Source organism: Pygocentrus nattereri, chromosome 17 (assembly GCF_015220715.1).
Source record: "Pygocentrus nattereri isolate fPygNat1 chromosome 17, fPygNat1.pri, whole genome shotgun sequence".
NCBI lineage: Eukaryota > Metazoa > Chordata > Actinopteri > Characiformes > Serrasalmidae > Pygocentrus > Pygocentrus nattereri.
The window spans coordinates 2,600,544-2,854,708 of record NC_051227.1 but is presented as its reverse complement, the minus strand read 5'-3'; the positions used below and the strand labels follow the sequence as shown (position 1 = coordinate 2,854,708).

General features: G+C 39.7%; 8 protein-coding genes across 20 annotated transcripts in view; 3 read left to right on the top strand and 5 right to left on the bottom strand.

Annotated features, from left to right (window-relative positions):
* Positions 1-23,578, top strand: part of prkd2 (protein kinase D2) — a 50,756-nt gene extending 27,178 nt beyond the window's left edge. The window contains exons 3-18 of one of the 2 annotated variants that reach the window (XM_017708904.2): positions 7,586-7,717; positions 8,492-8,688; positions 10,580-10,763; positions 11,355-11,426; positions 12,803-12,965; positions 13,166-13,277; positions 13,771-13,848; positions 14,117-14,420; positions 14,616-14,668; positions 14,765-14,837; positions 15,131-15,237; positions 16,609-16,770; positions 16,991-17,089; positions 21,191-21,458; positions 21,867-21,952; positions 22,437-23,578. In XM_017708904.2, coding sequence (XP_017564393.1) covers positions 7,586-7,717; positions 8,492-8,688; positions 10,580-10,763; positions 11,355-11,426; positions 12,803-12,965; positions 13,166-13,277; positions 13,771-13,848; positions 14,117-14,420; positions 14,616-14,668; positions 14,765-14,837; positions 15,131-15,237; positions 16,609-16,770; positions 16,991-17,089; positions 21,191-21,458; positions 21,867-21,952; positions 22,437-22,658 — 2,312 coding nt within the window. In that variant the 3' untranslated portion in view covers positions 22,659-23,578. The remainder of the gene's footprint in view (positions 1-7,585; positions 7,718-8,491; positions 8,689-10,579; positions 10,764-11,354; positions 11,427-12,802; positions 12,966-13,165; positions 13,278-13,770; positions 13,849-14,116; positions 14,421-14,615; positions 14,669-14,764; positions 14,838-15,130; positions 15,238-16,608; positions 16,771-16,990; positions 17,090-21,190; positions 21,459-21,866; positions 21,953-22,436) is intronic. The other variant, XM_037546801.1, reaches the window with a different exon arrangement.
* Positions 23,579-26,953: 3,375 nt separating this feature from the next.
* Positions 26,954-33,084, top strand: gpr184 (G protein-coupled receptor 184). Of its 5 annotated transcripts, none has more exons than XM_037546411.1 (3): positions 26,954-27,286; positions 30,508-30,580; positions 31,686-33,084. In XM_037546411.1, exon 3 carries the CDS (start codon positions 31,693-31,695, stop codon positions 32,656-32,658), a length of 966 nt encoding a protein of 321 aa, XP_037402308.1. In that variant the 5' UTR covers positions 26,954-27,286; positions 30,508-30,580; positions 31,686-31,692; the 3' UTR covers positions 32,659-33,084. The 5 variants fall into 5 exon arrangements, with proteins under 5 accessions (XP_037402308.1, XP_037402306.1, XP_017564389.1 ...); XM_037546409.1 differs by having other exon boundaries at positions 29,213-30,580; XM_017708900.2 differs by lacking the exon at positions 30,508-30,580 and adding an exon at positions 29,205-29,835.
* A 1,847-nt stretch (positions 33,085-34,931) lies between these two features.
* On the bottom strand, positions 34,932-38,083 carry si:dkey-202l22.3 (7 transmembrane receptor domain-containing protein). Its single transcript, XM_017708899.2, has 2 exons — positions 37,908-38,083; positions 34,932-37,120 (listed from the first exon to the last, which is right to left on the bottom strand). The coding sequence occupies exon 2, from the start codon at positions 37,112-37,114 to the stop codon at positions 35,996-35,998; it is 1,119 nt and encodes a 372-aa protein (XP_017564388.1). The 5' UTR covers positions 37,115-37,120; positions 37,908-38,083; the 3' UTR covers positions 34,932-35,995.
* An 8,835-nt stretch (positions 38,084-46,918) lies between these two features.
* Positions 46,919-58,892, bottom strand: si:dkey-202l22.6 (interferon-induced very large GTPase 1). Of its 2 annotated transcripts, XM_017708897.2 has the most exons (4): positions 58,881-58,892; positions 57,307-57,329; positions 56,574-56,713; positions 46,919-51,816 (listed from the first exon to the last, which is right to left on the bottom strand). In XM_017708897.2, exons 3-4 carry the CDS (start codon positions 56,626-56,628, stop codon positions 47,252-47,254), a joined length of 4,620 nt encoding a protein of 1,539 aa, XP_017564386.2. In that variant the 5' UTR covers positions 56,629-56,713; positions 57,307-57,329; positions 58,881-58,892; the 3' UTR covers positions 46,919-47,251. The 2 variants fall into 2 exon arrangements, with proteins under 2 accessions (XP_017564386.2, XP_017564387.2); XM_017708898.2 differs by lacking the exon at positions 58,881-58,892 and having other exon boundaries at positions 46,919-51,842; positions 57,307-57,384.
* Positions 58,893-59,304: 412 nt separating this feature from the next.
* LOC119265765 lies at positions 59,305-62,607 on the top strand. 2 transcript variants are annotated; one of them, XM_037546551.1, is made up of 5 exons: positions 59,305-59,339; positions 59,429-59,540; positions 60,255-60,368; positions 61,839-61,881; positions 61,977-62,607. In XM_037546551.1, the coding sequence occupies exons 2-5, from the start codon at positions 59,487-59,489 to the stop codon at positions 62,090-62,092; spliced, it is 327 nt and encodes a 108-aa protein (XP_037402448.1). In that variant the 5' UTR covers positions 59,305-59,339; positions 59,429-59,486; the 3' UTR covers positions 62,093-62,607. The 2 variants fall into 2 exon arrangements, with proteins under 2 accessions (XP_037402448.1, XP_037402447.1); XM_037546550.1 differs by having other exon boundaries at positions 59,322-59,540.
* A 371-nt stretch (positions 62,608-62,978) lies between these two features.
* LOC108433984 (Down syndrome cell adhesion molecule-like protein 1 homolog) lies at positions 62,979-188,788 on the bottom strand. Of its 5 annotated transcripts, none has more exons than XM_037546548.1 (33): positions 188,631-188,787; positions 176,512-176,832; positions 170,700-170,846; positions 117,072-117,218; positions 116,263-116,541; positions 108,980-109,255; positions 107,518-107,814; positions 104,785-105,057; positions 99,508-99,789; positions 99,271-99,390; positions 98,710-98,886; positions 97,426-97,631; positions 94,702-94,798; positions 94,327-94,455; positions 93,422-93,589; positions 93,237-93,307; positions 92,866-93,106; positions 90,608-90,793; positions 85,324-85,479; positions 82,858-82,997; positions 79,699-79,852; positions 78,758-78,875; positions 78,397-78,560; positions 78,163-78,261; positions 75,925-76,113; positions 75,443-75,730; positions 75,115-75,270; positions 74,899-74,929; positions 74,639-74,760; positions 74,387-74,539; positions 74,104-74,298; positions 73,645-73,956; positions 62,979-67,831 (listed from the first exon to the last, which is right to left on the bottom strand). In XM_037546548.1, the coding sequence occupies exons 1-33, from the start codon at positions 188,671-188,673 to the stop codon at positions 67,290-67,292; spliced, it is 6,279 nt and encodes a 2,092-aa protein (XP_037402445.1). In that variant the 5' UTR covers positions 188,674-188,787; the 3' UTR covers positions 62,979-67,289. The 5 variants fall into 5 exon arrangements, with proteins under 5 accessions (XP_037402445.1, XP_017564383.1, XP_017564384.1 ...); XM_017708894.2 differs by having other exon boundaries at positions 74,639-74,757; XM_017708895.2 differs by having other exon boundaries at positions 90,647-90,793.
* A 25,195-nt stretch (positions 188,789-213,983) lies between these two features.
* fxyd6 (FXYD domain containing ion transport regulator 6) lies at positions 213,984-236,284 on the bottom strand. Of its 2 annotated transcripts, none has more exons than XM_017708873.2 (9): positions 236,020-236,284; positions 225,670-225,720; positions 221,419-221,442; positions 221,108-221,140; positions 220,600-220,674; positions 220,458-220,497; positions 216,590-216,639; positions 215,406-215,445; positions 213,984-215,195 (listed from the first exon to the last, which is right to left on the bottom strand). In XM_017708873.2, the coding sequence occupies exons 2-8, from the start codon at positions 225,713-225,715 to the stop codon at positions 215,417-215,419; spliced, it is 297 nt and encodes a 98-aa protein (XP_017564362.1). In that variant the 5' UTR covers positions 225,716-225,720; positions 236,020-236,284; the 3' UTR covers positions 213,984-215,195; positions 215,406-215,416. The 2 variants fall into 2 exon arrangements, with proteins under 2 accessions (XP_017564362.1, XP_017564363.1); XM_017708874.2 differs by lacking the exon at positions 236,020-236,284 and adding an exon at positions 235,790-235,913.
* Positions 236,285-236,877: 593 nt separating this feature from the next.
* On the bottom strand, positions 236,878-247,668 carry tmprss13a (transmembrane serine protease 13a). Its single transcript, XM_017708872.2, has 13 exons — positions 247,604-247,668; positions 243,534-243,702; positions 242,252-242,365; positions 241,701-241,877; positions 241,360-241,486; positions 241,165-241,260; positions 240,959-241,002; positions 240,347-240,509; positions 240,057-240,235; positions 239,809-239,907; positions 238,714-238,856; positions 238,132-238,287; positions 236,878-237,216 (listed from the first exon to the last, which is right to left on the bottom strand). Exons 1-13 carry the CDS (start codon positions 247,619-247,621, stop codon positions 237,202-237,204), a joined length of 1,500 nt encoding a protein of 499 aa, XP_017564361.1. The 5' UTR covers positions 247,622-247,668; the 3' UTR covers positions 236,878-237,201.
* Positions 247,669-254,165: the final 6,497 nt, after the last annotated feature.

Here is a 254,165-nt window from a genome sequence, read left to right as displayed (position 1 = left end):
ATCCGATTCAGCACATCTGGGACATCATGTCTCGCTCCATCCACCAGCACCACAGACTGTCCAGGAGCTGAGCCTCATTTTGACTTGTTTTAAGGACATCACATCAAAGTTGGATCAGCCTGTAGTGTGTTTTTCCACTTTAATTTTTGTGTGTGACTCCAAATCCAGGCCTCCATTGGTTAATAAATTTGATTTCCATTGACGATTTTTGTGTGATTTTGTTGTCAGCACATTCAACTTTATACAGAACAAAGTATTCAATGAGAATATTTCATTCATTCAGATCTAGGATGTGTTAATATAAATAAATATATATATATATATATATATATATATATATATATATATATATATATATATATATATATAAAATGTGTATATATATAATGTGTATATGTGTATATATATGTGTGTGTATGTGTATATGTATGTGTGTATATATATATATATATATATATATATATATATATATATGTATGTATATGTGTGTGTGTGTGTGTGTGTGTGTGTGTATACATGAACAAAGAAAAAAAACTTTCTCTGTATGCACATGTACACAATATTCACTAGTATTAAGTACAGTAGTAAGTTATGGAATAAAACCAACTCTATCTGCATGGCCATTGCCCCAGAAGGAAGCCTGAGGCTGACACACAAGAATGGCTGCAATTTGCTGAAGACATGCAGTCCAAAAACATGGATTACTGGAACCATGTCCTGTGGTCTAACGAGACCAAGATAAACTAGTTTGGCTCAGATCGTGTCCAAGCATGGTGGTGGCATCATGGTCTGGAGCTGCATGAGTGCTGCCGGTACTGGGAAATGAATTCTTCTCCCTTCCGAAACTGTACCGCATGGCAGTTTCCCAACACAATAACAACCCCAAACACATCTCCAAGATTGTAACTGCCTTGCTGAGGAAGCTGAAGGTAAAGGTGATGGACTGGCTAATCCCTAAACCAATTGAGCACCTGTGGGGCATCCTCAAGCGGAAGGTGGAGGAGCACAAGTGTCTAACATCCACTAGTTCTGTGAAGTCATCATGGAGGAGTGGAAGAGGATTCCAGTACCAACCTGTGCAGCTCTGGTGAATTCCATGCCCAGGAGGGTTAAGCCAGTGCTAGATAATGGTGGTCATGCAAAATATGCAATATATGACACACTGAGCACAATTTGGACATGTTGATTGTGAGGTGTACTCACTTGTGTTGCCAGCTATTTAGACATTAATGGCTGTGTGTTGAGTTATTATCAGAAGACAGTAAATCTATACTGCTATACAAGCTGTACGCTGACTACTTTAGTCTGCACATGCATGGGCCGTGCATACAGCCTGTTGCAGTAGCTCCCGTTCATGTTTTTCGTTTTTCTTTTTAACTTTTTATTTATCTTTCTAAGGTTTTATTTATTTGACAAGACAACTTAGTGAAGCTGCGCCCTCTCAAAACATGCTAGTAGAGAGAATCTTGGTCTGTTTTTTTTGCCATGAAAGTACTTATTTCACTCTCCTGGTCCACTGCTGTGCAGCAATATGGCCGCTTTGTTTACACCCAGGATCAGCTGATTGTGCTGAAGCCAGCCGGCATGGGACAACTAGCATCCCCAAAGAGCTTTGGAGACAGATGCACAGGAGATGCAGAGGAGGAACAAAACTGGGGAAAGCGAGGGTGAGACGATGGAGGCTTAGGGAGAAGAGGGGATATAAACCACGTCTCCCCTGTCTCATCAAGGGCAGAGTGCAGACTAATAAAATGGATGAGCTAACAGTATTAGCCAGGAGTCAGAGGGAGCACTGGGAGTTGGTTCTCCGTTATTATTGTGGCTGTTTACCCACCCCACGCCAACCCAATGTCGGGTAGTCAACAATAAAGGGTCTCCAAACTCCCAACACCCGAGTGCCTTTATTGCCATATCAGGTGATTTTAACCACGTCACTATGTCCAAGGCACTACCAAACTTTACTCAGTATGTGGACTCCCACAACTTGGTGAATCTCAGTCCCTGGTACGGTGCCGCTGGTGAAGAGTCAGGCTGTGACCACACAGACAGTGAGTAGATGGTCTGAGGAGACTTACGAGGCACTGCAGGATTGCTTTGAGGCTACTGATTGGCAGGCACATGTGAGCCACACATCGAGTGCATCATGGACAACATTAACTTCTGTGTGGACTTCATTGTTCCAACCAGGACTGTAAAATGTTACCCAAACAGCGAGCCGTGGGTAATAAAGGACATTAAAGCTCTCCTTAACAACAAGAAGAAGGCCTTCAGAGCTGGAGATGGGGAGGAGGTGAGAACAATCCAGAGGGAACTGAAGACAACAATCAGGGAGGCGAAGAACAAATATAGGAGGAAGCTGGATTGGAAACTCCAGCAGAACAACATGAGGGAGGTTTGGAGTGGAATGAGGACCATCACCAGCTTCAAGTCCAGCAACAACAGAGGAGTAGAGGGCAGTGTGGATGGGGCCAACAAGTTAAATCTTTCTTTAACAGATTTGACATTGCAGCCCACTCCACTCACCCTCCTTTCCTCTCCCTCCCCCTCCTGATAGCTTGCCCCTCTCCTGTGACAGTCCATCTCACACCTCCACATCTCCCCCTCCCGTCACCTCTACAGTGAGTTTCACTGCTAACCAGGTGAGAAGACAACTGAAGAGACTCCACACAAACAAGGCTGCAGGCCCTGATGGGGTCCGCCCCAGGGTGCTTAAAGCCTGTGCCATCTAGCTTTGTGGAGTACTGCAACATGTGTTCAACATGAGCCTTAATCTCCAGAGGGTCCCTATGATGTGGAAGATGTCCTGCATTGTTCCTATTCCGAGGATGCCACGACCAAGAGATGCCAAGGACTGCATACCAGTGGCACTGATGTCCCACTTCATGAAGACCATGGAGAGGCTCATATTGGATCAGCTCCGGCCCATGATCCAGCCACTTCTGGACTCCCTCCAGTTCACCGGGGGCTAATCTTGGATCAGCCCCGCCTGGGAGTTGAGGACGCCATCATCTACTTGCTCAACAGAGTTTACACTCACCTGGACAAGCCAGCCAGCGCTGTGAGGGTCATGTTTTTTGACTTCTCCAGTGCATTTGATACCATTCATCCTGCTCTTCTGGGTGATAAGCCGACAGTGATGCAAGTAGTTGCCCCCCTCGTGTCCTGTTGACTACCTGACTGGCAGATCATATTATGTACGCCTGCAGCACTGTGTGTCCTCTCACCCTTCATCTTCACCCTCTACACCATGGACTTCAGTTACTGCACAGAGACTTGCCACCTTCAGAATTTTTCTGATGACTCTGCAATAGTTGGATGTATCAGCAGGGGTGATGAGGATGAGCACAGGGCGACGGTGAAGGACTTCGTTGATAGGTCCGAGCAGAACCATCTGATTTAAGGAATGACTGGGAAAGATATAAGGTACTATCTTTTATGAGGGGCACCTTTAAGATTTTTATGTTAAATACATTTTGAGAGATGTGTTAATGCTTAAAATTCAAATGCTGGTGTAACACTACAAAACAAAAAATTAAAGAATGACATTCTTTTGAAAAAACTGTATTCAATTTATTCTTATTATATTAAAATAAATAAACATGGTGAATTTTTAAAAAAATATTATTTAAGGAGCTTTTAACTTTAAGGAAGCAATTTTAAATTACTGATTTTTTTATTTTATTTAGTTTTTTAATTATTAAATTAGCATCGTACAAAATTTGGCAAGAGCTTGATAGCTAGCAGTCTGCCTTAACTATGGAAATAAAATTATACACTATATGATACCAAAAAGTATTTGCTCGTCTCCCTTCAAACGCATATGAACGCATTTGAACGACGTCCCATTCTTAATTTATAGGGTTTAGTATGATGTTGGCTCACCCTTTGCAGCTATAACAGCTTCAACTCTTCTGGGAGGGCTTTGAACAAGGTTTAGGAGTGTGTTTAAGGGAATTTTTGACCATTCTTCCAGAAGCGCATTTGTTTGTGAGGTCAGACACTGATGTTGGATGAGAAGGCCTGGCTCTGGATGAGAAGTCTCTGCTCCAATTCATCGCAAAGGTGTTCTGTCGGGTTGAGGTCAGTACTCTGTGCAGGCCAGTTAAGTTCTTCCACACCAAACTCGCTCGTCACTTTTATAGACTTTGATTTGTGCACTGGTGCGCAGTCATGTTGGAACAGGAAGGGGCCAACCCCAAATGAAATTGTCTAAAATCTCTTGGTCTGCTGAAGCATTAAGAGTTCCTTTCACCGGAACTAAGGGGCCGAGTCCAACTCCTGAAGAACAACCCCACACCATAATCCCTCTTCAAATTTTGCACTTTGCACAATGCAGTCAGAGAAGTACCGTTCTGCTGGCGACCGCCAAACCCAGACTCGTCCATCGGATTTCCAGACGGAGAAGCGTGATTGGTCACTCCAGAGAACACATGAAGCTCTCTATGCTGTTCTTGAGCTAATCTGAAGGCCACATGAAGTTTGGAGGTCTGCGATTGACTCTGCAGAAAGTTGGTGATCTCTGCACGTGGCTGAGTTGCTGTCGTTCCCATTCGCTTCCACTTTGTTATAATACCATTGACAGTTGAATGTGGAATATTTAGTAGGGAGTTCATTTCACAACTGGACTTGTTGCGCACGTGGCATCCAATCACGGTTTCATGCTGGAATTCACTGAGCTCCTAAGAGCGACCCATTCTTTCACAAATGTTTGTAGAATCAGTCTGCATGTCTCTGTGCTTGTTTTTATACACCTGTGGCCATGGAAGTGACTGGAACACCTGAATAAAATTTTTTGGGTGGGTGAGTGAATACTTTTTGTGATGTAATGTATGTTAACTACCCCACCTAACATCAAATGTTGCCCTGCACTGTGGCACAAAAAACTTTTCCACCATGTCAACAATTATGTGAACTCATAACAGGAGCTTGTACACCTGAACCACAGTGATTAGCAGTTTTGCACCACCTTTTCACCATTGTACATTCTAACATGCCCACACAGTTAAGAGAAGGCAGCAGCTCTAGAATATACAGTACTGTGTAAAAGTTTTAGGCATCTAAGCAAATTTTTTAAACAATGTACCTCAGCAGTGAGTTTATCACAATATACATTGCTCAAAAAAGTAAAGGGACCACTCAAATAACACATCCTAGATCTGAATGAATGAAATATTCTCATTGAATACTTTGTTCTGTACAAAGTTGATTGTGCTGACAACAAAATCACACAAAAATCATCAATGGAAATCAAATGTATTTAACCAATGGAGGCCTGGATTTGGAGTCACACACAAAATTAAAGTGGAAAAACACACTACAGGCTGACCCAACTTTGATGTAATGTCCTTAAAACAAGTCAAAATGAGGCTCAGTATTGTGTGGCCTCCACGTGCCTGTATGACCTCCCTACAATGCCTGGGCATGCTCCTGATGAGGTGGCGGATGGTCTCCTGAGGGATCTCCTCCCAGACCTGGTCTAAAGCATCCGCCAACTTCTGGACAGTCTGTGGTGCAACGTGGCATTGGTGGATGGAGTGAGACATGATGTCCCAGATGTGCTCAATCAGATTCAGGTCTGGGGAATGGGCGGGCCAGTCCATAGCTTCAATGCCTTCATCTTGCAGGAACTGCTTGCACACTCCAGCCACATGAGATCTAGCATTGTCCTGCATTAGGAGGAACCCAGGGCCAACCACACCAGCATATGGTCTCACAAGGGGTCTGAGGATCTCATCTTGGTACCTAATGGCAGTCAGGCTACCTTTGGCGAGCACATGGAGGGCTGTGCGGCCCTCAAAGAAATGCCACCCCACACCATTACTGACCCACTGCCAAACCGGTCGTGCTGAAGGATGTTGCAGGCAGCAGATCGATCTCCATGGCATCTCCAGACTCTGTCACGTCTGTCACATGTGCTCAGTGTGAACGTGCTTTTATCTGTGAAGAGCACAGGGCGCCAGTGGCGAATTTGCCAATCCTGGTGTTCTCTGGCAAATGCCAAGCGTCCTGCATGGTGTTGGGCTGTGAGAACAACCCCCATCTGTGGACATCGGGCCGTCATACCATCCTCATGGAGTCGGTTTCTAACCGTTTGTGCAGACACATGCACATTTGTGGCCTGCTGGAGGTCATTTTGCAGGGCTCTGGCAGTGCTCCTCCTGTTCCTCCTTGCACAAAGGCGGAGGTAGCGGTCCTGCTGCAGGGTTGTTGCCCTCCTACAACCTCCTCCATGTCTCCTGGTGTACTGGCCTGTCTCCTGGTAGCGCCTCCAGCCTCTGGACACTATGCTGACAGACATAGCAAACCTTCTTGCCGCAGCTCGCATTGATGTGCCATCCTGGATGAGCTGCACTACCTGAGCCACTTGTGTGGGTTGTAGAGTCTCATGCTATCACGAGTGTGAAAGCACCACCAACATTCAAAAGTGACCAAAACATTAGCCAGAAAGCAGAAAGGTACTGAGAAGTGGTCTGTGGTCCCCACCTGCAGAACCACTCCTTTATTGAGTGTGTCTTGCTAATTGCCAATAATTTCCACCTGTTGTCTATTCCATTTGCACAACAGCATGTGAAATTGATTGTCAATCAGTGTTGCTTCCTAAGTGGACAGTTTGATTTCACAGAAGTTCGTTTTACTTGGAGTTATATTGTGTCGTTTAAGTGTTCCTCTTTTTTTTTTGAGCAGTGTATATTAGAATAGTCATATTCATAATCCATCCATCCATCCATCCATCCATCCATCCATCCATCCACAACTGCTTATCCGGGGCCGGGTCGCGGGGGCAGCAGCCTAAGCAAAGAGGCCCAGGCCTCTGTCTCCCCCGCCACCTCCTCCAGCTCTTCTGGAGGGATACCAAGGCGTTCCCAAGACAGTCAAGAGATATACTCCCTCCAACGTATCCTGGGTCTTTCCCCGGGTCTCCTCCCCATCCCAAGATATTTAAACTCCTCCACTCTGGGCAAGAATTCACTAAAAATAATAAAAAGCAACAATAATTTCTTGGGTCCATATTTTTCCTTGACACCTTCACAGCCACCACAGAGACTTGTTAATATCATCAATTACATAATTTTACACAATTTAATGAAGCACTGGATGGTCACACCAGGGGTTGTTTTTTAACTACATATAATACTGGGGTTCCTTGAGGAGAGGTTTGAAAATGGTATTTTTATATTTTTGTGTATATATGTATGTGTGTGTGTGTGTGTGTGTGTGTGTGTGTGTGTGTATATATATAGAACAATGTATCAGACTATTGAGCAGTTGAAAACAATGTAAATCCAACACACCCTTGCAAACACAAGCATATGAAAAGCTCACATCCGTACTTCTGTGGAAACAAAACCATGGGACAGAAACAAACGTACTCTCAAATCACACACACCTTTATTTTACATTTTGCTCTGAATAGAGATATTTGCTTTGTTTTCACACAAATCTCACATCCTAGATAATTTGACAGTTGAATTTAGTATTTAGTATCAATTGTCCAAGTAATCAATAACTGAGTTGTGCTATGGATGGAGGAATGAGTGTTTTCATTTTGCTGAATTTGACTCTAGTGTATGTATCTTCTCTTTAGCGGCTGCCACTTTTGAGGATTTTCAGATTCGCCCTCACGCTTTGAATGTGCACTCATACCGTGCCCCTGCCTTCTGTGATCACTGTGGTGAGATGCTGTTTGGCCTTGTGAGACAAGGGCTCAAATGTGATGGTAAGGAGAAACATCCCTGTCCTTTAGTCTTGTATTCTGTTAAAGGATCTCTTACATGTCTGTCTGTCAGTCACTTTATCTGCTCTGAAGAAATAAGCTGGTAGCAGGGACCACTTACCCATTTAATATACATAAATCATTCTTCTGATTATTACAATCCAGTTTTTTCTGGCATTCTCAATATTTAACCCTTGTGTGGTATTCGTTTTTTTGTTACTCAGTGGGTCTGATGGAACCACCACATTTTTGTTTTTTTACTTCAATACAGCTACAATTTATTAAAAAAATTCAGATATTTAAAATATCATGTGGCCAGCATAGGGTTCTCCTTTAGCAGCTGTAGCCAGTCAGCAGCTTGTCCATGTTGTCCACACAGAGACACACACACAGACACACACACACACACACACACACACACACACACACACACATACATATATATACTAACAGCAGGCCATGTAGGATGAGAATAGAGTGAAAACACACAGCACCTCCACACTTTTATTCCCCATGGGTTCATCCCAGCACCACATGTATAATATAAATGTGTAGGGGCTGTATAGTATAATTGAAAATCAAGTTATTGAAAATGTGTTAAAAGTTCTTCACGGAAAGACCAAGGAACCAACCAAGGAGGTTGAAATAATAATAAATCACATAATTTTTTCTTTTGCTAAACAATGGAAATGACTCAAACACCACACAAGGGTTAAAGTAGTCATATTCCCCACCCCATCCCCTCTCCTTATTCTCTTTTCGCTGCATCTCTTTCAGGTTGTGGGCTGAACTACCACAAACGCTGTGCTTTCAGCATTCCTAACAACTGCAGTGGGGCAAGAAAGAGACGGCTGTCCACTACATCTCTGTCCAGTAGCCAGTCTCTCCGTCTGTCTATGACAGAGTCTTTCAGCAGTCTCAGCACCAGCACAACCTCTGAAGATACGAACCTCATCCGCTCTCACACACAGATGGTACAACCCATTCACATACACATACTCAGAAACAGAACAGTACAATGTGCATATGTATGCATGTGTATTCTCAAACTAATCCATTTGCCTGAGAGAGTTAACGCAATGTCCCTTAAGTGCATGATGTAATCATGACTCACTGCTACTTAAACGACCTATGCTAATGGATTCATCACACACACAGTGACATCTTACCTTAATTTACACCTTACATATGACCAAATGAGGTGATATTGACATTTATATTGAAGTGGAAAGTGATAAAAATGTAGGCAAAATTTTATAAATCTGAATCCGATGAAGTCTGAGTCTGTGAACTGTTGCTCTGTGTGATTTAAACTCTCTAACTCTGAGGCAGTTTGCTTTCTCCCCATCACTTGTAGACTGCTGATATGACCATAAAATGTCATAAAATAACAATGTGAAAAATGATAAATTGTGATTTAAACAATATATCTTAGATTTTGCTTGTACTATAATTAGTCAGACCCCTCTAACCTTTATGTATGTAAATAGTAAATTACAGAAATACTATTATTGTTCATTCATTAACTCCAAAATAAAAATAATGAAATACTAATAGTTCAATATATTGTAATTCCAAGCATTATTTGTGTGCCCAGTAAGGCTATTAGAACAACAGTCAGCATTCCCCAAGGAACTTTTCTTTGTACATGCCTACAAAAATACAATAATATTTTTGTATATGCATACAAAAATATAATGTTTTTTTTCTCTCTTTCTTTTCTTCTTTAAAATGTCCTTATGCTGATGCTATAGGTGTGGATTTGTTGTGACAGTAGCCATTACTACTTAACTCAATTAACATACAACTCCGCTCCACCTCCAATTTACACCACCACCTAAAACTATCTGACTGTATCCATGCTAGCAAAACTGAGTTGCTTTTAATTGGCTCAGTCACTTACATCTAGCTCGTCTGAAGTTGGCATCAATATTGATAGGATTCTAGTAACACCTCCTCACCTCCACAACCTCAATGTTATCTTTGACCCTACACTCTCATTTTTACATCTTCGCAATATTTCTCATGTCCGACCATTTCTCAGTCAAGCCTATGTAGAAACGCTTCTGCACACGTTAGTGACATCACGACTGGACTACTAGAATGTTCACTTTTCTGGCCTCCCTGTCCAAATGCTCACTAAGTTACAGTATGTTCAAAATGCCGCTGCTAGGATCGTCACCTTTTCAAAAAAGAATGATCCCATCACCCCTGTCCTTCAGAGACTTCAGTGGTTGCTGATTACATTCCATATTCAGTACAAATTTCTTCTTATAACATATAAAGTTCTGCACAGTCTGGCTCCTCAATACTTGACAGAGCTTCTTCATCATTATGTCCCATCCCGTACTTTTGAGATTGCAAAATCTAGGCCTTCTTCATGTTCCTAGATTTAAATTGACTTCTATGGGTGGCTGATCATTTAGTAGCTCCCAAGTTATGGAATACTCTCCCACAGTCTTTTCAGGATGCAACCTCTCTGTCTTCATTCATATCTCTGTTAAAAACTTGTTTTCACTGTGTTGTCATTGTTCCATTTATACTTTAATGTTTACCTGTATTATCCTTTTGTTTAATGTGTTATTAATATGTTGATGTTCTTTGATTGTAAAGTATCCTTGCGCATGGGAACGGTGCTATATAAATAAAAGTGATGATGAACTGTGTAAAGATAGTCATGACAAAAACTACTACTATAGGGTAGTTGGTAAGGGTACATTAGTTTTTGATCAGTGCATGTGTTTACTTTGTGATTGGCTCTACAGCATAGTGGTTATTTCACTTCACACTCAGGAGAGCAGAGTCTGAGCTGTAACAACTGAAATGCTGTGCAGTAAAGGGGTAAATTTTGTTTTCATTCTCCAGCCCAGAACTCCCAGCGAAGCTCGGCGATTTTACACTGGACGGCCTGTCCACTTGGACAAGATCCTGATGAGCAAGGTGAAGGTGCCACACACATTTGCAGTGCACTCCTACACGCGGCCGACTGTCTGCCAGTACTGCAAAAGACTGCTCCGGGGCCTCTTCCGACAGGGACTACAGTGTAAAGGTCTGATGGTCTGGAGTCACTTTTGAGTGTTCTGGTTATTGTACAGACTGTGGTTCAGTGCACTTTTAAATGCCAGTAATCCCCACAAGAATAGCTTCAAAGACAATACTGTGTAATTGTAATTTTTTTTTCTGTAATATGTATTGAATGAACTTTAATATGTATTGAATGAACACACACACACACATATGTGTATGTAACACCCTGTTCTTCAGTGGTCAGGACCCCTATGGGCCCTCACAGAGCAGGTACTATTTGGGTGGTGGATCACTCTCAGCACTGCAGTAAACCTAATGTGTTAGTGTGTGTTGTGCTGGTACAAGTGGATCAGAAACAGCAGTGCTGAACTTTGGAGATGGTCGGGGGGGGATGTCTCCAAAAGCAAGTGTCTCAAGTGGCACATGGTTTTGTTATATATTTCTTGGTAAGAGATTTTTTTCCTCAGAACAAATATGCTTCAATTAAAGGTTAGATTTTCCTCATTCAAAAGGTGAATTTCTTATAACTTTTACTCATTTTTACCAGGGATGCCAATATTTGTTGAGGGTAATGTGAGAGTAATCATGTGTTGTGACTTCTGTCTTTGTTTAGACTGCAAATTCAACTGTCACAAACGGTGTGCGTACAAGGTACCCAACGACTGTCTAGGGGAAACTATTGGAGGTAATGAAAGACCAGTGAAATTTATGTACATTTTATACATATACACTATATTACCATAAGTAATCGCTCATCTGCCATCTGCGCATATGAAATTGAGTAAGATTCAGTTTTTAATCCATAGGGTTTAATATGATATATGCCCGCCCTATGCAATTATAACAGCTTCAGCTCTTCTGAGAAGGCTTTCCATGAGTTTTAAGAATGTGTTTGTGTTTATGGGAATTTTTGACCATTCTTCCAGAAGCACATTTGTAAGGTCAGACACTGATGTTGGACAAGAACGCCTGTCTCACAGTCTGCATTCTAATTCATCCCAAAGGTGTTCTGTCGGGTTGAGGTCAGGACTCTGTGGAGCCGGTTCAAGTTTTTCCACACCAAACTCTCTCATCCATGTCTTTATGGGCCTTGCTTTGTGCATTGGTGCGCAGTCATGTTGGAACAGGAAGCAGCCATCCTCGAACTGTTCCCAAAACAGTTAGGAGCATGAAATTGTCCAAAATCTCTTGTTCTGCTGAAGCATTAAGAGTTCCTTTCACTGGAACTAAGGGGCCGAGCCCAACTCCTGAAAATCAATCCGACACCATAATCCCCCCCCCCCCCCCCAACCAAACTTTACACTTGGCACAATGCAGTCAGAGAAGTACCGTTCTCCTGGAAACCGCCAAACCCAGACTCATCCATCGGATTGCCAGATGGAGAAGCGTGATTCGTCACTTCAGAGAACATGTCTGCACTGCTCTAGAGTCCAGTGGCGGCGCTTTACACAGCTGCATTCAATGCTTTGCATTGCGCTTGGTGATGTAAGACTTGGATGCAGCTGTTTGGCCATGAAAACCCATTCCATGAAGCTCTCTATGCACTGTTCTTGAGCTAATCTGAAGGCCACATGAAGATTGGAGGTCTGTAGTGATTGACTCTGCAGAAAGTTGGCGACCTCTGCACACTATGCGCCTTAGCATTTGCTGACCCTGCTCTGTCGTGGCCTGTTGCTGTCGTTCCCAATCGCTTCCACTTTGTTATAATGCCACTGACAGTTGACTGTGAAATATTTAGTAGTGAGGAAATTTCACGGTATCATGCTGGAATTCACTGAGCTCCTGAGAATGACTCATTCTTTCACAAATGTTGGTAGAAGCAGTCTGCAGGCCTAGGTGCTTGGTTTTATACACACCATGGAAGTGATTGGAAGACATGAATTCAGTGAATTGGATGTGTGAGTGAATACTTTTGGAAATATAGTGTATGATGTATAACTAGAGCATCATATATAATCTGTCTGAATCCCATTTTACCCTTGTTGTATATATTTCCTTTTGTTTCACTCTTTGATTTCTTTGATCAGTGTTTGATCTTCTCTGTTGCTCTTTGTATCACAGATATGTTGAGTCCAAGTACAGACCCAGAGGTACCGATGGATTACAGTAGTGAGTATTCTGACTCTGAGAAGTCATCTCTGATGGATGATTCAGATGAGGCCTGCAGTATTCCTGGCTCATTTTCCCCTGACAATAGCCAAGACGGTGCCAGTGGAGACCAGAGGTCAGCCACTTGTACACAAGGCGCATGTGCACACACGCGCGCGCACACACACACACACACACACACACACATATATACATACATACACACACACACACACACACACACACACACACATACATATATATATATATATATATATATATATATATATATATATATATGCACATATATATACTGACTGACTGTTTTCTCCTCAGTGCTAATATTCCCCTGATGAGAGTGGTGCAGTCAGTGAGGCAGACCACACGCCGCTCCAGTACAGCTATTAAAGAAGGCTGGATGGTGCACTACAGCAACAAGGACACACTGGTACACTATTCACATATACTACATGAATAATCCTGTCTGTACTGCAACTAATTTGCTGATTATCCACTAATTTCATTTCTGTTTGCTTGTGATGTTTAACCTTAAATTGCACACTATCTTTGAAATTGAAACTGAGGCAGTCAAAAGAAGTGTTATTAATTGTCCGTCTAGTTATTTACATATTCAGGTTAACAACGGTAACCTGAGCCATATTCAGTGGAAATAAGGAATTGAATAACTGTGTATAGTAATGCACTGATCTTAAAGTTTTGATTTAATTTGTTATGCAAAATGTTTATTTTTTTGTCTGAAACTCTGAATTTCATTCCTTGCTTCTTGCTTCTCTTCTCCTTGCATCTCTTCTCCCTTCTTTTTTCAGCTTGTTCTCTTCATGCTCCTCTTCTTTTCTCTTATGGGGTGGTGCAGCTCTCCTCACTAAACCATACATTGACTCCTTGTTGACCTCTGATCCCTGACCTCTCGTCCCAAACAGAGGAAGCGACATTATTGGCGTCTGGACTGCAAGTGTATCATCCTGTTCCAGAATGACACAACCAACAAATACTACAAGGTAAAAAATTCTGAAGCATTTAAAACACAAGGGGTCTTGAAACTACTTTGGCATTTGACCTTATCTTCTGTAGTTTGATGGTCCAGCCACATGTCTAGGCACTGGTGTTGTGGTGTATAGGAAGTGTGTTTCTATAAATTCTGTGCATTATTAAATTTTACATTTGCTTTTATTCTTTATGCTGGGTGATTAATGATTGACATTTATGCCTGGTACCTGCTAGAAACTGTAATTATAGTGCCACACAACCCACATCTTTCTTCCTCAGGAAATCCCTCTCTCTGAGATTCTGGAAGTACGTCCAGCAGGTGATTTCTCACTGGTGCCCGGTGGTGCCAGCGCACACTGTTTTGAGATTGTGACAGGCACCATGCTCTACTATGTGGGTGAGGACCCTAACATTGTCCCCGCTCAGTCACCCAGCTTGTCAGGTCTTATTTCACCCAGTAGTGTAATACCTAATAGTGGAGTCGGACGGGAAGTTGCCAAAGCCTGGGAGAACGCTATACGTCAGGCCCTTATGCCGGTCATCTTCCAGGACAATCCACCAGCTGAAGGCAACACCCCTCGCAGTAAGTCAAATTTTAATAGGTTAGTAAAAACAATTGATACACGCTTTAGGGCTTGTTTTATTCATTTAAATTTATAGTAAATACAGATGTCTCTGAAATATTTTATAATTTGAACTGGGACCTAACCAAAATGAGCAAGGATTGGATGCTTTGATCCTTGTGTGAATGATAATGTTTTGAGTTTGTGTTTCACAGGGCAGGCATCAGTCAGTATCTCTGTGTCCAACAGTCAGATTAAGGAGAATGTGGTGAGTGAGTTGTACCCACTATCTTGATGTACTTTAAGGATGATGATAAAGTAGGGGGATGATTAAAAATAATAATGGTGGTGCTTTTTCTTATAGGACATAGGCACAGTATATCAGATATTTGCTGATGAAGTTCTGGGGTCTGGCCAGTTTGGAGTGGTATATGGGGGTAAGTACTTTCAGCCAATAGCCAATAACACACACAGTCCTTTTTGTTCCATAACAAATTGTCTAACTAAAAATATATATTTTTTGTTTAACATATTGTCCATTCATATTCACTTTTAGTTTACTTCTTATCTTTTAATTCACTATGAGTAAAATGAAACCAGTAAATCACGGAGAGAAAAATCCCATTTTTGGATAAAATTGACAAAAATGAAGGCAATACCTGCACAGTATTAAATCTTGTCATCGTAATGAACAGGAGCATCTCTTCTAAGAAAAGCATATGCTCATTAGGTAAACACCGGAAAACTGGACGGGATGTGGCAGTGAAAGTGATTGACAAACTTCGCTTTCCCACCAAGCAGGAGAGCCAACTGAGGAACGAGGTGGCCATACTCCAGGTACCCAGCAGGGGGGGATAGAGAGTCAAAACCACCTCACATCTTGAACAAGAGATATAAGAATGCTGAGTGATCATTGCTGAGTGATCATTGCACATGAGAATGGATTAGAAGCTTGAGGAACAGAACAGTATAGAGCTTTTGAAGCCATTTTATTGAAACATGCCACAATAAAACTGGTGTGCTATGTAGCCTAGTGCATACTGGAAGAATCCAACTGTGGATGGCACCAAAGAAAAGAACAGAACAAATCCTAACCATGCTAGCCTACTATTCTAAACTTCCCTAGCTAGTAATCAGAAGTACATGCGGCAGTGCCCGCACTTTGACCTAGGGAGCTAGACAGAGTAGACATCTACATGGTGCAAATGTTTTAGGTGCGTCCGTCTTACCTGCTTGAGACCCTACTTGAAAGAGATTTGTAAAACAAAGTTAAAAGTGCGCAGGTAAACTGCTATACCTAATGCACTTCCCATAACATAAAACATCATAGTGCAAGCTTAATTAAAAGAAGCGCTGGTGAAATACCTAAAACAAAGCACACTCCCAACACAAGAGATTAAAAACATAAACACAGCACATGTGATCAGTCCTCTCTCTCTTCAGCCATCTTGAAGGCCTCTTTTAAAACATAGGCTCCCCCCAGAAAAGCCCAATAGAGCCTGGCTGCAGACATGCACTTTTAGACAGATGCACTCTCAGCCCCAGTGATGTCACTTGAACATGCACTCTCTGCCAAAATGACAGAAGCAGCCCAACAGTCCATTAACTTTTGGCGGTTTCTGCTTAGCGATATTATGACTTAATCCAGTTTCACAACACTGTCTGCTTGGTGCTCCCTACATTGTCACAATGTGGAAATGTAATTCCTCAGAAAGTTATGACAATGTTGTCTGACAACTTTCTAGGAGAAAGCTCGACATTCATGTCTTATCGTTGTGGTAGGTTTTATTTTGAAAGTTTCCCTATTTAATTACCTTATTACCTTATCAGTATGGCAACATTAATGTATGTTCAGTGTAGCTCTTGTTGCCCAGCAGTATGTGGTTCACAGTTTTCCCTCATAAAATTGACAAAAACACTGTTGGGACAGAATGTTTATTGACATCATCAATAGGCTGGCGGTGTACATCAAGCTGAGAGTGCATCAGACTGGTCTGCCGCCAGACCCTCCTTGCCAGGCCTGCACTAGCCAGGCCTCTGATTGGTTCTCCTCACATGACTGTTTGCCGAGCAGATACCTCTGTGAAGGAAGAGACAGAGAGAGAGAGAGAGAGAGAGAGAGAAAAATTGTGCTTACACGAAACAGTGTTTGTTTGGCTCTTTCCTCTCTGCTGTCTCACTCTCTCTCGCTGTTTCTTTTTTTCTCAGAGTTTGCGTCACCTAGGCATAGTAAATCTGGAGTGTATGTTTGAAACTCCTGAGAAGGTGTTTGTGGTGATGGAGAAGCTACATGGAGACATGCTGGAGATGATCCTGTCCAGTGAGAAAGGACGGCTTCCTGAGAGACTCACAAAGTTCCTCATCACACAGGTAAGGAGTTTGTGTTGTGATGGCAGGCAGTGTACCACACCATTAAGCAAAACAATAGATGATGCATTGTTTTAATGTGTAACTTGTTATGATGATGTGATGTATTACCACATACAAGTTGTGAGTTATTGTGGCATTTTGGTTGGATTCTGTAGCCATTTTATTGACTGTAACTTTTTTTATTTTCATGGCTTTTTCTCATTTCTCTGTTTATCTGCAGATATTGGCTGCCCTGAGACATCTCCACTTTAAGAATATTGTCCATTGTGACCTGAAACCTGAGAATGTACTGCTGGCCTCAGCAGAACCATTTCCACAAGTAAACACAACATACTAGATTACCTTACATTTCATGAACCTCAGTGAAGTTGTTACAGTCAAATTCCATAGTCCATAACCCCCCACCCCCCACCCCAGAAACAGTTCCTAAGACCTTTGAAAGGCTTCATCGACTGTTAAATACTTAAGCAGAGCACTTTGTCAGGCTAATCACTTTTGTCATTAAAATAACAAAATGATCAGAAGCATGTCAGTATTTGCATTCTGATATGATACTGTTCCAAAGATTGTGATACATTGAAAAAGTGATCAGTTGAATTTATTTTAGATGATCTGTGGTAAGTAAATTGTTTTGTAATTTAATGGTGTAGGATTATTCACATAACCATGCTGTTAAGTATAATCCTTGGTCTTTTTGATTGAAAGTCATAATTTGTCAAGCCACCATATGTTCCCAGAAATGTCAGAACAATTTTTAAGTGGATGGTCTAATTTCCATAATCTTCATACAAATCATGTTGTCTTTAAGTTTAGTTAAGTTTTCAGGATCTTTACCTTACCTTTATATCTCTTTACCTTCAGCATCATGGTTGGTCTGTTCTGCTTTTAAATCCTATCACAGCAAAAAAAAAAAAAAAAAAAAAAACCACAAACATGGAAATACTGGGGACTATGGATTTCTGTGACTCGTGAGCAAATGCAGACAAGCCATGCTTCACAAACTAAAACTTCTTTGTAACTTGTACTTACTTCTTGGGTGACCGTTGCCATGGTGATGGTACTGAAAGTTCTGCACTTGGAATTGTAGGTTTGAGTGGATTTGCATAGTGGAATAACATGCAGCAAACACACAGGTGTGGCTGGGGTTACTGTTGTATTATATATGGTTTGTATTTATTATTGAGCTCATAATCTTCAAACTTAACAATTCATATCAATTACTGAATAGTAAGTACCTGCTATGAAACAAATTAGGAAGTTATATTGTTAGACATTGTAATTAAGTAGCTTAAGATTTATGTAGAATATCATGTAAATCAAATGTAATCAAATTTATTTGTATAACGCTTTTTACAATGGATGTTGTCACAAAGCAGCTTCACAGAATTCCAGAAAAAACAAAGTTTTAACAAGAATGTAAAAATTCCCCAGTGGGCAAGCCAGGGGTGACAGTGGCAAGGAAAAACTCCATCAGTACTGAGGAAGAAGCCTTGGGAGGAACCAGGCTCACCAGAGGGGGGACCCATCCTCCTCTGGTCAAACTACCTACAAGTGATTATACTACTACTATTAATAGCAGTAGTGCTGGTAGTAGTAATAGCTAGGAGTCTATGAAAACATCAGTGTAGGGTGGGCAGCTAGTCCAAGGTAGGTGGCGGTAGCTGGGGCGTGGGCAGCTGGTCTGAAGTGGGTAGCAGGAGGGCTAAACAGTCAGTCGTCCTTCAGTGTCCGGTCGGACATGTGGGCGGTTGTATACTCGGAAAAAAGCAGGGAGAGGGAATTAGTTTTATTCTGTCTATTTGTACGTAAAACAGGGAACGTAAACATTTCCAGAGTGTGGCTAACGACTCCGGCAGATCTGACTATGACAGCTTAACTAAAAGGAGAGAACCAGAAGGACACACAGACACGGCAGCACACTGAAACAGTTTGGCATCCCTCCGCTCCACCGTCCACAAACCTGAGTGACCGCGTGCGAGCAGCGGGACGACAGCACAAGCGTCTCAGTTTACTACTTACAGTTTACTGTGTCCATGGACCCCTGGATCTGCTGCCTTTATCCAAGGGGGGACATTACCTACCAAAAGCTAAACTGAACAAGTGAGTTTTCAGCCTAGTTTTAAAGATTGAGACTGTGTCTGAGTCCCGAACATTTTCTGGAAGATCATTCTAGAGTCTGGGGGCTTTATAAGAAAAAGCTCTTCCCCCAGCTGAAGCCTTCTGAATTCTAGGAACTATTAATAAGCCAGCACTCTGGGATCTGAGTAGTCGTAATGGCTTGAAATGGGAAATAAGGTGTTGCAGGTACTCAGGAGTGAGCCCCTGTAGGGCTTTGTACATCAATAAGAGAATTTTGTCATCAATACAGAATTTAACAGGCAGCCAATGAAGTGATGATAGCATTGGACCGATATCAAATTTTCTAGTTTTTGTGAGGACCCTCACGTTCTGGACTAGTTGAAGTTTGCTTAGATTCATGCTCGTACATCCTGACAGTAGTGCGTTACAATAGCCTAGCCTGTACTAGTGTTTCTGCATCACGCAGGGATAGGGCATTTCTTATCTTGGCAATGTTGCAAAGATGTAAAAAAGCTGTCCTAGTGATGCTGCCTATGTTTTGATCAAATGATAAATCTGAATCAGTTATGACGCCAAGATTTTTTGCTGCTGGTTGACACATCCTCAGTATAGTAGTGTACAGATCAAATCACCCTGGACTTGTTTCAAACACCAAATACTGATAGGTATGGGTTGATTTCCCATAGACTTCATTATTCAAGTTTCATGTAAGTCACAGCATTTTAATTTATACAACTTCTAAATGCACTAAACTTTACCAAACTTGTTACAAATTCCACCCACAGTAAAGAGCATGTCATAGATGCAGTTCATTCCTGTGGGTTGCGGATTAAAAAAAAAAAGATTTCCAGGTGTCGTGTGCTGGTTCTTCTTCTTTGCCTTCATCTTCTTTTTTTTTTTTCGTTTTCTTCTTCATCGTGGTAGCTAATCATCATCGTAGCTAAACTTTAGCTAAACATTGCAAGAACGGCTTTAAATTGGAAAGGGTTTGAAGGAAAACAAAATTCATACTAAACTACAAATCTGTGTTTTAAAATATATTAGAAAATTGAAAAGCTATTTAACTGGGCAGTAAGAACTTATTTGCCAAGAATAACATTAATGTTACAATACATAAAAATGTATTTAGACACAAAAGTATTGTTTTTATGTATGTTAGTGTGTTCATTTAACATTTTCATTTTCAAGCCTCTCCTAATTGCAGCCCAATATTATTTGTAGTTAACAACTGGTTTGACTAATCCACTAGTTATATTAAGTGTGCTGGTGTTTTGAATTTAATAAATGCATGCAGTGACTGGGGGCATCGAGGAGAAATCTAGAAAGAAAACCCTTTGTTCTGCTAAATATTATTTTATTTGGTGGAACATAACACCATGATGAATGTAGGAAAATTGCCTCATATACAAATATATTAACCAGTAATACATTATTAAGCGATGACAAAAATCTATTGTTACGTCCTTACTTTATTTTACAGGGAACATCATCAAGTTACTTGTGAAGTAAGATAAATGTATAGTTACGTGGCCATCAGTAGTACCTTAAATGTATAAAATTATTATATAGTTGTGTACCTATTTACCTTCATGGGCTTATTTTTCTCTTGGCTAGGCTGTTAGAAATGCTCTTGTTAATCATTTACTAGTTTTCCTCTCTCCTTTTCCAAATTAAATGCACAAGATGTTAATTTAAACAATAATTATTATTATCCTATAATTTAGCTTAAGCTACATCATCTCCAAAAAGACCCTTACGTATGCATTATAAAAGTATCTTAAAATGCTAAAGTATTGATTTTATGTGTTAGGCTGTGCGTTTAACCATTTCCAAACTCCTCATTGCAGCCTAATATTTTTTTGCAGTTATCACCTAAGACCTGGTTTGAGTATTTAATTCTTCATTTAAATCAAGTTAACAAGATGTTAATGCTTAATGACTGTCATTATTAATGGCTATTAATATAAGAGTGTGAGAGTGAGCATATGAGAGTTTTTTTTTTCTAATGTGTATATATTCTTCATTATTTACTGATGCAGGAATTAGTTTATGTATTTACTGTTATGCAAGAATTAGTTCAGTATTAATGTTATACATATCAGGGCACCAGTATCGTAATATGTTACTGGTGAAACTAGTGTCTTTGTATAAGCCAACAGTTTCTCTTTCTAAACTGTGTTGTAATAGTGTTGCCACTTTTTGCCACAACTTTTTGTTAGTGTAAGATTTCAGTTTGATTTCTAAATCTTGAGTGCAGGAAGTTGTAATAAATGTATTTTAAAATGTTATTTACTATTATTTCTTCTCTTCCTACTTTTCTCTGAAATATTCCTCTTTCCAGGTGAAGCTGTGTGACTTTGGTTTTGCCCGTATTATAGGAGAGAAGTCTTTCCGGCGATCTGTGGTGGGCACACCTGCATACTTGGCCCCTGAAGTTTTACTGAACCAGGGCTATAACCGTTCTTTGGACATGTGGTCAGTTGGGGTTATTTTGTATGTGAGCTTGAGTGGGACCTTCCCCTTTAATGAGGACGAAGATATCAATGATCAGATCCACAATGCTGCCTTCATGTACCCACCTAATCCCTGGAAACAAATCTCACCAGAAGGTACATAAACGTAGATATTAGCATCATGCAGATAGTTATAGGTTCATAAAGTAATTGACTGCAAACAAATAGGCTTTAAAGCACTGCTGCTCTGCAGCTGTCCTTGCAGCCAAATATCATAAAATTCTTTTGAGCTCATCCCTAATAATGACAAGAAGAACTAGGTACTGACTGAATTATTAAAACAGTACTGAAAAAATATATTTTCTTGAACAAGTGAGCTGAACTGCAGAAAAGCACTTGGCTATTGCAATTATGGAACGTCATCACATGATCAGAAGATAAATTTGATCCATTAAAAGCAGTCAAATCGCTCACTAGCTCCACAGCAATTGATATTCTGTAGCTTTAAATTATATTCTTCTAATCAATACAAATTGTATATGTGATCTCTCTGTTTCATTCTAGCTATCGATCTCATCAATAATCTGCTTCAGGTGAAGATGAGAAAACGTTATAGTGTGGACAAGAGTCTCAGCCATGCATATTTACAGGTAATAACAGACACATTCTAGAAACATTCTAGCTGCAGATGTATAGTCTTATTTATTAACTATATTAAAAAGAAGGCAAATGGCAGTGGTTTTAGTATTTTTGACTTTTTTTGTAATCATCTGTTTTAATGTTTTAGAAGGGTTCTGTTATTAGAAGCTTGACAACAGTTGCAGAACTCTTTGGTGCTGTATACAGCCATCTACAGCATGTTCTCCATGATCAAGCTGAAGAACCATTTTATGATGCAAAGAATCGTAAATCATGCAAATGCCTCTGACTGTTTATGGTTCTATATAGAACCTTATTCTTTAATGAAGAACCCTTGAAGAATTATCTTTTTTAGAATTGTAGAGGTAGGTACTTAGTGTTGCCAAAGGGCAGCAGTATTGCCTACTACAACAAAATGCAAATTGGATGGACTCTTTTATTTATTACTCCCCCCCCCCCCCCCCCCCCCCCTTCTTTCTTGTTCTCTCCGTTCAGGACTATCAGACATGGTTGGACTTGCGAGAGCTGGAGTCAAAGCTGGGTGAACGGTACATAACCCATGAGAGTGACGATGCTCGCTGGCAGCTATTTGCTCAGGAGCACACTTTACCATACCCAGTCCACCTAGTACCTGCACCACCTGCTTCCGATGATGAACAAGAGTCCACTGATGACACAGATATGCAGGGCCTGACAGAGCGTGTCAGTATTCTCTGAGGAAGCAGAGTCAAGGCAGCGAAACATTGGTTGGTGGGATAGGGGATATTTAATGCTTCTATTAATCGTTTAAATTGGTTTTGTTAGGTTGTTTCCTTCTTCCCTTCTTAGCTCCTAGCAGTAAACAGCCCCCTCTACCTCTTTCATCATTCAATCCTGACTTTCCCCTCTGTAATGTAGGCTCTCAGCTGTGCCTGAGAGTAATGTAAAGAGCAGTAGAGATGAAACTCTTGTCGGCTTGGACCTAGGGGTAGAGTGAAAAAATGTTACATATCAAGGACCAGACAGGTGAGGAAGATTCCACCATGACTGCTCTTTCCTTAGTTTACAATATCCAGAAATGATTTATAATGCATGGAGACAAAGGACATCTGTAGGAAAGACAAGCAAATACTGTACAGTGCCGAGATTACTGGTTCTTGCACCGTCTCTTCCATTTAAGCTTCATTACTCTCTTTAGTTCATATGTGTCATTTTTGTCATATAATTGAAAACAGTGCTGCTGACATTGTAGATTCCATTTTATCACTTTCCGTAACCTCATAAAAATGGACAGTGAATTAACCCTGACATTGCAAACTGGAGGACTGGATTTTAGAAATTCAGCACAATAAAGATTTTAAAAAAGTGCTTCATCATTTTTACCTGGAAATATTTTCCTGATCATTTTTCTTAGCAGAGGTTTAACTGGCTTTTTCAAGGGGTTTTGACTCCCCTTCTACTGCATGTGCTTCTGTTAGGAGTATAGTGATGCTAGAAACTGAGCATTACATAGACCTGAGTTTATTGTAGCATTTTTGCTTAACGATTACTGCTATGAAGAATATTTTGTACACTTACATAAACTTAGAAAAGTGGACGTGGTTCATGTTGTTAACATCCCAGTAGGCATAATAAATAAAGTTGTTTAGAAAACTTGACTGTGATTTCCACTATTGACATATGAAACATTTTTGTTTTATCAATTTGATATTCTTAAAAGCCCAAATATCATGTTTTCAATTTTCATTTTTTTCATAATTGAATGTGCTGACCAATCTACAGGGCATAGTGATCCTCTTACATTAGGAACAGTTAAGTCCAACCATGCTTTTTTTAAAATTTGCTATTCACTGTGAAACAAGAAACCTTTCATGAGCAGTAATAATCAGCTGACCAAAAATGCATTAAAGGCAATTAGGTATGTTCACTGTATTGCCAAAAGTATTGTCACTTATCCAAATAATTGAATTCAGGTGTTCCAATCACTTTCATGGCCACAAATGTATAAACAAAGTGGAAGCGATTGGGAACCGACAGCAACTCGGCCACAAAGTGGTAGGCCACGTAAAATGACATCACCAAGTGCAATGCAAAGCGTTGAATGCAGTGGTGTAAAGCTCCGCCCCTGGACTCTAGAGCAGTGGAGATATGTTCTCTGGAGTGATGAATCACGCTTCTTTGTCTGGCGATCCGATGGACGAGTCTGGGTTTGGCGGTTTCTAGGAGAATGGTACTTGTCTGACTGCGTTGCGCCAAGCGTAAAGCAAGGTCCATAAAGACAATAAAGACAGGATGAGTGAGTTTGGTGTGGAAGAACTTGACTGGCCTGTGCAGAGTTCTGACCTCTCAACCCGATACAACATCTTTGGGATGAATTAGAGCTGAGACTTCTCATTCAACATCAGTGTCTAACCTCACAAATGCGCTTCTGGAAGAATGGTCAAAAATTCCCATAAACACACCCCTAAACCTTGTGGAAAGCCTTCCCAGAAGAGTTGAAGCTGTTATAGCTGCAAAGGGTATGCTGACATCATATTAAAACCTATGGATTAAGAATGGGATGTGCATTCATATGCATGTGAAGCCAGACGTGCAAATTCTTTTGGCAATATAGTGTATTTTGCGTTAGATGCATTCCACTCATGCTGAGCTTCATCTACATGATATACTGCAGACAAGAACAGAGGCTTGATAATGTAGTGCCTTGTGGAATTCCCCTATGTAAACATAACATGAGGAAACGTGTTCAAAGAAAATAATTAGCAGTTCAGTCCACCTGTACTGGACTGGCGCCGAAACTGCAAATAAATAAAGAGAAAATGAGAAAATAGATAAATAACAGCCCCTTAACCCCTTTTCAAGCTTTGACCATTTTCATACTTTGGTCTTTGGGAAAATGGGAACTTGCTTATCTCTTGAAGGTTATGAACAAAAATTAATCTGTACAATAATCTTATTGTGCTAAATACCAGATAATTTCTGGTGTACTTTAAATTGGGTTGATTGAGTAATGTGCTGCATGCACAGAATATGTAATCATAACCACTACTTCACCTGCTTTTTCCATTTTCTACATTTTTATTTTATGCTAAAGGTAAATCCTTATTTTCTGTTAATATTGCACATTTGTGTTTTTTTTTTTTTGCAGTTGTTTGTGTTTTTGTGTCGACCAGGAGGACTGGTTCCCTTTTTGAGTATTGGTTCTTCTCAAGATTTTTTTCCTCTTGCTCTTAGGGAGTTTTTCCATGGTACAGTCACTATTGGATTAAGAACTTGGACCTGGACTTTTCTGTAAAGCTGCCTGTTATAAAAAGTGCTATATTAAGACTTCTCATAAAGATGGGGAAAAAACAGCAAACTTAAAAACTAAAACAGTCAAGCATCCAAGTGAAAGCATATTGCCATCACAGGTGTGGATGTGTTCCCCCCCCCCCCCCCCCCATTTATATTTGACCTCTTATTAGAGTTCGCAGATCACTGCTGATGAAGATGATGCAACTTTTTTCTTCAGCTCGGGTGGCTGACATTTTATATAATGGCTTTGGAAATAGGCATCGTCTACTATGTCGAAGTATCACATCTTACTTTTACAGATCCCACAGACACATCTTTTGATTATCTGGAGCCTAAAATTCAAAGTATATTCACAGGAACACTTGCTTACTGCTTTAAAAAAAAAAAAAACCCTAAAAGCTTGACTGAGATTATGGCAGCATATGGAACAGTTGCTAAGCAGTGTTTGGAGTGGAAAATGAAGATTTCACTGGGATTATCATCGGCTACAATACAATGACAAATTAGTTCATTTTTTTCCTGCTGTATTGTTTGTGCCCAGTGCTTGTGGCATCAGTAGTCAAAACAGCTGTTTAGATTTTCTTATAATTGCTTGCCGCCATGGCCCCCAGGGCCCCCAGGGCACGAAGCCCATAAAATCTGTTGGATGGTCCAGGCCTGGTTAGTGTCTTTCAGTTTTCAAGTGTTAACATTGCTTGGAACAACAGAGCCACAGCTACCAAATAACCCTTCCTTTACATTAGGACATTATTTTTTTTAATACAAGTCAATTATTTTCTTTCTAAAACACTCAAATGGGGGATTGTTTTAACTTTTTCCCTCATGCAGTCATAAAGGTGTACACAGAAAGTTGAAAAGTTGTCTCTTCTCAATTGAACAGAGAAGTTGTTAGGAATACAGATATTGTGTAATGGCTGGAATATATCAAGACAAGGGCTCCGCACGTGGAATCAGAATGTTAGAATTCTCATTCTTCGCATGATCTCAGGGTAGGCACGGTTCAAGCAAACTATAAACTTGAGTTGCTGATGCGGTGCTGTAACATAGCACTGCAGGTTTGGTGTCAGGTGAATAAAAAATAAACAGCCTAACACTAGTTATAATAAAGACAACTACTTTACCTTAATTCTGCCAGAAGCTTAAAATATCAAGTGTCTAACTTGATGGCAGTTACCCCTCACTCGAATACAAAAATGCATTCACAAACATTGATGTTTGTCTTGATGTTTTTTCCGTAACTGTCTTTGTCACATAAATGTCCTTTAAAGCTGAATTATACTCTGTCTGTAGTATGTATGTAGTACAGATTTTTCTAGTATGAAAATAAGCGTACTTGATACGATTACTAATGTGTTAGACTTTATCAGTTTTGCATTTATTTCAAAGTATTCATCTGTTTGAAAGTAGTATCATTGTAGACAATCAGTATTTGTACTTTATGTGCTGGCATTACATAATTTTATCCACCTTTCCTAAAACCATGGCAGTTGTACCATGGCATTTCTCACTTTTTCAGGGATTCATGAGGAATATCCATAAATGTAACCACTCCAGTATTAATGTAAAGCATGTGAAAAGGTTTATATTTCTATGTTAAATAAAGGAAGCAACATCAGGCGTGGTAAACTGCTTTTCACAAGAATGGTTTCTGTTTCGCTAGGCAGAGAGGAAGTTGTGGTGAGCAAGCTCAAACTCAAGTGTTTCACAGCTCCTTTTTAGCTGCATGGAAAGTTTTTACTCATATTCTTTCTTACTTATTTATTGCACCCATTACATGGAAAGAAAAAGACAGAGTGCGTCATGATTTACTAGACCCCCGCATTCTCTCTCTTCATACACTTCCATCCACTCAGAGAGAGAGATAATGAAAAGAACTTGTTTTGATCACATCTGGTGAAGGACTGTGACTGGAGTGTTAATATGCACACAGGTGTATCCCCTGTGTAGGGTCATATAGAAGCAAGCTGGATTGGAACATAATACCAGAAAAAGAGCTTGTGCCACTGGATGTGGACAGGTCAAATCTGCTTCAAATGCTTGAAAGAAGTTGATTATTTGATCCTGATGAGCAGGTGAGATTATAATTATTTTTCATTTCATTACAAGGTTTTCACTAGTAATTTGTGTGTATGTCTGAGTTTGTGGTTGTGTCCATTTTTTGAGAGATAGATGGTTGTTGTAATAAAAAAAATATATAAAATGTTATATAAAAGTTATATAAAAATAATATAAACAAGTTACATGCTTAAAATTCAAAGATCATCTATATACAAAATGAATAAACCTCCAATAGGTAGATTTCCACTGGGCTCCAGTGTAGTCAAACAGAAAGACAAGTTTCTATATGAGTCATGCTGCTGTCAATCAGTGCAGACTGAACATAATCAAATCCTCTATTTTAAGCACTAAAATCTTTAACTAATTACAGCAAAAGAACATTTTGTATGTTCCAAAAGGAATTCTTGTACGTCATAATGAATTACAGAATTATTACTGCCATACATTTCCATCCTTTTAATGACCAACAGCTTTTTTACTTTCTTATTTTAAATATGATGAATACTGACACATTCATCATACTGAAAGTTCAATAAAAAAAGACTGGAAGACTAGTCTTCCTCGTGAACATTAGACTAATAGTAGAATGTTGATGGATGACTTCACTTCAAAATCTCCCTGTCTGTTGTTTAACAGTACATTAACTAAAGTATGTTCTAGAACAGAATTTCTTAGTCTCAGTTCGGGACATTTCCACAGTTCGTTTCATACTGACCAGATTAGTATTTTCTGTGGAGTAACAGGCCTGAATCAACTCATCAGCTAGTAATTAGGTGTTCCATAAGCTGAATAGCTTTAATAACCAGGCTTTGTCCATTTTCATACAAAGAATATGAGAAAAATGCATACCTTTTTTCTAAGTTTTGTCTTCATTTAAAACTACTGGCACCATGTAAAACACCATGTAAAATGTTTTGTGGTCCGCATAACTTTTAAGATAGAAGTTATGATATTTTAAAGTAAAAAAAATAAGACAATCATATTTAGAGAAATAATTGCATTTATTCAAGGTTCTGTTTTATCAGGAGGCAACAGAGAACAATTTAAGAGATTTCAAACAATTTATTACTGTATTTTTTACTCCTGCAACACTTTTAGATGTTGTCGTATAAATATTCCATTGTCACACATACATATTGCATCATTTTTAAAAGTTATAAATAGTAAGGTGCTAATACCTCTAACTATACACAAATATTGGCACTATTCGTAAACATGAGCAAATTGTGTCGGGGGGAAAAAATATTCTTTAATGTGTTGTTACATCCCAATCATAGGCTCAGGTCTAGCTGGTGGGAGGGACAGTAACTGAAGGATGGAGGAACACAATAAAGGGGTACAGAGACCAGTATAAAGCAGCTAAAGTTTTAACAGTTTAATTATACAGACAAATAAACAACACAAGTTATGTTAAAAATAACAGGGTACACATATTGTAAGGGTAAGTTATAATGGTACTGGCAAGCAGGAGGGGATGACAGAGCAAAGGAAAGAAATAAACAAAACAGATCTAGTCTAAACTAAGAGATAAACGTCTCTACTACAACATACAGGGAGTGGTACCTGCATCTAATCTAGTGTGTTTAGACAATCATACTGATGTGAATGTACCTGCCCCTCATCCCTGGAGAAAAGCCCCAGTACAGTCAGACTAAAGATAGCTAGAAAAGGACTAAGAGAGACCAGACAAGACAGTCAAGAGTTGAGACACAGGTCACATGACAAACTCTGGCAGACTGATTTTAAAGTTCAAGCTCCACCTCTTTGGGCTCAAATCTGCAGGCTGATTGGCCAAATGCTGTCCGGGAAGTGATAGTGATAGATGCCCCTATGAGGAAGAAAGACATGGAGGGGAGAAAAAGCAAATGCACACATGCACAGAAGCTGACACTTAACAGTGTATTCTTTCAATTTTTCATTCTACATGTGAAGAAAAACAGAAAGAAGACAACATCTGCTGTCAAGAACTGACAAACGCAGCTGCCTACGGTTTTCCAGACGTTGGAACTTTCAGTGGGTGTCTGTGGTCAGAGCAGATCAAAGCAGATATTTTTTCACGATGAACACCAGAGGTGTGATTGGTGTAGACACAAACAGCCATGCGTAAAAAGGACCTCATCCCCACTGTGAAAGATGGTGATTAGTCTTTGATATTGTATGGACATTTTTCTTCCAAATGCCCTGGAGAACTTGTTTGGAAACACATTATCATGGACTCCATCAGGTACCAGCAGATGCTAAATGAAAACCTGACTGCCTCAAAAAGGAAGCTTAAAATTGGTCATGTTTGGATCTTTGAGCAAGACGGTGATCCAAAGGACACCCTTAAAATCAACACCTTGATCACAGCAGTCCCTTGACCTAAACCCCTTAGAAAACCTGTGAGAGAAGCTGAAGAGGAGCACGAAACTGAAGGATCTGGAGAGATTCTTAATGGAGGAATGGTTTTAGTTGCCTTGCCATGTGTTCTCCAGCCTTATTAAGCATTACAGGAGAAGACTGAGTGCTGTTGTCTTTGCAAAAAGAGGCTCCACAAAGATGAATATTTATTTCATAAGAATATGTAGGTTTTTTCTTTCAGTCGTCGCACTTTGAATAAAGGTTACATTTTTGTAAGAAAGATCAAAAGGATCTTTACTCATGTTCACTACAGGTGCCAATATTTGTGGAGGGCACTGTACACCAGTTGGTTAGCCTGCTACAGACAATGCATACTCACAGTGTTTACACTGGAATTGATAGATATGTGTACACGAGGAAAGTCATTTAAAAATCTGATCTTATAGTTGCCACAGTGTTATGAGGCAGGTGAGTTTATGACCTTAGGACATACACACAAATACACAGAGATCGTTCTTCCTTGCACATGTTTTTCTTGAACACTTAAACTTGTATTTATTTGAATGAGATCCTGTCTTTTTTTCACTGAAATGAAACTGTAGGAAAACAGCAATGTGACAGCAATGGCAATACTAACAGGCTAGCCTGATAACCGGTGCTTTGGTTCACTTGTGTAAAAAGAAACATCAAAAATATCAACAAAATTGTGTTTATACTTTGGTTTAGTCCTCTTCAATAGCATCTTTACTGAAGCTCCAGTTGTTTGAAACTCAATTATATCACTAATAGTGGGTATTTGTGATACAGTTGTCAAGCTATTTTATAGCTTTTGCATAATTTTCAGTTAATGAGTGTCAGCAATGTTTTATCTCATTTCATTTTTGTGTTCTGTGAGCTTTCCTGTGGTGATGGATGACTGAAGGTGCATGGCTTGTGTGTCACCTGTGTACTTTAGTAAATCAGGGAGGGTAAGTTTACCATTGAAGAGTTTCTAAAGAGTCCAGGTGTTAAATATTATAAAGTTAAATATCAAGGGAAATGTATATTATACATTTTTATAATTGACACATTAACATTTTTTGTTTGTTTGTTTTTTGAATAACCTCACTGAATGGTAAGATTTGTAATATATTTTCAGTGTAAGATCAAGCATTAAAAATCAGTGACATTTTTTTTTTAAATGTTTTTTTTAAAGAAATGTGTTCATTCTCTTTTAAAAATTCAAACTTTTCAAAATATTGGTCAAAAGAGAGTTAATAACTATGAAAAATGTAATTAAAATTAACATTAACAAAATGAACAAGTCCCATTAGACTAAAGACTGAAATTTATTTATTTTCTAGATTTCTTTCTCTTTTTTCATTTCTGCTGGCTTTTCATTTCATTCTACTTATTATAGTATTTCCCTCTTAAATATAAACATAATTCTATAGTTGCAGTTAATAGCTTATCTCAAATGCCTTCAATTTGTGGTGTTATAAAAACAACTCACAGTAACTAACCATAAAAATTAAGTTATATGAGTGTCAGGTTTACCTGTGATCATTTATGTCATTTGTTTTTGGGAATAATTAAGACATAAACTATAAGACATTTCATTAGTTTAGACTTGAATCATCCCTATGGCCTGATTGTCATCAGAACAATGCAAAGATTTTGTTTCACACTGGTAACATGTAAGCAGCAAGTCATGAAGAAATTGTGAACAAATTCTTCACAGGTCAGAGTAAAATATAAACTACACAAACGATAAATATCAATATCAACATATATAAAGGAAACTTACAAATCAACCATCTCTATTATAAAAGACATGCATACAAATTTCAGTGGAACAGTTTTAACAGCTAATATGAACTTTGAATACACTTGCTTACTCATCCATGAAATAGAATTGTGCCTTCTATATAAATCAGTCTAGAATTTTATGTTCCCAGTAAGAAAGTCATGAAAGAGCAGTCCCTTGTGCATATCAATGACTGTAACAACTTTTGATTGACAAATTCTTATGTCACAAAAGTTATCTTTTAAGGTTTGCTGCACTATTAATATTATTTCTTGCTGTTTTTGAAGGTAGAGGATGGCTGCAACCGTGAACGAGACATACAACAACACTTGTGTGAGCATTGAAATCAGTCCAATTAGTGATCTGCTAATGAGCATCTACATTATTGCTTTGGTCCTGGGCCTCATTTTCAATCTGCTCACTGCTTGGCCCATTGTCCAGCAGATCCGTAGCAAGAATGTGCTAGGGGTTTACCTCCTCAGCCTTTCTGTGTCTGATCTGCTCTATATCCTTACCATGCCTCTGTGGATCTATTACTACCACCATGACCATAAATGGACTCTTGGTCAGGGCATGTGCAGGCTCGCTGGTTTCTTCTATTACTCCAACATGTACATTAGTATCTACCTCCTGTGCTGCATCTCCATTGATCGTTGCTTGGTGGTCACCTTCCCCCTAAAGGTCAAATCCTTTCGTCATTGCAAATATGCTTGGCTTATCTGTGGTCTCATTTACATCTTTGTTATGAGCCTACACACTGTGGTTTTGTACACAGATAAGAATGACCTGATGGACTCCCAGAAGCACTGTTATGAGACCTATCCCATGACTGAGCATGTAGCTTTTTTCAACTTCTTGCGAGTAGGTATTGGTTTTCTCCTACCACTGCTAGTCCTAGCAGTCTGCTACTGGCAGATCCTGAGCAAGGTACAGAAAAGCACAGGGGTGGATAAGCAAGGCAAACGCAAAGTCAAGCTGCTGTCAGTGGGAGTCATTGCCATCTTCTCCATCTGCTTTGCCCCCTACCACATTCTCTTACTGGCACGGTCAATTGCTTTTAATAGAATGGACAAGAAGGCTTACTGCACCTTTGAGCAAGCACAGCACTTTACCTTCTCCTGCACTTTGGCCTTGTCCAGTCTCAACAGCATAATGGACCCATTGCTTTACGTACTGGTCAGTAATGTGATAAGGGAAGACATGTGGCTGTGTTGGAGAAACAGGCAGACCTGTGGGGAGATGAAGTGTTTGCCATTTTAAAATGGAAAGCTTTGGAAACTGAGACCTTTAAACAACTGTGATCTGATTCTGTGTCCAGTCATGTACATTCTAAGCCACTGTAATATTTAAAAGGACAGACATGTCAGTGTGTCCATGTGAGAATCAAAGATATATTTCTAAGTTGCATTTATGGTACTGTGTTTATTTTCTGTTGAATGTCTAACTTGGGCATGGCCCAAGTGTTGTGAAATAGTTTTTCAATTTATCATACTTCATTTTTATGTCACTAGAGCAATGATGGTTTGCATACAAGTGTTTGTGTGTTCATATTCTGAACCTTCACTGAAATTATTTTTTGAAATTATTTTTCTGTGCAACCTACTTCTTATGAACTTCTCCCTTCTTCATATATGAGCACATTGAGCATATTTAACATTCAGTAAAGTGTCTTGGCTTCTACAGTTATTCATCTACTGTTGTCATTATGTTTGGAGGTAAGATTGTGTCACTGCCATGAGCTCTATTAGAACCTTGTGCTAGAGAGGTACTCAATCCCCACCACAAATGAACATCAAAGGCATATTCTTACAGGTGTAAATTCCTGTGTCTGTCATCCCTACTAATATTATGTTTATATTGGTATTATGCAAATTTAGACTGAAGGATGGAGAGAAAAACATTGGATCTCACAGAATGATTTGCCCTTGAGATGTGAGTTGACTGAGATGTAAAGATTATACCCGAAGAACTATCTTACGGTAACAAAGTGCTATGGTCAGAAATGTATTTAATTTGAAGGAAGCAGTATAATTTCAGAGTGAGGCTAGTGAATTTACAAATGAGTGGACACCAGTATTCCATTGTGGCTAAAATAGCAGGGGTATCTAGAAAAAAACATAAGCCCATATGACCCAAAGGTGCAGTGATGACGTGGAGCAATTGGCACTGGAGTCTTACTAATTGCTGTCAGTCACGTTACACAGTGCCTCTTATGTGGATGTTCTCTGATCCTGTCTGTATTTCTGCTAGCCAGAGTGGTAATTCAGTTTCCAGGACATAGTTATAATCTGGCTGAATTGGCAGATATCCAAATGTGCAGCAATGGGTTGCAGCTTTGAAAGCACGGTTAGTACTGTAAATTGGGTTAATGATTGTATTCGTTTGTGTTGGCTTATGGGCCTATATAGGTACTTTAATGTTTGTACTTTTGTTAGTAGGGGCGTTCACTGGGCATCTAAAGGTCTGGGGCTCAGCCCAGTTTATTGTAGAATTTTGTTGATGTCCTCCCCTAGAATTTTTTTATTAACATGTAAAATGTGCAGTTGATACTTTCTTAATTAATATGATGATTTACAAATCAACAAAATATGGAGCAATTCAGCAATGTTTATTGGGTATTATAAACAAATAGTTGACAACAAATAGTTGACAGATAAATGCTGTATCATGAGCATCTCATTCCTCACAATATCATTATGAATTCTCTTTCATTCTGTGCTTGTGGTGTATCATTCCAAAAATGTGTGTGTGTGTGTCACACATATCAGTATCAGGGGATAGCTTGTTGCTGTGTGTGTACTGTTTGCGTACCTTATTGGTGAAATGCTCAAATTCCTCTGGCATGTGAGACCCTTTATCTTTAGTCATGTGCTTTGTGTATTATTTGATTGTATTATTTTCTCTGTATAATAAACACACCTGAGTAAAAAAGGGCAAGCCCAAAATATAAGGTTTTTACTGATGGTCAAAAAAAGTACATTTTTTGCCATTTTGGGCTTGGCCTATTTTTCTGCCTGGGAGTGTAGCACTTATAATAAATTGAAAGATCTTTTCATGCACTGTTGGAAACAAGTCATTTTTCAAAGGAGAACATAAATCCCAACAAAGATGCACATACAACAACTATGACAACAAGTAATATTTTACTCTGTAGGAAGAAATGGGGGACACAATAACTGGGTTTAGAACAAACCATACACAATTATGCACAATGACAGTATCAACAAAAAGAGAAAATAACAGGATCTTATCTTCCTTCAGATGTGTGTTCATCTCCGAAAGTCATTTTGAGACTACACAGTGAGATTCTACTGCTAATTTCTCATTCCTGCTCTATGTGTGGGTAGCCTTGTCTCATGGTTTTTTAAGATTAAGATTAAGTGACCCTTATTAGTCCCACAATGGGGAAATTTCACCTCCACATTTAACCCATCTGTGAAGTAAAACATCACATGCACACTACTGAGCACACTTGTCCAGAGCGGTGGGCAGCCCTATCCGCAGCACCCAGGGAGCAGTTGGTGGTTAGGTGCCTTGCTCAAGGCCGCCTCAGTCACATACTGTCGGCACTGGGGATCGAACTGACAACCTTCCGATCACAGGGCCGGTTCCCTAACCTCCAGTAGGGAACTGCCCCAGTAGCGTGAATGCATTAACCTTATATTATGCCAATTTTACACTTCTAGTGGCCTGTCAGAATGAGGGATTGATTCTCACAGCTCACAAAAGGAAATGACAAAGACACATAATAGCACTACAAACACCCTCTTGTTCCCAATAGATAACAGATAAAGCATCACGTACTGTTCACCATGTGCCAAACAGAATGGCTACTGAACATGTTCACAGCTTAGGCAATTGTGTTGGTAACCTTTAACAGAAACTGAAGCTATCAGTACTGGACACAGGGAAATATATACAGTCTTTTCATTCTAGATTACACAGCTTTGTTGAGAGTTGTTGAACATCTGTGTGAGTAAAACTGTAAGAGATAATGAAATAATAAGTAATAATAAGTAATGACTTTTACAGGAGCAGGGATTTTCAGGAGAATAGAAACAAAAGACTAAGAGGACCAGAGATATTCTGTACCTCTCACTCACAGGTGATGTATAAGGGGACATGGTTCAATATTAAGTTACTGAGTTTCATGCTAATTTAATTGGCTAAGAAGACAGAATAAACATCCACTTGACACCAACATGGGCAGAGACCAGCTAGCAAGAAGGAGAGAAATGTTTGAGGGGAAAAAAATGAGGCAAAAGAGGCATCAGGAAGGAGTATCAACATTTAGTTATGGTTTGGTACAATCCTGATGAAGTGCAGGCAGAAACTGATGGTTAGAGTCCTCCCACTGACAAGCAACATTACAAACAAGAGAAGAGTTTATTTTAAAAACAGCAAAAAACAAACAGGTTTTTAACATGTAAGGAAGAATGCTTGACTAACTGTTAATAATCTTATGCCAACAAAGTTTTTTTTTTTTTTATCAGATGAGAACACTAAATGCTGGTGTGGGAACATATGTGAACCATATTATGCTTATTTTCTTATATCTGAATAACCAATGTGAGTGTATGGTACATCTTGTGTGGCTTTATAGAGGGCTGTCAGGATTAGGACTCCGGGCTGCATGGTTCTCTGAAATGAGAGTAAAGCAAGTGGCTGGGTTGCGAGAGACACAGTGTGACAACAGCTGACCCCTACTTGGCTTGCAAGGGCACAAGTAACCCTGCAGGTGAATGCGCACTTTGCTGTGCAGTGAGGCATAGATAAAAGGGTTGTAACAGGTTGAGCTCATGGCCACCAGGTGGCAGCTGACTTGCAGTACATTGACATAGTGCTTGTCCACGATGCGGAAGTCAGTGTCCAGGTCTAGCAGCAGGTTGAGTATCTGGAGTGGAAGCCAGCACAGGGCAAAGGCAAGCACAGAGGCCACCAGAAGGGAGAAGGTCTTGCGCCGCTGCCTGTTCCACTGGTGTTGTCTGTGAATAGGCTCTCCAGGAAGTGTATGTCTGTGGAGGTGCACACTGATGGCACAGTAGGAAATGCTGACAGACAAAAGTGGGATCATGTAGGAGGCCAGCAGGAAGAAGCAAGAATACAGCAGACGCTGCCTCTCTGCACCTAGCCAGAACTCCTCACACACCACTAGCTCCATGCCACTGAGCCGCAGGTCCACATAGCGCATGTGCAATGAAGGTGGAGCAGCTAAAACCAGTGAGATTGCCCAGACCCCCAGAGCCACAGCCCCACATCCCCATACTGAAATGCGTCTTCTGACAGGATATGCCACCACCACATAGCGGTCAATGGCAATGGCAGTAAGGGACAGCACAGAGACAAAGACAGTGGCACCTTGCAGGAGCGGTATAAGGTAACAGAGAGGCTGGCCAAAAGCCCAGCCACGTGAGTCAAAGGCATAAGAGGCAGTGAGAGGAACACAGCTCAAACACATCAGCAAGTCTCCAGCAGCCAAGTTGCCAATGAAGAAATTGGTGGCATTGTGAAGCTTCTTGTCAGCTAGAATGCAGGCAAGCAGGAAACTATTTCCTACACCAGCTACCACAACAACTACTGAGTACAGCGGCAGAAAAAGAGGCTTGAAGCGCAGAAGAAGCTGAGTGCCAGAGAACTTCTCTAGAGGGTCTGTCCGATTGGAAGCCTGAGTAGTCCCATTGAAGCCCTCCAGAACTTGTCCGAGTAGAGTATCCATTTTAACCTGCAAAAAATGACATGACATATGTTAACTGACAAATGGCCTGAAACACCACTCACACACACAAACTTAACAAATGATCAGAATTCAACTAAGGATGTAAAGGAGATGCTGTTGCCATGGACTTATTGAAAGCTTTTAGCATCTGCCTCTCTTTCTTCCCTCTTTTTAAATTAAAAGCAGAAAGGTTGCTTCTCTACCCTGGAAAATAAAACTGTTAAATTTGTTACTAGTGTTATTAATGAGAATTAGTGAGAATTTTCATTTAAAAAGAATGTAAACAGTAAGATAATGTCAGCAGTAAAATAAATGCTATATATTTCTGAAGTTACTTTTTTTTCCAAGAATTTCCCCATGACTATCTTCAGCATCATTCCATCCTAAGCTCTGGGATGTGGATTGAAAAGCAGAATGTTCAAATTACGCTGTTGATTTCTTGTATGTCACAGACACACACAACATAATAAATCAAATTACACCAGGTGCTACACTGCCACTTAGAACACAATGTCTTGGCTTTCTGTGATTTTAGACTGAGAGTGTGATGAAACACAAATACATGTCCTTTAAATACATGCCTCACAGGAAAAACAAGCTCTCCGGAGAGCAGCACAATTTAAACAGATGGTGGGGAATGAGAGGTTGTGGACACTAATGTGAGGATATATGAGCATTTACAGATGTAATGTTGTTATATAATATAATAATAAATAATAATAAATATAATGTTGATGCTTGTGTGAGAGAGGCTGAATGAGGTATGTATGTGTGTGTGTGTGTGTATGTGTACCTGTGAGCTGGATCCTCAGAAAGCCATAGATCTTCTGTGTTCAGTCAGTTTTGCTTGCTTCCACATTTCCACGATTTTAGTCCATAAATTTGCTTCCAATTGTCTCAGTCCAGCAGTCAGAGATGTGTGCCTGAGCAGTGTCTCCTCGTTCAAATGTTGTGAAAGACGTGCTGACCACCAGCCTCTCAGTACGTATTGGGGGTGGGGGGGGGGGGGGGTGGGGGGGATTGTCACACCCACAGCAAGACCTAAGCTTCAGAGAGAGGGAGCCTGCGGAAGCTTCTTTGTTCCTAGACCACCACTCATTTTACACCCCGTCTTCCTCCCTATTAACTGTTTTGTCATGTAATTTCTAGCAAACTGCTTATAATCAAATTATTTTTTGTGTTTTTGCAAAATGTTTTATAGCATTTAAGAATAATGATATTTATTCTGAAATTTGCAGAATAAATTGGAGGTCAGCAACAGAAAAAAGTGTGAAAACAATATAAAATACAGCTTGTGCAAATGACAGGCTAGATCAAAGACTTTAGAATTCTAATTGTTGAAGTTGACAAGAGAGGAAATAGAATTAAAAGTTGCAAAAACAAAATCAAAAAGTCGGACCTTGGAATGTACAATGTAAGTATCATGGCAAGCTGTAAGTAGTGAGGATGGAAATCGATTGCCTACATTCTAGAGATCAGCAAGCTAGACTGGACTGGATTAGAACACTTCCAATCAGAAGAAAACACATGAATACATCTACTAATGGGGTCATGAACAACAAAGAAGAAATAGAATGGCTTTTGTCATCAACAAGAATGTGAACAAAACAATGATTGGATACAGTGGTGTGAATGATCAACTGATGTCAATCCGATTTCATGTACAACCAGTCAACATTAGTCATCCAGCTGTATGCTCCAACAATGGACTCAAGTAATGAAGAAATTGAAAATTTTGTGTTCAGACTCAGACTGGAGACTGAATTGCTAAGATCTGAAACAAGAAGGAGGGGAATACAGTTGGACAAGATGGACAAGCCTTGTAAACAGGAATGAAACAGGTGAATGACTAATGATCTTTGGTGAGTACAATGACTTTTTAATCACTCATGTTTTTCAAGCGACCAAAACGATGTCTGTACACATGGACAATCAAACTATCAGCCTTCCAAAATATGACTTGAAGAACATAACATTTGTCTTGAAAGAAAACATCATGAATTCATTTCAAATTGTAATGTCAGGGAGCGAGGAGGTGGTCGCATATGCAGAAATAAGTGACTTTTATTGTGGGCAAATCCAAAATCAGGGTCATAATGGTCCAAAGTCAGATGGCCAACATGGATAGATTTAAGTCAGACATGATAAACATGGAAACATTGAACCAACATATAAACACAACCAGAACAGTTCGAACAACAATTGAAACAACAGTACAAAGACCAGCCACTAGACAGGGGAAAACACAGGCTTTAAATACATGAGGAACAGGCGGGAACACAGGTGGAAGCAATCAGGGGTGGAATCACGAAATGAGGGGGCTGGACTGAAAAAACAAAACACAACACGAATACATGGACAGGACTGGGAGGGGCCAGTCGTGACACAAATGCTGGATATAACCAGAACCAGAGGAGATATGGTCATCAAAGAAGAATCTGAGAAAAATCTGGGATGCATGAAAAGTAGAAAGAAATTAAAGTTGATGAGAAATCCAATGAAGATGTAAAAAAGAGAAGCCAACATCAAGAAGGACAAGGAGAAATAAATAGAGAATTCCAGAGCCAAAAGAATCAATAATACTGCAATGTTTAGAAATAGAAAATAGAAATATTTCAAGATTCTGAAAAAGATTCAGTTAAAGTTATGATTCAATTAAAGTCCAAATTAGGCAAGCAAATATGGTAAAGAGCTCAGGGACTGGCAGATTAGAAAAGGTCAGTTGATATTTTAATACCAAAGAAAGGAGACAAGAAAGAGTGTGCAAACTATCACAAAATATCAGTGAGCAGTAAAATTATACTTAAGTTCATTCAACATAGACTAAGGCCTTACACTGAAAGAGAACTGTCAGATGTGCAGAGAACAAGAGATATCATTATTAATGTATGCTGGATTATTGAAAAAGGAGTTCAGCGTGTCTTTCACCTTAGCTGAATAAATCACTGACCAAATTAACTACTAATTTTACTAATTAACAACTAATTTAATAGTCAATTTGTTGGTGAAGGCTTGGGTTCTTGGGTTCACTAGGAATGTTTTGACATTATGCCTTACTGGAGAGTTGACAAAAGTGCAATGGCAGTCTCAAGAACAAAAAAGTGCAGGAGCATTTCATGCTAAACTTAGTTTCATGCTAAATTCAATTAACTAACTGAATTAATTTCAGTAAGTTAGCTGTGCTAGCTAGTAAGCTAGCTAATATAATGTTAAATGACATCTTTCTTTGGGTTATGAGCTGTAACATCTATTTTGAAATGCATGTTCTTTGCAATCATTAATGGAGTTGGAACAGAGAAGCAAGCATTATTCACAACCACCTTGTTCACGTTCCCCATAACATTGCATCACTGTCTTAACGTCGAGGTCACTGGTGTGTTCAAATCTGGAGAACACAGGAGAACGTTTGCCTCCACTCACACACAGTTTCAGGAGGTAGTTCTGCCAAAGCATTTAGGGCATGTAGACGAAGGGTTAGCATTCAAATTAAATGTTTACACAAAATCTTTCAAATTTAGAGAACAAGTTTGCCACAAACGTTCACCACTTTTCCCACTGCTTCATCAGAGCATCAGAGCTTCTCTGCGGCAGGGAATATCTGCTCTCAGAAAACAGACAGCACAAAGAAAACAGATATTGGACTTTTATTTATCTTTTATATTTTAGTAAAGTATTAAAATAGTGAATTTTTGAGTAACTTAATCATCTTTATTGTCTTCATTGTTAATTGTTAAATGCACAAAAAAACACAAGCTAAATGTAAAAGCTGATAGCTACATATGAGTTATTAGGGAATTTAATGATTCATATTGTAAATAATAATAACTGATAGATTATTTGGCATTCAATTTAGTTATTTGCTGCAGCCCAATTCAGTATGACCAAGACTAAGGTTATGACAACATAAAAGATGGGAGAAGATCGGTATGGTGGACAGTTCTTGCCTACTCGGGTCAATTATTAACAACAAAGTATCCAGCAATCAAGAAATAGGACACATAGTGGCACCAATTAGATTCATGCAGGCTAGTCTTCTCTATGTGGTTTTTTACAGATGGGAAGGCATGGACAATAAATCAGTGAAAGAGGAAGAACATACTGTAGATGCCTGCAACCTCTGCTAGGGAGACTCCAATGCTATGTCACTCATTACTCTGACCAATCACAAGCTTCCATCTGTCTTTAAAATGACTCAACTTACTCACCTGCTTTGCTGGGTTCAGATGCTGACGTTTCATCATTCCCCTCCTTCCTCCCCACTGCCACAGTTTCTGCCCCCTGCCATGCCTGTACAGCAAGATCTGCAGGGCTCTACACGTTTGAAGACCTTGGCTGATGATGTGGCCTGCGCCAAAGACTTTAACTTACAAAAAAATTTTATCTACGGAATTGCTAAATACTATTAGATTGAACTATTTTCCTTTCTTCATGATGGTCTCTGGAGTCTTTCTGGTAGAACTCTGCTGTTGGCAAGACTTTTGAGAGTGCCTTGGACAAAAAAATGGCTTCTCGGAAAAATCAAGCCTCACCTCTCACTGTGAGAAGAACCATTCGCTGAAAAAGACAATTATGCTTGGAAGAACAGGATGATACAACATGGTCAGATAGAGTCATGAGCCCAGCACCTTCAGAAGCCTGAAGACCCAAACAGGAATCGGAAACTAGATATATTTAGATTTTGTTATGTGTTATGAGTAGGATTATGAGTAGGTACTTCTTTATGGTAAAGGTTTGTCCATGAAGAATTTCCAGTTTCTGACTCAAAAGTAAAGCTGTCTTGAGAGGTCTATGAACGGTGAATAAAAAAGAGGTGAGGCTGACAATGTCACACATTTCATGATATATTCACAAAATCATCACTTTCAATGTCAGTCAAAACATAATTCTCCTGTCATGTACTAACAGTGTACAATAGTCCTGTGGTCATATTATATATATTCCAAAGCACCTACAGACTTATGTAACAAATTATTTTCTGCTATTGTATTTGTATTTAAAACTCTGGCATTTGAGGCAAATCTCTAAACAAACTGTGTTTTTTATCTTGTTGCTAACCAGGTTAAGAGACTGAAAAAAGCTTGGGATTTGGAACAAATAAAAGGTTAACTTCAAGCATGCCTGTTTTATCAATGTCTTAGAACGGCTCATGTTTTAAATCTGGTTTTTAGACTGTGTTTTTAGTGTGTGGCGATCAGGACTAATGATAAGGTAATAATTAGGTAACTAAGGTGTCAATAGGTCTGACCTCAGCACATTTCGAAACCACTCCTGAGTCTAATATACAGTCTTCACATGTAAGAGCCTCCATAATGTAATGTACTAGAAATGCCGGGACTTGTACATGAATCAGATTCAGATTCAGATTCCTTTATTGATCAACAATTGCAGTTGTTACAGTTGCAGCCATTTATATAAAAGAATAAACACTTAATAATTTAAAACAATATAGAGAAATTTGCAGTATGTACATGAGATTTAAGTACTTATGAATACAGTAAAGTGGCGGTGATTGTGATAATAAATATGAAACATCTGGTATAAAGCAGTTCAACTATTTAAATTATTTAAATTAAGTTAGTGTCCCTCTGAGTTATTGCACACACAATTGTTGTTATTGCACATATGAACAGTTTGGTATTGACTTTTGTGAATCACACACCAAGGGAGGAGTTATAGAGTTTGATGGCCACAGGTAAGAATGACTTCCTGTGGTGCTCTGTGGTGCATTTTGGTATGATGAGTCTTGCAATCCACAAGATTTGTGGAGCCACACACTTCATATTTTGATGCTGCATTTTTATCATGCATTCTACCTCCTCTCATGCTATTTGAAGGTTTTCTTCATCTCTCTCTATCTAGTCTTCGCAGTAGAATTTTCCTAGTTGTCACCATGATGCTTTGTGGAGACATTTGTGTGACTGACGAGTGGCCACCCACTGAGAATCCAGTGGCTACTAACATGTCTAGATGTGTGCACTCCCAGTATTTGCCTGGCATATGTTGTTTGTCCTGGACACATTCTTAATAAGAGTAAAGCAGATTGCATATGCAGTTAAACTTGTGCCAAAAGTTTCAAATAAAATAATAAAATCCATAAATAAAATGTTAAGGATCATAATTAGGGGTGCATCGATCCAATACCTAGTCTCTGTATCAGCCCAATACTGGCCAATATCACTGGATCGTCTGTTGAAAATAGATCCATCCATCCATCCATCCATCCATCCATCCATCCATCCATCCATCCATCCATCCATCATCTTCCGCTTCTCTGGGGTTCAGGTCGCGGGGGCAGCATCCTAACAAATGAGGCCCAGACCTCCCTTTCCCCAGCCACTTCCACTAGCTCCCTGGGGGGGATTCCGAGGCATCCTAGGCCAGCTGGGTGATATAGTCATGCCAGGGTGTCCTGGGTCTTCCCCGGGGTCTCCTCCCAGGTGGACTTGCCTGTGACACCTCACGAGGGAGGCATCCTAACCAGATGCCCAAACCACCTCAGCTGGCTCCTCTCGACGTGGAGAAGCAGCGGTCCCTCCCGGATGACCGAAATTCTCACCCTATCACTAAGGGACAGTCCAGACACCCTGCGGAGGAAACTCATTACGGCCGCTTGTATTCGCGGTCTCATTCTTTCGGTCATTACCCAAAGCTCATGACCATAGGTGAGGGTAGGAATGTAGATCGACCAGTAAATCGAGAGCCTTGCCTTATGGCTCAGCTCTTTCTTTTCCACGGCAGACCGGTACAGAGCCCGCATCACTGCTGACCCAGCACCAATCCGCCTGTCAATCTCCCGCTCCCTTTTACCATCACTCGTGAACAAGACCCTGAGATACTTAAACTCCTCCACTTGAGGCAAGAGCTTATCCCTGACCCAGAGAGGGCTCTCCACCCTTTTCCACCTGAGAACCATGGCCTCGGATTTGGAGGTACTGATTCTCATCCCGGCCGCTTCACACTCGGCTGCAAACCGATCCAGCGAAAGCTGAAGTTCACGGTCTGATGTCCCCAATAGGACCACATCATCTGCAAACAGCAGCGATGAGACCTTGAGGTCACCAAACCAGACACCCTCCATCCCCTGACTGCACCTAGAAATTCTATCCATAAAAATTCTGAATAGAATTGGGCAGCCCTGAACAAAGGGCAGCCCTGACAGAGTCCAACTCTAACAGGGAACGAGTCTGACTTACTGCCAGCCATGCAAACCAAACTCCTGCTTTGTTCAAACTCCTGCTTTGTACAGAGCCTGAATGGCTCATAGCAAAGAGCCATGTACCCTGTACTCCCGAAGCACCTCCCACAGAATACCCTGGGGAACACAGTCGAACACGCCTTCTCCAAATCCACAAAGCACATGTGGACTGGTTGGGCAAACTCCCATGAACCCTCCAGAATCCTGGAGAGGGTGAAGAGTTGGTCCAGTGTTCCATGACCAGGGCGAAACCCGCACTGCTCCTCCTGAATCTGAGGTTCGACTATAAGCCGGACTCTCTTCTCCAGTACCCCTGCATAGACCTTACCAGGGAGGCTGAGGAGTGTGATTCCCCTGTAGTTGGAACACACCCTCCGGTCCCCCTTTTTAAAAAGAGGCACCACCACCCCAGTCTGCCAATCCAGTGGCACCGCCCCTGATGTCCACGCAATGTTGAAAAGGCATGTCAGCCAAGACAGCCCAACAACAGAGCCTTGAGGAACTCGGGACGGATCTCATCCACCCCTGGAGCCTTGCCACCAAGAAGCTTTTTAACTACCTTAGCAACTTCAGCCTCAGTAATGGACAAGCCTATTCCCATGTCCCCAGACTCTGCTTCCTCACTGGAGAACATGTTGGTGGGATTGAGAAGGTCCTCAAAGTATTCCTTCCACCGCCCAATGACGTCTTCAGTCGAAGTCAGCAGCACACCATCTCCACTATATACAGTGCTAGTGGCACACTGCTTTCCCCTTCTGAGTTGCCTGACGGTTTGCCAGAATCTTTTCGGAGCCGACATAAAGTCACTTTCCAAGGCCTCACCAAACTCCTCCCACACCCGGGTTTTTGCCTTGGCGACGACTGAAGCCACAGATCGCTTGGCCTGTCAATACCTGCCAGCTTCCTCTGGTGTCCCGCAGGCCAACCATGCCCAGTAGGACTCCTTCTTCAGCTTGACAGCATCTCTCACCTGGGGTGTCCACCACCATGTTTGAGGATTACTGCCACAAAAGGCACCAACTACCTCGTGGCCACAGCATGGTGTTCATGATGGACAAACTGTGGTTTGCACAGAAGTCCAAAAACTGAACACCACTCATGTTCATATCAGAGAGTCCATTTCTCCCAATCACACCCCTCCAGGTCTCACTGTCATTGCCCACGTGAGCATTGAAGTCCCCCAGTAGGACAATAGAGTCTCCAGGAGGAGCACTTTCAAGCACCCTTCCCAGGAAGGCTGGGTACTCTGAACTGCTGTTCGGTGCATAAGCACAGACAACAGTCAGGACCCATTCCCCAACCTGAAGGCGTAGGGAAGCTACCCTCTCGTCATGTTCATGTTATGTGAACATTAAACACATTACGATGGATTTCTGATCCTGGAATACACCCTGCCCTGCACATATGAGTCTTTTTTATTGTTTTGTCAAACGTGTTCCAACTGATTAGAGAAAACTAAAATGTGCAGGGCTGCAAGTATCACAGGACCTGGGTTGAGAACCATTGGTTTACGCCCATGAAGTTCTGATGCCAAACAGATGTATGTGATCTCACTAGCCTTCAAAAGATAATAATAGTGTGAGAAAATATATTTGTCACATGAACATGAAATTCTGTTACCTAGCTTATTAAACATTTGTAAATGCAAATGTGTTGTGTAAAACTCCCAATAGGTAAACCTAGTAAATTTCATATATGTTGTCCGACAGATTGAGGAGTCCCAGGATTACTGGTGTTTTGTTCGTTTCTGTTCATTAACTCTTATTTTTTCAAAGTTTTCATTGGTTTTCTTTGCATAATGTTATTTATGTGCCATAGCATACTCCTATGCTAAATATTATGTTTGGATGCATTTTACAGTTTACATGTTTTTTTTATTCTGACCATGATGTTTTTTGTGTTCATGTTTATCAGTTCAGCCTATAACCATTTACATGGTCAGGTACACTCTCAGAAAAAAAGGTACGACACTGTCACTGGAGCAATAATATTTTTGTCTTTTTGTTTACCCTCAGGAGTAAATCTCACTACCTTTAGTCAGGGAACATAACTGTACCATAATCCATTGAAATTATATTTTCTAAGTTGTACCGAAACACTCTGTCTCATCTCCAGGCTTTTTATTTTATTGTTCTGTTTTAAAACATTAGTTTATAAAAAGATACAACTTTTCCACTAGGAAAAACAACTTTTTTCTACCTTTCCACCAAGAAAAACTTACTTAAGGTACACAGTTGGACCTTAAAACCACTGTTGCACCTTTGAGGGTACACTTACATTGCTTGTACCTTGATGAACGAATCGTGTACCTTTATTTCTAACAGTGTAGGGGGTACCAGCCCACATGCAATTTCTGAATAGATTGGCAAAGATGTATGAAGCCGGTTGAGTCATGTGAAGTGGGTGGCTTGTGTCTTATCTGAGCCATTTGAAATAATCCTTGCAAAAACATTGGAATTATCAATATCAATACATTACATGGGAATTCATGTATGCTGTAGCATCTAGATAGCACTTATTCACTTTGAATAAACTTACATAAAATTTGTGTATGTTTTTATTGCTGTAATAAAAATTATACCTCAGCATCAACACAGAAGAGGCGTGACTTTTTTTAAAAACTAGGAACACTCTTTATTAAAGCTTTTTCACACTTTGAAAGGTAGTTCAAGGGAGGCAGAAACACATAGAGGGTAGTTAAAAGCGACACAAAAATGGTAATTATCTGCTGCCATTAATCATTGGAAAGGCCTTAATGCCACAATATAATAGAAAGATAACAGATAACTCATTCCACTCAAGTAAATATGACTATGCATAATAAAACATATAGGACTTTGGTGATTCAGACTTAAATGACTCAGTTTATAAAGGACATAATGTTCACATACAATATATACATGTCATTTGGCTCACTACCACTCAGCAAAGATGAGGACTTCTCACTCTGTAATGTAAAAGGCTTCCTTTAGATTTCTTAATGCATCCTCTTGTGTTATTTTCTTCCAGTCTTCAGGAAGTAAAGCTGGCTCACATTGGTACACTTGAGCAAACCTTGTGTTGTATCTTTTGAGCACATATTTCCAATATGTTTCAGTGTCATCTTTCTCAGGCCTCTCAGGGGGAATGTTCCAGTCAGGGTAGATGAACTGATAGTTTTTGTAGGGTAGGGTCTGTCCACCAGTGTGTCTATTTTGGAACTGGTTCTCTCCTGCCATATCAGCAGAGCAAGTTACATGGGATAAAGTAATGGAATCTGCAACAGTGTAACACACAAGACCTTTAGGTCGATGCATCAAGGCTTCATGGACGGTATGTTCTGTTCCTCCCAAATCACACGGAGCTTTGCAGAAAGGACACTGCTTGTCACATCCTTTTATATGGCCAAAAAGAAGGTTCTGGAGCTTAGAAGATAGGTCTTGTGAGACTTCAATAACATCCTCATTTTCATTGAAATCCTGAGCAAGGGATGTTGACAGCGCAGCCACAGATTCTTTTAGGTGGTTGAAGAAGTACTCATGTTGAGGGATAATTTCAAACAGCGGTTCCTCTAAGACATCAGTAGGTACAGTTACATTTCTAAGATTTTCAAGGATGAGGCAGACTCTCTCCAGCAGCAGTCTGGCAGTGCTCTGATCCCCGCCACTTTCTTCAGATGCCAGAACAATAGCTCTTTCCATTCTCTGACAAATTTCCTGCATACGCTGCTCTCTCCGATCTTCTATCATCACTGAGCCTGACAGACGTTCCAGAATAATGTCCTCAATTCTCTTGTGACAGAATCTCTCACTGGACTGCAAGTACTCAAGAAACTTTTCAAAGCTATCCTCCAGCAAGAGATCTTTGAGAAGATGGTAGTGGAAATTCTTGGGTGAGGTATATACTTGTTTGTGGTCACATGCCAACATGTGATCCAAAATTTGTCTCTCTAAGGTGCTGTGGATAAAATCTAAGGCTGTAGGTCTGAGGCATAGAGTAATAAAGGTGTGTACAGCCTTCTGGCATTGATCCCTCTTGTGGAAATTACACAGGAAATCCAACATTTGTCTTTCTCTCATCTCGTTTAAGAATTCCTCTTTCATCTCGCTTTCTCTTTTGAGTAGATCCCGCATTTGTTGGAATGACTCTATTGCTTTGCTGGAGATGTAACCTTTAAGATCCACCTCAAATTTCGGTTTCATTGTGAATGACTCCAGTTTCAGGACCTCTAAGCCTTTGTCTACAATTGCAAGTATCTCTCTCATGTAGCTGTCAGAGTAGCCCTCTTTATGTCTTAGTTTCTCAGAGACTCTTCTATCACAGTCATCTATCAGATTGTTAGTGAACCTCTGTGCAACCTCCTTGTTATGCTTCAAGGTTCGCTTCATCTTGCTACGCAAAGCAAAATGCCCATTCTTCACTGTAAAACCCCTCAGATGTTTGCCATTTTTGAGTTTAATCCTTTGCTTTTTTAGGCCACGACTATTTAAGTTTTCTTTCAGCTGTTCAACTACACATGTATGGATGTCATGTGTCTCAAGAGGCATTATCTCAACGTTGGATAGCATGTCATTCCAAACTTTAGTAAATTCCTCTGTAAGTTGTTTGTCATCAATAGGAATGTAATTACACTTGGTGCCCTCCAAAAGAGAGCATAACTTGACCTCTAAGGCTGCTTCCAGAGCTTCCAACAAGGCTTGCATCTTAGCAGACAATTCATATCTGACTATCGCAGACTCAATCTTTGGATTCATGCCAAGGGTTACTTGTTGTTGGATGAAGTGCATTCTTTTTAGCACATTTGTTTTATATGTTTCTATAAGGGACAAATCAATATCCTCCTGTCTGAGGTGATCCCAGAGACTTGACTTAATTTTTTCACTCTCTGAGTTTATTTGCATTTCTGCATCTTCCCTTAAGATTCTGAGAATGTCTTCTGAAGTATCACGATAGTCTCCATTCTCTTTCAATTCACTTATCTTGGTATGCAGCCCTTGAACCCAGTAATCCATGATGTCCACAAGTTGCTCCTCACCTTCTATGAGTTTAGTGCAGAGACCAATGAGTGCATTGGCTACATATGTGTCCCCAAACTCAACTGCAAATTGCTGATTTTTCACAGACTCCCATACATTGCACATATGCTCCATGAATGCACCCATGCATGTTGGTTGGCATGTGGTTGCCTTCTCATGAAATACAGACAACAGGCTCTGCTTCAGCCCCAGAGCAGCATCACTAGATATCTGAGCAGTTTCTGAATAGTAGTTAGTCCACAAACCAGCCAAGTTGTGGTTGATGCATCCTTCAGTTTGAAATGCTGTTTCTGCATTATCCAAGGACTTCTCCTGAGCCACTATGTCAATTATGCAGCTCATGATCTTTGCATCTTTTGCAGGTCCTTCAGAAATAACCTGAAAGCTGGGTCTTCTTTCTGAGTCCTTAGTGCGAAGAATAACATTTACTGCAAGCTGAAGATTATTCACTGTTCCAGCCTGTCCTCCTTTTGGTAAATTCACCAATGTAATGTCACTCAACCCACTGACAAAGGTGGCGACTTCATTATCATGCATAAGGCTTCCATCTTCCTGTCTTGAATGTGGGGAGTTCAAAACCTCTGTGCTAATTAACATCAGAAATTCACAGTCCAGATTGATTCTAATATTATCAGGTAGGCTAAGAAGAAGCATGAAGGCTCCTTTGATGTGCCTTTGGCCCCATTTTGGGAAATTTACCCCAAACAAGGCAGAAAGAATCTCTGCATTTTTTGAGTTATTGAAGCCTAAGGTTGTCAAAACTCTTATTCGAGTGTACTGTGGCAGCTGTCTGTACACCTCATATAGCACACTATATACCCAGTTCAAGGGAAATACAGAGGTATCTCCATCAAAGAGCTCCAGGGGAACTCCATAGAGGAGTAGTTCAGCAGCCAAATATGGCAAGCGGAACATCTCATACAAATCATAGTTAGGGCCACGAAAATATCTCTCATAGACCAACCCCATCTCACGTAGGAAGTGCTCAAGGCCAATGCAAGGCTCCTGCTGGCATTCTCCCTCTGTATCTGACAGTTTGTCCAGCTGCATGACTTGCAGTTTTACTCTCATCCAAGATAGGAAAAAGGCTCGCTTGGTCATATCATAGGTACTGAGAGCCTCAATGAATTTTTTCATAGCTGCAGTTAAATTGTAACTCATTAATTCCTCTATAAGGCCCCCCATTTCTCTACTGGGCTCCTGGCTCTTGAGCCTGCATTCCTCCTTTTCTGCTTGACACAATCTTTTCCACAAAGTACCCTGTAGAGGCAGTTGCTCTTCTATGAACTTGCTTACTCCAGTTTCAATTCCGTTTAGAACCCCTTCAACCTCACTAAATGCTATTTGACAGATTTGATCTTCATCAACCTTTATATTGAGGTCACTGGCCATACCAGCAGTGGCGACAAGGTTTGTAGTATGCAGATGTGGAATCAGTATATTTAGTGCAGCTCTCAACTTCTCAGCGAGTGTCTCTTCATTGTCATTTGGTCCATTAATTATGGATTCTTGAGGCAGCTCTAGATCTTTCATCAAAAGATGTTTCATCTTTACATTTCCATTCTCTTGACTATCTTCCTCCGTTTCGATTGAGCAGTCAATTAGAATCATGTGGCTTGCATTATCCCTCCATGAAGAAAGAAGTTTTTTCTCTTTCATCCCAAAATTACCACAGAATACTATAAGAACTGCAGAGGCATAGCATAGAAGACTAACTTGTTTATCATAGTCAGCTGCATCTCCTCTGAGATTGGCCATTAATACAGGCTGTGGGAAGTTGGTGTTACAGTGATCTACTGGAGACAAATTCCAGCTCACCTCCACCAGGCCATCCGAGAGAACTCGTGGAAGCTGCCCTCCATCCGTGTCACGATTTATAAAGCATTTGTTTGACTCATGTGGGCCCCCAAGTACACTGTTCAGTACTCCTGACTTTGAGATGCTGCAATGACCTAACCTCACAGCTGAGAGAAGTGGCATCCTGGAGCTGGCCATGTTTTTCATGATACTGCTTCTAGACCCGTCCAGAGAATGTAACTTCCACCTGCCTAAAACACTTCTAAAAGGACAAAGTATAAAAGTTCCTTTTTTCTCTGGATAAACTGGTGGTAAGTACAGAGGCACAGCAAAGTTGCACTGCACCATTCTGTAAGTGATCTCCTGCTGTAGGAAGCTGTTTGTAGTCATGTAAACAGCAGCAACCAAGTCCAGAGGGTTGATGGCACATTGTGAATTCTCATTCATCTCAGGTGGTCTTGCCACGGCATAGGCTCCTGCTACTACCTCACAAGAGGAGCTACGAGCTTGTGGGTGATATAGCCAGAGTCGCCTGAGGAATGCATTTGAAAGTTCTGTTGGGTTTTGAGGAAACTTGTCTTCTAGGCAGGAGGAACTTATGTATAGCATAGATGTGAGGTCAATTGGTGTCACTTTTTGCCTGTGTAGGTCCAGCAATTGCAGGAAAATTTGTTTGTCTCTGTCAGTCTCAGACACTGAAATAAAGGTATACTGAATTAGCCTAAAAACAAAACAAAAAAAAACTGCTATTGGTTTACTTAGGTCATTTTTTCAAATTTAGTACATTAGTACAGTAGCTATATTTAAAGTTGATTTTGTTCTGGATTACAAATAGATGCTAAAATATGCAATTTGACTCCAGATATATAAAAAATGGAAACAATGCTGGTTATTCAAACAATATCTTCTTTACTCATGCAACAAATTGTTCATCTTTTGGATTGTATTTGTGGACTACAGTTGTAAATAGTCCCAAAATTCACAAAGGGAGACTGAGTGACTGGGCCCTTATAGGATGGGTGAACTTTCTCATATTCTCCTTCTTAGCAACTGTTACGACATCAACTCATTCTGCACTTAACCAACTGCTTTGTGCCTGGTGATGGAAAGCGTGATACTGACACCACTATACTTCATATATACAGGAATAATGAAGAAATTTTGATTTGTACCATACTTTGCACTTTGAATTGTGGCCAAAATAATTTTATCATGATCTCATCTGAGATAAAAGAATTCTCCACGTCTTAACTGGGTCTGTACCTCTTTTCTCGGACTCTGAGATTTGAAGGGTGGAGGCTTTTTTCTAGTCTTTGACTGGTGTGATGCAGCTTCCACTTCATAGTAATATGAAGCAAGCAGTGTTAAGAAGGAAATCCAAACACTTGGGAAGTCTTTAACCTTTCATTAAATTTGTTCTTTCCACAGATGCTCTTAGCCACTTACAAAACCTAATGGAACAGGTGTGGCAAAACACTTAGAAAAGTGAAATCGTTTAATCTAAACTGCTTTAGATTTACCGCTTTAGAACCCAATCCTTCTGGGTTGCGGAGGGGCTGGAGTCTATCCCAGTGATCACTGGGCGGAAGGCAGGAAATACCCTGGACAGGCAGCTCCTCTGTCAGCATCATGGTAGGTGCGCTGTCTCTCTCTCGCCTTTGATGGCAGTTCCAACCTTTGTGCAACCTTTTTATATGCTGGATATGCAAGTTAAGCCATCGTGCTGCCAGCATGCTTATTCACGTTCTTCAGCCTCCATCTACCTGGGATAGCCTCCTGACTAACAGCACCTGCCCAAACCACTGTTGGGGGCTGTGGTGAACACTGCTAGGTCACCATTGTAGCATGGTAGGATGTGAACCATTCCATTCTCACCAAGCCTCAGCTGGGCTCTGCTGTCATGCCATCTCTTCTGCTAGCTATTTTGCTGTATTCTTTTTCATTATTTTCTCTTTCACTGTTTCTCTTCTTCTCTGTTCACTGCTATGTTCATTAAAGCACTGCATTTCCTGCCACTTGGCGTTGGTCTCCCTCTTCTGACGCCACTGTGGCCACTTCTATAGCCAAATGTTTACCCTTACGTAACCCTCACTATCTTACCCAAGTGTGGCACACAATAACACAATCAACACACCACATTCAAACCAACTAAACAACAATAATAACAGCAACAATTGTCTCTTTCATGGAGGAAGGGGGCGGAGCACACAGTGCAGCTGTGAATACTCAGAAAACGATATTGCGAATGAGGAAGAGTGGTGTTTAGCTAGGTATTGTCTAAAAATTAAGGACTTCTGACTACAGCCGAAGGAAAAGAAAGACTAGGCATTGCAAAAAGCTCACAACTGGACGGGGATGTTAAAGCAGCAAGTCTTCAATTTATCACCATTCTTAGATCTCAAGCATGTGGGTGTGAATAAAGGTGCAGAATAGTGTGAAGTGTAGGGTTTAAAGCCTTAAATGCAAGAGTCAAGTATCTTTGTATCTGATTTTTGTGACTACAGCTAGCCAGTAAAGTGAGCTCTGAGTCAGAGAGATGGGAGGTTATGGAATGAATGAAAGAGTACCATTCAGAAATGACATATAAGGGAAGAGAAGTGCAATAATCATGTCTGTAATGGTTTTGTATTCTTCTGATTTGGTGAAATAGCAACCTGTAGTAGCTAGTGATGGCTATTTGTGACTGTGAAAATGAAACTCGTTGGTCTTGTCAAGATTATGGATCTCAGTCCATAATCAGTTATGGATCAAAGTCTCCATCAGAGACTTTGAAAAGTCAGCCATATCACTTTAGTGAGGTGTAGGAGACGTCTAGCTGGATGCCATCAGCATAGCAACAGTAAGGTGAGCTCATCACTGATCCTAATGATTGTATAGCTATATAGGTATTAGGTATAGCTACCTAACAAAGGTAGTCAAAGAGCTGATCACTGGAGGACTCTGATAGTGAGGCTGTGGGGAGTTAAGAGGACCACAGAATCGATCCTGAAGATCAGAGAAAGCTGCACTGCTGATGCCTAAGTTTGAAAGCACTGAAATAAGCATTTGATGGCTCACAGTGTCAAAGACAGTGAACAAGTAAAGGAAGATGAGGACCGAGGATCAAGCCTCTATGGAAAGCTTGTGTGATTGTCAGAAGGGGAATTCTCAGTTCAGCTTGTTCTATTGTGTTCTCTTGGTCTTTGTGGGTTTCCTCTGGGTGCTCTGTGTTCCTCCCACAGTCCAAAGACATACAGGCCAACTGGACAAGCTAAATTGCCCTAAGGTGTGAATGTACAGTGCCCTCCATAATTATTGGCACCCCTGGTTAAGATGTGTCAAAAGCCTTAAAATAAATTCAGTTTTTATTGTGGAAACATACTGTCACACTGAAAATTGTAGAAAAATGTAACCTTTAACTCAAGTAGAGTTTTAGGGGGAAATCCCTGACTAAGAAATAATTTTTCTTCATAAAGTCACCTGTTCCACAATTATTGGCACCCCTAACAATTCTTAGGAAATAAATGTAATTAAAGAATTTCTGTCACTTCTACAGTAGTTTACGAAGTTAATCAAAGTATGTAGGAACATTTAATTAGCAATTCACAACTTCCTGTTTCCCTGGGGTATAATTATGACGTGACACAGAGGCCATTTCTCTTCAACATGGGAAAGACAAAGGAACATAGCATTCAAGTAAGGCAGATGTGTGTTGACCTTCACAGGTCAGGCAATGGCTACAAGAAAATAGCCACTCACCTACACCTGTCCGTATCTACTGTCAGAGGAATTATTAAGAAGTTTAAAACAACTGGAACAGTGGTAAACAAGTCTGGACGAGGACGCAAGTTTGTTTTGCCACCACGCACAGTGAGGAGGATGATAAGAGAAATAAAAAGTTCTCCAAAGCTCACTGTTACGGAACTGCAACAAATGGTAGCATCTTGGGGTCACGAAGTCTCCAAAACAACCATCAGATGCTATCTACACGCCAACAAGCTGTTTGGGAGGCATGCACGGAAAAAACCTTTTCTCACTCACAATCATAAACGTAAACGTTTGGAGTTTGCTAAGCAGTACTGGGACTTCAACTGGGACCGTGTGCTTTGGTCAGATGAAACAAAGATAGAGCTTTTTGGCAACAAATGCTGTAAGTGGGTCTGGCGTAACACAAGAGCTGAGTATGCAGAAAAGCACCTCATGCCCACTGTGAAATACGGGGGAGGATCAGTGATGCTGTGGGCCTGCTTTTCTTCCAAAGGCCCAGGGAACCTTGTTAGGGTGCATGGCATCATGAATGCTTTGAAATACCAGGACATTTTAAAACAAAATCTGGTGGCTTCTGCCCGAAAGCTGAAGATGGGTCGTCACTGGGTCTTTCAGCAAGATAATGACCCTAAACATATGGCAAGATCTACACAGAAATGGTTGACCACACACAGAATCAAGCTCCTCCCATGGCCATCTCAGTCCCCAGACCTTAACCCCATTGAAAACCTGTGGGGTGAGCTGAAGAGGAGAGTGCAGAGGAGAGGACCCAGGTCGCTGGATGATTTAGAGAGATTGTGCAAAGAGGAATGGTCGAAGATACCTCTTTCTGTGTTCTCCCATCTTGTGAAACATTATAGGAGAAGATTAGGTGCTGTTTTGTTGGCAAAGAGGGGTTGTACAAAGTATTAACATCAGGGGTGCTAATAATTGTGGCACACATTATTTGATGTTAAACAATTATTTCTTAATGTGGGATTTTTTTCCTACTGAATAAATGCACTTGAGATAAAGGTTGGATTTTGCTCTTTTTTCCATCGTGGTCCTATATTATTTAAAAAAACCCTCAATTTATTAGAAGCTAAAGAACACATCTTAACCAGGGGTGCCAATAATTATGGAGGGCACTGTATGTCTGTGTGCCCCGCAATGGATTGGCGACTTGTCCGGGTGTCTGCCCTCACCCAATGACCACTGGGATAGGCTCCAGCCCCCACCCTACCCCCAGCCCAATAGGATAAAATGTTCCATGGTTCAGACTCTTCCCCTTCTTGCTCAATTTCACAATCTGACCAAACCTTTTTTTTGGCAATTAATTTTATGTTAATAGATATTTATGTAGAAGATATGCCCAAATAATATACAACTGTGTCCAATGTATAATTTTGATTTTTAAAAATTTAATCTTGTAGTGCAGAGGGGTTTGAATACTTAAATGCCTGTAAAACCAGCATATTTCAGTTTTTCATTTTATTTTTAAAACAAACAAATTAGACAAACAATTTTTTGTTGAAATGTTTGTCAGAGTATATGCGTATGGGGAAAATATGTGTATCATTTGTAATCCAGAAAGTGTTGATAAAAGGGGTTGAATGCTTTTTCAAGTTATTGTATGAGTACAAATATACATATATGAAGCTTTATGAGGACATGGGTCTTCCTATGGTAATAGTAACAAATAACAACAGATCTGTATGTTGCTTACCTATCTCTGTAGTCTTGGTCCCCTTTTCAGGGGGTCTCTGGCGATGCAGGGACATGGTGATGGTATGTTTGTTTCCCCCTATGTGTTGTATTTCAGAGATTGTACAGCATGACCTCCATGTAAACTCTTTGCCCCTGTCCCTAGTTTTTCAGACAAATTTTGATTTAATTCAACAGTAGTCATGGAAAAAAGAATGATCTAATTTCTTAGAAATATTTTGATCAACATACATCCAACTGTCCTGACTAACACAACACAAAATAAAATATTAAAAGTTGCAAGTTACATAACCCACAGATGTATGATCTCAACCTATAAATTAAATGAATTTATTCTTCTTGTTCTACTGCTACAATTATTAGTACCACTAATAATAACAGAAATAAAAGTTTCCTTAAAATGAACATTAGTACAATTCGTCGAAATTTATCTTACACTTGCACTCTGCCATTGCTATGGTAGAACAACAGCTATTATGCCAAAGCAGAAAAATCATAGAGTAAAAACATGTGTCCTGAACGTGCAGCATCTCTATGTTTTATGTTTTTTATGTATTAGTTAGGCTCATGACATTCCAAACAAATGGGAAAGTTAATTAGCTCATAAAGTTAACTTCTCAGCAAATTCAAACCCTCACACACAATATCAATAGCTTCAGATAGACCATGCAAAACATGCCTAACATGTCTACAGCAAATACAGAAAGAAGTTGTTTTCTTGATTAAATTCTTACCTCTATGGGCTGCTGAATGTCGGCTGTACCAGAGTTAAGTGAAATGAAGTTAGAAGTGCACATGGACTTACATGGCTGTACCTTATATGTCTGCCTTACTCATTATGCATACATGTTTGTTCAGCCCTATCACATGCACAAAAGCCTGAGGACACACCCCATGCAGCATTGAAAAGTAGGAAACAAATGAGAACATGAAAAAAGTGACATGAAAATCTCTGGAATTATGGAACTAATAAAAATAACTGTAGTAAGCTAATAATTATGGGACAGTTGATATTATGCAGTATTTTGTTCATTATGAATCTTGTCACTCAGTATAGAAGGTTTTGAAACTAAGAACAATATTCAGAAATGCTTGACGTCAAATACAGAGTTTGTTAAAAAATAAAAATTGGACATGTATTTTCACTGTAAGCTTTCCATCAACCCTGTGAACTGGCGAAACTTAAAAGTTAATGATCAACAATACCAATTAATTTTGAGGGAGATACACCTTACATCTTTTTCAGTTTGACCCTGAGTCATGGACAGTGTGTTATCTTTTTGAACAAAAGCGCTATAAAAACAAATCAGCAAACAGTTTCACAAAACTGGCTCTAGTAAATACGTCATGCCTCATTTATCTCTAACCCTCAATGAATGATCTTAGTCAGATAGGTAGAGAGAAGATTCTGAACATGCTCTGCCTGATAACTGATAACACCTCCTATGTCTTACAAAGAAAGAGAGAGACTGCATGTGCTCGATGAGCATTTTAGCTTTTAGATCTGGTATTTGTACTACAAAACCATAGTGGTTGTAAAATTGTATTTTGTACAATTTTCCAGCAATTGTGGCAAAATAGCAATACTATTATTAGGCAACATAGATCCTAAAAATTAAATCCTAATGTCAGTACATACTGATCAATGCACAACTGATCAGGACTATATCATGTCCTAAGATATTCAGGCCTGTGTAACAGAGGCCTCAGCACATTTGTGTGCGTTCATATGGTTAGCTGTAACTCATAGTGACAATGTTATCCGATCATCACCTTATCTGTTGTTTAGGCTCCATGTACCCATATATCATAAATGTCCTTGGGGGCACTTGTCCACCTCTCTATTTTATTCAATCCTCTCTCTATTGTCTTGTCTGCCATTTGTGTGTATATTAACTCTGCTATTCTGATCAATAAACGGGAAAAGCCTTCTGAGCACAGACCTATTCTCTGTGGTCATTTGCGTTTCTCCCAGCCGGCTGAAGGCTCAGGAGGACGGAGGGCTTCTGGCAAAGTTTAAAGCTTTGGTATTGAGGTCAAACCATAGAACCTAAAACCATCATCAAACGGTTCCAACAATAAAGTCTTGTCAGAAATGTGGCTTCAAATGACAGACAATTTGCTACAATGTCCCATAATGACAGCCATAATGACATGTCTGAATAACAATGGTCATGATACTCCAAATGAGTCTAATCCATTTTGGCTCAGTGACTGTCTGAAGAAGAGTCAGTGTAAGACACAGTTAAAGAGTGGCTGAACTATCTGGTCTTCTATCTAATAAAAGTTGCCTATAATAAAAGAGTACACAGTATTCTTTTGCCATTAATCAAAGCCACAGGACATCACTCTACCTTTACATCACTTCTTCCTCCAGCATTTCCCTTATCTGGTTAGTAAGAGTAGGGCCAATCCATTCTTGTTTGTACCATGCTAATTCCAGCCGCACACACCAGGACAAACACTGGTCTGAGATGAGCTAAAACCTTTCCCTACTTTAACTGACAGCTAATATCCCCCAAATACTTCTCAGTACACAATGGGATTCAAAACTGAATGATTTTAAAAGCCATGGAATTTAGACTGTGGTCAAACTGAATGAACACTGTATGCTCAGAATGCTAAAACATTACTTGGAGGGATAAATGTGTAGAGGAAAAGATTACATGCTTCCTATTTTTGTACTGCAAAGCTCTTTAATTGACTTAGTGCCGCCTTGTAACTATGTGTGGATAAGGTAGAGAGCAGGCATTTGTGCGCATGGACAGTGAGTGTGGAGGGTGACAGAAATGCACTGCTAAATTCATTATTTGTGAGAGTCATTGCAGTAATTCAGGTGTGTCTTGCTCTGTTTAGTGACTGGATTTACAGGAGGACGATTCGAAGCAGAAAACCAGCAAAAAGAATTTTGAAGATGTTGGTTTCAATGTTAACAGCTCTCTACATGATGATGAGACTAGCTGAACAGGTAAGATCCCTCACATAGTCATGATAATGATAGGTTATAGCTGTAAAATAGTGGTCAGGTGGAAAAACTGGCAATAACTGATTTGTTTAAGCATGATCTGACAACATTGATGGATAAATGTGATCTACTTAGAGAATGTACATTAAAGATATGAGTAAAAATCACTTGGACAAGAAGCAAAGAGGTCATTAAGTTTTCTATGTCTGGAGGATTAGCACATTTTTTACATTTTGAAACAAGGAGTCATGGGTTTTATTAATTCTTAGGTTATATGTTGATTAAGCAGTCAAAATTGACCCTCAGCTAATATAGATATTAGGGTGCATTACACTTCTAACTGAAGATTTAATGATCTTAACAATCAATCAGCAAATTAAGCTGTAGGAGCCAGATCAATTACTATAGGATGGGTTTGGACACGACTGTTTATTCTGTAGAGAGTAATTTGATTCAGGAAGGACAAGATGGAGGCTGGCTAATTACAGTTTAGCATGTTTGAGCATGAAATGGCCTAACCCAAGGTGGGGGTGGAACAGGCCAAAAGAGACTAAATTTGAGCTCACAGACATGCTTATATGCTTAAAACACACACACACACACACACACACACACACACACACACACACACACACACACACACACACACACACACACACACACACACACACACATATGCACAGTGAAACTGTTCTTCTGTGTGCCTTTGTGTTTCAGCTAGGTGTCAGGTGTGTTCGACAGCAGGATGCTTTGCCCTACATGGTGTCTCAGCCACTACCCTGGCAGGTTCATTATGTCTCCCACAGCCGAAGAGGAAGCAAAGCAGAAGAGGTCAGTGGCTGTTTAACCAAACTTACAGCCTCTACAGCTTGACCCCACTCTCCCGCATTTATACATGTATATACTTATTTCTACTGTATTCCTCCCAAGGAGCAGCCTATTTACATATTCAAAAAACATTGTAGCATATCAAAGCTACATTTATTTTATATTACATTGTTTATTTGTTTAACAATGTACTTTACTGATCTTCAGATCTTTGTGCATATCTTAGGTAGCTGTTTTTTAGGTAGCTGTTTTTCCACATTCCTTTTCCCCGTCATGACATGACTGGCATGTGATCAAAATCTCACACGTCATTAGCTGTCCTGCGGTTACTCCTGACTTGCGCAAGTACCATGGATTGTCGGATGCAGCAAGGCGACATTTAAGCACCTTATCTCCGTTTATCTCACACACATACAGAGAGTCAGACACACACACCCTCCCCCTTTTGTCTCTAATTCAGATTAAACTCAGGACAATGTTCAGGTTTCAGTAATCTGGTGAAGAGGGATTTGATGTGCGTCTTAATGGGGTTTCAAGTTACCAAAGCATATCAGTATTATTTTTATGAAATCATGAGATCTGAAAGATCTGGATCTGACCAGAAACCACACTGCATAGTTGTGATGTCATTGTCAGTGGCATTTTAAGTATTTGAGAGAAACATCATTCACCTGCATAACCCCACTCTAGCACATTCTAACTGACATTCCAGTTATGATTCAGACTCAAATGTGATAAGAGGGCATATGTGATAGACATCAGTCTTTAACTGTTGTGTAGTACACGCACTGCAGACTTTTTCAAAGGCATGGTTACATTTCAAGTGCACACAAAGAGTTAAGAACAACTACTCCTTTTTAAAGAAAATGTTTTTATGTTCACTGTATGTATATTTACAAAATATGTCTCTACAAATTACAAAGTAGTTCGGTGTCTGTGTAGTTCTGTGTAGTATTTGTTTTAAAATCTGGTAACACTCTTTTGAGGTGTCCAATGTTTTATACATTAATCAGGTAAATGTAAGGTACTAGGAAAATTCTCTGTGTAATGGGACTGCAAGTTCCAACAGTCTAAATAAATGACAGCCCCAAAAAGCATGTGTAAGAACATGCATGATTTGGAGTAACAGGATACAGAACAAACTCATTGTAGTAGATAGCTTCACTACTGAAAATGAATTTGATTTGGCAAAAAAAAAACAAAAACAAAAACAAACACAAAAAAAATTACTATTGCTACCATTGCCTTAGAACTGTGTCATTTTACCCAAAATGATACATGCAAAGACCTTGGGAAATACACAAAACACACACACACACACACACACACACACATATATACATATATATATATATATATATATATATATATATATATGTATATGTATATGTATATGCACATTTTTTGTATGCCTTTATTTATTTTATTACTGAGAAACTGAGTCTAATATCGCTTATGTCTGTTATGTTGCAGCATGAAGGCCAGAGAAGAAACAGCTTGGGTGTGTATAGAAAAAGTAAGTATTAAAGAAATGAACTATTGATGCTGAGCTTTGTTTAATTTTTGCTTAATTTTTTTTTTCTGTTGTGTGCCTAACCTTTCCATCTGCAGATTCAACTTCCAGCAATGGACAACCAGTCCAAGCTAGATGTGCAGACAAGGCAGCCACCACTATTCAGCACCAGTACAGGAAGTACCAGCAGAAGAAGCATAAGCAGACAAAATAAAGGAGCAGCAGCCAGACCAAAATGACCAGATACACACTTGCTCTCTGATATAAGGCCATTTTGCCCCTCTAAGAGGGTGTACAAAACTGGCTCTAGAGCAGAAACAATGGGCAACTTCCACTGGCATCTACAGTTCCACATTCTCTGATCTATATCCTTCTAATGTAGGCCTACGGGCAGGTACGTGAGGACTGAGTGTTACAACTAGCTAAAAGCATTCATCATTTATCATAACAGTGAAACAAATTCCACAGAGACAGTAAAATATGTTCATTGGTCTATCATGAGAAACAATCAATCAACAAAAAGCAAAGAAACAAAAGCAGGATTTTTTTTTCTTTATTTATGCCATGTTCGTGTTATGTGTTTTGGCATTTTGCAGATATGTGCCTGGTATATGAGTGAGCGTGCTGAAAGAATATTTACTATTACTATTGAATAAAGTTAATGTAATGTGATTTTACAGACAAATTGCCGTGGCTGTAACATTCATTAAATGTTTCACCAAAATCTAAGCCTAAACACTGTCTGAGTTATAGCAAAGCTACATTCTTCCCTGTATCGCCTATTAGGGAAATGGCCTCAGTAACCAGCAATGGTTGGCTGTTTTCACAAAACAAATAGTCTGCAAGACCATCCACCCATTTAGCTGGTAATCCTATTTCTAATTGTTTTTGTGGCCAGAATGATAAAAACACTCTAAAGAGCTTCCTTAAGTTTACAGTATTATCTAATACACTGTCATGTATGAATACCACTTGCCAGGTTCTACTATATAAAAGTTGTTAAAGATTGAGCTATAAGCATGATAAATTTATGATGTATTATATCAGTCCATAATCACAACCCCAGAAAAATAAAATAATACAAAAGGCCAGACCACAAGTCATAGAAAGATAGCTTTATTGCACAAGGTGTCGGAGTACTCTTTTTCTGTTTTTGTTTTGTTTCTTAGAAAAAAAAAAACGTATAGTTAAACACAAGCAATTGCAAATTGAAGCAACTCTTCCATAAAAGTTTATGAATCCCCTCTGCATTTTTTAAAACTTTTTTCCCTTTTAATTATTTGTATTTCCTTTCCCTTATCTTTTAATAATCAGCAAAATATTCAGAGCATGCAATGCCATTTTTCTTCAAGATAACTAAAAAAAAACCAAACAAAAAAAACCAAACAAAAAAAACAATTAAAAAAATCCAACAACATAAATTACCATGATCAACAAAGTAAACCAAAACAAACAAAAAAGTAAAAATGAAAATAATAAATACAATAATAATAAAAAATAATAATAATAAATTAAATGCCAGACATGTTATCTTCTGGGATCTTGTGTCCCTTGTTCAAAAGTTACATGTGTAAGGTGTTTTTGTTAGATTTTATATATTTTTATTATTTTTAATCCCCTCACATTTAAAGTTATACCTTTAATCAGACATTTTAATTGTGCCCTGGTTTCTTCTGGAGATGTCGAAAATAGTAATTATTTATACAAAACACTTTGTTATATACAAGTCATTATTTGCAGATTAGAAATTATGCTGACAGGAGGGGCCCAGGTAAAGCAGGAAATCTGATTGGTTAAGGAAGTGGGGCAAACTGGATAAATGTGGGTGGGCAAACAGGGTGGATGGTGATGGAGTTTGATTCCTGACTCCGCCCAATATTGACACAGCTTCTCCTGTGACTGGTTGGAGCTAAGGGGTCCCTGATTTTGACTGACTAAACAGACCTGCCCCGTTGCGTAACAACTGCATTTCATATAAACAATCATTATAAAGAAAAACATTACAAACCACAAGGGGATACATCTACAACCATAAATATTAAAATGAAAAGCAAAAATTTATATCAATCCATTGTCTATTGAACATAACACACGGGGGGCTTTCCAGTGAGGTGAATATTTCAGTGTTCATGACATATCAGAACGAGTATGAATACTGTATGGCCGCAGAGACAATGGCACAGTCTTAATGAAACCTGCTCATGAGTCTATGCACTGGGCTTACTTCTGACTTTTGAAAGACATAATAAACCCAGTTGGTGGTTTTCTGTTCTTTAGCAACAATGAGAGGAACACTTTAAGCAGAATGATAACTTGGTGAGGTTTTAGAGGTACCAAAACCGTGTACACCCTTGGGCAATCTTGGGGTTCAGCTTTGCTCGCACAGCACTGGCTACACCATAAGTAAGTCTTCAATCTTCTTTTCAGTTAATCAAGTAAGTCAATGTCTTCTGTTACATTAGTTTGCAGTGGTTGTGTGTTGTGTTTGGATTCTGTTAATTTAGTTCAGCTACATATTGAAATAATCTTAAAATGCAAAATGTCTTGGTATTCTTAGCTTTAAACAGATTTCCCCTGTGTGAACCGCAAATATCTATTATTATTATTAATAGTTAGTATAGCTAATAGATATTTACGGTGTGTCATGAAGGCATGTGGTGTGTAGGGTGAGAATAGATGTTAACAAAACCAGCAATAAAAAGAGCGTGAGTCCCACTATTTTAGATTGTTTCTAATCTAGTATACACTGGGCACATATAATGACTGGGTAGCAGTAATGAGTCACACTGTGAATGAATCCAGAGGAAACACAAGATGTAACCTTGTCTCTGTAACATCTTTGAGTTGCAGTATTTATAGCTCTGCTAATATATCCAAAAAATGAAATTATGCTTCTCACAACTTTATCACTGGCCTTTGTGGCAACACTGTGACAATTAACTACATGTTGCTGTGTTTGTGCACCTACACAGGCATACTGGTGTATACCATCTAGGTGATTCTATGTATTCACTGAGCCTTCATTCTGATTCCTGAATATCAGACTTACTGAGCAGCACTAAAGCTTCTGATCACTCTGACCCCAAAATGAACCCCCAGTATCTTGAAACATTTCTCCTGTTTATCTTTCTATTCATCATGTTCTTTACCATTTGGGTTTGACATTTGTTACCCGTTTATCTCTCCATTCCATCTCTTAATCTACCCTCTTGTTTTTCTCTCATTCTGCTGCTCCTCCCACTGAGCGATTGTCTTCAAATCTTTTTTTAAAATATAATTTTTCTTTACTCAATTAGATATGGCATTATATCTCTGTTTTCACCACTTATATATTTGCTATATCTTTAGATAGAAATATATATATATGTATATATATTTGTATATATTTTGGCAAGAAACACTGTAATATATTTTATTTTTTTCTCTTTTATATTGCAGGAGCCCTGATGTAGTGTTTTGTCCATTGAAGTCAGTGAGAAGTTGGTTCATTTTTAGAAGTTTATATGTGGGGCTTGGCTTTGGGAATCAAGTAGATGAAGGAGAAGGATACCAGATGAGAAAGATATACATTAAATACGTCCCTTACTTGTATAAGGAGGAATTTTTGGAGGACGAGAGAGACCAGTGTTATTTCTCCTTCTCTTGCCTCCACTTTTCCTTATCCCCTGCGCTTTTTATTTTCACCCCACCATGCTACCTAAAGCTAGTGTTTGTATCACTGCAGAATAACATGGGCCAACACAGCCCTCTGGTGGGAAAAGAAAGCAAAGTTTAAAGAAAAAAATTATTAACAAATGCAGAAAAGCTACTTAGCAACAGCAGATATCTTGCCAGCTCCCTCTCCACATCTTTCTATCTGTCTCTGTTCTTCCCTATGTCTCTACTTAATATGAGCATATCCTCTCTCTTTCTTCACTTGTTGACAGGTCTGCACTCTGTCCATCTGGGAGAGGCTGTTAGGTATTCACAGTGAGGATGAGGGGGGTAGTGAGGGGAAAGAAGGAGAGGAATGAAGGTTTTATGGTATCAAGCACAGACAGATAAGCTAACAAACATTAAAAGGAATGCCTTTTTCATATTTTTAAGGAAAGCATAAGATGGAGGGGGCTAGGAGGAGGAGATAGAAGGTCTGTCCACTTCTTCAATGCACACTGGTTTTCATACGCTCTCAAATGGGTCTGCCTTTTTCTCTACAGCTTAATTGGAAATTGTGCAACTCACAACTGAAGCAGGGCAGAATACAGGTGAAGGCCGTTCACATGCCACAGCTCTGACCGTCTTCTCTCTTCTCTCTCAATCAAAGATCAGGCCTGAATGTGAGGTTCCTCTGATGTTGTGTGCTGAACACATGTGTACATATATATTTACATATATAAACACACATGCACACACAGACACACACACACACAGATACACAGACACACACATGCGTAGGCTTGAGAAAGCTCAGTGCATTCACTCCCTCCTCCTTAGTGCACAATTTAAAAAATTAAAAAAATAAAACATCCAAAAGAAAACATGGAAAAAAAAAATACAGTTTCCATCCATCCTCTGTGAAATAGCTCCAGACATTTTTTTCTTTTTTTCCTGTTTGTTTACAAAATAGTCAATAACACTTTATACTGTGTCATCAATTGCATGAAAAAATCTCAAGTACTCAATGTTCTGTTGGCTTATGCCACAGTCATTGAATTGTTTATCTGAGTCCAAACCAGTTTGGCCAGGGAGGGGCAAAAAGGTAGACACCAGGGTTAATTCGTTTATGCATAAGCACTTTCCGAGGCAATGCGTATGGTTTTGCTTTTGCAACAGGCGTAAAAAGAAACACTCAACAGCCTAAAAAACATCTAGACAGGTTAATGTGAAACAATATATTTTTGATTATACAACCTTTGAGCTTTCTTATGTCAAAAAGTGAAATTAACAAGTGCACATGGAAAGTAGTTCGTGCATAAGGTCCGAGGTGTCTTTAAAAGAGAAAGAAAAAGGAGTGAGAGAGAGAGAGGGAGAGAGAGTGAGTGAGAGAGAGAGAGAGAGAGAGAGAGAGAGAGAGAGAGAGAGAGAAATAGAAAGAGACCCCTCTGGTGGATGCATAACAAAAGGTTTGGCATGTTAAAACTCAAAATTAAAAGGCCTAAAAAAGAAATGGTTAATGAAAAAGAGAGGATTGTAAAAAAGAACATAAAACATGGATAAAAAAATGAAAAAGGAAGGGTATGGAGAAATAGATAGAGACAGGCAAAAGAGAGAGAGACAGAGAGAGACAGAAAAAAGAGAAAGAGACCCCTGTGGTGGACAAGCCCAGACAGTACAGAGTTTAGCCCCTACCCTATGCCAGGCAGGCTCCAGATGCCAATCAACATGTGTGGTTATATGTGTAATTTATGTGTGGAGGGGAGAAAGCAAAGGGGCTACACCAGTGTGTAGGACTTTGAATATGCCCCAGCACTCTGCTTCTGCAGTCTGCCCAAGCCAGATGAGCTGCTCTCCAGCAGAGAGTCTCTGGAGCCCCCAACCTTGGAGCTTCCAGCCATGCCACTTCCCCCTGTGGAGCCAGTGCTGGCAACAGCACTTGCTGCAGCAGCTGCTGCACCAGTGCTTTGGCCAGCTGAGGAGGTGGACGAGGAACTGGGCATGGTAAGAGTCCTTTGGGGCAACGTGGCAGTGCCCGAGCTGATGCTGGAGCCACCTGTGGTGGTGCTTGAGGCTGGGCCTGAAGCCCCTGAAGCACCCGAGCTGGTCAGGCTACTCAAACCACCATGGCCCAGCGTCAGGGATGGCTGTTTGGACGGGTCTAATGTCATGTGCCGGCCCTGTGTGTGGTAGGCCCGTGCCGCTAAGCCTCGAATGGAGGCCTCTCGTGGTGGCACCACAGGACATGGGTCGTGGAGCTCAGCCTGCTTACGGAAGAAAGGGTCCGTCTTCATATACAGGGGGAGGTTACAGTACTCACCTGCAGAAAGAAATAAGTGTTAAAGGAAAGAACAATACAGCCACTTAAGAACTAACCAGTGATTATCCAAAGCATTACAAGCTTTACAGAGCCATCAACTTTTCAAAATTGCACCATCATATTCTTTATCTGGGTGGAGTCCAGACAGATCCAGACTGATTCGGTGAAAAAACCAAAGGTCCACATTACTTACTCTTCTCTTAAAACTGACCTCTTAAAACTGATTTGCATATATATAGTTGACTGTTTTTTGTTCTGTTTAAATAGGCTTTCAGCATGACCACAGCATGTCTCAATTTTTTTTCTACCTGCAAGTTTAGTTCCTCATGAACAGGCTGTGTAGTCTCTCAATTCATACTCCAGGCATGCTTCTCCAATAAATAATTTCAGAACATCAGACAATGTTTGTGTGACAAAGTTTTGTTATACAAAAAATCTGTTTTGATTAAATGATTTAGCAATAAAAATATATAATATTAATAAATTAATAATAAAAAATAGTCTACAGATTAATCATTTAACTAAATAATTGCTAGCAGCCCTAATAATAAATGGAAGACAGTGAGGTCAGTTAGCACTATGCAAATGAGCTGATGTATCCCCACAAGCATTCTAGACAAACTTCTACCTTAAGCAAAGGCAGCTAATTATGGAGAAAACCTAGTTCTGTCAACTCTTAAGAAGCAAACAACACACCCAAATGTAAGCACTGGACAAAACATTCACCCAAAAACAATAAAATGGCCAGAATATTAACAACAGCAAAAGCAAAAGAGGCAAAACAGGTCAATTAAGACAAATACACTTTTTGCAGCATAGCTCTCTGAGTGACAGGACCATATCAAATGCAACAGTCATGAGTAATTACCACAAAAGTATTTGTCATTTGGCATATGGTTTCATTAGTCTGACGTTGTTATAGGTATGGACATAATTTGGTCTGATTCCACATGGTTAATGGAAAGGCTAATTAGAATACTTACTTTATTCTACATGAAGATGTATAAAGAAGTATTCAAACACAAAGAACTCTTGTATTTCTTGTGGTTGATGTGTCAATGAAAAATATTTTATGCCATTATAAAATTAAGTTACAAACTATTTGATTATTTAACAATGTGGTTTTAAGCACTGTTCTGAAGGTCAAACACACTTCAAAGCCATTGTGGTGTTGTACTATATTTTTACTATTATATGTTATTATCTCACTGTTAAGAGTGAAAATGTCATCAGCACTTATAGCATGTAACAGTTAATTTATGTAAGCCAGGATATTTCATATCAGGACTGATACCTCTGAGTGCAAGGAAGAGGAGCATATGTAGATCATTCTTACAGGCTTAATATACATATATACAGGTTTCATGTTACTGTGCTATTGGGTATAATTGCATTGCATTTAGACCTACTTCAAGAAATAACATTTTATCCTCTTTAGCAGAATAACACATAAACCAGAACAATCTAATGGCAGAGAGAGCAAAGACAGCCTAAAGGGAGGAAAGTGTTGAAAATTGGAGATGGATGAATGGAGAGAAGACAGAATGAAAGGTCTATGGAAGAATAAAGGGATATAGTTATAGATCAAGGCTCAGCTTGTCAGAACATGAAACATGCTGACATCACCTCTTCAAAAGCACTTACTTTTATAAATATTTTACTCATCATAGGATTTTGCTGTAATGACAGTAGGCTGGAATGTTCCACTTCAGCAAACAAACTGTTGTACTGTTTGAAACTGTACTACCAAGTGAAGTGGAACAATGTGAATAATTGTATTCCAGGCTCTATGACATCCAAATAAAATAAAATATATTCAATATAGCTTTAGCACTGTAAAAATTCAGGATGTTTATGGTGGTTAAAAACAACACAGAATTGTCTGAAAAATCTAAGGAAGGAAATGCCCAAGTACAAATAGCATGACACCTGTGCCACAACAGAAGGGAGCATTTTAGATCATTGATACACCACTATTAAAAATGCTTATCATACTGTCACATGCACAACTACAGGCAGTCCGATCCCCTCATCCCAGCATACAGCATAGGCAAAAACTAAAAACCAACATGGCAATGTGAAGGTGGACCAGGAGAGACTTCAGTGGAAAAGCTACATGACTGCTTTGAATCGACAAACGACTGTTTTTGAAGTGGCAACAGACAGACTAGATGAACACATGGACACTGTCAAGTCAAGTTTATTTATATAGCGCTTTTTACAACAGGCGCTGTGACAAAGCAGCTTTACAGAAAAATCCGGCTCCAAGCAGCCATGACCAAGCCAATGGCGACAGTGGCAAGGAGAAACTCCCTAAGAGCAAGAGGAAGAAACCTTAACAGGAAGTAAGATTTGAAAGGGGGAACCCATCCTCCTCTGGTTGACACTGGATAGCAAAACAGTAACACATGAGCAAGATGATGATGAGAACATCAGGAGGGTCAGTGGCATGCTGGTGAGGTTTGCACATTATTGTACAGCAGGAAGCTTTATAGTGAAACTGGTCAGTGAACACCTGATCAAGGCAGATGAAGCAACAGCATCAAACTGCACAGGACGGGCAGTTGTTCAGCTCGACAAAGAACACAGAGACAGTTCGTTTTGTTAAGAGAGATTGATCCCAGTGTAAAGTGTTAGAGTGCAGCAGAGACACCAGCATGGCTAGCTACTATAGTCTAACTTAAAAGGAGATCCAAAGGGTGACAAAGACATGAGGGGTCCCCCAAATGTCAGCACCCCTCTGCTCCGCCGTCAACAAACTTGAGTGAATACGTAGGAGCAGTGGGAAGACAGCCCCAACAACCCCCAGTTTACCATAATACTCTAGTGATATCAGTAAAATAATTTTGTACTCAATGTGGAATTTAACGATCATAACACCATCGTGACACCAAGGTTTTTATTTACAAATGTAAGTTTAAGTGTTAGATAGTTTGTTTCTAGTATCTTTTGGACCAAGAAGAAGAACCACTCTTTTGTCTGAGTTGAGTAGAAGGTCCAGTCTTTTATGTCTTTTACACAGTCCTCAATCTTAGGGCAATTGATGCCCTGTTAATTAATATTGGTACCCAGCGGTAGCATATTGTTACTGTCCAAAGAAAAACAGATATCGCCAAAATAGTAGCTTTACAGGAGAAGACAAAAACCCTCCTCCATTTTAAAGCAAGTTAAGGTAACCAATAGACTCTAAGATATATACACATGCCTTACTTTGCAGATCCTGTGGTTTGTCAAAGTGGATTTTAAAATCTCAAACAGTTATTACGTTATTCGAGAGCATTAGTAAACTTGAGAGATAGTCAGCCAATTCCTCTAAGAACTCAGAATACAGTCCTGGTGGCCTGTACATTATACTTTACGCAAATTGGTTTAACTAGTCTGATGTTGATTAAATTAGTAGAACAAACTTTTCAAGGTTTTCTGAAATTTTGTTTTATTCAAGGAACTGAGAGAGTCTCAGCTGGGTGGAACCTATGTGGCGTCTCAAGGCAACTAGCAGATGGTTGATTTAGCCTCTTTGTCTGCTGCCTGGCTTTGGCCTTGATTTGTCAGCAACTGACTGTCCTACACTGATAGTTATCTAAGAGACTACGAGCTATGCTACAGGAAATGAGAGCAACACCCTCCCACGAGGGGTAGATACCACCCTGACTCTAAAGACCAGACTTGCCCTCAAAGGTAGACCAGTTATCTACAAAGCCCACATTTTTTTCAGGGCACCAGCAGTTCAGCGACCATAAATGAATGCACACCTCTATTTTTATAATGTTCTCTGTCAAGCAAGAAACTAACTTAGCATTCTCACAAATGAATCTAGTAACGCTGCTGTCACTAGTGACAGAGAAAGAGCCACAGGTAAACATGCTGCACTCAGAGTAAAGAAACAGCTCAAGGCCTGCCACACTACTACTTACTTTGCTTCGTCAGCTGACTTGAGTCCTTTTCGGGTGTCTCATGAATCCGATGAGAGAAAAAAGTACCCTGCCATTTGTGGTTGTAATTTATTACGAGTAATATACAACAACTACTTCAAAATGTAAAAAACACAAAGATAGAACAGAGAAAATGGCAAACACTCCTGCCAGCAACATTGAAATACAGGAACTACAACATCGCATCTGTCACAATGACTGTGATATCATAAATCAGTTTCTATAAGGACAGCTGCATTTTAACTACAGCACAGGTGAAAAATAGCAACAATAAACCATGGTTTTCAGCTGACCACAGACAGCTGTGGAAGGAAAAGGAGGCAGTATTTAGGAGTGGGGACAGAATTCTCTACAAAAAGGCCAAGGCTGGAGAGAAGGAATAGAGCATCAAAAGAAAAAATACTCAGAAAAGCTTAAAAAGCCACACTGCTGCTAACAATCCAACTTCACTCTGAATAGACCATCAAAAGATCACCAACTACAAGGTGAGAAAAACTCCTGAATGACCACCGACTAACCAATGACCTACTGCAGTTTTGAATGCCCAATGGACAAACTTCAGGCTTTTTCTCCCAATCCTCTGCCCTCTTCCCTGACCCTGGCTCTCTCACTATCAATGAGGTAGATAGTTATAATGCACATCAACAGACAAAAGATGAAAAAAGCTCAAAGGCCAGACTTATCTCTCCATTCACCCTAAAACACTGTTCTGATCAACTAGCACTGATTTTCACAAACACCTTTGACAAATCACTGGAACGTAACCCTGTTCCCACATGTTTCAAAGGTTCAACCACCATTCCAGTCCCCTTCATTCCAGTCCCCTAAAAAGTAGCCCTGACCTCAGCAGGAAGGTATTTGAATGCCTTGTCCTGGCCCTCCTGCAGGCCATTACAAACCCTCTGCATTTTGTGTACAGAGCTAACAGGTCTGGAATCTATGCTAGTGTTCTGTTTGTGGCAGATCTCATCTGCTGGTGCATCATGGATTTCCTGACAAACAGGAGACAGCAGGTACAGCTTGGAAAACATACATAATGACCATATCCAGGAACCTGAAGTGGAACACAGTCTTCACAGCCAAGAGAGCAAAGCAGAGAACATTCTTCCTAAGATAGCTAAACAAATTCAATTTGTCTGATGATGCACTTTTACACCCATCCTCACATCATCCATAACTATCTGGTTTGATTTCTCCTCAGAAGAAGAACAAGCCAGACGCCTAGTGCATAATCAGGATGACAGAGAGAATCATTGAATGTTGTCTACCAACACTTAAGGAGATTTACAAGAGCAAGGTGTTGAAGTGCACTGGCAAAATTACAGCTGACCCCTCTCATCCTGGACTTCACCTCTTCCAGCCACTCCCCTGAGGTAGAAGATTCAGGACCATCAAAACCAGCACAACCAGACATGCTAACAGCTTTTCCCCAGAGCTGTAATGCTCATCAACCAAAGTTGACATTTAAATTTTAAACAAACCAACAAGCCTCCTTTATTGTATTATAGCATAATGTTTCTTTAATATAATGCTTATTTACACAACTGTACAAATGTTATTTTTTTCACTCTGTAATGTTCTGTATATAATAGTTACTATATTACATGTTTACCAGACCTGCATATATTGAACAGATTGAACAGATATTCACAGATATCACTTTAGCTCATTTCACACCAGTTCATTCTCTTATTCCTTATTCTATTTATTGTATTTTTATTCAATTTGTCACTTAACAGTTAAACATTTTTTTCTGTTTCAGAAATCATACATGTGTGCTCTCACCAAGACAAATTCCTTGAATTGTATAAATAAAGTTATTTCTTATTCTGATTGTATAAAATAAAAGTAAGGTCTGAGGATGCTCTGGTTGGAACTTACTCTTGTTGGCACGGTGTGGGATGGGCACCGCTACGTTCTTCCCACGATCGTAATCCTGTGGTTTCGGTGGTGATGCAGTGAAGCGGCATATGCCTGGCTCAGATGGCGTACTCATAGATGTCATGCTGTCAGCATTGTCATTGGTGCCTGTGGTCATCTGATCGGAAGAACTGTCTGAAATGAAGCACTCAGTAATCTCAAACTTCGCGTGCTGCAGATGCTCCTCCAGCTTCGCGTGCTCATAGGCACGGGCCAGTTCCTCGTATGTGGAGGAAGCACTCTCTGTGGATACCATGCTGTTGCGGCCCTTATCTGAGACACAAATAAGGGTTATGAGAGTGAAGACACAAAAGAATTAGGATTATGCTCTATTAGTTCACCAAATCAGTGAATTACAAAAAAATGTATTCAGCTTGTCAAGTAACTGGCTAAAATTACACTGCATAAATGTGTATGTACCTGTGTCTTGGGACAGGCTGGCACTGTAACTGTCACTTTCTGTGACTGTGATGCCATGCTGGGAGCCTACGGTGCGCCAGTCAGAGGTCAGAGTGCGGGCAGGCGTTGATGCCTGGCACTTTGTCAGCGTCCACTGGCTTGAGTAGCGGTTTCTTGTGCTATGAGCTGACTTCACACTTTTCCTTGACACTGGGTCTGAGGAAATGTTTGACAAAAATAGATTTTATTTTTATTATTTTTTAAAATTTATTTTGAGTGATCTGATGAATGTGTCTGAACTTACTGGTTCCTGGTCTAATGTCGGACATATCAATCAAGGGACCAGTGTTCTGAATGAGGGCAGGGTGATGCACGGACACGCCTGTGCAGAAGCTCTGAGGGTTAACTGACTGGCTGAACTCAGTGTCCGTCACAGGAATTGTGGCTTTGTCTTCACCTAAAGGTATCAAAGAGGAAAGTCACTCGTTCTGCTAAGTAATGCAAAGAGAGTATATTGTGTAAATCCACACTAACACACACAATCGACAAGACTGACCAATTTGTTTGATCCCCTCCTTGTCCTCAATGAGAAGCTGTACGCGTGGAATATCTATGTGCAGCCGTGGCCCTTGAGGTGGGCCCTTTACTGGGGTGTCGAAACTGCGATTGTTCTTACTGCTCCAGGTGTGAAACAATCATAGGAACGCACAAGAGAAAGGCAGAAAAAAAGTATTGCTACTGCTCCCAGACTACATTCTCTGTATAGCTTTGATTGAAAAAACAATTGTGCCAATGCACAATATAGTTCATTCTTACCTGATTAGCATCTCAGCCAGACTCTTTGCATCTACAAAAGCACCGTAGAATATAAAAGTTAGTTATTTATTAACATATTCCAGATATTTATACTCAATGTAAAATGTCCTTCCCATTTACCTCATTTATCTTTCCCTTTAACTCCTGTTCCCTTTTCCTTCCATATCTTTATTTTTCATCCATCCCCCATTTTTCATCAGTCTCACTCCCTCTCACCTCTAAGTCTCTTTAGTCTCTTCTCTTTGCGTTTCTTTCGAATAATGAAGAGGAGGGCCATGCCCAGTGTAACCAGAATGACAGGACAGCCTATGGAGAACAGCTTCTTCACATCATCACCCTCTCCCCGTGCAGACTTGATTGGGGGAATTGTGCCTATGAACGATAGACAGAAAAATAATTATTAAAGATTTGAACAAGGTTCAAATGTTAAAACATATCTTTTGACACGCTACTGACCATCCTGCCAAAATGAATAGACAGACAGTGAGAAATTAATCATTGTAAGTATGTAAGTATGTAAGTTCTTTCTAACTGGCCAACTCACTGCCATCATAGTCCAACGTGGCAAACTGGGATGTCTGGTTGCCACAACCTGCACTGTTGCATGCCTTCATCTTCAGCTCATACCAGGTGGCCTCACGTAGCTCAGCCAAGAATACGTCAGCTGTAGCATTGGTGCGTACACTTTGCCATGCCCAGGTGCCTTTGGGTCGGAAGTCCAATAGCACGGCATTGATAGGACAGCCCCCACTCGTCCAGCCCTGCAGGTTAAGCCGGGCATGTGTGGAATTGATGTGGGTGAACAGAGGCTGGTCCTTGTTGAATTGAGGCTCTGTAAAGGGGGGAGGGGGAAAGGCAATGGTTTGTACTCATGAAAGTGTATTAATTTAATTTGAATGATGACTGGGCCTTAAGACTCTGTGATGCTTGACACAGCATGGTCAGTGAGATCAAGATTCTTGATTGAAGAAGAGAAGAAGCTATATAAACTATACAATGTTAATGAATGGTGAACTGGTTTCTTACCTCTGCCATGAGTCTTAGCCTCAATGATCTCACTTATTCTGCCAGCTCCCACACTGTTCTTGGCTGCTAGCTTGACTTTGTACCAGGTGCCACAGCGGAGGTTATCTAGCTTAAAGGAGCGCTCACTGGAGCTAATGAAAACATCTCTCCATTCCTCAGTGTTATCCACGGAATACTGCAATACAAAGCCTGCAAACACACAAACATAAAAGGTCTAAATATAAGCTAATACGGGGGCAGTCGTGGGCTGGAGGTTAGGGAGCTGGCCCTGTGGAAGGTTGCCGGTTTGATCCCCAGGGCCGACAGTCCTTGAGCAAGACACCTAACCCCCAACTGCTCCCTGGCCGCCGTGGATAGGGCTGCCCACCGCTACAGGCAAGTGTGCTCACTGCCCCCTAGTGTGTGTGTTCACTGGTGTGTATGTGGTGTTTCACTTCACGGATGGGTTAAATGCGGAGGTGGAATTTCCCTGGTTGTGGGATCAAAAAAGTATCACTTACTTACTTACACAGAGTTCTGACCCTGAATCTAATTCTAATCTAACTTAACCTAAAAATCCTGGTATTAATACAATACAGTTTTTATTATTTTTATATTTTTATATTTTCATAATATATAAATAATATGTTCTGTGTCACAAATGCAATGTACTCAACTTGACTGGACAGATTATATATATTAGATGCGAATGGCATTTGCTTACTGGATTAGATATATTAGATTATTTTTTAAAAAGCTATTTTTATTTACCATACATATTTAGTATTAACTATTACATAATTAGTAATAAGAACCTTGCATAATAACTTAAGTAAATGTTAAATATTTCTTTGTGCAAAATAGTTAAAGACAAAACTGAGCAACATATAAGCCTGTGCTGTGCACACATAAGAACACAGTAGCTCTGACTTAGCAAAGCCAGTGCTGAATGTTGTTTTATATACAAATTTCTCAAGTCATTTGTCTCCTATGTGCATCTTGCTCGCTTCTGATTACATCACTAGTGCCAGACTCACTATTGTTCATTCAATAACAATCTGGAGAAACATTAGATATATAGTAAGGGACTACTGTTAGCATGCATTTCCCATGAAATTATAGATTTTGGCATCCCACACTGCTGATGTTTTGTTAAGCTCTTTTTACTATCATGCAGGTTTTGGTTTCCTCATCACCAATACTACATTTAAGTAGCAGTATTGGTGGTGGAACACTATTACTCACATAATTAACCTTCTTGTATTTATTTATCTTGAATAATTTCATATATTCATTTTCTGATATTAATTTCACTAACTGAATGTATATTATAATTATTTGATATTTAATATCAACAGTAACACCACTTTGATAGCCCCAATCATTTTTGGACCCCATCTTTCTCAGTTAGTCCTCTGGATTTATGACAGTGTAGTACAGCCTTGTCACCACTAGAGGGTGCAGAGACACTGTAGATCACTAAAATGAATCCTCACTAAAACCACTAGTTATACAGAGAGAGACAAATGCTGACCAAGCATTATGCAAATGGAGGCGTAATATGGCATCCACAGGAATCATTATCAGTGGGCTGGATCTGGTGTATCTCTCAGTGACAGACTGTGGCAGGTGGCAGATAAGCATGCAACATCAAAAGGACTGACCAGCAGACACAGTCTGGATTCCCTGCCCCTCCTATACACCTTTACAGACATATTAGTTTTTAGTGGATGAAGTTTTTTTATATATATATCATAAGAGATATTAGTACCACTGCCAAGGCCCAAATTCTGAGTATATGTCAATGATGAGCTGAAAAAGTCAAAGTACTGTAGAGAAAAAGTAACAAAACAAATGTTGAAGTTAGGCACAGTATAGCAGTGGTGCACAGAGAATACATGGATCAAAAAAGACACATTTTTACCAAATAATAATAAACAATTAACCATCCTAACCAACTAATCAACAAGCAGATAACCATAAATGCACAAATTAACTGAAATACAGGAGGCTTAAACAACCTGATCAGAAACACTGCACACAAGTGGATACACAGATACACACAAAAGACAATGAGAGCTACACACAGACACAGTGGACAAATTAATCAAAAAAGACAGATTCCAAGAAAGATATTGAAAGACAGAAGAGAGGACTCATGTTAGATGAGAGGGGATCAGGGGAGAGGGGAAAAGAAAAGGAGTGAAGGTGAAAGAAAGAGAAACGGAGAAAAAGAGCAAAAAATAAGTGGGGGTGTACCTCTGATGGAGCTTCCTCCATTGTCTCCTGGAATCCAGGCCAGAGTAATAGAGGAGGTTGAGGTGGTGGAGACTGTCAAACGTGGTTGGTCTGGGGGAACTGACACACACACACATACACGTGTACCTTTACTACCTCTATTCTACTTCTATATTGTTAGTGTTATATACAGTGACTTGAAAGTCAGAAGACTCTAGAAGAACTGCCACACTATGGAGAGGTAAAAAGCCTTACCTTGCACTACCAGGTTAACGATAATAGTATCGAACCCCAGAGTGTTGGTGGCTGTACAGGTGTAGTATCCAGAATCCTCAGCTTTCACTGAGCGCAGCACCAATGTCCCATTTGCCAGAATGTTCCGGTGGCCATCCTGAGTGACTGGTATAGCTGAATCCTCACTGCAGATGTCAATATTTAACACATATCACTTTTAATGCACTGCTTAGCATCTGCTAATGTGAAGCCACTGAAGACAGTAGTACACTCTTAGCACATAGTTCCAATACTATTTCATACTATTTGTGAAAAGACAAAAAAAAACAAACAAAAAAAAGGGAGTTGGCTGAATCTGAGTTCATGAAGACGTAACACTGACCTGTCTTTGGTCCATTTGATGGTGGGAGTTGGCTCGCCAACTGAACTGCATGGAAGCCGCACCTCCTTCATCCATGGAGTCGTAACGGTACCTCCGAAAGACAGTATCTTTGCAGGAGCTGAGAGAGAGAGAGAGAGAGAGAGAAATCGCTTAGAAAAAAAAGGATCCAGATTTACCTGCCTCTGAAAATTTTCTAAATTACAACCACAAAAATAACAACATCATATGAACGAATACAGATGCCCATGCTATACACCCTGCAATCCATTGCTTTCCCCTCTCATCACATGCTTTCTCCCTGCCTTTCACACACTTGACATCTTAATGCATGTTCCCTTGTAGTGAATATAGTATTAAGAGCAGAAGCCTGGAGGACACTGCCCTTTACTGCCAGTGATGAGACAAAAGAGAGGGGGGTAACTCAATGCACAGCATACACACACATATGCATACACACATTCACACACAGAGGCACACAGATGCTCTCTTTTACTCTCTAATCCAGGAAGTATTGATTAAACTGCTCCCTTAATTTTCTTCCCCTAATCTGTCTCCCTATGTTCTCCACTATATTGACAAGGTCTTCAGCTGCCATTTTTCCATCCACCTTGTCCTCCTTCGTTTAGTGCCCTTTGCTCCTCATCATATAATTAGCAATATAGTATTCCTATATCAATCAAGGGAGTATGGACAGAGGAGAAACGAGAGATACAAAGAAAGGGAAAAAGAATGGCAGAGCAACATATGATGCTCTGTCATTCTTATTAAAGTCTATTTGTTATCATGCTCTCTCTTTCACTCTGTCATGTACCCTAAAAAAATGAAAGTGAAAGTAATAATGCCTTGTAAATTAGTCCTATAAAACAAGTCCATATACAGAAGGGTGAAGTGAGCTTGAGGTTCAAAATCTGTTTTTCTAGCACTTGACACAGGGGACTCACCTTTTCCAGCTGGCTCCACAGTGACTTTCTCGCTGATGTTGCCCCGGCCAGCAGTGGTGACAGCCGCTGCCCAGATCAGGTATTGCTGACCTCTGGTCAGGTGGGTGATGCGGTAGAACAACACTTCTGGGTTTGCCTCATATTCACTGGGAGCCTGACAGCAACAGAAACAAATGATTAACAATATAAAGTAAAGCTGCACCAATAAAGAAGTCCTGGCACTTGTTGTGTCTGATACTACAAATAATAACCAATATACATATTTTATCAATTTAAAATGAGTTTGTTCTGTAACCCACTTAAAAGCCAGCTGTTAATTCTAGCTAGTTAAAATTCTTTAGGATATAAAGATAACTGGATTTATGAGTTTTTAAACATCCAATTAAAGCTGTGACATTTCAAGACTTTAGTTTATTTTCCTATTTGTTCCAAACTGCAATCCTCTGTTTAAACTGAAAACACACAATAATAACAATTACATTTCTGAATTCTCAGCACATAACATATTCACTGCAGCATCCTGTGATCTCTTGTGAAATTCTAAAAAGTCAATAAATATGACCATTGAAAACAGATTGTGCTTATTCTTGTTGAAAAACTTTTGCTGTATGAATTTTATTAATTTTTAAATTAATTAATTTCAACACAATTCAGTTATTGACACATGATGTAAACAAAGTAAATCAGAGCAATCTGATGTGAAATGGTGCATAGTAGAGACAGTTACAGATGCTACAATGGTGGTGAAAGGAACTAAGGTTCACAATGTCTACAATAAAAATACAGCCATTTTATTTACTATTCAAATAAATAGTGAACATACACGTCTTCTGTTAAAGTTATTTATTTATATATAATGTATGTACTGGTAAAATAGTGGTAAACTCACTAAGTTTTCTTTGGGTACTATTGTGCCTTTCAGTGTCTGCATGCACCTCTCAAAAATACATATTTTAAAATAGGTTTAAGAAAAACAATTTAACAACTTCCTGTGATGCAGCTTTTAGAGACATTAAATGCTCTTATTCCCACCACTGTGAACAATTCAGACATTTAAACTTTAAATGTGCATTTTACCACATTTTTAAAACGATAGCTCCTTCACCTTGTGCTATTCATCCAATAACCCACCCAGTAATACAATTCATTTCTTTCATCTCTGAATAGGAGAAAGGTGTGTGTGTGTGTGTGTGTGTGTGTGTGTGTGTGTGTGCATGCAAGGGTGTGTGTGATGCACCCCAGGGGATCAGTAGGGGAGACCCAGGGGGGCTCACACTCTAAGATGAGAGGGGAAAGACAATGCCCCCAGACATGGCAATTGCTCAGACTCCCACATCTGACAATAGAGCTAGCCTAATGAGAGCTACATATCTGCTGTTCACATCAGCACCGGCAAGGAGGGGCTGAAACACATGAACGCACGCACACACGCTTGCATGCACACATACGCCCAGTCATGTACATATGCTTTGTATATGCATAAGCACATAAACACTATAAGGGCGAATGACACACACACACACACACACACACACACACACACACACACACACACACACACACACACACACACACACACACACAAAAAGGGATGTGAGGCTTTGCTGCAAGCTTCTTTAGTAATTGCTACATGTTTAAGAGAGCCATGCGTCTGCTGTCCAGATTCATGTTCATCGCTGTGACTGTCTACAGCCTGCAGATACAAACACACACACACGCACGCACGCACACACACACACACGCACGCACGCACACACACGCACACACACACGCGCACACACATGTCTACTATAGTTTCCTCTCCTCAATGAGCTCCCCCTAAGCTGGCCCTGTCATCCTCCCTCACACAGCCAAAAGCCTTGACACTTACACTTACCTTTAACACCACTTCTGATCACATAAACACACAACAATGCTGCCTTATCCTACATCCTATGATGAATTCCATTGTTCTGCATGCATTTTGCATTTCTGTATGAGCTAATCTATTTTGGGGAAACACATTTTTTTTAAAATAGCTCTCTAGAATGGACCATGCATTTCTCTGCCCCTGACTCGTTCTTGCATCTTTCCCTCTTTCTTTTACTCCTCTCCTTTTTTTTACTCTTTCTCTCTCTCAACAGGAATGCAAGCAGGGAGGTATGGAGGGAGGGAGGCGGAGTGGTGTAACGGATATTGAAATATTCCTCCAGCATGGAGATAGCGGTGATCCAGGGAGCGATATAGGCAGATAATGAAAAGAGGAACAAAAGTACTCCCTGCACGGTGTGTCTGACCCCCCCCTTTCCACACCCTCCCTCCCACTCTTTCTCCTCTCGCACTCATTTACATAGTAATCACCCCATGCTCTGCAAGAGGCCAGGGAGGAAGGAAAAGAGAGAGAGAGAGAGAGAGAGAGAGAGAGAGAGAGAGAGGGAGAGAGAGAGAGAGAGAGAGAGAGAGTAGAAGAGAGAGAGAGATTTGTGAATGAGGAAAAAAACGAGTCGGAATAGTTTGTGTGTATGTCTGGACAGGTACATTAATTCAGTGTGAGAGTACACAAATTGTGCATGTGCATGTGTATGTTGGTAAGAGTGTGTTTGCGGAGGAGGAGGTTATAAATGTGATAGAGCCTCTGAGGGGTGTGTATGTGTGTGTTTGTGGGTGTGTGTGTGTGTGTGTGTGTGTGTGTGTGTGTGTGTGTTGTCAGCTTGTTTCCTGCCCTAGCTGATGAACAGATGAGGTTGTCTAGGCAACGTGATGAGACACAGATATGCAAATGAGAGGGGGAGAGTGAGCTTGCACACACACACACACTGCAGTATGAGGCTCTCATTTTCACTCTTTCTTACACACACATCCTGCTGATACTGCAGCACTGCCTCGCACAATCAGATGCACTCATCACAGGCACATTAAAAACGCAGATACATGCAGATAATGCTAAGAGAAAAAGGCTCTAGTATCAACACTCACAGTATACACACACTATGCAACAATATACACACGCACACACACACACACACACACACACACACACACACACACACACACACACACATATATATATATATAAACAAAGCATGTCATAAATACTACTACTACTACTACTACTAATAATAATAATAATAATAATAATAAATCCCACAAACATCACATACACCCCCTTTAGTGTCTTACCGGTTGGCCTGAACCAGGGCTGGAGCAATAAATGGTGTATTTACGTATGATGCCATTAGGTTTGTTAGGAGGGAGCCAGGATACCACAACACTCGTAGCAGAAGAGGGGACAGCTTTGATGCCTGCTGGAGGCCCAGGGTCTGAGAGAGCAAGAGAAAACAAATAAAACACTTTTTTCAAAAACAATTTTTAATCTGCAAAAATAGGACATGCATTTCCCAGAGAAAGCTCTACATAGAATAAAAGTACAGTGTATGAGGTGAGTGTGTTTACACAGGAGTAAAGTATACATATGTAGTTTAAGGATTTTAAAAGGCATTAAAGTGAGCAGGCCTGTTTGCAGCTTTGCTGGACTTAGCCTTTAATTTTAAGAGGCTCTGAAGAGTAAGTACTCATGGAAAAAAAAGAATCTGGAGAGAGACAGAGACAGAGGGATAGAGGGACAGATGTTGGCACAGTAACATATGTTTATCTTAACACATACTGCGCAGAGGAAGTGGTCTATGTGTGCTTGTAAGAGTGGATTTTTTGCGGTGTCTATAGATTTAAGAAGGCTTTAAGAAAAAGCACATCAGCATTTAGAGGTTGAGTGTTGCAAGGGTTAATTATCTCGCTTAGACTTCCATGGGGCATAGCTAGTAAAATTGCCTTTTGAGGAACCCTAAAATGCTGCTAATGCAACTGTGGAACAGAATGCAATGGATCTTATAACTTGCTTGGGACTATTTTACTGGTGAACACTTGTTTTAATGTTGTGGATAGTGATGCTTTTACACATAATTGCTTTCTACTTTTCTGTCTCTCAGGTGCAGGAACAAAGGTAAGCTAAGAAGAGCCTATGAGAAGTAATTGTTTTCAAATATATGACTGTTAAACCCTGAGGAGATTTATGGTTCAGATAGGACAGCTGATTAGAGCCAATATGCACATCAATACACTAAAGCTGGAGGGAAGGCTTGCGGAATTGTTTGTTTCATTTAGTTTTTTCCTTCTTCCTTTCATTTAGTTATTTCTTTCTTTAATTGCATCGTTGTTTGTCTTTATTCACTTGCATAGAAAAGACTGACCACAGGCTACAACACAACAGCAACATGGACATTCAAGGGGCTTTCAACTCCAGTTGTAAGGTCCTAAAACGCGTCATGTTGCACTGGCACCTGATTCAACTTCAGTCAGGTGTAAAATGTATGCATCCAATGAATAAGTGAATGGCTAATTACCTATTCATACAGAGCCCTCAGTGTTACAGAAACGTCTTCATTAGAAACTAACTTTTGTTTTTTTTATATTCTGATAACAACCATATATTAAAACATCACATTATCTAAAGCACAGAAATATTAATGAGGCTGATGAATTGCCTTTTCAAGTGGTTTCTTGCAAGTTGAGAAAAATTTCATTGTACACAATATTGTGGAAGTGTTCTGCAACTAGGGATCAGCCCATATGCACACACATACAAAAACATGACCTATAGACTTTCAAAAACACTAAAGCTGGGGGCAATCCTCAGAATGAGGGAGAAATAAAAAACTCTACAAAAATCACTTCTCCATTTGCTGGACAGGAAGCCAGAGGCACTAGGAAAGACAGCCAGTTAGAAAGGAGAACATAGAAAAGGAGAAAAAACATCCACTGGGAAAAATGAGAGTGAACTGATGCATAAAGCATGCACAGAAACACGCAAATCACAATATTTTTCTCTCCCAAGGAAGAGACTTGGGTGCTTACACTTGTACACGTCTGCTCAGTCTCTCACTTGCTGCCTAGACACTGCTCTTTCAGGACCCCCCTGAATGCCCCCACCCCAGGGAAAGATAGGGCTCTAATCCTAAACCCACCAGTGTAAGCACAAACCTAATGCCTGCTAATCCACAAAGAATTAATCCTTCTCCTTGTGTTGGATAGTAAGCTTGACTGTGCTTTGACAGAAACACAAGTACTCACACTTAAAGTCTCCACCCTTTGGCATTTTAATTCTCATTAGCAGTGGTAATGCCACCTCAGTGCTTAAATATGCTGTAATTGTCAAGGTGATAGCAACCAGCACCCAGCATCCACTAGTCTTTCACCACTCCATTCTTGCCTCCAGCTTATATGATTTTTGTGGCCAGGCTTATATATATATATATATATATATATATATATATACATACACACACACACACACACACACACACACACACACACACACACACACACACACACACACACACATATATATATATATATATATATATATATATATATATATATATATACACATATACATACATACATACATACATATATATATATATATATATATATATATATATATATATATATATATATATATATATATATATACATATACATTTACATATATATTTGAGCAGAAATGCAGGAATGGAACTTCAACATTTAACATTTAACATTTTAACATTTCTTTAACATTTCTTTGTGTGGTTATATCTGTTTACTCACGGTCCTCTCGGGTCTGTATATAGAGAACGTTGCTGCGAACTCCATCCCCTGCTTGTGTGTAAGCCAGCACCTGGACACTGTAGTTTGTGAATTTCTCCAAGCCCTTCAGCTCCACCTGTTCACGAGTAGTAGTGATGTTCTGCATCTCACCCCATTCTGAGAGGGAGGGTTGGAGGGTTAATAACTACATGAACTTACTAGCAGTTCATCAGTACAACCTCAGTAATACACTGTGCTGACGGACAAAAGATAAGAATTAAGTAAGGTCAAATAAGGAGTTACTGCATCATAGACCACTCACACTAAACTACACCCACACTCTCACACATCTACTGAATTACACACTACAGACATACACACACACACATACACACACACACACATACATACATATGGGTAACAGTTTATAATACTATTTCATAGTTACTAAGTAACTAATCAAGAACAAATGAGTAATGCTGCATTAACACTTAAGTAACTACTCATAACTACCAAGAACAACTAGTTAACTACTTAGTAGGTAATAGTGACAGAACTCTTATTTTGATAGCTGTGGTGTTTCTGTTGAGTGCCCATGAGGTTTTTGCAAGTGCTGGTAAAGAGAGCAGTTAATCCTGCGTTCTCAGTGGATTAGCTTGATAATTCTGTTCATATTTTAATTCTGACTCGCTGCATCTCTCGATGTATGACGAGTGAATCAGATTCATGGCAGACCCTCGTCCGAGACTTTTGATTCAGATTCAAGATTTTATTCGGCCCTTCCTGGATTGGGGCCTTGATAGTGGTTGGTCCCTCTCCTATTCAGGGGTTGCACAGGGTGAGAGGCGCTGGGTGGGGGTGGGGATACTCACAAGTCCCAGGCTGGTGGCTGTGCAGTTGGAGTTTGTCCTGGTGGATGAGAGGGTCGCCTCATTGCGAATTAAAATCGCAGAGAGGAAAACAACAGGTCAGAGTATTCGGCCTTCTTGGAGCAAGTGGGCGGGGTTCTGGAAAGGGTCCCACCTACAGACTCCATAGTCTTACTGGGGGACTTCAATGCTCATGTTGGCAATGAATGGGAGACCTGGAGAGGCGTGACTGGGAAGAATGGTGAATTGTTATTGGACTTCTGTGCCAGGTATGGATTGTCCATAACAAACACCAAGTTCGAACACAAGGATGTTCATAAGTCGGTCAGAGGTCAGTGATCGACTTTGTTGTCATTTCATCTGACTTGGGACCATATTTTCTGGACACTCGAGTAAAGAGAGATGCTGAGCTGTCAACTGATCACCATCTGATGGTGAGTTGGATCAGATGGAAAGGAAAACTGATGGTCAGACCTGGTAGGCCCGACCTGGTATGCCCAAGGCCGAATAGTGAAGGTGTGCTGGGAATGACTGTCGGAGGCCCCTGTTCCGAATGATTTCAACTCAGGAGAGCTTTTCTCATGTCCCGGAGGAGGTAGGGGACATGGAGTCTGAATGGACCATGTTCAAAACCTCCATTGTGGAAGCTGCCGGGCATAGCTGTGGCCAAAAGCTTGTGGGTGCCTGTTGGGGCGGTAACCCAAGAACCCCCTGGGGGACACCAGTGGTGAGGGAGGCCATGAAGCTGAAGAAAGAGGCCTTTAGGGACTGGAGGGCCCGAAGGACTCCCGACTCAGCAGAGAGGTACTGACAGGTGAAAAAGGTGGCAGCTGCAACGGTGGCAGAAGCAAAATCCAGGAGTCTGGCGAAGCCATGGAAAAAGACTTTCGATCGGCTTCAAGGAGGTTCTGGACAACTGTCTGGCGACTCAGGAGTGGTCGTGGTGGCTGTGCCCAAGCTGTATTCGGCAAGGGTGGAGAAACTCTGACTTCAAATGAGGATATTGTCGGTTGGTGGAAGGAGCACTTTGGGATCAATCCAGGAGACATACCTCCCTCACAGGAGCCAGGGCCGGAGGCCTCTGGCGGATCAAGCTCCATTTCCCTGAGGTAGTTGGCAAGCTCTTCAGTGGCAAGGCACTGGGGGTGGATGAAATTCATCCAGAAATGCTTAAGGCTCTGGATATTGTACACTGCATGGACCTCAGGAACAGTACCCTTGGACTGGCAGACCAGGGTGGTGGTCCCCATTTTTAAAAAAGGGGACCAGAGGGTGTGTGCCAACTATCGGGGTATCACACTGCTCAGCCTCCCTGGGAATGTCTATACCAAGGTGCTGGAAAGGAGACTCCGACCAATAGTTGAACCTCAGATTGAGAAGGAACAATGCGGATTCTGTCCCAGCCGTGAAACAACGGACTGGCTTTTCACCCTCTCGCAGATTGTTGTGGTGGCATGGGAGTTTGCCAACCTAGTCTACATGTGTTTTGTGGATTTGGAGAAGGCTTACGACCGGGTTCCCCGAGATATCTTGTGGGAGGTCCTCCAGGAGTATGGAGTACCGGGACTACTACTCCAGGCCATTCGACCTCTGTACTCCCAGAGTGAGAGCTGTGCTTGTATACTCAGCATTAAGTTGGACCCTTTCAGTATTAGCCTCGAGCTACGGCAGGGCTGTGCCGTCTCCACTTTTGGGCATCTGGTAAGGATGGCCTCTGGACGCCTCCCTAGGGAAGTGTACCAGACATGTCTGATAGGGAGGAGACCCCGGGGAAGACTCAGGACACGTTGGAGGGATTATATCTCTCGACTCTTTGCTTAGGCTGCTGCCCCCGCGACCGGATAAGTGGTGGTGGATGGATGGATGGATGGATGGATGGATGTTATTGACCTGATGTCAATCAACCGCCAGGTGGTTTTTTTTTAGCATTACACAACTTTATCAGCCTTTTTTTCCCCTGTGCCAACTTTTTTGGAACATGTTGTTGGCATCAAATTCAAAATGGGCATATATTTCAAAATTTCTCAGTTTTAACAAAGATGGTAATATCATTATTATAAATAATAATTTATAATTTTGCAACCCATTTTCCCACACATCGAACAAGACACTCACATCCTTGAGCATGTACAGGAGCCTGAAGTTACTACTACCTTTAACACATGAGGTGGCTAATTATAGTTATATATATATATATATATATATATATATATATATATATATATATATAAAGCTTATATAACTATAATTAGCCACCTCATGTGTTAAAGGTAGTAGTAACTTCAGGCTCCTGTACATGCTCAAGGATGTGAGTGTCTTGTTCGATGTGTGGGAAAATGGGTTGCAAAGCAGATGTTAATGATTGGCAAAAAGGAGTGGGTTGCATTTGGGCATGCTAAGGCCATAGTGTGAAGGACGTAGCTGAGTTTGCAGGTGTATTGAAGTGTATGGTCATATGGGTCTACCAGCAGTGGCAAAAATCACAGTCGACAGGTAATTCTTGTCAGAATTGTGGCTGAAAGATGGAATTGACGGAAAGCGACTGTTGGCATGTTTCAGGACTTGATAAAAACTGCTTTGCCTTCAGGCAAGTTTTTCACAACCAATTTAGGAACAAACACTCTGCAGGGAACTGAATACCTTTAATATATGGAGCAGAGTGGCACGCAAGAGGCCTTTGCTCACTTCTGGTCACAAAATTGCCTGGTTACAGTAGGCGAAGAGACATAAGAATTGGACTGTTCATGACTGGAAACTATCTGGTCAGATGAATCTCATTTACGCCTGTATATGAATGATGATAGGCATCATGGTCATCATAGACCTCGGGTAGCCTCTAATAAGGACTGCGTGCAAGGTGTGGTTCAAGCTGGAGGAGGCTTTGTGATGTTCTGGGAGTGTTTTAATTATACTGAAATGGGTCCTTTGGTTGAAGTAACAATAAGTTTGAAACACTGTGCCTACTTTGAGCAGCTGGAAAACAAGGTTTTGTCTTTTGCTCATCATCTTTTAGTGGAACATAACATTCCTGCATTCCAAGATGACAATTCTCGTGTTCACAGGGCTGCAAATGTGACTGATTGGCATGATGAACATTCAGGAGCATTCACACATCTGGACTGGCCTGCAAAACCCCCAGATTTAAATCTTTTTGTCCAATGAGCTTTAATTGCATTTTTCTCCATGCAAAGAAGAACTGTCAGCTGGACTCAGAAATTCAATTTTTCCTTTTTGTTTATTTTAATTTTCAAATATTGTGATATTTTTAGATTTTAAGCACATTATTTATCAAAAAGCAATGGACATAAATAGACTACATAACTGTAGGAATTACCATATTTCTCAATATTATGTCTCCTACATCCACAAGAGGGCACTCAGCATAAATATCAAGAATCCTTCAAAAGCTCATGGTGTAAACCAGTGGTCTCAAACTTAGGGATGCAGGACAGTTATGAAGAGATAAGAATGACTTTGCTATTAAATCTCTTACATCAGTAACAGGACTGTCACACAAGATTAAAGAAAAAGTGTCTGTGAGAGTGCTAGTGTGCACAGATGTATCTGTAGCAAAACAAAAGCCTCTAACTAGTGTGGCTGGCAGCAGTGCGTCAGTCAATGAATACCTTGCATGCATGTTTTTCTGTGAGTTTGGTAGCTGCTAAGTCACCAAAACATTTTAGATGCAGCGGCACAGGTAGCAATGTAATATTTCTGTATGCAATTTATAGGAATAGACTGCAGAGCCATTCTTCCAGTGCTAAAGTTGCATGGTGTTTCAAAAAGATGTGAACCACTGTTTTTAAACTACACTACAGAACTCGAAAACGCTCCACACAGCTTGTGTTTAGGTGTCACTGGGACCTAATTGCACAAGTGGAATTACTTTCTGCCATATTTCTCACCATTTCCAGCATGCATTAGAATATACAAATGGATGAAGCATTAAGACTTGATAACAGCATCACTGCCATCATGATGTAGTAGCACAGATCTCAGTCACAATCAGTTTATACACTTAAATGGACATTCTGTACACTGAAATGTGCATCTTTTTGTGATTTGGTTGGTTGCATCCTGGAGTCATGAACTCTAAAAAACTGCAACTGATTCAATAAAAAATGTAGTTCAATTGGATTTGACATTGTAAAGCAGCTTTTTAAAAAAGAGATCCAAGCCCATAATGAGTAAGCCAAGGTATCACTGTGGTGCCTCCACTCTAAAAAACCAATTCTGGATGCCAATTCTACAATCAATAATAAACTACTGATAAACCATATCATAGATTCTGGAGCCCAACAAGAGAAACAAACAAAAAAAAATCCACAGTTCTACAATGCAAAAGCCTAACCACGTGACAATTAAAACTGAACTGAGGCATAGGGAAAAGAAGTTGGGAAAGAAGAGTGGAAGTAACAGTAGTAGTATATAATTACTCTGGTTCAGCCCCAGCGCCTGGCTCCCACAGCACCCACCTCCATCGGGGAAGACGGACCAGAAGACCACGCGGTAACCCTTCAGGACCCCATTCAGGGTCATTCGTGGAGGTTCAGCCCACGTGATGACTGCCTCATCTGATGTCACTGTAATGGCCCGCACATTCTGAGGAGGTTGGCTGGGCACTTGGAGAGCGAGAAAGAGAAAGAACTTAATCAGGCTCATAAAGATTAGGGTTTCTCACCACCATATTGGTTAAAAAAAGACAACAGTGCCAGGTGAGGGGATTGCTGGCACAAGTACTTTTCTTATAAGACATAGAATATATGTGAAAAATATTTAAACCCATACTTTTATGGCTCATAATAATAGAAGTAACAAAAAATATTCACTATCAGTCTGCATCTCAAAATACACTACACAAATCTTCTACCCTGTATCTTCTTACCTGCCTAAACTGAGTGACAGCTGAGATTTTCTTATGTACCTAAATTACTCATAGCAAACTGTGCATTTCAGGGCAATCTAAAAGTAGTGATGCAAACTGGAAACTACAAACTGGTTCAGAATCGGCATGTATCGGCTGCTTGAATCCTGTGGGAGAAGTAGCTGTTTTATCCTTGCTCTGGTAAGTGACTCTACTGAGTAATGTCATCACAAATGATTTAGGATATTTGAGGTACAGGGGTTTCATTTTAGTGTTTAGCATTGTCAACACACTGTTCAATCTGCCACTCTTTGCCCATCGATATTGTACTTGTCTGGGAAACTAAAGTGCTAATTTTAAAGAATGATATTTAACCGTTTCACAGAATAGCATCTAACAATTTTGTAGTGTATCTGCAGTTTCAAAAGTGTCTCATCTGGCAACACCCATATAAAAAAATGTATTTATTAACATTCATATTGTGACAACCTTAAAAAAGAACAATATTAATCTCATGCAAAACAGACATATGTCAGTCCATACAAATACTTCAAAGTAAAAGGATATTTCTTGGATTACATCTTCATAGTAAATATATTCTATAATTTTAATGATAAATAGGAGGAAATAACATTATTCAGAACCGCTTAGTAGAAAAAATGGCAGAATATACTCAAAAATTAAGTTCATGGTGGTATGGTTACCACCGCTTCTCTCAAATGCAGGAGCAATGAAATGTCCATTTGAATCCCTGTTTTTGTTGTAACATTCACACTTTCCTTTCTGCCCGGATATGTGGTGAATGTGGCCATGGTGAGGGGCCAAACGGTGCTCCTGAATAAAGAAGGCCACTATTGAGGTAAGACAGAGCACGTCTGTGTGCCTTTTGCTGGGAGAGAACGCATGTGCGTGAAGGACAGGATGAAAGGAGGGGGTGAGATAGAGGAGGGATAAAGCTGGCCAGCCTCTTTGCAGGAGCAGCTGCAGCTGGCGCAGGAAGAGAGGGAGCAAGAGAAGTCAAAGAGAGTGAAAGAAGGAGAGGAGGAGGGCAAAAAGAAAACACTGTATTTGTCTGAACAAGCCGCAGGGTCTGACTCGGTTCAGTCTCTGTGGACCACACTCTAATCGTCGTTCAGAAGACTGCAGTTTCGGTCTATGCATGAGTCTAACTCTGTCTCATTCTCAGTTTCAGTTTCCTTTTCTTGATGTCTTACACAGATAGCTATCACAACCAGGCATCTTTGAAGATAATGACTGATGATACCAGAAAATTAACTGTATGATAAGTAGAAGTGAGTTACAGAAATACATGCAGGTGTAAGTGAGACAGTGATTGCAGGAGACCAGAGTTTACCAGAGTAAGAAAAATAAATGAAAGGTGTTTTTGGGTGAGTGAGAGAGTTGAAAGCCAGACTGAGGGATGAGAAAGAGAGAAGAGGATACAATGCACTCAGCTGCAGCTAATTACACTGTGAGAAAAAGCAGTGGAAAGGGGAGAGGGGCCTCTGCAGACAAGCTAATTATAATTATTTTTAGTATGCCTGTTGTTATTACTATTATCTTTAACACCATCAATATCACTGTCACAAGGGGACAGTGACACACTAGTGTTAGAGGTCTCTGGACCAGAGGGGCTCTTATGTACCCACCCACATGCACACACATAAACCTCAATGGGAGCAATACACCCAAGGGTTATTGCAAAGAGTGTAAGTCATCGTATGTGCTTGTTTCAAAGTAGAAACAAAGCATGGAAAAAAAAAAAGTAACATTTGTTAAAGTGACTGACAACTGATTCTGGATAACCAACATATATTTTTGTGCATTTACCATCTTCCAGAGTGGTAGCATTAATCTCTGAGCTGGAAGGTCCTGTTCCGGCTCGGTTGAAAGCTTGCACCACCACTCCATACTGGGCAAATTTCTTCAGGTTATCCAGTGTGTATACCTCACTGTCTCCTGTTGCTTTCATTTCCACTATGCTGTACTGGCCATTACTGCCAGGCCCATTCTCCCTGTAGCCAATTTGATAGCCACGGATCACTCCATTCTGAAGTTCCTTCTTAGGGGCCTAGGGGAAGGAAACAGGGCATAATTGTTGAATGAGAGCATGGTCATAAGAACTCTTCCAATCTCTTAGGCTTATTGCCATTACAGTTGGAACTGGAAAGCAAATCCAAATTCTGGCCCAAGCTGTGCACCTTCCAAGTGACACGGATGCTCTGTGACGTCATAGGTTGCAGAATAACATCCATGGGTGGCCCATCAGGAGCTGTGACAAGAAATAAATTTAATATGCTTGGTTAAAAACAAGTCATGATCAGCTACTCTGTAATGTGGTTCTGTTGGTTTTCAAATATATAAGTGTGCAAGTGTGTAAACCTACGAGCTTCCTCTGTGCTGATGGTCAGTTCTTTGCTGGCCTGACTACGGCCAATTTTGTTGTATGAGTACATGCGGATGCTGTAGACAGAAGCAGGATGTAGCTCTACTATGTTGGCTTGGTTATTGGTGGGGGAGATTTTGCGGGTAGCATGCTTCAGTTCCCATGGGTCTATGAAGAGGGGAAAAGAATATCACGTTAAATATATACAATACCTGGGATGCAGGTTTTAAGTCAAGGGTGCTGAAATTTTAAGCTACATTTAAGTAATATGAACGTGTATCGTGATACTGCACTATAAAGAAGTGAAAATTGACAATACATACATACTGACATATTAACTGACACATTAGACTGCTGATGCACATCCTTTCTCTATTCTCTCATTTTGGACAAACTTTGTGCAAATGAACAGAGCGGTAACCAATCAGACTGTTAAATGTGGCATGGTAACTGGTTGTGTCATGCTCAAAGTCAACTGATATTTACTATAGGTACACACAAGTGGAATAAATAAAGAATAATAAAACATCATTATTACAATAATTATTATGTTTTCTAAAAGTGTAATAACACTATTAGGCTGCTTTGGTGTACAGAACTGGCCTCTGTTTCTAAACTTTTGCTTTTTGTGCCTCAACCTGCATGCTGCAACCAGCACCCCCATTTCCCACATTCATGTACAATTAATACACTGGACCACACTCAATTACAGTGCATTGCACTGTACTTATGTATTTAAGGTATTTATGTAAAGTGGTGAAACTATTATAAGTATGTAAAAACAACTTGTTAATGTCCAGAATGAACCAGAAATGTCCAGAAAGTGCATGCTCTGTATTAAACAAACTGTCCATCTGGCCTATATAAGGGACATCAAAGATTTACACCAGCTAAGGTTTACATACCAGATTTGTTTTTGTATTCAATGTCGTAACTGGTGATGATGCTGTTGCCATCAAATCTCTGGGTCCATCTTAAGTTCATGCTGCGATCCTTCACCTCACGAACCTCCAACTCTGGAGGATCGGGTGGCTCTGAAATCCAAAGAAGTAACAAGAAACTGTCATAAGATTAGACAAAGATGCAGAAATAGAGATAGAGAGAGATACAGATTGAGATAAAGATTAGATGAGAGAGAGAGAAAGAGAGAGTGAGAGAGAGAGAGAGATGAGGATAACGAGAAGAGAGGTGGAGCAAGGGGATAAATTATTGATTTTATGTCTCTAGATAAGGTGTATCATGACAGACTTGAGTACGGTCTTCATGGCTGATTGTCTTGCCTTGTACAGTCAGTTGAATGAGGCCGCGGCCTTCGCCGTAGGAGTTGATAGCATGACAAGAGAAGAAAACAGAGTCCCCACGCTCAGCTGGCTTCAACTACAGAGAGAGAGAGAGAGAGAGAGAGAGAGAGAGAGAGAGAGAGAGAGAGAGAGAGAAAGAAGAGAGAGAGAGAAAACATTCATGTACAGGTAAGAGTGGCTCATCACATCAATTATTTTCATTCAAGTCATCTTCTTCCATTGTCCATGAGCTTTAATTTCAGGTCATGGCTAGTATCATCAATCATCCACTCTGTCTTTATTACTTGATTTGGAAAGTGACTACAATGCTATGGAATAGGGATGCAACAATTATTCGACTTAGTTGACTAAATTGGTTAGTTGGCAACTAATTTAATAGTTATGTAGTTGGTGACGTCACTACACCTCTTTCTCACACTCACTAGGAATGCTTTGACATTAGGGCTTACTGGAGAGTTGACAAAAGTGGGATGTCAGGATCAAGAACAAAATCCTCAAAAGTGTGGGAGCATTTCATGCTAAACTCAGTTGTCAGTTGTGCTATTTATAAAGAGGACCTTAGCTGGCATGGGAGCACATCCTATATGCTGGAGCATCTGAACAGGAAACTCAGCTCACTGCATGAAGAACATCCATCTCTATAAGACACGCCTCATCCCAAAACACTTACACTTAATTTCCAAAAGTATTTGCTCGTCTGCCTTCACACGCATATGAATTGAGTGACATCCCATTCTTAATCCACAGGTTTTAATATGACGTCGGCCCACCCTTTGCAAGTATAACAGCTTCAACTCTTCTGGGAATGCTTTCCACAAGGTTTAGGAATGTATTTATGGGAATTTTTCACCATTCTTCCAGAAATGCATTTGTGAGGTCAGACGAGAAGGCCTAGCTCACAGTCTCTGCTCTAATTCATCCCAAAGGTGTTCTATTGGGTTGAGGTCAGGACTCTGTGAAGCCCAGTCAAGTTCTTCCACACCAAACTTGCTAACTTCTTTAAGGACCTTGCTTTGTGCACTAGTGTGTAGTCATGTTGGAACAAGAAGGGGCCATCCCCAAACTGTTCACACAAAGTTTGGAGCATGAAATTGTCCAAAATCTCTTGGTTTGCTGAAGCATTAAGTGTTCCTTTCACTGGAACTAGGAGGCCAAGCCCAACTCCTGAAAAATAACCCCACACCATAATCTCCCCTCCGCCAAACTTTACACTTGGCACAATGCAGTTAGATAAGTACCATTCCTGGCAATTGCCAAACCCAGACTCACCCATCGGATTGCCAGACGGAGAAGCGTGATTCATCACTCCAGAGAACACATCTCCACTAACAGTAACAGCACTTTACACCACTGTATTTAAATTTTTGCATCACGCTTGGTGATGTAAGGCTTGGATGCAGCTGCTCAGCCATGGAAACCCATTCCATGAAGCTCTCTATGCACTGTTCTTGAGCTAATCTGAATGCCACATGACTATGAAATTTTTAGTAGCAAGGACAATTCATGAGTGGACAGGTGGCATCCAGGTGGCATCCTATCATGGTACCATGCTGAACTTCACTGAGCTCCTGAGAGTGACCCATTCTTTCACAAATGTTTATAGAAGCAGTCTGCATGCCTAGGTGCTTGGTTTTATACACCTGAGGTGATGGAAGGGATTTGAACACCTGATTTCAATGATTTGGATGGGTGACAGAATACTTTCACCAATATAGTGTAGTACTAGTACTAAGTGTGTAAAAATAGCCCATACACCATTAGAAGTGCACTCCTTATTGTAGTATGTGAAGCAGAGAAAAGTGTGTGGTTTGGGACGGGGCGAGCCAGTTAGCTATTGTTGTTGTTAAAAGCCATCCTATTTCATGTTATGAGCTGAGCTGGAACATTTTGTATTTCGAAATGCATGGTCTCTTGGATCGTTAATAGGGTTGGAACAGAGAAGCACAGTGTCCCTGCTCACTTTCCAGATAATGTTTACAACGTTTACAAGAAACTTAACGTCAAGGCCACAGGTGCAGTCAAATTCGGCAAACACAGGAGAGCATTTTTTCTGTTTTCTGCTAACATTAGCCACCACAGGCAAATAGTTTCAGGAGGTAGTTCTCTGTGAACATACAGGGCAGCTGGACAAAGGGTTGCTGCTGAAATGAAGTGTTTACACAAAGTCGCTCAATTTTAACTGCTGATAGAGAACATGTTTGCATCAAACTTTTGCCACTTTCCCATCTGCTCCTTCAGAGCCCAATGTCTCTGTAGCTCTCACAAGAGCATGAAGAGATGCAGACTTTCCTCCATTTCAATAAAAACCTGACTGTAGAATTTAGTTGCAACTGAGTGTAGACAGACAGCAGAATGCATAAAGCACAGACTGCACTGTTTAAATTAAGACTGATTTACTTGATTAAAAATAAACTGATTTAGTTTTGTTATATTTAATGCTGTTACTTTAGTGAATTCTTGAATGCTATTAATTTTTGTCTTGATTGTTAGTTAGCATAAAACCATAAAACACATAAAACATAAATTGCATAAAACAACATCATGCTAAATTTAGTTTAATCAAATTTGGCTTGGTAATGTAGTGATTCATAATCTGAGTAATCAATTATTCGTTGCTTTGGTTATGATCGGTATGTTTCATTACTGACCTTCATTTTGTTTCCTTGATTTGCAGATTTTGTGTGCTTGTGAGAGCTGTCTTACCTTCAGTGTGGAGATCACCTCATCGCTCTTCTCATTGGGGCTGGTAGTGATGGAGTAGCGAGGGTTGCGGTCGGGGTCAATGACCGTGTCACCCCGTTCCCAACGGATGATAATAGGGTACTCGCCCCTGGCAGTGCAGTTTAGTTCCTTATTCTGACCCTTTATGGCCATAGTGGTGTTGGGATGAGATGTGATCATGGCTGGGACTGTGTGAGAGAGAGAGAGAGAAAGAGAGAGAAAGAGAGAGAGAGAGAGAGAGAGAGAGAGAGAGAGAGAGAGAGAGAATACAGGAACAAGAAATCATGGTAAGAAATAGACAATGTTTGTGCTAGTGTTAAAATGAAGTGCCATCAAGGTCAGTGTGATGTAAGAACAATTTTGTACACCATGTGCTACAGATACCACATCTACGTTCTTCTCCTCAACCACTCCTTCACACTCACTCATTCTGCATCCCCCACCCGCGAACTCTCACTTATTGATCTAAGAGGGTTCCGCTGTTTTGTTTTCATCACTTATTTATTGTTCCCTCCCTCCACTGAGTGAAGCAGACAGAATTGAGGGAAGCAGAAGAGAGGAATGATTCAATCAATAACACCAACATGGCTTTAGAGCATGAGAGAGAGAGAGAGAGAGAGAGAGAGAGAGAGAGAGAGAGACTAAGCAAGTGAGAGAGTGAGTCTTTACTGTATGCTCTTTTAGATAAAGAAAACAAAATGAGTAAGATAACACTGCGAAAATAAGGGGGCGGGGGCAAAAGAAAAAGGAGCAAGCAAATAGTAAGGTAAAAAAAAAACTCCTTTGATTGCATTAGGCTTGGCCATCAAAAATCTAATCTAATCTCATCAAAATCTAACCAACACCACTAAAACATATTCTCAAAAGTCATGATTACAACAGCCTTGGTCCACGGTTGAAGAAAATTTTTGTGACACATATATGACCTATTATTTTCATTTTGCATATTTAATGTATGTGAGGCAACAAAGTCTGCTACATCAGATAGGCCAAATATAATGCAAAATATTGAAAATGATTTCATTAAAACACTGCTTTCAGTATATTATCTAGAGGTTTGATAACAGTAATAATAAAAAAAACTTTATTTCCATTCTACACTTTGAAAGTCTCTTGTATTCATTTATAAAAGGACAAAACAATCTTACTGTAAAGTTACACAGAATATAAACTATCCCCCGATCATGACAAGTAGTAAACAGGATATATATCATGATATAATATGTGCAATCTAATATTAGTACACTTTCGTGTAGTTTGACTCACTTTTGACAGTGAGCAACATGCTCTTGCTGATATCAGAGCCCACTCCATTGCTGGCCTGGCACAAATAGTAGCCACGGTCCTCCTCCAAAACATGCCTGATTAGAAGAGACCCATTGGGCATAATCTGGATGCGGCCAGTCAGAGGAACTGGGTGGTACTGCTGTGGGTTTCCGATACCTGGAAAACCAAAATACAAAATGTTTAAGTATTACAACTGTATATATATATATATATATATATATATATATATATATATATATATATATATATATATATATATATATATATATATATATATTTATATGTATATGTATACACACACACACACACATACAGAGAAACCATGCAAGCTTTTATATAACAATGATACAAAACTAAGACTAATCTAATTATATTGGAGATCCTTATATATATATAAAACACCTGAGGAAAAGGTGATCTAATTTATAATAGAATAATATAAAGTGAATGCTACAATTTTTAGTGCAGCTGTTTTCAGAGTGTCAGAGTATTAGTCCATATTAACTTTAAACACGTGTATAATTTGGAAATTGGTAGTACCTTTGGCATGTTTCCACATAACTTTGGGGGGAGGATAGCCATCCACAGAGCAGTTTAGAACTCCAGACTTGCCATAGATTCCATCCTGGTTGTTAGGCTGAACCCGAAAGCGAGGGGGAACTGGGAAAATGCAGAGAGTTTGATGCTCATTACATTCAGCTCATATTCCTACCCAATTTACATGTTAATAGGCCTTAGGTTGGATTAGTTGGTAAGGTACTTGACTGATAATCTCACCAGTGACTATCAGCTGTCTCTCAGAGCTGACGGTGGCCGCATCGTTGCTGGCAATGCAGGTATAGTTGCCATTGTGCTTGAGGGACACTTTGGAGATCTGCAGTGAGCTCATGAACTCCTTAGTCTCAATGGTGACGCCAGAAGTGCCTGACACAATTTCCTGGCCATCTTTTCGCCAGGTTATCCGAATGGGCATGTCTCCGGATGACACCACACATGCAATGTACATCAATTTACCAATGGAAGTAGGGGGAAAGTCAAAGGGCTGGATGAGAGGAGGGACTGAGAGAAGAATAGGAATAGAGAAGGAATGAGGAAGACAGGGAGAAAGGGAGAAGGGGTGAGAGATGAATTTAGAATTTAATACTGAAAGTTGATATGTATACCTCTTTATGATCTGCAGTGTAATCTCTCTCTCCTGTCGTCCCACACACACGCACCACCTCTCTGTCCCTCCAGACCATAATAGCTGCTCTAATTAGAGCCCAATTGGCATGGGGAATAATGGTGCTGCCATGGAAACTGAGGTGGGGGGCTACATTGGAGACATCTGGGGGATTTAATCTGGGGCTCGTTAAAATTCAGCTAATTAAATCAGAGACATGACAAGACAAGCAGCACACTATACTGCCTTCACACTGGAGTCAGTGTTCTCTTGTACTGGCAGACACACACACACACACACACACACACACACACACACACACACACACACACACACACACACACACACACACACACACACACACTGGACTTTACTGCCCTTGTATTAGGAGCTGAATCCTGTGAGTACCATGAACCTTGTGATGTCCATACACATCAGCTAGCACCTTCTCATTCGTTTTTACCTGAACAGACTGAAAAGCATGTACATCCCCCCAGCACACATTGATGAATAGCTATAAAGCTACAGCAAGCTACAAATTCTGTTAAACAAAGGCCATTAACAATGGTCTTGATCTCTGGGTTTCCAGGTCTGTTTTAATGAGGAGACCATCAGTCTTAACCACACACAATAAGCTAAAGCCTCTCTGCACTCAAACTCCCCACTAAGTACTTAATTTATTGACTGTTACTTTCACTACTCTTCGAGTACCTAAATACTGTTTACTTAACAAGGCACCCACTATGGCAGGCAACATCACAAGAGATCCTTGAAGAGGCTCCAGAGTATTAGACCTTTGTAATCTAGTATTAAAACTACAAAAATAAAACCTAATACAAATACAAAACAAAATAAGCTTTGTTCAGAATGCATAATTTGGTAAAACAAAACCAATATTATCAAACACTACTAAAGGAATGGTTTGGTGAAAAATCGAATGTACACAATTGTCCACTTAACACAAATCTAATCGATCTTATAATAAATGACCACTCACACAACTTGAAGCTTTCTGGTATAGTTACACATTCAAACTTTGCAAAATGTTGTACAGGGATGTAAAACTTCCAAGCAGTGAATCTGTGGTAAACTTTAGCTACCATTTTGTTTTGTTTACTGGCATGCTATAAGTATACTATGTTTTCATATGTATTCAAACACTTCTCTTATGAATAAATTCAGCTATGTAATATGGTCAAAAGAATGTGGATACCTGATCATCACACCTTTTATGAGCTTGTTGGACATCCTATTCCATAACCTCAGGAGTTAGTAGAGAGTTGCTCCCCATCCCACCCCATTGTGGCTAGAAGAGCCTCCATTATTTTTCAGAAGAATTTTGAATGTCTGTGGAAATTTGTCCTCATTTAGTCAAAATTGCATTTGGGAGGTCAGGCACTGATAATTGGACGAGACAGTCTGGCTTGCAATCGATGCCCCAAGGGTGGTCAATAGTGATCACACCTACCTTGTTTGGTCCAGACCTTCTGACTTTTCAGTTCGGTCTGAACCAAAATAGCAGATGCCAAAGGTGCCTCAATTACGGCCCTAACCAAAGAACTAAAATCTGTTCTGATCAAATGGGGTGGTCTCAATCCAGATCAAACTGCCCCATGGTTTTTATTTACAGTAAGAAAACACTTTTTGGATGGTTCGGACTGAATACAGGAAGTTGAGGCAGGCTATAGTCACTCATTAAACAGCAGAAGGAGATTAAAAGAACCAAACAAGAAATAAAAATGAGTCATGATAGCACATGGGGAAAGGAAGAGACTAAATACTTAACTGTAATTTGGTCTGAAGAAAAGTCAACTTGAAAAAAGTCACACGACTCAACCCCAAACCTCTGCCTGTCCCCTACAACTTCCTCCAACTCATTCTGGGGATCCCAAGCTGATCCCAGGCCAACTTGGAGATATACCACCTCAAGCAGGTCCTGGGACAACCTCAGGGTCTCATCGCAGTTGACCATGCCTGATAAACAGGGAGGCTGCCAGGAGGCATCCTATTCAAGTGGCTGAACCACCTCAACTGGCTCTCTCAAAGTGGAGGAGCAGTGGCTCTACTTTGAGCTCCTCCATGATGAGTGAACTTCTCACCCTGTCAAGCTGGGTGTAGCCCACCACCCTCTCCCAAGCAGGGTATATGATAAATTGTGTCAGTTGTTCATAGGGGATTTTGGATTGTGTTAGTCTGGGTGTTCACTCCAGACCTGTTCTCCCTTGGAGACCCTACCAGGAGGGTACTACTCTAGAAGGCTTGAAGATCCCAAGACCACACAAGCTCTTCTGCCAGGAAGGTAAGCTATACAAATGCATATGTGAGACTTCAGTCCTTAAGTCTATACAATGTAACAAAAACATGAACCTATGTTTGGACTTTAAGGTGTGAAAATGCGCTTAGTCTTGTGTACAGCTGCTTGGCCTCAGAGACCCATTTCATAAAGGACAAACTTGTTCTGATGTTGCTTCCAGAGGCAGTTTGGAATTCTGAATGAGTGAATACAACAGAGGAGAGATGACTTTCACTATTTTCCTTATTTCAAGCAGGGCAGAAACTTTATAAACTAACTTGCGGCAAAGGTAGTGTCCTATGATAGTGACATGTTTAAAGTCATTGATCTTTTCAGTCTGACCCACACTACTACCACAGTCTGCTTATGGAGATTGCATCACTATGTCCTTGATTGTATATATCTGAATGCAATAATTAGGAGTGGCGTCCACATAGGTTTGATCATCAGGTGCACACATTGCTGACAAAGACATTCAATTGAACACAAACAACTGGTGTAATCTCCTTAAAAAGGCACTGCCAATGGTTGGTATGCTCTGGAGCAGTCAAGGTCACCATGCCCAATGCCAAGCATTGGCTAGAGTGCTGCAAAGAGGAACTATGTTATCTGGAGTGATGAAGCACCATCAAAATACTTTTGAGATGAGTTACAATTCATCACTTTTTGTGTCATCCAAAACTAATATTCCAACATCAGAATCTGACCTCAACTAATGCCTCTGCGACTGAATGCAATCAAATCCACAAAGTAACAACTGATGTAAAGACTTCCCTGTTAACTTTGTGTTAATACTCATATTTTAGATTAAATTTTAAATGATCAGGTTTCTACAAACTTTTGAATATATAGCTAACATTTTACAAAATGTAGTTTTGCCTACCTATATCTTTATTGCTCTTTTTGTTTAGTGTTATACTATAAAGTCATATGAAGCAAAAAGACATTTTTCTCTTTTTGTGACATGTGGACATATTAGTTTTTGATCTTGTGTTAAACAGTATGTATAAATAAATGTTACATAAAAGAACAAAAAAGTCAACTTAATTTGGAATCATTGATTAAAAAAGGAACCAATATGTTATTTTTGTCTACTGTAAAAGTTAGTATATACATGAATTCAGTAACTGGTACTGCCCCTTATGATACTAAGAACTTGATTTCCTATGACTGTCTACCAGTTTTTGACATCTATTGGGAGAATTTTTTGCCCATTCCTATATACAGAATTCTTTCAACTGTGCAATATTCTATGCCATTCCATGGTGGATTTACTTGTATGTTTGGGATCATTATCCTGTTGGAAGGAACACTTCTTCAGCTTAAACTTTTTCTCTCAGATGGTCTAACATTCTCCTCAAGCACTCTGGTATGAAAGAATTCACAGTCGATTCTATCTTCGATTTGTTTGTCCATAGCATATTGTTTTAGTGGTCCTGGACTTTGAGCATTAGCAAACTTTAGTCTAGCCCTGATGTTCAATTGAACACAAACAGCTGGTGTAATCTCCTTTAAAAAAGCACTGCTAATGGTTGGTATGCTCTGGAGCAGTCAAGGTCACCATACCCATTGTCAAGCATCAGCTGGTTTTAAATCTTCTCCACCTGTAGAACACTTTCAGATAGTGGAATGACTGAATTTAATGTTTTGTATATATTTTTAAGCACTTTCCAGCCTCATACGCATCTCAAACTTTCTTTCTGAAGGCATCAGAGAACTCTTTTGATCTAAGCATCATACCACACACTCCAAACCAAAAAAATCTGGTGAAAACAAGAGAACTGGTCTCCCTACTGGCACCCAAGTGATGGAATGAATTCCCACTGGCTGTCCGTACAGCAGAGTCTCTTGCTGTCTTCAAACGCAGACTGAAGACACATCTCTTTATACAGCACTTAAATGAGCACTGAATTAAGTATTGATTGTAATGTATTGCACTGCATTTATGTATTGTATTTTATTGTATTGCACAGTTCTGTGTTCAACTCTGTTTTGTTTCTAGCAGTATCTGAGCTCAGGACAAGCTTTCTCTCTAACCTATTGGTAACTAGCAAAGATACTTTCTCTAGATAAACAAAGCACTTCTTGTAAGTCGCTCTGGACAAGAGCGTATGCTAAATGATGTAAATGTAAGTTCCTCCTAGTATTCTTCAGCTCATGATTTCAATTTGACATATTTGAAGAACTGATATATGTAGGGATGTCCTTATTTTACCCATATGATTGCATTACTGTCTATTTGAATTGAATAAAAGATGACAAAAATGTTCCTTTTAAGTGTCACTCGTTACATTACATCATCTTTATCTATCAACATTGTGTAAATGAAGACTTGTATCTCAAATATCTGTATCTCCAAATGTGCTGCAAAGTCTTACTCCACTCTGGCTATACTAGCTTTGTGGCTAAACCTGTCTTGGCTGATTAACTACACCTGGGGTAACTGGAAACTCATGTAGATTTGATTTTTTAAACGTAGAATCATTTAGATATGCTTCCTCAGTATCATAGTGGCAGAATGATGTAGTGCTATATATATGGCTGTTTTTTTGAGTGAATGAAGGATCTGTTTTGGAAATACACTGGAGTGGGTCCTTACCTTTCACAGTGACATAGACGGTCTGGCTGATGGACAGTTGTGGTTGGATAAGTACACTACACAGGTATGCCCCCTCATCCATTCCCTTCTGTACGTCACTCAGCTTGAGGGTGCCATTCTCGTACACCACCTGCCGATGGTTGTCTGGCAACAGCATGCCATCCTTGTACCACTTGATGGAGTAGTAAGGGTAGCCAATCACACGGCAGTTGATGAAGGTGTTGCGGCCTGCCACAGCTGTAATGTTACGCATTGCCCGGATACTTGGGGGGCCTGAGAGGGAGAGAGAGGAAGACAGAGGGAAGGAGAGAATGAGATGTGGCAGAAAGGAAGAGGGTAAAGTAAGAGAGGCAGAGAGATTGAACGAGGGAGGGGTGTGGGATGCAAAAAAAGGCAGAAATAGGGGAATTGAGACATGCAGAGAAAAGAAAGATTGCATAGAGAAATTGTAAAGGTGAAAGATGCGGGGAGGGAAAAGGAGACAGAAGAGGGAACAAAGGAAGGAATGAAAGAAAGGAGAGGACAAGAAAGTTGAACAGAGGATGGATGAGTGGATAATGGAAGACGAGAAGGGGTTAGAATGCTCTTTGTTTTCAGAAAATAATGTTTGTGTCTGTGCCTTTGACATGTAATTGTGTAGGCTAATAAAGTGTGGCACACAAGTATATAATCTATAAACAATATAAAACATTTTGCATATTAAACTGTATTAGTTGGTTGTTGCATAACATGTTATGTCAAATTACTTACCACACATTTTTTCAAGCAAAATAAATAAATTAAAATATGCCTAGTCAAAAAGTCCTCCCTGATGCATCAAACATGTAACATGTCAATAAAAGTCCATATAGCATCACATTTCAATATGCCAACCCCAAACACACCCTTAGAGGATAGGACAGAACAGAGGCTTTGAGAGAGGTTCAGCTATGTAATAACTGGTTATGAACTCAAACACAGCTTATCCTTGTGCTTTCTGGTTTCAAGATTCAATTTTTGTAGTGGTAAAATGAAGGTCACTTGCCTAACTAGATTACCTTTGGCTAACAGCACTTAGCCTGCAGGTTAAAATTTGCTTTTCATATGAAGACCAATCATGTCTGAGTTAGCTTAAGAGGGTAAATAATGGTTGGTCTGGGTTTTTACTTTTTTTTTTTTTTTTTGAGGATTTGGGAAAAGGCTGACCCTCTAAAAGACTCTGTTCTCCAAAAACACATAAGGATGGTGGGGAAAGAGAAAGATGATGTACAGAGTATGAAGACGAACAAAAAAGGGTAACAAAAATTGAAGAGACTTCTAAAGAAGTAAACCATATGAAAAGCTAACAGAAAGGAAATTTGTCTCAAAACAGTGTATTTAATGGGTAATTGCGAGGGTGGTGGTGGGGCATATGCAGTTTGCGTACATCTCTAGCGATCTTCCTTCTTCTCTTTCTCTGTTCAGTATGTGTTGAGCTTTGAAGTCACCACTCTGACAAGTGAACCACTGATGTATTATTCAACAAGACTGTCGCACAGTATCCCCTTCTCTCTCTTGCGCTCTCTCTTTTGCATTGCTCTCCCCTTCTGCCTTTGTTTGTCTAACACAATATGAATGCATGAACTCAAGCAGGGTCCATGTGGTGGAAGTATGCTGCTTTTTGGAAAAGTGAACATGTGTGTGCATATGTGTGCTTGTCGGATCTTAAAAGAGTGCTCTACTGCCCTCACAGCATGCGTCACACTCCTGTGTATACATGAGAATGAGTGTAAGTAAAGGCTGTCAGTTTGTATACCAGGTCATAATGTAAGTGAATCAGTAATGAACAGTGCATCACTAAATGTGTGTGTGTGTGTGTGTGTGTGTGTGTATGTGATTGCAACTCTGGTACCAGATCTCATTCTCACTCCAATGATTGTTCTGGCATGTCTCCTTAAGGCAGACATATATGTCATAATTGAGCAGAAAGAAAGAGAATGAGAGAGAAGGACAGAAAGAGTGAGAGAGAGAGAGAGAGAGAGAGAGAGAGAGAGAGAGAGAGAGAGAGAGAGAGAAGAGCAGAGTAATATCAGCAAGGCTGTCAACACAACTCAGTATCACTGCTCTCAGAAGGTGAGTCCTCTCCTCTTCTCTCACATGGCTTCCCTCCTGTCTCTGCGCTTCTGGCTGGAGAAAAGGCCTCTCCCTTCTGCTAGCTCTCTACTCTCTCCAAGAACAGCAAGAACAGCTTATGTGTGCCAGCCAGCCAGAGAATTAGACAGATACACTCTGTATGTGTGAAGAAGTGTGGAACAAAGGCCGAGACAAGATGGTCAGAACAGAGGGACAACCAACTCTGAAATTAGTTCCTCTGTGTGAGTGAAAAAGTTAGAGCTAGTTAAAGAAAGGAGTGAGACAAAAGATAAAAGTATATTAGACAAAAGATATGAGAGAGGGAGTAAGTGACTAAGTTAACTAAAAAGATGACAAGTGACAGTGGACTGAAGAAAAAAAAAGAAACACTCCGTCCACACACATCTACCCCCCACCCTACATCCTCTCTCTCTCTCTCTCTCTCTCTCTCTCTCTCCCTCTCTCACACACACAAACACACACACACACACACACACACACACACACACACACACACACACACACACAGGAACACGTCCATAATGGTGTGAAGTTGTGAACAGGGAATGGTGGGGGTAGGGTTAGAAGGTTTTGGGTTTTAAGCCACCCTTTAACAGCTGAGATTGAAAAGTAGACAGGCACCTCTTACGTTTATGCGCGCTTGGTACTCGGCGCTACCGGCCGAGTTGCGTGCAGCGCAGCGGTACACGCCCCCGTCGCGGATCTGTGGGTTGCTGACATTAACGTGCGAGACGGTGGAGCCGTCCGAGAGCGTGTACTGACTGGCCCGGTGCGCCGAGTCCCGAGCGATTGGCTCGTCATCCAGTGTCCAGGAGATGGTAGGGGGAGGGGCACCTTTGGCTGTACACATTAGTGAGAAGGGCTCGCCTGGGGCCACCACACGTTCACTGAATGAGAACACAATCCGTGGAGTGCCATCTAATAGGGTGTCGAGAAGAAAGGGCAAGAGATAAAGAGAGGTGTATACTTTATATTCAGGCTTTTGTTAAAAAAAATCATTAAATTAAAAAAAAATAAAACATTGAATGCTCACGTTATTTTGGTTATTATGTTGCAGCTAACACAATGTTGCTTTCACATCAAAGCCTAATTCATAATTACAAGACAATGCACTATTTTTTTTTCAACCGCAATTACAAAAATGTTGGGATGCTGTGTAAAATGTAAATAAATGTAAATAAAAACAGAATGCAATGATTTGCAAATCTCACAGACCCATATTTTATTCATAATAAAACAAAGAACACATACCAGATGTTGAAAAGAGATATTTTGCAGTATTTCATGAAAAATATTAACTCATTTAAAAATTGATGTCAGCAATGCATCTCAAAAATGTTCGGACACGGCAATATCTACCATTGTGTAGCATCCTCATTTCTTTTACCAAAAGTCTGTAAATATCTGAAAGTAAGAAGAATAATTGCTGAAGTTTTGGGAAAGAAATATTGTCCCATCCTTGTCTGATGTAGGATACTAGCTGCACAACAGTCCTGGGTCTTCTTTGCCAGAGTTTTTGTTTCATGATGTGCCAAATGTTTTCTACTGGTGAAAGCCTAGACTGCAGTTTTGCAAACTACAAATGCTATAAGCACCAATGCAACTCCAAACCCTTTGGCCCAGAGAAGATGGTAGCGTTTCTGGATTGCGTTAACATAGGGCTTCTTCTTTGCAGGACACAACTTTAACTTGATTTTGTGGATTGCACAGCAAAATGTGTCCACAGACAATGTTTCTGAGCCCATGCAGTGATTCCAGTACAGAATCATGCCGGTTTTCAATGCAATGAAAATTGCTCCTCCAGCTGTTTTTTATTAGTACCATTTACTTTTCCAGCCTTTTGTTGCCCCTGTCTCAACTTTTTTTTTGAGATGCAATGCTGCATCTCAGTTCTAAATGAGTTAATGTTTTTCATGAAGCGGTAAAATGTCTCACTTTCAACATGTGATTTGTGCTTTTTGTGTTGTATTTTAAACTAATTAAATTTGAAAGGTCTATTGAGTTCAGATAACCATGTATTCACACCTATTCGAAAAAAAACAAAAACTTCTACCCCTTTTTCTACTACCCCTTGGGTATTTACCTTCCAGCAGTATAATGGAGAAATCTTGGGCTGTTTGGCCCTTGCGTGTAGCAAAGCACTGGTAGGCACCCGAGTGCCTCTTCTGGGCTGCAGTGATGAACAGTGTCTCGTTGTGGGCACCCTGGATGGAGAAGTGCTGGTCAGGAAGCACAGGCTCTGTGTTGCGGAACCAAGACACGGTAAAGTGAGGAGAGCCCTGCACAGCACAGGACAGGATCACCGTGCTGCTGATACCTGTCTTCAAGTTTTTAGGGGACAGGGTGACCCTCAGAGGTTCTGGACAAGTTCAGGGAGAGAGAGAGTAGGAAAGAGAGAAAGATGGTTAGATCACGTAATTGTAATCATGTAACTGTAATTTTGTTAAACAGAGTAATGGCCTTAAAGGTGGAGTCTGTGATTTTTAAGTGAGAAAAACTTTTGTAAATTTGCAAGTTTCTGTGGCTACTGATTCTCTGCATGAGAGACAAACAAATGAAAACTAATATTTAACCAGTCAGGACAAGGAGTCTGTACTGTACTATCAATGAAACTGTGTATCTACAGCCATCATCAAGCTATCAATTTATAAACCTGAGCACTGAAAACAGCAACTGCAACAGCTGGCCCGTTGAAAAAGGAATAAAATAATGTGAAAGAAAATATCACCAAATCTGCCACTATGATGTCGTCAATTGTGAAACAAAGAAAAATAAACTGATCGATCAAAGAAAATGATCAATCTAGAGCAAAAGCTAGTAGTTTTCTAACAGACTAAAGAAAGACTAATGGAGTTAAAAGGCATATTATACTATATGTACTAGATAGATGATTATTTTGCTTTGTTTTGAACCTGGTGCAGCAGAGTAGGTAACTGCTCATGAACTTCACTATATTACCAAAAGTATTCACTCACCCATCGAAATCATTGAATTCAAGTGTTCCAATCACTTCCATGGCCAGAGATGTATAAATCCAAGCACCTAGGCTTTCTACAAACCTAGCTAGACTGCTTCTACAAACATTTGTGAAAGAATGGGTCGCTCTCAGGAGCTCAGTGAAGTCTAGCATGGTACTATGATAGGATGCCACATGTGCAACAAGTCCACTCGTGAAAAATCCTCGCTACTAAATATTCCACAGTCAACTGTCAGTGGTATTATGACAAAGTAGAATCGATTTGCAATGACAGAAACTCAGCCACGAAGTGGTAGCAGATGTAAATGACAAAGCGGGGTCAGCAGATGCTGAGGCGCATAGTGCGCAGAGGCCAGTAACTTTCTGGAGAGTAAATTGCTACAGACCTCCAAAATTCACATGGCCTCAAGAACAGTGTGTAGAGAGCTTCATGGAAAGGCTTTCCATGGCAGAGCAACTGCATCCAAGCCTTACATCACCAAGCGCAATGCAAAGTGTTGAATGCAGTGGTGTAACGCAGTGCCACTGGACTCTAAAGCAGTGGAGATGTGTTCTCTGGAGCGATGTATCACGCTTCTCTGTCTGGCAATAGTGGATGAATCTGGGTTTGACGGTTGTCAGGGGAACAGTACTTGTCTGATTGCATTGTGCCAAGTATAAAGTTTGGCGGAGGGGGGATTATGGTGTGTCTTTCAGGAGTTGGGCTCAGCCCCTCAGTTCCAGTGAAAGAAGCTCTTAATGCTTCAGCAGACCAAGAGATATTGGACAATTTCATGCTCCCAACTTTGCAGGAACAGTTTGCAGATGGCCCTTTTTGTTCCAATATGACTGCACACCAGTTCACAAAGCAAGGTCCATAAAGACATGGATGAGCGAGTTTGGTGTGGAAGAACTTGACTGTGCTGCACAGAGTCCTGACCTCAACCCCATAGAACACATTTGAGATGAATTAGAGCAGAGACTGTGAGTCAGGTCTTCTAGTCCAACATCAGTGTCTGACCTCATAAATGTGCTTCTGGAGGAACACACTCCTAAACCTTATGGAAAGCCTTCCTAGAAGAGTTGAAGCTGTTATAGCTGCACAGGGTGGGCCGATATCATATTAAACCCTATGGATTAAGAATGGGATGCCACTCAAGTTCAAATGCAAGTGAAGGCAGATGAGCAAATACTTTTGTCAATATAGTGTATGTCAGCTGGCAGCATGACATAGATTTTATGTCTGTTAGGCTTCAAAACAGCTAGCTTTATCTAACTTCCAAAAACAACTACATGGCACCACCAAGATGCTTGCATATAATTATATTAATATAGGGAATGTCGATGGATCTTGGAAGGAGAAAGTAAGAGAATATGAAAGATAGATAAGATAGATATGAAAGAGATAAGGAGAAGAGAGGAGACTCATGAAGAAAGATACAAATAATACACAAAGAATGGATGGTAAGGGAAGAACCTACTACAGAGTAGAGGGAGGAGAGAAGAATAGGAATGGGGGACACAGAATGATATGGTCCTTTGGGAATGGACATGAGGAAAAAAGAGAGAATGGGAAGAGGAGAAGCTGATTCTATGAAAGTGGACAGAGAGGGTGCAAAAAGAAAAGAAAAAGGTTACAGAACAGAAAATGACAAATGAAAGGAAAATACAATAGGCTGCTTTAATGTTGCTTGCCAGGACTGTTCTGCAGGTTTCCCCCCCTAAAAGCTGGCAAACTCAGGATCTCAACCAGTGACAATCCTGCCTGGTTTAGCTAAGCAATTCTTTTCAATGTCATATCAGGTAATCATTTATGACATATTATGACTACAAATTAATTAAAAAAAGTGATATCATAGCAATAATAAATACTGCAAAAATTGGTGGTATTCAAATAAGGCTTGAAAAAAATGGCACTCGGTACAAAATCCAGTACTCTGTTGAATGTGCACCCATCAAAGATAATTACACTTGACAAAAATGTAAAAATAAACTTTACAGTGTGTGTGTGTGTGTATATATACATATATGTATATGTATATATATATATATATATATGTACATACACACACACACACACACACACACACACACACACACACACACACACACACACACACACATATATATATATATATATATATATATATATATATATATATATATATATATATATATAAATTTATAAGTATGTACAAGAAAGAACCAGAAGAAAGAAAGGTGAGAGAAAATGTCAGTGAGCAATAAGGCAGCTGGTGTTATGTGCTGGGGGCTCACTGTGTGTGTATGTGTGTATATGTCTATGTGGTGTGTGTGTCCGTATGTGTGCCATCCTCCCTGCTTGTCCTGTCAGAGTATGTGTGAGCACACTGGCATGATGTGCCCACTGGCTAAACGTCCAAATGTCCACTGCACCTCCTCCCTTCCACTGTTCTTCCTCTGTTCTTTATCATTGGGTCTCTAGCAAACTGCACCCCTCTGACACCGTATACACACACACACACACACACACACACACACACACACACCCACCCACCCACCCACCCACAAACATCCAACTCCATGTGCACACACAAGCGCACACGTGCACAAACACACCCCCCCCCCCCACACACACACAAACACACACACAAACACACAGACACAAACAAAACTAAGGGGTTAGCAAAGCAGTGGAGTGGTGAATTTGTGGGGGCTGAGAAGAGGAATACAGCACAGCCTTCCTGTCCCCTTATATCTCTTTCCCCCATGGTCAGTAGGGAGGTGACACAGGCCGTCCAGCCTGCCAGCACCACTTAGACCCTAGACTACATTTCTCTCTCTTTTCTTGTAGGTAAATCTACAAAAATCTGTTTCAGATGAACTGTTTTCACTTTGTTTCTGCTTCAGTGACCCCTTTGGACTTTGTCTACTTTAATCTCCATTCCTCTTTCTTTCTACCCATCTATGTGTCTGTTGACTTTAGCTCCTGTTTTTGTCTCATCTTGTTGAGACAACTGCTCATGAGTTTTAGGCTGGCAGAGCCAGAGGCACTTTGCCAGGCTTTGACAGATGCCACCGTGGACGATGGCTGGTAGATAAAAGCTCTAGCATGCTATAGAGGTGGAGGAGGGCACTAAGCCAAATCAATTATTCCTCCTCTTCTAAAAGTAGAAATGTGAGGAAAATTTTCACTGTACACATATAAAAATACAAATAATTTCTTTGGTCAAAACTTTTGACATTTGAACATGTGATTGACAAGTCAGGCTGCCACAGTTCAATACAAGATGGCTTGCTATCTAATTGGCTAAGTAATTAGGTTTGTTAAATGATAGCTAAAACTTACAGTGGCCCCTAATAAATGTATCAAATGACAGAAATGGAAGAGGATCATCAGTATCTGAAACATACCAGCCACCTTTTGAAAAGTCTTGGAATGATCTGTTTAAAAATACAAGGCACTTGGTTTTGATATTCTGATTCCTAACACAATTAACGCCTTTAAGTATGTCAAAAAGAAAGAACAGTCTGGTGAAAATGATACTGACATGATTTTCCCATTATGTAGCAAGTAAAGAAAACTTTTGCTGCATTTCATTGTGTTCAAAAGTCAAAAAAAAAATTCCAAGTCAGTACTTATGATTTTCAAACTAAATGTATTCCAGTGCTTTTATGAGCTATAACACGGATTTCAGCAGCAAATAGATATTGTAAGATAAGTCAGAGAATTTGAGAAGCTTCTTAAGGAGACCTACATCAACTACTACAGCAACTTGAATATGCTTTATGTTGTCAAGTTTGTTTGTTCCATTGCACGTTTATGAGGCCAGACAGCAAAATAGAATGCAATGTTACACCCCACTTGTGTCAAAAGCAGTGGGCACACTAAATTATTGTAAGTTACAAGTCTCAGGTTGAGTCCTAAGTTTATTTTTCCACCCTTTTACATTTAGTGACATTTCAACATTTAGCACCAGCAATAGCTGAAGAAATATATTAAAAGTCAGTATGTTAAAATTCTATGATAATGCCAGTAAATTTGCTAGTGATGTGGATAAGCAGTACTGACTAGCAACTTGGTTTGCTAGCTTTTTACTTAGTGCTCTGTGTCCCATCATGACAAACAAAAAAACAGAGGGGCAGTTATGTGATTTTACACTACTTTATCACTTGTAAATTAATAATTAACAATGAATGACAATGACACTGATAGCTGCTCATGTTAAATAATACATTATAGGCATGGGCATGGTTAATCAAATACATGGACATTCAAATGCATTTTATTTTGTTTACTTAGTCAAGTATTCAAATACAGTGTGTGTGATCTGGAATAGAAAAACAAACTGTTTTGAGTTATCTGGTTATTTTTTAACCAAGTGTTGGTTTGACCATGTGTGTGTCTCATGAAATAGCAGAGCTAGGCAGAGAGCTTACAAGCTAACCAGCTCATGCAATAATATGCTGTAAAAGATTTCATATGTTGCTTAGGACCCCTGAACCACCATGGTCTTAAAGGTTAAAGTTTTTCTGTTTGTGTTAATCATTATTTAAATATGACATAATTGATGAAATCAGAAAATAGATATTATTAGTTCACTGCTGTTGCCCAGCTCAAACAGAAAGACTAGAGCAGTGACATAAAAAGTCTTATTCTCTTGGCCGGTCTGCCATTATGATGACTAGAATTTATCCTGTTAATCCTGAAAGCAACAACTGTTAACAGAGTGTGCTGTATGAGTGGGCTGATTCAAAACTATGTGCTGACAAAGACAGTGATAATTCAGGCATACAGTTCTCATGATGTTAGTATCATGGGATATGAGCTTCCATTATTTGTTAAGTACAAGTGCCTTGGAGTACAGTACCAGTACAAAACTAAAGAAAGACGTTTCAGGATGATCACTGATCTACAGTACACTTTTCTTGAAATGGCCTACACTTTTGTTTGCTTTATTGCTGCTGTTCACACCATGTTTAATTTTGAATCGACCGTCTCTGGACAGTCTGCCAGCAAGAGACATATGTAGTTGCAACTCAGGCACCTAAGCTGGTGATGGCTTGATCTCCCAATGTTGCTGACAGGCTTGTATTCATAATACAGTTGGTAGGTGTTTACTGGATAATGACATTTATCTACTGAAAGTTGTAGAGGACCAATAGCTGGGCTTAGTCTGCGCTAGCCGGACCTTTAGTCAGCAGATTCTGAGGCAGAGTCAGAGTCAACTATAAAGTCAAGAAGTGTGCAAGTGGCAAAGAGTCTAACTTCTTGCCTCTCAACAAAGGGCAAGTTGGATACTAACTTTAAATTATGTAAAATTCCAATTAAAATACAATGCATTGTCATCACACATGTGACAGGCAAGCATATATATATATATATATATATATATATATATATATGTGTGTGTGTGTGTGTGTGTGTGTGTGTGTGTGTGTGTGTATATATATATATATATATATATATATATATATATATATAGAGAGAGAGAGAGAGAGAGAGAGAACTAGCCTAATTTCATAGCAAAATATAAACAACTAATGTTATAAATGTAACACATGTTAAGCACGTCTTTTCTTTCCATCACTTCATTTGCATTTTCTTCAAGCAAATTCTATGAGGTGTAGAGAATTGTGGGTGACAAAAGGTCGGCAAGGATAGAATACTTGTGTCATCAGTACCTCTCAGAACATAGGCTGATTTTTTCAGTTTTAATCAAAACCAAAATATCCTTTAAAATGGAACAGGTTTTGCCAAGAAATGTTGTCTAACTCAGCTCCAGCCTAAAATGAGTACTTCTTGCACTGTCCTACAAACACAAGTGGTGGCTTAGTTAGATTTGTTAGCAAAATCGTAAAGACAAAAGTTATTGCTGAAATGAAGTCAAGTCACTAATTCACTGAATTCGATTTTGTCATTAAGAAGACCACATTGCCATGTTGGTGGGCAAGCTGATACTGTGCTCTGATAGATCTTGTCTCATCACCTTTACTACAGCTACAACCCCAAGGGCAAAACTGGGAGTACCCAGTAAATCTTCTGATTAGGTCCTGGAATATTCTGAGTGTTGGCTTACCGCTCTTGCCACACAGAAGAAAAAGCTGGAACTATATTCAGGTATTAAAAACTAATTTGTTATTCATTACTTCTTGTACTTGATGTCTATCCACCCATACCCATGCTACTGACACAAAATCAAAATATTACATGAGCTGTGGGCGTGAAAAGGGAATGGAGCTGTGATCAGGAGTAAGTTATTCTTTTTTCCCTTATGTTGACTATTTTTGGTGCTCACGTTCTTATTCCACTTTCTTATCTTCTTATCTCTACTGACCTAGAGTAAAATACATACATACATATATACCACCCCCCCACCACCACCACCACCGATTTCCTTCAATCCCTCTTTCTTTCCCTGACTCCTTACCAATCACATTTAGGTGGCCTGTGACCTCTTTAGAGCCAAAGCTGTTGGTGACCTCACAGATGTAGTTGCCTGAGTCCTCCAGGCGCAGGTCACTGATGGTAAGGCCTGTGAGACGTCGAGTCCAGCGAGAATCGGCTGGCAGTGGCCTCCCATCCTTAAGCCAACGAATGGTGGGGTTGGGGTAGCCCGAGGCGATGCAAGGGAGCTCAATGCTGCGTCCCACTTGCACCTCACCTGACTGAAAGCTGTCCATAACTGAGGGTGGGGACTCTGTGGGGTCTGGAGAGAAGAGTATGGTTACCTTTTGAAATTTAGACTGTCCTTTTCTTATTTTGCTTATTTTTGAGGTGTTCCCTACTCTAACACTTGCAATTCAATTTTATACATTATTAAGTCTTTCATGAGAAGAGAAAAACACAAATATAGGCAGCGCTTGTAAATCCCAGAAATGGGATAATGAGTAACTTCTTCCATCTTTAAGACACTGAGCAATTTCATTTTACTGTTATGATGACTTTAAAACAGCCCTGTATGTAATCTTTGTTTTTTTTTATTCAATTCTAAAATTTTATTAGAACAACAATACTTGACCACACAAAAATGATAAGAGGGGAGCTCTGTATACTACAAACAAAACATCTATTCACATGCAATTGAGTGTACCAACATTAGTGGTGGTTTAAGTAGGAATATACAGTGATAGTGACACATTTTGTGTGAAACCTCCATTAGTAGTTCCTTCAATAACTTCCCCAATTTCTCTTTGATTTTAATAAATTGACAATTTAATGCAAATTGTCAATACATACCTAGCACAGACAGACGAGCTCCATTACTCTGTCTGGTCTCTCCACTGTATTTGTGCTTAGTGATGCAGCGGTAGGTAGAAAGTGCGTCCTCTTTCTGCACATCGGATATGTAGAGGGCCCCATACGACGTCAGGAAAAACCTGTTACCTGTGCAAGAAGCAGAGCAAGGTCAATAAAGTCACACCAATTCACCCAAAGGCATACAGGCATACAAACCACATACATATACATTTACAAAGAGACAGAGTTTGTACTTAAAACGGAGCCTTTGGAATCTTTGAGAACTATAATTAACTACCTGCTAAATGCCATATGTCAGAAGAAATGCAGAAGGTTTATATATATATATATATATATATATATATATATATATATACATACACACACACACACAACCCCAAATCCCCCAAATGGATAAACTTTATTGTTTTTTTGCAAATATTCACTCATTTTGAATGTGATGCCTGCAACACGTTCCAAAGAAGTTGGGACAGGGGCAACAAAAGACTGGGAAAATTGAGGAATGCTCAAAAAACACCTGTTTGGAACATTCCACAGGTGAACAGGTTAATTGGACACAGGTGAGTGTCATGATTGGGCATGAAGAGATCATCCCTGAAAGGCTCAGTCGTTCACAAGCAAGGACGGGGCGAGGTTCACCACTTTGTGAACAAATGTGTGAGTAAATAGTCCAACAGTTTAAGAACAACATTTATCAACATGCAATTACACAGATTTGAGGGATTTGATCATCTACAGTCCATAATATCATCAAAAGGTTCAGAGAATCTGGAGAAATCTCTGCAAGTAAGCAACAAGGCAGAAAACCAACATTGAATGCCCGTGACCTTCCATCCCTCAGGCGGCTCTGCATTAAAAACCGACATCATTCTGTAACGGATATTCCCACATGGGCTCAGGAACACTTCAGAAAACCATTGTCAGTGAACACAGTTCGTCGCTTCATCTACAAGTGCAAGTTAAAACTCTGCCATGCAAAGCGAAAGCCACATATCAACACCACCCAGAAACGCCGCCGGCTTCTCTGGGCCCGAGCTCATCTGAGATGGACTGATGCAAAGTGGAAAAGTGTCCTGTGGTCTGACGAGTCCACATTTCAAATTGTTTTTGGAAATCATGGACGTCGAGTCCTCCGGGCCAAAGAGGAAAAGGACTGTCCAGATTGTTTTCAGTGCAAAGTTCAAAAGCCAGCATCTCTGACGGTGTGGGGGTGTGTTAGTGTCCATGGCAGGGGTAACTTGCACATCTGTGAAGGCACCATTAATGCTGAAAGGTACATACAGGTTGTAGAGCAACATATGCTGCCATCCAAGCAGCGTCTTTTTCAGGGACGTCCTGCTTATTTCAGCAAGACAATGCCAAGCCACATTCTGCACGTGTTACAGCAGCGTGGCTTCGTAGTAAAACAGTGTGAGTACCCGACTGGCCTGCCTGCAGTCCAGACCTGTCTACCATTGAAAATGTGTGGCGCATTATGAAGCGCAAAATACGACAACAGAGACCCCGGACTGTTGAGCAACTGAAGTTGTACATCAAGCAAAAATAGTAAAGAATTCCACCTACAAAGCTGCAAAATATATATACACACACACACACACACACACACACACACACACACACACACACACACACACACACATATATATATATATATATATATATATATGTGTGTGCAAAAGCCACCCAGGACACATTTTCAAAATCTATTTATTTGTGTAGTATGTGTTTATTTGCTGACAAAAGTATTAATATTTGAATAAACAAAATTTATAGAGTATTAATTAATAATGCATATATATATATATATATATATATATATATATATATATATATATATATATATATATATATATATATATATAGTAATTTTCTGGATGTTGGTGTGTTTGTTTAACCATTTTCAGACCTCTCCTTGAGGAAGCCCAGTAGTGAAAAAGCAACTCCTGGTTTGACCAGTCAGTGCTTCATTAAATTTTGCTCATAATGTAATTGATGATATTAAGTCTCTGTGGTGGCTGTGAAGTTGTCAAGGAAAAATATGGACCCAAGAAATTATAGTTCCTTTTCACTGTTTTCATGTTTATTTGAATTATGAATATGACTTTATCGTAATGTATATTGTACCTGCTGAGGTATATCGTAATGTACAGTACCTGCTGAGGTATATCGTAATGTACAGTACCTGCTGAGGTAAATTGTTTAAAAATTTGCTTAGATGCCTAGAACTTTCACATAGTACTATATATATATATATATATATATATATAGTGTTACTAAACTCATTTGAGGGATGACTGAACTAAACATTTTCCTCAGCAGTGCACATGTTCACAAGTAATACATTTATCTTTGGTGTTGTATATGACTTGTGCATGCATTGCAAATCACACAGCTACTCACTTTGTAGTCAAATTTTGATATAGCAAATCATTGGCTTAGGTTGTGAAATATGCTGCTCCCATAATAGTGGGATTATGGGACCAGCAGTGGACCAAAGCAGGACATGAGAGCTAAAGTAAGTAGAAGTATTTTGTCCACCCCTGTGAGTATATATATATATATATATATGGGGTTACAGAGCCACCTACAGTGCCACCCTATATGTATATAACAAACCAGGAGACAGAAGACTGAAAACGGAAAGTTATTACTTTTGTGTGCATCTATGTACGCTAAAATCAATGGATTCATACTTTTCAATACCTATTTTCAAATGAAGCACTGTATCATAAAAAATGATCTTGAAGTACTGTTGTGTGTGCCAGTGGATGTTTGTTTAGAAAGCCATTTTAGTAAATTAAATTTGTGAGTGTGAAGAACCTTTTCAGTGTTTAAACAGCCTCCATGTATTGTAAAGGTTCTAAGCTGAACCCATAAATTAGCATTTTTAGTTGATGTGCACCACCGACAACAATAACAACAGCAAAGTATGTCAGTATGTGAAAGCAGGAAGCCAGACTGTGTGAGTGTGTGTCAGTGTGTCCCAGTTTCTTCTGGCTGGACACGTGAACTTGTCTCGCCTCACAGTTATCAGGGCAAACCCCAGATGGAGGCATCTAAGATAGAGTATAACTGCATGTGACTACCCTGACTTCCAAACCAAAATACACACACAAAAAGAAAGCTACCTGCTAAAGGCTTAAGAGATAGGAGAGTCTGCATATATCTATGTAGACATTTTTGCATTTATAAGCAACATTAAATATGTGTGTGTGTGTGTGTGTGTGTGTGTGTGTGCATTCAAAACCACTAGGCCTCTACTGTAGTTTTGCATAACTAAAACATTTAAACATTAGTGGGATACCACTCACAAGTCACTGGTTACACTATTTCTACAATTACAGAATCTGTCAATTGTTTTTTGCATATTTTACAAGTTTTAGATAAGTTTTCATTTAAATGCTTCACAAACAAATGGGTCTTCAGCCTGTGGAAGTTTGTTGCACCATCTGGGTGCCAAGATAGAGAAGAATCTGGATGTTTGTCTTCCATACATTTTGAAGGATGGCAGGTCAATCAAGCCATACATGAAGCTTGAAGGGCTTGAGGTACAGATAGGGTTTTGAGCATGGCTGTTGGTTAGGGTGGAGGGGGTCCATTTTTGGCTTTGTAGGCAAACAGGATTTTTAAATCTGATTTGGACAGCTACACAAAGCCAGTGAATGGAACACAGCAGCAAGCAGCATGGTAGGTCTGTTGCTGCGCAGTTTGTGTTAGTCATACTCTTTATTAGCGGGCAGTTGCTGGTCACAAGATGCCGTTGGCTGAATATTTTTGGTTGGCAGACTATTCTCAGTCCTGACACTGAGGTGTTTAAAAACTCCAGCAACACTGCTGTGTATAATCCACTTGTACCAGTGCAACACCCACTAACATGCCAGCAGATAAGTGCCAACAAATTATGCAGAGAAACAGATGAATTACAATCTGTAATTGCAGAACTACAAATTGCACCTATATAGGAAGTGGATCTGGTGTACATACCTTTAGGCAAACCTAAAAATGTGGCCAGTCATTGTACATTACAATCCCTGCTCCATGAAAGTAAGGAACCTGTAAACTATGAGACAAGTACGTTGGAGTGTGTGGATGTGTGTTCTCTTACTGTGCTAGTATGTGAAGGATTGCGATCGATACGCTTTATGGCTCTACTGCTCCATCCAAAGCAGATTTATTAAAGCAGAGAGGACAGGCTTTGCTCCCCAACACACACACAGACACTCCATCACTCTAACAAGCTGCTCATACAAACTCCTACACACAAAACGAACGGTTGTTTCACTTGCTCACAATACCTCAAATTAAAGATAAAGCTACATACCCCAAAACAGAAAGACAAAAATGTCTGTAAACACTTCAAAATATGTATTTGCTACTCCATATGTAAATGAATATAATGTATGGGTGGAAAGTGTATGCATGAATGAGTAGGATGTGTGCGCTTGTGTGTGTGTGTGTGTGTGGTGCGTGAACACGGGGTATTGTTGTCATGCTGAGTGTTAGGCCCGGCAAACTGTAATTTGAGAGTCGGCCCTCACGCTCCAACCTGCGTATTAAGTCTTACAGGATAATGTGCACTTGGCAACGTTAACCCTCGACAACATCAGCGCAAGGCTGTCACAACATTTCACCCAGAGTGAGAGACCGGGGGGCTACTGGGGGTGGGGATGCGAGGGAGGGAAGGAGTGAGGGAGGAAAGAGAGAGGAAAAACTGCTACAAAGATATGGAGAAACAGTTACAGGACAATATACAAACTGAGATTTAATCTTGAACATAGATGCAATTAAATACAAATAAAAGACTAAGAAGTGAAAGATATATAAAAAAAAAACCTATCAGAAAACTTACTATGTGCGTGTGAACCATGCCTTTGCAAGCCGTAGCGATGACATTTTACTAGCAGAGTGCACATAATGTGATATAACTAAATGTTTTGCCTCTAAGAACAGTTTGTGCTGGGCTAAAAATATGGACAAAATACAAAAAATCTTTACAAAATCCATTACATAAAATTGACCTTAATGTGAAATGCAAAGAAAGGAAACTGGAGATTTGGTAATCTACACAATACAGTGGAAACACAACAGTACAAAAACACAATATTCAATGTTTTTTATTTGAAAGAATGTATTGTTTTGTTCGTTTTTTTTGGTAATTATGCACTCCAAAATTGGTTCCCGCAACACATTCCAAAAAAGTTGACTTTTAACAACATTTAAATATCAATTTGGGAACTGGACAGCAATTGATCCAGTTTTAAAAAACACGATTTTTTTGTTATTCTTCCCTTACATAAGTCTTCAGCTGCATGGGCCTATATTGTCACATTTTGTGCTTCTTTTTCAGTAGGAGACTTCAGGCAGACCAGTCTAGCTTCTACACTCTCTGATTACACAGACATGCTGTTGTATCATGTTTCGAATCCTATTTGTCCCCATGCTAAGCTAAGCATGGACATCTTGCAAAAGACGTTGTCTATAAGGCAGTATGTTACTCCTAAATGTGTATATGTCTTTTAGCATTAATAGTGCTCTCACAGTTGTGACCCATGTCATGAGCTCTAATACACTTTTTTAACTTTACACCAGTTACAATCTGGACTGTTCTTTTCTTGTTTGCCCAGACTTCCATTATTTCCATAGACACATCAGACCCGACTGTTTTGTAAGTCGCTTTGGATAAAAGCGTCTGCTAAATGTAATGTAATGTAATGACTGTGCACTGTTTCATATTTGCTGACATACATTTTGGCAAAGACTCATTCTTGCTCATTAAGGACTAGCCCTTGCCTGGATGCTCATTTTATATCCAAGTTGATTGAATCACCTGTTTAAGATGTTTTTTTTTTAAACATTTCACAACATTCTTAGTTTTAAATTGCCCCGTTTTTATTTTTTATATATGTTGAAGGCAACATTCTCAGAATGCATATATATTTACAAAAAATGTTTAAGTTTATACGGTAAAACATTAAACATCCTGCCTTTGTGCTAGTTTTGTATAAATACAGATCAAAGTGGATTATAAATCACTGCTTTCTGTGTTTATCTGCATATGCTGTCACAACTTTTTCGGAACTACGGTTTGAACTATTAGTGTTATAATTGGTTTGGACCCTGCAATTTTTGTGCATTGTCAGCATTGTAGAGGACAACATCACGATAACAATTAACAACCAATATATAAATATGAGGAAGAGATGAAGAGTGAAAGAGGAAGGAGAAAGAGAGACCGAAAGAGAGAGAGGGAGACAGGGCATGCTCAAACAATTCCCACATCTCCTTGCAGAATGCTCCATTTGGGACTGCAGATCAATTCTTGTCTGGTCTGCCATTGCCTTGAGGTGTGTGTGGGTATGTGTGTATGTGTGCATGCAAGGAGGGGGGCATGCAAGGTCCGCTTCTTTAAACACAAAACATGCACACAAACTCACAACACACACAGTGCTCTGTTAGCCCAACAGTTTGTAAAGTGGGCAGCCTGGGGCACCATGTCAGACGAAAAGAAAAGATACGCTGCAACTGGGTTTTATGTGTCAAACACAGCGGCCTTCTGGTCACATCTCAATCTACACATACATCTACTGGCCAGAAAACCACATACATACATACATACCTACGCACACACAAGTACACAATGAGAGGTTTGAGAGTGATGGGATGAATAAAGGCCACTCCAGCACTTTCACTCTGAGAAAATCAGGTGTAATAAATTGTAATAGTAAATAATAAATAATACAACTGGAAGGCCAGAAGTAGTACTGCCATTTTAGTAGCATCATTCATGACTAAAAAAACAAAAGGAGTGCCAGTGTGCCGGGGGGTGGTAGGAGGGCACAGACATGGGTGGAGGGAGGTGGAGGGGCAAGAGAGACTGGAGAGACTGAGAAAGAACATAAGAGAGAAGGTGCGAAAATGACAATAATATGACAGACGAGGCAAGTATGCAAGGAGCGGAGGAATAGACAAGATGACAAAAGAGAAAAAGATAGTCAGATGAAGCAAAAAGGAAAGGAGGCAAAGAGGGGTAGAATGTGTTAAAGATGGATAGAGTGTGGGAGAGGTTGTGGGTAGAGGAAGGGGATGAGTGTGGGTGTGGGCTGGCATTTCAGGGCTGCTGGAGCTCGGATTTGTTCTTGGAGCTCCCATGCAAATGACGCCGCCGCCGCAATGTTAACGAGGGTGGCATTTCAAACTGTTCGGCCCATTACTTATTAATGTTCTGCGTCTCTCCTCCCCCCGCTTCCTCTCCAGTCTCGCTCCACTTTTCTCTCACTTGCTCGCTGTTGCTAGGGCCCCTGCGCTCACGTGATGTGGGTTAGGGGGCGCTGCAGTGGCATGCGCACAGATGGAGGAAAAGAGCGTGAGGGAGAGAGCGAAAGTAGAATGACTGAAAAGCTTGTACATTAAACAGAGCTACTTCTTAATACTCGTTTGTTTATTAAGGCACAATTAGGCACACAGTTCGAGTGCAGAGACCCTGGCACATGGAGGCAGCTGGGCGATGGCTTTGACTGGCTGCGGAGTGGACTGCGCTGGGGACTGCGCCATTTCAGAGTGAACTATACCATGGTGTTGAATGGACAGATGACAAAAAGAACAGAGCTGTGCCAATCAAAAGAGAGAAAGAGAGACACTGCAAGAGACAGTGGGATAAAGAAATAAAAACACACTGTGAACAAGAGAGAGAAGAGAGGTAGGATAGGGACATGGACTAGAGCAGAGCAAAAAGAGGCCTCTTCTACAAAATAAACATAAACAACATCATTTACCTTAGTACTAATTCTTTTTAGGCTCTATAAGCAACTGAGCTTTACTGTGGCACAGAGGCAGATGCTAATATGGGGGTTTGTGTGCTAGGTGACCTCAGTGTAATGTATGCTATTAATACTGCCTCTCCTGCCTCATTAGGACACCATTCACCCACTTGGGAAATGCTATTTTCACTCATTCACTTGAAGGAACTGCTTTTTCTCTCTCTCTCTCTCTCTCTCTCTCTCTCTCTCTCTCTCTCTCTCTCTCTCTCTCTCTCTCTCCTTTGCATAGCTAAAACCATGGGTCCATTTCTCTGTAATGCAAATTACATGCACATGCGTTCTCTCTCTGTCTCTCTCACACAAACACACAGTACACATGTACATATAAACCCATACAGATATACCTATTCACACAAACATGTTAGTATTCACCTTACAGCTCTGTGCTGAGACCAGACTAATGACAGTACACAGGGGTCATTAAGAAAACAATGCAAAGAAGGGAAAAATCAGCCACGACCAAGTGTTAACCTGGACATGGACAAGTGTGAGCATGCACCTTTGTGGCATAGCATCCGGATTGCGGTGCCCAGTCAAGGTCAAAGAACGGTTAACCCATACACAAACAGGCATCAAACTTCATCACTCCATATCCAAAGTAGACAAAGTCCCTTAATAAATTCTACCAACATACAGAGAGAGAGAGAGAGAGAGAGAGAGAGAGATGTACGAATACCAATCATGGCAGGCAGACAATTCCACCACATTTGCATGTGTGTACGGGGAAAGGGTGTCAACCTACGTAATTGCATTTTGGGGCCTCACAAATAATGACATACCTCACAAATATGTCTGCACTATGATTCATGACCAGTGAAATCCATTATGGTATTGGAATTACTGGGTTTAATGTGGGGGCTTGGAGGAAAGGAAAGAGAGAGAGAGACAGAGAACCAGAGAGAGAGAGACAGAGAACCAGAGAGAGAGAGAGAGAGAGAGAGAGAGAGAGAGAGAGAGAGAGAGAGAGAGAGAGAGAGAGAGAGAGAGAGAGAGAATGATAAAGAATGTATGTCTGCATGTGATGTGGATTTGATCTAAAATTACTATGTTCTATCCTCACCCTGATACATTCTTAAATTTCAGTTTCAAGGTCCAGGAGAAAGGTTCCAAGAAAGGTTCACCTGGATGCTCAAGTATCCTGAGCTGTGTAGGATACCAACACAAGCAATAATATAACAGCAAAACCTTGTAATGTATCTACTAGACTTAAACTTGCATCTTGATCAGGGATGGATCATTTTCAATTTGTTGTTTCAGTGATGTCACAAAAACTGTGCATTTGCATGTATGCAGTCTATAACAGTTTGGCCAGATTGAGTGTTTCAGCCTAGGGTGGTTTTTAAATAAGGCATAGCACAAGGTAGCCAATCAGAACATGGGTCATTTGCTTAACCCTTTAAGACTTACATCTTCCCATATTGTTTTGCTTTGCACTAGCATTTTGCATTTTTGGGACAGAACCATGAAGTGTTATCTATCCATAGATTCAGCAAAACATCTGCTGTTAAAATGTCATTCAATAAATATCTCTATTAAACATATTGGAAAAACAAATGGTAAATCATGGTTTCAAAAGAAATTATTAACACAAAAACCCACATAAACCCATTTGACCTCAAATACAAGTTATTTTATTATTATTTTGAAGTTATTTGAAGCTTCTTTTTGTTTTAAAGTTACTAGATTTTCTCTTTTCACTCTCCACTTCTCAAAATACACCACAGGTTGCCTAACTAAAGCCAAACTGCGCACCCAATTTCCGGTGCTGCACATGGATGTGTCCACCTTAACTTTCAAACCTCCAAATCATGTACTTTGACTGGCTGTGGCTTGCTACTCAAATCAAATCAAATCAAATGCAAAATGGCTATACTGACAGTTGCAAAGACAACATTGTCCCAGAACACCTCAGCCACATTTAATTACAAAAATTAATGAGAGATATTGAATGGCAATAAATCAAATCACGTTTCAAATATTTATTTTTTGCTCCCTGATATATCAGCAGCACTATCAGAATAATTGACAATTTAAATAATACTACAATGAAGTAGTAAAATCAGTACTAGATCATTCTTGTTACATTGCTCTGCAACTTTTTCCAAGCCCATGTTTTATTTTCATTCCCCTTTGGCCAATAAGAATTAACCTAAGAATTACAACAGTACACATTTCCGAACAACAGACCCTCTTACTTCTTCTCTCTTCCAGCATATAAATCTCTTCCATTCAGATTCCAAGCAGACTCTACAGCCTGGGCTGAAATGTTTAATAATGAAACCTATCACTTCTAAAAGACACTAGATATTTTAATAGAAGATATTGTATGAACTATTTCAATGACAGCACAACTATCACATCAGAGTCTGGGATACACTGACGGTGCACATTTGAGCATGTATGTACCATCATATCCATCTGTGCTTCCAGCCACCTCTCTCACTTTCATTTATCTTTCTCAGTTGGAAGGTGACAATGCAAGGATCTATGCCCTCATTCCTCTCTCTCTCTCTCTCTCTCTCTCTCTCTCTCTCATCTTAGTCTCCTCTCATTATCTTTTTTATCATTCCTCTACCCTTTGACCCTTTACTTCCCCTCTTTTTATCCTCATTACCCATCCAGCACTCCCCCAACCAACGTTTCCTCTTCTACGCCTTCTACACCTCTCGTTCTTCTCTCATCCACTTCCTCCCTCTCTGTCTTCCTCCTCGTTTGTGAGGTGCAGCGGTTGAAGGAGAGTGGGTTTGTGGAGGACTAATGTGCTCATTAAAAAAGCATGCTTCACCGTCAAAATGCCAGCTGCCCCTCTTTTCCCTCCATCTCTCTCTCTTTCTCTTTCTCTCTCTCTCACACACACAACATGAATGTGACACCCAAATATTCTCCATTCTTCCTTGGCCACAATTGAAGAAAGGAAAAAAACAAAACAACAGAAAAACACCAATACCCAGAGTGCATAAAAATGGAAGTACATAGGTGGAAATAACCGGGAGGCAAAAGAAAAATCTTGTCCTTCCTCTGTTTCCATCCTTCCCTTTTACACTCCATCCCAATGATGGTTAAAGGCTTCTCCCACTCTCAGCCACCCTAATTAGAATGGCCATAAATATTCAAGGGGTGCAATGTGGAATGAGAGAGGGAAGGAGAGAGGGAGGACAAGAGGGCTGAAAAGAGGAAACACAACTAAAGGAAGCAGATGCCAAAGATGGGAGAAAAGCGCAGGCTGGAGGGAATGAGGATAAGACAGAAATTGAAAGATAAAGATACAGACTAAAAAGAGAACAAAGTAAGTATTCAGGAAGTGGACTCCGCTCCCCTGCACCATCTGACAGCGTGTGACAGTATTTAAGGGTGGGAAATATGGCATGAAGATAATATCATGATGAATGAAACATTTCGCAAATATTTTGTTTTTCATTGGATTTCTTAGGTGTCTTGATAAGTAGGAAGAGATGCCACAGTGGCATAAAAATGCCCATTGCCTGACACTGACTAGCACTCTTGAGAGTCAGGGGAAGAGAAGCAGAGAAAACAATGTCTTATAAAACAGAAACAACCTTTTTGGTCAACTCTTGTCAGTGAATGGGGGCATGGCTATGTTACAGATTCTATACAATCTCAAACACTGCTTTCTACAAAAACATGTGCTAAACTCAGCATTACTGGTCTTAACAGCAGGAAGAGTTGCTTACTGGTCAGGGCAGTTAGCTAGTATGCTAGACAGGCATCAAGACCAAATACATAAACTAAGGGGCTCGATAAAAAATACTCTGGTTCCATTCTGTCATCACACACTGCAATATCCAAACACATTTGCAGTCCTTTTGTGACTCTCCTTCTGTTAAATAATTAAAGCTCATAGATAATTGATGTGGACATGACCCTTAAGCAGCAGAAGTATAAAATACATATCTATTGAGTGTTGGCAATGAGAAAAATCAACACAAGCAAACATGAGCTTATTGTCAGCTCTGATTCAGTTTAATGCACTAATCAATAATTCATCAATGATTTAAAATGATTGAAAAATGATTTTCAACCACAGAAAGACAGAGCAGCAGATTTGTGAGTGTTTGTTTGCTAGGGTGTGTAAGATTTACCAGGTAGTGATTGATATAGGCTTGGCAGGTGAGTCTGACAGGCATCTACAGGTTACGTCTTTAGAGTACATTAGTATGTGAGCGCACTCTCAAACACACACAGGTCGTTCTCACACAAATCAATGGCGAGTCTCGCCAAGGAGAGTCTGGCATGGTCTACTCCCACACTACAGCAAGAGTGCCAAAACATTACCCAACGAGAACTAGAAGTACCCTGAACACACCATCAGAGCAGAAAAGGTATTTCTGATTATTTCACTATTTAAGAGTTAAAAGCAATATATTCAGTATTTTCACTACATAAATGTCTATGCAGAACCATTCACTTTAAAATCACTGATATACTTTCAGGCTGCCACAATGTATGCCCAAGCCAAACCCTTGTCTGCTTGGATTAAATAATTTTTTTCCTTCTGCGTGGGCCTACAGGGTCCTGCAGTGTGCACAATGTTTTGGACAAAAATGTGCTTGTTCTTCGCTTTGCCCTTTTTCTATTAATGTAGTAAATGTGTTTTCTATCATATGCACAGAATTACTTTATATTCCTTACATATTTAGGCTTTCATTAAGAAATGGAACTGATTGCACTTCCTTTTACAGTCACCGTGCAGCAGAAAAAAGAAAGGCAAGAAGAAAAAAAGAATGTGAGTGGCACTTGGATCTTTCAATGGACTCGGGATCTCTACACATTCAGGGCCCAAAGGCCACAAGAAAAAAAATTATGTGTTTGTGTGTGTGGGTGTGTGTGTGCATATATATATATATATAAAACTGTATATTCAAAATTCATATATGTGTGTGTGTGTGTGTGTGTGTGTGTGTGTGAGAGACACAGAGAGAAAGAGAGAGAGAGAGACAGAGAGAGAGAGAGAGAGAGAGAGAGAGAGAGAGAGAGAATGAACACTGCAACACTGTCTCTTCTGCATCAGTGCCCTGTGCTCTGCCCCAATTTACCCAATGTCACTGTAATCAGTAAACAGCAGAGGGTAACAGGGGGAGGGGAGAAAGAGTAAAAGGAGAGAAAGGAAGAGAGAGGAAAGGGAAGAAGGAAGGAAATATGCATACTATCCATTTCGTTTATTGTAAATACAGACGTTGACAAAGGTAAATAATCAAGATTATACCACTCATATACCGCTATTACTGAAGGCATACAACTTGTGCACAAGTCTTTGTGCTTTATTAAAGGCTGTACGTGGCTTCATCCACACAGAAAGCAAGGCTTTAGGCTAACAACTAGCTTTAGTGTTAGCTCAGCTCTCTCATCCAAGCTCTCACTCGTTCTTTCTGTTGAACAGGTATAAACACAGAACAAAGCATACTAATGCTTTCACAATAAGAGTCCTTACAGAACATACACTGACAACAAAACTGCAGAAAAATTAACCCAGAATGAACATGAACACATTTACTGAACATGCTACACTACACTCCCATTCCCTGGCCCCCAAAGACCACAAAATCCTTGAACCAAACTGGGGGCCACCCTCTTCTCCTGGGGCCCTCTTCCCTTCGCTGAGGAGTCATGCATACTGTATGGTGTTTCGGCGGCAGCTGAACATTGTGGCATCCTCTACATTTGTGCGCCTGAGTGAAGAGACTAAAGCAGGGTGTGCGATGCTGTGGTGGCTTTTCTTAACTGCACACTGGTCACAGCAATGCATGAACAGCTCTGCATTCTCCTGGGTGTGGCAGAACGTCTCACAAGTCATGTGCCACTTGAAGTGCCAACAGCAGTAGCATCAGCAGCATCGGTGGAGGCATTGCTCCTCATGGCTGCCTTCCACCCCGTTTCAGTGTCTTCTGCATTGTCGATGCTGATAGGCAGAGGTGGAACTAGACTCTTAGTACAGAGGGGATGTAGCATTGCCTGCTGATAATGTCATTTTAAAATTCAAATCGTAGAATAGCTGATATATCCTATCCTGTCCTATTCAAATTTAAAACATGCACAGCAGTGTACATCACTACAAGATCTGATCTAATCTAAGTAGAAGTCTATAGTATGTCAGACAGTGACATGGACTGGTGCCGAGGTGCGGTAAACAGAGATAAACAATATATAATGCAACATTCTAATTCCTTCATAACCAAAATTTAAGTTAATGAAGACTAATTAATTATGGATGTTTTACTCATCAATTGTTGTCTCTTCTCATCCTGCTGTAGTTCAGTGTAGTCCATGTATTCCACCATCCAGAACTAATAATCTGAAGAGATTAACAAACTTTATACATCACAGTCCCTTTTTTACATCTTCCTGTGCTTCATGGTGGCAAATGTGCCAACCACTTCGTCCTTGTTAATATGTCCCGCTCAACACACAATGAGGCAATGAGGAATGGTAAGACTGCTAACCACCATGTATGAAAAGAGTGAAACTCATCTACAACTTCCTCTAGTTTGGTGATGTCTTCTGAGTAGAAAACATGTGAGCTCCAGCATTTTCTCTTCAGCATCAGGGCATTCAGAGTGCTTTGGGTCGAGTACTGTGAACAGTTTGACCATTTCTTTGAAGTCATTGCTTTTTAATGCCCCTGATTTGTGCTTTCTCTCCATTTTACCACCTAGCTGGATTTAAAAAAACACACCAGTTAATGTTACAGTGGTTTGACCACTCAGTCACACAGAATTTGGCCAAACTATCACAATCACTGAGACTGTGTCCTCTGTTATGGTCCAGTCAAAATGTTTCTCATTAGGGGGCCCATACTGATACTGTGTGTTACACTATGCACTGGGCATCCTGTGGCTTCATCACCACCACATGGCACTGTGGCATCCCTAAGATCCATTTAGCATGTGTTGCTTCTCAAAAAGTCTTGGCCTAGAATGCACATCTTGGACTTCAGGTATCCAGACTAAATGGCACATCTTCTCGTCCCTTACTCTCAGCATCAGCCATTCCCTCCCCACAATCAGTGCTACCTCATCAGGTACAATGCAGAGACTGCCATGCCTTCCAGCTTGAACTAAGCAGGTACCACTTCTGGCTGGGCCACTAATGAGCCCATGTCCACCAAAGCAGTCCACGGAACTTCTTTGATGTCATTGGAAATGTATCAAAAGTCTAAAATAGACATTCGCCCCACCACAGTCATTGCTTGTTCTCTGCCTGTGCTGATCCTTTTGGCTAGGGCAGCATTTTTTCCCACTGACTTCACCCCCAATGGACAAGCCCTTACCCGATGTCCCAGCCATCCACATATCCAGCACCGGTGGTAGTCTCATGCTGCTATGAGTATAGCTGCAGGTATGGCCAGAAGACAAGCCCCAGCCAGATGTCCCAGTTGGTCACACAACCAATGGCAGTGACAGTCTGGTGTCATTTGCTGTTTGGCTGTGGTTAGGCCAGTTTTTGGATAATTTCTGTTTCTAACAGTGCAGACTGTGATAGTGCCTGCTAAATGCTGCTTGCATGCACCGCCATCTTTGTTTACATTTGCACTCAGATTTTCTGTGGATGTTGCAGGCATGGGAAGCCACCGCTGCCAAGCTAGACACCTCTTTCTTCACCAGTGCTCTCTCACAACTCTCCCGAGTAGAATGACCCACACCCGGGTGGCTGTGGTGCTTTTGAAGATGCAAACTCACCGCCGTCTTCCTCAACTGTCACACAAACAAAGTCCTCCATCTCTCTTCTGAGCTCTGTAGCTTAGCTTAGCTGCTAGCGGCCGAATAGTCTGAATCTCTCTCGTAGAGGTGAAACCTTTTTCATTTAACACCAACTGTAGCATTTATAGCTTTTATAGAAGACAACATATGCAAGTTGTTGTGCTTTAGTAAAGGCTGTATTCAGCCCCAACCACACCATACAGAAAGAATGGCTTTAGGTTAACAACTTGCCGTATCATCAGCTTAGGTCTGCACTCTCTTGCATTTGAACTCTGACTTAGTAGTTCTTCCTGTTGTACAGGCAGAAATACAGAACAAAGTGTGCTAACCCTGCCTTCACAAAAAAAGAATGCTTACAGAATAAACCCAGAGAATAACAAACAACAATAAACAATTAACCTACAACAAACATGCACACATTTCTTGAACACGCTACAATATTAAATTATATAGTCATATTAAAGACAGAATAAAGTTCTACATAAAGTGCAGTATCATGTTGTTTCAATTATGAAAGCAGCAGAAAGAGTGAGGAAAAGAGAGGAAGAGACTACTGGAAGGACAGAGATGGAAAAAGGTGATGAAAAGAGGATTGGGTTGGGGCTGCAGCTTCATAATTTATGAGCCATGCACCATGTGCCTGGTGACATCTGCTGTGGCACAGTTAATGTGTGTTCCCCATCCCTCTCGTGAGATAGATACACACACACACACACACACACACACACACACACACACACACACACACACACCGATACGAACATACATACCCCACCACAAATGGTGGACATGTTTTTTGTGTACAACAATGATGATGCACCCATGACATTCAAGACACATGCACAATCACAAATCTGATTCTATCCTGTGTTTATGGGTGTGTGGCTGTGTGCATGTGTGTATGTCTGTATGTGTGTGGTGAGCAAGGTAGTGGAGCTGATTACTCTGAAATGAAAGATTTTAACATTGCGATAAATCAACATAATCAGAGACCTGCCCCGCCTCCAAACACACACACACACACACACACACACACACACACACACACACACACACACACACACACACACACACACACACACACACACAACTCCCCCTTCACTTTCATTCCTCTCATGAGTATTAAGCCCCTACTGACCAATTATTTTCTCCTTATTTTACTCTCTGCAATCTGTTCTTCAGCATATTTAAAAGATCTTACTGTACAGTGTATTCTCATTGCTGCAGTTTTATAATTATGTTAAGTGTAGAGAATGCATAGATAAAGTGCACTGAGAGTATAGAGAGAATAGTGATATTTACTTATCATGTAATCTTATCAGCACTATCCAGTGTCCACATATAGGACCACATAAGATGTGGCACAATTGGAATCTTATTGTCCTTTACCCCTTACCATAATAAAACTAGCACACTGCAATTTCAGCAATATGCCTCTGTCAAACAAATAAATAGTGGTCATTTGGTTTATTACATTTGGTTAATGGCTATTGCTCAATTTACAGGTTGCTTTTCATGTGGATGTAATGTGTTTGTCAAAACGTTAGTAACATGGGTGTGCAAGGGACTGCAGCTTCAGAAGAATGAAAAGAAATTCATTTTCAAAACACAATCAAAATAAATACAGAAGCTGTGCAAAGCTCATATGTTCTGATAAATGTTGGAGTCAGCAGTAATGAACAAAAAAGTTTGACTATTCTTCTTTACTTTTGGGGTTGTTCTAACAAGGCCTTTGAAGTTAAGGTGATAAAAAGGTGCCTTTGGAAAATAACTACTTTTGTTTCTCTGAAGAACCTTCAGTGCAAAAAGTTCAAAGAACCTCCACATAATGTTAGGGCCTTCACAAAATTAAAGGTTTTCTCTAGACCTGTACATCCATTCCAAGCAACCTTTATTTTTAAGAAAGAAAGAGGTTGCAGTATATCTGGATATTTATCAGTGTTTCAGGCTAGGGTAAGGGAAGGGAGGAAAAAAAAACTGAGGCAGGGTGTATTTCTCCTTCTTCATACGCCACTCCCTCATGCCACTCACAATTTCTCCTTCCCTTCTTGCCCCACCAGCTCCCTTTCCTGCTCTCTGTTTTGGCTTATGCACATCAGTCATATCACATTTTTCAAATCCTCAATGATTAACAGAGCCAGAGGAGGCAGATATATAAATTTGCTCTAATCTCATATCCTTCTTGTACATGCAGCATTTAACAGTGTGCTAGCATAAGAATAAAGTAAGGGAGAAGAAATGTAGAAAAAGAGAGAAATGAGTAGGCACAGAGTGAGAGGGAAAGAATGTGACAGCGTAGTGACAGAGTGGAGGAGAGGGAAGCACCATCTCTATATGTGTGTGTGTGCGCGCAAAAGAGACAGAGAGAGAGAGAGAGAGAGAGAGAGAGAGAGAGAGAGAGAGAGAGAGAGAGAGAGAGAGAGAGAGCACTGATGGGTTGGATTCATGTCCCCCGGCTCTAGCACACATTAGCTGCATTAAGTGAGCTGACAGGTCCCTCCCCATTACCCGGCCTGGTGGCACACACTGCACATAGCATACTGACAACCACAGTCTCACACACACACACACACACACACACACACACACACACACACACACACACACACACATCTACACACACACATATCTACACACACACACATATCTACACACACACACACACACACACACACACACACACACACACACACACACACACACACAAAACCAAGCACATAACAGGCTGTCTGAGCCTGACAACTGAGCTTGACAACCATGTAGGTTACACACACACACATACACCTGCACATTCCCTTTTCTGCAAATATATACTAAGATAAATAGTTTTCCACACAATTAAAAAGATAATTCTGATGTACCCAAAGACAGAACACAGTTCCACATGTTTATTAGTTTGCACAACTGCAATTTGTGTGTGAGGGTATACATGTGTCTGTATGATTTGTGTGTGTCTGTATCATGGCTTGCTGCTGTATTATTGATTGGTGTCTTGTCTGGGGTTCAGGGTTAAAGGCCCTCTGCTGCCCACACCCTTCAATTATTCACCCTGGCCAACATCAACCTATTCCCACAGACAAAACCACAGAAAGACACACACACAAAGAGAGAGTGAGAAAGAGAGAGACGAAGAGATTCTCAGGCAATGAGCAAGGATATACACACAAATACTTGGCCTGTCATGATCATGAAATATAAATAACTGCGCTTAAAGATTTCATTGTGTTTTTCCTGTTCATCTTAAGTATTACAGTACAAGCCCAAACTGGCTGATTTCTTCCTAGTTGTTGATACATGATACTCCCAATATGACAACAGACACAAACAAATGGCACTCACTACTGCCCTCTAAAGGTGCTACGTACATCAAATAAACAAACATAAACTGCTCTCTGCTAAAGGTATTATAGTGGCAGTCAGAACTTCAGAAAATTAGAGTTTACTGAGCAAACTGTTCAGGCAAAGAGAATGGTTTAATTTTGGTTAAAGCTAAATGTAGACTAAAGTTATGCACAGCATGCCATAAATCAGCACTCTTCACAGTAATATATGCCTTTACAAAACACTAATGAGAAAGAAACCATGACTCAGCTGCAAAACTGAGATTTATCAGCACTGAAAATGTCAGCATTTCATCAAGAAAGTTACTTATTGACAAGCCAATTGGATTTTCACACTGAACACAATGAAGCCTTGTGTGTTAAATTAATTTCTGGTATGAATAAAATGACGGGTTATCATTTATCTACAGAGATTCAGAAAATATTTAAAATATAAAAAACATCATGTCAACATGGCAAAAGTGACGAAACAGCTTGTTTTTCTGTTTTGGCTCTCGTGTTAACAGGCCAGAGATTTCACACAGACAGCATACGCAGAGCAGCACCAAAGCATGTGGTATTTGGAGAACAGACGAGGAGCCGTGGACAAAAGCACAGTGAAATAAGCCATAAGAATCAAAGTAAATTAAACAAAAACATTTTAAAAACACAAATTCTTTCTTTCATGACCATTATCAAATGAAACTCTAGCTAAACATTCTATGCTGCAAACAGATTTCCTGGGTGGTCCACCAGGCTAGAAACTATCACCCAGTCACAAGTCAGAATATTGTTGAGGGTAAACAAATGCACTGTGCTCTTTTAAGAATTATTCATTTAAGAATTTCTATTGACCAGAGTGACTCATTTATCCATTTGGATAAAGGATATCTGTAGGACTTTCTTGCTGCTCCGCTCAGCAGTGTTACAGCTGTATCTGCGAATGGCCTGTGCATGTAAGCTGTCCAAGTCAAGTGGTCCCACAGAGTGAAACAGAATGGGCAAAAGTTTACTTAAAACCCACCAGAAGCCAAATTTGATCCATGATGTCTCCAATCATAAACATCTGAAACAGGGTTTAAAAAAACATAACAGATATATTAAAATAATCTCTACATCTAACAAATATTATTAACTCATACCACTCATCTTATTCTTGTAAAACATTTTTTTTATTAATAGTTGTCAGTGACTCCATACAGGGATCTTTTTTGGGGATGTTCTGTGCATGTAGGTCCTCCTTTAGATTTAGAATGCTCAGCATTACCACTGAATGAGCTGCGCTCTTTTGATGCTTCAAAACCGCTGTGCATTTAGCGAGTAGTCCAAACAAAAATTAATCTCTGTGACTGTGTAAACATCCACCTGCACCACACTTTCAAACCAATTGGATTTGCTGGGAAAACCATGAAAAACATGCATGTGGAAAATAGCACAATGTTTCTGGTTGTCGTAGCAACTCTGCATACTTCAAATCCCTACTGTTAAATGCAGTTCCACTATAGCAGCTCTTTTCAGGCTATTCTATTCTACCGTGGCTTTTTTTGAGTTTTGTGCAAGGATTGGGGTGGCGTCGCTCCCCATTATTTAATTTTAGCCCTCTCAATGCCCTCCATAGTTGGCACTTTTGACCCTTGACCTTTGTCTTTCTTTGAATCTTTATCTCAGCATTATGAGAGGATTTAATTCTCAACCTTGTTTTCCCCTGCTCCAAACAATGAAGGTGCAGAGAGAGACAGAGAGAAGGAGAGAGAGAGAGCGTGTGAGAGAGAGAGAGAGAGAGAGAGAGAGAGAGCGAGAGAGAGAGAGAGAGAGAGAGAGAGAGAGAGAGAGAGAGAGAGAGAGCGAGAGTGAGAGCGAGAGTGAGAGCGAGAGAGAGAGAGAGAGAGAGAGAGAGAGAGAGAGAGAGAGAGAGAGAGAGAGAGAGAGAGAGAGACAGGGATTGTTGTTTGTAGGCTAGTGAAGACGTTTTTCCTCAAATGCGATTTCTCTCCACTGCTGACTGACTGTAATCTCCCTGAGCAAATCCGTCTTTAGCCAAATGAAGAAAGTACAGAGGAGAAAGGGAAAAGCCATCTTTATCCAAATCCAATTGCTACTGGAAGGATAGAACAAGTGAGAGAAAGGAGGGAAGAGAAGGAGGCGGAGAAGAGCTTGTAATTTGTCTGACGGATTACACAGAGAGCTGGCAGAACTCACAGGCTGCCTCTGTTTCTGTGTATGTGTGGTGCACACGCATGGTAAAATAAGATGATGATGAGTATTTTGGGTGGGATATGTAAGTCTGTGTGTGTGTTATTGTAGCTTTTATGCAGCTTAGTTCATATTGAGTGTAATATAAAGCCTTCCCTGCTGTGTTTGTATGGCTGAGAATGATGAACTGTGTGAAAGATCTCATTTAAACTTCAGTTTCTTGTAGTTTCTATTTGTGGGAAAGTGGATGTGTGTGAGTGGATGTGTGTGTGTGTGTGTGTGTGTGTGTTCCAAACACAGGTGCATAAACACTGCCACAGACAATGTACTAACCCAAAGGTCATATCCCTAGTTGACACACTCCATTTCCTATTTGCCCCTTAACCTGACCAAACTACAGCACGCTGTTTCCAGAGCAGGCAAGAGAGAGATACTCACACCCCCATTTTTCTCCCTCGATCGGCCCCAGATGTAACAGCCACTGACAGACCCAATTAGGCAGCGTTGCAGCAGCTACTACCAGACACACATCAACCCAGAGAGTGAGAGATGGAGGGAAAGGGAGAGAGAGAGAGAGGGTGGGGCTAGGCTAGACTGGAGGCTAAATTTTATGTGTCATCCTTTGATTTGGTGTGAGAGAGGACAGTACACACACAGGCCAGGCTCCGACACACAGCCATCCAGACACACATACACTCAGGGTAAGGGTAAGAGAAGAGGACAGAGGGCCAGATATGTGTCAAGCTGATGTTCGTCAGTGTCGGTGAGTGTGTCTCTGAGTGACAGTGATATAGAGGAGTGTGTCTCATGCTGCCTACAGCCCTCCACTCACAGTGCACTTTACTCTGACACACAGCATATGCTTCAAGAACACATGTGGATTGGAATCACACACACACACACACACACACACACACACACACACACACACACACACACACACACACACACACACACACACTTTTTCAAAAGCAACACCCACTTAGAGGTGGACAATATATGTTACAGTTATGATGATAAATTACAACACTATGCTTTGCTGAGTATATGCTCATAGTATATTCATAGGTATTGTCAGAGCTTCCAGAACTACAGAGCCTGAAAACAACAACCACCACTGTATAGTAACTACATACGGATACTGGGAACAAACATTTTATCAATATTTGTAGATGTATTTTATATTACTCCAGAAAAGCAAAACATTTAGGTGACACAGGCTTACATTTTATAACTATTTAATTGCACATTTACTATTTATTCATGAAGTTTAACAACAACAACAAAAACACCTTTTATGGTTTTTAAAATCACTACAGAAAATGAAAGAACTATTTTGTTTATGCATTTTGTCTGCTCCAACTTGTACACAAAGCTCAGAAAAATGTAATATTCTGATATGTATTGTGTATGGTGAAAATGCTTTGTTATGTTGTCCAATTTTAGATACCAACATAATATATATATATATATATATACCAAGAATCAACACAGTTCTGTGAAAATTGTTTAGATCAACAGACACTTAGAGATCATATCCACACACACACACACACACACACATAGAGTGAGGTACTGTCCCAGATTGAGGAACACAGTGTGGCACTAAGCTGATTACTGTCAGTCACCCTGCCCTGCCCTTCCACAATTAGGTCACCTCCCACCCTCCCTCATATCCCATAACTCTCCTGATCTCTCTATCTCTCTTAGGTTCTCTCCTCTCTGCCCACCTCTCCTCTCCTCTACTGCTCCTTCCATCTGGCTCCTCTGGCTATTCTTACACTAGTGACCTGGACCAGCTGGAATAACCAAATTTCAAAATTCACAAGGGATAATACACTGCATATATGATTCTGTTTGGCTTTAATCTGTTATGGGTCCTTTCCTCATTCAAAGTGTTGTTTACATATCTATATTTAAAGCAATGAAAATAGTGAAATGAACCTTTGAAGTCGTGATGTCTTTTTGTGTCAGATGACATGTTCCTATAAGACTGTGATAAAAAAGGGAACTGTACATTTCAAGCCCTCAAGGTACAAAACAACGTAAATGTGCCCATAAAGGTAGCAAATGATGCTCAAGGCCAAACTGTATACCTTACGTTTTTAAAGGTTTTATAGGTACATTACGTTAACTTTCCCAGTGGTTCACCTGTGTTTAAGCAGAATTTAAATTATGAAGTCAGAGTAACTTAAAAACATTAGAACAATTACAACAAAACATTGTACAATTACCAATTACATTCCCTAACTAAAGGTACTGAAAATGTCCCCTTGAGGGGTACCACCCTAGCGACATTAGGGAACCAACCCAGTGAAAGTCAAGCCATTAGCCTAAGCTGCTTTCCCAATAACTGTTCTGCACACTGAACTGACATCATAAGATGAGCAACATTGCCCCACATAAACAGCATGCTTTTCTAAGTGTGGTTATTAAGTTGCTTTGGCTTGGCAGTAGTACCCTTTGTATAATGGGTGTTATAACAGAATAGACATTATTACTTTATTACTTTTTATTACTCGTTGTTACTTCAGTCCAGTCATTTGCAATATCCTCAAGTCATTCAGTGCCAGTGATATTTGGAAGAAAAACATACATGGGACAAAATGTATCAGGTTTTGGAACGGGTTTTGGAACAGGGCACAACAGCTGTGATTTATCAGAAATGGCATTTATTTTTCCAATAGAGAAAACTTGCATAAACCCAGAAGTCATACACTCTGATGTGACTATGCCGCCAACTTTGTACAGGTTTGATGTACAGCTTTAGAGGTATGCTAGTCAGTGTTACACACAGAGTATGACACACAGTCAAGTATAAAATAAAGTATAGAAAAATAATAATCAATGGCAGCAAAAACCCTTATATCAAAGTAGACCTCTAAATCTTCTGTACAAGCTGCCCTGCAGCAACAGCTGATATGATTACGGTCATGATCTCCTGTTGCATTCCCTCCATGGGCAAAAGAACACACACCCACACATAACCATCCACAGGTGATCCCTTTACCGCAACAATGAGCTTTAAGTGATTTTCTCTGTTTCTCTTGCTCTCTCCATTTTGCTCCCAATCTGGGAGGGAGGGAGAGAGAAACACGCTGCACTGCACAGAGGAGGGAGAGAAGGAGCGAATGAAGAGAATAAACTGAGAGAAGAGACTGGAAGCCCCCACAGCACTTAAAGGTAAGCTGCATTATTGATGACAAGACAAAGTGAAACATTTATTTATTATCTAGGATATAGCCCAGAGAGAGATACAAAGCTGAAAGCTAAGCCAATACTTTATGCTACAGGCACTCCCCCACCTAACCACTCATCTTCTCCCATCATGTCTCTCCTTGCAGAGGTGACAAGTGGTGAAGCAAAGGTCATAAAGTCATATCCAAGACAGCCATCAAGATGTCATCTCTTCACAGGCAGAGTAGAAAGTTTAAGATTAATCAAGGTAACAGTGGCAACAGCAGGAGTGGGGGCTGTTACTGTAGCGACCTGCAGTTTGACTTCAAGTTCAGTGCAATCCAATGAGTCTTTCAACTCTTAACAGCCTCCTCAGCAAGGTTTGATTTAACCACTGTGCATGAATAAGGGCCAGAGAATGACTGACAGTGTGTCTGTGAGCAAGCATGTGACATGAGGCTGTGTGTAAATTGAATGTTTCTGGTCAGGCCAAGCATAGGCACTGCATAGTCACTGCAAGTCTCATTGAAATACACCATGTGTATGTTATTTTGCACATGTACTGAATGGTCCGTTAGGGGGATAAGTACTCAATAACAGCTGACACTGTCCTGCCCCCTGCTTTACACACACAAAGGCCTGTGATTCTATTATTGTTTGACTGCTGCTCCTCCCACTCGCACGCACGCGCACACACACACACACACACACACACACACACACACACACACACACACACACACACACACACACTACCACTGCCCCCCTCCCCCAAGAACCAACATAATTACCACTATTGTGTCTGAGATACACACACACTGACAGGCCCACAAAGGCACATTTGCTCTGAAATACACACATACAACAACACTTGAGACCTTGACAAAGACCCAGGCTAAAGGAACAGACATTAACAGACAAGCTGGCAGCCCCCAAAACCTACATACACACAAACACACTCATATCAAAACTATGCAGTGAAACAAAACATGTTTATGCATCCTCACAGAGACATCCCCTATTGATGTCATGTGTATTTTCTATTCTAATTTTGAATTCTAAACACATTCGAAGCATTCACCCTCTCCTTTACCCAAACACAGGGCAGCCAGCCTCCTAGCTGAACCACACCCCCAAACAAGCCCTTACTTAAGACCAAGGTTGAGCTGTAACAGAATACAAGTATTGGAAATATGCATTGAGAATACAGAAATTAAACAAGTGCATCTAGTCCACAATACAAAAGGCTATATAATCGGAATACAGTTACTTTTTACATTTTTGGTAGAATACTGTTAGGTCCAGTTTTCCAGACATACTGAAGATTAAGCTTGCTCTTAAACTAAATGGCAGCACCAATGGACAAGTTTGGAATCATGAGATTTTTGGTCCGAACACACAACTGGCAAAGTATCAGAAATTTGCTACTGTGTTTCTTTTATTCACGTAATCCACATAGTGTGAGCTTCTGATGCTAATAAGAATTGCCACAAAATGTGCCTTGGGTCAGTTTGACTGTAAATAAATTGTAAACAAAATCCGCCATAACATTTATGATTGGTGCATCCCTGGTAAAACGCTTCCAAACTACCATGAGATTCACATTACAGAAAATAATCTTTCAATGGTTATCAAATCAAAAATCAATGATTTTATATATAACAGAAATAAGAAAAATAAAGGCCAATAAGAGCTAATAAACAAAAACCCACAAAACCACTAAGAATTCTGAGAATCTCCATTTGCTACAATATTTCTATTGTTTATTTGAAATGTGACAATAGAAAAGAGTCATATCGGTCAATAAATCACCGTATAACTTTAATGTCTAGGTCTGGTGTGTTGAATTTTTTTTTTACTATTTTAAATATTAACTGTCTTTTGGATATCCAAAATTTAGATCTGTAATATGTGTATTCTCTTTAAAATATAATTTTTATAATTTTGTATTGATTGGGATAGCAGAACACTATTCTTAAAAAACTATCAGACTTCGCATAACCACATCTGTCTTTGGCTTTCAGCCTGTAGAGGTCAGTGAGTGTGATTTCTGTCTTCCACATTCTCATGTCATGCTAACGTTTTCTGACAGTAATAGTGCTGATTCTTCAAAATGTTTATTTTGCCTTGTGATGAACTCTCTTAAAAACAACACACACGCACACACACTCACACACATGCACACGCACACACACTCACACACATGCACACGCACACACACACACACACACACACACACGCACACACATACACTCACCACCCCTTTCAGGGACCTCTTTAAAGATGATGGGAGCAGCTGTAAGTGGCAGTCTGGGCTGGGATGTCCTCTCTCTGTTAAACTTTTATGTGTTGGTCCTGTTCAGGTATTCAAGCTAGTGCTAGACGTAGTGAAATAGCTTTGGTTGCAAAGATTAAGGGACTAGTTGTGGAGTGTAAGTCTGTATGTAATTTGGGGGAGGACTGGGGTTGTGTGTGTGAGTGGGGTGTGTCTGGGGCAGAGTTTACATGACCGCATGCAACCACAGACAAATGTGCCCATTAATGTCTTTCTCTCTCTCTCTCTCTCTCTCTCTCTCTCTCTCTCTCACTCTCTCCCCACTCTACCCCTTATGTTCTACACACACACACACACACACACACACACACACACACACACACACACACACACACACACACACACACACAGAACAGAAGGACTTCTGAAAGCCCACTCAGAATGTACCCTCATGTCGTTTATCAGTCAATTTCCCTTCTAGAGACATGGCACAGTTACGGACTAACATACAACTACGGTCATGCAATTTATTGTTTACTAATCATTACTGCTAGAAATGGCATAATATCACTTTTCCTTTTGATACTGAAACCTTGATGCCGATGCTGATCCAACATTTTTTCTTAAAAATCTACTAAGCTTTCAAATGATCAATTTTTAACTGAAGTCCCCCACTTTAAAGCCTATTCACACAAGGTTAGTTTTTACAAATGTGCATAATGATGAAGGCAGAAGGTTTATTGCAGTCCTTTTTCTGTAGAAAGGAGTATATCAGTGCCACCCTTTTATTTGTAGAAAAAGAAAAATGATAAATACATCATCACTACTAATAGAGGAATCCATTTTTTTCCTCTTCCCTCTTCTCCCCACGCTATAAAAAAAGAGAAAAACCTTGTCTCTTCAGCCTCTCTCTTTCTTCCTGTGCACCAAATGCACCAAACTTCATGTGATGGTTACACTTCATTAAAAACTCAAAACTCATTTGTTTTTGTCCAAAATTACCACACTTGGTGTGAATAGGCCTCAAGATGAATATCTAAAAATACGAAGCCATGAACAAACTACTCATACACTCTAGTATCACACAGGAAGATATACACAGCTAACAATGCACCATCACACAATGTTATTATGTACTATTTCAGGCTAGTCTGTTACAACAACTGTTTTTCTCCAAGATTCAATCAAGCATTTTATGCTAATATTGCCCCTTTATAAATACCTGGTGCCATCGGTAATTATCATTATCTTGGCCTTGCAATACTGATACTGTAAAAGACCCCTATAATATGGCCCTCCATATACATATGTGCTCATCCATACATGCACAATTGGCCGGTTCCCACAAAGAAAACACCACAATCTCCATATAACACTGTTTAGTCAATGCATTATTGGTATTGATGGGAGAAAAATGTGTGTGCATTGGTGTATGGGTGTGTGAGAAAGGAGGGGGGGGCAGAGGTGAGTACCCTGTGTGTGTGTTTAATTGTTTAATAGGCTGAGAACACACAGACGTACCCCTGGGGCTCACTCCTGAAGGCCGAGAGCAGAGCAGATCGATCAGCTACACCACCCGTAACTGACACTCACACTCACAAGTCACATAGTCACTCTCTCACATATGCACATACACACACAGTAACGGCTACTATCACTCTTTAAAGTACATTAGGATTGGTATATTGGTGACAAAACGGTATAAGACCCTGTTTGTTAGGCTGATTTATATGTGTGTGTGTGTGTGTGTGTGTGTACATGTTTTGAGAAAGACAAAGAGCAAGAAAGATCGAGCGAGAAACACAGTGAGAGAGAACCTTCAGTCGCTTCAGCCATGTGGCTTTAGCCATCTGTTGACATGGTCTAAATTAATTAGCTGAACTCATTATAATTTTGCAAGAGGCCCCCAGCTTTAATGAAACAGAGTGCAAACGCAAGCAGAGAACTCTAACACTCTCCTTCTTTCCTTCACAACATGCATCTCTTCCTTACTATAGACAACATATTCCTATTCTGTACAGTGGCATGCGTTCATGGTTGAGTTTAATGGTGTTTCACTGACTCGGCTGCAGTACAATCCATATTCTGTTGTTTCAGTACGGTAAACAGTAAACATACAGTGGCTCTAGACTCACACATGCATCTTTATATTTTTTCTCTCTCTATCCAGAGGGAGTGCTCTGTCAGTGCCACCAAAGACACAACAGATGGGGCTCAACATCATTCACGGGAGAGAGGGAGGAGAGGGGAGAGAGAGAGAGAGAGAGAGAGAGAGAGAGAGAGAGAGAGAGAGAGAGAGAGAGAGAGAGGTGCATTCATTATTTACATCAGTCCGTATTGGAATATTAATGCTAAAAGCAATTGGGCAACCCTTCATTAAATTAACTGGAGCTGCAGAGAGAGGAGGGAGGAAAGCTGGGAGAGAAAGTGGGAGAGTGGGGGGAAGAAGGCACACTGTTAAAAGGCCCTAAAATTAGTGAAGCAAAAATGCCTCCATTAAGGGTTCCATCCTCTCCTCCTTCTCTTCCCCTCTTTTGCACACCTCGCATACTACCATTAGAATCTGCTGCTCTGGCTGCACATGTTCACTTAAAGCTGCTTTTTGCCCCCACAAATATGCATTTTTCTTCCATCCCTCTTAAGTGCCTGCTCAAAATTTAAACACACTTTCACTGGCTGCAATCCCCCCTTTTCTGTCCTTCTATCACCAGTTATCCTGATCTTTTTACCCTCTTTTCTCATTCCTTCTCGTACACTATTGAACTCCTTGTCGCCACATTGTAGACATGACAATAACCGAATTCCTGTACAAACATCATAAAAGTACAAATATATGCATGTATGAGCACACATTTACACGCACACACACACACACACACACACACACACACACACACACACACACACACACACACACACACACACACACACACAGGCAGTATCTGCTTGGGCAACATTGTGCATTCATATGAAGGCACTCTTCCTATTAATGAATGAGTGCTATGCACTGTTGACTTATCAAGAGCAGAAAAAGCATATCTCTTTGGCATCACACTGAATTACAATTACAAACCTGGACAGAAAAGTCATGTTTTCTTTCACATGGACAGTCAAGTACATGCACGCCATTTACATGGGGAAGTGATGGCACCAAAATGGAAGAGAGAGAGTGATGCTCTAGGAAACTGGGTCTGGGCATCAATGTGAACATCAATTTGACACTTGCAGCCTACCTAAAACCTGTTGTGCACTAGGTATACCCCTTCTGGACAATGGTATTCCCTGATGGCAGTGGGCTGTTTCAGCAGAATAATGTACCATGCCACTGTGCACACTTTGCTTGAGAATGGTTTATGGAAGATTATGAAGAGTCCCCAGTCTCAAACCGATCAAGCATGTGTGGGATGTGCTGGAACAACCAGTCCAGTCTGCGGCAGCTTCACCTCACAACGTACAGATCTTGCCTCTAATATCCAGCCCGATATCACAGGGCACCTTCAGAGGTGTCGTAGAATCCATGCTTCAGTGGGTTGGAGCAGTTTGGCTAACAAGGAGGACTAACATCCTCTTAGGTAGGTCAAAATAATGTCTTGGCTCATGAGTGTCCTTTCAATTGGGTTTGTTTTTTGACTATTCTATACAGCTCTGACTGCTGCAAAGACAAAATACATATATTATCATGAGTAATTTAAAAAATGTTGTTCAGAAATCATTCCAACAAAAACAATCCACTTTCCAAATTTGGCAAGACAATATATACATGAATGTGACAGTCTGAATTATGTGCATCAAAAACTAATTATGAAACATTTACTTTGTGTCAACAACTCAAACCACTGAAAATGACAAATGCAGGGATTTTGCAAATACTTCCAGTGGTATGTTTCTAGTGACAGGAAATGTGTTTTTATATATATATATATATATATATATATATATATTTATATTTAGTTATCTGGCAAACAACCTAAGCAAAGTGGTAAGTCTTACTGTGGGCCAATGCCAAGATCCAATAATTTATATATATATATATATATAAATATATATATAATTTTTTTTTTGATGTCTATACATAAACATTTATAAAGATTATAAATTGTTGGGACTAGATCCAACCAGATTACACAGAAATATGTAGTGAAATGCCTTTGTGCAGATGTGCACATATTTTTGCATAGTAGCTCAGCATCACATTCTGCTCTTCCAGAATACAATAAATATTATTAAATATATATATTTGTAGTATCTGTAGTATCCACCAATGTAGAATGTAAAATACAACAAGGCAAACAATCTAGCCACATTTATATATAGCAAATAATAATGTCCTAATGTTCTATACTTACGCACTTTTGTACTTGATAAAAAAAAAATTGTTATGCCTTTGAGGCTTAAAATGCAAGGACAGCAAATTCAAACATGATCTTTACAATATGTATGATAAGGCTTTGAAATATTTATGTCAAAATCAGTTTCTGTGAGGAAACAACTTCAAAATAAGTTGCACAATGCGGAAACACACACACACACACACACACACACACACACATGCACACACACATGCACACACACATGCACACACACATGCGCACACACATGCGCACACACACACACACAGTTTTAGTTTATTATGTGTCCATCTGAGTGATCCGGATGACAATGGAGGGTTTTCATTAGACAGACACAAGGCCTAGCAAAGACACAAACACACACAGGCACACACACATACACACATGTGTTCTCGTTGTCTGGGTTGTGGGTTATGTCAGGTTCAACCTTTATGTAACACAAAAAAATAAGGGCAAGAGGAGGGTTTAAAACATCAGTTCTCTAATGCACTAAATACCTACAACGACAGAAAGAGAAGAGAGAGAGAGAGAGAGAGAGAGAGAGAGAGAGAGTGAAAGAGAGTGAGAGAGAGTGAGAGAGAGAGAGAGAGATAGAGAGAGAGAAAGAGAGAGAGAGAGAGAGAAAGAGAGGGAGAGAAAGAGAGAGAGAGAGAGAGAGAGAGAGAAAGAGGGAGGAGCAAGAGTGGATCTACCAGCGTACATTAAGCAGTAGCTCTGAAAGCTTACACCTAATCTGAGCATTTTGAGTCAATATGTTTTTGTACATATTTCTATGCATGTATGTGCTTGAAAATTTGTGTTTTCATGTGTGCTGCTTTGTGCATTACTGCTTGGGCTGCAGGCTAGGCTGCAAGCAGAGGATTATTGATTTTAATGGCAGATGTGCTGGTATCAGGACGATGACATATCATATGCAGATTATGGCTCTGAGCTCGTGACGAGGCCTGTTGCCACCCTGTTCTGTTCAGCATAGCTTTAAAACATACACATGCACATTTTTCTATCATTTTGTGGACAGATTTTAACATTAGAAGCACAAAATAAAAGTGATGAGGAAAATAACACATCCTATATGGCTTTTTGTCCAATTTGATCTATTTTACCTCAGGCACTTCCTTTACTGAGGCTTATCCTGCTCTATTTAGAAGTGGATTGTATATTAGATCCTGTTAAAGGAATTTCAGTTTCTCTTTAAATGAAAAATACTGCAAATTACCATAATTGCTTCCCTAGCAGTACAGGTTGAACAGTGATGTATGCATATATGTATCTAGATAGATAGATAGATAGATAGATAGGTAGATAGATAGATAGATAGATAGATAGATAGATAGATAGATAGATAGATAGATAGATAGATAGATAGATAGATAGATAGATAGTCTTTTAACATTTAACTTGTCACATCACCCTTCAGAATGTTTAAATGCACATTTTCAACAAACCATTCGCTCAGATGTTAAGCATGCAGCACAATGTTACAGTTACAGCATGAAAACACTTAATGGTTATTTATTGTTGCCCCCTTGTTGACTGCTGACAGTTTTCCCTGTAATGCTGTATTGTGTTCTGTGTGGAATACTGAATGACTACTCTGTTCAGACATGATTTGGGTGAGCACTCTATATAACACACACACACACACACTTCAGCTTTTACACACACTGGACTCTGAAACTAGGCATGGGTAATCCAGTAAAAATATCATATCACAATACATGAAGATGCATGATACATGACAGAGATTTAAAAAAGGCTAAACAAAAACAATGGACTAAACTGAGCAACAGCAAATTACACACAATGTTTCAAAACACATTTTAATTGCTTTTTAAAAATCAAGTAGTCAAGTTTAATCATTCATAACAAAGAATCATAAAAAATGTACACTTAACAGACCCTAGAAACTATAGCCACATGTTCTCACCCACACTCAAAATGGATATAGATCCATTTTGTGTGTGTGTGTGTGTGTGTGTGTGTGTGTGTGTGTGTGTGTGTGTGTGTGTGTGTGTGTGCGCATGCATGTCTCCTGACTGTTCCTGACCCATCTCTAGAAGGGAAGAGAAAAAGAAAAATATCGGCCGCCATCTGCCAGAACCTGGGGCTGTTCTTGCCCCACTGCCTTTCTCTCTGTCTCTCTCGCTCTCTCTCCCCCTTCTCTTTACGATGACTGTTCACCTTATTTCACTTTGCTTGGAGATATAAAAGATAACAATAGACTCTATATCCACGCTAAAAAGAATAAAACATAAAGAAAACATTTAGAAAAACAATGTGATGATATATACATAAACATATATCTATACATATAATCAGCACACATGCTTCCACAAAGATCCCAAATTAGGTTAATGGTGATGAATTGTAATTGAAGCTGCAGCTGACATGGACCACACACGCCCTCCCTCTCTCTGCTCTCATGGACCCCCAGCCAGAGGGGCTGGGAGAGAAGCGTGTGGGTGGGTGGGACGGGGGTTTGGGAGGGGGTAGAGGGGGTGGAAAATCGGAAACAGAAAGAGGTGAAGGCAAATGAGCTCCAACCAGGAAACACAACTTCTTTTACATCAATAAAGCGCTCTCTCAATCGATGGCAGGGAGCAAAGGGGTGGGAGACAGAGAGAGAGAGAGAGAGAGAGAGAGAGAGACAGAGAGAGAGAGAGAGAGAGAGAGAGAGAGAGAGAGAGAGAGAGAGAGAGAGAGAGAGAGAACAGGGATCCACATCAGTGAGCAGACACATGTCAGGTCAGAAAATAAAACAGAGAGTACAGAGCACCTATTCTGCTTTACAAATATATACAAGTTTCTCTGCTGATGCACATCACACACAGGTACTTGCAGGTTTCCAGTTATGCACACATATTAACCTGAACAATATGGAAATTTTGTGACTAATACTATTTTAATTATTTAATTATTAGTATTTGCTTATAACTCTGATACCTGATAATACTGGCTAATATAATTTAATAAAGCATAATTATTTTAATAATTTAAAAAATTAAGCAGATTCCAGTAGTTTTAAGTAAACAGCACTATACTGGCTGTCAGTCATCTGCAAACTTGTCTGTGTTGCTGTAATAATCTACAGTGGTGGCATATGTTCCATGCAAACAAAAATAATTCATACAGATAAATCTGTGGGGCATTAATATTAGATGATATGACAGGCCAACTGATACACAGGTCAGGCCCTAACACACACATAAATCTACTGCAAAGAGTAGAGACATGCATAAACAAATGCACTACAATTGTTTTAGATAGGGCTTAAAATTTAAATAACCAATAGTTATAAATATTATCGATAATGGGAATGACATTCAGACTCAGAAGTAGAATTTATGCGTTTTTTCAGCTCGCATGAACGAGCATTGATGTATGAAGAAGCATTAAAGAACAAATGTGAATATAATGTGAATGGTATAAGAACACTTGGCACAAAAATATTTGAATGTGTTCATGTGTGTTTGTGATTTGTTCTCCATATCACAGGAATTATAGGGCCCTACATGAATTCATAGGTTTTAGAACATCATAATTTTCAGTTAATCTGTTGAAAACAGTATGAGTAGTTCTGCATACTTACAGGCTATGCATCAGCTTAGAGATTCAAGCATCAAAATAAGCCAACAAATGTTTACATTGATGTGCAAAGGCCTCACAGCTTTGTTGCCTCTGCTAGCACAAACAGAAACTGTCATAGGTATATTGAGTATGTAACTGTGTCATAAAAAAACAATGAAATATCTAATGAAATAATATACTGACATTTACTGAGAATTTTGTCCCAAATTCTGAAAATTGTCTCAGCTCTAATTTTAAGAGACACTTGAATTAAAAGTGGAATGCTACACTACAGTACTACAATAATGCAGAACTACAGTATTACAGTAATTTGTAAATTCTGTACATTCATGCACTAGATCTTTCTGTTCACCAGCTCGAAGACATTTAACTGCTGACAAAAAGCCTACGGTGATAAATGCTTGAGTATGAGAGAGAGAGACAGAAAGAGAGAGAGACCCTGACTTTCTTCAATATAAATAGACAAGGCAAAGAGAACACAAGAAGTCAATGCAAGTGGTGAAGAGAGGACTGGATTGACAGAACAGATAAGAATGCAAAGATAAAAGGTAAAAGCAAAAATAAACCCAGCTGAGCAGAAGATGTGCACTGAGAGAATATTACCTGGAGAGGAAGGCTTTGACTTTGTTGGGCACATCGAGTGCTCTCAAAAGCGCTTTTATTGTTGGGAAATGGTGCTGGGAAAAGGCACATAAAAGTGTCACCATGAAGAGCAATGTGTGTCTTTGAAAGGAAGATCAGGAGCGGTAGAATTAACAGTGTCTTTACATCAGTGTAGAAATATAACAAAGTATAAATAATTACGCATTCATCACACACAAACATAGAAAAATGTAGCTTTACAAATATTCATTTATTTATTTATAAAAAATGAATATACTTAACTTTTGCATTTTTTGTTCCACCTTTATATATCCTTGTTATTCAAATATTTCCCAAAAAGTTTCCATTTACTTGCGCTCTTATTGGTTTCAGATCTGTCAATCTGCCTGTTCTGACCTACCAACTATATCGATCCCATGAGAAAAACATGATCTCACTTGCAAATCAATGAAGTCAATGAAGAGTAAATTTTGAACATGGACTGTTAGCAGCAGCATGGCATTAAACAAATTTTAGGAAAAATAGTGGAAATAATGCAATAAATATATACATTACGCACACAAACACACACACACACACACACACACACTATATATATATATATATATATATATATATATATATATATATATATATATATATATATATATATATATATATATATATATACATTTATTCCCATATCTGTTACACCTAACTACTTTTGTAACTACTATCATTTTCTGTATATTTTTTTCTTTTGTCTGAGGTCTTTATCTACATTGTATAAGTCTCAAAAATTCACATTCATCCTCTCTTCCTCCTATCTTTCTCCTTTTCTGGGATGTTTGGGCACCAACAGCCTTACAGATGCTCTCCATCCAAATGTTTTATATAGTTTTCCCATCAGGAAGACTCAGTTCTACACACATACATGTTTTAAGAACAAACTTCATTAGGTAACATTTCTGATTGCCACAACTTATGAAGAAAAGTGTCTGATTATCTAAACGTTAAAAAAAAAATACAAAATCTATTCAAACAAAAGAAAAAGTCTTCTCTTAAATAGGGTTTTAGGCTCAGTGAGGTCCAATACAAGGCCACTTCCCACTCAGTTGACAGATATTCTGTTCTCATGCAAGATTTCTTGTAAGGTGATGTGGAGTCAAAAACAGTTTTACAACATAATTTATACACAATTTAGGGAACACAAAAAAACTGTCCTTAAAAGCTTACAGAAGTGCAAAGTGTGGGCACTGGTACGAAGCATTCCAACACGAGACTGAAAATAGAGTGTAGAATCTCACATACTGTCCAGCAGGACTATGTAAGAGTAAGTACAAGAGAAAGGGAAAAGGAATAGGAACAGAGAGGTAGTTAGTGTAGCCTATAAAAGAGAAGGAAAATAATGATCCTAAAGTGCCCCCTAAAGAGTCAAACGAGCTTGGAAAGGCCTGAAGTGAAAAAAATAAGAGATAAATATTGAGTGAAGAGCCTGAGGTAGTGAAATGTAAACAGCACACACACAAAAAAAAATATAAAACAAAAAGAAAATAGCAGGCATAGGAACAACATATCAACTGAAAATGATGATGTTCTAAAACCTATAAATTAATGTAGGGCCCTATGATTCCCTCTGATGTGGTGAACAAATCACAAAACTTAGATATAATTATTAGATATAATTTCACATATGACCACACATGAACATATACCATCAGATAATATGCTCACATTTGTTCTTTAATACTTCTGCATAAATCACATCTAATGCAACAGCAGCATCAAATGCAGCATCTGCATTTGTGTACTTACCTAGGGTGTATTTTTCTTCATACATTTTCTATTAGAAACCAAAACTGAGAAGGAAATGTACATTCGTCTGATTCTGCTTGTGTAGGTTCATCTCAGTTTTCTCTCTTTCAGCAATGTAGAAAAAACCTAGAGTGCTAACAGCATCCCATTCTGGAAAACCTTTAGCCTCCAAAATATAACTGAGGAAGTGTGTGAGTTCATATGTTTATGATTTTCATTTGTGATCTGACCTTGTCTGGCTGTTTCTGAATATATGTTAAACAGTCAGAATCAAAAGAATGTGCTGTTTCTCTATTCTTTTGTGTAAATCTATAACTGTGAGAAGATAAAATGTATTTCATAGGGTCCTACTCATAGAAACCGTATAAAGCCTCTTTAATTTAGCTAGTTTTAGATAATGTTAGAGTTATACCACCTTGCCATTTAGTTTAAGAGCAAGAAGTGCATCAGAGACACCCTTCTTTTGGTTTCATTGATCGAGTGTGTGTGTGTGTGTGTGTGTGTGTGTGTGTGTGAGAGACAGTGTTTATGCTCAGATAAAAGGATTGTCAGAGTCCCTGGACACTCACTATATTACACCAAGGTCATTGATTAATCATTAAAGATGCACTGAGAAGCCAATCATACCTTCAAACCTCAAACATACACAGGAGAGAGTGAGTGAGAGTGAGATAGAGAGAGTGAGAGAGAGAGAGAGAGAGAGAGAGAGAGAGAGAGAGAGAAATGGGGTGTGGTCCTAAGGCACAGGTAGTTATGGAAAATCAGATACATGGGTTGACCTAAGTAAAGCTCTATATGTGTGTGTGTTTATTGAAAAACACTTATGCTCATGACTACTTGATTACTAGATGACTATTTTTGTATCACTCCCGCATTCTCTCATTAAGAATGGAACCAGCAGGAAAATAAAAGTTGAAAAACACTCAATAAGTAACTGAAGATTAGATCGAAGTATTGTAGACTGCAATGCAATACAAAACATAAAGGTTTTTGTATGGCAGCCACCATTCAAAATACTGCGATGATGATCCACCACTTTTTGACTTTACACAGGCTATTACACAGGCCACTGACCTATAGGCACAAACAGACAGTCAAATTCAGCATCAGAACCAATCAAAATCTCAATTTCAGCTGAGGGGGTGGGACTTTTCCCAAACAGTAAAACGTTTTGAGTTTGATTTCAGTAGGAGAACTGCAGCTAACTGATCTGGTAAAAATATTTTTATGGTGACACAGAAAATAATGCACTTGGTCACAGTTTGTTACCACACTTTTGTGAAATTTACTAAATGCTAGTTTCAGTATTTCTTACTGCTACTTTCTATGCTGAACTAAGAACTGATGCTCTTTGGAAATGCTAGCTAGCACAATTTGTTAACTGAGCTGAATGCAATGAATCGTGTGGGGTCAAAACCAAGAGTACTTTTCACTCAAGCAGACCTTAAATGCTATTTTACTAGTACACACACAATCATACAGTCGTACATATGTTGACATAACAGCATTTGAACTTCAGGTAAACAGTATGTATAGATAAACATACGTATAATGTAAAATACAGTACAGTATGTATATATAGAACAAGCAACAAATGGAACTTTCATTTTCTTTATATAAAAAAATAACTTAAATGGCGTTTTTGTCTGTTGGAAAAGTGAGGACACCCATGGCTTCAGTAACTTGTAGCACCACCTTTTGGCAGAAACTTTATGTAAGTGTTTCCTTAACTGTCTACCAGTTTCTGACATCTACTGTCAGAAAGATTGCCCAAAGATTATGGCCAACAAATACTGATTTTTGGCCTTGTCCCTTGCATACAGAGATTTCTCCAGATTTTCTTAAACTTTTAATGTTATAATGCTGAAAGGAAAAGTTCTTTGCTGTTTTATGTTGTGAAACATTATTCTTGAATTGTTGCACTATTTGCTTGTGCAGTCTTTCACAGAGTGGTGAACACCTCTCCATCTTTACTTCTGAAAAACTCTGAGCCTCTCTGGGATGCTCTTTTATATCCAATCATGTTACTGACTTGTTGCCAATCAACCATCAGGTCTTTTTTTAGTAGTACACAACTTTACCAGCCTTTTGTCGCCCCTGTCCCAACTTTTTTGGAATGTGCAGACATATATTTTTCAAAAAACAATAAAATATCTCAGTTTCAACATTTGATATGTTGTCTTTGTAATATTCAATTAAATATAGGGGTTAAATGATTTGCACATCATTGCACCAACTTTTTTGAGAATGGGGATGTATTTACTTCTTTATTAAAACTGTACGTTTTGCCCCACCACTTCTGCAGGTGTGGAGCCACCCCTGGATTTTTGTGATGTTTGAGCAAGGGTGCAAAAAAAAAAACAAAAAACAAAAAAAACGAAACATTAGCTTGGACAGTTTACTATGTTTAATGCTGTTTTCCAAAGTTCCATTTCTGTTACAGTTCTGTACTTGCTAAATTGTGCACACACACATTCATGGAGTCATTCTCTCACTCCAGGCAAGTCTGTCACACCCTGTCAGCGTCAGTTCTTCTCAACTTACCCCCCCCACACACACACACAAATGAATGCCGTCAAACAGTATTAATTTCTGTTATGGTATCAGTGAAATAACTACAATAATGTGCATGCTGTATTGCTCATTATCTCTGACAACTTCACTTCCACACTTGTATGATTTGGTTAAAAGTCTACACTCTTGTTTAGATGCATCTTTGCTGACATGTTATTACGCTAAAAATTATTATGCTAAAGCTAATTATCATCAATGTCAGGCTTCTCATTAGTGCCCAGCCAAATAACTGGTCCTTTTTCTTGGGTCAGTCTTATAATGACTTCCAATGATATGCAGTTCTGTGCAAAAGTCAGAGACCACCCTTCATGTATTTAATTTCCAGTGAAAATGGCCTTATGTACAAGTTATTCATTTTTCAGGAGATATCTCTTTGGAGATTAGATATAACACAATGCACTTGCATAATGAAAGAACTTTGGAGGTGCTGAAAAATATCTCTGCAGCTTTCTTTGGATAACTGAAAGTAAGCCTCCTAAAAACACTGGAGGCTATTATTAAGGCAAAAGAGGGAAAATGCATGTTATATTTACTGAACAAAAATATTAAATGCAAAACTTTTGCAACAGCTTTTTAAATCCAGTTTCATAAACCACCCTGTTTTTTCAAAAAGTTTTAATAAAGTAAAGATGGTCTTTTTGATAGGAAATAACAAGTGATGGGTGTTTTCTATATTTTGCACAGTACTGTATGCATTTTCAGGAATGTTATTTTGATGTGGGTTAAAACACAAAATGTTACACACTTGAACCTAAAGTAAAAAACATTTTTATTTTAGTGTCAAAATGCTCAAATTCACAGTAAGGGAGAAGCGCAGTATGTGGGGTTAATGCATAACTAACTAGAAGCATATAGTGGAAGCCATCTTCTCTGGTAGGCAGCAAATGAATGCGCTCAAGCTCTATGCAAATGTTCCCTAGGCTAACGAGCCTGGCTGGATGATTGGAGTGCCATTGAAATTCTCCTCTCGCACAGCCCTCCTCCCGTGCTTCCTATCTCACTCCCCTCGTCTTTCTATCTCTCTCTCACCATCTTTGGCTCAGCAATATTGCTATCTATCTATCTATCTATCTATCTATCTATCTATCTATCTATCTATCTATCTATCTATCTAGCTGTCTGTCTGTTTGCCTGTCTATCTATCTATCTATCTATTGTTATACAATTATCTATCTATCTATCTATCTATCTATCTATCTATCTATCTATCTATCTATCTATCTATCTATCTATCTATCTATCTATCCATCCATCCATCCATCCATCCATCCATCCATCCATCCATCCATCATTAAAATGTCATAGAACCCCCGCACAGTCTTTGCTTCCGAACAGATCCTGATCTACATGTTTTAATGTGCAGCTGACCCTCTCTCTCCCTCTCCGTCTGCGCACACAGCAGCGTCTTTTCTCAAACAGGCAGTCATGCTTTGCACCTGCTCTCTCTGTAAAACATCCAAACACGGCCGTGAATAAACAAGCTCAATCCTGTATCCCGCCACTGCCACCACTGCCACCATCACCACAGCCCATAAACACACATCAATAAGTAAGTGCCTCCGTTTCCCTTGCCTCTCCTCACACACAAACCTGTGAACCCAGTACATAATCTCAGACACAAAACAAAATACGTACATTCAAATGCAAATAAATTAAACACACACACACACACACACACTAAAACACACAGTGGTTCAGTCTTTCCCTTTCACACCTTCGCTGTTAGTGGAAAAGCAGAGGTTAAAATAAATAAATAAATAAATAAATAAGAAAATACATAAATAAATAAGGGCGGGGCAACGGGCAAAGCATGTATATTTAATGAGCAGACATGCAGCCATCATCTCTTGCTTCCCCAGAGGTCTGGTAACATCAGGATTTTAGAGTCTCTAGTGCGCTCTCCCTTTCTCTCTCACTCCGTCCATCTGTCTGTCCACAACTCCTTCTTTCATCTACCTCTTTCTTTCTCTGCATAATTCAGCAGCCTGCACACTTTCTTGCCATCTCCATTTTTTTCTCCCTTCAATGTTTTTCTTGTTGCTGTTTGTGCTATGCTGGGTATTGTGACTTTGTTGCTCTGTGACCCTCTCTGAAAAAGAGGGAGAGATGTAACAAAATGGTGACGGGAGCTGAAGCAGCAGCTGTAGTGGCAGCACGCTCCACTAAAGAGAGCGCTGATTACTAACGCTCATAGAGCACCCTCCATCTTCACCTCTCTCTCTTTCTCTCTCCCTCTCTCTGCTGTATGAATACTGTGGCTTAACATGCAGATTTAGAGAAAATGGCTGCAGTGGAGAGACAGAGAGGCCTGGGCTTGATCAGCTGTGTGGCACCAGTGTGTGTGTGTGTGTGTGTGTGTGTGTGTGTGTGTGTGTGTGAATGTGTGTGTGAATGTGCTTGTTTACTAGGACCAAGATTTATTTTCCTGTACACCTGAATGACATGTTATACACTGCTCAAAAAAATAAAGGGAACACTCAAATAACACATCCTAGATCTGAATGAATAAAATATTCTCATTGAATACTTTGTTCTGTACAAAGTTGAATGTGCTGACAACAAAATCACACAAAAATCATCAATGGAAATCAAATTTATTAACCAATGGAGGCCTGGATTTGGAGTCACACACAAAATTAAAGTGGAAAAACACACGACAGGCTGATCCAACTTTGATGTAATGTCCTTAAAACAAGTCAAAATGAGGCTCAGTATTGTGTGTGGCCTCCACGTGCCTGTATGACCTCCCTACAATGCCTGGGCATGCTCCTGATGAGGTGGCGGATGGTCTCCAGAGGGATCTCCTCCCAGACCTGGACTAAAGCATCCGCCAGCTCCTGGACAGTCTATGGTGCTATGGTGGTGGTTGGTGGATGGAGCGAAACATGATGTCCCAGATGTGCTCAATCGGATTCAGGTCTGGGGAACGGGCGGGCCAGTCCATAGCTTCAATGCCTTCATCTTGCAGGAACTGCTGACACACTCCAGCCACATGAGGTCTAGCACTGTCCTGCATTAGGAGGAACCCAGGGCCAACCGCACCAGCATATGGTCTCACAAGGGGTCTGAGGATCTCATCTCGGTACCTAATGGCAGTCAGGCTACCTCTGGCGAGCACATGGAGGGCTGTGCGGCCCTCCAAAGAAATGCCACCCCACATCATCACTGACCCACTGCCAAACCAGTCATGCTGAAGGATGTTGCAGGCAGCAGATCGATCTCCACGGCGTCTCCAGACTCTGTCACATCTGTCACATGTGCTCAGTGTGAACCTGCTTTCCTCTGTGAAGATCACAGGGCGCCAGTGGCGAATTTGCCAATCCTGGTGTTCTTTGGTAAATGCCAAGCGTCCTGCATGGTGTTGGCCTGTGAGCACAACCCCCATCTGTGGACGTCGGGCCCTCATACCATCCTCATGGAGTCGGTTTCTAAACATTTGTGCAGACACATGCACATTTGTGGCCTGCTGGAGGTCATTTTGCAGGGCTGCTGGGTTGTTGCCCTTTTACGGCCTCCTCCACGTCTCCTGGTGTACTGGCCTGTCTCCTGGTAGCGCCTCCAGCCTCTGAACACTACGCTGACAGACACAGCAAACCTTCTTGCCACAGTTTGCATTGATGTGCCATCCTGGATGAGCTGCACTACCTGAGCCACTTGTGTGGGTTGTAGAGTCCGTCTCCTGCTACCACGAGTGTGAAAGCACCACCAACATTCAAAAATGACCAAAACATCAGCCAGAAAGCAGAAAGGTACTGAGAAGTGGTCTGTGGTCCCCACCTGCAGAACCACTCCTTTATTGAGTGTGTCTTGCTAATTGCCAATAATTTCCACCTGTTGTCTATTCCGTTTGCACAACAGCTGTGAAACTGATTGTCAATCAGTGTTGGTTTCTAAGTGGATAGTTTGATTTCACAGAAGTTTGATTTACTTGGAATTATTTTGTGTTGTTTAAGTGTTCCCTTTATTTTTTTGAGCAGTGTATAAATAAATATGCACAATATTTTTGTTTTTAGAGCAAATCCTCCAAAGCAGTATCATTACAGGACTAGTAAAAATGTTTCAACTTTTAAGTTTGTTTGGTTTAGGTGACCATGTATAAGTAGAAATAAAGCTTGAAATAAGATTCACTACATAAAAGTACTTAGAACAAGTAACGTTACCCAAAAAAGCCTCTCATAATGAGAAATATTAGACATATTGGGTAGATTCAAGATAACATCACTTGCCTAGATGTTGTGTTTAATTCTCAATAGTTAAGGAAACCTAGATCGGGATGTCCATAAAAGAAAGAACTAAAATTGTACATGGATTAAACCCTTTAGAACAAATTGTCTGAAATTTAAGTGCTACTCACAGCTTGTTTTACTTATCTACTTTAGATTTCTTTCATGTGAAACTGTTCAACAGTGTATGCATGTCTCTGTGAGTTATATGATTTATGGCACTTCAAAACAATTCAAAACAACAATTGTGCCCTCAACAATGTAGTTTACTCATTCATTTTCACTGATACCTTTATTTCTTAACTTCTTCCAGCAAGTGGAGTAAAAACATTTAAACGGGTTTAATCTGAAGAGCTAGAAGTATGGACTTCTAGTAAACTAATTACAGTGTGTGCATATAAAAAAAAATTAATATTTACAAATATATGTTGCTTTTGTGCATGTATTAAACATATCGCTGGTGTTGGAAGAAAACCTTGTTCCAAAATGATAACTTCACAGGAGAAGGAGAAAATCTACTTTACTTTTAATGTAAGTCAATGGAACCAAAATTTTTCATAAGTCATTTTGGGCTGTTTCTTTTAGTCCGTTCATGATGAAAATTACCCACAATGTAAACAAGTTCAAATTATGATAAAAACTGAAAAATGGCAAAAATGGAGATATGAGGTTTTCTTCCGACACCAGCGATATGTTTATATACTACACATAACTATAGGTTACGTGGCAGCATATTGGTATAAAGACTGTTTGTGGTGAATGCCTGCATTGGAGGAAACTGTTTAAATCTGTGTGTGTGTGTGTGTGTGTGTGTGTGTGTGTGTGTTTATGTGCATGCATGGAGTCATGGCGATACACTAATCAAAATCGCACAGCAATACATTCTCACACCTTCCTCATTCTTACTGTGGGTTTGTATTTGTTGCCATGGAGATGAGAGAAAACTCACACTGATTTGAGCTCAGAGAGGAGGAGGAGAATGATGCTAACAAACTGTCATACACACACAGATGAGCACACACACACACACACACACACACACAAACACACACACAGTACTGGTCCTTGTGATACTTGTGAGAACCAAGCACTGACCCATACACTGAGAACCAAGCATAACTGAACACCCAAATTATCAAACTCACTTCACCTGACTTAATCTGACACTAATAATAACCAAGCACTCAGAATACATATTTTTTATCTATTTGGTTTGGAAAACAAAGCTTCTTTTACATACATACTGGGATATATTGCTAAATTTTACTCTGTAAACACAAGCTTCATCCTACACACTGACACTCCCAAGTCACAAGACTCAAATTAAGCTGTCAAGCTTCATTGCTATGCCAAAACTATGCTTCCAAGATAGTAACTTCCATGTTTATTTATGTTTTACAATTTAAGCATACACTATATGGACAAAGGCTCCAGCATCCCCAGAAGCAGAAGCGGCTTAGAAGATCTGTGTGTGTATATGGACAAAAGTAATATGGAGTTGGTCACCCCTTTCAACTCTTCTTGTTCAACTCTTATTTTTGCCCATTCATCCAGAACAGCATTTATGAGGCCACACCTTGATCTTGAACAAGAAGGTCAGGATCTCTGTTCTAGTTCATCCCAAAGGTGTTCTGATCAAGTTATTTCACACCAAACTCAACCAACCATGTCTTTATGGACCTTGCTTTGTACACTGGGGCACCATCATCCTGGAACAAAAATGGCTTTCCCCAAACTGTTTCCACAAAGTTGAAAGCATACAATTGTCCAAAATCTATGTTATGCTGAAGCATTAAGATTTCCCTTTACTGGTACAAAGGGGTCTAGGCCTACCCTTGAAAAACAACCACCGTAGCATTATCCTTACTCCACTAAACTTTACACTTGGCACATGGCCATCAGGCAGGTAACGCTCTCCTGTCATGCGCTATACCCAGACTCTTCCATCAGACTGCTAGATAAAGAAGTGTGATTTGCCACCCCACAGAATACGTTTCAACTGCTCAGAGTTCAGTTTGTGGCATGCTTTACATCTCTCCCTCTGATTTTTATCTTAGGCTTGTGTGTAGCTGCTCAGCCAAACCTATTTCATGAATCTCCTTATGCTCCTTTTATTATTTTGCTGATGTTCTTTCCAGAGGAACTCTTTAATGATCGGCACTGAGCTGTTCAGCAATCAGTGGCCCCACTCTGTGAGTTTGCATGGTCTACCCCTATGTGGCTAAACTAGGTGACTTGCTCCTAGGTGCATACATTTCACGAGAATAGCACTTATAGTTGACAGGGGCAGATCTAGCAGGACAGAAATTTCACAAATGAACTTGTGCCAGTTGTGGCATCTTATGACAGTGCCATGTCTAAAGTCATTGAGCCCTTCAGCATGACCCATTCTACTGCCAGTGTTTGTCTATCGAAATTGCAAGGCTATGTGCTTGATTTTACCCACGTGTTAGCAAAGGGTGTGGATAAAACTCTTGAACTCAATAAATAGGATTGGTGTCCCAACACTTTTGACGATATAGTGTATGTTTTCCTTTTTTAAAACAAGTTGATTACCTAGCTTAAACACGCACCACTTACAACCCCAATTCCAATGAAGTTGGGACGTTGTGTAAAACATAAATAAAAACAGAATACAGTGATTTGTAAACCATTTTCAACCTATATTCAATTGCAAGACAAAATATTTAATGTTCAAACGGATAAACTTTATTGTTTTTTGCAAATATTCACTCATTTTGAATTTGATGCCTGCAACACGTTTCAAAGAATTTGGGACAAGGGGCAACAAAAGACTGGGAAAGTTGATAAATGCTCAAAAAACACCTGTTTGGAACATTCAACAGTCCAAACCATCATCAAAAGATTCAGAGAATCTGGAGAAATCTCTGCAAGTAAGCAGCAAGGCAAAAAACCAACATTGAATGCCCGTGACCTTCGATCCCTCAGGCATCACTGCATTAAAAACCGACATCATTCTGTAACGGATATTCCCACATGGGCTCAGGAACACTTCAGAAAACCACTGTCGGTGAACTCAGTTCGTCACTCCATCTACAAGTGCAAGTTAAAACTCTGCCATGCAAAGCGAAGCCACATATCAACAACACCCAGAAATGCCGCTGGATTCTCTGGGCCTGAGCTCATCTAAGATGGACTGATGCAAAGTGGAAAAGTGTCCTGTGGTCTGACGAGTCCACATTTCAAATTGCTTTTGGAAATCATGGACGTCGAGTCCTCCGGGCCAAAGAGGAAAAGGACTGTCCGGATTGTTTTCAGTGCAAAGTTCAAAAGCCAGCATCTCTGATGGTGTGGGGGGGTGTTAGTGTCCATGGCAGGGGTAACTTGCACATCTGTGAAGGCACCATTAATGCTGAAAGGTACATACAGGTTGTAGAGCAACATATGCTGCCATCCAAGCAACGTCTTTTTCAGGGACGTCCTGCTTATTTCAGCAAGACAATGCCAAGCCACATTCTGCACGTGTTACGACAGCGTGGCGTTGTAGTAAAAGAGTGCGGGTACTAGACTGGCCTGCCTGCAGTCCAGACCGGTCTCCCATTGAAAATGTGTGGCGCATTATGAAGCGCAAAATACGACAACAGAGACCCCGGACTGTTGAGCAACTGAAGCTGTACATCAAGCAGGAATGGGAAAGAATTCCACCTACAAAGCTTCAACAATTAGTGTCCTCAGTTCCCAAACACTTATTGAGTGTTGCTAAAAGGAAAAATGATGTAACACAGTGGTAAACATGCCCCTGTCCCAACTTCTTTGGAACGTGTTGCAGGCATCAAATTCAAAATGAGTGAATATTTGCAAAAAACAATAGTTTAACCGTTTGAACATTAAATATCTTGTCTTTGTAGTGTATTCAATTGAATATAGATTGAAAAGGATTTGCAAATCATGATAATCTGTTTTTATTTATGTTTTACACAATGTCCCAACTTCATTGGAATTGGGGTTGTATACAGAACAGTTCAAGACGCTATCAGATGCTGATGTGCCACCCACAAAAGGTTACACATGAAAGAGTTCTGGTATTTGTGCTCAGCAATCAATATGAATGACTTATCATGTTATACAGCTAAAATGCTGCATTTTACTGGCATGAAGTGATTGAAAGGTAAAATCACGCTTGATCTGCAACAAACAGCACTCAATAAGAAGGAAATGGAATATGGAGAATGAGAATTACGGATGCAGATATATGACAAAAGACAAAGGTGCTATAAAGACAAAGGTGAATAAAGACTGATGACAAATTTCAAGCTCTCTCTGGACCAGTTTGCAGCCAAGTGTGAAGCGGCTGGGATGAAAATCAGCACCTCTAAATGGGGGCAGTCTTGGGCTGGAGGTTAGGGATCTGGCCCTGTGACCGGAAGGTTGCCGGTCCGATCCCCAGGGCCGACAGTCCATGACTGAGGTGTCTTGAGCAAGACACCTAACCCCCAACTGCTCCCCGGGCGCCGTGGATAGGGCTGCCCACTGCTCCGGGCAAGTGTGCTCACTGCCCCCTAGTGTGTGTGTTCAGTAGTGTGTATGTGTCACTTCATGGATGGGTTAAATGTGGAGGTGCAATTTCCCCAGTTGTGGGATCAAAAAAAGTATCACTTATTACTTAAATCTGAGACCATGGTCCTCAGTTGGAAAAGGGTGAAATGCTCTGTCCAGGTAGGGAGTGAATTCTTGCCCCAAGTGGAGGAGTTTAAATATCTTGGGATTTTGTTCACAAGTGAAGGAAGTATGGTTGAGAGGTTGAGGTTGAGAGGCAGATTGGCGCGACGTCTGCAGTATTGCGGACCTAAACTGGTCCGTCATGGTGAAGAGACAGCTGAGCCAGAAGGTGAAACTGTCAATTTACCGGTCAATCTACGTTCTGACTCTCACCTATGGTCACAAGCTTTGGGTAGTGACCGAAAGAACGAGATCGCAGATACAAGCGGCCGAAATGAGCTTTCTCCACAGGGTCGCTGGGCTCTCCCTTAGAGATAGGGTGAGAAGCTCTGCGATTCGGGAGAGGCTCGGAGTAGAGCCGCTGCTCCTCCACATTGAGAGAAGCCAGTTGAGGTGGTTTGGGCATCTGGTAAGGATGGCCTCTGGACGCCTCCCAAGGGAGGTGTTCCAGACATGTCCGACGGGGAGGAGACCCCGGGGAAGACCCAGGACACGTTGGAGGGATTATATCTCTCGACTGTCTTGGGAACACATCGGCATCCCTCCGGAAGAGCTGGAGGAAGTGGCAGAGGAGAGGGAAGGCTGGGCCTCTTTGCTTAAGGCTGCTGCCCCCACGACCTGGACTCGGATAAGCTGTGGAGGATGGATGGATGGATGGATGGATGGATGGATGGATGGATGGATGGATGGACAAATTTCAAAAACAATATTTTTTTGTATTTAGTAACTTCATAAAAGCTGAAAGATCAGAGCATATACTGATAAAACAGAGAATGATCATACATTTAAGTAAAGGGGTGTGTGAGAGAGAAATAAAGGAGGAAAGAAGGGGGGGAGAGAGAGAGAGAGAGAGAGAGAGAGAGAGAGAGAGAGAGAGAGAGAGAGAGAGAGAGAGAGAGAGACACAACTGTCACTATAATTGGGAAACAATGTAGATGTACACATAGGGAGGAGAAAAGAGCAGATAATGGCTATTCATTACTCAGATAGAGAGTGAGAGCATGAGAAAGGAGGGAGGGAGGGGAGGGAGAGAGAGAGAGAGAGAGAGAGAGAGAGAGAGAGAGAGAGAGAGAGAGAGAGAGAGAGAGAGAGAGAGAGAAGTAAGAGAAGTGTTGCACAGAAGCAAATCTGGTTTATTCTAGACAAGATGCATTTTTCCAATTGGCTTTGTACTCATAACAGTCAACTGTTATCAATATGTCTATCACTATACTGTCTTCACATTACGATCAGCAATCAGTCATGATTCACATTAAATATCAGATCAGATCAATAATTTAACGTCCTTCCATCACATTGCATTTCATTATAGTCACACAGGAAACTACTTGCTGATTATGAGGATAACTGTAGCCTCAGTGAAGGATAAACAATCACTGGATTTAGAGACTGATGATGGAATGACAGCTGATCGTAAAAGAGAATAGCTGAGAGCGCAACAAAGGCTGGTTTTAAATATAGGCAATTGCCAAAATAACTGAAAACACATAAGCAATTATTGTGTAAAAGCTGGTGCTTGTGCAAAAACAGGTGTGGTTCAGGGAGATTCACAGAAATCAGAGAGGCCGCTATGAAAGTGTTTCTCATAAGTATCATCAAGCCACCACTTGACAAATGAACACAAACTAACTTATCATAGGATGGATTCTACAACATCAGAACACTATTTTGAGTATTTCATCACTGGTCTTTTGTTAATGGTGCTGGAAACCTATTGTATTGTGGGCTCTCTCATGAATCTCCCTGAATGAATCTCACTTGTCTTCAGTTAGATTGGTGTCTCAATGTAGGGTAGGATAATGTCCTACACACCAGTTGTTCCAAACGCTGCTAGCAACCTCATACTGTGTTAAAGTGGGTATGCTATAGCACAATGTGCAGAACAATGTTTTCAAGGAGAAGAGCTGGAAATCTGTGATAAACACAATACTACAGATTGCAGTGATGTATTTTGTTTTAATGTTGAAGACAAAGCAATGGGTTGGACTCCTGTTCAAGTAGAAAGAGTGCAAAAATCTCTTTGGTTCTAGGGCCTATTGTAGATGTTGACAATTATACTAGCAGATTAATACAAACAATTAGAACTAAAAGTTATTTCACTTGCAGTCAGAAAGGACATTTGAGGCAACTGAGCATAAGTGTTTTTTCTTTTGATTTGCATGGTACAATTCCAGTAGAATGAAGGAAACAACATGTAAGATCTGTCTTTGTATTTTACAAATCAGGATTTTTTGGTTTAACTGTATTATTTAAGCCAAAAGTGAACACTGCCCAACAGGACTGTCCCTTACCTTACCTCCAATTCATCAGGCTTGACTTAGGGCTTATGTTCTCTGGTGAAGTCAATATTTTAATTTCTGTCAATCATTAAACAATCAGCTAATTAATTAAACAGCAAACAACAGTGAGACAAAAAAGTGAGAAAAGCAAAATCAATAAATCTATGTATTACAATTAAGACACACACACACACACAAACCCATACATGCACACTTAACTCACTGGTGTATTAAAGATGAATTCTGCTGGATTTTCAAAATATCTGCATAGCTCAATTGTGATGCTACAAACAGTGGTTTGACATTAAATAGAGCAGTTACAGAATGTTACTGACTCCACTTAGATTTGAAAAATTCTCTTTAACTTTTAGATTAACTCATCCACACATTCTGTACCTACACAGTCTGACCACAGAGATACACACCTAACAAGAAAAAGAGGAATGTTACTTCTCAGTCTATCAACAGTCTGAACATAACACACACACTGCACAGTCTGAGCGCTCCCACGTGAATGACACAGAGAAATGCACCTCCATTGAAAAAGATGAAGCGAGAAGAGCAGGTGGGGGTGTGTGTGAAGTGTAGCGCAGCAAGCTCAGGTCACAAACACCATCTGACCTGGCCAGTGTGAGCAGTACCTATTGATTTTTCAATCAACCAAGAGACATCACACACACACACACACACACACACACACACACACAGTATTTCTAAACTTGTAGGGACCTAAATCCCTAGATATTTACTGTAACTAAATCTTTGTAATTCTAAAACTAAATCTAACCATCTCCTCTCTGCATCCTGTATTTGTTTTGACAAATGCATTTTATCATGTTTTAAAGAGCTGTGAATTTTAGAATGGCAGAGTTTAGCTTTTAAAATGTGGTTGAGGCACATTCGAAGCCATTATAAAGCACCTAATCATGAAGACATACATACAATCCACAAGACCAGTTAGACCAGAGTATAACATGTTTTAGAAGGTCTTTTGGATAGTATCCTAGTTACTATGACCCAATGTGCATCATCGAATCTGTCCAGTCAGTTATGACTATTCTGTCCATATGACCTTTGGTTCGATGTCAATTATCTCAACTATCAATGTTAAGAGAACCAGAGCTAAAATGAAACAATGCATCATTTCCTGCTTTTAGCCCAGAACAAAGAACCATTCAAAACATCTCCAGACATTACCACATTACACGGCTTAACAAGGAGGTGAGGTGTAAATGTATAAAAGCGTCATGTGACATAAAAACATTTATAACACTTTTCTGCTGTCTCTTCTTGCATTTTTTCGATAATCTACAATAGTCAAAAAGTTTAGTTCGCTTACAATATCACCAAATAAGTGAATGCATCTATCTATATCCATCTTACAACTACTGCTGCAAACTAAGAAAGAACAAACTGGATGGCTAAGTAGATCAGCTAGAGTGATGACAACTCTGCTCACCACAGATCATGTTCAATTCTGACTAACTAAATCTTTGACAACAGTTTGGAGGATGATCATTTACATTTAAGGGAGCGAAGTTAAACAACTGCCACCGAAGGTCAAATTAAACCTGTTTCATGGTTTGGATCTGTAGCCTCATCAGCTAACTTAATGTTAGCTTAGCAAGCAGGCTACAAAATCAAACAGTGCCACACACCACAGTACAGGTTTGTTTCAGACTAACATTCTCAGTTGAAACATGTTGAGATGACAGAAACAAATGTTGGAGGCAGCAAAAGTTGAGTCACAGACCACAGCACAGGCTTGGTTTCAGCTAACTGATGCTAAAGTGATACCTGTTCAATGGACATCTGAGGGTGCAAAGTGGAGTGACTGGTATTAGAGTGGAACACATTCTGTGCTGTGTAGCTCTAACATTAGTGTGGCTCCAACATTAGTTTCTGTCAACATAATTTTTAAACACTGTACCAATTTTAAATATCACAGTATACCTGTTGTGGTACTGTTATACTGTTATATGTGGGGCATCTTTAGAATGTTTAGAAATACAAGCATACAAAATGAAACCATGATCCTGGGAGAACGATTCAGCTGTATTTCGACAAAATTTCATGAAATGTGAATATATTTGAAACACAAAAGTAACAAAAAACCATCAGCGTAGTCACTGATGCACACTCCCCTCAAAACAAAACACAACTCTACGATTAAAATAAAAGTACACTACGCAATCCAACCTATTATCCCTTTTCCCTTTTCATCAAACACACACATAGACTCCTAGGAGAATGAGTAAATATCTCCAGCTTTGCTAATAAGAGGCATTTGTATGGTTCATAAGGCTCCATTTTGTTTAGTTGGACCATTCTTCTCCTTCCTTCTCCTCTATCCTGACAAAATGGGATACATCTAAAAGGCCAAAATGAATTAAGGCAGATTAACAGAGCTCCCCAAGACCCTAATGAGAGCTTGCAAGGTCTCCCAGCTAGTCTAAAACCAAGAAAATGCAGTATGAGCTCCGTTTTAATTAGAACTCAATTCATACACCTTGAATGAGCTTTAAATAAGAAGGCAAATGTAACACAGTGCTGTTCAAAATCCATTTGGGAGCCTGCTGCATTTGTATACAGTAGGTACTAGTTTGTATTTGATAGCAGGGTATATCATTTAAGTGTAAAAATGTGTGTGTTTTAGTATGTATAATTCACAAGATATAAGGTAGACACAATATAAGTGCATGTCCCTCCCTGTCATTTCACCTTTTGCATTGCATACCATTTTGCCACTATACAACACTGAAACACATTCACAATAAAAATCCTCTTTGCTCCTTCTAATCCAGAATTTTCCAGTCATACCTCTTAGCACATTACACCCTCGTTCCAGAGCCTCAGAGAGAATCTGCCCTTTGTCAAACTCTGGCCCTATCAATAACCCTTTATAAGAGCAACCTACATGCTAAAGCTGGTTCAGAACACTTTATTGATCCCAGAGGGAAACTGCAGTTATTATTGAGTAGAAGAGCATCAACTGAAACAATCGGAGGTGGAAGTCCTACCTGGGACGATGGAGACAGTGTCTTTTTCCCAGGAGACGACACTGACATACTCCTGCACAGCAGAGGGAATGAGGCACTTGAAGACGGCAACATTGCCCCGCATGGACCTCTGGTCAGCCACACGCACCGTGTAGGGCTCCCTGAACACTGTTTTATGGTGAAAAGAAAGAAAAATTCAACTTTAATCATTTGGCCTTTCCTGAGACATTTTTTCAGTTTCTAAAAGCAAAAATAATAATTGATTATTTTTTGTTGCAAGAATTATTCTAACAAGAAAATGTTTTCCAACCATCTGGATCTTAAAATCATTTAATTAAAAATATTATAGAGTACACTCATATATATTTTGAGAGGCAGTGCCTCACCCCCACCCATTCCTAGCAGCATTACAATTCATATTTAATCAAATGTCCTACTACTGGATTAATGCAGTTAAGTTTCAGTCTATCTTTAAGGTCAAAAAGACTTCTGATTCATTTCACCAACAGCTGTATGGTTACTGGAATAGTGACACATTCTTTAAGTTTAAGTGACCCTTATTAGTCCAACAATGGGGAAATTTCACCTCCGCATTTATCCCATCCGTGAAGTGAAACACCACATACACTCTAGTGAGCACACTTGCCCGGAGCGGTGGGCAGCCCAATCCACAGTGCCCGGGGAGCAGTTGGGGGTTAGGTGTCTTGCTCAAGGACACCTCAGTCATGTGCTGTCAGCTCTGGGGATCGAACCGGCGACTTTCTGGTCTCAAGGCTAGTTCTCCAACCTCCAGCCCATGACTGGTATTAAAACTGTATATTTAAGTACTTTAAGTTCTAGCACCTAGTTTAGAAGACGGTGTTTACTACAATGAACAATATGTGACAGGTAACATTAAGCTATATTAAGCAATAAGACTGTACTCAAATAAATATTAATTGAATGGAATTTACATTTTTATTATAAAGAAAACTCTTCACAATTGATTGTTTTTCATTATGCACCAGCTTGGCGATTTCAAGAACTAGGACTTTGAAGACTACCATTGCAACTTACTAAAGCAATAGAAAAGTCCAAGCCCAAGAAAAGTCTGCTTGCACACAATTGACTGTGAGCCCTGAACTAACATTTGTCTAAGGACAGCGTTTCAAAGTTATTAAATCTCCAAAAAAAAAAAAAAAAAAAATCTTGTGACCTTGATCATGAAGCCAGCTTTGTGCATGCGTGATGGACTTAACGTGCAGACTTAACGTGATGCATGCTGCTTCGTGATGTCAGAACATCACAGTGGATGACAAACATGACGTGTGTGTCACGTATAGCAGCGAACCCACAACACTGTCACAACGTTGTCAAAAGATGGTGCTGTTTACGTTGTCTGGACAAGGGTTTCACAACGTTACCATTCGGTGGCAACTAAGCTAAATTCCATGGAGTTCCATCTCCCACATAATGGAACATACCGACAACGCTACCAATGCGCTGTCACAACTTTCTGAGGAATTACACTGCAAGAGTAAACTAACAGAATGAGCTCTTTGGAAGAGACAACCACAGGAGATAACCAACAGTTACGCTGTGACGACGTCGCGTCAACTTACTGGTCTGGCGCCCAGTCACCACAACGTACCTGTTCATTATCTCCTGAGGCTCTACCACAGAGCTAATTCTGATAGCTTCATTTTTAACATATGGCCACCACACTACCGTTTTCTCTCCAGCATTTATTTCGAGCGCACTGACTTCGTCTGTAACAAAACAAAGCCAAACGATCGGCCGCTGTTGTGAACTCGTGCTAAAGCCGAATGTGTCCGACTTGACCGCAGTGTTTTAATACCCTACCCGTTCAGTCATCGATGGTTTACATTGACCATCAAGTCAGCCAAAGTCAGGCTAAGCTGAAAACAAACGCAGTCGGTGCTGTTTGAGGTGTCCGGCATTTTACATTTCGGCGAGATTTTTTCAGGAGACTAGAGCGGCAGTTTGGCCAATGAGTGCTAAGGGGCGGCCCCTTTCACTTGTATTATCCCCTCTGGGTGTCTCCGACGTAGAATATCTCACGCCATTCGAGAGGCCTTCGCTGTTACGAGTTCGTCGCGCCAATTCTGTCTGGCGGGGCGCATGCGCAAAACAGAAGCGTAACAATCAACGTAGGAAGGAGGAAGGGGTTTGAAAGCGCTGTAAAATTATGAGCAAGGAAATCAGTCTCCGACTAAAGGGCGGCAAGGGAACAGAAGTGGATTAGAGCTGGCAGTGAATTCCGTTTTCATTTCAGACATTCAATTTGTTTCCTCTTCCTCATCAACCTCCATTTACTTACAGACTGTAATGTCTCCCTCGTCTCTTTGCGGGTGGCAGCACGAGGGCGTCCGCATTCACGAAACTCCCCACGCAAATATCTTAACGTTCTTATATTCCTGCAAAACCCAATTGTCACTGTAACTGGATTCATGGGTAAGAATCTACGCAACCCCCCAACCCCAGCCCTGATATAATTAACGCGTGGCCTGCAGGCGAATTTCCTCGGCCATTAATAATGGTTTCTGCCAGGCGACAGCGTGACCCACAGAGACCAGGACCAGTGTCCTTGTCTCATCGCCAAGTCTTCACACTTCCTATAACCATACACAAAGCGTAACCCTAAATAATTTCTCAGTACCTCAGATCCATTCTGCACATTGGTAACTAACCATCTTTTTTATTGATGCAGAAGGGATTTGAATCAATACAACAAAATCAATAGAATTCCCTCGCGGCCTGGCCTCTACAGCCTACATATTATTTATTAACCCGTTGATTGACTGTGTGCCTTGTGAGACATGGGATTTCCAAAGACGAAGTGACTGATCCCATAGATTAGATTCGTTTAGAACATTACCCTGGTTGGCCTGGTTGGCTGGAATCCGAAAACTCGTCTACTCAAACGGAAAGAGTTAGATCAGAGAGTGTACACGTGTAAGGCATGTGTACAATTGCTACTTGAGCAATGTAAGGTAGCCCACACCACTGATTCAAATAAGAACAGCGCTGTAATGCGGTTTATGCGCAAGCCTGAATTGCCCCGATCATTAGAATGTTACTGATGCCGTTGCTAAGAAACGGCCTAAAAGGCAGGTTGGCGCGCGCAGGCTCTCCTTTCCCGCGCACCCCTAGGAACGAGTTCTGTATCACTGTCGTTTAAATAATTAACTCGAGAGAAACCAAATACCATATTTACTTATTCATTAAGCACGAAGCACAGAAAGGAAGAGGAAAAGCACGGATTTGAATAAAGCAGGGCGCATGAATGGAGGCGCCCATTAACTCGGAGGAAGAAAGTAAACATTACCTATCGGTAGCCGAGGCACAAAACGAAAAGACCCAACACAAAGGCAGAGAGAGAGCAGGGCGTGGGCGTGCACGGTGCACCTGTCGTAGCCTGTGTTTACAGTGTGGCCTGAAGTTCACCATTCGTGACAGTTCACCCTATTTGGTTCCAGGGAAGAAGAATCTGCGCTATTCACCTCTTTATCTTTTCAAAGCATTTGTCAACAAGGGCATATGGAGTTTGCTCTTGGTCAGGTGGCGATGGAGTTCATAAGACTCTACTGTAAAATGAGAATGCACAAAGACTTCGCCCAGTTGCCCTGTATAGTATCAGTTTCTAGCATTATAGTCAGAGGTAACAGGTGTGCCTGTGTATCACACCTACATGCTTTCATGTGATTGACTGATTGACTGATTAATTAATTGATTAGGAAGGAGAATCTTCCTGACAAGAAAATGTATTTTTTTTAACCAAAGATAATAAGAGAGAGAGAGGGAGAGAGAGAGAGAGAGAGCCCACATGGTGAGATTTTCATAAATGTTAAGCTATCCACACAGGTGCCCGTGCTATTATTGGCACAGGATCAGCATGTAGAGGGAGTGGGTGAGAAAAAAAGTGAGGATGGAAACGAGGGAGGAAGAAAGAGAGCACGAGCGGGAGAGGGAGACAGAGATGGAGGGATGGGGGGGTAGTGTCACACCATGAGCTGTCAACTGTCATCATTCTCCACTGCCACCTGAGACACTGGGCACCACACCCTGCCCCTCCCCTCTCCCGTACCCATGGCAACCTTTAAATGATGGAGCTGATTGGTTGGATGCTCTGGCCTAGTGCTGGTTTCCACAGGGCTGTGTGTAGGTTGCCAGGTCTACCAGGTTTTCGCTGTGTCTCAGCATTTAATTGATTAATTAGTGTAATTATTAGAGGCCAAAGTCACCCCATCTTGTCTCTGGTTAGTAGTTAATTTATTCTGTCCTCTGAGACACAATGCCAAACTGGATAAGTTAGAAAACAGTAGAAAAATAACAACCATGGTACATTTAAAAAGGTTTCACAGTAGATGTTTGTCACAATAGCCTGAGTTCCACATGTCTCTTATTTTGGGAAATTCTGCAATCGGTAGACATGTGCACACTGTCTGTGAGTAGGTGCGTATGTGTGAGATGGGAACTCTAGCATGGAGGACAGATGGAGACAGGGAGACAGGAGGGACACTGGCACAGGTTCTGCACAGGCTGGCATACGTGTGCATGTGTGTGTGTATGTGTGGATATCCCTCGCTGTCGCTGGGCGGTCAGCTCCCGCTCACAAGAAGTGACCTTGGCATCAAATAGGAGGGTCACTGAGCCAACTGTCTGTGGCACCGCGTGGCCGTCTGCTTGCTGCTTTTTAAAGGAGCCAGGTCAACAGGCCGGCCGCTGGGACGCCCATGTGGCACTTACATTCTTATTTAGGTTAGCAATATGGCTGCTGCTAGTTTAGCTGTTACTGCAGATGTTCAGCTCAAAACCCATGCTCCATGGCTAACGTCACATGAATCCCCTTTGCCACAATATCTCCCACCTCTGCTCTTCCATTTTCACAATATGGCCTGTTATGTAAAAATGCTGACCATGACCTGAGGATACAAATGAAAAGTAAAGATCTTCCTAGGACTTGGTCTGGTATAAACAGAAATGATAAAATGAATAAAAGAACTTTATAAATTGCTGTAAAACACAGAGATGGACAGTCCACTTTAAGCCTTCTTATGTTCTGCCCACAAATGCTTTCAGTAGTGAGGTTGGTCAAGCTTTAGAAAATGTTAGCAAAAAACATATTCGAAGGGAATTCTGCCATTTTTTTGAAAACTTCTGCATAATTTAACGATTAAGGTCTAAATCAAGTGTTTCAGTGTGTTTTGATGTAGAATGCTCCATACTCTAACAGCATACAGAGTCAGAATTGTTCACAATGTTGGTGATGGGAACCAAACATCTGAAGCCTTCAATGCCTTTAAAAGCTACATCACCATAAATGAATACATGAAATTATTATGAATATGTTGTCTAATGCCTGAAACATTGCAGAAATTTAAAAAAATTGTTGGAACTCATGTCTTTTTTTCCTGGTCAAAATACCTTCATTTAGGGTGTATTATTAATTTAAGATAATGTTATTATCTGAGGATGGACAAAATGGTCATTTTTTTTTTTTTTTGTGTAATCAAGCTAACATCAGCATAGTGGCAAATTCGTTGTTGTCATTTCCAGCCTGCCTAGTTTTATTTAAGTAAAAGAACATCCAGATTTAAATTTAAATTTTAAATTAAAAAAATGTAATTAGGCTGAAGAGAATTTCTTGTAAAACTTGTCTAACTTTGCAACAGTTGTGACAAAATATCATATTGCCGTTGAAGCACGGATGGATCAGTTATATCCAAAATGCGTGGATGGATGGATTTGTAAACTGGCAGACAAGACAGTTGATCTGACAGACCAACAAGCAGATGTGAATGAAGATAAAAACAAGTGGACAGATTCTTACCCGCTTTGACGCGGATACTTGGGCTGCGGATCTTGCCGGCCTGGTTCTCTGCTGTGCAGAAGTAGTCGTTATCATGGATGAAGCTGTTGAAGGCAGAGGGGGAGAAAGGGTAGAGCTGCAGTGTGCCGTTGGCGTGCACATGGCGGATGTGTGGTACATCGTAGATGTCGTCGCCGGTGGCCAGGTACCAGCGGAGGACTGCATGGGGGGCGCCACCCGCGGGGCAGGGCAGGGACACCCCCACTGAGCTGGAGAAGGTCACTCTCTGCAGGGAGGCGTTCACAAAGTACAGCCGCGTCGAGACCACATCCTCGCTGTTCACTGGTGGAAGGAGGAGAACAACAGTCAATTACATTTACAAGTAAATGGGAAACACACTTAAGTTACACTAGTTTTTCTTTTTATTTATTTATACCCATAACATTTTGCACAGCCAATTCCAATGTCACTGTAGTTTCCCCAATCTCAGACTTTACTACAAACACGGATAGATGAGGTCTACTGTACTGAGGTCTACTTTTCTCGAAACCATAGGAAGCCAGTCATTCTTTTGAGCTGTTGCCAACCCAACTTCACAGGTCAGCTGAACATGTTTAGAGCATGTAGGTCATAGATGCTTTTTATCTCCTGAAAGATGGATATAAACACTCTGATTTGTCAGGGCGAAAAGAGCAATATCTTGTTTGCCATCCAGTCAGAACAGCACCAGTTTTTCTTCTGTGTAAAGTTTGTAGCTTTCACAGCACACAGGTTGAGCTGCTCAGTAGTCCACAATGTGCATGTTTGAGCTTTGTTGAAAATGTAGTAGTTGTCAAATTCAACAATACCTTGTGTGTTGTATGTTGACTGTCCAAAACATTTACAACAAAGTTTGCATTGTTTAAAACTGAAAGAGCTCAGAATGTTTGGAAAGTACTCATTTCACATATCTGTAGTCATGATCTCTGTATATCAAGATAAGGCTGAAATATCTGGTTTTTATCACTGTTTTTAGCAAAGTGTGCTAGCTCATCATTTTTGTCCTTTTTTCATAAACATAGAAATCTGGCTTCAGAATCATTGTGTAAAAAAAGCATGGCAGTTTGCTCTTGAATTGAAATGCAACCAGAGGAAGAATTTGTTAGTTGGACACTGCAAGGTGATGTCAGGGTCTTTTGTTCTACATTTTATGTTCCCTGTAATTGAACCATATTCTGCCCTCACTACAGTAGGTTGAGCAGGTCAGCAGGTAGCTAATAAGCTAACAGGCTCCTTCAAAAAAGAGATAGGCTTTGAGTCACTGCACTGTGCAGTGTACAGAGGAAAGACTATGCTACTTGTATGTCTTTTGTGAGCTTCAAATGTCCATGTTTAAACTAAAATTGACATCACCCGCAAAGGTACAGATCAGAATATTTACAGTCATATATAATCGCAGACAAAACAAAACTTTGTGTCTATTTTTTCAGTTGTAAACTTAATAAAAAAGTTGCTGATGATGTAAAAGTATTGTTTAAAAGCTCATGTGTAGTAGCACTACAATGTTATGTGTAGTTCAAACAAATGTTACATATTTTAAATTGGCTACAAATAGAATTCATTGACTAAAGGTTAATATTTCTATCACACAGGATTTTTGCCACAGCAGTTAGTTTAGATGACACAATCTGATTGGTTCAGGCAGCAGGACTACATCAATGTGTGAACCTGTTTTTGTTCCTAAGCAGGTATTATGTTGGGCAGCTGTGACAGCACAGCAACTAAACAAACTGGAATCAGCTAAAAACTAGCTAAATACAATTCAGCAAACCATGAACTGTTATACTGACAGTCTAGAGCAAAATGATATTCAGGTTAATCTGACAAGTATTGACTAAGCTGAGTAGAACTTGTATGACACTTTTGTGTCTCTGTCCATAATACAAAAGGCTATTACTTTTTGTGGCAGAAGGAATTGCAAATATTAAATCACATTTTTACCATATTCCAAGCTTCTTTACTTTTTTCTCTATTTTGCAGAACCATTGTATAAAATCAAGAGGGCATAATGTTGTTACACTTCAGCAGATGTTCAGGCCATAATTTATGCAAGTCATCATGAAGTGCAGGTAATTCGTCAAAAACGTGAATGTAAAATGGTTGAATGGCTATATTTTACTACAATAGTATTACTTATTAAAATATTACTTATGTATTTTTGCTCTTTGCCCAAAGTGTTCTCGAAATTGTAATTTCTGATTGTGCTTCAAAATCATATATTGTCATCACTCTGTAAAGGCTAGAAATAATTCTTCAAAGGATGTTCTATACTTTTAAAAATAGATTAAAAGAGTTCTTTGGAGTGATATCTTTGAGAACATATTTCTGATATTGCATAACAATGTAAAGTTTCCATACCAATTAAATAATTTTCTTAGAAAGACATTTAAAAACCTATATTTTTAGGGTAACTGCTGTATCTTTTCAAACTACCAGTCATGGAGAACAATCATCACTGTTCATTTTGTCAAAACCTGATTCATTGTGTGGGTTGTAGGTACTCATTCAAGCATTATGTTACTCCATGAAGGAGAGTAAGACATTGCTATTATATCATAAATTCCATCAGAAACACAGCTGACATTTTATTTGTAGGCAGATATTTTACTGATGTGCCCCATTTGGCATGGAGTGAACAGAAAAGCTCGAAGAAAAGAAACTGGTGAGTTCACAGGAAAGGAAATTTTTGTGTGCACTAAGCACCAGTGAAACCCATTATATTGGCTTTTTGTGGAATCCTATTGTTGAGATCAAAACAGCAATAACAGCTGAGGTACAACAATGTGCATCCTAAATACAGCACTGCAAAGCACAAAAAGAAGACAGAAAACTTTGGTCAGTTTAATAGACAACAAAAAAACCTTGACGGCAAAAGCCAGCACCCACAGCACCTCACAACTGGAGAAGGTCTTTAGCTGTCTAACCTTAGCCCAAATTACAGCAGTAATATCCCAGTTGCAGGACAAGCATTAAAAACCAGTAATCTATTAGATGTGTGGTGGAAGCTGTTGTGAATGCTCCCATCTGATAGGAGAATAAATAGGTCATGGCACCCCCACTACAGTATGTATTTAGCAATCTATCTAACAGCTAATGTGATGGTACACCATCCAACTGCCACTGATCCATAAAAACAGCACAACCTTTTCATAACAGTGAGAACTGATGTTCATATAGCTAAAAATTTTTTTAAAAATTACACCTCACAAAGATCATAATACTTGTGTCTCTCTGTTGCCTGGAACCCTCTTGGTGCTTTCACTAGCAAAAGAAACTGATGGGATGTCTTTTTGTATTCAGAGAATTGCTTAGCTCAGCTCTGGCTCTGAGCCAAGGAAGACACAAGCCTACAGCAAGTGAATTTTCTTCTAAGGCAATTACATGTAATTAATGCCCCCCGCCAGGTTTATGTCAACAATGCCTGGATTATCCCTTTTCTCGTGATTCTCATTGTGTTCAAAAGAATGGTGGTGACATGTTACTATAGCATAAAAGACAACAGCATTTCACAGATAACTAAATCCTTAGCTAGCTGTCACTGAATAAAGGACATCTTCATAAAGACAAAAAAAAAACAAAAAAAAAAAAACATTACATTTAACAATAGAAATAATTTTAGGACGTAAACATTATTTGACAATTTCACATCCTTAAAGAAAATAAGGTTGAAAATAATATTTTAAATGCTCATTCGCAAAACATAAATAGAATAGAGAACATGAAAATAGGGATGACAGAATTGAAAGGCTGAGATTAGAGATAAAGCCCTTACTAGATGAGGGGAGGGGCTGAATTCTCTCTCTCTCTCTCTTTCTCTCTCTCTCTCTCTCTCTCTCTCTCTCTCTCTCTCTCTCTCTCTCTCCCCCCTCTCTTTTATAGTCCCATAGTAGAACACGAAAGGATATGTTATGTGATTGGAATTTGTATGCCAGACGCAGAGAGTTAAATCCATATAATCTCCTTTCACATTTAACACACACAGAGCTTCCCCAGGCTGATAATCGCAGCACGGTGGAGGGCCTCTCTCCTCTCTCCCTCACTCTGTGCCACAGGGGGAGGGAAGATTAGGCGGCCCCATGCCAAAGGGTCTAGGTGACAATAGTGCACATTGGATTTGGTCAGGGCCAGGGTTCAGGGCTATCTCATTGACTATCTGCACAGGTTCGTAAAGTGAGTGAGCAGACCAAAAACACTGTTGCTCTTTAAAGCACAGCATAACAAAGACTGCTCTGGCTGAAGTACAAAGACATAGGGTTACAAGGTTTTTGGGTTGGTTTCTGTTACCGTCAGGAGTAGTGGTGCGCTGGCAAAGTATTCGATGCCCAGAGATAGTATTGAAGCTTAAGCTTACGTTAATGCAACATTTGCTTTGAGATTAACAACAGCAGAGGTTCTCTACAATCTTCAAGGACTATTGAAATCAAATATAGTTTACTGTTATTTCTGAACTGCATCAAATGCAATTTTCACCACAGCTCTAATGGGAGAGATGTTTCAGTACCGTGGACAGCAACAAGGGGGCCCCTAACGCGCTTCAGCACCAAAAACAGCTCCAGTCCCCAGACACAAAACACAGATAAAAAAATGCCCAAATGCAACTGTTACTAGCAGTGCTTATGAAAAGTTTAGCCTGTAACTAATGCATAAATGAAAAACATGTGATACACAGCATTGTGACACAATCAAAACTGAACAGGAGAATATGCCTCTAGAAAATACCAGTTCAAAATAGATGTGTCAAAACAGATGAAAGCAAGAAAATATGAATATTGGGACAGTCCTATTGGAGTTGGACAAGAAACCAGGTCAATTGGTTCACCCCGTGACCACCCCACCCTTTTTGCCTTCACAGATTATAGCCCATGGCATTAACCCCATAATAAAGATTGCAATATCTATAATCTCACAGTGGGGGTCTGGGTAAGGGTCTGCACAGGCAGAGTAGAGGGACTGTGTCATCCCCCCACTGTCTGACTAAAAGTAGTTCAATGAGGTGAAGGACATTTCTACTTCTCTTTCTAGTGTTAGTAAAGTGAATGCCACAAGTGAGCAGGGATCAGATTTCTACCTGATTACGCTTGTATGGCAAAGTAATTATTCCACTTCTTCTTGGGGCTAAAAATCTGTGCTATGAAAACTCTTAAATAGTATAGCTTTATGCACATTATATAACGCATCTTAATTGATTGTCTTCTTTATTATTTAACTCAGAATTTGTTGCATGCTCAGAATTCATAGTTGGTGCCAGAAAGAACTCTAGAATAGTGGTACGAGCTGTGGCAGGTGTCAAAAGTAAAAAGGCTCAATAAACTGTGTCAAAAACACAAAGCTGCAAGTTTAATCATCTTTTGTGGAACACCAAAGAAGTAAGATAGTCAGAGGCATACAGCTTCTAGCATACTTTCAGAAAAAAACTGTGTTCTGTCATTGCACCCTTGATTAATGTCCCAAATTTGCAACCAAAGTGTTCTTTGGAATGATGCCAAGTTCCTTAAAGAGAAATTCCACTGATTGTTCAAATGTTATGGGTAAAAAAAGGTCAAGATGTGAAAAGTTGCATCATAGAGTAACTTACTGACAGATTTTTTTATAATACTGGCAAAAGGGACCAGGGTTTGGAATGTCTGTAATGTAACCACAGCTATTTGATTTGATGTTTGATCTAAAATAGTGGGTGTATATGTAATGTTGATAATAGTAAAATATTAGTAAAAAATTATTTGGATTCTGTTTTTGATTTGAATAGAGTTTTTAAAATATGTTTTACAATTTGTCAGCCATTAACCCACATATTTGTGTTTCATGTAATAGCTTTTTGTGCTGTAGCTTTCAGTGATATTAAACACTTTGGACATCTGGTTCCTATCACCACCACTTTGAACAATTCTGACTCAATTTTTCTAGAATGGTGCACTATGGATGATTTTGTTTACATATCAAAAATTAAATTGTGCATAAATTATTGGAATCATCTTTAAATAACCTTTCAGTGGATGTATCTTTAAAGCCCCAATTTTACAAAAGACATTAAATGAACCTCAAGCCGAAGTAAAGGTTCTATGTAATCCATGTAATCCATGTAGTCAAGAACCATTTAGGAACCATTATTTTTAGGAATATATCTTCTACAGAGACTTTTAAACTATTTTTGGGGTTCTGTAGAACTTGATACTAAACAGAGCCTGAGTAGTCAAGCTGAAGAGTCACTAAATGGACGTCTTCCCTTAAGGGCATTGGCTGCATGTTTATGTATGGACATAGGGGAAGTTAAAGGGTCGGGCCTCATTCAGTTTCTTAGAGATGAGGGAATGAAGGGGTAGATAGGAATACCCAGACTTCCTGCACTGCTTTCGTTTGAGATCACTCTCGTCTAAAGGCTAACGAAGCCTTGCAGCTCCCCGCCATTTTGCCTGCCATATGCACAAGCGCCAAACGAGGAGAGATGCCGAGCCCCTCCGTTAATGATGTCTGTTTTCCTTTCTCCCTCTCCCTCTCTCTTCCTGAGAGCACACACTGGTAACGGGCAATGCCAACTCAAAATGGGTGCACAAAACCACACTCTCTTCTGAAAACAAAGAATTTGAGCTTTAGAAACACTTTTGTTTTGGCCTTTCGTTTTTCATACTCTCTTTCTTTCTTTAATTAATGTACTATATCTCCCATTGTTCTAGCATTTTTCACTTGTGAGCATGCAGATACATTTTCACACACACACACACACACACACACACACACACACACACACACACACACACACACACACACACACACACATATATATATATATATATACATATATATATGTGTGTGTGTGTGTGTGTGTGTGTGTGTATTGCACTCAGTATGAAAATGGCATATGAATATGTATGGCAAAGAGGCAAAGATATTGCCTATGGTGAACCGCTATGCATAATGCAGCTCTCTCAGTCTCTCATCTACATTTGCTTAGACACACACACACACACACACACACACACACACACACACACACCCTGCCCCCAAAGACTTCCACACACTAGCAAAGAAATTCTGCCTCTCTTGCTCCACCTCAGTCAGAGACAAAACCAGTTACAGATTCATAGAGTCAATGCACAAGAGTCAGAATAAAACAAGCTTGTCTTATAATCACAAAGTTCACCAAATCCATGGATGCTTGACCCTTTCCAAAATCAAGTATATGCTGTTCATTCAATCTTGAGTAAGGAGAATGAAAAACAATTTCTCAAACATCAATGGACTACAAAAGAGAGAAAATCTCTAAAACTGCTTCCTGTCTGCTTACCTATTGTTGTAATTGTGCTGCTTGCGCACAGGAAAACACAACAGCCTGGTTAAACATATCCTTTAACAGATGAATCACAGCACTCAGACAGTGTTCTGCCTACCTGGTGTTGAGGCAAAATATAGGTATGAATGGATCCATTCTCCACGATCATCTTAGAACGTTTATGAATGTAAACATGCATGATACAGTGGACTAAGGCTGACTGAAAAAAAAACATTGAAAATGTGAGCACATATGGAAAAGACCACTTTATTTTCAAGTTGTGAATTTTTGTATGTACTAGGTTTTTATTTCTTTAGAGAAAAACTAGTAAGAGAGCATTAGATTGGTTTAAAAAGTTTAACCTTTCACCCCTAAAATATCGTAGTGTCAGAGAAAAGGCAAGCATGTTCAGCAGTTGCAATGCTCACCTACTTACACTTCAAGGACAGAATTTCTGTAGTTGACATGAGAGTCAGTTTTGTCCTATTTAGCATGTGTTTTTCAAAGATCATTCACATATTTTGCACCAGTTTTTGTCGCTTGCAAGAATATATCTGTATATCTGGATTGGGATCAATTCAAATTTAGTTTAGCAGGTTAAATGGACTGCTTCAGTTCCTTGATTATTGCTTTGTTGAATTGCAAGCTGATTTTAATTTATTTAAGCAGATAGATAGATAGATAGATAGATAGATAGATAAATAGATAGATAGATAGATAGATAGATAGATAGATAGATAGATAGATAGATAGATAGATAGATAGATAGATAGTTCTGACTGTTTTATGAAAGTGTCAAGTAATCTAAACCTTCACTCAAAACCACTCACAAAGCTGCTGTGTACTATTCCACCAAATAGGACATTTTGCAGTTCCTAACAATCAATTTAGATGCTTTGCGCATGATATCCACTGGGATGGCCAAGTGGCAGTGAGGCGGAGAGGCGTGGCGCAGGTGCGCTGCTGCTCCATAAGGCTGTGTGTGTGTGTGTGTGTGTGTGTGTGTGTCTGTGTGTGTGTGTGTGTGTGTGTGTGTGTGTTGGGGAGGGAGGGGGGTTTGCTTGCTGTCAACTCCGCTACAGCGCGCAGCGAAACAGACACATGTAGAGGCTCATTCTGACCATAGTAGCAGGTGGAGTAGTAGTTTTGCCATTATGGGAAGTATTTATCGTGTTGGTCGAACACCAGGGAAATATTTAGCTGTTTTTGTAACAGTAAATAAGTCAAAGGTCATTCATGATCTGGGTAAAAGTTTTTTTCACCGCCGGACCAGTCGCAGGCTGCAGAGTTGTTTCACCTTTGCCCTCATTCAACTGTCTCTCCTTTACACCTTAAACCTTCAGATAAAGAGCACTTTTAGTTTTTTGTGGCATTTTTTCATTAAATATAAGCCGAATTGTTTGGAGAATGGGCACACTTATGTGTCTGGCAGTGAAAAGTGTAAAGAGCAGCTAAACTTGCAGACATGCTTAAGAGAGCGTGGCTTGATTTTCTTGGGAGTTTGATGCAGATGTAACACACTGTGTGTATTGTACGAAACTGTGCAAAGATTATGGCACTTTTTTTCTGAGTGACAGAGATAGAGAGAGAGAGAGAGAGAGAGAGAGATGGAGAGAGGGAGAGAGAGGGAGGGAGGGAAATGGCGTTTTCAGAGAAATAAATGGAGTCCTTATGGCCAATGACCTGATTTAGTTTTGGAGTGGGGGATGCTGCAGAGCTCTGCACTAATTGCGCAGCTGGGAAGAGCAGGGGATTTGAAGAGGAAAAAAGAGAACAAATTTTGCATATTTCGATGAGGGGGTGAGCACGGGTGTGTTTGAAAAGGGGTGTGTGCGATGGACAGGGGTGACATTGCCACCAGGTGAACAATGATGACTGAAAGAGATTCACTTCTGTTTTTGATGTTACGTCTGTTACCCCCATTTCTGGAAGACTAAACAGGTCCCCAAATAGATCAATAAGAAATATATGATTAAAACATTTGTTTGCTTACTACTAATAAAATTAGTTATTATTATTTTTTTTATTATTATTATTATTGTTATTGTTATTATTATTATTATTACTACGTAGAAGGCATAGATGTGTTGGATGTGGAAATCTCTTTCAATCACATTTTAATTTAGGCAAATGTTCAGAAAATCGGATCAGACTGGATAATATAGCAGCCACCACACAAATTTGACGACCTGACAACAGCTGATCCTTAAAATAAATATTGAACGCTCTCTCTCTCTCTCTCTCTCTCTCTCTGTCTGTCTGTCTGTCTGTCTCTCTAGTCCATGAAAAAGAGGCCTTGAGTTTAAAGACCCAGAGTTTGTTGAGAAAACAGCAATGAATAAACGAGAAATAAACTCATTTTACATAAAAGACGAATAGTATACATGTGCATTACTTTTTTCCATGAGTGCCATAAGACGTGCTTTGTCTAATTTGTCTCCAAAAAATACAGCATTTTTATATACATGAAAATGTGTGTATGGGTGTGTTGACAGATTTGAGGCCTGTCGCAGTGAGAGCTGAACACACCACAGCTTGGCAACAAGAGGGCTTCGTGCTAAAATTATCCACAACATTGGATATGCTCTACTGCACAGATGTTACAATGTACCAGTAATTACACATTATTATTATTATTATTATTATTACTATTATTATTATTGTTGTTGTTAATATGATTATGATTCTTATATTATTATTATTATTATTATTATTATTATTACTAATAATAATACATTGTAGACATCCTATTTTTTTATCATTAACACTGTAAGGAACTACAATTTTCACCTTAGATAAAAAATAACAATGGAAATTTCCATATGCTATACTGCAGCACCCCTAGGTGTGTTTTTCATTTCATTCCATTTGATTTCCATTAAAGCGCGGCTGGGCTTCAGGTGTGCACCTCCTTTCCAAAGTACACACCGATCCCGTTAAACGACTTGTTTTGTTAAAATTGAAGGGCCAGCGAAAATTGATTTGAAGAAAAAATAACCTACGCAGTTTCCCTCTCGAACAAAAAAAGTCTAAAACATGGGCTCCGTACCGTTCCTTGAAAGTGAGGGAAAAAATGGAGGTGCGGCCCTGTTGAAAAATACGCAGTCCTAATGCATATGCATGTATGATAATTGGAGATATGCGTTTTTACACGTCCCGTCGAACACAGTGGTGTCTGATGGACGTGATAAAAAACCTTTTACAGATAAATAAAGTATGTAAGCAGGTAAAGCGTAAATAATTAAACCAAGAAAGGCTGAAAACACCAAGTTTGTTTGTCTTTTCCGCATCCATGTCCCCCCCGTTCATCACACTTAACGCCCAAATGCACCCCTTCCTCCACAGGAGAGAGAGGAGAGAGAGAGAGAGAGAGAGAGAGAGAGAGAGAGAGAGAGAGAGAGAGAGAGAGAGAGAGAGAGAGAGAGTGAATTCATACACACACACACACACACATATATATATATATATATATATATATATATATATATATATGTGTGTGTGTGTGTGTGTGTGTGTGTGTGTGTGTGTGTAAAAACACCATTTAACAAAAAAAACCCTCCTGAAAGCAGAAACATAACTTATGTAAACCACACACTGAAGCTCCAGGAATAGTGGTTTAATTTGAGCTGTTGTTAGGCAAATAATCAGCACTTGACAACGTAGATCGAAAACTAAGTAAAATATCTCCATAAACCTGCTAAACGGTAATTAAGCAGGTGCAATGATCAAGCATCAAGTTCAAAAACGCACACAATTTCTACATTTGAGTAAAAGAATGCAGGAATAAATCTGCAAAAGCCATGCACACATCTTTTGGAGAGGAGGAGGGAGGGGGAGGGGCGACGTCAAAAACAAAAATTTGTTGAGAAATCTGATAATAACGCGTTGTGTTAACCCAACAAATAGTCACAATCTTAAAGTCCTTCAGCCTCGGGCCGTGGTAAAGTGTTGAAATTCACCTTGAACCCATATCAGAGTCATTATCAGCGCTATCAGATGAGGAATCTGTTGGCACAGAAAATGGAGGACCACTAATTGCACCAGCGCTAATTGGAAATGAGGCTGCTGTTTTTCATAGGGAAAAATATGCAGATGAATTTGCGCTCCCACACAATTATGTGCACTTTTAAAACGAGACGCGCGCTATTCAACTACGATGAAGCCCGAAAAAAGACTTGAAGCTAATATTTGTAAGAGGACAGAATAAGCTTAACAAAACCAATGCGACAAAACAGGGAGAATGTGCGTGTGTTGGAGCGCAGCAGCGCCGTATGGGCTGGTTAAAGTGAATACCCGGGCCACTCGCGCTCCCGCTCCACTGACCAACTCCACTTTGTAGACTTTTGCAGAAAGACAACATTAAGCAGCTAAAGTCCAAAAAAACAGAGGCGGAAAATCATATTTGCCTTCTGCGTGGTCCTGCATATTCATAACTCGGCTGCATCTCCATATCGCGCATACAGATCTATCGTGCTGTCTCTCCCATCTCCAGCGTCGCGCGCATGCAAACCAGCCCCAGCCTCCCCAAAAGCCCATTTTCTGTTTATAATCCGCCAGTAAGCGACCATGTCAACCTTTAATCGCCAAACTGCCCAACTGGGCCAAGTTTTATGGGCGTTAGAGTGAACAGAAACTTCACAACATCCTCAAAGAAGATGGTACCGTAATGTAATCACCATTCAGAGCATTTATTAAAGCATTAAGCCTAACATTTTGTCATGCTTCGCAGCCTGTGATACACAAAACACTCGTTTTTGGAGAAGTATAAACTTAGTCATTATAACTGTGCATGGGAAAGTACAAGGGAATAAAAGCGTTCAAACCGGCTACGTACCTTCTTTAAAAGAATACAGCAGGAGTAATGTTACCAGCCACATGCCATAAAGAGCAGGTATGTTTCTGAGGAATTGGTTGCAATCCCGGCGGTGTGGTGAGGCTCCGTGCAGGAGTGGCGGTGATGCTCCCCGGCGATCTCTCCAGCCCTAGTCCCAGACTCGCCAGCGCCGAGACTCTGCCAGCGCTTTGGTCCCGCCTCCCTACGCGGGACCGTCACGCGAGCGGCCCCTCCTTCAGCACGGCTAATAATGCGGGGGGAGAGAGAGAAAGAGCCCACAGAGCTTTACTTTTTGCTGTTGGGGGTGGGGAGCATCTCGAACAGCGCACTTTACATGTGTGCTGTCAAGAGGAACGGACGGCGCACGAGCCTGGCAACAGCCAGCGGGGCGAGCGTCCGCTCAGAGCGAACGGATCACCTGGATCACCTGTGGACTGTGGGCTTTCTTTTTACGCGCGCCACGGATTGCGGTGATAAGCTTTATCCATTCACCGTACACGCACAGCATCACGCACATGTTTCCTAAGCGCATTCCTTTGGATGTGACTTTTGCTTTTAGGCGAGAGTTTTGAGGCTGATCAGCGGTCAGGTCCATCTCTATGGAAGCCACTTATGTGTTCTTCTGTGCGCAAGCAGACGTAGCCATCACCTGTGCGCACGCACCAAGCGCGAAGACTCACATCGCTTGCCACGGGGACATGTACCCACCCTACTCAGGACACAAAGGCGCGCGAGTAACAGCGCGAAATGCGCGATACAGAACAACAATACTTCATTCTTTATTGTCAGAAAGGAAGGAATCTGTGCGCCACTACTCTCTCCAGATTTGCAATAATCCAGCACAGCTCACTGTTCATGAAAGCGATATACACTGGAAGGCTGCCCATTAGGAGTTGAAAGTCCAAAAATCCAAATGTAAACGCAGCCAGGCAACAAGCACTCTAGTTCAGTGGTCAACAGCTCCAGTCCTTGGAGGGCTAGTGGCCAGCACCGTTGGTGATTTAGCCGCTCAAATGAACTTGATCACACTTATCTGTTACCTGCAAGGTTTAGTGGGTGTGTTAGTATAAGGAAACCTTCGAACTTTGAAGGTTTTCCAGCCTTCCAGGACTGGAATTGTGCACCCCTGCTCCAGCTAAGCTGCAACTAGTGGACAGTATAATCATAAATTCATTTTCATTTTCATTTCAATTTACTTATCTCTTTCCAGGAGCAACATAAGGGCCACTTTTAACTTATGACTTCAGGCAATGAAGGCCCTGCAACAATGTAACCATAACCATTTTATTTGCTATACAAAAAAACTAGCTAAGCAACATGTGACTTCTGAGTATCAATGTGAGCAATGTTAGTAGTGTGAATATTTTGGTAAATCAAAACACATTTCATGTAGTAGCTTTCTGCGAAGCAGCTTTTAATGCTTTGGACATCTGGTTCCTATTATCAATGTTGTGATCAATTCTGAAGTTTCTCCACAAAGTATTGTTTCACAACAATGACTCTGTTTACATCATAACAAATTCATTTAGCAACTTAATTTAGCAATTTAAAAACAAACAAGCTAAAAATGTGATATTCCTCTTTGAATTTAGTGTGTGAATTCATGGCATGCAAAGCTTGAAGCAGAACAATTATAGTACATTTATTTACTATTCAAAAAGAATAGTGAGCCTGCATGTGCCTTCTGCATTCTGTGTTTGATAGAGGCAAAATAGTGGTCATCATAACTATAGGAGCTTTTCTCTGCAGGAGCTTTCTGTGAGGGAGCTTGTACAAGTGTTAAATGCTTTTGGTCCTATCACAACTGTTGGGAACAGTTTTCTCTACAAAGCACAGTTTCACACTCTGAATGACTTTGTTTACATCTTAACCATTTAATTTTGCAGAACTGAACAATATCAGTGGAATTCCCCTTTAACAGCAACATGAGGGATCACATTCATCTTATAATTCCAGGTCATTCAAGCCCTGTCATATAGCCATCTAACTGACATGCAGTGTAACCCATTCAAAACACCGAGGGTAACTATTTGGACACATGCTGATACAGGCAAGAGCAAAATGTTACACACTATGAATGAGAAAACTTTAGCAGTGATTCTGGAAAACCTAAATAAACCAAAAATTTAAATCAATTTGAGTACACACACTCTGAGTACTGTTAGATAATATGATGATTTTTAACTTCCACAGTTATAAAATTGGAAATATGCAGTCAGGTTAACAATAAAAACAGCATATTTTATATGGCATGTTGTGACATAGGCTCTCACCATGTTATCATCCTGAAAAATATTATTTGCTGGGTATAAGTTCCTCTGAGAATTTGTGATTCGGAGGAAGTGAAGCACAGTACTGGCTGTGAAATCCTGCAGAAGGGAAAAGTTCCAGCACAGAGCAGAGGAGCTGACAGGAACTGGCTGACTCCTACAGAAGCCAGCCACTGCCTCTTACTCAGTTATGTAACAAGTGGAAAGACAGAAGAAAGAACACTGGCCTTACCCTCCTACGCAATGTACACTTACACTAATTTAGCTAAAAATTCTCCATCTTCTCACCAACATGCATAAAATGTTACTATGGGACACCAGAGGCTGAGTTCACTGAGTTGCCTCACAACAAGGAGGGCCTGGGTTTGAGTCCATGGCCGGGCGACCTTTGTCCTCTCTGTGTGGAGTTTGCATGTTCTCCCCGTGTCTGCATGGGTTTCCTCTGGGTTCTCCAGGTTCTCCGGTTTCCTCCCACAGTCCAAAGATGTGCAGTCAGGACATTTGGGCATGCAAAATTGCCCCTTGGTGTGAATGTGTGAGTGAATGTGTCTGTCTGTCTGCCTCCCCTGCGATGGTCTGACGACCTGTCCAGGGTGTATCCTGCCTTTCGCCCAATGACATCTGAGATAGGCTCCAGCAACCCCCTGCGACCCAGAAGGAGGAGCGGCTTAGAAGAGCGGCTTGTGTGTGTGTGTGTGTGTGTGTGTGTATGTGAGTTTTTTTAGTATCTTCACATCTATTTCCAACATACAAAATATTGCAAATGTGCATTTACCGACATACAGTTTAGAAATGAATACAAAAAAGTCAAATACTTCTACAATTGCAAATTTTCATTAGTAATATGTGTGACTCTGAAGAGTGAAAAAAGTAGAATTTCATGCAAATAGGATATAGACAGCCATTTCAGCAAATGAGTGCATATCACTTATTAAACAAGCACATGCAGTTGAGTAAAGAAATCAAATATCCTCAGTTAATTAAGTAAACCCTATCTTGGCTATTGACAATTACTGCTTGATCATTTACATCAGGTATGTCTTTGGCAGCAACGAAATCTTGGACTCTCTGAAACAGGACTAGACAGTGTTTGTTGAAGGGGAATTCCACAGATTTTTCCAATTTTTTTTCTGCATAATCCAATCGTTGATATGTAAACAAAGCCATTCAGGAGGGTCTGATGAGAAATTATGTGTTATAGAGAAACTGACTGACTGATTTCTTTAAAATGGTGGTGAAAAGAACCAAGAGCTGTGATTTCCACTTCATGTGAATCATGTGTCCACTTTATTTGACAACCAAAAGGATTGTCTACAGGTCTTCTAATTTTCATGCATAACGGTAAATTTGAGGTAAATGCGAAAAAAATAAAATTGCATTACTGTTGTTGAATATTATTTTGCCTTGCAGAGTAACATTCTGTGATGACTTGAAGAGGCATGAACACTTTTGACATCTAGTTTCTCTCACTACCGCTGTGACTAATTATGTAGTTAAGTCGCCCTGCAATATAAAATTTCACAACAAATCATGGTTTAACTCTTAAAAATTTCAATATGAGGAAATTTTGAAAAATCTGTGCAATTCCCCTATAACAGGAGCACAGAGAGCATGGATTATGTATTATATTGTTTGAAAGCTTCTGAAGCAGCCAGGGATGCATTCAACATTTAACACTTGCTGAGTTGAAAAGATAAATAATTTGCATTCATTTTTAATTAAGAAAATTTAACATTGTGCAAAAAACAATGAAACATAATTTTCGTTACTTATGGATGAACTCTGCATCTGTAAATCATTATACTGGCACAGGGGTTAAAAGTTTTCTGAGCTCCTCCGCAACTAATAGTTTAAAATATTTTCAAAGTGCCTGGTAATGCCATGGCATTAAAATGGCTTACCATGTGGACTTACTTTGCTTATAAAATTATTTGTTGGAAATCTTAACAAATTTAGCTGTTTTTATTGCTTGTGGCTTATTTCAGATCTTCTTCTTTTGGCTGCTCCCTTTAGGGGTCGCCACAGCGGATCATCTGCCTCCATCTTGCCCTATCCACTTCCTCCTCTACTTTTACACCAACCATCTCCATGTCCACCTTCACTACATCCATAAACCTTCTCTGAGGTCTACCTCTTCTCCTTCTACCCGGCAGCTCCATCTCCAACATTTTTTGCCCAATATATCCACTATTCCTCCTCAACACATGTCCAAACCATCTCAACCTGGCCTCTCTGGCTTTATCTCCAAACTGCTCCACCTTCACTGTCCCTCTGATCTGCTCTTTTCTAATCTTGTCCATCCTTGTCACTCCCATTGAAAATCTCAGCATCTTCATGTCCGCCACCTCCAGCTCAGCCTCCTGTCTTTTAGACAGAGCCACAGTCTCCAAACCAAACATAGCAGGACGCACTGCTGTCTTGTAAACCTTCCCTTTCACTCTTGCTGCTATCCTTCTGTCACACATCAGCCCTGACACCCATCTCCACCCACTCTATCCTGCCTGCACCCTCTTCTTCACCTCTTTTCTACACTGTCCATTGTTCTGGATGGTTGACCCAAGATATTTGAAGTCATCCACCTTTACAACCTCTACTCCTTGCATCTTCACCTTTCCACCTGCCTCCGTCTCATTCACACACATGTATTCCGTCTTGTCTCTACTGACCTTTATTCCTCTCCTCTCCAGTGCAAACCTCCACCTCTCCAGATTCTCTTCCACATGCTCTCTACTCTCACCACAGATTACAATGTCATCTGCAAACATCATGGTCCATGGAGCCTCCTGCCTGACCTCATCTGTCAATCTCTCCATCACCATTGCAAACAAGAAGGGGCTCAAAGCTGATCCCTGATGTAACCCCACCTTCACCTTGAAACCATTTGTCACTCCAACTGCACACTGTCTCACTATCCTCATACATGCCCTGCACCACCCTAACATACTTTACAGCTACACCTGACTTCCTCATACAATACCACAGTTCCTCTCTTGGCACCCTATCATATGCCTTCTCTAGATCCACAAAGACACAATGCAGCTCCTTCTGACCTTCTCTGTACTTCTCTACCAACACTCTCAACGCAAAAACTGCATCTGTGGTGCTCTTTCTGGGCATGAAACCAAACTGCTGCTCACTGATCTGGACCTCTCGCCTTAGCCTTAACAACTCTTTCCCATTCCTTCATGGTGCGGCTGATAGGCAGTCGTTAACCCGGGCCTCAACTGATCCGGTATGACAATCATATTTGTGATCCGCATGATAGTTTTGGCACAAGATTTATGCCGGATGCCCTTCCTGACGCAAACCTCACCATTTATCCGGGCTTGGGACCGGCACCAGAAGTAAACAAAGTACAAACCTAATGGCTGGTTTTGTGGCGTATTTCAGGTGAAAACTCAAAAAGTGTATAGCAGATTGTATAAGCAGGGTGTTTTGAATTATAAAATGCCCTGATCTGACTGATGTGCATGCAATCTACAACTGAATACGTTCTTTTTAATAGCAATACATTACCCAGATCAATTTGTTCCATGTACTATCCCAGTAATTACATACATTGAAGAAGTTTATAATAGGAATGGTTACAAAAGCCTCACTGGAACTAAATGAATCCATTATGAGCACAAATTACTCGCATATGAATAGCTATCTCTTAATTAATTATGTCTGCTCATGTATTTTAAAATATCTAACCATTTCAAGCATCACCACACATGATGCACACTTGACCAGCATTGGAAGGGATGTGACCAGCAGGACATCCATACATACTACAAACAAGCAGCCAGTCAGACTAGAAAGGGTAAACAATTACTATGAAATTCATCTGCATCATTCTACGCTCCTTTTTTTGCCTGGAGAAAGATACGAATGAGAAAGAGAAGGGAGTGAGAGAGAGGGAGAGGGAGAGGGTGAGAGAGAGAGAGAGAGAGAGAGAGAGAGGGGGAGAGACTGAAACGGATGGGCTAATGAGAATGGTAATGCTAATACTCAGACAATCAGAGACCCCCTCAGGCCACAGCTACATGGTAGGATCATATTAACGCTAATGTATCTGATATTAATGCAGAGAGGCCCAGTCCCCTGCCCACCCTCCAACCCCTGCAAAGTCACTGAGGTAGGTGGAGGGTGGTAGCAAAGGCAAGGCATGGAGGGGAGAGCTGTGTGCCCAACCATCTACTTCAGGAGCCCACAGGTAAAAGGAGAAAGGGGCGCAATGCAGTTTAAGCCTCAGCTTCTATGAGCTGCCTGTAATGGAGGCTGACTGGCATTCAGTCTCCCAGCTCCCCCTGCAGTATGCCTGCCTATTAGAAGCATCCTATGCAAACTACAGCTGAGCAAATCCAAAATGGCTTCCAAACGACAGGGCCCAGATGGTGGGGCTGCTGGGGGGAAGCCTGGCGGTGCAGCAGCGGCGCCCGCCTCGCCCACTTTTGCTCGGCACTGGGTTAGCCAGCACAGCAGCTCCGCCTGTAATTAGGCAGCCTGATGCAGTACAGTACGCCATGTTAAGCTCTCTGGCATTAGTCAAATGAGTCACCGAACAGCGTCACACAGCAGAGGGAGGGTCATGAGCTAATACGCATGCGTGTTGGTAAGTGCCAATCTGCACCAAGAAAGAAAAAAATAGTGAGTGTGTATTTTGGTGCATATTTGTGTGTGGTCGTAATGCAGTACAAGAAACGTAAGCATGGTTGGGTGTGTTTTCTCTTGTTTGTCTTCAAGGGTGGATGTGATTTTATGTGCATGAGTGAAAGTGAGCAAGTGAGCGAGTAAGAGAGTGAGTGAGTGAGTGAGTGAGTGAGGATGAATAATTGTGTGTGTGTGTGTGTGTGTGTGTGTGTGTGTGTGCGTGTGTGTGTGTGTGTGTGTGTGTGTGCGTGTATGTATGTGTGTGTGTGCCTTCCATTACAGACAGCTCATAGGAGTGTGTATGGGTGTGTGAAGAAACAGGATGATATTTCTGGATCTCCCTCTCTCACACCAGCTTGTCCATTGAGGGGGGGAGAAATCAGGGGAAAGAAGAGAAGGTGGCGAAGCGAGACATCAGGGGGTGTTAATTTATTCAAATGAGAAGGAGAGGATAACCAGAGAAGGGAGGGAGAGACAGACACTAAGAGAGAGTGAGAAAAAGAGAGGGATAGGCTGTTTTGCTTTGCAGATCTCTCATCTTCCTCTTTTTTTCCTGTGTTTATCTTACAAGGATCTCTCACCATTGCAGACAGGAGAAACAGTGGCATGGAAGAAGTGGAAGGACGACCCTGCAGTAGCAGAGGCGAGCTAATATGGAGACAAGTAGGGAAAGAGTGATGAATGCAAAGCTTAGTAGCAGCAAATATGGTTAAAAAATAATGTTTTCTACCATATTCTTTAGACTTTTTTTTTTTCCAAAACAGGAATGGTGAAATCATTCTTTAACTCAGTAAATTAACATAACTTGTGTTAAATCTCCATAGAACAAACTGGAGTCAGGATAATTTTACTGGGATTAATACAGTGATTATTTTAACATAAAGCATGTGCATAAACCAAATTTGGCCTTTAGATTTCATGATAAAAGCTGCCATGACTTTTACATACCACAGAAATTGCCCTGTCTGAGGTCATGATGTACAGAGACCTAAATCACAACCATTTCACCTTTCCACTTCACATCTTTCAACTGCTCTCTTTCCTTTAGTAATTTTAGGTGACAGTAAAATTTTCCTTTTCTATTTCAGGTTACTCATGTTGTTCATGTTGTTTCTATTACTCATGTTGTGCACATTGTGTGTCATAGTGTCTCATCAGTTTTGAGTATTTTTTTTCTACTGAATTTATCTCACTGACTTATTAGTGTTGTAAATGTGTATGGGCTTTACTAAGCATATTTCAGTTTCTGACATTGGCAAAGATTTACAGAAAAAAATCCTTAACACTTAAAGATCCTTAAACACTGGAAGACCAGGAACTCCATAAACATTACACAATGGAAAATCTACTTTTAATGCATATATTCTTGGCGAGACTAAATGTTATAGAATCAAATGGCAATATTCAACACTTCATGGGAAACTCTTTAGTAAAAATATTGACCCATTAGCACCGTAATCTGCCCACCACTGTCTTAGCCTGTTAGTCCACCCACTCATTTCAGTAAACACTTAACTACTTGCAGTAGTTCGTTCACATATACATCAAATACACATCAACTCACACAAACCTATATACACACATACTGTACATGTATACACATGCACACATATGATATGAATATGAAATATAAGATTTTGTTAAACCCTTTCTTACACGATTACATTGAAAACATTCAATATACATATGTCTGTTTGTTTGTTGGTCTGTCTGTCTCCTCTCCTCTTTCATCTTTGTCACACACACACACACACACACACACACACACACACACACACACACACACACACACACACACACACACACACACACACACACACATACACACACACACACACACACACACACACACTTGCACTGGCTACCTAAACCCACTCCTCAGTTGTTCATTACTTTTGATTATCATCTTGGTTATAATTGTTAAAAATGCTAAAAATTGGATATGTTATCCTTTTTTTAAAAAAAAAATCTAACTGTATAATAAAAATAAAGAATTTAATCATCCCCCAAAGAGGGGGGTGGTGGCGGGAAAAAAAATGACAGAAGTGAGTGGAATAATGTGCCTTCTTTCCCTGGTGTACTGCTGCTGTTCTTTTAGAAGGTTGGGGACTTCTGATTTTTGAGGCTGTGGAATTTCTCTTTGACTAAAATAGCTCTTTTCTAAAAACAGTTGTGTAGCAAAAAATGGCTAAACATGCTGAAGAGTGTCCTAGGAAAACTACAATTCTCTCACATCTTGCAAACCATAAACATGTGTCCTAACAAAAGAACAAAACGGTAATCCAAAGACCAAGACCAAGCAATCATTTTTACATAAAGCCTTAGGTCTCTTAGGGTCATTATAAGGGAAAAAGCTTAATGTGGTTTTATGTACACAAACGAAAGCCTAGAAACACCATCATTTCTCTGCTTATGGGGTCACCCCTTCGACAGTAGTCAGTGTTTATGACAAATAAGGGGTAAGAGAAATGGAAAAGTAGTCTACATGAAGCCATATTAATAATCTTTATTAGAAAATTGAACACAAACACAATTTTTTTTGTCTTTGGACTTGAAAGTGGACGATGCTTATAAGATATGAGAGAATTTGGATGTTCCTACAGCATTTAGCACAACAATACCTGGTTAAGCTTTATAGAATGTAAAAGGGGAGGTACCCTGTTATTTCAGAATTTTGACTAATTCAGAGACGGAGATATAAACAAAGTAAGAGTGGTTTGAGGTGAAATGGTGCACGGTAGTCTTTACAGTGAGTGGTGGTGATAAGAACCAGGGTGTAGACTTCACCAATTGTCAATTATAACCATTTTATTTTCTATCCAAAACATCTCTTGAACTATTGATGTATTCTGAGTTTTATGTGTAATAATGATGACGATAAATCTAAAAAAAATTCAAATTGCATGCTGTTGCAATTTGTTGCGCAAACTACTTTGCTGGTGTTTCTCTTGCATGTTTTTTTTCCATCCTGAGATTCTGACAGAGTCAGCCTTTCTTAAACTTGACAGATAACTTTGTATGTAGACTACAAACTGCATTATCTGATCGGACGACAGCTTTTACTGACTGTCAGTGGAAGATTAAGTACTGATAATGGTCTCACTGCTTTAATGTGTGGAGAGAGCAATGGGCCGTTGCGTTGAAAAAGGTTTCAGGTAACGCAGCATAAACCTACAAGATCAGCGGGACATGGCTAGGAATAAAATTTCCATTCCTTTCCGACCCATGTGCCAAGATGTTATCTGTATTCCCACGCTACAGCATCCGTATTTACATTCTGAACACCAGGTAAATGGAATATGCTGTAACAGGTTAAACCTGTCCAGCTTGTCCCTGACTCCCCTGGAACTGATATGTTCTGTTTCAGTCTGACACTTATGTAGAATACGGTTTGGCCAGTATGGTGTATGCCATTCATGTAGTGCTTTAATATTGCCAATACTACTATACTCTAAAGTATGTTAAACTGCAAGAGAACCAGGGGCCATTTTGGACAAGCTGAAGCTTCACAAGCTGCCCAAAGCCACAGGCCAAAAAAAGCCAAAAGCATCAGCAAAAAGAGCCCAATAAACAAAGATGCGCTAATTTACAAAGTTAGGCACTTTTTGACCACTGTCAGACATTTAAAGGTGCTTAGGTAAGGTCATACCCACAATACCACCATTAAGTCAGCGAGATAAAATCAATTAGAAAACAAACAAAAAAAAAAACAAATGCCTTTCATGAGCATGCACAATTATAGCACGCAACGTAAACAACATGAAGGCTACTGTTTGTACATGATAAGAAAATAATACTCGTAAATATAATCCAAATCAAGGTGATACCACTTTTAGGAGAGTATAATGATCAGCTAAGAGGAGTGGAGACAGGATGGTGTCATGGTGGCTATTGCTTACACGTGCTGACAGGCCCTGTCTCTGAGTTGAATTACTTATTTATTCTAACATAATTAAACTCAGGCCAGGAGTGTTGATTAATGTCCTTTGCCTTTGTCAGCATGCAGAACAAAACCTCCATTTCCTGCTCCCTGTCGTCTCCCCTGTCTTCACCTTGTCTGTCCATGTTGGACAAGTGACACCATCAGAAATGTTTAGGTTTCAGAGTTAGGCTCACTGCTGTTAGTGACCATATCTATAGATGAGTGGGTACAGGGCTGATTGAATCTGTGTATTGTGGGCTTGTTGTTGGTTTCGCCAAGTCGGCAGATAATTCTGGAAAATGATTTAGTACAATGATATTAGCATCTCTTTTATAGTCTTTAGAATAATCCTTTTTCAACCTATATTTGTCCACATTAGGCCCACTGATCATCTGATCATCACATGTCAGAGTCAGAGAATGGAATATTTAAAATTTTATTTAAAATTAAAATAACCTAAATTTCCTTCGGGATCTATCTATCTATCTATCTATCTATCTATCTATCTATCTATCTATCTATCTATCTATCTATCTATCTATCTATCTATCTATCTATCTATCTATCTATCTAAATGTAAGGGAATGGCTGCGTTCGACTTAATGTGGCCCTGTGCAGGGCTTGCCTAATGTGATGCATGATGATTAGAAATTTTGTCCAACTTTTGCCAGCACTACAGACACTACATGAATCTCACAAGAGCAAGGCGGCTGCAGTTGCTCTTTATCCACTGCACAAGTTACAATACGCTTTCATGATGTCAGAACATCACCTTGGTTTGTTGGAATCTCCAATGACAAAAATGATGTGTGTCACAAATGTTACTTATTTATTCTAAGAACCTCAGACCCGTTATCTCCTGTGGATATCTCTCCCAAAGGAACCCCCCCCTTCTGGCAGCTCATTTTTTACATATGGCAGCCATATTACATCAAGTCAGTCTAAGCTGAAAACGAACACAGCCATTGGTTAGTATTGTTTTCCCCTGGCCCTTGGTGCATGGTGACGTAGCTAAAAATCAGACAGGCAAAAGTCATTATATTGGGAAAACAATAATTTTGTTGTTTAGATGATTGTATGATGATGTATTTCATGCTTAATATGACCAAAGACATGAGCTATCTAGTTAAATGAGACAGTTTTGATTTCAGGCTGACTTTGAATGTAACAAATTGAACAAAAAATTGGTACATTATAAAATCAACACATCTTACATCTTAATGTACTTAGTTAGTTTACTACCCTATGAGTCTAACTTTACAGTATCATTGAAAGTAACTTTGTTCAGATCAACTCTGTTCTGTCTTTTGTAAAAGTCCAACTTTTGGACTTTTTTTTATTATAAACCATATCCAGCATGAGATTGTTTTACACAGGGCTGGGTTTACCAAACATATCTTAGCATGAAGCGGATTCTTATATGATAGAGCAAGTATCACACTGAGCACTTTCACTGCCAGATGACTGTAACTCTAATATGCTTTAGAGAAACTGGGCTCTGATCTGAAACTGCTGTATGATTGCAAGGGTGTGCTTTGCTGCCACCTTGTGTTAACTTTTATGTGGAAGAATGCTATGTAAAATGACACCAAATAGTGCGGTCACTGGTGCACTCTATGTTTATATGCTAATGCGTTCTTATCTTAATGTAATCTTATAGTTATTTGATTTTGAATTAAGGACTGAATCCAACCATGCCTTTTGAAAAGCACTGTAGCCTAAAGATCGTAAGAGAAAAGAATATGTACATTAAAATCGATCTGATCTCTGCGATGCTTTCAGAAGAAGAGGCACCCAGTATATGCATGACAGAAGGATAATTATTTTAGTATGAGAAAGAGGTCTTGAATTTGATTTTAGTTTTTGCAAACAAAAGTGAAGTGAGCAAATCATTTGAACATTTTCCAAGAGGAATATAAATAATGAATCAAGAATTTCAATGATGATGGTATATTTCTCAAACAGAAGTAAATTAGCTGCATCCAGAGTAGAGTAATGTTTCTTTTATAAGGTCTTTTAAAAGTATTAAAACACAAGAAATTAGTACCAGTTTTGTTGTATTACACATGACATTCATTTAGCTCAGGCTAAGAAACAATTAACTTAAGTCTTTTTCACACAGGGTTAAAATTACTGGGGTCTTTTTTACTGACATCTGTAATTATCATCAGCAGTGAAGTTCCATTCAGACTCAAAAAGCAATTGCCAATGTAGGCTGAAGAATATTGATTGTAGACATACTGAGGCCATTGTGTTCTGACAGCTCCAAGTTAACGTAGGTGAGGAGAAAATCTTGAACAGCTTCACAGAGTGACAACTTCATTGTAGTGGCCCAGTCACCATATTGACCTCAGCTATGCTAACGTCATGTCATTCAATGTGAAAACTGTTGTCTATATACAAGCTTCAATAAGCTGCGGTGAATCTGTCAGGAAGAGTGGAAAATGTCACATCCACCAGCTTACAAAGATGTAGACACTTATTTGAAGAAAATGCATTTATCGAATGCAAAATTATTAATCATATCCTTCACACTGTAAAGAGTGATTAATTATGCCATAAATGTGTCAGTTTGTAGTTACAAATATAAATATGAAGGAAACTGACCTTTTCCGTACAACATTGAGGATTTGCTTAATTGACAGATTGATTACTAATTTTGCTGAAAAAAAAAAAAAAACCCTAAAAAGTTCACATACAAGACATTTTGTGAAATATCACCATGGTGGTAAAAAGCAAATGTGTGTTTACTACATCAATAGTTACATTTGTATCAAAGCATTTGTTGTAAAACTCACAGGAGCCATAATATTTGTACATGTATTTATTTGTTCTCTTGAAATGGTATTGTTCCCTGAGTGTCCGTGTTTAGTGCTCTAGTGTTCTTCGCCCACTGGCCTACGCTGAAATACATAGATACACACAAAGAGAAAACCCAGTGTTAGCTCTGCATGTCTGAATAAAAGTACACATCATTTTGTCCCTTTTATCTCACATATATCATATTTGTTTTTACATAAAGCATTGCCTTTTTTGAGCCATATTTTGTTTTGCTTCATATATTATAGTCTGTGATGATCCTGGCCACTAGATGTCATTAAAGGTACATTTATTAAAAGATAGGCTCGCTGTTTTGTGGAACAAATCTCATAAAAATGACTGTTTCTCGTAATTTATATCCTCTTTATATTCTTTGCAAATCACTTTAGTTTTGAGAAACTCTGCATTTTCATACTGCGTGTAAATAAAATGCAATGGGTAATTTCTTTAGCCTTTGAAGACTTTATTTAGCCTTTAATGAATAAATGTCTTTTGCAAAAATGGGGAACTCACAGCATTGACATACATATCTTAGATATCTTATACTAAAATTTATTAAATGAAAAATAAACAAACACATAGGAGATGGTTTGAATCCAATGCTAGGCATCAGTATCAGATTTACACCAACAGAAAAGGCTGCATGAATATGGAAGGGAAAAAGAATGAATCTAATCCTATCCTGGATCAAATCTAGCCTGAACCAGCACACATGTTGTTAGCTGTGTATTATTCAATGTAGGGTTAATAGTGCTTGTTTGAGCAGTATAGCCTACTTTTAGATTCTCATCGTCTATATTATAGATACATGCTTGACTATACTATGAGTATATATTGACTATACTGTTTCCAAAAAAGAAAAATATACAAGGGTTTTTGAAAGCTTAAACAATTTTCCTATTTGGTTCCATTTAAGCCCAGTCATTAAAAATCTGCAGATATGCAGTACATTTCTCATTGATAGGAAACAACAAGTTTAGTAAGCTCTGGTTGAAAGTTTTATGTGAATACATCTAGTAAGCAAAAAAACAAAATGATCAATCAATATTCACCTCGGACTTGCCGCAACGACGAATGCGGTTACCTGAAAGAGGTAGAAGTCATTAGAAGGTTATGATTCCTTGTCTGGCACACACTTAAAGATGCAAAAAACAACTTTAATACCCACCAGTCAGTAGGAGAATAGACAGTAACACTAGCACTCCAGCAAAGGATAAGCCCACGATGCGCAGAGTTTCATAGTCTATAATACATAACATGAAGGAAAATGGTACTTAATTTATTTTTCCTCATGTAGATGTCATTGTTTGTATTAATATGAAATTGAAAACAACTTCATGTCACTAAACAAATTTTAAGACCATTCATCCTCACCATACACAAAGTCAGCATCTGGGTCCACATCAGGTGCTGAAAGAGAAAAAAAGATAACACCACTATTAACCATGAAGTACACAAATCTTGTACTTGAGTTAAAGTAGAGATACACAAGGTAAAATATTACTCTAGTAAAATTAGAAGTTCCTCCCTTCAGATCTCCACTTGAGTAAAAGTACAAAAGTGTTGGCCTTTAAATTTACTTAAGTATCGAAAGTAAAAGTACTAAAAGATTAATTATGACTTTAATGTCCTATTACCATATTTGTAACAAGACTCTATTTTAGATGAAAATACTCCAGCGTCTCTCTTGATAAACCAGTCTTTTAATAGAACGTCATAAATTAGTGACGCTGACGTCTATTAAAATGATCAGAAGCACAAAACACTGAAGGCAAACCGTTTCCACCAGGGAGAAACAAGTGGCTCTGAAACTTTTTACACACAACCAAAGTTTCAGTTTAAGATTTATTTACAACTTTGTTACAAGTTTAAGTTTAGTAAAAAATGTAAACACAGATTCACAAATGAGTTTTCCTTTACTATATTGCATCTGTAGGTCTCTGTTCATAAACAAACTAGCAAAAACGAATTTACTATAAAATGAAAGTGTTTGTATAAATTCAGAAAAAAGACGCATCAGTCACGACAGCATATGTGTTTGTATTTCTATATTGTGGTATATTTACACAAAGTTAGGTTAGTTCATCATTTATGTTGAAGAGACATTCCCAAAATTTTACGCTGCTGCACTGATGTTGAACCGTGTGCTTGCACTGGGTCGGTATGTCCAACAGGTTAAGTTCAAAACAAAGTGACCGCTGTGCCCTGATTGGTGTTCTTGCTTTGCGCTTCTTTCAATTTGACATGTTACATTTTTATATACACATAAGTAAGATATTTGACTTTGAAATGGAGTGAAAGTAAAAAGTCACCCAAAATGGAAATACATCAGTAAAGTACACATACACTTAAGTACAGTAACAAATTTCATTAACTTAGTTACTGTCCACCACTGCTGCTTACTAATACTTTGGGTACTTTTTGCAATGCTCAGCTTCATGTGCTGACATCACTATTATTATAAATATAAAATATGTAGGGCACTTCCGACAGAGGATTTAAACATTTTAAAGAGCCAGATGTTCCTAAACTTTTAGTGGACTGTGCACAATTGTGGACTGTGCAACACTTGTATGTGTACAAGACCTCATAAGCTCACAATAAATTCAATGAGCTATAGAGTGTGACCGACTATGTCCCTTTGAAGGCTGCTGGTACTCCAGTATATTGATCCAAATACATGAACTTGTACATGACCTTGAACCACATAATGTGAAGCAAACATCCATATTAAGCTTTGTAAATAGTAAGGAACTGGCCTATAAACCCAGGCTGTGTATTTAGGATTGTTTATATAAGGTGCATTTGTGCCATTTTAAATGAAATCCTATATCCTAAAGTATGTGAACACCCCTTATTGACTTCAGGTGTTTCAGCAACACTCATTGCTAAGAGGTTTATAAAATCAAGCACATAGCCATGCTGTCTCCATAGACAAACATGACAGTAGAATGGGTCACACTGAAGGACACAGTAACTTTAAATCTGTCAAAGGATTTGCCACAGGTCACTACATTAAATTTCCTAGATCTGCCCCAGTCAGCCGTAAGTGCTTTTTATTGTGAAATGAAAGCATAAATTCCCTGGCCGGGTGACCGGGGTTTCCTCCGGGTTCTCCGGTTTCCTCCCACAGTCCAAAGACATGCAGTCAGGCCAATTGGACATGCTAAATTGCCCCTAGGTGTGAGTGACTGTCTGTGTCTGTCTGTCTGCCCTGTGATGGACTGGCGACCTGTCCAGGGTGTATCCTGCCTTCCGCCCAATGACTGCTGGGATAGGCTCCAGCACCCCCCTCCGCGACCCTGATGGAGAAGCGGCTTGGAAAATGGATGGATGGATGGATGAAAGCATATAGGAGCAACAGTAGTTCAATCACAAAGAGGTAGACCATGTGAACTCACAGATTCGGAATGCAGAGAGTTGAAGCATGTAAAATCTTCTTTTACATCACTTACTACAGTGTTCCAAACTGTCTCTGGAAGCAGCATCAACACAGAGACTGTCCAGTGGGGGTTTCACAAAATGCTGATTATGCACACAAGCTTAAGATCACTAGGTGTAATGCCAAGCATTGGCTGGAGTGATTTAAAGTACGCTGCCACTGGACTTTGGAGCAGTGGAAACATGTTGGCATATGCCAGGAGAAGTCTACCTACTAGAAGATATAGTCTGACAATAAAATTTGGTGGAGGAAAGCTTGGTCCCTTAGTTCCAGTTACAGTGAAGTTAGAGGTAATGTTAATGCTACAGCTTACAAAGACGTTTTATTTAATTATATACTCTGAATTTTGTGGCAACGGTTTAGGGAAGCTCCTTTCCTGTTCCTGCATGACTGTGCACAATGCAGGTCCACAAGTCATCATGGTTTGATGAGTATGGTGGGGAGAAACCCCTGCACAAAGCCCTGACATCAACCCCACTGAACACCTTTGGGATGAATTGGAATGCCAATTGCAAGCCAAGGCCTTCTCATCCAACATCAGTGCCTGTCCTCACAAATGCTTTCTTGCCTGAATGGGCACACAAACAACCTCCACAGACACACTCCAAAACCTGTGGGAAAGTCATCCTATTAAAATTGAAGATGTTATAGCCATAGTAATTAGTAATAGTAATGGATTGTCCACATACTTTTGGCCACATAGTGTATTAGAATATACATATGCAAAAGTTTAGGTACACTGGCCAAATAACATATTTTGTTTATTCTTAAACTGAAAAGAAATAAACAGAACTTTTTACAACTTTTTTTTTGTTAAATTAACTATTGGAACTTAAAAATAGAAAAAGAAATGGACACTCATTAGGTAGGCCAAGAATTGTCACTTGTGAGCTGATGACATTTCTAAAGCATAATAAATTCTCTGACTTTTCAAACCTTTTGATTTCACTCAACAACAGTAGGCCTCTATAAGTAGTTGGCTGAGGATCTGAAACTGAAGCTGTAGAAGTCAAGGCAATATCTAGAAGACCAAGAAAACTCTCAGATAGAACTGCTTATACTGCCAGAAAGGCAAAGCACATCCCTCATATGACAGAGAAGAACTTCTAAGAAGCTTTGCTGACACAGGGCTAGCAATACACCATTATACTGTACAGCATTGTTTGCTCAAACATGATCTGCATGGAAGATTCATGAGGAAATGTGTGACCTCTTCACAAAAGTCAATGTTTGGCCACAATCACCAGAGGTATGTTTGGGAAAAAATACCTTACCAATTGCTAAGCATGGGAATGGATCTATTATATATACATTGAATCTATTATACATATTTATATGCCCTATAATAAAGAAATGAATCCACTAAATATCAACATATTCTGGAAGTAATTGGGACACAGTCAGTCAAGAGCCTGAAGCTGAAATAAAGTTTGCTTCTACAAAAGGACAATGATTTAAAACATATGCCAAAATCTGTCATGAACTACTTCAAGAATTACAAGGTGAAGCTTTTGCAATGGACATCACTGAAAGTCTGTAGGCAAACTGTTACACAGATTTTCAATTATATTAATTCCAAAAGCTTTACCAAGCTTCTTGAAGCAGTGCATGACGGATTCTGAGGATCTTCAACATGCTGTGCATGTAAGATGGCCCAAGAATATTGCAAAATTAGTAGTGGTTGGCAAATAAGATTGAGTGAAAAATCCTAAATAGTCTCCTACAGAGGTTGTGTTTACTTCTTTTTGTTTCAAAAATCAATAAAATAGATTTGAGTGCAAACAACTGTATCTGTGTTTTTGGTTGTACTGTTCCTGGAAATGGAGACCATTGCAGAGGGGCCCTTGGTGGCCTAGGCCCCTGCAGCAGAAACTAGCTCTTTGTACAAGAAATGTAACCTCACAGGTCCCCGGTTGGCAGCCGTGCATTGGAGTTTGTCCCGTGCATTGGAGTTTGTGGATTTGGAGAAGGCTTGTGACTGTGTTCCACAAGATATTTTGTGAGAGGTCCTCTGGGACTATGGGGTGTTGGGGCTACTACTCCTGGAATGAGAGCTGTGTTTATATACTTGGCATTAAGTCGGACCCTTTCAGTTTTGGCGTTGGACTCCGCCAGGGTTGTGCACTGTCTCCACTCATTTACATTTACATTTACAGCATTTAGCAGACGCTCTTATCCAGAGTGACTTACAAGAAGTGCTTTGTCAATCTAGAGAAATTATCTTTGCTAGTTACCAATAGCTTAGAGAAAAAGACGGTCCTGAGCTTTGATACTGCTAGAAACAAATATGTCACTGCAGACACCAAGAGAAAAAGAACCAGAGTTGAACGCAGAACTCTGTGCCATTCAATGCAATACAATAACAATAAGATACAATACAATAAATAAAATAAGTGCAGCTTATAGTTCAATGCTCATTTAAGTGCTGTGTAAAGAGATGAGTCTTCAGTCTGCGTTTGAAGACAGCAAGAGACTCTGCTGGTCGGACAGCCAGTGGGAGTTCATTCCACCACCTGGGTGCCAGTACAGAGAACATTCTCGACGCTTGTCTTCCATGCACCTTGAACGATGGCGGGTCAAGCCAAGCTGTACTCGAAGCTCGAAGGGCTCGTGGTAGCTCGTGGTACTCCTGTTCATGATATTCATGGACAGGGTATCAAAGTGTAGCCGGGGTCAGGAGGGCATTACGTGTGGAGGCCGGAGGGTGGCACCTCTGCTATTTGCAGACAATGTTATTCTTTGGGCTGAATCAGATGGATGCCTCCAGCAATCACTGGAGCTGTTTGCAGCCGAGTGTGAAGCGGTTGATAAGCGGATCAGCACTTCCATGGTCTTAGTCTGTAAAAGGATGGCATGCCCACTCCAGGTAAGGGGAAAGGGCTTGCCCCAGGTGGAGGAGTTTAAGTATTTTGGGGTCTTGTTCACGAGTGATGGGAAGACAGATCATAAGATCAGCCACAGGCTGGGACAGGCGGCAGCAGTAATGCAGTCACTGTACCAGACTGAAGTGGTGAAGAGAGAGCTGATCCATAAGGCGAAGTTACCGGTCAGTCTACATCCCGACCATCACCTATGGTCATGAGCTGTGGGTAATGACCGAAAGAATGAGATCACAAATACAAGCGACAGAAATGAGCTTTCTTCACAGGATGGCAGACTACACTCTATTCGATAGGGTGAGGAGCTCGGCCATCCGGGAGGAGTCGCTATTCCTGCACATTGAGAGGAGCCAGCTGAGGTGGTTCGGGCATCTGATCTGGAAGCCCCCTGGATGCCTCCCGGTGGAGGTGTACCAGGCACGGCCTACCAGGATAAGACCCCAGGGTCGTCCTAGGACCGGCTAGAGGGATTATACCTCCAATTTGGCCTGAGAGGGGCATGGGGCCCACGGAAATGAGCTGGAGGAAGTTGCAGGAGACAGGGTCGTCTGGGATTCTCTGCTCTCCCAACTGCTACCGTGACCCTATCTGGACTAAATTAATGACAATGAAGATGATGATGATGTTACTGGAAATGCTGAAATTTCTCAATTACTGAGTTGTTGTCATAGTTTACCCTTTGCTGCAGTAGTATGGAGTTGGTAATGCTATTTCTCCAAGCATAAGTATAGAATGTGCTGCTCGTTTGCTGAAATTTTCTGTGTATGATTCCCTGGAGGATTTATGACCTTTGTAAAATGAAATAATTGGCTTAGAAACATGGCCTACTTCTGTCCAAAAGTGCTGATGGACAGTACTTTAATGGCAATAATGTTAAAAGAGAAAAGCAGGGTCCACTGGGAAACTCTAGGTGTGTAACATATCTGAATCCCACAATTCTGTGAGCTCAGGAGTAAAGCACAATTCTGCTGCTGAAGTGCACACAAAAAGAGAAAAAAAGGAAAATGGTGATAAGTTGAATATATGCATAATATTAAGTTTAAGTGACCCTTATTAGTCCCACAACAGGGAAATTTTCACCTCCGCATTTAACCCCTCCATGAAACAAGACATACACACTAGTGAGCACACACACACTAGGGGGCAGTGAGCACACTTGCTCTGAGCGGTGGGTAGCCCTATCTGCAGCACCTGGGGAGCAGTTAGGGGTTAGGTGCCTTGCTCAAGTGCACCTCAGGCTCTGGGGATCAAACTTTCCGTTCACAAGGCTCATTTCCTAACCTCCAGCCCATGACCTCCCCTATATATCAGAAATGTCATATATCATATTTATTGCAATGTATTGCTCCTAATTAAAATTAAAATGTGCAGTATCAAATACTTCATAAAATGGAAATGCACAGTTTTGTAGATCAGCATTGTCTAATTTGACTATACAGTTTGTCTTATCTGTTAATAAAATATTAATCTGATAATGGTAATAAGAGATCTGAAAGACTATACATTCATACTACTACTCTACACACAAAGACATTAACCAGCAGCTTATATTTCTCACCTCCGTTTGGCTGTAATTAATAGATCATAGCACAGATTAAATTATAAACAGCCCAAGGGATAATAATCTAAGCCTTCAGAACCTGCAATAGTCTATTGCAAAACTCTTTATCATTTTTTGAGAGGTGGATTCTACATCTAATAAATATTAAATCTATACATTGTGATTTTTAGCACTTTTCGTGTTTAGCTGAACAGTTCACCTTTTTGAAAGCAAATTAGATAAAACTTAATTGTAGCATCAAATAAACATCAGTGTTTAACCTAAATGTGATTTTTTTTAAATGTCTTCTTTTTTGTGTTTCTTGTTTATTCAGTGTTACAGTCAAGCTTTTCCCAGTTTGTTTGCAAACATTTACTCTAGTGTGAGCTTTATATTCTCAGAGAACCTTTCCCACCCTTTCATGAACTGATACTGGACGTTCTAGGAACTATATGAATTTCACTGTTTACAAGAGCTTAATGTTTGACATGGTTTTTTAACGGTTCTTGTAGATTTCTGTCTGTGAGGTGGAGCAAATTTCCTACAACTTACTTCAGATTTATGACAAATCAAGTGACTTGGTCACCACACTGTGCTTCTAAAATTAGATAAGGTACTTTTGAAGCTGGACTTACCTCCTTTGGAAGACATGGTGGTTGTCTGTGTGTGCGTGGCAGTGCAGTGCAGGATATCTGTGGACAGTTTTGATAGTGTAAGAGTGAAAGATAAATCCACAGAAAGATTGGGCTTCACAGCAAACTTCACAGCAAACCGCACCAATCAGGTTTATTTTTTGTTCTTTACATAACTGTATTTGTGTTCAGACCAACTGCAAACATGTGACTATTTACTGAAAAGGCAGTGTCAGGGCTGCTCAACCTGGATGATAATAAGAGAAAGATCAATGTTCCAAATCATTCTGAAGAACAATGAATATTAACTATATGCACTTGATGTGCACTATGATGAGAAAAAAGAAAGAGGAAAAAGATTTAGCTACCAGTCTTCAAATAACTTCAAATGAGTTTGTGTAAACTACGTGAATGTGATTGATATGTTGAGGAGTTGGATAAAATAAAAAAACATTGTGCACACAAATCTATTATGTAATTGCCTATTACATCCCTCATAAAATAAGCTATTCCACAAGAGAGAAGTTCCTACGGTTGTTTGGCTCAGTAATCATATCAGATCCTACATTTATATTGCCGATGTGTTTCTTCTGAGCTGGACTGAGGCCAAGACTCATCATACCATAGCACTCATGTAGAAGAAAACATGGAAAACATTGCACATACCGTCAAATGTTCTTTTATTATGAACAGATACTTTAACATAATAAGAAATGCCCAGCCCAGCACTCCAGCATCTCCAACACAAACACAGGGAGCGAGCAACGTAGCAGGGCATAACATAGGAGGATGGTAGACACTTCTAACCACCGATGAAAACCCATCAAAACCCATCATCTTCGGACACAATTTACTCTAAACAACACAACTACACTAATATCTACAGCGCAACAGCAGCAACAGCAATCTTGTATGTCCTTTTTAACCAGAAGAGCAGTGCCTTCCTACAGCCACCTTTCTGGGCCACACCCACTTAGCTCATCACAGCAGAGTGGCTCATGGGAGATGGCAAAATATATTCTCTATAAGCTTGCTAAGGAATGCATATTCATTTCCAACTATGAGAACAGACTTTTATACATTTCATGCACAATTACTGTTTATTTGGTGAGTTAACATAGTGGGAAAAATAAAAAATAAAATGTGGCCTGTGCAAAAATAATGGCACATTTTATAACTTTATATTTTCTTTTTTTTCATTATGTTAAACTGAGCAAATAAATAGGAATTGTGCACTAAAATTTGCAGAAAAAAAAATGTTTGTTTTGTTGAGTCGACAAACCATGTCATTTGACAAGGGTGCCCAATGTTTTGCATACCACTGAAAGATAAAACTATTAAAAATTCAGATGTTCTTGATACTCTCATCTCTAAACCCAACTTACACGACAATGCAAAAGTCAGAAACCACCCTTCATTCATAGGATTTCCAGTGATTTTTTTCCTATTAAGCACAAGCTATTTATTTTTTTTTAGGAGATTTCTCTGATAATCTACTTGCAGATCAAGTGTTTCCAAAACTGCTCAACAACATATAAAAGACATAGAGGAAAGGGGAAAATTGGGACTCCTAACAACTGTGAAAAAGTCCTTATTAAAGCTTTTATCTTTCACAAACAGAGAGAAATCAAGCTCCACTCCTGCCTAAAATCTAAAACACACATGTGTTTCTGTCCAATCAAACAAAGAAGCAACTGGTGTACTTAAAACCATGGACACTCCAGAGCCAAGACCTCAAGATAATTGAAAGTGTTTGGAACTACTCGGATCATGGGAAGCAGAAAATGTAACCAACTTCTAAAACTAAACTTCAGAGGTGTTTAAAAATATCCTGTAGATTTATTTGAAAAACTGAAAGCATATCCCCAGAAAATAATGGAAGCTGTACTAAAGACAAAGGGTATATACAGTAACATATTATTATTATTGTATATTATTATTATAAAATACGTTTTCTGCTTTCTTCCTGGTGCTGAAATTGCTTAGCTGTTTTTTTTTCTGGAAATTAAAGAAATAAAGGGTGGTGTCTGACTTTATGCACTGACAAAAAATATAATACTGCTTTACTAAGCACAGCACTGGAACTATTCTTAAAGCAGTATACATTGACTACAGGACATATCAGGTTACTCTGAGCCCATAAACTTGCATCAATCAGAATACATTTTCCTTGGCAGGCTTTTTATTATTTTATTTATTTTTAAAATGTATTTTTTAAATTGAACATGGTTAAATCATGGGACATTTATGTGGACACCAGCCTATCAAGGAGCTCTTAAATTACTTTTACAGTTTCTATTTCTCAGCCCACTCACGCATTTTGGTTGAATCCTAAACGTCCACAGATTTCTACATAATTTGAGGCACTAATTTGTATCATTGAAAAGATACCTAAAAGAATTGTGTTATCACACAGCCCTTATCATCTGCACATGTCGGTGCCTGGAAATAAGGACACTTAGGCTACACTCCCACACTTGTCTGAATGCTAGAATTCATAATAAACCAAGTGGTGGACATGATTATGAAAATCTGTATACAAGTGAATAAAGACTTCTGTGGTAGGCATAGCAAGTCCTGAGCAATGTGCAGTAGAAAACTGGGTCACTCTTCAAAAAGAAAAGCGGCCAGTTCGTTGCTGTAAACAGACTATACTATACTACTAGCTTTGATGTAAAGGATTATTTTCACTCACCTCAGTTGCGTAGAGCCTCCTGGTCTTTGTGGAAATTTACCTTGGGCTGAAAGTCCCTCCTAATTCTGTACTAAAGGTATACTTCATCCTCCTGCCCCTCCCTGCTTTTTCTCATGTGTGTCTATAAATCTAACTGACCTACCCCCCCCCCACCTCTAAACACATATTTATTAGTCCATAAAATCTGGCCTTTGAGCAGTTGTAAACCATTGTTTTTTTCGTAACCTTTGGAATCATCACCCAAGTGCCAGCTTGTTTTATCACAATTTCTGTCCAAGAGTGATGACAGCCATTGTGTGACCTGACTCTGAAATACAGATGAAGGGCCTCAGGGCTGTCGGTCATGCTTGACTGACATTCTTCTTTTTTGAGTTAGTAGGGTCTAAGCAGTGTTGCTTTGGCGTAGTATTGAAGATAATAGTGTTTTCTAAAAGATGATCCATCAGTCTTGAAGAAAGACAAGGCCTGACTCACAGCTTTTCCCTTGGCCTTTGTTTTAAAAATGTTTCCATGCAGAGTCATGTGTCAGACACAGACTTTATTTGGTATTTAAAAGCACAAAATGTGGCCATACAATACAGCTGCACAAAGAAGTACAGAATATGTATTTATAATTTTCTCTAATAAACACAGCATTTTCTAAAATACTTAGCATTGTACCTGACTGCATGATTCAAGATATATCCAGCATAAATGTGCTAAATGGTAAATACATTTTTCTCTTTTCAAACTGACCTGCAAATCTACTACTCTCAGGTTTATTACCACAAGTAATGTGTGGCATGACATAGACACACACAAAAGCACACCATCTCCATCGAGACCAACGGTTTGGTTGCACAGAACAGCAGAACATTTGTAGCGAAATGTGCAGTTTGAGAAGAGTGGACATAATCGCTACATGTAAAATGAGAGAGTGGAGGACAGTTTAGTGGCACTATGGTGAGGTGGAGTGCTCCTGTGGACTCCGGGTCACAGGTCTTTATGCAGGCACAGAGCTGGGCAGTGTTGCAGCTGATTTAGAGAACAGTGGTGTGGTGCCCCCTGTGGTACAGTGGTGGAACAGTTTCTGTGCTTGTGTTTGAATTGGGTGCTGCAATTGTCAGATTGTCAGGAGGGAGGCATGTAGACACAAGACTATTTCTCACTTGTATGGACAGATGCATATGCACACTCTTTCAAGCTTCAGTTGTCACACATGTGCCCACCTACAAACACACACACACACACACACACACACACACACACACACACTTAGACTCTCACACACACACACATGTACGTATATTCAAATATGTTTCAACACATCTGCATCAGGTGTAAAACTGTGTCTTAATATAAACTACATGATCTACAAGATGAAAACAGCAGATAGACATTTAACAAGAGTGACCACACCATTGATAACACTAACAAAAAAGAAAATAAGGCATAAACTAATGGTGAAACCCTACGATTTAAACAAAACACATGAGCCCAGCTGGGGAGGATCACTAGCAGTATGAACAATCTGCAAGTAGTGGCTAGTTTCTCTACAACGGCTTACTTTATACGAACTGGTACAAGAAGGGCACAGACAGAAAAAGACAGATACAGTTACTGGTCACATGACAGGACTAGAGGTTTATATACATGACACTGGCCCATCCCTAACCCCAACCATAAACTGGAATCAGCTTCAGCATCATCGTCACCATCGGAAAGTGTGGTTCAGTCACAGCTGTGCTTTTCTATGAAGTTAGGGAAAAGGAGAGAATTATATAGATTATTTTTAAATAATAAGATTGCAATCCATGAATGTCTAGACACAAATTGACAACATCATCCTAACTGACGGCTAGCTTGTATTCACCATTTGTAATGCTGCCTGCTATTGATTATGAGCTATGCCTCTTTAACTCTTCCCACTGCATTTTAAAATAGCCATTATTCTTTCTTACCTGGATGATTCTCAGTTCTCGGCTTTTGGAGTTTCCTTAGCTGTATGAAATCAGGGAACGACAGAAAAGAGACAATTTAGTGCAATGGTGAAAAAATGACAAGAAGTGGACACAATCATGGAAACAAACTAAAATATTAGTATCAACCTTCCTTCTAAAGTAGGTCCACTGTTTACATTCATCTATTACCTTTAGTCACTTTAGGATATTATTAAGTGCATAGGGGAACTTTGTGAAGGTCATGAAAGGCTGAATGTCATCCTAGTATTCATGAAATCACTCTTGGATGGGCAACTCTTGAGATTATGGAATATGATTCTTGGAATATGAGAACAGCAGCTCACACCATGCTTCACATTTGGAAATTGTGGATTGAAAATCATTGACTGTTTACAAAATTATAATTGACTCGGCCAGTCACAATCATCTCTAAAGGTTCCTTCCTCTTTAAAGTGGAGGAAAAAACAAACCTGTAGTGCCAAAAGAAATTAGTCAAAATTACTAGACTAAGTCAGAAATGGAGGAAAGGTGTTACTGATGAATGTACAATACCTGACACAATATACTGAAGAAGGTTTAGATTAATCATTGTGGAAAGCCACACTCCCAGCTCAAAACACCAAGTAGACTTATACTGGCTCTAAGATAAGATAAACTTTATCTGGGTTATTGTATTTGCTGAAACATAATGCATTTGGCCTTTTTGGAATTTTGTTGCCTCGTGTTTTAAAAATTCAACTTTTGCTCAGATCTCTTTTACAGCTTACATATCGCTGCTGTCAGAAGAAAACCTCATATCTCCATTTCTGTCATTTTTCAGTTTTTGACATAATTTCAAAGAACCTGTTGTTCTTTACATTGTGTGTAAATTTCATGATGAACAGATCAAAATAAATGGCGCAAAATGACATGGAAAGACGTCTGGTTCCATTGACTTACATTAAAACTGCAGTATGTTTTTTCTTTCTCCTGTAAAGTTAACCTTTTGGAGATATGAGGTTCTGTTCCGACAACAGCGATATACAGCTCAAAGAAATTCAGCTTGTGTTACTGCTTTTGTAACTGACTTAGTTACTTCAAAGCTAAAGCCCTTTTTATGTGGTACTTCATTATTTTGTCCACTATCTATGTACTATCTGTGTACTAATATGTACTTGCAGAATAAGACAGTATTGTAATCTCACCCTTGGCTACCATCAGGTTTTCTGCTTGGGCCTCCTCATCACCTGGAGCCCTAGAAAAAAAATATATGAAGATCTAATAAAACATGGACTCCTACAAACAAAACAAGACAACATACAAGACAACGTTTAAGCAAACATTTCTCTCCCATGTTCACAGTTATAACATATTTGTTTAAAATATATTGCAGGACATTGCATTGCTCCATTAACATTTTCATCATTTTGCAGGACACATTTTATTACCCTGGCACCAGATCCAACTCTTTTGCATTGTGACAAAGACTGAAATGTGTGTTTATTTGTATGTGTGTTCTCCCTCAAGGCTGAATTCACTTACTTTCCAATCTGGGTCTCTTATACAGGCTGGAAGGGATCTCTGCTGTGATGTCAGAGTCCCTTAGCATGTGGAAGCAATCAAGGTGCTTAGTGGTGTATAAGCAAGACAAATTTCTGCTTGGGGAGCCATCATACATGTGCTACCTTTGATTCTGAGTTAAGCTGTTGTAACTAAGGTTCTGTCTACACTATGCTACACTATCCAAACATACCTAACAGTCTGTTTTGTCTTTTTGCTCCCACTCAAAACAGTCACACCCACCCATCACCAATGCAGCCTAATGTGGTACCAGTATATAATCATGCTGTTGTACCCCTGCTGCAGCTCTCCCTGCTCTCTGGATCAGATAATTTAATTGTTTCAATCTATTAGCAAATGTTAACCATAACCCCACAATTGTTTCTTACTTTCAAAAATAAGGATTTTAGGCACCTCACGATTCACTTAGGATTCAGAGGGCTGCCGTGCGATTATAAAATGATTATCGTTGCATCTTTTTTCTATACAGTATTTCTATTCGTACTGTCTCAGGACTTGGTACTTTTAAAGCAAAGTATTTGGAATGATCCATAATGAATTTACTTCCAATATTTTTTATTAATAAATCAAATGGAAGTGATGTAGCAAGTGAACTAGAAGGCTCTTATTCACTGCTATTGCTTGGAGCACATGAGATACTACTGCCACTCATCTGCAATAAAATGCGCAGTTATGGTGAAATAAGACCCAATGGCAGTGGGTGTCCATGCAGCACGTTACAGCTGTCCTGCCCATTTTTAGTGCTTTTATGACTTCGGTTTTGGTCTTGTTATAGAGCTTGGCAGAATCGCTGTGTCAGTAAAACATCTTCGAAATGGGACATGTGCAACACAGTGTGAAAGCCTTGTTTTGCAATGACTGAGACTCAGACTGCAGGTCACCTAGCAACGATGCATTATTCGCATTCATCAACGGCGCAGTTGGTTTCCTGGCAAGTTAAATCTGCAACGAGAAACTGTCAAACACTAAAAAAATACGAAGATGAAGTCGCTTCTCTTTCAAACTTTCCCATTCCACCTTAAATTGTGCCGCATTTACATCCAGCGCCTCAGTCAGAATTTAAGGTGGAACGGGAAAATTCGAACAAGAAGCTGGAGCGACTTCAAGAAGCAACTTCAGCCTTGTAAAACAGTCGAATGTTGAGAGATATTTTACAAGAAACTGATCTACTTTAGAGCAAAAGTTTTCTGGTGGAGATGGGAGGAAAGCAGCTCTAGCTGAGCTAAAGCTTAAAGCAGAGCGAAGTCAGTCCGCATTTTCGTTTATATTTTTAACCTAACTTATACTAGGACATTATCACACACTGAGACATACTGGACATAAATGTTGTGGCTGCCAAAGTGGTCTGATGATTGCAGAAAGGACAAAATGGCTCACAAACATTTGGATTGTGAATCCTGACCTAAACAAGCTATTAATGCAGAGGCTGCCGGTCGGATTTCTCGCTCATCCAGTAATGATTTTGTTATGTGCACCTCACAGAGTGTCTGGGCGCTGCACTTCTGTGCTTCCAGGTTCCACCTTTTGCATTCCCTCAACATGACATTATAAATTAAATATTTAGAAAATACATTTTTGACATTTGTGAATCGATTCAGAATCGTTCACGTCTGCATTGCGATGCATCTAAGAATCGATTTTTCCCTGCACCTCTAATGGTCATACTGGACTGTCGTCGAAGTATTTGCAGCGTTAGTGCAAAATTCAGGCCAGAATGGGCAGTCATGATAAGATGTGGCTTTAGAGAGAATGTCTGGTTCGATGAACAGCTAAAGCTAGCTAGTTAACTTCCAACTGTGAGTGACAAGAGATAATATACAATGAAGATATATAACTCTCCATTGGGCTTTCTTTTTGACCTCAACTCTGTTATATCACTCAGTTTAGAGTTCCAAACTGTTTCTAGAAGCAACATCAGCACAAGAGCTGTGCTTTGGGAGCTTCATAAAATTGATTTTCATGGATGACCACCTGCACATGAGTTCACTATGCGCAGTGCCAAGTGTTGGCTAGATTGGTTTAAAACATGCTGGACTAGACTGGTGGAGGAATCTGGGTTTGGAGAATGCCAGGAGGACCCTGCCTCCCAGAATGCATAGTGCCAGAGTTTGGGCTAGGCCCCTTAGGTCCCGTGAGGGGTAATGTTGAGACAATTATATGCTTTCAACTTTTTGGTGACAGTTTTGAGAAGGCCCTTTCCAAGCCAAAAACTTCAGTGGCCTGCACAAATCCCTGACCTCAACCCTACTAAATACCTTTGGAATTAATTGAACATCAATTACAAGCCAGGCCTTTTCATCCAAATATAAATACCTGACCTCACAAATGTCCTTTTGACAGAATGGGCAAAAAGTCCCACAGACACACTGGAGTGGAGTCTGTAATAGCAGGGAGGGGTTGACAGTTCCATATTAATGCTCACGTAGGTGTGATGGTCAGATGCCTACATACTTTTGGCCATATAGTGTATTTCATTCTATTGTTCTGTTTGCTCATCTTGTTCATATTAAAAATATAGTTGGCAATCCACTTAAATTCACTGAAAGCAGGTAGCAGCAACTGCAGTTGACTACTGATATTATGCAAATGAGCTTGGTTGTGCATGTGGTTGTGCATGTGCATGTCCACTAGAATTTAAATTCTTGTCCAGGGACAGAACCAGAGTTTCCACAGGCATCTTCATGTTTGTTTTTGACAAACAGCAACAATGTTTGGAATGCTAGGTTTCATTTGTAAACATGAGTGTGAACTCAGCTTATTCATGCATGTACCAACCCCCCCGACACCCCCCCCTTTTTTTCTTTTTAAATGAGGATAGAAACGTTCAATATATAAATCATTCTACTGACGTACAAAACCCATTTTAGACTTTTAACTGACATGGACTGACATGGACAGACTAAAGCCCTGTCACCTTTTAATGACCCTATACCTTAGTTATGTATTTTATTTAAAAATAATTGAATAATGCATTTTGTCAGTAACAAAACAACCATAACACTTCCAAATATTTGGGTAGTGACTGATTCTGTAGTGACAGGTGTAGCTATTTTGAGCATAACTCAAAAAATACTAGCCAGTACAGGACTAGATTAATGCTTTGGGTTTAATTTGCTCATAATAATCCTTGTAAATATATAAGATCTGAATGCTTGATTTTTTTTTATTTTTATTTTTTTTTTACTGTGGGATCACAATTTGAACTAATTAAGTGGAATGGTCCATATATCAACTGAAAAAGTGTATCCATGCAACAATTGGAATTTGCAATCAGAAATGTAATGTGTATTATTATCAAAATGGCAGATTCTGACAACAAGGTATTATTTGTTAGTTATTCAACCTGACATTAATCTTAATATTAACATTAATAATACAATGCACAAATGGGACTGCATGTTGAATGAAAAAATAGTATGTTTTTCTGTTGCATGTAACATAAGTGTATCAATCAATATTTCACAAATATGCACACAATCATCTGGGAGTTACCTCTGCTGCTTCTGGTTAAAACTGCAGCGGCATCTCCGGCCTAAAGACAACACAAAGAGATACAGGTTTAAATTACACATTGAAAACACTTAGAAATATGACATGGTAAGATTTTTAGTAGGTGTACAGTGTTTTATCTTACTGAGAATAAGGAGAACGCCCAAAGCAAAGAGAACCACAGCAAATGCCAGACCGCCAATCCTCAAACTCTCATAGTCTGGGAAGGATGAGGGGTAACAAAACTATTTAAACTGCCCAACTATAGTGAAAACAAATTCAGATCCTGCTATGAAGGGGCTGAGGTTTAAGTGGTCAGTACTGAATTAGATTTAAATATCAGCCACCTTGAGAACTTGAGCATTTTACTTCTTGTAAAAAAAAAATATATATATAGTGATATAGTGAATATCTCACAAATATAGTGAGATAAAGTGACTTACTAAAATCACCTAAAACAAGTACAAAATGTCAATAATAAGTTACATACTTTTATAATAACATTACAGCAGTTTCAGAATGAGAAATATTAACTAGGTTCAGGATAATTTCACTTGCCAATATACCATTTTTGCAGTATAACACAATATCAAGTCAGTATTTCAGAAACTTACAGCACAGTCATGCAAGTGTTCCCATGACATCACCCTTACCATATTCAAATGGATCCAATACTTTTTTCCCCTCTGTTGGAGTGAAAAAACACCATAAAAACACTTATTGAAAATAATACATACATTTATATTTTGTGACTCACATGAATAAATATACACAGTTAAAATGGTAAATGGCTTAATATAACCAAGAGATCACTGAATTTAGTCCACTTAGGCACCTACACAGCAGTAGCAGAAGTAGTCAGGTTTATTAATGTGTTATGGCCTAACACAATGCACTGAATACTGCAGAAGATCTTGCATGCATTATAGAAATGCTCAAATAGCTAAACTATAGATCAACTTACCCTGTGTGGTGGCATCAGATGCAGCTAAAAGAAAGAGAAAGAGAGAGAGGTATAATGCACTGTCATGAATGTCCTATTTGCTGACCATACCTATTCCTGTCTGTTCTTTCATTAATAGATAGCTATAAAAAGTCAAAAGAAGTAACTTGTAGTCTTTATCAAGAACACCCTGGTTCTTCGCTTTACGTTTTGTTTCTTGATCTTTACATATATTATTTTACATGTCATTTATCATAATCATAGCACTTTACAGTGTTTGAAAGGACCCCTGTCAAGCTTGCCATTTTTTTTAGAAATGTTTAAGATTTTAAAATCCTGAAAGCAAAAAGCCCAACAATAAGAGTTAAATGTAAAACCACAATTCCAAGAAAGTTGGGACATTGTGTAAAATATAAATAAATGTAAATAAAAACAAAATGCAATGATTTGTAAATCTCATAGTCCTATATTGTATTCACAATAGAACAGAAAACACATCAGATGTTCAAAGTGAGACATTTTAGTATTTCATGAAAAATATTAACCCATTTAAAACTTGATGTCAGCAACGAATGTCAAAAATGTTGGGACAGGGCCGTGTCTACCATTCTAGCTGCTCAACAGTCCTGGGTCTTCTTTGCAGGACTTTTGTTTCATGATGCACCAAATGTTTTCTACTGGTGAAAGGTCTGGACTGCAGGCAGGCCACTTCAGCACCTGGACTCTTTTTCTACAAAGCCATGCTGTTGTGATGGATGCAGTATGTGACTTTGATTAGCATTGTCTTCCTGAAATATGCAAGTCCTTTCCTGAAAGAGACGTTGTCTGGATGGGAGCATGTTGTTCTAAAACCTCTACATACTGTTCAGCATTGATAGTGCCTTCCCAGATGTGTAAGCTGCCAATGCTATAGGCACTAATGCAACCTCATACCATCAGAGATGCAGGCTTTTGTACTGTGTGCTGATACAAGCTGGTTGGGCCCTCTCCTCTTGAGTCCACAGGACATGGTGTATGTGGTTTTCAAAAAGAACTTAAAAATTTGATTCATTTGACCACAGAACAGTTTTCTATTTTGCCTCAGTCCATGTTAAATGAGCTTTGGCCCAGAGAAGACGGCAGCATTTCTAGATTATGTTAGTATGTGGCTTCTGCTTTGCATGATACAGATTTAACTTGCATTGGTGGATTGCTCGACAAACTGTATGCACAGACAATGTTTTCTGTACGTGTTCCTGAGCCCATGTGATGATTTCCAGTACAGAATCATGCCTGACTTTCTGAATTTTGATGATTCAGCAGCCATTACTTTATTTCCACAACAAACAAACCAAACAAACCCAAAATCTATGCTGGCCAATTTTGTGGATTCAAAGCCAAACATTTAAGTCAGATCACCTGATCCAAGAGGGGCAGACAATTTATTGCTCTGCCTCCCTGTCACCACCCTTGCTCCCCAGCTTGACAGCCTGGATCAAATGTGAGGCGCAGTCCAGCAGCCTAGTTACTGTTGCAGTGCTGGCTAGTTTTAATTGAAAAATCCTGCTATTGTTTTGCATCACCACAGAAGTATAGAACTAATAGAAGTATTACATTTCATAAGATAATGACTGCACTGCTGTTAGCAATAGGCCAGAGCCTTATGCTATGGCAATGCAGGACAAGGCATGTTAGGAAATTGCATCTACCAAGTTGGCCTACCTACTTTTCACAGGCCTACACAAAAAATATTTCTGCCTGTACCACTGGTCTATGCAACCTCTGTCTGCACAGGGCAAATCCAGCAGCCTATGTGAAGTAAACCTAATAGTTTCAATTTGATAAAACATAATAAAATAATGGGCAAGTAACAGATGATGAAAACAGCATATATTATTAAGAATATGAGGAGACACAATTGAAAGAAAAGGGAAGAAGGGTGAGAAATGGTAAGAAAAGAGAATAACATGCAGGAAGGATAGAGTGCAATATAGAACATTAGAAACAAATACCAAAATAAAAAGCAAGGGGTTTAAATAGGAGGAAGTGAAAACTAAGGGTGGCTGAAGTGATTGGCACTTAAAGAAAAACAAAAGCATAAACAGGAGGATGCCAGGCAACTGTGCCTTTAGGAAGTTAGATGTTCTGTTTGTTCATTGAGATTAAGTCAGGTTCATCCGTTACTGCTATTGTACAGAGCTCCATGTGTAGACATGAAAGTAGTTCAGAGTGATTGCACGTGTGCTGCCAGGTCTTCGTGTCCTATTTATGTGTGTGGAGAGATGTTTCCCTGTGGAGAAATGGATTTAAATGGATGGACTAATTTCATGGGTGAATTTTCAAAGGAAAAACAATGCTTTCTATAAATATAGGACCACAACACAATCATAATGAATCACAGAATGGTACAACCCCAATTCCAGTGAAGTTGGGACTTTGTGTAAAACATAAATAAAAACAGAATACGATGATTTGCAAATCCTTTTTAACTTCTATTCAATTGAATACACTACAAAGACAAGATATTAAATGTTCAAATGGATAAACTTGATTGTTTCTTGCCAATATTCACTCATTTTGAATTTGATGTCTGCTACACGTTCCAAAGAGGTTGGGACAGGGGCAACAATAGACTGGGAAAGTTGAGGAATGCTCAAAAATGTTCCTGTTTGGAACATTCCACAGGTGAACAGGTTAATTGGAAACAGGTCAGTGTCATGATTGGGTGTAAAGGGAGCATCCCTGAAAGGCTCAGTCGTTCACAAGCAAGGACGGGCGAGGTTCACCACTTTGTGAACAACTGCGTGAGCAAATAGTCCAACAGTTTAAGAACAACATTTCTCAACGTGCAATTGCAAGGAATTTGGGGATTTCATCATCTACAGTCCATAATATCATCAAAAGATTCAGAGAATCTAGAAAAATCTCTGCAGGTAAGCGGCAAGGCAGAAAACCAACACTGAATGCCTGTGACCTTCGATCCCTCAGGCTGCACTGCCTTAAAAACCGACATCATTCTGTAACGGATATTCCCACATGGGCTCAGGAACACTTCAGAAAACCACTGTCAGTGAACACAGTTCGTCGCTCCATCTACAAGTGCAAGTTAAAACTCTGCCATGCAAAGCGAAAGTCATATATCAACAACACCCAGAAACGCCGCCGGCTTCTCTGGGCCCGAGCTCATCTGAGATGGACTGATGCAAAGTGGAAAAGTGCCCTGTGGTCTGTCGAGTCCACATTTCAAATTGTTTTTGGAAATCATGGACGTTGTGTCCACCAGGCCAAAGAGGAAAAGGACTATCCGGATTGTTATCAGCCAAAGGTCAAAAGCCAGCATCTCTGATAGTATGGGGCTGTGTTAGTGCCCATGGCAGGGGTAACTTGCACATCTGTGAAGGCACCATTAATGCTGAAAGGTACATACAGGTTTTGGAGCAACATATGCTGCCATCCAAGACACGTCTTTTTCAGGGACGCCCTGCTTATTTCAGCAAGACAACGCCAAGCCACATTCTGCACGTGTTACAACAGCGTGGCTTCATTGTAAAAGAGTGCGGGTACTAGACTGGCCTGCCTGCAGTCCAGACCTGTCTCCCATTGAAAATGTGTGGCGCATTATGAAGCACAAAATACGACAACGGAGACCACGGACTGTTGAGCAACTGAAGCTGTACATCAAGGAAGAATGGGAAAGAATTCCAAATACAAAGCTTCAACAATTAGTGTCCTCCAAACGCTTATTGAGTGTTATTAAAAGGAAAGGTGATGTAACACAGTGGTAAACACGCCCCTTTCCCAACTTCTTTGGAACGTGTTGCAGGCATCAAATTCAAAATGATTGAATATTTGCAAAAAACAATAAAGTTTATCCGTTTGAACATTAAATATCTTGTCTTTGTAGTGTATTCAATTGAATATAGGTTGAAAAGGATTTGCAAATCATTGCATTCTGTGTTTATTTATATTTTACACAACGTCCCAACTTCATTGGAATTGGGGTTGTAAATAGATCCAAACAATTGTAGAACACAGGCATGCACAAACATATATATATATATATATATATATATATATATATATATATATATATATATATATATATATATATATATATATGATGTGCCTCCATATAGAATGCCCGCGAAAAGCTATAAGTGAAATCAACAAAATGCAATGTGAGTGTGTTTAGCATCATGACGTCCTCCCCTCATTTCTGCCCTCTGTGCATTCATGCATTCCAAATAGATGCCAATGGGCCAAGAGAAAAAAGTGAGGGGTGGGGGCACTTACCAGCTACATAGACAAGGAGCGAACAGAAGAAGAGAATTGTTTCCATGGCAACTGGAGAGAGAGAGAGAGAGAGAGAGAGAGAGAGAGAGAGAGAGAGAGAGAGAGAGAGAGATATTAGTGAGTATTGGTGTCAGTGGGATTCATGTTTACGATTTCAATCACAAAAACACACACAGACAGCCCACACGTATAAATCTGAAAAGGTGCAAATTCCAAGGTGCAAACACCACTGCTGTGCCCTGCAAAAGTATTTTGGGCAGAGAAATCAAAACTGACACATTTGATGTATGTTACCAGCCCCATCAAGACGAAGTGATGATAAAAAGATCACAAATTTTATATCTGGTCACACTTGATTTATCACTTTAGATTGAAAATTTATGTTCATTCCCTGTTAAAGAAAAGCTGATCGTTGACTAAAATGTTCTGCACAGATGAATTCTAAAAGTGTAAACCATTAGCATCAGTGTCCATCAGTCTTCTTGCTTTGCCATGCCTTAAGCAGTTTTTGCCTTCAGCAAATAAAAGCAAGCTTGATTGTCTCATTTTGTTGGTGTTTTGCATAAGAGATCACTGGCCAATGAGTCACATTTTTGAACACAATGTCACTGATAATACTTTCAATGAGCTGTTTTTAACAATTGTTGCATAATTCAAAGATAAGGTTTCTTAAGACTGAATATGCTAGCATCTATTATCGTCAATGGAACAATGGGGTAACATTTTTGTTTTAGAGATGGGGCGACTGCTTGTGCCTACCCCCATGAGTGTCAACAATATTGGAGTAGTACTGTTCATTTTATTTGGTATTATACAGAGTTCTCAGTGCTGATATCATGAGCTGTTTCTGTCTTATTTTATTGTCTTAATTATGGCAGTCAGCTTACTTGGCTGATTCTTGTCAACAAAGATGAAAGTCACACTATAGCCTTTAAACTAGCAACATTAACTACTCCAAACAATGATGTCACCCATCCTTACTTGAAGCAGCTGCCTCTTGTTTTTAAGAGGCTGTAGTAGAGACAGGACATTTTATCCAGAAAATCTGTGAAGTATTTCACCTCTGTGCAACATGTTAATGCTAAGCATTCGGTAAGATTTGCAAACATGCTTCTCGAAGTACCGAAACCCCAGTTTCCTACTTAATAGAAATAACTCATTTAACTTGTTGAATTGATAGAGCCGAATAGCAATACTAATCTACGTGCACTATTGGCTAAGTAAAATATGTGCCTTTGAAAACATTCAGTAAGAGCTGGCAAATAACAGCAAATTGAAATAGCATCATTAAGCAGCAGGAAGGATTTAAAGCATCCTGACATGATTGTGAAAATCAGTAAAACGATACAAGGTTGTGCCACCAAACATGCAGTAGCAAGGCAAACCCAGGGCAGAGTGTGACGCTCCAAAATATTCCTCATCAAATTAAATGAAATGGATTGCACAAAGACTATTAAATACAATGTACAAATCAGTGAAATTACTGATACTTTTACTGGTGTGCTCTGTTCCCATTTAACCACTGGGTATGGTAGGAAAATTTTAACAAATCCCTAATTAAAGTGATATGTGTTACAAGACCATAATGAAACTGAATATATTTATTTGATTTCACATATGATAAAATATAAGAATTATAAAAATCAATTCAGAAATAAATAATTCTAAAATAAATTTAGCCAGTAGTAGTTATATGTTATAAATGTTATAAATGAAACATGGGAAATAGTAATACAGCTAAAAAAATCAAGTCATCATAAAATAACAACACATTTTTTATGGTGGTTTGGTAGATACATCATTACACATTGTTAGTATTGAGGTTAGAGGGAGTTTCTATCTCAATGGCAGAAGTACGCTGCAATAATATTTCATGTACCCTATTTCTGTGCATCAACTGTGTATAGCTAGCTAACAAGGTAGTTTGGCTGTTTACAAATGTGGCTAGAACACAATAATGGTAAATAGAATAGTTAAACGTGAGGTGACTTTAGTCAGGGATAATAATGATATCATACCAGCTGGCAGAGAATTATAGTCTGTTTTTGGTAAACAGAGTAGACTTCAAATATGACACAACTAGAAGTCTTTATGTCTATTTTATAAATGAGAAGTAATATATCGCTTCAATTACTGGCACTGAATATTATTTTAAGTTTGCAAAAAAAGATTAAGTTTAATGAACATACGATAAAAAACAGAACTTCCCACATAAAGAATATGATTCTATGCAAAAAGTTTTTTTTACTTCCTTAGAACATAATGTGCAAGCCATAAACCATTAAAGAATGCTTATTTTATTGCTTTATGAAGTGTGCATCAACAGATATGTGGGAGAACTCTTCTATCCCTCCCTTTGCAGGGAATCGGGGTCATAGACTGTAAAAAGATCATAAATAATATTAATGTTGCTATGTGCTCAGGAACGTATATATTAAATATTATTCAAGACTTGATGATCACCTATACACTGGCTTTCATTGGACACTGGACAATAAATCCACCAACCACACATTATCTTGTGTTCTGCTTTTCCAGTGAGGAATGAGGCAGGAGACAAATGAGGCAGGAGACAAAAGTGTATGGATTATTTGTTGTGTATTGCATCTCTCTCACACTCTGTGGTGTGCAGTGTTTGTGGTTGTTGTGTTCAGAGTGTGTTGTGTGTAGAGTATGTGGTATGTTTGTGGCGAGTATGTGGTATGTAGTGTGGTGTATTTGTGGTGTGTGTGTGTGTGTGTGTGTGTGTGTGTGTGTGTTTTGTTGAATGTGTGTGAGGTGTGTTGAGTATGTATCATTACTGTTGTCTCTGTTGTAACTCTATTAATTCTGTTCTAACTGTTAAAACTGTTATTACTGTTTTATTTATGTTATTATGTTATTACCATTTTAGTGTTGTTACTGCTGTTATTACAGCTATCACTATTGTTATTACTACTGTTATTGCTGTTCTTTAAGCATGCAGGTCTGTGTGTCTGTGTGAGTGATATGCATTGTAACTTCATTGTGGCAATTAGACTGGATGTTCTGAACATTCTGCCACTTCATGATGATGGATATATATAATGGGTTAGGAGATCATGGGTTATGGTACACTATTCCTTAATGTCTAACGCATCTAGGTGAGACAATGATAGGTTGGAGCATTTCTGTGAGGCTATTCATGGCATCAAGAGAGCAAACAGCACATGCAAATGGCTTCAAAGCAGTGAAACAAGTCTAAAGAACAGGAAGAACTAGAGCAGGTGCACCAAGGCAAGATGCCACATTGCTAGAAGAGTGATCTTTTACCTCAACCACTAGTTGACAACACAATACTACGGAGTCATTGGGGATCCTTATTGGACAGGTTAAAAATTCATTCAGTGATTCATTTCATCACATCACTCATGCATTGCATTTGCATTCAGAGGGTAAATCAATCATTAGCTCCATGGCAGAATGTGCTAAATATAGAGAATGGCAAGGCTGAGAGAAAAGAATGAAGGCAATGGAATAGCTAAGGTAAGAACTGGGCAATAATTCTTGGTCCACCTGTAGTGAACTTGCTAGCACAGGGAAACTGTGAAGAATGTCTTGATAATAATCATCAATGAATGAGGTTATAACACTATAAACACTATAATTTGTTTTTTATGATATTACAACCATAAAGTTGTTGTAGACGATCACTGTAAGCAGCAAATCATATATATGCTGCTATAAAGACATATACCTTATAAAACACAGAGAAAATAATTTTGATGAGTAGCTGGCAAAAGGCAATGTCATTAGAATGGCAAAGAATATAAGAATGTGATCAACTAATTAGTTTCCAGTAGCGTTAAATTTAGCTTAAACTTTTAATTAAACTTTTCTTGCCGATGCGAACTATAAGTCCGGGAATTCACAAACCTTAGAAGTGTCAGTCAACATAAAACAAGAGAGCAAGCTGTGGGGTCTTCTACTGAGAATTACTAAATGGAAAAATATTCCTCATTCATTTTAATCCTAAAAGGGACTGCACTCTGACAAAGGTTTAGAACCCCTGCCTTGTAGATGTCATTAGAAGGATAAACAAAAACATGCAGAAAATGGTTGTGGAACATATTTAAATCATATTCCACACATTTCTCAAAATTGCGAAATTGTAAACAAACTCATTGAGAGTAGTTTGATGTAAAATTGTTAATTTAAGAGAAAATTACAAATGTACAAGATAAATTTAACTTTCTTTACAGCGGTGGTGAAACAAACCAGGGTTTCTGACATCTACAACGCAACAATAGCCATTCTGTTACTATCCAAAATCACCAGTGAACCTATATGTGTTTTTCTATGTATGGTTGATAATGGCAAAAAGGAATGTATATCTAAAATATTATTCAAGACATGGTTATCACCTAGACACTGGCTTTCATTGGACACTGGACAATAAATCCACCAGTCATACATTATCATCTTAAGTTCTGCTTTTCCACCTAGAGCATTAAGCTCAAATGAGGCAGGATACAAAAGTGTGTGGATTGTTTGTTGGGTATTGAATCTCTGCGGTTTGTGGTGTGGAGTGGTTGTTGTCACCAGTGAACCTACATGTGTTTTTCTATGTAATGTTGATAATGGCAAAATAGTGGTTGATCTTAAAAAAAAAGTTTCTTTGAGAATTTTGTTGCTTTGCAATGCCCAGCATGTAACTTGAAAAAATATGCTTTACAACAAAAAGCATCTTAAAACAATAAAAAACTGTGTCTCAGGTAAAAAGCAGCATATTCAAATTCATTTCACATAATAACTTTCTGTGAGGGGGGATTTAGAGGTGAACATTGGTTCCTGTCAGCCTCACTGTAAGCAATTCAAGTTTCAGCAGAGCAGCTCATTTCACATTAAAACCATTCTGAATCACATTGTCTAAACTGGATTGATTTACTTAAGCAGAAATTTAGAAAAATCTGTAAAATGTCCCTTTAAGTATGGGAGGAGGTTAAGATAAAATAAAAAAAAAAACTCAGATTTTGTCACCAGTTGTGCTCATTAATGCCAACAGTGACCTGAATTTGATGTATTTTATAGGTCACATCTCCTACCCCTAGTGTTTAGGCCTTTAATCAATCCAACATACTCATTCAAACAAACTAACTCTACTATACTAATGACCAATGTGCCTGGCACTGAGGATTATTTAATAAGCTTGCCAAATAATTAGATTTGTTTATTTTTCCCAGCCTTGCCTTGGGCTTATCAGCATGTCTCATCAGTCATGTCTTTACAAATTAAAAAGTGCTACAAGTTTCAGGGACACCACAGCAGTGCTCAGTGGTAGATACTTTAGAAACTTGTACCTCTAAAATTACCTAACGTACCTGAAATTTATTGACTGATCTAATGACATGTACCACTGATCTAATCTGTATACCTGCAAATTTTACAGGCTGCTGCAATGAGTACTCTTACATGTAGACACACTGTCTTCAGTCATAACTCATCAATGGCACATAGACATTCAGAGTCTGCAATTATGAGCTATTAATAATATGCAAGTAAAGAATGATAGAGAAAATGCAATACCTTTTTAAAAGATTCATTGTTTTCTTTTTTGGTTAAGGATTTTGAAATCTTTGAAAAGATATATATATATATATATATATATATATATATATATATATATATATATATATATATATATATATGTTTTGTTATTGTTAAGTTTGGTCAATAAGTCAAACTTTTTAGCATTTTTTTAACCCTGAGTATTACAGTACTCCATATATATTTATTAGTATTTATACCATTATAATCAGTAACAACAGCCCTGTAGTCAATATAACCGAGTACTGTCTGCCCTGGTCTCTTTCAGTCAGTTTGTCCCCTCAGAGAAGATCACACATCTCAAATGCACTCCCATTTTGTGACTGTCAAAGGCAGCAAACATATCTAATAAAAGAAAAAACACTATGGGGGTTTAGAAGCCAAAAGTCAGGATATTTCAATCAAGATTCAGTTTAGAAGCAAAAAGACATCCCAACACAGACCAGTTCATGGTTGACAGTTTACCTTCAGAAATATGTGAAACCCAGATATTCAGAGGTTGGGAGATTTGTTTTTATTTTCACAGTCATCTTTCTTCAATCAGCAAACAAAAAACTTTGTTCTCATCACTGTTGCTTTATTTCACCTCTGGAATAAATGCATCCCCACCCAGCTTTCTTGAGGCTGCGTTGTCTGCTGGTGTACTGTTTCAGCAAAGCCAAAGCTCAGCTACTCACCACTCCTTATAGTATGATATTGCGTGGAAAATCAGGGCAACTGTAGTAGAGACGCATAATGTCAGTCAAATTAATTATGAACACCACATAATGAGAACTAAATACAAATGGAGAGCATCTTATTCAGTGGCAACTCCCACACAAGGCAGTGCATTTCATGGTCATGTTGGCATCCACCATGCATTAATTACTGAGTGTCAGAAGCATACATATGGCAAAGCTGTTCTACCATATGTAAAAACCAGAGACTGTGCTGTCACAAATACTGCTGGTACTGAAACCACATGAATGGAAGAGTTGTGATTATCATTAGCAGCTTTTGGTGCTTTGCTGACAGCTCTTATGACTGGATGTATTAACACAAGCACAGAAAGTGTTGCCATGATAGTCATAATTCCAGAAATGGGACACTCTTTTTCTCTCTCAAACACAAACATATGCACTTTGACACATGAAAAACAAAGAGCCTCTCAAAACAAAACCTTTTCATGCTGCCATCCTTCCTCTGTATCTCTATTGGGCAGAAAATAAATAGCACACAGGTTGCTGTGTGACCCTCTGAAAGCACAGAACTCTAAATCCAAATCTCTTTGTGTTTGGGACTGTGGATATTTGACATTGCTCTGACACAGATTCAGGTAGCGTGAAGAGTGTTACATTCAGCATGGCTAAGAGGAAAAAATAACCTTGTTTTAAGTGTTATGGTCGTATTTCTTTTAAAAAATAATTCATTTTGACTTTGTTGATTGCATACCCGTTTGACAATGATGATCAATCACAGGTTCACCACCCCACTCCGAGAGACCCTCATAAGTGTATGATCTGGCTTCGTGATTGAGTTTGAGTGTATGCACGTCCATGTTCCAAAACACAACAAAAGTTGGTGGAGGGGAATGAGGGCAGGGATACAGTGGGGAAAAAAAGGTTTGCACTCAAAATCTCACATTTCATGGCCCCATTCATTCTTTTATGTACACGGACCAGTCGTCCTGGTCCCTTTGCAGAGAAACAGCCTCAAAGCATGATGTTGCCACCCCCACGCTTCACAGTTGGTCTGGTGTTCTTTGGATGCAACTCAGCATTCACTGTCCTCCAAACACCACGAGTTGTGTTTGTACCAAACAGTTCTACTTTGGTTTCATCTGACCATGTGACATTCTCCCAATACTCTTCCGGAACATCCAAACGCTCTCTTGCAAACTTCAGACGTGCTCATGTGAAGTTTGAAGTGCCCGTCTGGCACTGCAAGATCTGAGTCCCTGGCGGCGTAGTGTGTTACTGACAGTAGCCTTTGTAACATTGGTCCCAGCTTTCTGCAGTTCATTCACTAGGTCCCCCCGTGTGGTTCTCTGATTTCTGCTCACCGTTCTTGTGATCATTTTGACTCCACAGGCTGAGATCTTGTGTGGAGCCCCTGATCAAGGGAGATTAGCAGTGGTTTTGTAGGTCTTCCATTTTCTGATTATTGCTCCCACAGTAGATTTGTTCACACCAAGCTGCTTGCCTTTTGCAGATTCAGTCTTCCCAGCCTGGTGCAGGTCTACAATCTTGTTTCTGGTGTCCTTCAACAGCTCTTTGGTCTTCACCATAGTGGAGTTTGGAGTGTGACTGTTTGAGGTTGTGGGCAGGTGTCTTTTATACAAATAACAAGGTCAAACAGGTGCCATTAATACAGGTAATGAGACAAAGAAGCCTCTTAAAGAAGAGGTCTGTGACAGCCAGAAATCTTGCTTGTTTGTAGGTGACCAAATATTTATTTTCCACCATTATTTGCAAATAAATTCTTTAAAAAACATGATTTTCTGAAATTTTTTTCCTCATTTTATCTCTCATAGTTGAGGTCTACCTATGATGTCAATTACAGGCCTCTCTCATCTTTTAATGTGGGAGAACTTGCACAATTGGTGACTTACTAAATACTTTTTTCCCCACTGTATGTGTAGGGCAGTCAACAAGTACATCCACTGTAAACTCAGCAAACTTGTTCTTTATGGACTCCACTTGTCATGCTGCAACAGAAAAAGACCTTCCCAATCTGTTGCCACAAAGCACACAATTCATTCTATGCTGTGACATGATTTCCCTTCATTTGAACTAAGGGGTCAGCCCACACCACAAAAAAAACATCCTCAGACCATTACTCCTCCTTCACCAAACTCTAAAACCGGCACTAAGCATTTCCCCTACTCCAGAGCTTAATAATGGTGTACTTTACATAATTCCACCTGACACCTGGCAGTGTGCATGGTGATATTTGATGGAAATCCAATTGATGAATTTCCATGACAGAGCCTGCAGAAGCAGTTTGGAAAACTAGCAAGTGTTTCAACCAAGGACACATGTTTTTACACACTGTGCACTTTGGCATTCTGCAGTACTGTTCTATGGACATAAGTAGCATACTGCTTCACAACTTAGCTGCTGTTAATCCTAGACATTTCCATTTCACAATAACAGCACTAACCGGTGCAGCTGTTGCAGGACAGGAATCTGATAAAAGGACTTATTTTCAGACCCATAGTAAAAGTTACTTAGCTCTTCAGAACAGACCATTTTACTTCCAATGTATGGCTATGGAGATGTTGTAAGCACTTTTTTATGCACGTTAGCAGCATTAGATACTAAAAGGCAAACCTGCTAATAGCAAGGCTCCACAAACTTTTGACCACAAACATGCTTGCTTACATTGTTCCAAGATTTCCATAATAAACCAGCATGTCCGTGTATTAGAGAGCCTGAGAGTTGTGTATTGTTAGGATCATCCTTTTAAAAAAAAATATTCATTTGTTTAATTATTTTTTTCTGATGCTAATGTCTCAGACCTGCCATTTTATTCTCAACAGTAATTCGACCTAATACGACCACGGTCTATAAAAAAAACTGTCCTGAATCTCACTTTTTTCTTCTTTTCCCCCCAAGCCATTACCAAGTCTGTGAAAACACGAGCTTGACTCTTGAGTTTGTCGGCACAACAATCTGTGCTGACCCTAATTCTTCTCATGACATCAATGTCCGTTCACTGCTAACATTACACCAAACAGCTTCACATCACAACTTCAATGAAGGTCACCATGACAACAAAGCTTTCAATGGCATACTGCCAGACGCGTCTCTCCCAGGGTGCTGGAATATTGCTATGGCAACCACTTGCATCAGGTGATTACTATTAGAAGTGGCCGAAGCTGGCACCAGCTGGTGGGAAGCTCGTACATGTAAGGGTTACAGTCAAGTACAAGGCCATTACACCGTCACACTGTAATGACGGGGCATACAGGGCTCTCAGTCGTGGGAGGGGCATATGATGGGTAACCTCTCCATGGCTGGAGAAAGCCCAAGACATGATTCCTTATCATTCGGATATGAATGGTTATAGCATGTGGATGGTAACGAGGTCGAATTGGCTGGGGTGATTTTGGGCTTCTGACCTCTCGAACCGTTCCCTTTGCTCTTGAACACTGGCAATGCCACGCCTCACACACACATCACTACCTGTTGTGCGCTCCTGCTCGATCATGCCAAGACCCGTGCAGACCCGCGCCATCATTTTTACATGCCACTGTAGTTGGGGATGAGATGAGGAGGCAGCCGAAGTGTTCACCTTTTCCCATTCATGCAAACCCTTTCACACATTTAGTATTTCACGCGCCAGTTTAAAGGCTTCTGTGCTGGGAAAAACGGAGACAACAATCGTCAAGATGTAGGTTAAGCGCGCTCTTCATCGACCACACAAAGCATGTGGGACACACCCTCTCCGCTCAGACGCAAACAAAACAGCGGACTTGGAAGATTACCTGTGGCATCCTACTGCGAGGAAAAGCTTACAACGACATGCCATTAAAGCAGAACGCCTGGTCACATTACCCTTACTGCGATCTTACCTAGCTTGTTTATTCCTTACTTGAGGAACCCTAGTCAGTGGCACGCTTTTCCCGGACAGCACGATACGCGCTGTGTAATATGAAATCAAGATTTAAGCACGATACATGCGAGATACCTACTTTACTTCGCATGTGGGCTAACGTAACACAAATTACGTCAACGGCATGTCACGCTGCAAAATATACACGAGAGTAAAAGGCGTCAGAATAAACTCTTAATCTCTGCTTACCTTCGTTCCCGTGTAGTTGTGAAAGAAGTGAGAGAGGATCAGCAAAACTGTTTCCCTTGCAGAATATCCCTTTAAGTCTTGAGTAGTGCACTGTCGATTTAGTGGGTTAGTTTTCGGGTAATATGAAAATATATTTCAAAACAAAAACAGTCGATGACCAGAGAGAATAGTTCCCCAGGCGTGTCTCACAGTGTTAATATTGAATATCAGCCAAAGAAGCGTTTCTCCACTCTCTACCAATGACACTGCTGGCTTTTTAGTAATATATCCCCCTGTAGCCCCCACCATCTCTCTCTCTCTCTCTCTCTCTCTCTCTCTCTCTCTCTCTCTCTCAACTATAACAGACTGAACATGCCCAACTGTAGGGTCAGTGTGAAAGAAGAGGTTTGTGTGAGTGTACAACATCTGTAGATTTCCTAGCAGGTTTAAAGGTCCAAAAAAATATTCCACATGCATGCATATGTATTGTGTGCTTTATTTAAGACGCTTTGTGTTTTGGACTGGAAGTATAATCTGTCATCTAGTGAAAAGACCACATTCCTGCATGTCTTAAGAGCACTTGTGGATCAAACTTGCTCATCATACTCATATACACTAAGGTGTAATCAATGAAAAGTGAATATTTTGTTCCATGTTTCAGATTAATTCCTTTTTATAAATTTCTTCAGAAAGTCTTTTTTAACGTTCAGTGAGATCGTGAAGAATCAGTTCAGATGCAACAAGCATGCACTGGATTCATACTGGTAGAAAAATAAAACCTACACATAATACTCCCAGAGCCAAGCATCAGTGCACACCAGAAATGTACAACAAGACAAAGGCTGAAAGACTCATAAAATGTGCTTTATATCAGTGTGAATTCATCCAATAAAGCATATGTTCATGGACAGCTTGGTGACTCACTAAGCATGGCAGAGTCACGAATGCAGCCCTGTGGACTTATAGGTAGTGTTTGTGCCCTCTAGCTAGAACGTAAAGCTGTATTAAAGTCTGCACCCATTTCCCAATGGAAAAGCTGCAATGGAGAATCACCATCCCATTTCAAAGTGCATTATTGTCATGATCTGTTTCTGTCCTCTGTGGTCTTCATCTATCAGTACTCTTGTTTGGCCGCTGTAGATTGCTGTCGAAACATGTAAGGATGTCCCATAGTCCTTTGGGAGGAGTGAATGTAGGCTGACATTAAGGTCTTTCTTTCTGTAAATGACAAAGCAGAAGTACTTAGCACTGAGTTGTCAGTTTATTACGTAATTTGTACTTACTCTCATTATTTTATCAGGTAACTACCATTAACATAAATTTTGCAGGTATTCAGTTACTGCCTGTAGCCCATCTGTTGCTGCACAGTTTGTCATCCACACTCTACCCCGTCCATCATTAGACATGCACCATCACAGGACTACCATTGACCAGATACTATTCAGGTGGCAGCCTATTCTCAGCATAGCAGTGACAGCAACAAACCATGTAAGTGAATGTTGCACTGGTAGAAATGTATCAGGAACTGCAATGGCTGAGAAATAGCTGAGCTGAGCATAGTTTGCCAACCGTGATCCTATGGTCAGAAAAAGAAGGGCTAGAGGATGACTAATACAATTTGTCCATCAACAGATAAGCTATAGTCTCTGACTGCACACTTACAAAATGTATCAGCAGGGAAGGTGGGTCTAATAAAAGTCACAGTACAAAATGAATGAATGAATGAATGAATGAATAAATAAATAAATAAATAAATAAATAAATAAATAAATAAAAATAATGAATTATTATTATAAAGAATTATTCACCTGGCAATTGTACTACTACAACACACAGTAATGTGTCCCTACTATGATGGTGTCACTGTGTTGTGACTGATCCTCCACCCAAATAATGTCAGCAACAGATGGGCTACAGTCTGTAATTGTATACCTGCAAAGTCCACCTAGGTGATTGGTGTACCTGATAAAATGGCCAGTGAGTGTAAGTATAAAATAGGCACACTTAATGGCAGACAATCCACTGTTTTCTCTGTGTTTAGATGTCACCTGTTGCAAATTTACAATATAGTAGCTATAGGTAGCATTATTTCTGAGCTCTGGAAGCCACTAATGTTTACGGGCATCTTCTCACCTGCATCTTACTTTGGATCCAGGGCAAGAGGCTGGTCACTTTGCTGTAGACACCTGGCCTTTGTCTCCGTCCACAACCTGCCCCCCAGCTTGTCACGCCTGCTAGATACCACCGCTGGTCACTGTCCTGACACACCAGAGGACCTCCGCTGTCCCCCTGAACAGCAAAATACATATATTGTATAATTCAATTTGAGGACTGCACTGTGGCTTTTGTCATTATGGCTAGAAAGGCAGAATCTTTGCATCAGTTCATTTTAGAAAACACATTATAACTCAATAAAGCAATTGTTATTACCCTTATTTACAAATGAACCCATTTATAATTTATAATAATACGTGTTTATAAAAGGAAACATGGAGTAATATGAAGTGGGAACACATATGTCTGTACCATATGTTCTCTCTGCATGCATCACCATACCAGTCCAGGCACCAGAAAGAATCAGTGTCATGGGAAATAACAAGACTTCAAAGAAGCATTCAAAACAACTGGACCAGCTGGACTGGACTGAATTTGCTTCAAGGCATCTGTTAGCCCAATCTGATGGGCATGCTGAATGACCAGTAGGAAGAAACCCACCTGACAGGAGTCCCGTCCTCCTTGCATGTCACCAGCACACATCATGTTCATAGAGATTCGTCCCCGGTAGACATCACTACTATTACAAACCCACACATCAATGATGCTCACTGCCACCCCCATGAGATCCACAGAGCCAATGTCTGTGAAAATGGAACACATACACATGATGAGCAGACAAATAGGTCACCCAAACTGGCACAGAAAGGGCTAATGTGGTATGTGTATAGCAGCATAGGAAAGCATTTCATATGCTGAGACTAGAGCCTTCAAATCTTAAAAAATCAGAGATCATGTTCAATTTAAGTTGAGTTTAGCTTGAGTTCAGTTTAAGATGCATTGTTGGATGTGTATCTATAAGCTCTTATTCTATGACATTGATGACTGACTCTTAACTCCTTGGTAACACTTTCTTTTACAGTTTGTTAAGTTCTGAATACTAACCATGTAAGTGTGAGGTACAAACACCAAAGCACGCAGGTAACTACTTTGGGTAACGTAACTAATTTACACTTAAATGCCCAATAGGTTCTAGGTATTAACTGTGTAAGTATCTGGTGCTTCACAGTACTGTGCAAATATTTTGGGTAAAATGTACTGGGTAATTCTATCATACATGGTATGCACCTGCCTATTACCTATAAATACAAACAAAATCTAGACTTTAAGAGAAAACAATGATTCTATAGTTTTCTATGGGTCCTTACTATTTGCTATCTATCTTTTTGCAATTATCTTTGAATTTTATGCCTTGATTTTATGCCACATAACTTAGTACTTGTTTTTTTTTCCTATTTACTTTTCTGCTTGAAGGTGTCATTGAAATTTTCATGCATGTTTGTACTTACAGCCTTGCTACTTGAAATATTTACGACATATTTAACCATGCAATTTATCACTGTAATAGCTAGAGCCTGTTAGTCATTGCGCTGTACTTGAGTTGGAATATCTTGGTATCATCATTTTACCCAAAATAATTATGTAGTACATCAGAGTCTGTGCTTCATACTTACCTGGTCACTACCTAGTTTTGTTCTATTGCTGTACTACAAACTTCTCCTGCATAATAATTTTCTCTCTTGTATCATTCTCTACCTGCTCCTTCTATTGTTGCCCCGAAACCAGATGTCCAGCATTCTGTTCCTTGAGGAAAGTTCTTTTCAAAGGCAGGAAGACAGGCTGGATTCACAGTGCCTGGATGCCAAAGTTGGAAATTAGTGCATGAGCACACACACACACACACACACACACACACACACACACACACACACACAAAAACTAATCTTTTTGACAGAAGATGTAGAACAGACTTTAAGAATCTCAACCCTGGGTCAAAGACTCACTTGACAGTTCAGCAGGACTAGTGAGTTTCAGGAGAGCAATGTCAAAATCATCAGTGTTCTTGTTATACTGATTGTGCAGTAAGATTTTCTTCACAAAGTAGGGGTTCTGAAGTTTGTTCTGAGAAACCATGCCCGTATAAACATGCCAGCGTCTGACATCCATGTATGAAGGATTCGAACTAGAAGATAAAACAAAAGGTCAAGTGGTCACTGTGTGTCATTGCTTTTACATTGATTCATTATTACTGTAGTATGAATAATCATGTCAATGCTACTACTGTTGTACTGACTCTGGGAAGCAGTGAGCTGCTGTCACCACAAAGTCTTGAGAGATCAAGGTTCCACCACAGATGTGCATTCCATTGAAATGCAGGCTAACCTGCCATGGCCAGCGGCCAAGCTGTGCAACTCTGCCCCCTATAATTCTCGAAGTTACCTGTTGCTTTCCACAGTCTATAATAAAAAGGGGAAAGACCATAAGATAATTTCTATAATATGCCCTGGTTAGTTCACTCTGTAGCATAGAGCATGTCATAATATCAGACAAAACATTACACAAGACAATGCATTCATTTAAAAGATAATATGTTACACAATTATTAATTCATCTTAAATTAATGAAAGAAGAATCCTTTCTTAAAGAACCACTTCATCCAAAAAAATCATAATCAGCTAACAATGACTGCAAGACACTAAGCATCTCATTGGATAATGTCATCCATTTACATAAGGCTAGTGGCACCATATTAGCACTAATGCATTGTTAGAAGCAATGACATTTTTGGTTGATGTATTTCTAAAAGAAGTGCTAATTGAAATTTGAATTGAATTTGAATTAATGAGTGATAATTAAAGACTGTTTTAAATGATATTATTTAATTATTAGATACAGTAATATGTACCGATGCATTCAAGCGTGACTGTTCTCTCATTTGGGCAGGAAGTGCTGAAGAATAAAAAAATAACAATAGACAGATGTATAATTACAACATGAAAGTGACAGAACTGGATAATTAGTGAAAGCAGGCCGCATATCCACTTAACAACACAATATCAGCAGGTATATTATGAGCAACAAGAATAAAAAAGGCCTCTTTTATGTCCCTACCTGACAGTGACAAGACCTTGAATAAGTGGAGATATTCTGGCTTGCAAAGTTAGAATAGTAGACATCTGGTTCTCCACTGTATTTGAGCCAAATGACCTGATGGATCAAAATAAATATACAGCATTTGTATGAGAGGTTCATTTGTATGGAGTTAGTTCATTGTACATGTAAACACAGTCATAGAACAGGTTTTACCGCCTGAAGCCCAGTTGACCACAAGTCTGGTCAGCATAGCTCTGATCCCACCCTTGAGAGCACACTGGGAGGAACCGGCCATCCTGAGCAGTCCTGACCTGCAGTATCCCACCCTGAGCAAGTCTCACTGGCACACAGTAAAAAGGAGGAGAAAGAATGCTTAGAGTCCAATTAAGCCTTTTAAGTGCATAGCCGTTTATTCTATTAGTCTAATATAGTGTGATATCTCAGCTGTGACTCTTCATTGTGCCAACAGTTGATTCTTGCCTAAATTTGAAGGAGAGAGCAGGTTTACAACTTTCTGTCTTTTTTAGCGATTTGGGGCATGTGCACTCACTCACCACAGTTGGTCTCATCACTGCCCTGCTGGCAGTCTCGGACAGCGTCACATTCCACTGTGAAGTTGGAGCAGGAATCAGCTTCTGTTATACTCCACTGCTTTGCACCTTCAACATTATGATCCCTGCCGCCAGCATTCTGGATTATAGCTGTCGTTGCCAACCTGGTGCCATAATGTACTGCCAAAGAGAGACGGAGAGTTCACATAGCTTAGCAGATGCTCTGGGAGCTTCACTATTCATATTTCTACAAACCATATTCATATTTCTAACTTCTCCAAATAACCAATTCTCAATATTTCGTGTGTAATACTGCTTATGAATCTTTTATCTTTGTGTCTTTTGCCTATAACTTTGTTACCTGGTGCCACCCAGAGGAGGATGTGCTCACCTTTGTGACAGGATGTATAGTAAAATGTGCTATAAAGATAAAATTGTTGTAGTCATAGTTGCTTTATAGTTTATTATGGTTGTGATTTACATTACACAAATGTGAGTTTATATGAATTCACATTAAAATAATATAAACATTTACAGATAAACGAGTCACCTACCTCCTAGCCAGATGGCCACTACAATTAGGGCCAGCAAGAAAACAGTAGCCCCTGATCCACAGTAACACTGGACACTGTGAGCACAGCACTCCTTCTTCTTACTGTTAGGCGGTGCTAGGGTTGCAAGAAATGAACATGAGAGAGTCAACTCAACTGTCATGCCTTTGTCAAGTAGTATGACACTGAGTTCATAAGGTATTTAATACTGAGTCAATGACAACTGTGTTATACCGCTGTGCAGAGCCTGTTGTATTATATATATGCACATATGCTCTTGGGGGATGTTAATGTACATCCACATTGAAGGTCCACCTTCCTGGCGTACATTTAGACAGTATACAGTAGAAATGGTATACTGATATTAATAGGTATTGATACCAGGGAAGTATCAGTAGAAAACGCTGGATAGGATTTATAATGCTCTGCTACCCCACAGGAAGACATACACCACTTTCCGTGGGGTAGCAGAGCATTTGTGTAGTTCAGGCCTACTTTTAGATACTCAGCTAAATGCTTTGGATTGGATATAGAAGGGGAAAAATAAATCCAGACCAGTAACAAAATTAGCCTGAAATACTTCATACTCACATTGTGTCCTATCATGTTGTTAGTTCTGTCTTCCTATGGGGTAGTAGAGCATATGTGTAGTTTGGGCCTACTTTTAGATACTCATCTTAAATGAACTGTTTCAATTTAAAAATTTAAAGCTTAAGTTTAAAAGAAAAAAATGTCAGATTGGTTCTCAAAGTTTCTCAAAGGGGCTGGAGCCTAGCCCAGCATTCAGAGGCAGAAGGTAAACACCCAGGACAGGTTGCCAGTCCATTGCAGTATGTAGTGAAAAATAAAAATTGTGCAGACCTGGCTTTGGAACCCCTGACAGAGCCCTATAGTTCTCTATATCACAATCGTATCTGCAAAGGGCCATTGCAGCTGTAGGTTTTCAGTGCAATCAAACAGAACACCTGATACTACTAGTTTAAGTTTCAGTCTTCAAACAGGTGTCCTCCTTTGTTGGAATGAAAACTTGAGTGAGTATAAGGTAAGGTAAGTGGTTCTAGTAAAGCTGATGAATTTTTCATATAAAACATGACAAAGCACATTTATTGCATTATTACACTACATATGTTGTTTAATATGGCTGTTACTCCAATTTGAATGGAAAAAAATGTTAATTAAATGTATTTTAATGAGTAATTAATGTAATTAAGTGAGATGTTTTGTGTGATCAACTTTGAAGAGATGTCCACAGAGTCTGTGGAAATAGAAAGTCTCTAGTACTTACGGAAACTGTTCTGCGTGATGACTGGGGCTGCCACTGGCAGGGGATTCTGTGGGATGTAGTTTGGGACAGTGGTCTGAACAACTCCATAACTCACTCCATAGATTACCTCTCCATATAAGTTGAGAGGGGGCTGTGTGTGCACTGCCACTGAGTAGTACGGAGGGTCATTCTATAAAAGAAGAGATCAAGCAGATCGCTCATATAGCCATATATCAATCTAAACTCAAAAGCAAACATTACCCTTCTGGTCAACATTGGATAGAAGAATTATGATAAATAATGAGAATATGTGAACAATATGTTACTGTAAGTTAGACAGAGTAAACTGGCATTTTTGTTATGCAGTCTTACGCAAGTGTTTGGACACACCTGGTCAAAATGCATGTTTTGTTGACTTTCTAAAATGCAAACATAGTAGAACTTCACCAAAGGCAAAAAACTTAAGTAGTTTACCCTAAAATCATATGTCACATTTTCTGTTTATTTTGTCCAATGTACAACCCCAATTCCAATGAAGTTTGGGATGTTGTGTAACACATAAATAAAAACAGAATTTGCTGATTTGCAAATCCTTTTCAACCTCTATTCACTTGAATATACTACAAAGACAAGATATTTAATGTTCAAACAGATAACCCTTTATTGTTTTTTGCACATATTCACTCATTTTGAATTTGATGCCTGCAACACGTTCCAAAGAAGTTGGGACAGGGGCGTGTTTACCACTGTGTTACATCACCTTTCCTTTTAACAACACTCAATAAGCATTGGGGAACTGAGGACACTAATTGTTGAAGCTTTGTAGGCGGAATTCTTTCCCATTCTTGCTTGATGTACAACTTCAGTTGCTCAACAGTCCGGGGTCTCCGCTGTCGTATTTTGCGCTTCATAATGCACCACACATTTTCAATGGGAGACAGGTCTGGACTGCAGGCAGGCCAGTCTAGTACCCACACTCTTTTACTATGAAGCCACGCTGTTGTAACATGTGCAGAACGTGGCTTGGCGTTGTCTTGCTGAAATAAGCAGGGACATCTCTGAAAAAGACTGAAAACACTTTTTCACTTTGCATCAGTCCATCTCAGATGAGCTCGGGCCCAGAGAAGCCGGCAGCGTTTCTGGGTGGTGTTGATATGTGGCTTTCGCTTTGCATGGCAGAGTTTTAACTTGCGCTTGTAGATGGAGCGACAAACTGTGTTCACTGACAATGGTTTTCTGAAGTGTTCCTGAGCCCATGTGGGAATATCCGTTACAGAATGATGTCGGTTTTTAATGCAGAGCCGCCTGAGGGATGGAAGGTCACGGGCATTCAGTGTTGGTTTTCTGCCTTGCTGCTTACTTGCAGAGATTTCTCCAGATTCTCTGAATCTTTTGGTGATATTATGGACTGTAGATGATGAAATCCCCAAATTCCTTGCAATTGCACGTTGATAAACGTTGTTCTTAAACTGTTGGACTATTTGCTCAGGCAGTTGTTCACAAAGTGGTGATTGTGGGTGCTTGTGAACGACTGAGCCTGTCAGGGATGCTCCCTTTATACCCAATCATGACACTCACCTGTTTCCAATTAACCTGTTCACCTGTGGAATGTTCCAAACAGGTGTTTTTTGAGCGTTCCTCAACTTTCCCAGTCTTTTGTTGGCCCTGTCCCAACTTCTTTGGAACAAGTTGCAGGCACCAAATTCAAAATGAGTGAATATTTGCAGAAAACAATAACATTTGAGCATTAAATATCTTGTCTTGTAGTGTATTCAATTGAATATAGGTTGAAAAGGATTTGCAAATCATCGTATTCTGTTTTTATTTATGTTTTACACAACGTCATGGATCATAAGGACAGAGTGCTTCAACCACCCCCCCAGGTGAAACTCAAACTCTCACTAGGCTATTGTCAGTGGTCTAGTTTTAAAGATAGTTTCTCTACATCGTTGTGAATGTGAAAGGATCCTACTATTTAAAAAGTCTGATCTTGCAGTCTGATTGTCAAAACTATTTCAACATCACTGCTAAGCTATTAACTTAATGTTCATGGGTCAAAAAAAAAAAAGATTTTTCTACAGCGAGTGCATGAAAACAAATAAGAGATAGAAATTCTTTATCTTCCTTGTACATTTCTTCCCAGGTATGTGGGAGTAGAATGATTATCTCACAATTCAAGGAGGAAGTTTTTATGTACTGGAACATTTAGATATGGAGCATGCCTATTAACACCTGCGGTCTAAAGTGCACTGCATATGTAATTCTGATGCTTCTGTTATATGAAATCTAATGCTTCTGTTATGTGAGATGACCTCTTTGTTCAGTTTGCATGAAACTGCATCCCCCTCCCCCGTTCTACCCCATGCATTCCCAACATTTACATTTAATGCTTCTGCTCTGATAGAGCAAATAACATAGTAATGCTTCATATTTCTGAAAAGGTTAAAGATACACATGATGGTCTTTCACATTTTAGAGAATGAAAGAATGTGAAAACTGTGAAAAGAATGTGAAGTACATTTTTCTTTATATGCATGGCATATATATCTTTATTAGATAATTCACTTAATTATAAATGGACATATTTTTATTACAGTGATAAAAGGCTACAAAGACAGTACTGCATTTATAGCAATTCCAGACATGTAGGCTGTTAAAATGGTGTTTCTTATTGTAAAAGGCTCACATTTCACAGTTTTCTAAAGGCACCAAGTTAAACAATCAAGGATACTCTATATTAAGCTTGTGAGGAAACTGGTTTGCACAAATTCTTAAGAAACATTCAAAAGCTACAAAGAAAAGCTGAAGACACTATGTTCTACAGTCATTAGTGTCTAGTAATCTTACACCCATATAGAGTGTATATAAAACAATACAGATTAGGAGAACACTCATGAGAAAGTTTTCACCTTTGCACAGTGTATTTTTATTTCACATGGCTAACTATTAAAAAATAAATATTATTTCAAGTAATATTTGAACTACTTCTAAAATATGAAAAGAGCTGCTGACATTCTCAAACAGAGTAACTGTTTAAAAAAAAGGATTCAATGATTTTATCATGACAGGGACTATATTCATATCCAGGACAAATGAAGTATCTGAAGATATATGATCATATGATTCTCTACTGAAATTCCATATCAACACTCCAGTCTTTCATAGACAAAATGACACCTCTGGATTCAGAGATCGAATAGGGAAGAAGGCACAATATATATTTTATGGTATATTATGGTATCAGTACAAATATTGATTTCTTGAGTATCAGTTGTCTTACTAGCTTTAAAATGAGCTTTTAAAATTTCATGACTGCAGCACCTAAGATGAACATCTTAAAGTAGCTATACAGTCATTTAGTGGGTCAATGCCCCACCAACCAATCCTAAACCCACCAGATTTTACATACACTTCTATAGAGGTAAAAAAACAAAGTGAAACTAAACTTTGGGCATGCTGCTATGTTTCTTGTGTGTGTCCAGTATAAAACTTATTATCGATTAACATTGGAAGGCTTACCTGCATTACTTCATACTGGCTGCATTTTAGGGATGCGTTATATATTGTGGGAACATAAATCAGCAGACAGAGTTTCTAAATGGGTAGACTTTTATTATTTTGTTGTAAAAAGGTCTCTCCTGTTGATTTTCCCCTGAATGTGTGGCTACACTGGATAGATCTACTGTACATGTAGCACCCTTAACTTTTTTTTTTTATTATCTCATGGATATGTTTTCCCTTCTGATATTCAGCCTTGAACTTTATGCCATTATCAACTCAATTGTGATACCTGGTATAAGACTGGTGCCATCTGTAAGGCTAACTTTTGTTTAAAAACTGCATTAAAGCACCCAGTATTAGCTAGCTATTACTGACTGAGACACTGAAGTAATTTTATTGAATTAACTGATTTGATTTAAATTGAAAGTTTAACCTACTCTGAAAACAAATTCAGCAAATGCCTGAATAACGAAATAACACACATACATACACAAACACCCATACATATACATGTTGCATACTGTACATGTATACACACATCTTAAACACTATATATCTATAAAAAAGCCATAAAAGGTGCAAACTCATACCGGATCATACTGTGCCATCAGAGATGAAGAGAGAAGCTGAGTAGGGTGGTGTAGCAGAGTCCGGTCTCCACTGTCCTGGTGGAACAATAAACCTCTCCTTTCGCCCCAAGACTAACCTTTATCCTAAGAGACGAGTTGGCCTACCCTTTCTCTATTATTCCCTCCCTCGTTTGCACTCTCATTCATCTCTCCACACTGGAAGGATGATTACCAGGTATCAGTGTCACACCTACCAGACTAGTTTCTACTTCAGCTTCACTAAAGCTCAAATGACAGCAAGTGTAAAAAGTGTGAAATGCTCTCTCATCAAACAATCAAAAAAATAGAAAGGTAAAACTCAAAAGAAGTGCTTTTTCAGTGCTATATGAAACTATATTCTATAGATTTTCCTTTTATGAGTTTTAGTTAAGCACTAATTGCTAAGTCACGAAAATAAGTGGACAGCTGGAAGTCATTTTGTCTGTGTATTTGATTTGTTAAGATTTTGTCATAAAACACTGTAGTATTCACTGCTATAATAGGAGACACAGCTTTCGCACAAGTTGTGATGCTTTATTATCCAGCTGTTGTTGGCCATAGCCATGCCATACATAAGGAAAGTTTTCTCTAACAGTTCATTCTAGCCTTGCTACGTCTTACTCAAACTTCAGAGTCTATATGATGTATGAGTTCAGTTCAATTGTTTTGGTTACACTAAATAAGGATCTTTTCTTTGTTGACTCATTGAAAACACTGTTTTCTCAAGAAGGTGGGAAATGTTTTATCACCCACAATCACCACTGCTGCTATTCTGAACCTACTTGTTTATATTCCTCATTATAGTGAATGCTGAAGCGTCACCATGGACACAAGCTATACCTATTAGGCTATAACAGAATTCTGACCTCCTTACAAGCAAATACTTACCATAAATCTATTCCCCATTTCAGTTGTGAGTGTGCATAAAAGACTCATTATCAACACCGTGATCAGTAGCAAACACTAATGAATGCACACAAGCTGAGAACCCTTTCAGTCTAGCCCATACAGCTGTACTTTTACGTTATAGAAAAGATCCAGTCATTTTTCCTTTTATCAGGTACACCTACTATGTAGGTACATTTTATAGGTTTACAGTTACTGGCTATAGCCCATCTGTTGCTGCACAAATGATCAGCAATCTTTTACCTCATCCATTACTATCAGGATTGGGCAAAATGCTTTGAAAAAGTAGTGATGGCTGAATACTGAATACACTGTCCTAAATGTAATTAGTAATGTATTCCACAACAATACATAAAAAACTAACATATTCAGAATACACTCAGAATACATTTAGAATACATATTGAGAGTACAAGGAAAAAATTGTGCTGTAAGTTTTATTTTTTATTTTATTTCACACTGTTCCTTGCTGTTGGCAGTTTTCTTCATGCAATTCCCCTGTTAATATGTTTTAAGAAGTATTTGATTTAATACAAAAATTTATTTAAAAATTCTTAATGTTATGCTGGATCTCTTCGCCTACTTTTGTTCACTACTGCTTCCATAATGCCAGTGCAATTTTATGAACTAAACCAACAATATTCCAACAATAAAATCCTGTAATTGTGACTATAAAATGAATAGCTAAGCGAATTTTAGTTAACAATATATGCAACCCCATTTCCAAAAAAGTTGGGACAAATAAAATTCAATGATGTGCAGATCATTTAAACCCTATATTTCAATGAACATAGTACAAAGTGAAAATAGTCTCAGTTGAAACTGAAAGATTTTATCGTTTTTTGAAAAATTTTGAATTTGATGCCAATAACACATTCCAAAAAAGTTGGGTTGGGGACATGTTTACCACTGTGTTTCATCACCTCTTCTTTTCACAACACTCTGTAAGCATTTGGGAACTTAGGAGACCAACTGCTGTAGTTCTGAAAGTGAAATGATTTCCCATTTTTGCTTAATATAGGATTTCAGCTGCTCAACAGGTCAACGGGTCTATAATGTGCCACATGTTTTCAGTGAGTGCAGATCCGGAGTGCAGGCAGTCCAGTTTAGCGCCCAGATTCTTTTAATACAGAGCCGTGTAATATATAAAAGTGCTGTTGTAATATATGGAAAATGTGATTTGACATCGTCTTGCTGAAATAATTAAAGCCTTCCTTGAAAAAGACATTGTCTTTTGGCAGCGTGTTTCTAAAAAATGTGTATTTCGTTTAGCATTAATGTTGCCTTCACAGATGTGCCAGTCACGCATACCATGTGCACTAATGCACCCCATCATGAATACTGACTTTTGAACTATGCACTGTTAACAAGCTGAGTAGTCTTTAGCCTCCCCTCAGTCCATTTTAAATGAGCTCAGGTCCAGAGAATGTGGCAGCATTACTGTTCCCTGTTTATATATGCTTTTTTTATTTTGCATTTGAGTTTTAATTAGCATTTGTGAATGAAGTGCTGAACTGTTTATATAAACAGTGTTTTTCAGAAGATTTTTTTAAACCCACGCAGTGATTTTCACTACAGAATCATGCCTGTTTTTAATGCAGTGCAGCCTGGGGGCCCAAAGATCACAGCCATGTCTCTTGCAAACAGAGATTTCTCCAGATCCTCTGAATCTTGATATTATGTCACCAATCAACCACCAGGTGTTTTTTTTTTCTTAGCATTACACAACTATACCAGCCTTTTGTTGCCCCCTTCCCAACTTTTTTGGAACGTGTTGCTGGCATCAAATTCAATGCCAAATTCAATGCAATTCATGTTGTCTTTTGTACTATTTCAATTAAATGTAGTTTTTAAATGATTTGCATGTCATTACATTTTGATTTTATTTACATTTTGCACAGCATCACAACTTTTTAAAATTTTTTTTAGAAATTGGGTTGTATGTAACTTGCCACAGAATGCATGTATGAGTCTAGTCAGGCTTTAGCAGAACTCGGTAACACAGAGATTAATAACTGATCATCACATTGATTTATCAGTCTAGTCAGGCTTTAGCAGAGCTCAGTATAACTGAGATTAATAAATGATCACACTGATTTATCAGTCTACTCAGGCTTTAACAGAGCTCAATAACACTGAGATTAATAAGCGGTGATCACATTGATTGATCAGTCTACTCAGACTTTAGCAGAGCTCAGTAACACTGAGATTAATAACTGATCACATTGGTTTATCAGTCTACTCAGACTTTAGCAGAGCTCAGTAACACTGAGATTAATAACTGATCACATTGATTTATCAGTCTACTCTGGCTTTAGTAGAGCTCAGTAACACTGAGATTAATAACTGATCACATTGATTTATCAGTCTACTCAGGCTTTAGCAGAGCTCAGTAACACTGAGATTAATAACTGATCACATTGATTTATCAGTCCACTCAGGCTTTAGCAGAGCTCAGTAACACTGAGATTAATAACTGATCACATTGGTTTATCAGTCTACTCAGGCTTTAGCAGAGCTCAGTAACACTGAGATTAATAACTGATCACATTGATTTATCAGTCTACTCAGGCTTTAGCAGAGCTCAGTAACACTGAGATTAATAACTGATCACATTGATTTATCAGTCTACTCAGGCTTTAGCAGAGCTCAGTAACACTGAGATTAATAACTGATCACATTGATTTATCAGTCTACTCAGGCTTTAGTAGAGCTCAGTAACACTGAGATTAATAACCGATCACATTGATTTATCAGTCTACTCAGGCTTTAGTAGAGCTCAGTAACACTGAGATTAATAACTGATCACATTGATCTATCAGTATAGTCAGACTTCAGAAGGAAGTATTTGTAAGGAAGTTAATTGTTAATACATTGATGATGTTGCTTTTAAAGTTGCTATCAAAGTGCACCTAGATGGCCAATGACGTCCTCGTATAGTTATACATATATATAGGGGGCAGTCATGGGCTGGAGGTTAGGGAACCAGACTTGTGACTGGAAGGTTGCCGGTTTGATTCCGCACCAGGCAAGTTTGCTCACTGTCCCCTAGTGTGTGTGTGCTCACTAGAGTGTATGTGGTGTTTCACTTCCCCATTTTGTTTCACTCCCCAAATTTCCCCATTGTGGGACTAATAAGGGTCACTTAATCTCTCTCTCTAATAGATAGATAGATAGATAGATAGATAGATAGATAGATAGATAGATAGATAGATAGATAGAAATGCAGAGAGAAATAGTTTTAACTCTATAGAACTGTGAAATATTTAAGCCAAGCACTACATAGCACTATTGTTGATGACCAACAGATGGCAGCAGATTCAAAGTGCCTGTACATAGTAAGACTGCAGAAGAAAGAAAGAACAAACAAATCAAAAGTGCACATTTGAAATATTATTTGTTTTAAAGTTATCTTTTGGTGTAAACTGCTTTGACATTTCAAAGTTAAAATGAAAAGGGCTATATAAATAAATTAGTATTACAATAATAATAATAGTAGAGTATTATAAAGTATTATTTAAAAAGAGTATTATTATTATTATTATTATTATTATTATTCAGCGTTACACATATTTTTTGCAAGTTTAAAAAGTTTCTTTAAAAAAACTTTTTAAAAGGTCAATATTTTCCTTCACTTTTTCAAAGTACACAAAACACACTGAAACCACGCACCACAGCTTTAGAGGGAAAAAAGAAAAAAAATCCCCAAATGAACCGAAAAATACAGACTTCCGTTTGTTGTGAACTTCTGCAGTGTTCGCAGAGAAAGATTGTGTGTTTTGACTCTCATGGGACTGATCTGTAACAACTCCTGCACTCTTTAGAGTTGCAGTAACATACAAAAAAATATGCAGTCTAAAACCATGCAGATCAGTGGACCACCGGAACCTTGTGTCATGAACGCTAAAGCTTAATCTTACATTTTAATCTGAATCATTGATTATATTTACCTACCTACCATTTATGCTCATGCTTGTGGAAAAACATATACTTCAAACTTGCAGAAGGAGGCCCTGCGCCTCCACATCAGCAACTAAGAGTTTCTTGATGCACTGCATATCTGGACAGATTACATGTCTTGTTCTGTTATATTCATATTCCATTGCATTCTGCTTTGCTTGAATGTCCTCTGCCTTTTAAAACCATATGTAAATTGGGGTCTCAGAAGACGTGTTCCCAGGAGATCCTTTAACACGAGAAGCAGACATAGCAGTTAGTCAGAGACACGAGCCATGAGAATAAAGCTTTGAACTTGCAGGACCCAATATATGTGTGTGAGAAGATGCAGAGCAAAATATGCTGTGATTCTATGCACAAACTGTATTTTCTTGGTTGGAGTAAAATACACCCCTTTAGAATGTTTTGGTGAGAAAGACCAAATTTCATCACTGATCACTGATTTCATGATATATTTTCAATCAATCAATCTTTATTTAACCATGGAGAACATTGAGGGTGCTCTCACTTACAGTGTTGCCGAGTTGATACAGGAAAAGGGATTGATAAATGTTTTATTTTGTCGCAATGTTTTATTTTGTGTCTTTCAAACTCTGCAGCTTGTGAATGTGCAATTCTAATCGTGGACACATCTTGGAGTGTGCCTGTGCTTGTGCATAAAATTGGCCCAACTGGCCCAAGGTCATAAAAAACATACATAAAGGGATCTGAGACCTGTCCTCCATGCATCTCTCCAGGTCCTTCAGAAGTTTTGTTTCTCACTTTTTAAAACAGGATTAAAACAGAATTAGTATTTTCTGTTTTGCCTGTATATCACCTCACATGAAAAACGCAGTTGAAAAGGAAGTCTTATTTATTTATTTTATTATTTTATACAAACAAGTAGGATCAATAATCATTAAAAAGAATGGCACACATACCAAGGCTAAAAAAAAATCTAATAAAACAACAACAACCAGGTCGGAAAAAAAAAATACTGGCTAACAATCTCACTGTACACATTAAACAACTTAGTGTCTTAGTAAATTGTTGGGGCATCACAAGCTCCCAGAACAGCTTCAAACTGGCTGTACATTCTACATAGACTGCACTGAATGGATAGAGCACAATTTTTCTAAAAGATATTCCCCCAGTTGGGGTTTGGATGATGGTAGTGGAGAGCACTGTCTACCAGTGGTGGACAGTAACTAAGTAAATGTAATTCATTACTGTACTTAAGTAGCTTTTTCTTGTATCTGTACTTTCCTTAAATATTTCCATTTTGGGCGACTTTTTACTTTCACTCCACTACATTTCAAAGTCAAATATCTGACTTTTTACTCCACTAATTTTCTCATGGCTCAGAGTCTTGGACAGGCTATTTGGGTGAGGCTACATTACAGCTATATTGTGGCCTCGAATAATGTAGCCTGGACAGGCCATTTGAGCGATGCTGTATTGTGGCTACGAGGCTGCCTGAACTGGTGCGTGGCTGCTGGGCCAACAGCTTGGATGATGTTGCACCATAGCAGTGAGGCTGCCTGGACCAGCAGTGTTCAGATGCATGAGCAATGCTATGCTGCGGCTACTAGACCTCTCAGGGTGGCTGCCTGATCAACACTACATCGCAGCTACGTGGCTGTCAGGGCCGGCCACTTGGACAACACTGCACTGCAACTATGAGGCTGTGTGTACTGGTGGTG

Excerpts from the sequence above, each read along its gene's own strand:
- si:dkey-202l22.6 (XM_017708897.2), bottom strand. The coding sequence starts at position 56,628 with ATGTCCCTGCATCGCCAGAGACCCCCTGAAAAGGGGACCAAGACTACA. Across the intron at positions 51,817-56,573 it reads GACCAAGACTACAGAGATAG|TGTCTGAGACTGACAGAGAC; the intron begins GTAAGCAACATA and ends CCTTTATTTCAG.
- gpr184 (XM_017708901.2), top strand. The coding sequence starts at position 31,693 with ATGGCTGCAACCGTGAACGAGACATACAACAACACTTGTGTGAGCATT.
- tmprss13a (XM_017708872.2), bottom strand. Across the intron at positions 241,487-241,700 it reads CAGTGATGAGACCAACTGTG|TGAGACTTGCTCAGGGTGGG; the intron begins GTGAGTGAGTGC and ends ACTGTGTGCCAG. Across the intron at positions 240,236-240,346 it reads GCAGCTCACTGCTTCCCAGA|TTCGAATCCTTCATACATGG; the intron begins GTCAGTACAACA and ends TTTATCTTCTAG.
- LOC119265765 (XM_037546551.1), top strand. The coding sequence starts at position 59,487 with ATGTTGGTTTCAATGTTAACAGCTCTCTACATGATGATGAGACTAGCT. Across the intron at positions 59,541-60,254 it reads TGATGAGACTAGCTGAACAG|CTAGGTGTCAGGTGTGTTCG; the intron begins GTAAGATCCCTC and ends TTTGTGTTTCAG. Across the intron at positions 61,882-61,976 it reads CTTGGGTGTGTATAGAAAAA|ATTCAACTTCCAGCAATGGA; the intron begins GTAAGTATTAAA and ends TTCCATCTGCAG.
- fxyd6 (XM_017708873.2), bottom strand. The coding sequence starts at position 225,715 with ATGGAAACAATTCTCTTCTTCTGTTCGCTCCTTGTCTATGTAGCTG. Across the intron at positions 221,443-225,669 it reads GCTCCTTGTCTATGTAGCTG|CTGCATCTGATGCCACCACA; the intron begins GTAAGTGCCCCC and ends TCTTTCTTTTAG. Across the intron at positions 220,498-220,599 it reads GGGCGTTCTCCTTATTCTCA|GCCGGAGATGCCGCTGCAGT; the intron begins GTAAGATAAAAC and ends TGTTGTCTTTAG.
- LOC108433984 (XM_037546548.1), bottom strand. The coding sequence starts at position 188,673 with ATGTGGCTGGTAACATTACTCCTGCTGTATTCTTTTAAAGAAG. Across the intron at positions 109,256-116,262 it reads AGGCCACCTAAATGTGATTG|AACCTCTGAGGGTCACCCTG; the intron begins GTAAGGAGTCAG and ends GAACTTGTCCAG. Across the intron at positions 74,299-74,386 it reads CGACATTAGACCAGGAACCA|ACCCAGTGTCAAGGAAAAGT; the intron begins GTAAGTTCAGAC and ends ACATTTCCTCAG.
- si:dkey-202l22.3 (XM_017708899.2), bottom strand. The coding sequence starts at position 37,114 with ATGGATACTCTACTCGGACAAGTTCTGGAGGGCTTCAATGGGACTACT.